The sequence below is a fragment of the Microtus oregoni genome, unplaced genomic scaffold (genome assembly GCF_018167655.1).
Source record: "Microtus oregoni isolate MIOR12 unplaced genomic scaffold, Mior012 000063F_ref0000156, whole genome shotgun sequence".
NCBI classification, from domain to species: domain Eukaryota; kingdom Metazoa; phylum Chordata; class Mammalia; order Rodentia; family Cricetidae; genus Microtus; species Microtus oregoni.
Window position 1 is genome coordinate 3,765,978 of NW_024543873.1, and position 288,358 is coordinate 4,054,335.

Consider the following 288,358-nt stretch of genomic DNA (forward strand, 5'->3'; position numbering starts at 1 on the left):
AGGTGACTCTCTGTGAGCTGGCAGCTGGCCAGCCTGGTCTACAGCATGAGTTCCAGGACAATTAAGGCTACAGAGAGAAACCTTGTCTCAGAAAATAATAAATAAAAGCCGGGCGGTGGTGGCGCATGCCTTTCATCCCAGCACTTGGGAGGCAGAGGCAGGCGGATCTCTGTGAGTTCGAGACCAGCCTGGTCTACAAGAAGCTAGTTCCAGGACAGGCTCCAAAACCACAGAGAAACCCTGTCTCGAAAAACAAAAAACAAAACAAAAAAAATAGTAAATAAAGAAACAGCAGGAAAAACCTAGTAATCCAGCTCATGGATTGGGGGTGGGGTGACTGCAACTTTCACCGTAAACCAAAGAGCACTGCGACAGAACACACCTGTAGTTTTAGCGGCTTGGAGGCCCAAACAGGAACCTAGAGAATCTAAGGCTAATCTGAACAACATAACCACATTCCCATCTCAAAATGAGATTGGGCTGGGGGTATAGATCAGTTGCAAAGTGTGTGCCTGGCAAATGTGAGACCCTCAGACCCACCCTCAATACCATAAGGAAATATGATACATGCATATTAATTCTGAAAACTGAAGTGACTATTTCTAAGAGATATTAACCTATGTGGCAAGAGACTTTCCACAAACCAGGGCAGCCTATGACCCTGTTGTTCCCCCAAATTGTAAGCACAAAAACAAACAGAAGACCCTCTTACCCACTGTGAAAAAAAGAGTCGACCCTTCGCAAAGCATTTAGGCTGGGCTTATGGGGCCATAACCATCTATACTGTCATTTAATCCTATGGTACAGTGTCTAGGAATTCCTTCAAGAGGGTAGTAAGTGGTGTTAGCGAGAAGACTTCATGCTCGTGTGTTGTTGTTTAGGTTTTAAGTTTTTTTTTTTTTTTTGGTTTTTCGAGACAGGGTTTCTCTGTGGCTTTGGAGCCTGCCCTGGAACTAGCTCTGTAGACCAGGCTGGTCTCGAACTCACAGAGATCCGCCAGCCTCTGCCTCCCGAGTGCTGGGATTAAAGGCGTGCGCCACCATCGCCCGGCTAGGTTTTAAGTTTTTAACAGAGAATCACTGGCCTCTCAAAACGAGCATATTTTTAGTTAAACTGGTGATGCTGAGTTCACTAGGTATGATCTGCAGCTGCTAAAATAATTCCTATGAAGTCTACAAAGAGAAGAGCTTATAATTGTGGAAAGCAAGGTATGGGCGTGCGCCAGTGCACGTGCGTGCATCCCAGCACATTGGGAGACGTCTAAAAACAGTACAAATTAGGAATGAATAGGGGTCTCTCTTTCTACTTCTCCAAGTTTCTATAATGTGGCTATATTCTTGTTTTGTATACTTATATATAGAACACACACACATATATATTCCATATACATGTTATAGATATGGGGGTGTGTGTACCATGTATGTTCCTTTTACGAACACACATCCTTGGAAGCAAGGCATTCTGAAGAAGGAATTTCTTTCCCTTTGGCCTTTAAGCAGTGGCCAACTGTTGTGTTAGCGAAACCGTCCAGCTCCCCCAAAGGGGAGTCTTTCCTAATGTTCTGTTTCTCAGGGCCCTGTTATTGGGGAGACTAGTCCCTCAAGCCAGAGACTGAAAGGTGCACCGGAGTCCGCTCTTCTTGGACCTCTGCCTCTGGAAGCCCTACTGAAATCTCAGGCTTGCTGTGGAACACCTGGAGGGAAGGAAATGAGAGGCGAATGGGAACTCGGCCTCCCTCCAGGGCAGTCCTGTCAGCGTCTGGAAGGGGAAGAAATGTGGTCCTTCTGCTCCTGCTCTGCTTTGGGGGAAGAAGAGATCAAGCCACCTTAGGGAAGAAAAAAACCTTGTGAATAGACTCTTTCTGAGATGGTGAATTGGCCAAACACTTTCCAGAAAGAAAGTTTTAATGGCAATTTAGACAACTGAAAAGAGGCGATTCAGGGTGTGTGTGTGTGTGTGTGTGTGTGTGTGTGTGTGTGTATTTTGCAGTGATTAGGAATTAGGGGTTTCCTTTAAAGCGCGGACTGGATTTCCAATAGAAAGGAACTGGATCGGGCCCCTTGTGTTGTAGGACTAGAAAAGAAGTGGGAAAGGAAAAAGTTGCCTGAGTGCCACCTAGCACCCTAGTGCTGGCAGACACTTGAAAGCAGTCTCCCTGTTCATCTTCAGGGTGCCTCGGACAGACAAGTATTATTGTCATCGACTTAGGAGGGACCTGAGCCTCGGAGAGCAACTTCCCAACAACACAGGCTGCTTAGTGGCAGAAGCAAAAGGCAGCATCCTTGTTGGATTCAGCCACCTGACTCCAGTTCCTGTGCCCTTTCCTCTAGGTCAAGGCTTAGACCTTTCTTTTGAATTTGAGGAAGCTGAAAGTCAGGGACAGGAAGTGATTACACCTTGTTGTAGAGCTCTTCAGCTGGCGGGCAGGACTTGTGGAGAAGTTCTCTGATTGCTTAGCTGGCAGCCCCCCCTCCCCCCCCGCCCGCCATTTCCTCCTAGGCACCAACCACCCATCTTTGGCAAGAGGCCTTTCCCTAACCTATTCCAGAGTTTGACTTTCCGAGGCAATTCTGGCTGATTGGGAAGTCCAAAGCGATGCCTCTTGGGATTGTTTCCTCCTTGGGGATTTATCATTATTAACTTCATTATGATTTTGGAGTTCACGTGATTGTTCACTTCTGTATTTCCTCCTAGGCTGAGAAGCAGTTGTTGAAAAACATTATCTTTGAAATAAAGGTCATGTAACTGAATACACAAAAGCTGTTTGCCCTGGAGCTTTATGGTTGAAACTGAAGTCTGCCCGACCATTGAGCATAGTATCTGGAGGATATCTAATATCCCCACGGTAGAGTGTGAGAATGAACCTTTTCCTAAAAAGAAAAAAAGAATCAGAAAAGAATATTGACCTTCCTAATGTTTCCCAGCACAAAGGAATCCGTCTACGGTAGACAACTCCAAGACAGACCAGACTCAATATGTTGAAAATCTGGAACTTTATGCTGTAGAAATAACATGTTCTTTTGCTTCCTTTCAGTCAAGGTGGCGAAGGGATTGTTGACAGATCTTAGGTTTACGTGCCCTTTCACTGCCCCCACAAATGCTAACGTGATACCCACAAGTCATGACTCCTATATTTTCGTGTGAAGATTTTTGAAATGTCCTAAAAAAATCATAGGGGAGAAGAGAAATTCTCCTGAAAACAGACCAGGGGAAAAAATGTAAAGACCAAAATTAAACAAACAAATAAATAAAAACACTAAAGCCATTGGAACAGCAGCTAGCGGGGCTTCGTGGTAACTTTTCTGGCATAACCTTGCCACCTTGTCAGTTACAGAAGCGCTTTTAGATCGGTCCCCGATTTTCCTTTCTTTGTTTTGTTTAGCTATTGGAGGGTAAGGCACACACCTAAGGCCCTAGAGGAAACTGGCTTGCTTGGACTTATGGGTACTTTCTCACCTCTCAGGATCAGCTAGTTCTGAATATCATGCTGGGTCTGGGGAATGTAACTCAATGGTAGTGTAGATTGCCTAATGTTTGTAAGGCATGGTTCTGTCCCCAACGTGATAGATAATAAATAAATGTCATATTTTAATCTTGGTAGAACCAAGTTCTGCCTAGAACATATTTCTCTGGAGCGCATGCATATTAGATGTCTTGTATCTTCAGTAGCATTATATTTGGTACTGTTTAGCTACACACACACACACACCCCAATATTTTTTTTTTTGGTTTTTCTAGATAGGGTTTCTCTGTGGCTTTGGAGCCTGTCCTGGAACTAGCTCTTTTAGACCAGGCTGGTCTCGAACTCACAGAGATCCGCCTGCCTCTGCCTCCCGAGTGCTGGGATTAAAGGTGTGCGCCACTACTGCCCGGGCCCAATATTCTTCTAGAAAGATATTTCTAATTTTTGAGTTTTAAAAACATCTTATTTTTATGCTATTTATTTTTATATTTTACAGCTATACAGTGTATTTTGATCATATCCATCCTCTACTTTGCCCTCTTGCTCCCCTATACTCCTGGGTTCCCCCCAAACACACCCCCTCCAAACTTTGTTCACTTTCTTTTAATAACTACTAAGTTCAATCAGCCCTTCCCGAGTTCAATCAGCCCTTCCTGTATATGCGTGAGTATGGGGACACCTGTGGGTACGTGGTCCCCGATAAGGCCTTATGTAGCCCAGGCTGGCCTTAAGCTTGCTGTGTAGCCAAGGATGACATTAAATCTCTGAGCTCCCACTATACAGATGCTGGATTATAGTTTACGAAACTGGAGTTGGAACCCTGAACTCCATGCCACTCCCACTGAAGATCCTGGACCACTGTAGCATGACCCTGAGACTCTTCCTGGAACATCCCATGCTGGTCTCATTAACTCTTGGCTAGTGACTTCTCAACCTCTCCCATCGCTTTTTTTAATCTTTCCTTTTGGGGGTGTTGCTTTTTATTTATTTATTTTGAGGCAGGATTTCTCTGTGGAGCTCTCTGGCTCTCCTGAAACTAGTTCTGTAGATGAAGCTGGCCTCGAACTCAGAGGTCCCCCTGCCTCTTTTCTTGAGATGGGATCTTACTTTTAAGAAGCCCATGCTGACTTGGAAATCACCGTGTGTCACAGATTAGCCTCAAATTCACAGTCATCTTCCCGACTCAGCCTACCCCATCCCCTAAGTTCTAGAATTCCAGGCATGAGCCACGATGCTCAGATTTCTGTTTTATCTTTTATTTACTTGTTTCTGCAGCCAGAAGGCACCGTTCCGTCGTCTACTCTGAGCACATTGCCTTGAAATGACCTTCCTATAGGGTTGCAAGTGGAGCTCAGGGGCGAAAGGAGAAGCAGCAATGAGAGAAACACAGAGACTGTTTATAGAAAAAGGTGTGCCATTGCTATGTTGTGAATTCCTTGAGGGCAGAAACTAGGTCTTGCTCATTTCTGAACTCTAGGACCAGGGATCCGCACTACTCTCAAGACTGTAAACATTGGTGTGTTTTGCCCTCGTCTTTTGTGCTTCCTCAGTAGGCAGTCAGAACAGCTTCATTAGGCAACAGCAGACAAGCTCTTTAGGGGCTTCAGGGACACTTGGGGCTTCTTAGCCGTGGCTTGCAGAGTGCTTCAGAAGGGTTGAGCAATGGGCAGCCATCATTGTTTCACATTTTTGTTTCCATTGCCAAGGGGACAGGTTCTCTTTGGGTTTCAGTCTGGTGCCCCGCCCTTTCTTTTACTTTCCACAAACACTTCTCGTGAGGTAAATTTTGGAATTGGGAGTTTTGAAAGTTCACGAGAGATGGGCTTATCCAGTATAGCCAGAGCTCCCATAAATCACAGGGCCAGGTGGAGACTAACACGTTGTTCAAGTGCTTACCCAGCACGCACAAAACTTCTAGCCTCAATCTCCAGCATGGCATAAATTGGATGTGGCGCTTTACCCCTAATTAATTCCAGGACTTGGCAGGTAGAGGCAGCAGGATCAGAAGTTTCCAGGTAATAATGAGTTCAAGGCCAGCCGCAGCTACATAAGCTAGATCCTGACTCTTGATCCCCAGGCCAGCATTCCTTTTGCTCCTCTGTCTTCCCTGAGTGCTGCCCCGCACAGTTCCTGATGGGAGGCAGGGCAGGAGAGGGGCCGGATGTGAAATCTTATTGTCTCCCACTTGCTCTCCCTGTTCCATTCGCTAAGTAGGAGGCAGTGCCCAATCGCTGCGCTTATCGGAGGTAGTCCCCACCTGTCCTTCCCACCTGCCACCACTGCGGTGTTTGCATCCCCATTCCTTGCTTTAGGTGTTTTTCAGAATGCGCAGGTGGAAAACCTGAACCCAGCCTGTCTGTCAATGCCAGGAAAGGAAAGCTCCCTCAACAAAGGCCCCCTGGGCCAGCAGGAGAGATAAATTCTCTAGGAGGTTTACTCCCACTGTTCACTGGGTGACCCCTCCGGCTAGAGCATGTTGTGGGACTCAACTCTTCGTGCCCTCCTGGCTTCTCTAAAAGCCCAGGCCCATCACAAGGACTTCAGTCATTTGGAAGTTGAGACCCTCATGCTACCTTCCAAATCCCCAGCCCCCTTTGCTCCCAGCAAATTTAAATAACTGCCTGAGCGGGTCTAAACTCGCCTTTGTGCTATAATTAGGCTGGAACAAGGCTCACCCCAGGACAGAAATAACTGTAAGGGGCGGGTTATAGACTGCTGCTGCTCCCCACAGTAGGGAAGTAACGACCTTTTGAATAGGAGGATTAACACATTAGCACATAGATTCCTGCTTCCGGGGAGGGTTGGATCCTAGGATAAGAGCTCCAGCCTGGGTGGGAGGGGGAAATAAAAAAAGGGGCAGCTCTATGCCTTCTAAAGACTTTGTGTGTTCCTGGGAATGTGTGTGTGTGTTTGTGTGTGTGTGTGTGTGTGTGTGTGTGTGTGTTGGGGGAAGGGGGGAAACACAGGAAGAGTCAGATAAAACACCAATCAGATGAGCACAGCAGCCCAAGCCCTTCCCATGGCAACAGACCAGATTACAGAAATCTGAGGCATCTCCTGGCATCTCCTTCTTCCCTTTGGGGCAGTGTTGGCCAGGGGTGTGCTATGGTGAAGCCCACTGGACACAGATGCTGAAGTCATGGGCACAGGAGCCATGGAAAGGAAGTTGTATGATGCCGGGCAGATGCCTACACATCTCTCTTAGGGGGACTCTCTTTCATCATTACCAGAAGGCCCTGTTTATCTTAGGAAGCTGTTATGTGTATGCAAGATGACAGGAAACACCCAGACACAAATAAGTACCACTCAGCCGGCCCCTCAACAAATGGCAGTGTATCACCCTCAGATATCCCCTTTGTCACCCACACTCACAAGATGATCAATTCTGCCCTGCATCTCATCTTTTTGTTTTGTTTTAGCATAGGGCTAGAACCCAGGCCTTGTGCATGCTAGATTAGTAGGACTCCACCCGTGATGTATACCCTCTGTCTCTCAAGCTTGGCTTTGGTTAGTCATTTTGAGAGTATCAATTATTATAGGAGGCAGAATCGGTATTGCTGTAGCTACCCCTCCCCACCTCAGCTCTTTTTCCAAGGGCTCTCAGCTCTGGAACATGCTTGTCATAAGTTCAGTGATCAGCTGAGTCCTGTTACTGTTGCCAGGTTCCTGGAGAAGCCCTCAAGGGCCACAGGGAAGGTGGTGCTTGCTGGTCAAGAGAAAACCCACGGAGCAACTCCTGCTCTGCACACGCTCATGCAAGTGCATTGACCTGGGTCCGGGGCCAGAAAGAGAGGAAGCAAGGGACCCAGGTGACAAGCTTAGTTAAAAGCAGAGAAAAGCTAGGATATGCCCAGTATTAGAAGATTCCTGTGTGGTTTTTTTTCTCTTTTGTTCTCTTTTCTGAGTCTGTCTCTCTCTGTCTCTCTCTACTTCACGTGTCTCTTTGTCTTGTTTCTTTCTCCCTCTCTCTCCATCTCTATCTTGCACAGAGTCTCACTCTATAGCCCAAACTAGCTTTGAATGAATTCTTCCTTCCCCTGCTTCCCAAGTGCTGGGATTACTGGAGAGCACAAACACACATCTGTCAAATATCGCCTCCTTAATTTTTGTTTAAAAATTACATCTATTTATTTTGATGGCAGCATCACAGCTCATGCGTAGAGAACAGAAGACAACTCGTGGGAGTGAATTGTCTCTTTTCACCATGTGGGTCCTGGGGCTTGAACTCTCGTCATCAAGCCTGGCAGTAAGTACCCTTTATCGTTCTCTTGCGCCACAGTATTTTACTTTTAAAAGAAAGGAGCAGAGAGAGAAGAAAAGGAAGGACCCTCAGTATTTACTTATCAGCTAGGGATGTCTCCAGGCCTGAATTCCAGCAGACCTGACACATCTCCCCTCCCCCTTGCCTGTTTGCTATATAACAGCTTCTGAGGATATAATAAATGGCGGTTTGATCAGAAATACTGTCTTGCCGTCATTTCTCGTGTCTCTTGTACCCTCCATTCCTCTCCCCTCGGGATATTGAACGGAGGGTATGGGACTGAATGCTTTCCCTGTGAGAAATGCACGTTAGAAGGCCAAAGACATTTAAAGCTGGAGTGGAATTCAAGATGGTTCGAGACCTGTCTCTCAAAATGCACAGCTCCAGGTTGTGTCGATGCGGCTGGAATGGCTCAAAGCGGCTCTGTGAAGAGTTACTCTTTTGGAGCAGAGGGGATTTGTTGGGGGCAAAGGTTAAGAATGCTAATTTCACATCTTCTGCTCATAGAGTACCTTTAGGGGACTGGCCAGCTGATAAAGAATGGTTTGGAGCCCATACATCTTGTATTTCCTCATCCAGCTTGCTCGGTGGCTGTTCTCCCTTGGGGCAGAAGAATGGGCTTGTTCTACAGAGCAGCTAAACAGGTGGGCTGCAGGGCCTGCCTGACACAAGACAGCCCTCAGAGGAGAAGGAAGGGCTGTCACCTGGAGGGAGTCCTCCAGGGTCAAAGCAAAAGCATTCCAACTACCCGCAGAGACTCGCTGAGCCTGGGGCTCTAGTCACTTTCCTGCCCTGGAGAGTCAACTCCCAGGCTTTCTAGGGAAAGAAACCCAGCCTGAGGTAATGACTCACACCTTATAGTCCCAACATTTAGTTGCATCTACATAGAGTTCCAGATCAGCCAGGGCTATATAATGGGACAGAGACGAAAAGAAGCAATATAACAGCTTCCTCCCCCTTGTTCCAGCAGGATCTCACAGTCAGTCACATTGACTCATGAGCATTTAGGGCTTTGGATTTTGCAAATTTGGACAAGGAAGCAGGCTGTGTAGCGAGGAGTACAGCCTCTGAGACATAATCACTTTCCAGCCAACTCTAATGGTCAAGAAGCTCTTCTTTACCCAGGGGTAAAATCTGCCCTTCTTGCAACTTCTCTCAGCTCCTCCTTCAAGCACCAACCGTGGGGGTGTGGGGGGTGGGGGCAGGGTGGGGACGGGGGGGATGGGCAGCAAGACGGCTCAGCAGGTAAATACACTTGCCACCGAGACCTGAGGCTTGAGGCACACACGAACACACGTGGAGAGAACTCACTCCCATACCTTGTTCTCTGACCTCCACTTGTGCACCGCGGCATGCGCGTACGGACTTCCGGCCACACATGCAAAAGAAAATGAAATAAAGCCGTTTAAAAAAAGAACTGAATGAAATAAATCTGCTCCCTCCTGCCCAGCAGGCCTGAGGAATATTTGTTTACCAAGTCAGCTGCAGCTTGTTGTGATGGGATTTAGGTGGTTAGAAGCTTTCTCTTCCTATGGTTCTGTGAGGGGCAGGGAGGATGGGGAAGGGTGTATGTAGAGGGGATTATGGCTGCCTAGGGATAGGACAATCTCTAAGGCTCACAGTCCCCAGCGGTTCCACTAGGCTGGCCTCCAGTTTCCAAGTATGCTCTCCTCTGCTTCCTGTAGATCAAAAAGCTGTCCTTGGGGCTGCTGAGATGGCTCGTCCATTAAAGGTGCTTGCCATCTTGACCTGCTTTTAATTCCTGGGACCCACAAGGTGGAAGGAGAGAACCAGACTCCCACACATTTTCCTCCGACTTCAATGCAAGTGCTGTGGCGCACAAGGATCCCTGCTCCCCACGCACACACAAATAAATGTAATATATATTTTTAAAGCCTACTCTGAATTGCCAGGATGCTGTGCTTTGGCTAATGTGGGAAAGCAATCCTGAGCCTGCAGAAGCAAGTGTGATCTAAAACCACCCACAGAGTTCTTGTCTTTGCTGTGGCAGCGGCGGCGGGGGCGGCGGCGGCGGTGGTGGTGGTGGTGGCAGCGCATCCAAAAGATGTTTTCCATATTAAATTGTATCTGAAAAGGTCAGGCTTTTCAAAATATAGCCTCATCCGCCTCACCCCCACTTCTTTGGCTCCTGTCACTTTGAACAGGCAGTTTGCTGTCAAAGACTCAATTTCACAGAAGGTAATCTGGGCACATGCTGGAGAGGTAATTACAGCCAATCTATGGAGGGAGGTGACAGAGCACCCCCACCTCCTGGGCACCTCCCCCACCCCCATCTGCTCACAGTTTGCCTCTCCCTACTCAACTGCCCTTGGCATACTTAGACTTTGTGGTCTCTTTCACTCTGCAGGAGCCAGCCAACCGAGAGCAGTCATCGGTGAATGCCGCTTTAACACAAATTCAGTTGTTGACCAAGTCCCCAAGGTCAGATAGTCAGCAACTTCTGTAGAGGCCTTGCCACAGCCGAGTCCTGCTCTGGTGGCAGCAAGAGAGCCAGAGGGAAACAAAAGGAATCAAAGGAGCCAGGGGCCCTTGTCTCCAGTGAGTTTACAGGCCTAATTAGAGACCCCGAGCAATTCTCTCAAGAAAAGACTCAAGGATACTTAAAAAACAACATACAAGTGGGTGTGATAGGGAGGGAATGAGAGCCCAGCAGAGAGTCTAAGTTCCTTGAAGGGAGAATCCTGCTTTTGTGTGTCCGGAGGAAGGGCCTCTCCACTGCCTCATTAACTTTTGGCTTGGAGGAATTACAACAGGCCTCAGGCTCCTTAGCCTCCTGCTCTTTCCCTCAAGAGCCTCAGGCTCAACGATCAGGTTGACAAATACCAGCATTGGAGTGACTTCCCACGGGGGATATTTCCACACCTTCCTGAGCTGACTGAATAGGCTTTGGAGGCAAAGTGTCTCCTCAGAGTTGAGCTTTGTGGACCAGGCTAAAAATGGTAAAGCTAAAAACCTCCTCATTTTCTTTTCGTTTCACTTCCTTCCCTTTTTTTTTTTTGGAAGTCCTTGTACTCTCCTTGAATCTCTTATCCTCTTGCTTCTGAGTTGGGATTCTAAAGCACACACCCTGAGGCCTGTGGTGCTGAGGACCGAACCCAGGCTTTCAATGCCTGCTAGGCAACAAATGCTCTGCCCGCTGAGCCCCACTGCCAGCCCAGGGCCGCTTCCCTTTATCGCTTGCTCTATATCTACTACAGAAACATTAATTATCACAGCTGCTCTATCGAGTTCTATGTCTGCCATCTTACCTCGAGTGTTCACTGAAAGTGCAAGATAAGCTATTCCAGTAGAAAGGATGGCTTTCAAAGTAAATGAAGACAAGGCACTGGTTTAGCCGAGGCCGTGGTGGCGCGCACCTTTAATCTCAGCACTCGGGAGGCAGAGGCAGATGGATCTCTGTGAGTTCGAGGCCAGCCTGGTTCAAAGTGAGTTCCAGAATAGTCAGGACTGCTAAACACAGAGAAGCACTGTCTAACCCCCGCCCCCCCCCCCAAAAAAAAGCAAGCAAAACGACAACAACAAAAAAGGCTCTCTGGTTTTTATTTGTGTAGCAACATTCATCTTCCAGAGTAAAAAGGCATTTTCCATTTAAGCTGGCAGTAATGAAAACTGCCAAAGTTCTCTGTCCAACTTGGAGCTCTTCTGCACGCTGGCGAAAACAAATCGGAAAGGGACTCGGGGACAAACAAGTGCGTACAAAGTTCTGAGGGGTACACATCGGATTTTGTAAGCTTTGCTGTTCAATCCCATCTTCCTATAGCAGAAAGTTCACCCGGTTGGGACATGAATTTAAACCAATGTTTGCATTACTAGATATTTAGACAGATACAGCATAGCTTTGTGTTTATTGTGAGTCTTGCTCGAAAACTCAGACTTGGTTTAATTGCCTAAGTAGCTCAGGCTGGCCTTGAACTCTCTATCTTTCTGCTTCAGCCTCCTGAGTGCGGGGATTACAGGTGTGTAGCCAGCTCCTTCTTGTATATTTAGTTTGGCAACAAGATTTTTACCCCCTGATCCACCTCACTAGCCCTGAAAGGGATTATTTTTATTCCCCCTTTCTACCTGAGTAAAACCATGCTTAGGAAGATTACCTTCCTCAACATCACTTATGACCAAACGGGCTCAGTAGTGGTTCAAGGACAAGCTTGTTGGTCTGCTCTATTAAATTTCACTGGACCAATGAATGAGTAAATTCTGAGTGGGAGGCTGCTACCTACCCTCAGCGGCTTCTCCAGTCCTCAGCCAGTCTAAACTGCTCTTTAGCACCCTGTCGACTAGAGGAACTGCCTGTGGATGGGTAGTCCTGTACTGTACCAGGAAGAACCACTGATGTCCCCGTGAATCTCACTTCATGAAAAGACACGGGATTTATTCAGGGGTTTAGGGTGGTGCCCAAAATACAGCCTTGCCTCAGTGTGGCCAATGAATTGTCCTTCTGCCATTCCTTTGAAGCCTGGTGATATTATTGACCCCTTTCTCTTTTGACACATGGAGTGTCAAGTGCTAGACCAATCTGACAGCAAAGATCTGAGCCTGGGGACTCTCTCAAGTTCCTTCCAGTGTCTGGGAGACAGTGTTCCAGAAAGCCTCAGGGCCCTGGGATCAGGCAGCCTTCCTGGGACCAGGACCAGAAGCTGTGGCTAGACTCACATTCTGCATGGGAGGCAGATGCAAGATGGTGCTACCAGAATGGGGTTGGTGGGGGGAGGGAGCACCGTCCTTATGCATAATGTATCAGAATTATAATACTTGGAATGTATGTGGGGCCTCCTTTCCAGAAGCTCCAAGCTTAACGAGTACTTTAGTTTCTCAGTCTCTCACACACAGAGGCACACACACTTTAAAGAGCAGGCCAAAAAGTGTTATAAATAAAATTCTAGAACATGAGTGGGAGGAAAAAAACAGAAAAATTTCAGTGGAAGAGCTGAGACCGCACCAACTCTGTGTGGAGTGCCGACAAGCCCCAGTTGTGCTATGAATCAGACCGCGGGCTCTGCCCAGGCTTTCTTCTCTCCCTGTCAATCCATGTGTTAAATATGCCACAAATCCTGTTGGCTTTAGGAGAAGGCTGACAGGAAGTGAAAGGAAGGCAGTCTCTGCGACCTGGTGCGTGCCTATGGTTCGGCCCCTGTGCCAAGCACTCTTCCGTCCAGCCGCACAAAGTGGTGCTGTGGACCTAAAGGTTCAGCTCACAGTTCATTTCTCCCTTCAAGTTGTAACTCTTTCCTCCCTCTGCCATCTCAAACCGTCATTCTTCCTCAGGGAAATCAAGCCCTTTGACATTACAAAAACAATATCTCAGCCAGGTGGTGGTGGCGCGCACCTTGAATCCCAGCAGTAGGGAGGCAGAGGCAGGAGGATCTCTGTGAGGTTGAGGCCAGCCTGATTTACAGAGTGAGTTCCAGACAGCCAAGGATACACAGAGAAACCCTGTCTTTAAAAAAAAATACAAACAGAACAAAACCCAGTATCTCATAAAGCTTTCGGCAAGTTTATGATTTCAAGTTGGGTTGTATTCATAGCTGTCCTTGGCCATGAATGGCTTGTGGGCCTCCAACTGGATACCCCTGCAAGGTTCAGGACATTTTGTTTTTCTGGTTTCTCACTCCTCCACCCACCCCTTTGAGGACCCTGTATTATAAATGCTCCCTCTGGTCTGGACGGGCCCACAGTGAATCCACCACACACTGCCTAACAATTAATGTTTAGGTCATTTCCAAGGCTGGATGCTCTTGGAGGACAAGGCCCGTACTGTGACTTATTCTTTGTTTAGCATGTAAGTTCAATGTGTGCCTTTACTCTAGATTTCAATTTTAGGGGACCTGGCCAGGAATTCCTTGTTTTATGACTTTTGTCATTGTTCTCTGTGAGGTTGTGTGGAACTGTTTTTGTTTTCCTTTGTGAAATAATATCTCAAGTAACCCAGGCTGGCCTACAACTTGCTGTATAGTAGAGGCTGGCCCTGAACTTCTATTCCTTTTGCTTCCACCTCTAGAGTGTTAGGAGTACAGGCCAGCGCTACCATGCCCAGTTAGAGAATACTGGGGATGGTATCCAGGGCTTCACTTGGACTAGGCAAGAACTCCATCAAATGGCCTACACCCAATTCCCCGACATGGCTTTTTGAGACAGGTTCTCGCTCTATATCCCAGGCTAGCCTGGAAATATAACTCCAGCTGGCCTCTAACACGATTTTCCTGTCCTCTTGGGTTTGCCTCCCAAATGCTGGGATTACAGGCATAAGATCTTTCACCTGGCTTCTGGCTAATTTGAGAACTTGAGATGAATCAAGTAGCTATACACATGACTCGTGACTCCTTTGACAACCTCTGCATTTTTCCCCAGCCCCTAGATTTTGCTTTAGAGATATGTTTGGGTAAAAGACTGCTAATTTTCGTGCTAAGGTAACATTTTCTAAAATAACACTGGAGCCAACTCCCTGACTCTAGAACTTTCCTATTCTGGAAGCCCAGGAAAGACACAGGGGTGTTGTTAGGAAGTCCAGAGACGTTTTCAGGAGCCTCTGCATAATACGAGCAAAAGCTAGTGAAAAAGACTGGCTCTGGAGGGCTCTGAAGAACTCTTTGAGAATCTGCTAAATAATATTTTTGTGTGCTGTTTGTAAATGTGACTCGCTTTGAAACCATCTGTCACGCAGCCCTTTGCAGAGAACCGAGATGTATTTAAATCTGTGAAAATGAGTATATTTTTGTATCTACCAAAGCAGGGTTTTAATGGGTACCTGCTGTGTGTTGTCCAGTGAGTTCTCCTAATTGTCAAGTAATGTTTCAATGGGATTCAGTGCGGGCTGAGTGATTCACAGAGACGCTGTGCCACAGTTCATCTTTTGCACTATGTCTTTGGGTACCAGATGAAGAGAGGTCTTGTCAAGCCTGAGAGAGGACTGTTTCTTCCTGGGTGCAGGCTAAGGTCAGGGCTGGTACAGGCACTCTTGGGGATTAGGGAAACAGCTAAAGGGGTGGAGCTAGGTAAGGACAGAGACCTACTGCTCTTCATTTCTGAGCATTGCTGACAGCTCAGTAATCTTACCCCTATTTTATCTACCCCTGCAGTACTGGGGATTGAACTCAAGGCCTCAACATCCAGGCCATTGTCACTTTCTAAATTTTTTTTAAGATGTGTGTGTGTGTGTGTGTGTGTGTGTGTGTGTGTGTAGCCCTGGCGGTCTTAGAACTCACTCTGTAGGCCAGGCTGGCCTCGAATTCCCACAGAATCCACCTGTCTCTGCCTCCCGAGTGCTGGAATTAAAGGTGTGTGCCACCCCTGCCCGGTGCCATTTTCACTTTTAAGACATTTGTGTTTTCACTACTGTCTTCAGTTTCCATGGTCAATGCGGCCAATTTGGCGATGACTAAGATGTTGAAATTATTGGTGATATCAGCTATTACAGTAAGAAATTGGAAAACCATCAAAATGACTTTCTTCATATTGCATGGGGGAAGGTGAGTCAGAAAAAAATCTGTGTAAGGCTGATGGCTTGGTTGTGGATGTGGCCCAGGTAGTAGACTGTTTTCTTAGCATTGCAGGCGTCTTTCCGGGCTCCATCCTCAGTACTATCTAAGCTGGTAGTGGTGGTGCATACCTGTAATCACAGCAGCACTCAGGTGGCAGAGACAAAAAGATAAGAATCAAGGTCTTCCTCAACTATGTAGCAAGCTAGAGGCCAGCGTGAGCTACATGAGACCCTATATCAAGAAGAAAAGCCTTACTACATACATATTGGCTGCTATGGATTGTCCATTGTGTCTTGGGGAGGCATGTCTCCTCCACCTAATAAAACTAGGTTCTTGAAGGCCGTGTTCATGTCTGTGCATAGCTGGAAGAAGATCTGAACATGTGAGACAAGAAACTGGTAATTGGTAAAATTAGAACTGTCAGGGGACTCTGGATTTAGGGTCCAGTGGCAGTGACTTCTCATAATGCTGCAGACAGACAACTCCAGCTACTTCCCCCAGAGGGAAACGGTCTAGAACCGTCCCACAATAATGTATGTCAAAACACAAAAGAACTGAAAATCGGTCCTCACACAAATGCATGTATCACGTGCTCACAGCAGCGTTATTCATAAAAGCTAAAGTGTTCAATATTATCCAGCGATGACTGGCCGACCAAGCCAAACGCAAATACAGTAGTCCCTCCCGGTCCACAGTTTCTCTGTCTGTGTTTTCAAGTTCTTATAGTGATCACAGTCAACATTTTATTAAATAGGAAATTCTAGGGCTGGAGAGATGGCTCAACGGTTAAGAGCATTGCCTGCTCTTCCAAAGGTCCTGAGTTCAATTCCCAGCAACCACATGGTGGCTCACAACCATCTGTAATGAGGTCTGGCGCCCTCTTCTGGCTAACTGTATACATAACTAATAAATAAATTAAAAAAAATAAATAGGAAATTCTAGAAATAAGCAATGTGCAATTTAAAAATTGATATTAGGGATACCAGGACATAAGTATTGTAACACCATGACAGTTTATCTGATCACTAAGATATACACCAAGTGTCTAATGGGTAGGTGGTCAGTAGAGCATGGACATAGGACAAAGAGCTGTGATGAAGCAGGATAGGATGAAGTTTTATTATGGTACTCAGAATAGCTCCCCGGGGATAGCTGGAGGAGTTGAATAGTACCTAAGGCCACATTACATGGCCATGTCTGCATCATTCAACTCAACACACGGGCATCATATCCCCAAACATCATCGCCAGAAGGGTGACTGTAGTAGAAAGAACCATTTTCTGGGCCAGTGAGATGGCTCAGTTGGGACTTTTAGCAACCTTTTACTTTCCGTCCAAGCCTGACATCCTAAGTTCAATCCCCAGAACTCATAGAGGAAGGGAATGACTGACTCGTGGAAGTGGTCCTGTGATCTCTGAAAGTGTCCTGTGATAACTATACACCCTCTGACACATACTGATAATAGTAATAAAAAGAAATCATTTTTAAAAATGAAAACAATTTTAAGATCAAATACATTTACATACATTTCATTATAGTATATTGCTGTAATTTAATTTTTTTTATATTTATTTATTTATTATGTATACAATATTCTGTTTGTGTGTATGTCTGCAGGCCAGAAGAGGGCACCAGACCTCATTACAGATGGTTGTGAGCCACCATGTGGTTGCTGGGAATTGAACTCAGGACCTTTGGAAGAGCAGGCAATGCTCTTAACCGCTGAGCCATCTCTCCAGCCCTGCTGTAATTTAATTTTATTGCTGCTTGTCAACCCAACTATACAGAGGCACTTATAGAAAATAAAATAGGACTCGGGAGGCAGAGGCAGGCAGATCTCTGTGAGTTCGAGACCAGCCTGGTCTACAGAGCGAGTTCCAGGAGGACAGGCTCCAAAGCCACAGAGAAACCCTGTCTCGAAAAACCAAAAAAAAAAAAAAAAAAAAAAAAAGAAAATAAAATAGGGGAGAAGTAGGAGTGTAGTTCAGTGTTAGATCTCTTGTCAAATATGCATAAAGCCATGGGTTCCAACCTACCCCATGAAACGGAAACAAGCGGAACAAACAACACTCCCAGACAGAAATTTAAAAAGACTCCCACATATGTGTAGGGAGGCATCTGGGAATGCGTCCCCAGAGAAGAGAGTCTACTATAAGATTATATAGTAAACTACTGGGCAAGGGTGGTGCACACCTTTAATCCTTTCAAGGTCAGCTCGGTCTATAGATAGCCAGGGTTACACAGAGAAACCCTGTCTCAAATAACCTAAAGGGAAAAAATTATATAGTAAGCACTGTGTTCAGAGTGTGGCTTTCAGGAACAGAACTAGGCACTCTCGGCTCTCCCAGTAGGTGCCCTTGGACATGCGATAGAGATAAGGAAACACAATTTCCTTATCTGTGAAACGGAGACGACACTAGTACCAATTCATGGAGGTGCTGCAAAAATTGCATAAGCCACGAGGAGTATTCAAAAGATTATGTGAAAATATTTTGGAGATGATAAGGGGTTATCTGGGGTCAGATAGCAAATATTTCCACTAGCCTCAAAGGTACAGTCAGGAATTTGAACCAGCACTGGGCTGTCAAAATGCAACAGCCAAACCAGGTGTGGCGCAAACCTGCCTTTTTAGCACTAAGGAGGTGAAGCCAGGAGGACCAAGAGTTCAGGTAAGCTTCTGCTAAATTCAAGGCCAGCCTGAGCTATACAAGATTCTTTCTCAAAAATAGCAACAAATTATTCAATTTATAGTGTTCAGGTCAGAGTAGATGACTGTCCAAACATATTACTAAAAATTTTTATTCATTCTAGTTTTTGAAGTACTAGTTATGGATTTATGTATGTTAGGGAAATAGACTACCATTGAGCAATATTTTATTAGCATATATTAATTTGCATTATAATGGGTTTCATGATCATATTTTCATACACGTGTATAATGTATGTTGATCATATTCAACTGACATTACCCTCTTTTATCCCCCTCCCACTCTGGCTAGTCCACTTTTCCTTTCTCTTCTCAACTAGCCCTTCTTCTACTTTGATGTCTTTTTTTTTTAAATAATCCACTGGCTTTTATTAGGGTTGCTTGCAGCAGCATTGGCTACACCACTGAAATTTAAAATGGTCCCCTGCTCCCAACGTCCATCAGCTGTCTTTAGAGTCTCACAGGTGATACTGTTCACTGGTTTCCTCTGAGGTTGAAACATTCCATCCTATAGGGAAGTTCCTCAAGCCAGAGAAGGTAAGTGACCTAAGACAGCGCTAGGAAGTCCCTGAAACTGACCAGGTTTACTAGGCCCTTTCTTCCCGAGAATAAACAAGCCATGAGTGAACAAGTCAAGCTGCAAAGAAAACTCTCAGACCCATCAAGCTGCCTGGAAGAAGCAGCAATCAGCTGAGCTGCCTACAAGAGGTTTCGGCACATGCTGCATGCCTTTAATCCCAGCACTCTGGAGGCAGAGGCAGGCAGAAATCTGTGAGTTTGAGGCCAGCCTGGTCTACAAGAGCTAGTTCTAGGCCAGGCTCCAAAGCTACAGAGAAATCCTGTCTCAAAAAACCAAAAAAAGGGGGTTTAGACCAACTGAGCACTTAGAAAGAAGGGATGCTCCCTAACTTTTTGCCTGCAGGCTGTGCAGTGTGCTCCAGGTTCCCAGTTCTGTGAGCTGTTACCCATGCTGTGGTGGGCTTTGGTGATGCAGCTGTCTTTGAGTCAGTTCTGCTTCTGTAAATGACCCATCACCCATATTACTGTAGGTAACCCCAATAAAACTCACTGATTCACCAAGTTGGACTTCGTGGTATCTGTAGTTTGGTATGTCCTGGGCTACCTGTCTGAGCTGAGTAGATATGTGTGGTGTGTTTCCCCAGGAAGTTTGCTCACACGACAGATGTATAAGGTGGAGTCTTTCTAAATTGGCCACACTGGCCTAGAAGTTACTATTACAGCTAAGGCTAGCCTCAAACTTGAGATCTTCCTGCCTCAGCCTCCTGAGTAGTTGAGATTACAGGCACGTACCACGAGCTCAGCCCAGTTTACTACTTTTAAACAACATAACACTCAGTCACCGGGGCTGGAGAGATGGCTCACTGGTTGAGAACATTGGCTGCTCTTCTAGAGGACCCGAGTTCAATTCCCAGCACCCAAATGACAGATCACAGCTATGTGTAACTCCAGTTCCAGGGGATCTGATACCCTCATACAGACATGCATACATGCAGGAAAAACACCAATGTATATAAAATAAAACAAATAAACAAACAAAAAAGACAGTCACCTAGCTTCTCCTAAGTAGTGAAGAGAGGCCACACCCCCTCAAGAGAATTTGCAATTTTTGATACAGGGTCTTTTTTTTTTTTTTTTTGGTTTTTCGAGACAGGGTTTCTCTGTGGCTTTGGAGCCTGTCCTGGAACTAGCTCTGTAGACCAGGCTGGTCTCGAACTCACAGAAATCCGCCTGCCTCTGCCTCCCGAGTGCTGGGATTAAAGGCGTGCGCCACCATCGCCCGGCTTTGATACAGGGTCTTAAGTAGCCCAGGCTAGCCTTGAATCCATTATTTAGCTGAACTGACCTTGACTGCCTGGTCCTGTTTCCTACCAGTTCCCAATGGAGTCTTCCACTTACCTGGTTCTCCGCTAGTGGCTCTGTAACTGGTAATGGCCCTACTCGGATGTTATGATGCTTTTGTGCTTTTGTCTCTATAGTTGTTTGTCTTTTTCCATGTTCAACTTTTTCCCAGATAGGATTATAGTTATCTTTCCAGATTTTCCAGGTTCTGGGTTATGCTGGGCAGACCTTGGCAACTTAACTCTGATTTCTCCTCATCCCCTTCATCCTATGTCCACTTAAGGGGTTCTTTTTTTTTTTTGGTTTTTCGAGACAGGGTTTCTCTGTGGTTTTGGAGCCTGTCCTGGAACTAGCTCTTGTAGACCAGGCTGGTCTCGAACTCACAGAGATCCGCCTGCCTCTGCCTCCCGAGTGCTGGGATTAAAGGCGTGCGCCACCACCGCCCGGCCCACTTAAGGGGTTCTAACACCATGAATTTTAAAGTAGATAATAGATAATTGAGAAACATTTGAAGCTAAGCATAAGAAGAAAGTCCGTTTTAATTGAAATATAAGGAATAAAAAAAAAACCCAGGGAACATTAGACTGCTGAGAAAAAAATCAAGAAAGAAAAACAAGGTCTTCTCCTTACTAGGACAGTTACGATCACTTAAACATATATGTACACACATATGTTTACAAAAGCATGTGACTAGGTTGCGTATAAGCATGTATATTTTACCTATGTGCATATATGTATACATATATACACATGTAGTTTAGATGATTAAATTTTATATGCACTCATACAAATAATTCCCAAACTAGATAATAATATGATCAATAATTTAAAGGATAAATTACATAATATATATACATATGTACACATACCTCATAGTCATGTTTTGTTGTGTTTCCCCCATTTGGTATTAAGGAATGACATGCATATGGTGACATGCATAAATCTGAAGTGATAAATTTTTACATATGTATGTACCCATGAAACCACCACTTGGATCAAAATGTAGAACATTTCTAGAACCCCAGGTTTCCTCGCATTTCTTTCTTCAAAGTGACTAAAATATTGACTAAATTAAGCGTATTTTCCAAAGCACATCACTTGCAAATGTTTAGGAAAGGCAAGTAGTTTGCCAGGCATGGTGGCACTTGCCTGTAGTCTCAGTCACTCAGAAGGCCGAGTGCTCAAGTTTGTGGTCAGCTTGGGTAACTTAGCGAGACCCAGTCTCGAAGTAAAATTTAAAAAGCCTCTGTGTTTGGAAGGGCATGTGGCTCAGTGGTAGAGTACTTAGCAGGTCCAAGTCCCAGGGTCTACGCTTAGCTACACATATGTAATACCACAAAAGAAGCAAGTAGATTCATGGTAAGTCATATTTTAAATAAATAAAATGTAGGAAATTAGACTAGATATTTAAGGGCAAGGATGTGGCCCATTTGGTAGAGAGCTTACCTAGCACACCCACAACCCTCTATGTTTTGCTTCCCAGCATGCTAAGAAAAGATAATAAGGCCGGGCGATGGTGGCACACGCCTTTAATCCCAGCACTCGGGAGGCAGAGGCAGGCGGATCTCTGTGAGTTTGAGACCAGCCTGGTCTACAGAGCTAGTTCCAGGACAGGCTCCAAAGCCACAGAGAAGCCCTGTCTCAAAAAACCAAAAAAAAAGATAATAAGCTATTTATTTATTTTGAGAAAGAGACTCATATAGTCCAGGCTGGCCTTCAGCTTATTATGGAGCCGCAGATGAGACTGAACATGCAGTTCTCCTGTCTCCACCTCTATACTGCCAGGAATGTAGACATATGCCACCACACCTGGTTTATGTAGCACTGGGGATCGAGCCCAGGGCTTTGTGCATGCTAGAGAAGTACTACCAACTGAGTCACATCCCGGCTCTCAAGAGCTTGTTTCTTAGTACATCTTTTAAAATAACCCCTAAAATGGCCGGGCAGTGCTGGCAAATGACTTTTATCCCAGCACTCAGGAGGCAGAGGCAGGTGGATCTCTGAGTTCAAGGACAGCCTGGGCTGCATAGCAAAACCCTGTCTTGAAACACAAAGTCAAAAAAAAAAGAAAGAAAGAAAGAAAGAAAGAGAGAGAAAAAGGAAAAAAAATCCTGAAATCAAAGGGAGCAAAGCAAGGCTTTCTCACAGGTTGTGGATATGGAGGGGTAGAGAAGAACCTCATTTTCAAAGTCCTCCTGTCTGCCAGGAGGTTTCAGGTCCTCTGAGAACTAAGAAAAAGCCAGTGAGAACGATCATAGAAAACCAGTCTGACTGAAGGAAGATTGCATCTGTTAGCATGGAGGGACATGGGAAACGCCACCCCCCTGTGTGGTGTGTCTTGGATTCCATTCTTTGCCAGGATGGAATGTGTGTGCAAGCATCAGTGTCCCGCTCATTTGAATGCGTTATTGTTAGAGTAGCAGGAACAGCAGCAGTTCCGCAGACATTGCCCATCCATGGTTCAAAAATGACAAATGTCAAACTATGTCTGACCTGCTCTCCGACTCTTTATCTGTGCTATCTCTTTGGAATAGAAATGCCTGCTCCCCGCTGGCTCTTCTTAAAAAATGCATATTGTCTCTTCACATAGAAGGCTGAACACGATGGTGCGGCCAAAAAGGGGGGCGGGGGGGGGAGGAGAAAAAGAAGGGAAGGACTCCATTGCGACATCTCAGTTTTGAAGTTCAAGTCCACAGAGCTGTCGGATTACACAGGCCCTCCATTAAGAACTTCCTTATGGCCACCTAAGGCATTCTGTTGCTTTTCAGGTGTGCTTTTTTTTTTGTCAGTTTCTTGATCCTCACTGCAGAGAAGCTGGTCTTTCAAAGTCCAGGTGGGGGAGGGTGCCCCTCAGTGCCTTGAAGCCCCTGGAGAGTGAAACTGTGGCAGGGTGAGTTATTTGCTTTGCTTTGCCATAGGAGGGCAATCCCATACAGGACCACGGACCGCTACTCCTTTACCAGTTTCACTTGCAAAGACTAAGCACAGCCATCAATATGCACAATGAGCAAACTGAGATGACCGTCTCCAGGTAGATGTGGGCCCTATTCTCAGCCCTAGGTTAAGGCCCCTGATCTTCCGAGTGTCCAAAGGTTTTGCTGAATCAAAATTTTATTTTATTTATATGTTTGTTTAAAAACAGCGTTTGAGTATCTTGGCATCAAGTATCAAGACTGACTGACCTTGAACTTATTATGAAGTCAAGGATGATCTTGAATTTCTTGTTCTTTCTGCTTTCTTCTGGGTTTATGGGCATACCCTATGACCTCCCCTGCCCCCCCCCCCGTGTGTGTGTTCTGCCAGGGATTTGAACTCAGAACTTTGTGCTGTGCATACCAGGCAAGCACTTTACTAACTAAGCTTACATCCCAACTCCTAGATCAATTATTTTTTTTCAAACAAAAATTCCATAGTGTTTAGGATGAAGGCACAGTCTCTCATATTCTAGTCTCTTATATTTTTGGTTGTGAGCCTAACCTTTAACGGCTGAGCCATCCCTCCAGCCCTCTAGGTAAATTCTCTATCACTAAGCTACATCCCAAGTCCTAGAATCAACCTTCGTATAAAATAAGTAGTCACACAGTATAGCTTGCTTGCTTGCTCAGAAAGGCGAAGAACCAAGGGACAGAGAGAGCTACTGGGTGAAATTTGGTCTGAAGATATGCTGAATTTGTCCAAAAACATCTATCTATTATCTATCCATCCATCTATCCATCTATCTATCTATCTATCTATCCATCCATCCATCCATCTATCTATCCACCCACCCACCCACCCACCTATCTCTATCTATCTATCTATCTATCTATCTATCTATCTATCTATCTATCATCAGAGTCTCATGCAGTGCAGACTGGTCTGGAAATCATTCAATGATAATCTTGAACTTCTGATTCTCCTGACTTTCACTTCTCAAGTTCTGGGATTACAGACATGTCCCACCAATCCAAGTTTATGGGGTGCTAAATACCGAACCCAGGGCTTCACTCTACTGACTGAGCTACATCCCCAGTCCTTCTCAAACAATCTTTTAACAGTTCTAAACTAGTTGCTCACTTTGAGAAACCAGAAGATTTCAAATGGGGTCTTTTCTTTCCCTGAGAAAATGCCTAGTTCTTGGAGTAGCTCCTGGAAGTGCTGCGGCGAAGAGTTCTCAGACATTGCAGAGGGTCAAGGTAGGCTGTTAATTGCTTTCAAGGTGTAGAGACAGGAGCATCTGCTGCTTTCGCTTGGAGATCCCCAGGCAGGCTTTCCAGAAACCTGTGGCTGAATCTGAAAGAGCTACCCATGGAATGGAGAAGAACAGCACTGTATTCACAGGGCAAATCCCCTAAGGGTGAGGTGACTTCCTGACATGAGAGAGAAGGATATATTCTTGTTGGCGCACATAAACAACTTAGCATAACTAGGGAAGGAGCCCTCTTTCTTCTCACCCCATCTTTGTATTTGATGGCATGGGGAGCTAACCAGTTGATCAAAAGAACCTGATTCAACTTATTCTCTTTGCTTGGAGGATAGCACAATGTGTTCTTCATTCCCTATGCATGAGATGAGAAATCCCTCACCTGGGAAAGCCAGGTATGCTGTAAGTGCATTCTGTCTATGTCAGCCCTGGCTAAGACATCTTGCCTCCTCTTAGAATCAAGCAGTATCCCGCACATTGTATGAGTTCCAGGATCAGTTATTAATCTGAAGCAAGGATAGTGCTACACGATCTGGGGGAAATTCCACATTTACCACTGACCCTAAATGAAATCCAGAGCACTGTATTTTGTGACCAAAAATAGCATGGGATTATGACAGAGGTCTTAGTTTTCAGTCTCGGTTCAGCTACTGAAAGAGCTCTATGGCTATCAGCTACATAATTTGTCTACGACTTGGTTTCCTTGCCTCTTTTAAAAAGAGATCCACAAAGACTTGGCTGTGGGACTGTCTCCTAGGAATATCAAACGCTACACCCATAATCTTCCACCTATGCAGGCACCCCCAATTAAATGAGGGGGGAACACACACATGCACGCGCATGTGCACACACATGCGCACACACACACATACACACACACCATACACACACATCATACCACAGAGACATGAAAGTAGAAGAGGAACTTACTGAGAAGAAAAGGTTCAGATGAAGGGGAATTCAAATAAGAAGGGACTTGGGGAAATATGTTCAAAGTAAAGTGTGTGTGTGTGTGTGTGTGTGTGTGTGTGTATGACATTGTTAAAGACCGAATTTAAACAATGACCCCAAAATTCAAAATGTCCTTATTTGAAGGGATGCAAGGAGTTGAACCAGAGCCTTGGATCTATTAAGCATACCTTCTATCACTGAGCTGCATCCTAAGCCCCTAAGACACCTACATTTTCAGCTATGAGGGTAAAAGAGGCGGCATCTTGCAAAGCGAAAGGCGCTTCAGGCTCCCATTGCGGTATGTCTGTGTGGCGGAATAGTATATGTCCTGAAGGAAGGGGAATACTGAAATGTGTTAGTCCATAGGTGGACCCCGAGAGACTTGATGCTGAGTGAAGGTAGCCAGACAAAAACATCCCCACATTGTATAATTCTCTTCATACGAAACGTCCCCTAGAAACAGGAAGGCAGCCGGTTTGCTGGGCAAATGGAGTACTCAAAGTGTGGCTTGCTTTCGGGATGATGACTATGTTCTGGAAGTAGTTATGGCACAATGTGACCGAACTGTGTGTCATGTATCTTATTTGTGTGTAAATGTGCAGCTGTGTTTGTATGTGTGCAGAAGCATATGGAGATCAGGGGTCCCCCTTGGGTGCTGGTCCTCAGGAGCCAGGCATCCTGCTTTGTGAGACGGGATCCCTAGTTGGGACCTAAGAGCTCAGAGAACACTGATTTGGCTTAGCTGATTGGCAATCCTGTTGCACCCTCCCTAGCACTGGGAGTTCAAATGTGTGCCTCTATACTGGGCTTTTTTACACTGGTTCTGAATATTGAAGTCAGTTTTTTCATACTTGCATGGCAAAGCACTTTCCCAAACTAAGCTAGTTCCCCAGCCCTCAACTGTATATATTCAAATGGTTAAAATCGTAAATTCGATGTGATCTTTCCCATAGTCTTTTTCAGAAGGTGAAAATCAAAGCAAATCGAAGTAGCAGGGACTCACATACTCCCCTCCCCCAGCACCCTCCACTACCACCCCCTCCCCCAACCCGGCAGGGGTGCGTCTCCAGCCTGTAGGAGAGCTGGGGTGGGGGAGGGGGAGAGGATAAGGAACTAGGGCCATCTGAAAAGTTTCCTTCTGGGTGATATTTGTCCCATAGATTGCCAGTTGTTCACCCTGTTTGTATTTAAATGAAAGGAGACTTTGAAGTGGGAGCCGCCCCAGAGCAAGGCTTGGGGTTCCTGCCTTCTCTGGTAAAGTTCAGACTTGTCCAGATCTGCCTGTAGCCAGAGGTTACTGTTTCTGGTAGAAAAGGCTCAAGTTTTGGCTAATAACATGCTAAGAGGAAGAGCATTAGTCGCTTGAGGGGGGCAAAAAAAGAAAAAAAGAATTTCTCTTCTTCTGAGAGGCAGCGTTCCAACTGCCCCCTTTATAGTTTAGGAGAACCCCCTTTTCTCTTATTGCCACTGATTCATTTTAGTTTGAAAGATGGTCTTGTGTAGCCCAGGTTAACCGCAAACTCCTTGTGTCCCCGAGGCGCTTCTTGAATTCTTGATCTTCCAGCCTACACCTTTTGGGATTATAGGTGTGCACCATATACCCGGCTCGGAGTTTCATTTTACTATTAATGTTGGCTGCGTCTCAAATCATATTTCACTTGGCGAAGAATACCTTTAAGTACACATCAATGAAAGCCAAGCGCTAGCAGGGCCTTGAGGATCTCATGGTTATCAGTTTAAGGATTACCTGGACTGTCAGAAAGTTCCTTGAAAATCACGGGAAATTTAGTGGAGCTGAGTTTGCATAACTTAAATGCATTTCCAGACCTCGGAAATTGAAGGTCCCAACTGGGTGTGGTGGTGTAGACATCTAATTCCAGCACTTGGGAGGCAGAGACAGGCGGATCTCTGTGAGTTAGAGGCTAGCCTGCTCTACAGAGTGAGTTATAGGACAGCCAGGGCCACACAGAGAAACCCTGTCACAAACAAGCACACAAACAACAAGAAATTGGAAGTCTCAGTTAGAGACAGGTCCCAGTGTGTGTGTCTGTTCATGCTGCTGGTCCATGAGAGTTAGTATAATGAATGGAGACTGGAGTCTGCAGTGGGCATTCAAAACAGCTTCCCTAGTTCCTATGGCTCCTAGTGGACAACCATGTCAACGAGGTTTACAAAGAGCCGGGCAGGAAGTCTCAACAAACCCTCTGAGGTCGATAATTGTAATGATGGTTCATATCTTCACCCTATGTAATTTTATGGGAATTGAGAGTCTAGCCAAATAATAAGCTCCAGCCCTTTTCATCTGCCCAGTTCCCAGCACACTCCCGAGGTGTCTGAGGCACTTCTCACCCTAACCTCTTAAAGCAGATTGTAACAATAACAACAGTAATGACAAGTTCACAATCTGCACAGTTCCCTTCATTAAAGGAGCCCTGGGAGCTTCAAAAACACTCATTAATGGAATCTGACAAAGCTTGGAAGGTGGGAAGACTCACCCATGCCCAGTTTTCTTGTGGCTAAATGGAGACTGGGAAGGAGTGGATGGAGATCCTGGGCTATCATTCCCTGTGACCACCATGGACCCCCATTCAAGAGTCCGGGTTTTCGACCCATTGCCCTTAGGTGAGTGCTAATTAATGCATTTTCTTTCTCTCTGTGGAGCCTCAGTTCTAACACGTCCATAGGACGGCGTGGGAGCAAAAGTTCTCCCAAGCAAACTTGGGAGAACATCTACTCAAGGTTCATATATTTTTTTTCTGGCCAGTTTCAGAGTTTGTTTATATTTATTGCAAAACCTAGGGCACGAGTGGAAAGAGAACATTCTGTGGGGCTGAGAAAATGACTGCCAGTTAGGTACAAGCCTGTGCTCTGTGCGTGAACACTGTGTGATGGGAGGCTGGTCCAGGAAGGGTAGGTGAGCCTCTCAGGCCAGTTCCGAGTTTCAAGTCCCTCTGCTGTTTGGAGCAAAACAATGCCAGTAACGTGAGTGGGTGCCTTCCTTGCCCAGGCACTGGTTAGGAGAGATCCTGGATGCCGGGTGGCAGCAGTGACGCAGGTATTGGGGCTGAAGTGTGCTGCTTTGGCCCGCGGGGACAGCCTGTCAGGTGGCTGTGGGGAAAGGCTTGTGGCTCAGTCAGGGGCTGAAGGATCCAAGACCCAGGCCACCAGGATCCCCGGGACTTGGGCTCTAAAACGGGAAGAAACTGGCCTTTCCTCTCCGAGCAGGGGTGGGGGGATGGGGGGAGGCTCCCTGCCTCTTGAGGAGGAGAGCAGGAGGGAGGAGTCCAGCAGGGCGTGTCGCGAGAGGGAGTGCCAGGCGCCCCGTGCGGGCCCCCTAGGAAGTGGATTTGGCCCGCTCCGGATCCAACCCAGCTTCCAGGTTTTCTCCCGGCCCGGCCCTGCGTGCTCCCACCTGTCTCAGGCTCCCCCCCCCACCTTGTACCCGCCCCCTCCCTCCCTAGGGCCGCCCCGCTGGGCCAAGTTTGTGGAGCCTCACTGCGTGAGCCGGGCCAGTCAATCAGCCGCAGAGCTGAGAAGGGCACAACCGTGAGGCTGAGGGCAGTGAGCTGAGCCCAGCTGGGTGAGCGGAGCAGCGCCGGGTAGCCGGAGCCCGGCGCCAGCGATCACCCGCCGACGCCGCCCACACTCTGCTCTCCTGCGACGCCTGCCACCTTCCTTTCCTGAACCCCTCGCCCCTAGCCAACTGGCCCGGGATCTCTAGCCTTCGGAGGTCACCGATCCTCTCCCTATTTCCCGTGGGTCCTGCGACCATTCCACGCCTTTTTCCTTGTACTCCACCCCGGCCAGGCGCCTGGCACCGGGGACCGTTGCCTGACGCGAGGCCCAGCTCCACTTTTCGCCCGCGTCTCCTCCTTTTGCCCTCCTCCTCCTTTGCTACCAACTGCAACTCCTCGGTCCTCGCTCAACTCGTGAGTCCTTGACTCCGTGCTTCTCCGCCCGCTCCGCAGCCCCGCTTCCCATCCCGTCTTATTCTGTTCCCCAAAGGTGGGAGCGCATCTGCCCGGGTCCGCACCATGGCACGGTTTGGCTTGCTCGCGCTTCTCTGCACCCTGGCCGCGCTCACTGTCTCGCTGCTGGCTGCGGAGCTCAAGTCGAAAAGTTGCTCGGAAGTGCGACGTCTTTACGTGTCCAAAGGCTTCAACAAGAACGATGCCCCCCTCTATGAGATCAACGGTAGGTGGGAATCCTCCCCCATTTTCGAGCGGTGGGCACCCCGGGAAAGGGGCGGCCCCCCACGCCACACCAGGTAGCCTAGAGGGTGAAACGGGCAGGCGGGAGCCAGCTCCGGCGCGGAGCGGGCACCGCGAGTGGAGGGGCGCCGCCGGTTTGTGTAGTGCTACTCCGGTGTTTGGCGGCGGCGCCCCCCCCCCCCCAAGTCTTTTCGGTCCCAGGAAGACACTAAGGACTATGGCCCTTAGAGTGCGTGGCATGGGCTCTCTTGCCTTTTCCGGGTTGAATTTCTTACTGGGTTCCCCGCTTTGTTGTGTGGGTGATGACGAGGCCGAGTGGGGGCGGGGTGGGGGAACCTCTCGGAGTTTGCAGATTCCTTGGGGCGCAAAAAACGTGCGACTTGAATGAGTAGTTCATTGACGTTCTCCTAAAACCCCTCTCTCCGCCTCTCTTCCACCGCTGACGCGGATTCGTTTTAGGACCTGCAAGGGCTTTAGAAGTCACCTTTAAAAAGCGAACGCCCTCCTTTACTCCCCACTTTTCCAAATCCTAACTTTTGGGAAGTCTCCAGCTTTCCGGAAGGTGTTGGATAAGAAGGGTATTTCCCTCCCATTTCTCTTTTCTCACCTCATTTTAAGGGTTAATTGCACTTTCAATTACAGACCTTTGAAAGGACTGATTACAGGAAACCTGAATCTCAGTTTGGAGGTGGTTATGCAAATGAAGATGGCTTTGCCTCTGAAAAAGTTCACCGGATTTCAGCACAAGGTGGGGGAGGGGGGACGGGACGACGTGGGGTATTTGGGGAAGCCCTCCTGGAACTCTGGGGAGGCAGCACCCCAGGTACTCACTCCCTCTTCTCCTGGTCGGGAGGTCTCCAGGCCCGCCGGTGGCAGTGCCTTGGCGAGTCCTCCTTCCCTGTTGTACTTGATTTTCGCAGCTGCCAACTGTTGCGCTCAGCCCTGCGGGTTGGCGCCCAAAGCAGCACAGGTAGCTTGTTCACCCTTGGGGCTCAGAAAGAGCCACGAACCTTACTGGCTCTTGGCCAGCTTAACCTAACGGAGGAGTTAGAGATTCGAGCCCCGAAGGCCAAACCTCCATTCCGAACCTTTCATGGAAGTGTGCAGAGTGCGCCTTTGCCTCGCTGTACTGGTTGCCCGGGTGGGGCAGGCAGGGGGCCAGCATCCAGCAAAGGAAATACTGTAATTTTAACCAGGCACTTCCAAAGGCTTAGGAAGACTTGGGGGGGGGGGCGCTCATCTTTTGGAAGGGCTATTAATAACCTTGGAGATTAAGTGCAGTCATCAATTACATATAAATTACAAAAGTAATTGAGGGAAGTTGCTGGGCACTTTGAGAGTGTAACCGGCCTCCGTCTGGAAATAGAACTGAGGAAATTGTTGGAAGTAGCCCAGGCGGCCCCTGCACCTTTGCAGTTGTCAAGTAACTCACACGCTATGATGAAAGGTTGTTTGCCCTTCAGCCGCCTGTCTTTTTGGGAGCTCAAGTATGTCCTCCCAGCCTCATGATTTTATTGGTTGTAGCGCTCTGAAAAGCCCCCTTTCTTTCCCCTCTTCCTCCTGGCCTGCCAGTAACAGAGAACTGAACCAGCAGTCGCCGAAGCTTGGGGGCTCTGCAGGTCAGACCTGGGTTCTTTGTGTCTTGCACAGTTTGGGCCTGGGTGCTTCAGAGATGATTGCCGTGAAGATTACACTTGTCATTCCCACGTTCTGAAGGGAGGCATGCAGCCATGCCCTTACTGGGAAAGGGACAAGTCTCCATCTGGTCGTGCAGACAGTATGTGCCTTTGAGATGGACTGGAGGCTTTTCGGGTGTGGGTTACCCAATCGCTCCCCCCCCCCAGTTTCTTCAGGTTTGGGGGTATGCAGTCTCAGGAGATGTCAGGGCAACTTCCCCAGCCAGCATCTAATGGGAAAGGAAGCTGGGAAGGTGTTCAGGGACACTTAAGTGTTCCCGTGGATCGTAGTCAGCCCTGGAAAACACCTGAGGAACATTTTTTGCATAAATGTCTTATTTGGATCCCACCCTCCCCCTCCAAAAAAAATAGATAAAGGAGTTACTAGTGACCTGCGGCAGGAAACGGAAGCTAATGTGCTCACACCCAAAACATTTTATTCTTTTTGTCTCGTCCTTCATCTCCCTCCCAGGGCTGCTGCTTTTATTTCCCTTTTTGAATGACCTACTGGACTGCATTCTCCTGAGGAACAAAGGAAGTGCCTTTTTAGCTGGAATCCTTGGAAGACCACCAAGGACTTTAGCTCAAGCAGTGCAGTTTCGTACCACTTTCAACAATAACAAAAATGCATGACTGAATGGCTCAAAAATGTGGAGTGTTAGAGGCATTCATTTGAGTCTAGGACACTGTCACAACACAGACAGACCCAAGCAAATACCTTTAGACGGGTGATACAGAAATGGGGTAGTCTATATCATTACCCTGGCCTCTCCAGTTGCACACATTAGCCTCATCTTATGTGGACTATCCCCAGAGAATTTTGGCCATTTGGGGAGGCAGTTGTGGAGAAGTCAATGTAAAGACTTGGGTTCAGCCTAGGTCCAAATGAATTAGATGCCAAGTGCCTTACTTGGGAGAAGTTAACTATTTTCTTCAAAGCCAGAGATGGTTTTCTAGGCAAAGTGTTGCAGTGTCTAGGTGACCAGTTCATTGAGCCCTGAGCTAATCCAAGTTTAAAATTTTATTTTATTTGGAAAGAAGGGTGAGGATTGTATCTAGGGCTTTGGATATTCTAGGCAAGTGCTCTACCACTGAGATTCTTGATAGCCTTGAACTTAGCCTTCTAGAGTTCTGAATAGGCTTTGAGAAGAAGCCACATCCTGAAGGACTCTCAGTTACAGATCATAGTTGGGATGATCTGATTTTTTTCATCATACATGGTTGTGAGCCACCATGTGGTTGCTGGGAATTGAACTCAGGACCTCTGAGTGCTCTTAACCTCTGAGCCATCTCTCCAGCCCCTGATCTGATTTTTTTTTAAAGATTTACCTATCTATTTATTATGTATATAGTGTTGGCATCAGACCTCATTACAGATGGCTGTGAGCCACCATGTGGTTGCTGGGCATTGAACTCAGGATGATCTATCTGATCTTGATGTGTTCTCAAGGGTGTTAGAGAATAAAAGTACACCATACTGCCAGGGTTTTCAAGTGAGGTTCTGCCTTGCCCATGTGCTTGACACCAGTACTTTTCATATAAGGGCCAGTCCAGAGGCTATGAGAAAAAAATCATCTGTAATAGCTTTTATTGGCCATATCTTTCCGGAGTGCCTGCTATGTGAAGTATTCTGTGCTTAGTATTACAGAGACAAGAAGGACAGGAAATTCACCCCCTACACACGCACATACACACACACCAACTTGTCTGGTAGTAGGGAGATAAGCCATTCACACAGACTTCGAATGCACTAAGAAGTGCGATAAGTACCATGTGAAAGACGAGAAATGTGGCCTTGGGGGTATCTCAGTGGTAAAGCATGTGCTTAGCATGTTCCAGGTCCTAGGTTCAACCCCCAGCACTAAAATAGAGAGAAACCACGAACAAGGAGAAAGGATTGGGACTAGAGTATTAAATAGGTAATGATAGTTTGTTAGTATAAAACAATAGACTATCTATAATTCTAACTGTTCTCATCAGGATATGCAGCAACTAGCATTTTACTAATAGCCTGCTGGAATTGTCTTAAAGAGTGTGGCATTTGGTCAGAAGATACTATTGGACTTGTAAAAGGTCCCTCTTCACAGTGACATAGAATGATTCCAATGAGAAATTTGTGCTGGTCACTGTGATCTTGGAATCTTTGTTTCCTGTTCATTTATCTTCATGAGCAAAGCACCTGTGAGCATGTATCTACACTTGAAAATGCTTGCATGTGTATCTCAAAGGATTCTAGGAATTACTTATGCTTTGTTGGGACAGAGTGGGGAAGAGAAGGAGTTACTGAGATTTTATTGTAAATCAGACAAGATAAGTTTTCAAGGTTTGTGTTTCCCTCTTGCTGCTGGCTTGGATTTTTTGTTGTTTTGTTTTGAAACAGGGTCTCACGAAGTAGCCCTGGCTGTCCTATAACTCACTACATAGACCAGGTTTGCCCTGATGCACAGAGATCTGCCTGGCTCTACCTCCCAACTGCTGGGGTCAAAGGTGCGTGCCACTATGCTTGGTGTGGGTTGGATTTTCTTACTGATTTTATGATTTCTTAATTTATTGGCATCACCAATTTGGCTCTCTGTGTTTCATTTGAGAGGGTCCTAGAGAGGTCCAGGACCTGTCTCTGCAGTATTAAAGCAACTGTCTTCAGGGTGTGCTCAAAAAAGAACTTAGTAGCAGTTCTGGCTTATGCAGTTGAATCTCTTCTCGAATGTATAAATATAAAATATTGGATTCAGCGTAATTACTATTTTCCTTTTTGGTTTGATTCGCATCAGGTTGCACGCAATTTCAGGATTAGCTGGAGACTAGATTGAGGAAGGAAAAGGGGAGTTTTCTGTGTTTTGAACTTCAATGTTAATCTGAGTCAGTTCAGAGTGTCTTTCTCTGGCTCCCCGGTTTAACTGTTTTAGGTAGCACAAGGTTTGTTTCTACATATCCTCACAGAGATGCATTTTGGCCTTATAATGGCTAGTGTGTACTTTTCTTGGCTCAGCCTTGTGCTAAGGACTTTATCTCATTTAAAGGCCACAACTATCATGCAGCCAAAATTATCACCTCTAATTTACTCATAGAAACTGAGATCGGAAGGGCTTAGGAAATACGTTCACGGTGCTGGAGAGATAGATAGTTCAACAGTTAAGAGCACTGGTTGCTCCTGCAGATGGCCTGGGTTCCATTTCAAGCACCCACATAGGGGCTTACTACCATCTGCAGCTCTAGTCTCAGGGGATCTGATGCTCTCTTCTGGCCATTGAGGCATCAGGCGTGCACATAGTGGGCAAAACACAGAAAAGTAAATAAGTAAATAAAATGATTAAAATTTAAAAGAAAAGATTTTCAGAGTTCTACAGCTAGTGGCAGAAGTGGGATTTGAACCCAGGTCATCTTTGACCCAGATTAATGTATGCACTTTGTGAGCAGGTGATAAGACAGGAAGGCACATTCTCTAGTCCCCTGGGGGTTTGAGATATGTGAGATCGGGTAGCATTGCCCTCACACTGCGGTAGAGAGAGAGAGGATCCAGCCAAATCAACAGGCAAAATGTCAAACCCAGATACAGACAGTAAAGAGTGCATGATAGAAGGGATAAATGCTATTTTCTGGACCATGGGGAGCAGTGAGGGTTCCTAAGGAGGAAAACGGCATGGCTTAAGTTGTTTTAGAAAGATAATTAGCACCACTTTGATGTTAGTCGATGAGGCAGGAGATAAAGGTGGGAAGATCTATTAGAAGGCTATTTCGAAGGTTATCTGGTCGAGCTGCCACTCTTCTTCCCATTCTGATCTCACTGTTGCCAGCTGCTTTGAATGGAGTCATCCCTCTGCATTGAGCTTTGGTGGCTTCAGGTATCTCAAATCACCCTGTTTTCATTAAGCCACTGCCAAGCTGTCCAGGGTTCTGTGTACTCTTCTTCCTAAGCCTCTGCCGGGACCAGAACTTTGCGCAGAACTGCTTTGTGCTCTGGTAAACTGCTAACAGCCACGCATGTATCTTCTCTCCTCCGCCAGAAGCCGCTCACAGGCAGGTACCTCAACTCCATCTAGAATCCTCTGCCTACCAGAAATGAGTATGGTACAGTGTTAAAACAAGTGAGGGGGCTGGAGAGATGGCTCAGAGGTTAAGAGCATTGCCTGCTCTTCCAAAGGTCCTGAGTTTAATTCTCAGCAACCACATGGTGGCTCACAACCATCTGTAATGGGGTCTGGTGCCCTCTTCTGGCCTGCAGGCATACACACAGAATATTGTATACATAATAAATAAATATTTAAAAAAATAAAAAAAAAACAAGTGAGGGGCTCATGCCTATGGGTCCATGGCACCGGTGATGTAATGGCATTGTACCTCCGTGGTATATAACAATTCCTGGGCTTCCAGGAATTTTGGACCTAAACACTTAAAAGTGGGAAAAACTGAGTAAATTTCCATATCTGTTGAAGGAAGGAGACGGGAGAGCATTTTTATGCTTTGAAGTAGTAAATGCTATTATTAAACTACCAAGCGCCTATTTCGAGGCGGTTACTTTCTCGCATTTGTTTGTGTGTTTATGTGGCAGTGGCGGGGAGTCGCTGCTGGGGTGCTTGTCATGTGCGCCTGTGAATGTCAGGACAGCTTGGGAGTATTGGTCCTCTTCTGACTCCATTGGGAGCCCAGAACTGAACTCACATGCTCAGGCAGGCGCCTATATCCGGTGAGCCATTTCACCAAGGTCCCAATCATAGGAAATTTTAGGAACTATTCAGAATTCTCTTTTTCTTCATGTCTTGAGATAACACTTTAAGGAACAGACAATGGAGGTGGTTAAGATTTTGCACTCTTGGAAGAGTACACTAAAATTAAAATGTTAGGTCCAGAGTATCAAGCTTGTTCAATGTAGAGGAGTTTTTTTTTTTCCAAAAACTAAACAGAAACACATTAAGTTTTGTCTTTATCACGTATAATAAATGATACAGACGTAAGTATCTGAATATTTTCTACAAATAAAGCAGATACATTAAGATGTGAACAGATTGGGGCTGGAGAGATGGCTCAGCAGTTAAGAGCATTGCCTGCTCTTTCAAAGGACCCGAGTTCGATTCCCAGCAACCACATGGTGGCTTACAACCATCTGTAATGAGGTCTGGTGTCCTCTTCTAGCCCGCAGGCATATATGTAAACAGAATATTGTATCCATAATAAATACATTAAAAAAATGTGAACAGGTAAGAGCTAACATTTCCAGTTGCTCGTGGTTAAACATCTGTTGCTTGCTAGAGAGAACATGAAAGTGCAGAGAATTCATGCAGTGACTCCATCCTGGAGGTAATTGGAAATATTATGTTTAAGTTCTGATGCATTTAATTTTGCAATCTGGTGGGAGAGGAAAAAAAAATCAAAGAGACCCATCAGCCAGGTATTTGACTTTTGAAAAAGGAACTCTAACAAATGTTCGAAATTAGGGGAAAAATGGAATGGAAGAGTTAAAAAAAAAAGTCAACAACCTCCAGGAAGCCTGGAAACTATGTAAAAACATCTTATTGGAAGCCGAGATAAATGTGTGCCAGACATCAAAAAGACCAGCTGCTTGGGGGGAGAGAGAGAAAGAGAGATTGAGAGAGAGAGAGAGAGAGAGAGAGAGCGAGCACATGTGTGTGCAATTGCGTGTGCACGCCAGTGTGTGCGCACGCCTGCACCTGGCATGACTAACTGGCAGAGTGAAAAGAAGCTGCTTCAGAGAAAAACATCTCTCATGAAATAGTCTAGGTCAGAGCCGGGCGATGGTGGCACACTCGGGAGGCAGAGGCAGGCGGATCTCTTTGAGTTCGAGACCAGCCTGGTCTACAGAGCTAGTTCCAGGACAGGCTCCAAAGCCATAGAGAAACCCTGTCTCGAAAAACCAAAAAAAAAAAAAAAGAAAAGAAAAGAAAAAAGAAAAAAAGAAATAGTCTAGGTCAGAAGCCCACAGGTATGGTGAGGCAGGTATAAACTAGAAGTTAAGTGGGGCAGAAGGTAATTGAAGGCAAATCTTGTGAGGTAAATTGAAAAATTCCTCCATGTTACCATGATGGTGAAGAGGGAAGGTGGAGTCTCACTTTCCAGAGGAAAGGCAGTGTGGTTTCTTCAAAGGGATATCATGTCTCATTTATCACCCAGAGCTCCTTGCCAGGAAAGAAATCGTGTGAGGCGTGGATGTGTAGTTCAGTGACAGAAGATGTGCTCAGCGTGCACGGGGCTCTGGGTTCCATCCTCGCTATTAGCCAGTCAGGCGGTTAATCCACCAGTCAGTAAACGCATGTGGACACAGGGAAACAGACGCACATAATTTAGGCTCCCAAAAGCTACGCAATGGGATAGTGGGGTCAAGAATACTTACAAAGTCTGTTTACTTTGGGGTAGATAGGGATGGTGGCTTATTAAAGATGGAAAATTGAGGGAGAAAAAGCAAGTCTAGTGCCCTAGGAGAAAAAAAGTACATGAAGAGGACCTGCTTTCTTAGAACAAGAAGTTCTGGTGTAATTCTGTGACAGATTTGTTGTCTGATACTTTTGATGAGATTTTTCTTTGAAAAGGAGTGGGGTGTAGTGGTATTAGAATGTGAAATTTGAATGCAGAGTTAGATTAGCGGTTGTCAGCTCTCTTTGTACTGTAGCAGCATCCCTTGGGAAATTTTAAAGCATCCTGATGCCTGACTGGGTACTACTCAACAAGATCTTTCCGGGAGTGCAGCCGGCCATGGCTGGCTTGTGCAGTTATGCCTTCTCTGTCTCTCTCCGATGTGCTAGGTTGAGTGCTCTACTCCTGACTGATATCCTCGGCCTTCTTTTTATTGTTTTCTTTTGAGGCAGTCTCACTTATTTGCCCTGGCTGGTCTTGAACTCTCCACAGCTGAAGCAGGCCTTGAACTAGCAGCAGCAGCTGGAATTTCAGGTCTGTGTCAAGAGGCCTAGGTGATAAGAGAGGGAGGGAGGGAGAGAGAGAATATGTATGTATATATAAATGCACATTTTCTTTATTTCTTTTTGCTTTTTGGCAGGGAGTGGGGTGAGACAGGGTCTCTCTGTGTAGCCCTGGCTGCGCTGGAACTTGCTCTGTAGACCAGGTTGGCTTCGAACTTAGAGAGGTCTGCCTGTTTCCCATGTGCTGGGATTAAAGGCGTGGGCCACTGTCAGACTAACATTTTCTAAATGGTTATCTGCAGTTGAAAACCATTGCCATTGATGTCTGAGGTCCATTCCGTCTCTGAATTTCTGTGATTCTGAGATTCACAATAAAATTGGCTCAGGTAAAGATTTCATTGCAATGCTATGAATGGCTGCTTTAATTTGGACAAATCTGGGGTTAGGGGAATGCCTGTTAAACTTGGGGAAAGATATTTGTAATTTTTTTTTGGGGGGGGCGTTTCGAGACAGGGTTTCTCTGTGGTTTTGGAGCCTGTCCTGGAACTAGCTCTTGTAGACCAGGCTGGTCTCGAACTCACAGAGATCCGCCTGCCTCTGCCTCCCGAGTGCTGGGATTAAAGGCGTGTGCCACCACCGCCCGGCAGATATTTGTAATTTAAGGTACAAGCAAAACCACAACCATCGACTCTTTGCAAGTAGAGATGTAGGGACATTGAAAGTACTTTGGAGAGAATCAGGGTGAATCCAGCCTTCTTGTTATATATTGATTAAATGTCAGTGTGCTTGGTGATATTTCTCCCCTTTCTCTTTATTGATAAAAGAAGCCCAAATCTCTTTATTCCCAACTTTAATGTTTTCTTTGCCATGTGTTTATTCTGTTCATGTAGCTTATCAAGAAATAGAAGTACAGCAAATCCCTGGGCTTCTCCCCGGCACAGCCATCCAGAACACAGCTGGGAATGTGGGAAGTGGTGGAAAAGCTAAGTGATGGCGACAGCTGTCAAAAAGCCTATGTATTCTGCCTGGAGAAAAGGCCTTCAGAACTTTTCCCATTAGTAATCATTGAGAAGAGCAGTATGCTAGGCTCTGGGGATTCCAGGAGGTGGAAAAGGGGAATCAGGCTTTTTTTGGGTTCCATCTGAATTAGATTAGGAAGATAGCGTTTCCCAAGGAGAAGATAAGGGACTGGGTTATCTGCTTTCCTAGCCTGTAGCTGAAGAGTTGTTGCAAGTGTGCTGGCTGGGAGGTAGAGGGTGTCACAGAAAGGGATTTCTGAGAAACCTGAAACTTGACATCTGCCTGAAGTATAAAATGGGGTGAGCGGCCCAAAGCTGAATGCTGTATACACAACTGCTCTGGGCCTTTTGATGCTGTTTAGGATGGGGCGAACGCCTAGACTGGAGGCACCTTTGTTTTGAAGGTTTACTTTTATTATTTGAAATTATGTGTCTGTGTGAGTCTGTGAACATTGGGTAGGTGCTTGCAGAGGCCAGAAGTGCCAGTTCCCTCCTGGAACTGGAGTCACAGGTAGCTAGGAGCCACCCGACCTGGATGTTGGGAAGCAAGCTCCTGTCCTGCAAGAGTAGTGTACCCTCTGAATGGCTCAGCTTAACTGCTAAGCCATCTTTCCAGCCCCCCCACCAACTCCCTTCTTACCCTTGAGGGAGCTAGTGGATGTCAAGACATGCACTATTGTGTCTTGTTACGTTCTGAGATGAAAGTTCAGAAAGTACATTTGAGAGAGTTCCTCTGGAAATACTGGGAAAGTGAAGGACCACTCTCAAGGCAGTGGCCTGGGAGGGGGAGTTCAGATTTAGACTTTTGCCTGTTTAGAATACGCAGCGTCAGCCGGGCAGTGGTGGTCGCACACCTTTTGAGGCCAGCCTGGTCTACAGAACAAGTTCTAGGACAGCCAAGGAAACAGAAACCCTGTCTCAAAACAAAATACTAAGAATACCCAGTGTCCCAACAGTGCTTCTTTGTCTTCCTCCCTCATTCTCTACTTTTTCTCTCCCACCTCCCCCCTCCTTTCCCTCTCAAGCAGGTGTCTCTGTTGTAGTTCAGGATGGCCTGAACTTGCCACCCTCCTGTCCCAGCCTCCCCTCTCACCCCCAGTGCTGCAATTCCAGGTGTGCACACCACCTTGCCTGGCTCATTTTGTGTTTGTCTGTTAGAAAGGAAATAGGTTAAAGAGCAGGGGACACAGCTCAGCGGCAGACTGCTTGGCCAGCATAGGCAAGGCCCTGGGTTTCATCTCCAGCACCCCACCCCTAAAATAAGTTAAAGACTGTATATTATTAATTTAGTGGCTTATTCACTTGAGAGCGTTTGGCTTATTTTGTTCCTCTTTGAGTTCTCTTCTAAGCCCTCTAGGACATCCACGCTAGATGAAATGCCTGCTGTGCCCAGTTTGGAAAACTCACATTCTGACCTAAAGTCACGAGAGGCAAGAAAACTGGCTCCCAGTTAGGGATAAAATATTTGAATATTGGTTTCTCTTTTAAACATTTACCAAACTTAGGTAAATGTATAATGATAAGAAATGTTGCAAGTTAAGGATACTACTTTCTTAACCCTTTAAAACAGAAAGCCCCCTTTGCCCTGTTAGGCCTGAGCTGAGAGACCAGACCCATAGACTCAAATTTTTTTATACCTGGTGGCTCAGTCGTAGGTCCTTGACATGTTTTGTGGTTTAGGAATTGTTAAAATTTTATATTTATTTTAGGAATAGATGTTTTGGTATCTGAGGGTGATACCCAAAGGCCATGTGCGTAATTACGAGGCCTATGGCTCAGCTCAGCCCTCATTCTAGGAACTGACATTTCTAGTCAACCTGTCCCATTTGTCTGGGTGTTTTTCTCTTCCCCCAACTTCATATGCTGCTATCCTAACACTCCGCATGCTCATGGTATCAGGAGGTGGGGTTTTTCAATGGGGTTAGTGTCCTTTTTAAAAGAGGCCTCAGAGAGATCCCTTTGGCATGTGTTACACGGAATTAATAGTGAGAAACCTGCCGCGTGTGGACTAGGAAGTAGGTCCTCACCAGACACCGAACATGCCAGCACCTTCACCTTGGACTTCTTAGCCTTCTGGTGGCGCGAAATTCGTTTTTTGCTGTGTATAAGGCCCCCATCTACTTTGTGATCAGCCACCTAGACCTTGGCATCTAAAAGAAGCAGGGCAAAGCCAAGTGTCTTTTCTGTTGCTCCCCGTCTCAAATGTGGTCCTGTTCTCTGGTTTGTTCTGTGGTAAGACAGCGCAACATTGCAAGTGGTTTGCTTTAATCCTGGGAATCTCTCAGGTTGTCGGTTCCAGAGCGAGCAGCAACTCACTGGGCTTGCAGATGTGCTTTTTGAAGCTCCCGTCTTTACTCCTGCCCACCAGATGCTCATTTCTCTCCTTCCCCAGCCGTCATCTCTCCTTCATCCCAGCCATTCTTTTTAATCCCAGCCCTACGCATGACCCCTTCTGTCTTTCCTGCAAGCCTGCTTTCTTTCGTTCTCAACCGCCCAGCTTGTGTCTCCAGGAGTGGCTGGAAGTGGTTGCTTTTGCACTATAGAGCTTCCCTTCATTCCCCCAAGCCCTTGATGTCAGCATCCCAGCAGGCATGAAACCCCACCATAGTTTTTTTTCCTCCTGTACTTATTGTTTCTATTCTCTCACACATTTGTCTCCATTGAGTGCTGAGTCTGGTTTTCAGCACAGAGGTAGAAAGGAAACTCCCTGTCCTCGTAGACAGCAGCGTGAAGCATGCACTCAGCAGCGTGAAGCATGCACTCGCTTGCTAGCTACCACTTGCAGTGGTTCACTCTGAGCAGGAATGTCTTTTTGCTTGGCAGTCATTTCACAGAAATCTTTTTTTTAATTAATTTATTAATTTTTTGGTGTGTGCCGGAATAGGCAGTCATTACATTCTTTACAATTTATAGTGGGACTACTATCTTCCTATGGTCAAATTGCTTTCATTATAGAATATTTCCCTGTGCTAAGACTTTCAGAAAAGCAAAGCTTGACCACTTCTCACCAGTGTGTTTACAAATAGGTAAACTCACAGCTGCCCCTTCTCCAGGGAAGTCAGTGGGCTCATGGAAAGACTTCTCTTTTTTTTTTTTGTTTGCATTGGGGGAGAGGGAGGGATTGAAACGAGTTAATTTTAAACAGAACTTCAATGGTGTTTACCATTGGGCCCTGTTTTCTGGATGTCATCTAGAAAACCTGCCATATTGTGATCTCAAAAAATGCCATGCTGATCCTGGTGTCTATCACCTTTTGCTTGGATTCATTAGTGGCTTATCCCCAGTGTCCTAGCCTTCATCACAGCAGCCAATACCATCCTGTTTATCACACGTAATCCAAGTCACATTACTTCTGCTCAAAGGCTCAAGTGGGACACAGTGGCTTGCAGATAAAAGCACTCTTATCTATCTATCTATCTATCTATCTATCATCTATCTATCTATCTATCTATCTTTTTTTTTTTTACTAAGCCTGATGCCTTGAGTCCCATCCCTGGGACGACATGGTGGAAGGAGAGTACCAGTTCTTGAATATAGTCCCCTGACTTCCCTTGTACACCATGGCATGCACGCCACCGTTAAGTGCATACACAAATCAAGTCAAGTCAAAATAAAGACTCTCATGGTTCCCCATGCCACCCATAGGAAACATCACAGCTTCATGATCTGCCCATCCGACCTTTTCCATTTCCACTTCCAAGTCTCCCTTTCTTCTGTGATGCCCTTGGCTGTCCACTCTGGTCCCACTGTCTTCTCTTCCTCAAGCATTCAGGCATAGTTGGACCTTTGCATGTCTCATCCTAGCCCCCCCGCCCCCCCCCCCGGCCACATGCTAGGTAAGTAATGTACCATAGGCTTCCAACCCCAGACTTTGTACTTCTTATTCTCGGTTCCTAGAATAGCCTGTAGCCAGAATATAGCTCACCCCCTCACAAGTTTCAGGGCTTTGATCTCGTATTGCTTCACTGGAGAAGCTTTTCTTGATTTGTATATAAAATAGGCAAACACCCCCTCTCCTCCCACACGGCACAAGCACACATTTTGTCACGCTCCTTCTCTACTCTCTTCTCAGCACCCTCACCGTCCAGCCTTGGGGTAGGGAACTTGGCCTCTTTGTTCACTGCCTAGTGCGCATTGTCTTTAATACATTGCCTGGCACTTAGTGTTTGTTGAATGGCGGCATAAATGGGCATTCTTTGCAAATGGGGTGCCCAGGAGAACGCTTGTGGTGGGTATGAGACCATATACACATCTTAACTTTTTTTTTTTTCCTAGAAAGGGTTATCCAGACTGAGGATTCCATCACTCTTGAATTACCTGTTCACTGGCAGGCACTGAGATTTCAAATAGTGAAAGAGAGACTTTAGCGTGAGACCTCACACCCTTGTAGCGCATGGGCGAACAAGGATCAGAGCAGAACACGTGCCGTGAATATTTCAGAGCCATGAGTCTCCTCTTTTTGAGGAGTTGTGCTTTTCCGTCGTCATAAGCTCCTGCCACCTCATACCGTGTACATAGCAGTGAGGCCCTAGGCCAGTTGTGGTAGGCTTATCAGAGCAGTGCAGAGGTTACGGACTTGTTATCAAGACCTAGAAGGAACATTCCCCCCCCCCCCCGCGATACAATGTAGATCTCTTTATAGACACTTGTTGGACTTGCATGGGCACTAGAAAATAAAAGGTCAACTCTTGGGTCCCTTTTCCATTGTGCTCTGCAGAGGAAGCAGGGCATCACCACCAAATCCTTCAAGGCCTTGTGAAAAGGCAGTGTCCTTTCAGCTGATGGTGATGAGAGGCTCAGAATGATGTCCTTTAGACCAGCCCTGTAATGACTGTCAGAGTCCAGCTCTGGCTCAGCAGACTAGGGATGGAGTCTTCCTGTCATTTGGTTACTTTCCTCTGTAAGCCTTTATTAGTGGTCATCTGCTGTGCGGGTCGCCTCCAGGAGGACAGGAGGACCCTGGCCCCTAGACCAGAGAGCAAGGTCTGGGGCTGGTCCCAGAGATTAGGGTGCAAACAAATGCAGCCCAAGTGATAAGGGGCACACTAGCCAGGACACAATGGGTAGCTTTGTGGCCCCGCTCAGACTGGCCTTTCTCTCCATTTCTAGAGGTTTTAGTTTTGGATTTTATCTTGTTTTACTTCATTTCTCCTTTCTATTTCTTTTTCTGTGCTTAAGATTAAAGGGCCTCAAATATGCAGAATGCGTGGTCTACCACAGAGCTGCAATCCCGGCTACATTTTTTTTTTCAGAAATTTCACATGAATATTGTACATACAAATTCACCCTTAGCTGCTGGTTTCTTCCGAAATTCAAAGTCCCAAGGAGCTGGTACCATGTGTTTAGTATGCCAGCTTGTAGGCAGTTTAGAGTCACGTGAGCAGCCTTGGGAGCACTTGCATTTCCTGGTTACAAGCAAATGTTTTGGGCTATCTGCTCTTTCCCAACTCTCCTGTTCCCACGAGCTGACCACAGGGAAATGACAAAGGATGAAGGTCCAAGCTCTCCAACTGATGCAGAACCCTGCCTGCCTAGTAATAAGTTGGATATACCAGTTTGTATTCAGAAGGACAGGTCTTGGCTTCGCGGTGACAATTAGGGCGTACCCAGATTTCAATACAAACTTGAATAGTTCTGATCTGTACCCTATTTAAAATATTGATATTATTTTGAAGATAATTTGTCTAAATGAAAACAGAAATGTTTTGCTTCTTATGATCGAGTCTTTAAGATGGTCCTGGGGTTATGAAGGACTCAGGAAGTAGGGTAAGCATGATAGAGCAAACAACCTTATCTAAGTTGAGCTTCGGGGAAGGGATTCATTATGCTTCTTTTATTTTGGTTTTGAGACAGGGTCTCACTATATAGCAAGACTGGCCTGGAATTCATATGTACTTGGCTGACCTCAAACTCTGAGTTCACCTGCCCTGATCCCAAGCATGGTCATTAAAAGGTGTGTGCCACCACATCGGGCCTCTTTTATTTTATTTTTTGGATGTTTATGTGTTTGTTTTGAAAAAAAAATAAAGCATTTATTTATTTTTTATTTTTTGGTTTTTTGAGACAGGGTTTCTCTGTGTAGCCCTGGCTGTCTTGGAGCTCACTCTGTAGACCAGGCTGGTCTCGAACTCACAGAGATCCACCTGCCTCTGCCTCCCAAGTGCTTGGATTAAAGGTGCATGCCACCACCGCCCAGCGAAAACCTGTTTTTTTTTTTGTTTTTTTGGTGAGATGGTTTCTTTGTGTTCAAGCTCTGACTGTCCTGGAACTCACTTTGTAGACCAGGCTGGCCTCGAACTCACAGAGATCTGCCTGCCTCTGCCTCCTGAGAGCTGGGATCAAAGGCGTGCACCACCACCGCCCAGTGAAAACCTTTATTTTTAAAGCACACAAGCATTACCACTTTCACCTGTGAGCTCGTAGTCTATCGTGGAGCCCTGATCATTTTCTTGGTTGCTTCTGAGCTTCAGAGTTGAATGAAATACAGTGGGTTTCAGGGGAAGAACATATTTATTATCCCTGTTGCATATGTAACAAGAGGATTGTTTGTTAATGTATAGTGTAAATATGATCTTAGAAGGTGTTTAACGTCCATAACGGAGGAGACTTGTTACCAAACACTTCAGGAACCATTGAAACCAGAGCCATTGTATTCATTTCAACAAGGTCTCTGTTTATTTTTCTTCATTTTGTGGTACGTGTGTGCGTGTGAGACGCACGTGTGGCGGCCACAGGATGATGGTGAAAGCGTTGTTTCATCACTTTGTCTTATTCCCTTGAAGCAGGGTCACCCCTATCCTGAAGCTTTCCAGTTTCGGCTTTGTTGCCTTGCTAGTGAACTGCTTGTTTCTGCCCCTCCCCTCAGTGCTGGGGTTACAGCATAGCCATGCTGGCTTTGTTTCCCTCTTACACTTAGGATTCAAACTCAGGTCCTTATGTTTGCAGAACAAGCACATTTGCCCACCCGGCCCTCTCCCCAACCTCCATAGCTTTGTAAAGGTAGATAGATCTTGAAGTTTAGTCGCCATACTTTGTGGAATCACTGTGTGGTGGAAAGTTGGAAATCTTCATTTCCCTAAAATACTGTATCGTTCACCCCATAGTCATTCCAGTTACTCAAATTTATGGAAGGCATTTCTGTAATTGACGATATTAATATGGTGGTTCTGCTGTTAGGGCAGAAGATTTGTTTTCTTTCTCCTAGTGCCAGCAGCTGTTGGACCCTCATGTTGTGCACAGAGGAAAGCGACGGGAAAAATTGAGATGTGTTTTTAATATGAGGGGAATGTAGTTGATTACTCAGGATAGAAGGAAATGATTGCTTTTGGCAAAGTTATTAATTATAGAAATGTTTTTGAATGTATGCTATATGCTTGTATATTATGCCAATGCTCGGTGGTTTCCTAGGGTGACATTTAAGAAATGGCGATTTAGATCCTACATTTTGCCAAGTATGAATTGCCTCAAGTTTTGGAGTAGTTTTCTTAATTGATCATGGAGGAATTTTTATGATTTTCAGCAGTTGTTAGCAGTATGGTCATTAAGGTATGTCAGAGCTTGTGTTTTTATAGTTATATACTTAGTCATGTTGAAGAAAGAATTGCCTGAACTCCAGGAGAGGTGCCCAAGGGGTCATTAGTTTGTCATGATTTTTATATTTCAATTATGATAGTCATTTCATGAGATAAAGCACACTTTAACATTATTTTTATTTATTTATTTATTTACTTTTATTTATTTATTTATTTATTTTTGAGGCAGCGTTTCTCTTTAGTACAGTCTTGCCTGGAACTTGATACATAGCCCAGGCTGGCCTGCAACTTCCAATTAGCCTTTCCATACATAATTTCTCTTTAGTGTTGGGATTGCAATATGAAGCATCATGCCGGGCATGTCATTAATGTAATGAAGACAGTAGTAGGATGTTTAAATTTTAATAAATGTTTGAGATTTTCTCATGCCACGAATTCACTTGCCCTCGATTCAGGCCCCAGACGGTGACTTGGTGCACAGGTTGCTTTCCCACCTTTTGCCGCCCCGACCCAGAGCTACTCATCTCGTACACCTTTCTTCCAATATTTGTTTTCTTTTAATCAGTCAATATTGAATTTTTCTTCCATTTAAAGAAAAACAAGATGAGACTAAAATGATTTCCCCCCCAATCTAATTGCCATGCTAATGGAAATCTGTTAGCCCTTCAGACATCACGGGTGTGGTTTTAAAAGGAGCGGGGTACTGATCCTTGAACCATATGTGCGTAATTAAAAAAAAATCTGGCAGGACATGAAACTTTAAAAAAAATCCATCTTTTCCATAATTAATGAAAACCCCACCTGCTTAAAATTATTTTAGTCATATTCAATAGGATTCCTACAACCATAATGAAAATTGTTGTTTACAACCATTATTTTGAGTAACAATAGATAACATTCAATGAGTATTCATTTTAGATCTAATTTGAATACATTATGTGGATTAATCCATTTAATGCAATAGAAAATACAGAGAGGGAGCATGGAGGAGGGAATTTCAGGTGGAATAAAGAATTTAAAACTAGAGCTGTTACAGCAAATGAACTCTGGGTTCCCAGGTAGATGAGGCAAAACAGGATACCCAACTACTTATACTTTTTCCCCTTATCTGATAAAAGGAAACACAGTTCTTTACACAAGATATTTTCTTAGTGTTGCTAGACCTAGACAGAATTTGTTGTGGTAGGTTCTTTTGTAGAGACATTAGACAGGGTAATAATCAGTGTTGTCAACATGATTTCACGTGGCCATTTCTTTCACTGATCTCCCATAAAACCCAAAGAAACAGCAATCAAACTCAGCCAGGCTGTCCAGCCTGTGCTGTTGTCATGGATCTTTAGACTAAACAGTCAGACTCTTCCTATCTAGGAGCCAGACTTCTGAGTAGCTCCCGACACCACGAGAACAGTAACGGCAGCCCTGTGCAGTTCCCAGAAGCCTGAAAAGACTTGTCCTCTGCCAAATTTTCAGCATGAACATTCAGGAGCTGTGTGCCATTCATTTATTGCTTTCTTTAAAATTTTGGTTTTTTTTTTTTTAGGCATAGTTTCTTGGTGTAACAGCCTTGGCTGTCCTGAAACTCACTTTATAGACAAGGTTGGCCTCGAACTTACAGAGATTCGCCTGCCTCTTTCTCTGGAGTGTCATGTGCCACCACCACTCAGCTAAAAAAGTTTTTAAATTAGATATAGTTATTTATTTGTTTCGTGTGTGTGCAGCGATGCAGGTGTGGAAGTCAGGAGTTGGTTCTTCTACCGTGTGGGTTCCAGGGATCAAACTCAGCTTTTCAGGCTTGGTGTCGTGTGACTTCACCTGCTGAGCCATCATGTCAGCCCCTCTTTTTTTCTGATTTACACACACAAAAAATCCCTTTTAAGGTTAACTCATTAAAAAAAAGATGTCTTTTCTTTTATGTGCATAGGTGTTTCATCTGCTTGCATGTCTGTGCAGCACTTGAGTGCCAGATGCTGGCAGATTTGTACCACCATGTAGATGCTCGAAATGGCACCCTGGTCCTCTGGAGGGGTAGTTAGTCCTCTAAAGTGCTGAGTCATCTCTCCAGCCCCTAGAAACACTGCAAATGGAACCCAGGGCTTCATGTATGCAAGGCAGGTGCTCTGCCACCGAGCTCTAGCCCCAGCCTGTGCCCCGGGAGATCTAGAAAGTGAAATGAAGGTGGGGGAGCCAGATAGCACCTTCTGGTCTTCAGATCTTTGTTTTCCTGCCAGTCCTGATTAATAATTATGCTCTTGGGACTTTGTACCTGGCTGCAAGTGTTGTCACAGTGCCAATTGGCCTTCAGTTTATGGTTTATGGCAAGTCACAAGTCAAGATGTTTGCAGTTGAAGATAGGCGAGAGCAGCAATAGCAAGGAGTCCCTTTTGTGTCTGTGTCTTTTTCCTATCACAGTCCGGCTCTGTTCACATGTGTGTGTTTCTACATGGTTTGGACTGCAGCACATAACCATCTGGTAATCTGTGTTTGGTTTTGTTTCCCCTTATACTAGCATTTGAACCTTAGGGCCTCATGTTAACCGAGTGCTGTACCTACCCGCTGTAGTTTCAGGTCACTTCTGCTATTTCCGAAGGGAAATTCTAAACATGTTTCTATGGCTACATACAGGCAAAACTTTCAGGTGGCTGAATAATAATAATAATAATGATAATGCATGTGCATTGTGAGGGTTCTGGAGGTAAAACCCCAGAGCCTTACACATATAGGCAAGCACCCAACCTCAGCTCCATTGAGCTCTTTGATTTAGTGCTGGGACACAGCAATGATCGCCTTTATTCCTAACCTAGGTGTTATGGTCAAGTTCCTTACTTTCCAAAGATGTCAAAGAAGAAAACTTACCCTGGGCATAAAGCCTAGTCTAAGCACAACAGCATCCTCTAAGCTCTTCAGAGTGCAGGGAAAGCAAAGAGAAGGAAATTTCAATGTTCACCCAGGGAATTAGTTTCTTAAGTTCACTTGCTCCTCCCCCCAGCATTTCCCAGATTGACCTTCTGTCTAGCTCTTGCCAGGAACCTGCATCTCCTTTGGTTTCTAAAAACCAGGTTTAGCAATATTCCCGGAAACAGCCAAGGCATTTAGTGCTGGAAAGGCGGGTTATACCCGCAGGTGGGTATCCCAGTTGAAGGGGTTGCTCCTTTTCTCTTGGTTATTTTCTCCTTTGATCGGAGGAAGGTTTTTAAGTGAGGCAGTCACTTAAAAACAAAGAGAGTGTATAAGCAAACAAAATCCTTTCTGCTTACCTTGGCTGTCTGAACAGAACTTCTAGAAAATACTGACCGCTATTGTTTCCTAAAAGAGGGGCTCGTCCTAACCTCCTCTCCTCCCTCCCTCCTACTTCACCAGAATAAAATGATTCTATGACTATTAGTTGGGAAATGGATTAATTCAGCTTTGTATTCTTTATTGAAAATAAGTCTGCCTAGCCCAGTGTCTGTGTCTGGTCAAAGGGCATTCCCTGTGTCATTGGCTTCCATGGTTTGTCTGCTTCGAGCTTTGTGATCAGGAGGGTACAGTCTCGCCTTTTAAATCATCTGCTTCATCTTTTATCTTTCAACAGGTCCTGGAGAGAATTCATCTCCCAGTCTCTTGGCAGCATCAGTTTTTGAAAGATCCGAGGAGGCTTGTTTTATTTTGACAGGTGGCCGGTGAAAGAGGTGCTTAAAAGGGTGGGGCAGAAAAGTGGAAGGCGAGTGAAGGTCAGCGGCCCCTTCGTTAGGGGCTGTCTGACACGGGGGGAACAAGTTTTATACTCTGCCTTTCCTCAGAAAAAGGACCACATGTGGCCATTGTGCAAGCATACCTGGGCCTTCCCCCTGTAGGCTGGGGCATGGCGAATGGAAACTGATTTAGGACATACAAGATACACCTGTGTAGATTAGTGTCCGCGAGGAACAGGGATGATGGGTCCTTCAAAAGGTAAGTGTGTATACGCAGTGGGAGCGGAGAAGCTACAGAGCTGGTGCCAGCTCTCAGGTAGGCTCAACCCTGATGTTTAGAAACCACCTCCCCAGCGCATGATTTGCCTCAGTCTTGCTTGCTTGCATCCATACAACTGCTGCACAGGTAGGAGGACTCTTGGCTGCTGGCGGATCAGTGATGCACCTCACTGCAGCTGAATCTAAGTGCCATCTCTTTGAACCTTTGGTAGTTGCTAGATTACCTAGATTACCACTTGTAGGGCTAGGGGGGCTTTGGTGAGAATTAGAACCATGCATATATTCCTGTACATGTTATCCTCTGGACCATGCTCTCCTCCGTGGCTAGGCTCTTCTGTACCATGCTCTCCTCCGTGGCTAGGCTCTTCTGTACCATGCTCTCCTCCGTGGCTAGGCTCTTCTGTACCATGCTCTCCTCCGTGGCTAGGCTCTTCTGTACCATGCTCTCCTCCGTGGCTAGGCTCTTCTGTACCATGCTCTCCTCCGTGGCTAGGCTCTTCTGTACCATGCTCTCCTCCGTGGCTAGGCAGTTTTGTCCTTCAAGTCTCTGTAGCTTCTGCTGCACCTTCAGTTCACTTTCTGTCTTATAGCCTTGCATTATGCAGTGCTATTCCAGGGCTTGTGGAAAAGTTGAGAGAATTTCCCTTCCTTCCTTCCTTCCTTCCTTCCTTCCTTCATTCCTTCCTTTTTCCCCCCTTTTTGGTTTTTTGAAACAGGGTCTCATTATGTAGCCACTGGCTGTCCTGGCACTCACTCTGTAGACCAGGCTGGCCTCAAACTTACAGAGATCCACCTGCCTCTGCCTTCCAAGTGCTAGGATTAAAGGTGTGTGCCACCACCGCCCGGTACCTAGACTTTGCTTTTCTATTCTCATGCCTCCTCTCTCTGTGGAGGAAGCATTTTTCTGTATTGTTGACTATACTATATTTAATGGATTACAGCCTGTTAATAATTAAGAAAAATATGTAAGGTTCAACTCACTTTAAAGAATTAACCAGCAGAAACCAAAGAAGCCATAACAATACGTAACTAAAGGATGAAGGGTCTGGGCAGTTCTTTTCTTCTTTGATCCTAGTCCTGACCTTGGGAGGAAAGGAAGTGGTTGCAGGGAGCTAAGAGCAGTCCACATGGCCTTTTTTTGTAGGGAAATTGTTGTAACAAAGACAGCAATGACAGCTGTGTGCTGAGGCAGAGAGCAGCACTGTGTTGCAAAGGAAGGTGTTTTGTGTCCGTTGCAGAAGTCACTGTGATGTATATTAGCACTTTTTAGGAAAGGTGTTTTACCGGCCAAAGTGAAAACAGGTGTCAACAACAATAGAAGAATCAATCCAATTAGAGATGGGTTTCTAGAAACTTGACAGTGTATACAACATTTAATCCTTGTTTCTGAGAAATTTGGAAGTTTTTCTTGCATGTGTGTGAATGAGTGTTTGGCCCGCACATGAGTGCAGTGCCCACAGAGGTCAGAAGAGGGCATTAGATCTGGAATTAACATAGTTTTGAGCCACTGTGTGGGTGTTGGAAGTCAGACCTGGGTCCTCTGGAAGAGCAGAAAGAGCTGAGCCATCTCTCCAGACTCAACTAGGACATTTTTTTAAAATTGTGTTTTATTTTGTATGAGGGAGTGTTTTTCGCGTGTGTGTGTGTGTGTGTGTGTGTGTGTAGATAGATAGATAGATAGATAGATAGATAGATAGATAGATAGATAGATAGATACACATGTCCCACAGCGCATGTGTGGAGATCAGAGGACAACTTTCAAGGAATCAGTTCTCTTTGCCCACCATATGTGTCTGGGGGATTGAATTTCAAGTCTTCAGGCTTGTTGGCAAGCATCTTTACCTGCTGAACTGTATCACCTGTCCCTTCTGTGCTTGGAGAACCCAACTTCTTACCGCTTGTTTTTTTTTTTTTTTTTTTTTTTTTTTTTTTTTTTTTTACCACTATACTAACGAGGATGTTTTTTTTTTTAATTTTTTTGTGAAATAAGGCGTCTTCTGACATAATGTATACTCCCTGTCCGCTCCTCCATAGTCTGAGTGTTTTCCTGCCTCTTCTCACCCAGTACACACACTGTAACAGAAACACATCAAGATATCACTGTAATACAGAAGGCGGAGCCATGGCCTGGGAATTGAAGCTGAAGTGCTTGCTCCCCGGCCACTAACCAGCTGGAGGGAGGGCATGCAGCATGTCTTCTTACCAGACCTTGTTCTTGGCATTCGTAAAATGAGGGCCTTGGGCTCAATTATTATGAAGATGCTGTCCATTTAGAGCATTGTTTGCCTCACCGCCAAGTGTGTTGAGAGCTGATGAGATGATCTGGAAAAAGAAGGGGACGATGAGGAGAGCCCCTTCCTCATTGCATAATGTATTCTTGAATACAATCAAACCTTGAAATGAGCAGTTCTGGGTAACTGAGCTTTCTGAATGGGTTTTGTCTCCTTCCCTGCTGTCAGCTGTCATTCCGTGCTGACTCTTAGCAGTTCCTGTCCCTCCTACTCCTTGGCTGCATCCTTTGTGGTCTTTGAAACCATAACATTAAGCTTACAAAACTCTGTGTGGTGTGTATGCGCACATACATTGTGAGGTCAGGGCTGCTCCTGTTTCTCCAGCTCAGAGATTTTGACTGATCAGAGCCTTTGGGGGTTCATTCTTGGGTTTCAGATAGGTAGTGTGTTATAGGTTAGATGTTAGTACCGTTAATACAGTAATTCAAATTAATAGAATCGAGGAATTCATAAAGACAAGTGCGGGTGAGAGGCAGCACTTAGGCTGGGTAGGGGGATGACGAGTAATATACATATGTCAGAAGAGGCCTCGTTTCATGAAAGATCAAAACGGGAGTATGAAGAACTGGACTCAAAGCTTTTGGAGACAGCTGGAGTCCATTCTGTCCAGCAGATAGGCTGGGTTGGGCCTCGCTGCTCAGAGTAGCCCTCAGCCAGTGTGCTTCTCTGGCTCTGCCCTGAGATTTTGGATAGGAGCTTCGGAGTGGCCATTGGGGGATCCTGCTCTTTTTTTATTCAGTGCCTCATCTCAGGGTGAATTTGAAGTTGTCGATTCTTTAAGACAGTTGAATGTTAAGGCATTAACAACCATATAGGCTCTTCTATACAAAATCGAATGTCAGTCATAGTCTTTCTATCCAGAACAGTTTTTTAGGTCAACAAGCCAATAGGTGTATGTAGTCCCAACCTGTGCACCTGGCCACACGTGTCTTCTGTCGCCATAACAATGAGTTCGTGTAGACAGCATGGGCTATCTTCCTGCCATATACCTTCTCTTACCAATCAGGAACAATGGGGACTGCCTGCCTGCCCTCCTTTTCCTTGGGCCTTTCCACACTTGTTCCAGCTTCTGCTTAAGTTTGTCTCTCCCTTCCCTCCCACTTCTTTCTTTTGTAGCCCTCAGGCTAGAAGTCAGGGCAGTGTACTTGCTAGGTGAGTTCGGTGCTGCTGGGTTCTGTCTCTAGCGCTGTCCTTCCTGCTTCTGTTAGTCAAAAGTTCTACTCACCTCATGAACCTTTGCCTATGTCTGCTGGGTTACTACTCATGGTTCAAGAAACTCTTCTGCCCTGTTTCATTTTGCTATGGGAGAATAAATGATTTGATTAGTGAATTGTTCATCCCATCTCAAATAAGCCTGCATTAAACATCTTCTATAGACGCAGCCTACTAAGTGCCAATTACTAGGATTTAAAGATGAGTACGGTAGATGCAGTCCTTGTCCTCAAGGCAATAAATATTTTCATATTTTAAAATTGGCTGTTGTGTCAGGCGTGGTGGCTCAAACCCATGTTCCCAGCACTGAGGAAGATGAATCAGAAGGTCAGGAGTTCAAGGCGATCCGTCACTACAAAGTCAGTTCTAAGCTAACCTGGGCTACAAGAGATCCTTGGTTCAAAAAGGTGTGTGCATAGATTGTTATTTTTTTTAATTGCTTCTGTAGGAGCTCCTTGAAGTCAGGCATCATGGCTTACTCAGTTTTACAATCCCCTATCATGCCTTGTCTATAAAACCAGGGATTAAGTAAATCTTCATTAACTTGATATGAAAACTCATTGTCTTTTTTTTGTGCCCCCCCATCCTGAGAACTCATTTTCCTTGCCATTAGAAAAAATATATAAAAGGAGTACGTCTGTGTGTCCAAAGCATCATCTTGACTTCGGTGCTTTGATCGTTTAGAACAACAGGGCCATTAGGCTTTGAAACGTGTCTTTCCCTCCACATCAAATGGACTAAAACCACAGAGGCCAAAGACCTATCACTGGTGGGTAGAGAAAAGGTCTTTTCCCTGTGAAGTCTCAGAAGTAGGGCCTTCTGGGGCCATTTGTGTTCCCTGGTTAAGTGCACATTGTAGCTCTTCACCTACCTTCTTATGGCCAGCACTACTTTTGCAGTAAACTTGCATGTTAACTGGGAACGTTCAGTGTTGTTGCTCACACAGAGGAGCCCAGCAAAAGACATGTCTCAAGAAGGATCAAGCTGTTGAGAGCACACATTAGATGTCGAGGGAAATGACTACTGATATCTGGTTTTAAAGTTTGCATCTAGCATGAAGTCAGTTTAGCTAGGAGGAGACAGAGGATGCCCCAAGTGACAGCTTGGCGAGGTTACCACAGAGCTTGGTTCAAGTCTTTGGATCCTTTTTCATGTCAGTGCTGAGCGAGGATTAGGATCCTCGCTTTATAGGTGAGGTGTTCTATGTGATTAATAATCAGCAAACATGTAGGAGTCTGATTATAAAATTAAACCCTGCTCTTGTTTACAGAAAATCCTGCTTCGGGTACAAATTCTAGACATATCAGGTTTATCTGGCAATGCCTCTCTGTTAAGTGCTATATAATTATTCCTAAACCTTTCAGGCAATAATACTTAATATTTAATATTTTAATCCTCAAAGATATAATTCACTAACAAGGTAGAAAATCTCATTTAAAGTTCTCACCGCGTCTCTGCCATTTTTTTTTTGAGATGGGTTTTTCATGTATTCCAAACTGGCCTGGAACTCACTATGTAGCTGACGATGACCTTGAATTCCTGGTCCTTCTGTGTAAGCCTTCCCAGTGCTAGGGTTATAGGTGCACACCATGACTGGAGAGGTGGCTCGGGTTAAAAGTGTTTGTTACTCTTACATGGGACAGGAGTTCATTTCCAGCATCTAAATTGGGCATCTCACAACCATATATAGCTCCAGCTCCAGGGGATCTGACACCCTCTTCTGGCTTCTGAGAGCACCTGTACCCTTGTGTACAACCCCTGCCCATAATTAAATATAAAGACATCTTTTTAAAAAAATGAACATTTGCCTGCTAGAACTACTTCTACTTCTGTACCATTGCTGTCCTGACGGACAATTGGAAATGAGAAGGAATGAATAGGGCTGGAGATGCAGCATAGCACAAAGCCCTGTGTTTTATTCCTAGCGCCTCATAAGGCAGTTGCGCTGGCCCAGTGCCTGAATTTCCATCCTCAGGAGGTGGAGCCATATGTTCATGGTCATCTTCATCTGCATAAGGAGTTACAGTCTAGCCTAGGCTACGTGGAAGTCTATCTCAAAGGGGAGGAGGGGGATAAAAAAAAGAAGTTAATGTCATTATGAGGACTGTCAGTACTGAAAATCACTTCTGTTTCCATCCAACATCGCTGTAGGGAAAGCCTCAGAGCCTACCCCAAGGATAAGTGCCAGATCTCATCCATAGCCAGCCCGATTCCTACAATCACTTTGCGCTTATGAACCAAGGCTAATGTACGATGGCCAAGGAAGAGTTAGTGGCCATATGTGAGAGCAGGATCCTGTGAGCACCCAGCAGACCATAAGTCAGGGCCTACTTAAGCACCTGCTCGTGACTAGTGCAGCCGTTCCTCCTCTAGCAGAGATTCCAACTTCTGCCCGCCCCCGTGTGTCAGATGGCAGGGGATTCCCGGATCTAACCCTGGGGGGGGGGTAGGTGCTTGGCTACAGCCTCTCTCAACTAGAGGAGACAGACAGAATCTGGTCTCTAATGGCTGTGAGAATTAGCTTGAAGTCCAAAAACACCAGGTGGATTAACATGTGGGCTTTTTCCCCCCTCCCTACAATCTAATTCTGTATAAAATTGGCCGTTGCCTTGAAAAGCATAAACTTAACAGACTAGAAACTGGGGGTGGAGTGGAACTCCTTTGTCCGGGGAGAATAGGTACTTTTACTTCAAGTGTATCCGAGCAAATTAGGACTATTATTAGTGCCTGAGGAGCAGTGCTAGTGATCGAGCAGGCCCTTAAAACAAGGGAGGCACCCAGCCTTTGAATAGACAGATCTCTGACTTAATAGCCACCTCTCAGGTTGTTCTTTAGTCTCTGAGAGTATGCACCTGCCCCTCGTTTCCATTAATCTCATTAGGGACCGCATAGCACATGCTATGCAGGCTCATCAGGGGCTTTCTTGCTATTCTTTGAAAAGGAATACAATCACCATCCCTTTCATTCTCCCGAAGACATTATGTGTTGAAATTAAGAGACTATGGGCTGTGCCCACTTAACTTTCCAGATAAAGTTAACCGAGAATGGACCCAGCCTCCTTTTAATTCACACGAGCCAGTCCATGTTCTTTGTTTAAGCATTTTCCTCCTTCGTTTGTGTCCCTGGTAGAAACATCTTAAAAGACAGCTTAGAGTTTGGAAGTAAAAAGAGGGAAGTGGGCTGGAGTGATGTGGCTGCTGTGGACCAAGGCCCTCATAGCAGAGCCTTCACATTGGACAGCTACTACACAAGGAAGTTGATGGCTGGACCCAATCACAGCCCTGTTCCCCGTCAAAGCACTATTTTGGAAAAGCCCTTTCATTTTAGCATTAGCCTAATAGTATATACACATTTGGTATGGTCATGTGGTGAGCTGTGTTCTAAGCAGTGTGCTAGTCGTGGAACGCGTCCCGCTATTTTGAACTTGTATCAGAAGTATCTGGATGCCTGCCATCGGTGAAGATCAGGCCTCGGAATTTCAAGGTTATGATTTTTTTTAAAATTACATTTTAAACACTTATTTACTTTGTGTATTTGTGCATGCACACTCAGCTGGAAGACAGCTTCCAACTGTCTGGTTTTTTTTTTTCACACTGCAATACCTGGGATTAAAAGTAGGTTGTTGGCCATGGCGGCAAGTGACGTAACCCATTGAACTGTTTCACTGGCCTTAAACTCTTGATTTTAATCAGCTCTCTTATAACGGTTTCGTAAAGCAGCGTGGAGAGCGTCTGCCTGCCTGCCTGCCTGCCTGCCTGCCTTCCTACCTGTCTTCCTTCCTTGCCTCTTTGCCTCGCAGTCCCTCACTTCTTTCTGTGAGGAAAGAAGATAGGATGGATCTCCACATGCAAGACACTCTACCACTGCGCTGGTGGAGAGTGCGGCCCCTTCCAAGCAGTGCTTTAGGTAGAGTTAGACACTATGCCAAGAGGGCCTCCGTCTGCAGCCGAGTCCAACATGACAGTTAATACAGATATTATTCTTGGTTATTGTCAGAGAGGGGGCTCCCTCCTGGCTAGTAAGATAGTTGTTGGGAGCATGTAGGGACGAATAATGCTTTAGATCCAGAATTGGTTTGTTTGCAGCTCTTTAGAGTGTCTGTTTACTCTTGGGTCTTTGGTGGCAGTCCTTATAAGGGGTACATGACCTTTCCTGATTCCTTGGTTGTACCTGCAGTTGTAGTGCCCATGGCCTTGAAGCCTTCCATGAGCCACTGTCAATGCTTAGAGTCTGCTTTTGGCCGGGACTTTCACTCCTACTCAGGTAATTGTGCATCCTTGCGTAACCTTTCAAACATAGATGGAGACATTTATAGCAACTCTAAAGTTTCTCTCATCTGTCTCTTTCCTCTTTTAAAGTTTGAACTTTGAGATCCTCGGGGGCGGGGGGGGGGAGAAAACACTTAAAAAAAAAGAAATGACTAATTTACTGCAGGTTTTAACAACAGGGTATATGGCCTCTCCCCTGTGTGCCGCTGAAGTATATGGCCTTGTTTGATTGAGATCCTTGAGACTCACTAACTTCTGAAGACACAGTAGCACCATTCTTTCCCGAAGACAAGACAAGGAGCATACAACTCTTATTTACAAAGGACTCAAAATTGTCAGAATTAGATAGGCCTTTTCCATTTTTACCCTGTGCATGGCTGATTGTCTTGCTCATCAAAACATTAAAGTGCATTATCTCTTCATTATCAGGCCTCTGATGAGAATTTTCATGTTACATTGATACGCATGAATTATTTATTTTTAAAGGCCTTTGGACTTTAAGATTGCTAACCTTCTTATAGTACTGCACACACAGACACACACACACACACTTAGATTTTAATTGTGTGTATGGGTGTTTTGTCTGCATGTATGTCTTGCACCATGTGCATCTGTACTACCTGTGGAGGTCAGAAGAGGGGTGTCAGAACCCCTGTAACTGGAGTTACAGATGGGAGGGAGTCACCGTGTCGGTGCTGGGACTCCGAACCCTGGTCCTCTGCAAGAGCAGCCAGCCTCATTGAGCAATCTAACTAACCTCACTAGTAATATTTTAAAATAATATATTTTTAGAGCTGTTACAGGATCTAAGCAAACTTGAATAGAAAGCACAGTGAGTTCTCCTATGCCTTCCTTCCTGTATGTACACAGCCTCCTTCCTCATCACCATCTTGCCCAGATTGGTACAGTAATTCACTGGAGTTGAATTGATGCGGCATTATTGTCAGAGCCCATGGCATACATAAGAGTTTCCTTTTGGCGGCATACATTTTGTGGTTTGGGGCAAATATTTGACATGCACAGACCATTATGGTATGTTACCTTATCATATGGTAGTCTGCTATCATGGAGTAACATGATATGTAGTCTGCAGCCCTTTGAGATGGGTTTCTTTTCTCTTTGAAATACGCATTCATGGTTCCTTAATGCCTTGCTATGGTTCAATAGCTCTTTTCTATTTTGTGCCGAGTACTCCTCTGTTTTCTGGATGTACCACAGCGTATATTTTTCCTTCTAACACCTGAGTGACATTTTTGTAGCTTCCAAATGCTTTAATTATGATTGAAACTGCTGTTAGCATTCATGTGAGTTTTTGCATGGCCGTGGATTTTCATCTCCTTTGGATAAATGCCCAGGGGCATGATCCCTGGGTTAGATGGGAAGAGTATGTTTAGTTTTTCAAGCAAAAGCCAGAGAGCATGTTCCCAGGTGGCTGGGCCATTTTTCATTCATGCACATGATGAGCATTCCTGTTGCTTTGTAACCTCATCAGTGATGGCCTTAGATTTTGGTCATTTGAATAGGTACAGAATGGTGTTTTAAATTTGCATTTCTATAAAATTGGAGTTAGAATGCAACATTAAAAGGCAGTGCTACTGACATTCATAAAGAGACTGACAGAAACCACGTTTCTCCATGCCGAGTGGTGAAGAGGAACATAGCTGCTGTAATAACTGGCCCTTGACCCTAGAACCGCCTAGGGTTTGCTTGGAGTGTGGGGGAAGGGTTGCCATGGCAGAGTTAATGTCAGGTGGTAGAAGGAGGGTTGTCTGAACTTAGATGAAAAATATCACGGACTGCACGTGGAGGTGGCTCATGCTACCCAACAAACACAAGGGCCAGTGGACGTGTGCTGTGTACAGTTGGTGTCTTCTGATGTGACTCTGGACAGCTGGCTGCATTTTTCTCCATTCATCTCTGTTTCTTGTCGACAAACTTGTGTGCATAAGTAAATGTGAAATCCACATTATACTCAAATGATGCCCTAATATATCAACTGCCTTGAAACAAATTCACATTTTCAAAATAAATGTTATAGCATAATGAACTTTAATTAAGATCCCATATGTTCGTTTTCTCCTGATAGGAGCTGTTAGTATAACCTCATTTGTGAGTTCTACTCCCAAGTGCTGGTATTTAGGGCACGCTAGCCAGGGATTCTTTCCTCAACAGCCAATTGCTTGCCACTCCCTAGCCCTCTCTTCTGCTGCTCGAAAGGGCAGTTAGCATGTGAGCTGGGAGAGCATGTCTTGTTTTATATTGAGGAAGGAGTGTTGGCTTGTTAAAAGCTATTGCTTCCTCAAAATTGCTGGTGTGGACAGAGCATTGGCTACCGCCGAGCCTGTCTAACTAGGGCTGGCTCCATAGTTGAACCCTCAAATGGACTGTCTTCCTTGAGTAATGAGGAACATATTGGAAGCAGGTCTTCTTTCTGGGCGCTGGAATGGGCCAGTGCTAGCAGGGCTGGATCCGGTTGTCTCTATCCCTTTCTTTGTGTTTCCACTTTCCAAGGGAAAACACTACCTTGGAGAATAACTGATTTTCAAAAATAGATGCGAAATTCACATCATGTATAAATAGTATAGACAAGTCCTCCAACAGCAACTGAAAGCAGGGAACTAAATAATGTTCTCTCTGTCTCTGTGTCAGTTTCTCTCTCCTTCCCCTCTCCCTCACTACCTCCTTGTATGTATGTGTGTGTGCATGCGTGTGTGTGTGTGTGTGTGTGTGTGTGTGTGCATGTGGAGACCAGAGGTCCACCTCAGGAGCCATTGACTTTTATTTTTAGAGACAGGGTTTCTCATAGAGCCTGTAGCACAACATGTAGGCCAGAAGCCCTGGCCACAGAGCCCCAGGGATCTGCCTGCCTATGTCTTTTAAATGCCGGGATTATAAGCACCCAGCACCCAACTTGTTCATGTGGGTTTGAGGGATTGGATTTAGGTCCTTAAGCACTTAACCAGCTGAGCTAGCTCCCCAGCCTTTTATTTTCAGTTTTAAGTTTTTACATGATTATTTTCTGTTTGAAGTGTTTTTTTCTTCACATCTATACTCTGATATGTGTGTGTATCTGTATACCCCCCCTCACCAAAGATGCCTGTATCCAGAGTGGGTCTCCTATTCTTTGAAAGGTTTTGTTCCCTCTTAAGATTCAGTGGGATATACAGCCTTAGTCTTATGTGTTAGCTTTCTGTTGCAGTGACAGAATATCTGAGAAAATCAACTTAAAGAAAGAAAACAAAAATATTTCGGCTCATATTTTGGCTTCAAGCTAAGTCATTGAGCCCATCCCTGTGGGCTTGTATTGAGGCCACATAGAAGAACAAACCCATTTCCCTTATGGTAGCTAGGAAGCAGGGAGGAAGCATGTAGATGGAACGGCAGGCTGTGTCCCGCCACCCGGCTAGGTTTACCTGAAATAATTACACAGAAACTGTATTCTTTTAAACACTGCTTGGCCCATTAGCTCTACCCTCTTACTGGCTAACTCTCATATCTTGATTAACCCATTTCTAATAATGTGTGGAGCACCACGACGAGGTGGTGGTTTACCGGGAAGGATTTTAACCTGTGCCCATCTTGGAGAGGAGAGCTATAGCATCTGCCTCATTTTCCTTCTTCCCAGCATTCTGTTAGGTCTACTCCACCTATTTAAATTCTGCCCTAAACTCTTACTGTGGGAGGGGTATTGATTTCATTCATAGCCACATCAGACCTTCCCGTGTCCTGCCGTGGAGAAGTGGGATGAGATTCATGGCACTGAGAGGATTCTGGTGGAATCTTGGACTCCAAATCTGTTCCTCTGAAGAACTTCTAGAACAGTTAGGGGACTGGAGAGGTAGCTGGATGATTAAAGCTCTTGGTATGCAGGTGTGAGAACCAGGTTCAGATCTCCAGAACATAAAGAAATACAGAGCGGGTGTGGCAGCCTGCCTGTAATCCCAGCCTTGGAAAAGAGAGGCAGCATTCCTAGAGCAAGCTAGCTAGTGGAATTAGCCATGTTAGAAAGCCCTGACTTTGTTTTGTTTTTTAAGACTGGGTCTCACTATATAGCTGACTGGTCTGGAACTCACAATGTGGATCAGGTTGGCTTGGAACTTAGAAATTCACTTGCCTCTGTCTCCCAAATGCTGGGATTAAAAGTCTGTGGCATTATGTCAGACAGTGGTGGCATATACCTTCAATCCCAGCAGCACTCCAGAGGCAGAGGCAGGCAGATCTCTGTGAGTTCGAGGCCAGTCTGGTCTACAGAGCTAGTTCCAGGGCAGGCTCCAAAGCTACAGAGAAACCTTGTCACGACAAACCAAATAAATAAATAAATAAAAGAAAAATAAAAGGTCTATGACTTCATGATGGGTGAGCTCTGTATTTGCTTGACTGTCTCTACAGTAATGTGGGTGACAGAAGATGTTTCTCAACATCACCCCAGGCCTCCATGTGCACACACATGCAAGACATGTAGATATCCTCATTCATAAGACACACATTCACACAGAGGGGGAGGAGCTCAAAATAAAATTTAATATTCTCCTAAATTCTACTTCCAAGCAGTCTAGGTTTCACGGATGCCTAGATTTTTTGGTTATGGAGTCACTTAGTACCACTGATGTTCGTGGAAACATTACTGTGTGGAGTGGCTGTCAGAGTCCTTTTTAGGCCTTAGACAGATGGCTTAGCAGGTAAGAGCACTGGCTACCTCTTTTAGAGGTCTAAGGTTTGATTCCTACCACCAACATGGTGGTTCACAACTGTCATAATGCCAGTCACTGGGAATCAGATGTCCTCTTCCGGATTCCATGGTGTTAGTTAGTTGTACATATGGTACACAGATAACATACAAGCAAAACGTCCATACATAAAAAATGAAATTTAAAAACAATTAAGGTAGCTGATTATTCTGTTTATATTCCAAGGGTATTGGTTATCATTCTTGGTTAAGTGATTCCCTCCCCCCCCTTTGATCTTTTTTTTTGTAATCTCTCTCTTTTTAAAACAAATTTACTTATTTTTATTTTATGGTGCATTGGTGTTTTGCCTGCATGTTTGACTGATCTTGGAGTTACAGAAAGTTATGAGCTGCCATGTGGGTGCTGGGAATTGAACCCAGGTCCCCTGGAAGAACAGTCAATGCTCTTAACCGCTGAGCCATCTCTCCAGCCCCCTTTTTGATCTTTCTTGTCCACTTCTTATGAGCTAACACTTTTATGGGTCCTCACCTAACTCACAAATCCTCGTAAAACCACTCACAGTCTACCCCTCTTCCCCTCCCACTTTATTCTCCCCATATGGGAGTAGAGACTTTCCTCCATCACTTTCACAAGATGAATCAATATGTGATTTGAATCCAGGACTTTAAACTATTTCTTTTCCAGTTGAAATTAGCTTGGTATCCAGCTTACAGAGGCAGGTGGTAACCATAGTGGATTCGGTGTATTCATGGAGTTGTGAAATTTCACAACCCCGTCAGGGCAGGGACTCATTGCATACCACGCCTCAGTCCCTTCAGGTCCTGGCCCTGATCAGCTTTTATGGCTTTGAGTTTTCCTCTTTTGATTGTTTCATGTATGACTGTTGCGTTTGAAGACTCATTCTCATCATTTCGTCTTTTAGTCTTTCTCCTTTTCATGGCTGATTTATATTTATACAAATATAAATATAAATATATAAATAAATACAAATATATTTATATTTGTATGGACATAATACAATTTGATTGGATACATCTACCATTTGATGGGCATTTCAATTGTCTTTACCTTTTCTCAGCTGTGATTAATGCTTCTAGTATTTGTTTACATGTTTTTGCTTTATTTTCAGTGTCTAGGTTATATTCTAGGAGAAGAATAAATGAGCACATAGCAGTTTGATGCTTAGCCTTTTGAGGAAACTGGTGCCAAAGTTTTTTTTTTCCCATGGTGACTGTACCATTTTGCGTTCCTGGTGAGGTGAAACCAGGTCTTTGTGACTCCAGAGACTGCTGACTTTCTCAGGCCAGACCATATCCTAAGAACTCCCCAAAGGCTCCAGCAACACCCTGCCAAGCCTCACCTTCAGCCAACAACAAAAAAAAAGGAAGAAAGAAAGAAAGAAAGAAAGAAATCATGTCCCACATGTATCTCACACTGCAAGGGGAAGTTGTTGGTAACAGGATTCTTGGCTTGGGGAAAGAACAGGTGTTAGAGATGTGTCAATCTTGGACGAGCTCCTCTTCCCCTGTGACGGGTTCAGAGAGGAAGTTCAAGAACCACATTTTGTATGACTCCAGTTCCAATTCCATGAAACATCCACAGTGAGCAAAACCATAGAGGTAGAAATGCAAATCCCAGAGCTGTCTAGGAGTGATAGTGAAGGCATAGAATTCTGGCTGGGATAATGGAAATGGTATCATATTGCTTATGGTGGTAGCTGAGCATCTCTGGGTAGACTGGAAGCCATCTGGTAGTGCACTGGTGGACGAATGTGTATGATTAGTGAATAGCCCCCTAACCGCGCCCTCTGATTATGGACCTGTTTCCAGGTGACTCCACTCCAGCATTCACATGTGCAGTAGTGGTGGGGGAGGGGAAAATAGTTCTGCCTACCTCACAGTGCTGTGACACTAAAAGGAGCGAAGATAGAAAACATAGCGCTTGGCGGCATGCTGGGCCCATGACAAACTCTCATTGCTGGTTACTAAATATTAACATTAGCATCATAACATATTTTTGAAGTTCCAATTGATAGATGGTATTTATGATAGGGCAATGAAGACAGGAAATAGCTAGAATTATTCTTAAAATTGAACTTCTTCATCCAACCATGCTGCCAAGGGGAAATGAGCAATACAGTGCATGGTAATGAGACCATAATTCGGATGGTAACAGGAGATGAAATCATATGGGAAGAGGTGTTGGGTACACGTAAGGGCTGGGCAAAGAATATTGGTGCTGAGGCAGGAGATGAAATTGTATTTAAAAGGTTGCTTAGCCTTTACAGCAGATATTGGGAAGGCCTAGGCTCTGAACTCAAGGGCCTCTGACCTCCTTGAAATTCTCTCTGGTTCTTCCAGAGGTTATCCCACAGATGATGAGACCCTGGCACAGATTAGTTCCGTTAGTGTGTCATCTTCTTTCTGTGTTGCCTCCCGTCTCCAGTGGCTATAGAGGTAGGTAGCTATTTACAATAATATAGAAAACAGCAAGAGAAACTAGGATGGGAGGGGCCGCTTAGAGAGAGTGAGTATGAAGGAATAACAAAAGCCACAGTGGGCCCCCCCATGTACTCAGATAGGGCGCCTCCAAGGAAAGCAGCCCCAGGGTTATCTGTGCCTTTATTTACAGGCTCCTGGCTGCGAATAACTGCCTGCTGCCTCCCAGTCTTCCATGGGGTGGAGAGAGCAAAACAGGGATATCCAGCCTTCTTCCCCTAAGGTTCTTGAGAAGATGGGACTTACAGGAAACCCTGGAAGGGGCTAACGGATGCTCCTATAGCGCAAGCGTGCAGGCACAACTGGATGGGGCAGTAAACTGTTTGTGTAAAGCATCCAGGCACTCTGATTTGTTGTCTGTTTTCAGAGTGCTTTCCTGCCACCCCCATAATGCCTTTCAGTAACCCAGCATAGTGCACAGCCCAGTTGTGTTTTACAGCTGGGAGAACCCTGAGCTTCCCGCATAATGCCATTTACCACCAAGAGCATCTTCTTTCTACACGAATGTCTGCTTCTGCAAGGGTGTTTGTGTCAGATTCCATCATGAAGGTAGGAATGTGTATGTCAGCTAAAGTCACACGTGTGCACACACGAGCACACACATGCCCAGACAGCCATGTCACAGAGATAAATTGGAAACCGTCTGGGGGTGTAAAATGCCATGGGCTAGGAGAGAATCATCCTGTAGCTCAGAAGAGGGGCTTATGCTTATCTTCACATGTGCCCCCCCCCCCCCGCCTGCTTCTCAACTCACTGTCCTTCGACTGCGTAGGACCTCTGGTCTGAGTATTCGGACTCTTCTTGGCTTTGAGCCAGCGGCAAACTAGGAGCCCGTGACTTTGAGACTCGGCCCTTTTCAATTTTCTTTGTTCAGAAGAAAGTTTCATCTTGGCTCTCTTCAGTGGCCACTGAGGATTAGGAGAAACCCGGGGAGACTTGGCTATCGGACAGCTCACAAATCTGAGCTGGGCAGTTTGGAGAGGGCCAGGGCCTGCTTCTCTCAGACTGATTTCAAGTTACCATCTTCCTCCCTTCTTAACTGCGTTTGTATTGCTGCAGGCCCTGCAGCATAATCTAGTATGCCCTTGTAATTCCACAGCTACCTTGGGGAATCATACAAGTTATCTGGACTAATAAAATATTCTAAAGGCCATTGACACAGATGTTGCGAAAGAAGACTGAATCTCTAATGCTTGTTCTTAGTGACCATCAACAGTCGCAGTCACTACTTGGCTTCTCTGGGATAGTGTTTCTCACTCTTCAAACAAGGCAAGAAAGAAAGAACAGAAAACAGGTCTGCTCTGCAGTGACTGGAAAGAGGGAGGCTTGGTTCTTCTGAGAGGAACAGACCCTGAGAACTGGTTCACTAAATGGCCAAAGGCCATGGTATTCCTATGTGTACTATGCTGTTTTTTTCTCTTTTCTTTTCTTTTTTTTTTCTTTTTTGTGATTGAAGTCTTTCCAGTTTGACATTATTAACAAGTGGAAATTGCCACAATTGAAATGAGTCGTAAGTTTTCTTTTTGGGGGAAGGGAGTGTATGTGAGGCACCTTTGAGTGGTGTTGCTTAGTGGGAGGCCTAAAAGAGTTCTGTCTCTGTAAGTAGGGTTTCCTTTTAAGTATTCATTCCATGCTCATGAATAGATTGCTTTTGAAAACCTGTTTCCATCACAATAAAGTTTTACATTTTCCATAAATTGCATTCTTTTGTGTAAATTTACAAAAATACCTTTCTCCATCTTGTTACTGGGTTCCTCTTGCTACTTGGAGAAATTAGATTGTGCATTGCTTCCATTAGAATTGTTTCCCTGAGGACATATTAACAAATCACAAAGCCTAGACTACTACTATGCACATACCAGGGGCGCTCGGTCAATTCCTGCAATCCCTTAATACACAAATGCTGGCTGAATTCCAGTGATTGTACAAGTCCTGTGAGATCCTCTGTCGTGTGTGATAGATGACATTTGCAAATTGAGGACTGAAATGATCAGAAGCTTCGAGAATGCTTTGTGCACACATGGAAGTATTTATGCTGTTTGTTTTCATCCCCACTGACCAAGCAGGAAGCAAAAGCTACCTAACCTCACAATACGCTGCACCAATGTCAGTGTACACCAGAATGGTCATCAAAACCTTTGACCCCTGTGGATATTTGGAAAGTTTGTAAGTTGTGTGTGAAGGAACTAGCCAGTTACCTGATCAGTCACATAAAAAAGCACAATGCCTTTTTTTTCCCCATAGATTTTTGTATTGGGAATCAAGGTAGAATTTGATGAGTCTTCTTCGAGGGGCTTCTGTTTCTTGAAAGGTTACATACTTGATTAATCGAAGAGGATTCGAGCATAATGGAGAAGTATACTGTAGAAGCATACTGTGTTTGGTGACTGGGAAGTAGAAGCCCAAGCAGGGTCACTGAACTTTTTCCAAGGTCATAGAGTGGGTTTGGCTCCCTAGGTCTTTTTTCCTTCCAACTCTGTAATTGGAGGCTCTGCCCTGCTCCCAGCTGAACACTTCGAAGCTTTTAAAGATTTCCACGACAAAATAAGTTCTCGGTTCACCCTGGTTCAACTCTTTCATAACTTAACACAGTATTCTTTTCTTTCCCCACCTCCTACTTTCCATCTTTAGTCTACTGGGATCTCTTCCTTTTATTTTCGTTGCCCTTCTCTAGAACTTTCCTTCATGGAGCCCTTGAGTTTCACCGTGGGATGTGTACCTATGTGTACAAATTGTTCATTTACATAAAGACTAGGACTTGCTTTATTCCTTCGGCTGCCAGGAGAGTTTTATCTTGGTTCTCAAATTCCTTCCCATGATGCTGAATAGTTGAAGCTGAAGTGTGGAAGTTCCACAGAATGGGATCTACTCTCCAGCTTGGTCGAGCTACAACTCACTTACCGGGACTCCCTCTTACTTAAGTAAATGGTTTTGTGTATATTCAGAATTGCACAACTATCCCTCCAACCTATTTTGAATATTTTTGTCTTTCCACCCCAATAAACCCATGTTCTTGAGCAGTTCCTCCTTTTTCTCCCTCTCATCCTGATTTTGATCATTTGAGACAGTGCTCAATATAGCCTAGGCTGTTCTGGAACTCTCCAGGCCTCAAGTTCGCAACAGTGTACCCAGCCTCCTGAGTACTAGTGTTAGCCGTGTGAGCCACCTGGCATGGCACGCCCATCTGCTTTTCCTTGGCACACTGATGTGCCAGAGCCTATTCCGCAGTTGCTTCCCATCAGTATGAGTGAGTCGTCATGACCTCTTCACCTGTTCCCCTCCTCAGCTTGCCTTCAGTTGAGCCTATCCCCTCCATAAGCTCCATTTAGCCGATTCCCTTCATAGCTCCTCCAGCTAGAGGCCTGAGGTCGGGGATGGGTTAACTCTGCACACTCATTTCTGTTCTAGAGACCCCAGAATGGTACTGTGGACAGCCTAGAAGTGAATGCCTTCCTTTCTTCTGAAGTCTCTTATTCTTTTTTCCATCCCCACTTTTTTTTTTTTTTTTTGGTCAGGTGCTTGCCTACCCTTTGCCTGTAGGCTCCCTAGGTACAAAAGTGTAGCCTATTCACTGCTTCAGGGACATGCTTTTGGAGTTCACCCCAACACTGAGTGCCATGCTCACCTGTCCTATAGACCTGTAATAATCATTGACTAAGCGAACTTATGCACTGATTAGCAAAAGTTCTATTAGTCTCCCTTTGTACATACCAATCACTAGGAACTGAACTAGCGAGGTAGTTTAGTCTGCGTGTGCATGTGTGTAGTGTGTGTGTGTGTGTGTGTGTGTGAGAGAGAGAGAGAGAGAGAGAGAGAGAGAGAATGAGAGAGAAAAGAATTGAGCTGTGGGGTTGTTTGAAAATAGGTAATCTTCAGGTGTGGTGCTGCTGCCTGTATTCTGAACACTTGGGAGAGATGTGAGGAGGGAGACAGTTTGAGTCAACATGTGACTTGCAGTCCAGCCAGGGTTACATAGGAGGACTCTGCTCACTTCACCCCCACCCTTGCAAAGAAAGTAGAAAGTACAGAGAACATCAGAGTGAATTTCTGACGTACCCCATTTTGTATTCTTAACCAAGATGGGGGCTTTTATTGCCTGCCGTTTATTTCTGGTCAGAAGAATTATAACGTGCATGTCTTGTGTAGAAGAAAGCAACGTGATGTTTTGAGTTTTAAGAGTGCCTGTGGCAGGGAGTAGAATGCTCAAGGAACATTATTATTTTCTTTTAAAAATCCTCTGTAGGTCTCTACTTTATGTGTTCGCTTGTTTGGCTTACATCTACGTATATGTATCACATGCATGTACGGTCCCTGAGTCAGGAGAGAGCGTTAGGTCCCTTGAAACTGGAGGTGTGGATCATTGTGAGCCACCAAGTGGGTGCTGGGACTCAAACCCAGGTCCTTTGGAAGAGCAGCCAGTGTTCCTAACCACTGAGCCATCTCTATCACGGGAACATGTTTCCTATTCCCTGCTCATGCCGTAGAAAACAGTACTCGGAGCCAAGCCCAGCAGCTTATGCCCAGCATGTGCCTCTAACTCCAGCACTGGAAGTAGCATGAGGTCAAAATCATTCTCTCTTTGGTAGTGCATTTGAGAACTACCTGGCTATCTGTCTTACAAAAAGGGCTTACGGGGAAGAGAACTCAGAGAGGATGTTTATATTTTTTCCAGCTCTTTAATTTTCTTCTTTGTGTGGTGTGCATGCTAAGCACGTCCTTTACCACTGGGCCACACCTTCAGTCTGGGTTCAGAAGTTCTTTATCTGAGGACGAACCTTTGATAAGGAAATCTTTTACTCGAGTGCTTTGTACACCTCTTACTTAGGTAGGAAATCCGTGCAAATCCCTCTGATGGCCCTGGCCGCCCTAACTTGTACCTGTTGGAGAAGTGTTGTGAGTGTCAGTAAGTGTTAAGGGAGCTACTCAAGGACTTCAGGGCATTTTGATGTCCAGCACATGTTCACATCATTCTGGTATCAGCCAGAATTCAAAAGTGCAATCTGTAGGGTGATTCAGCTTTAATGTCTTCCAACAATTCATTATTGAAAGCCACACACTAAGGAAGAGAATTTTGAAAATTGCTTTGAACTTTCAAAGCTTGCTCTCTAGAATATCCCAGGGACTTTCAAGACGTGATTAGCAGGAAGGGCAGAGGTTCATAAGCCATGTTGCTTGCTTTTAAAGCAAGCGCCGAAAATGCTCCTAATTTGTACCAGAGACCTTATCAAAGGGCTTTTTCTAAACTTCCAGTTTGGCAATTCTGAGCGTCGGTTTAGCTTAACCTCTGGGTCCCAGGGTGGGTAGTGGAGACTTGTCATCTCGTGTGACTGTCAGCCATCAAAGCAGGTGAAGCCTTTTATGAGCAGATGGTAGGTGATCGGAAGAGGGATGGAGTTTGAACAGGTGCCTCTATTTGGAGTTTGCTGACTGCCCCCACCAAGAGCACTGCTCCACCTGTGTTCTGTAGATGTGTGCACTCACGTGCAGTTGAACACATTAGCTCCATCTGTGAACTGCTCCATTTAGAGCCTGTGAGGCAAGTTTTTCTTTTTGAAAAAGAAAAAAAAGAGGAAAATTTGATCTGTTAGTGTTTATTTACTTTATTAAATTTTATTTGTCGGTGAGAGTGTGCATACATTTGTGTACGTACGTGCATGTGGGTTGTGTGTTGCTGTATGTGTGTGTTTATCTGCATGCATCCAGAGACAATTGCTTTTCACTTTAACTTTCGAGACAGGGTCTCTCCCTGAATCTGGAGGTCACTGAGTAAGCTAGGCTGGCTGGCCAGCAAGCCACAGGGTTTTTTCTGTCTCCACCTCTCTAGCTCTGAAGCTATAGGCTTAGTTGCACCTGGATTTTTATGTGGGCTTTAGGGATCTGAACTCAGGTCCTCATACTTGTGTGGCAAGTACATTACTAACTGAATCATGTGTGTGTGTGTACATTCTAAGGATAAACCCGCCAGCCATGCATATGCTAAACATACAATGTCAGCAAGCCTCCTTACTAGTGACTTTTCATGATGCAAAAGGCAAACTGATTGTTAGGAATAAAAGTAACACGTACTTGAATGTCTGAGAACTTTTAATAAAAATCCATTTTCATGAAAATAGAATCTGTGTTTCTCAAAGAGAGCCTTTTAAGTAGAATGTTACAGAGACATATGAAGCATGTGCCTTTGGAAACAGTGTCTCCAACTAGTGTAGTAAACCATGCAAGCTTCCTCAGGAAAGGTTAAGAAATCATGGTGCTTTCTCCATCAGGAGGACATAGCTGTTTTCTCCAAAACATGGTAAGGGAGTAAAAAATGTCTTGGACTGTGCTTTGGTATTTTGAATAAAACAAACCTGTCTGATGGGGTGGTGGGGAGGGGAGGGAGAACACTCTTCTTAATGCCTTGGTCTCAGTTCATCCATGATTGTTTTCAGAAGATGTAAGAGCCTGTAAGAGCCAGTAAGACCTCACTGAATCTGCAGTTGTGGCTACGGGAGTAAACTTGAAGTTGGTTGGCTCGGGGGCTGTTGGTTATAAGTGGATGTAAATGAGTCTAGAGCGAGTGCCCAGTTGTGAACTTAAAGGTTTGGTCAGAAGAGTGAATTTTCTAGAAGACATCTACCAGCATGTTATGGTTACAAGTTGTTTATATCCTTGGGGACTCTTTACAAAAGAAAAAAAAGATTGTGTGTGTATGGTTATTTTCAAACATGTTTCTTTTAGCTCATACTGGCCTCCAAGTTGGTGGCCAAGGCTTGCTTTGAACTGTTGCTTCTCCTGACTTTTCCTCATGAGTGTTGTGATTTCAGATGAACACCGTACTTAGTCTCATTTGTTTCTGTTTACTTTCTCCTTCTCTTTCTTTCCTCCTTTCCTGTCTCTGTCTTCTTTGTCTCCTCCCTCCCTCCCTCCCTCTTATAATACAGGCTTTCACTGTCTAGCTCCGACAGTCCTGGAACTCACTGTGTAGATCAAGCTGGTCTCCCATTCACAAGATCCTCCTGCTTCTGCCTCCCGAGGCTGCTAACTCAGGACCAGAGTGGAATAGCATGGTATTTAGGTTAGGTGTTGAAGGAATGGAGGCGCTCTTAAAGATACACCAGCCCTCATTTCTATGCCATCACCTTCAGCTCTGGGATGGCCTATAGTGTGCCATTAGAATATCTTAGAAAGTAAATTGCCTCTCTTGGGGTGCCACTTTTTTGTTGAGTGAGTTCATTGCTTTTCCTTATGAGAAATACAGAAACTGGTATAATGACCCAAGGTTAAGGTTTTATTATATTTACCAATTTGTTTTTAGCAACATTTATTTAGTGTGTGTATGTGTGTGCTGTGGCATGCGTGTGGCAGAGGATGTTTTGTGGGGGAGTAGATGAGAACAAATTGCTTCTTTGTAATAGGTAGCTGCCCCTCCCCCATTGTGTTTATTCTGCTGCTCATGATAAACCCTGAGAGAACTGAGAGAAGTGATCCTAAACATAGAAGTCAGAATTAATTAGGCAACAGATTGAAACTTTGGTCTCGTTTCTGATTATGTTTATATTTGAACAAGAAGGACTTTGCTTTATTTTGTAATTGTGCTCAGCTAGCCTACTGAAGGGGAATTTGTTCAGAGACAAATTTGACTTGTGCGGATGCCCGCACATGTGCAGAGCCACTGAACAAACAAATGGGGGAAGCCACAGTCGAATGCATTTTTCAAATATTTTAGCAAAGGTTCCAGAGCACTCTCGAAACAAAAGCATCAAGTATTGCTTGTCATAGCTAATAAAGTTTGCTTGGATCTTTCATAATTATTCGGCTTCACTTCACAAAGTAATTGAAACTTCCTTTTTGCTTGGCGCTCAAACACCTCCGTCCCAAGAGCTATGTTCTTAAAAGAACATCTCTTTTGGTTAGCATGTCTGTGGATTTTTTTTTTGTGCCCCCAAATATAGAATTAGTTCAAAAATAGTTATTCAGCTAGTGGTCATGAAAGCCTTGCAAGGGGAGTCGGCTAAATCCGCAAGTGGTTTCTGGAGACTGAAGAACATCTAAGGAGAAAGAAAAAGAGAAAAGGCTCATTACAACTGGACCATTTCAGGCGCTGCTGTAGCAACCCGGAAATGTGATTCAGGTTGAAAAGTCCAGATGATGGAACTGTCCCACTGGGAGAGCATGGCTGGAGGAGCTGTCAGGGTCCCTCGCTGCGCTGCCCATGAGCTGAAATGGAACTTGTGTTCCGTGCTCTTGCTTCTGTTGTGGGGCTTGTTTCTCGAGAAACTTGATTCCCCCTGTCGGATAAGATACCCTCTCTCCAAAGCCACAGAGAAACCCTGTCTCGAAAAACCAAAAAAAAAAAAAAAAGATACCCTCTCTCAAAATAACCATAAATGGCTTCTTGCAAAAGAGCACCCACCTCCTTTCCCTCTGGCCAGGGTTTGGAACAGCGAAAGACAAAACAGATTGTTGACTATACCAGAAATTTGGGGGACAGATTTTGCCACTGTTGCTTCTGACGTTGGACAAAACCTCAGATTGAATATCTTCTATTCTCAGGACCCCCAAAAAATCCAAAAAAACAAACCCCTTATTTTTGGAGCACTGTGGGTGGGCTTTAAGGAGCTCTTGTTTTTGTTTTAAAACATTTGGTAAGAAGACGCTTGACTTTGAAATTTTATTTCCCTATGTACCAAATTGAGAGAGCTGACCTCCTGCCTCCATTCAGTCTACCTTGTCAACTTCCATTTTTAACTAAGTAATCAACTAGTTGACATAACTTTCTCATTTTAAAAGCAATCATATGGGAGTAATTTAGCCTTCTCTCTCTCTCTTTTTTATCAGGTTGAGTGTTAATTATTTTGATCTGCCTCTTGAATGGTGGCTCCAGAATAGTAATATTAGTCACAGCTGCTCTGGGGGTGCTCGACTCCAGATTCCTCAGTTCAGTCTCTTATACGTCACGAAACATTCTACAGAGTAAAATTATTTATTTCAATTCTAATTCTCAAACTCTTGTGTCCCCCCAATCCCTTAGGATAGTGAAATCCTTAGTACTGCACCCTTAACTGGTGACATGCTGTTCAAGAATCACCACCTAAACAATTGTATTTTATGCAGGAATAAGGATTCATTCAGCAAAGCAGGCTGTGCAAATTCTGCAGCTCTTAATGCAGTTCCAGTTCATTTGGAAGAGAATGGTGCCACGAGTTGAATGGTTGCATTATAATTCACTGTGCAGAGACGTATTTTAGAAATATTTTGACATCCTTTTCATGTCATTCTTTCTCAAATGCATCATAATGCTATGTTCGACTTCTCTGCTTAGCTCCCATTGTCTAATATGAATTCAGTATCATTTAAGACAGGTTCTAGTTATCTCATTGAAGTGACAGTGGTTCTGTGAGAACTGTAATTTAACAAAAATATAAGGAAAACAGGAACTGGGGTCAAAAGCCCCACAGGGTATAAAAAGGTCATAACCTTTCTCAGAGAAGGCAAATGTAACTGATATATTCATTTTTTAAAGGGCGTTTGATTTTGTGAAGGAACGCAGCAACAGGATTTCAAGCAAACACACAGCACTTACAGGGATTAATTTGTGTGCCTCACTGTGAGGAGATGAAAGGAATGGCTTTACACAACATTATTAATTTTATGTAAGATGAAATTAACTTCTGAGTTTTATAGAATGGTGAGGATTCTGATTTGTGGTACCTGCTGGGATTACTCTGTTTTTTAAGGTAGTGTCTACACTTAGACATGGGAACAAGGTTAAGAGGCTATGACAGTAAATTAGAATAATGTCAGGCGCCCCCCTCATCTATTGAAATAATTTTGTTTGTATTTTCCTCCAAGTGAAACTGACCCATCAAGCTTTTAGCTGTAGAGACGAGACCAGTTTGATTGACTTCTCTTGAAATAGTGCTGGAGATTGAGCCAGGACCCGGTTCATGATTGGCACATGTTCTACAATGGTGCCGCATTGCCTCCCAACAAGGATTTCACAAGTTGAATGCATGGCTTTAGATCTGAGTGCAGAGGAAAAGAACGACTTCCATACAGAGTGTGGAGACGTGGGACAGTGAGAGCCACTCTGTGGAGCTCCACACTGCCTTTAGAGTTTCTTCGTCAGGGAGCCTTGTTACCCTTTGCCAAGGGCCTTGATGGTGCTATTCAAATAATCAAAATTCAATTACTTCTATGTGCTGCCAGGAAAAAGAAATCAAACCAGTTCTCAACACCCTTCTAGATGATTCGTTTGAAGAGAAGATAGTGTGGAATTTAATGGGCTTTACCCTTTTGTTCCATAGAATCTCATGTATTCCAGGCTGGCCTCAGACTCACTATGTAGCTAAAGATGACCTTGAACTTTTCTAATTCTCTGATGTTACAAGTGTAAGCTGTGCTACACTTTGTAGTAATAAGGGCGGCAGGGCTGCGTTCCCAGCACCCCGGCCGCCTGCTCGGCTAGCTTATGCCCCAAAATAATTACACAGACACTGTATTCTTTTAAGCACTGCTTGGCCCTTTAGCTCTAGCACTTACAGGCTAATTCTCACATCCCGATCAACCCATCTCTAATAATCTGTGAGAACCGGTCTTACCGGGAAGATTCTAGCCTAGTCCATCCTGGGTTGGAGCTTCATGCCGTGTGTCTGCCCGGGAGCGGGGCATGGCGTCTCTCTCAGGCTTCTGCTCCTGAGAGGAGAGATGTCGAGACTCTGACCTCACTTCCTCTTCCTCCCAGCATTTTGTTCTGTTTACTCCACCCACAGGGCCAAGCAGTTTCTTTATTGGCCAATGACCTTCCTCCATCAACACTTTAGTGCTGAGGATGGATCCCCGGATGTCATGCATGGTAGGTATGCCTATTGAGCTATAGCCATGGCTGCCAATGTCACTCTTACTAGTCCCTTCTTGTAGTGTGTCCTGGCTTGAACTATAATTTATGGTCACATTAAGGGTATGAAATATTTAAAAATATTTTTCGTAAGTGCTTAGGGGGAAAAGCTTACAAGAACATTATATTACTTAGCGTAGCCTATTTGAAGAAGGTGATATCACTTTGGTTGATTCCCTGACTCAGCAGGTGCATACATCTTAAGAGATCAGGGGCAAAGAAGTCATATACATTGAGTCTCCCTACGCTGAAATTTTCAAAGCTTCTAAAGTGTGAAACCTTTTGAGCTCTGTCGTGATGCCGCAAGTGGAAGACACCACACCTGGTCTCATGACAGCTAGGTCACAGTCAAAATGCAAGCTCACCGAAAATACTGTATAAAATTGCTTCCAGGCATGTGTATTGTCAGGCGTAAATGAAATAAATGGGTTTGTGTGTAGACTTGGGTTTCATCCTCAAGATGTCTGACATGTATACAAATATTGCAAAATCTGGAAAGCTCTGCAATCTGAATTACTGCTGGTCCAGGTAGACATACTCAGCTTGTGCTGCATAACCAGAGGGATGGGTGGATGGAAGGATGGATAGATGAATAGATGTTAGATGATAAGTAGGTGGGTAGATAGGTGGGTGGATGGGTGGGTAGGTAGGTAAATAGATGGTAGATAGATTAACCAGAATAAAATGGTGTTGGGTTCTCATGATATGTTACCAACATGAACATCCCTATAAACGATAAAGTGAATATTTTCTTTGTGAGTTTCTTCCTAGGGAGCCCCAAAGCAGTAAAGAAGCACTCTATTTCATTGGTGCTTCGTTTTTTAAACCGAATGAAGTAGTATAGGCTAAAGTGTGAATTATGGTTTTGAGTGCAGTGATCAAAGATTACCTAGGGATCACCACAATACCCCAGTTGTACAGAATAGGTATTCGGGAATCAGATTTATGTGTTTACCATCACAGTATGTGGCTCAGTGGACTGGGGGCTGTAAGTCTGATTCCTGGACCGTGCTGGATAACCTTGAATCAGTCATTTAATTCTAGTGTGTCCCAAGGTCCTTTTTCAACTTTCTGAGACCTAAGGAGACGGAGGGTTGGGTTGGGAAAGTCAGTTGTTTCCTTTCTGGAGAGAAATCACTTGCCTTCTTTTGTGTTTTACTAGATAAAGCAGGAGAGGTCACGAGGACTTTAAAGAGCCTTAAGTTCCACCCTTTGCCCGGAGCATGAGAGACTCAGGATGGAGAATGAGTTCTTTGGCAAGAGTGTGCAGCCTAAGACTACTTAGGGTTAAGAAGGTCCAGGCATGTTTTTGCTGCCTGAACCTGGCTAGCCTGCAGGCCTGCAAGGGTTATTTTTAGTTCCAGGGCACTAGGGTGGGTCAGCTTCTTTTCCAGGGCAGCATAATTAACTGGAACTTTGAGTGGCAGGGCCCTCTGGGCAAGCTTTAAGTCAGGGCAGGATGAAGTCTCGGGCCAGCCCTGGTTGAGTCTAGGGAAACTTAGATATTTGGGCACCAGCAGCTAGGAATGTTTGCTTACTTACCAGGAGGACAGACTTGTCAAGTTAGCTAGCTGGATTAGCGGGTAGCAGTTTGTAACTACACTTTGAACAGTCTGTTTTCGGGGACATTGACAGAGAGGAACTGACGATCATAGATTTCAGTTAGAAAATACCTTCACTTCTAAAGTCCAGATTGGGGAGCTGGAATTTTCTTGGTCCTTGAAGAATGTCCTGGTATTTGAGGATGTGGAGCCCCAAGTGTATATCTGGATAGCAATGTGAACAGGTTCTGTTAATCTTCCCGACTTCCCTGGCAGTGGTAGGCTGAGCACTCACTAGAGTTAGTTGCATTTCCTTCATCGATTGCAATTAGTTTCCTGAGAATCAGAATCTTTTAAAAGAAAAATTACCTAGGGTACCTTTTAGATGGAAATCAGGAAAGGTGGCTGTAGTTCTAGTTGCTCAGGAAATTCTGAGGCAGGAGAATTCCCTTCAGACTGGAAATATGTTAGCCTGAACAACATAGTGAGATCCATGACTTTATAAAAGTATAGTAGAGGTTAAAAGAGTCCATAGGACATCTGTTTTGATGGGAAAACAGCCCTCATCTTAACAGGTAAGAATTATATATATATATATATATATATATATATATATATATATAATTTTATGGAGTTGATCCTGGGGACCCACTTCTTAAGCATCTTTTGATTATTATTTTGAAACTATCTCTACCATTCATAGGCTAAGAACCATGGACCTGAACCATTAAAAACATACGTTTATGCTTTCGTAAAATAACACTTGGAATTTGGCCTTGAACCTTGACACTGTGATCTAGAATGGTTTTTTACTTTCAGCCATCATCCCAGTACATACCTTATTTATGCCGTCATGGTGCCCTCTTGACCTCTGAAACCTACGAGGCCAGGTGATAAGGACTTGAGATGGCCATTGTGATAGCATGTCCATGCTTGGAGGCAGATGACTCTCCAGCTGCTGGAACGCCCTTTCTGTTCCGCTCCTGAGGGCTTGCTTATTATCTTCCCTGTCTGTCAGCTCTGAACCCATTGCCCTCTAACCTGTCAACTACTATGGGCTGTCGCTCCACCTTTCTGCAGAGAAGTGTGAGACAGCTGCAGCTGTTTAGGAAAGTCGAGTATTATGGAAACAATACATAGTCGCAAGTTTTAACAGGCCCGTTTCCTTGTGTGTTTTCTCCTCCTTCCCCCATCAGTCCGGAGGTTTTGAAAGTCTTTTTGGGGGCGGAGGGGAAATAAAGTGATTGTAGGTTTGGCTTGTGTAAGGGAGGTGGAGATTCCTGAGACATTAGTGTTCCCGAGACTCTTCCGTATTTTTGCGTGTATCCAGCATCTGAAGAAAATCTAAAATTTTTGAGTATGTTGGAGATGTTAGAAGATCTGCTCTGGGCAGGGACAGTCAAGATAGCCAGATCTCAAATCTAGCTGCTGCTTGGGCAGATCATCTAAATTCCAGCTTCAGCTTGGTAAGATTGGCAAGAAAGGGTTGGAAATGGAGGTAGCCAGGGATGGGTTGGCACAAAGAGACGTACTAGACTCAACTCCTCAAGCATGCTCAGTTTTCTCTTGGGCATTTTTTAGTAGAACAATAAACTCTTGTTGATGCTCTAGAGACCGAGAGAGGACAACACATGGAGAGGCAGGAGAGCAAGCATGAAGGTGTAAGAGGGCGAAGCTGTTGAAAGTTGAAAGTTTGAACAATTAGGTGGAAACCATGGCATAGCCACCAAGACGGCAGCTGAAAGAAATGAAAAGACTAAGTAAAAGAGAAATTTTGGAAGTTAAAAGAAAAAAAAAAACCTTCCTTGGCTATAGGGCTAAAATTCCACCACTGTAATCAGGGGAAATGCTCTGCCCAGCAACTGAATTAATGAATAAAAAGATTTTCAGGGTGAAAAGAAACCAGCAAGTTCTATGGCTTTCCTCAGAAAGGCCAGTTACTGCCTCCCACCATCTTTGGAGAAGGACATTCAATCCTCCCATGCCAGTCTCCTAAAATAGATTGATCACGTTTGCACTCCCTGTGTCCTGAGAGTGTCTTGATATAGCCGTAGACTATCTTGAATTGCTTAGTGACCAGGAAGCCCATTTTTGAGCTGTGTTCGGAACCTGGATATTCTTAGATTTTCAGCTGCATTCATGGCTAGATTGCTTGGGGATAATTTGTTGTGTTCTGATCCCGAGAGCTGATTATGTGTTCCCTTTACCGTTTTTGAAAGATGTAATTCACCTGGAAGTTGCCAAGGGCGTGTGTGTGGGGGGGTCCTGCTTCTTACCGGTTCATTCTGCTTTTTACAATGATGTGTGTGTGTGTTGAAAACAGGAAGTCGTGACTAAAATTAAGGATGTTTTCTTACTTGAGGGATTAAAACCCTTGTTTTGGAGTGGTTTGTGTTTTGGCCCTTGCTCCCGATTTAAATGATGTTGTTGTCTATGGTCCCTTGAGTAGTAGGAATGTCAGCTTGTGGAGAGCAGTTGGTGACAAGTTTCTGGCATTTGCCCACGATGTCTGTGGAGAGCAGTTTTTCACAGAGAGAGATTGATGGTTTGTACCTTCAGCAACCCACTCCCAGAAAGATGCCTGAGAAGATTGTAGCCTTATCACAGTAGTGAGGTGCTTGTTGTGACTTTGGAGACTCTTAATTTAAGGTTTCAGGCTTCCAAAGAAGTTCCTACCATTTTGTCCTACATCAGACTAAAGGAAAATAATATATAGCATAAACATGTTAGCATAAACATGTTTGAAATAAAGGAAAGGCTTTTGTGAAGAGACATGTGTTCATAGCAGCCTTAGGCCAATGTAAATATGGGCTACTTAGATATCACCCAATAAATGTCTTAACAAAATGATATACCCTCGCAACAGAACATTAGGTAGCTACGAAAAGGAATAAAGTGCTGATCCATGGTGTGGCTTGGACGAACTTTTCAAGCACGATGCTTTGAGGGGGAAGGTCCTTTCAGGGTGACTGCAGTGTGCATGGTTCCTTTTAATGATCTATGTAGAAAAAGGCTAAGCAGACCCACAGCGGCAGAAAATTGGCAAGTACGTGTCTAAGGCAGGTGCATGGAGGGAAGATGATTGCTAGCAGGCTGGCGCTTCTATTGTTGGCGATGGAAATGCTTTGAGCCTGGTGATAGATAGCCTTGTGAGCAAACTTAAAAGTCAAAGAACTATACATCGACTATGGATACATGGCGAGTTACATTTTAATTCGAAACCATGTCAGATGTGGCAAGCAAGCAACATACCCAAAGCGCATTCCTCTTCCCCTTTTTGATCGGCAGTAGTCTAATGTCTAGTATTAGCTAATGTGGGCTAATCAAAAGTTACGCAGGCTGGACAGGTGAGCTGCCTCAGTGGTTAAGATCACTGGATTCCCCTTCCAGAGGACGTGGGTTAGATTCCTATACCCATGTGGCAGACCACAACTGTCCGGAATTCCAGTTCCAGAGGAATCCCATCCCCTCTGTTGTGGCTCCCAAGTTGGAGGACACGGGACCAAGGTGTGCTCATCCTGACTGAAGATGCTTACATTGTCAACTTTGGATAAGTTTACTTCCACTTGCCTCTATAACTTCTTAAGGAAGTTCATCTTCAGGTGTTAGACTCCATCTGTGTCTCAGTGGTTCGAAACCCAGAGAGCAGTCATTCACAGAAGACATGAAGGGCGATATTGAGAGGTAAGTGAAGGAAAAGGGAAAGTCACCCATTTTCATTTGACAAAAGTCGACTATTTAGGGGAGGGAGAGACAGAATGGAGACACGCCTTTCAAAGCAAAAAATAAAACCTACCCCTCAGTGTAGTGTAGTTCAAACAGGCAGGCGTTTCCAGCTGCCACCACCGTTTGCCCCCTCCTCTGCCGCTAGCCTGGCTCTCATATCTGACTCACCTATTTTCCCTGGTAGGAGCAGCTGTGGAGTGGTGGGAGTTTGAGAGGAGGAGGCAGGAAGCGCCGAGGACCACAGCAGTGCTCATTCTTCCCTGGCGGAGGGAACAAGGAGTTGACAAGCTTTCACTGAAAAGTCAGCATTGTGCGGCTTCTCGTGAAATAAAGACTGTGTGCCATCCCAGAAGGCTGTTTTCAGGACAGCGCTCACAGAGGATGTTTGTTCCTTCCAGAAAGGCTGGCAGGGCTGTAAGCTTTTCATCCCTCCTGTAGCGAGGCATTACTCTGGAGCTTTTAGTGTCTGATCCTGCTAAGAAGTAGGGAATGTTAAGAGGACATTGTTCTCCAGAAGCAGTCTCCAAATATCAGCGCTAATGCATGACCACACATCCATCCATTTATGAAATGCCTTCTGAGATTGGGAATAGTGATGGGTTATGCCCAAGTTCGGGCTTATGTCAAGGCAATTTAAAACTATAAAACTAGTCGTAACTCACTCATTCCCTTATAGAACATTTGTATCGTGTCTGTGTTTTATGGAGGTTCCAGGCAGGGCATGTGACAGTTCGTATAGTGACATTTGCCGAACGTAAAAGAGTGGCTCGCTGTTTTCTTTCCTGCCCCTTTTCTTGTCCACATTCTTGAAGTTGAAGGTCCTTGCCTCCATCATGTGGAATTTAGAGTCCCCTTTCTCCAAATTCAGTGTCAGCATCACTTTCTCCTTGACTTTGTGGGGGCTTTTCTGTGTACAGGAATGTGACCAATATAATGTCTGCAGTTTTTTTTTTGTTTGTTTTTTTTTTTTTGAGAAACTACTCTTTAGTCCTTAATGTCACCTGGTTACCATTTTGTTCCCTGGAGCACTTGGTCCATTCCACAGCGACTGTGGGCATGTAGTTTGGGGGCTGGCTCAGTCCTCTGAAGCACTGTTTTCTCGCAGTGTTCCTGCGTGTGTAGGTTCTGCTCGATTTCCCCATGCCCAAGTTGCCTCAAGAGAAGTGCATTTAGCAGATGTAACATGTGTTCAGCAGACTTTTCTCTACCCACATGGGAAATTGTGTGTTTTAAGAAATAGTTTGAACCCGTCGAGAGAAACCTTAATTTCATATTCACTTAGCCCTCTTCTAAATCTTTGGGGATTAATATCTCTTTTGTCAATATGAACCAGTAAAACCATTTGATGCACCTAGGAAGGAGTAACAATCTTATTTTACCAGACTGTCTTCAATGTTGTGTCTCTGGCAAGGATACTACACTCAGGAAGAAGGATCATGAATGTTCCCCTTGAAACAGTTGTTCAGAGATTACGAATGTACACCAAGCAAACCAGTTTTCCTTACAAATTCCTCCCATACCATTTTCTCCAAACATGTCTAGGACTTTATCATGTGTTGATCTTACACTTGTGGCTTTAAAATTGTCTTGGCAGGATGGTTCAGTGGTTAAAGGCCTTTGCCGCCAAGCCTTATGACCCAAATTGGATTCCTAGGATCCACAGGGTAGAAGCAGAGAACCAGCCCCTCCCACTTTTCCTCTGACATCCAAGGACATTTGTGCCCACACAATGCATATGTGCATGCACAGTCAAATATAAACATATAATTGCAATACATAAATAAAACATTACCTTACAGGGGTGATGAAATGGCTCAGACAATAAGGGCACTTGCTGCCAAGCCTAACCTACCTGAGTTCAATCCTAAGACCTCATGTGTTGGAAAGAAAGAAGAACCAATGCCAGCGAGTTCTCTGACTTGTGTGTACGTGTATATTGGAACATGCAAACATGTGAGCATGAGCATGCACATACTCAAAAGAAACAAAGACATTGAAAAAAGTGGTGTCCTAGCAGCATGGAGAAGTGGGTCCAGGAGGGTCAGGATCAGGTGGGACCCTGTCTCAGCCTCTTTTTAAAATCAAGCCAGGCGGTGGTGGTGCGAGCCTTTAATCCCAGCACTCGGGAGGCAGAGGCAGTTGGATCTCTATGAGTTTGAGGTCAACTTGGTCTACAGAGCTAGTTTCAGGACAGCTAGGACTGTTACACAGAGAAACCCTGTCTCGAAAGATCAAAATAAAAAAAAGCCAAAACCAACCCCCAAGCCCCCAAACCAGAACCACCTTTTGTACTTTTGCTAAGGGTATAGGCTCAGTGCTATAGCACCTAGGTAGCTTGTGTCAGGCCCTGAGTTTATCTCCAGTAAGCTATTTTTCTCTCTCTGAAAAAAAAAGCTTTGCATAAGTTTTTTTTTGTTTCAGAAAATTACCCTTTTATGTAGCAAATTGTCTTTCAAAATGTCTTAAACATTTTCCATTAAAATGTTTCTAAAGTATTTGTTCTCCCACCCTATTAAAAAGATAGAAACACAATCTGTTAAAAAGGACTTGAGGTCATCATTATGAAAATCGGCTAACAAATGCTGTTATAATGCAGTAATGGCCTTAGGGCTCTTTGAAGTATGAGCAACTATGTGCCCCTAAGCTAAGTGGCCCCAGACTGTTCTGCTGCTGTTGCTTTTGCCTTCCTTTTCAGCTGTCACTTCTGCTGTCATTGATTTGGGTCCACTCTTTGTCCCTTTTAAACCCAGGGCCGGACTGAATGTCTAGAAATCAGATGGCAGAGTTGGTTAAATATGCAACTGGGGTATTTGTGTGCAGAAGAAAAGGCTGTGCCCCAGAGGGTGGCTTCAGTCCTCTACCGTACATTTCACAGGCTGACTGTTTCTTTTGCCCCATTTCCTCTGGGGAGGGGTGTTTGAGGGGTGAGACCAAGGCTTGCTTTGTGTGTTGGTTCGTCCCCAAGTCTGAATTGATGCTATAATCCTGGGTTGTTTTTGAGTATCTTTAAACATTGCAGGAAAGGATGCAAAGAGCACATTACTTAGTGGTTCATCTTAATATTTTCCTGTATTGAGTCTTAGTTTCTTACTGTGTGCCTTTTCTAGCTTCTTTAAAGACTGGTCGTTTCCTTGAATTTCTCCAAATTTTCCTTCTCTTGTTTTTAACTGTATTTTTTAAAGAAGCTTCAGTGAGAAATATCAGCAGCCTGTGCCAGCACCTTCTATTGTGTTTTTAGTGCTCTTCACAAACTGCCCTGAATCCGTATACTCTCCATGCTCCACCCATTCCAATAGCTCAGGGTTATTAAGTGAGCACGAGTTGTCCCCCCTGCTAAAATACTGGTTCCCGCTTCCCCACTAAGCTTTCATTTTGCAAGTGTGCAGCGATTTCAACTTTCTTGTAAAGTTCACCAGCCTGCTTGATATGGAAATGAGTCCCACTGGTTTCTACTTCCCAGGGTCCCTTCTGGAACCCTTCTTATGAATAGGAATCACACTGACAAGCACCAGTCTCTTCGGGCACAGTAGCTGTTTGTAAAGACAGTCTATATTTGTTGGCCAAAACAATTTCACCCTTGAGTTACCTCAAAACTGGCTGGTGGATGCCATCTGGTCCCAGTGATTTATCAACTCCTGGGTGGGTGACGCCATGCGGAGCATCGTGTTTACCACTGTTTGATCCAGTACCAGGGTTCTGGTTGGAGAATTTGAATCTCCTTACCAGACAAAGATGTCATTCAGTCTCTTGACCATCTCCTTTCCTTTAAGTGGCTTCTTCCCTTTGATGAGGGATGGGTGGCAGATAGATAGATAGATAGATAGATAGATAGATAGATACAGACAGACAGACAGACAGACAGAAACAGATGCATACACTCAGGTTAACTTTGGAATCTCTATAGAAGTTGCCCCTGTCTAGTGTTGATTTTATGTTTGACCTGCTAGGCCTTCTGGGTTGTTTTTTTTATTCCTAATCTTAAATGGCTTTTATTTAAAAATATCATAACTGATTCCTGCATTTTCTTAAAGAATTTTAACATGTATTTATTGTGTGTATGCATGTGTGTATCTATGTGCATGTGAGTACGCATGTGGAGGTCAAAGGACAGTTTGTTGACATATGTTCTCTTTCTACCATGTGGGTCTCAGAGCTAACTCAAGTAGTCAGGTTTGGCAGCAAATACCTCTAGCTACTGAACCATCTCTTTGGCCTGTCTTCTGCTTTTTGAATACATTGAAAGTCCTTTTTTTCTCTCCAGCGTACACCCTCAAAACCTATATACTTGGGAACCCTTAAATCCAAGGCCCTGTATATGCACCCCCACTCCATGATTCTTTTTTGAATATTTTTATTTTTAATTATGTGTTAATGTATGTAGAGTGGGTTATGTGCACATGGGAATCCTGAAGCAGGTGTAGAGTCCCCGGGGCACTATACTTTTCTCCTGTTATATTGTTGAGTTTAGCAATGCTGTTGTCATAATCACATGATTGTTTATCCAGTTACTTGGTGCCCCAAGCCCTATATAATACTTGGTGATGTAGGATGTCCTTCTGTATATGTGTTGTTTTTATTGGTTAATGAATAAAGCTGTTTCAGCCAATGGCTTAACAGAGTAAAGCCAGAGTAAAGCCAGGTGGGAAATCTGAACAGAGTTAGAGAGAGTAGGCTGAGTCAGGAAAATGCCATGTAGCTGCCAAAGGAGACAAATGCCGGAACCTTACCAGTAGGCCACACCTTCATGATGATACATACAGTAATAGAAATGGTTTAATTTAAGGTGTAAGAGCTAGCTAGGAATACACCTAAGCCATTGACCAAACAGTGTTATAGTTAATATAGTTTCTGTGTGATTATTCGGGTCTGGCCAGCTGGGAAACAAGGCAGTCTCTGTCTACAACTTGGGATCAAGGCCATGGTATTTCTGAGGCCACCTGCCCTTGCATATGCCTATGAATCTTAGGCACAAACAGGAGAGGGTAATGGAAGGAAAATCAGTAGTAATAAGTAGAAGAACACCTCCTGGACAGACAAGGCAAAAAGAAGAGTATAAGGAAGTGATCAGGCAATAAGCTGACAGATGCTCTGAGGTACGTAAACTCTCATCAGCATCATCATCAAAAAAAAAAGGTGCTTATATGCTTCCCAATTGTGTGGAGAGCTGTCATTTCCATCTTTGTTCTCCTTTCCTTTGATGTGATAAGGAACAAGCGCCCTTCATCTCAGGGTGTTTTATTTATTTATATTTTTAGTTTTTATTTGACGTATTTATCTTTAGTAGACAGTCTGAATTTCTGAATGACCTGCTTTTTTACTTCATAGAATGAAGTATTCTTTCAACAAAATGATTGCTATTAGAAAGAAATTGATCATTTGTCAGGGCAGTGCAGTAGATACATTTTTTTTTTGCAGGCAAATTTTAAAAGATCATGTGCATATTTAAGATAACAGAAGTATCTTTTTATTCTCTTTAGTTTTATTTACAAGTAAGAATATGCTAGGATTCATGAAAAGTATGTAGAAATACTTGGATATTGACACAACGTTTATTCTCTAATATATTAGGTCAGACTGTGAAATAGCTGATATGTGAGTTGACTTGCTTTTCAAGACAGGGTTTCTTTGTATAACAGCCCTAACTGTAGGTAGTGTCTCTATATAGCCTTGGATGTCCTAGATCTCTATGTAGACCATGCTGGCCTCGAACTCAAAGATCCGCCTGCCTCTGCCTTCCAAGTGCTGGGATCAAAGGTGTGCGCCACCACTGAGCTTTTGATGTTGTTGTTACATTTCTCATCGTTGTGGCAAGAATACTTGACAAGCCTCTTAAGGAAAAGATTATTTTGGCCAACAGTTTGGCAGTAGCCATCATGTAGGAGAAGGCATTGCAGCGGCAGGAGCATGAAGGATGCTGGCCACACTGCATCCACAGTTAAGAAGCTGAGAAAGAAAGCCAGGCAAGTGCTGGTCCTCAGTCTGCTTTCTCGTTTTTATTCAGTCTGGCACCTTAGCCCCTGGGATGGTGCCACCTGCATTCAGGACCATTCTTTTCTCTTTTCACCTTTCTGGAGACCCTCATGGACAAGCCCACGAGTGTTTCCATGGAGATTATAAAGTCAGTCAAGTTGACAACCAAAATCAGGCATCATAGACCCTGAGATAATTTATTATATTTGTAGCCAAAAATTATAGAATCACTAAGATTTATAACATAATAATGAAACAATGAAATTTTATAATAGGACTCTGCCCTTTGTCTTATTTGACAAACCCATCATTCGGCTAAGTGGAAGCTCAGATTTTGTGCTGCCCAGCCTCTGTATGTGTATACAGCTCGCTCTCTCTCTCTCTCTCTCTCTCTCTCTCTCTCTCTCTCTCTCTCTCTCTCTCTGTGTGTGTGTGTGTGTGTGTGTGTGTGCTCCTGTTTGTGTTTACACATGTGTGGAGGCCAGAGATCAATGTCAGGTATCTTCCTCTATTATGTTCTGCTTTATAATTTTCTCTGGACTGAGAGGCTCTCATTGAACCTAGACCTCAATAATTGAGCAAAGCTAGCTGACCAGAAAGCCTCAGGCATCTTACTGTCCCCACCTTTCTAGCCCCAGGGTTTTAAATACACATATCCTTGGGGATATACCTGTGCAGCAAGCAGTTTATACTGAGCTGTCCCCAAGTTCATTTCCAAGTTCATCTGTTTACATGACTGTACTATTAACCCAGTAGAGTAGTTGTCAAAGTCCACCAGCTCACCAGGTTTTCATTGCTATGATGAAATCTCTGAGGCAGGCAGGCTTTCTAAAGGAAACTAGTTATATTAATTCTAGAGTTCTGGAGATTCAAGGCATGGTGCTGATCTCAGCTCTGTCTAAGACCTTTTGCAGATGGTGCCTCAGAGTGAGTAGCCTGTGGAGGAGGAAGTTTCTCACACTGGAAGTCAGAGGCTGGATTTTCATAATCTTCCTAGAGTCTACCAAGTGACTTTCTCCTAGGCGCCTCCTGTTAAAGTTTCACCTCAACCGTGCCACAGTAGCAAGCATGTCTCTAACATATGCGCCCTGGGAGACAACCAAAAACTATATTCAGACCATAACAGCCAATTGGTATTTATGGTGGGTTATGTTCATTGTCGTATATTTAAAACCAAAAGCATAAACATGTTTTCTATATAGCCTAGTTGAACTCGTTCTGTTTTGAGCAATCAAGTTGCAAAAATCAATACACTGCTGGGCATAGATAGGTTGGCCTTAGCTTTTGAAAGGGTCCTTACTGTCCGGCACTGAGACTGAGAAAACTGGGTATAGTAAATTACATGCTGCTGCAGCCCTGCTTACACTGTAGGATTGTGCTGTTTGGACTCAGTATTTGAGCACAGGGTCAGATGGATTCAAAATGTGACATGGGATAGTTTTTCCTGTTCTTTTATACTTCTGGTTAGTGCTTCTTGTAAAACTGTACTGCAGTGTTTGCACATTCAAGTAGATAATTACAGCATTGACAAGTATTAGCTTTAAGACAAGGCCAGTGTTTAGTTTGGTTATTTATTCTCATCCTTGCAGGCAGATTCTAAAAATTATTCCTTCTTGGTTACCATGGGATCAGAGGAACTACATAGAGGAGGTCACTTTATTTTTTATTTTCCTTTGAAGTACTTTTAAGTATACTCTCAAAATACATCTTGAATGACATACCATTATTCATCTGAACATAGGACAAAGCATATTCAAGGAGAGCAAGCAAAAATAAGTATATTAAATGCCTTACTCTTTCTGGGAGAAGGTCCGGGTACAAAAGTCGGTCCTTGAATTTTCCGAATGAGGCTGTATTTATTGACCTTCTTCTCTATGAAGGGTCATTTTAATAATTTTTAATATCACATCAAAGACTCTTCATGATAATTATATTCAATAATTGCAGTAGTTATGCTGTGTGCCATCTGCAGGCTCTGTGTAATGGAAACTAGGGGGAAAAACAGACCTCTGTGCTTGGTGGGAGTTACCATGGAACCCAAGGCTTTGGTGCCAGGTCCCCATTTGCATCAGTTGGAGGTGACTTACCCGTTATTGCGCAGTACTGGGTTGTGTACTTTCCTTTTCTTTTTCTCTTTCCTGGCGCATTTCAACCATTTCTCTTTCTCCCTTTTATCTCTTACTTGCTATAGTACGGAATCACCCATCCTCCATGATCATGGCCCATCCTAAATTGACAAAAGGCCAGCCACATTCTGGGTAGTGGTAGGAATGTTTTTTGGGCCCAAATGATGATCACCGTAATTGCTTTATATGGATTAATAGTTGGCACATGACCCACAAAATTTATGACAGCCAAGTTGGTAGTTCAGAGTACTGCGACCAGCACACATTGAGCCAGTTGTTTCAAGTAAAAAAAAATGGACTGATAGTCTGAGTTCGTGAGCAGTGGGTTTCAAGTGTGTCTGTTGGTCAGGGTTCGCAAGCGCCTTTGTCTCCTCTGGACCCTGTGTCAGACACCACCATTCTATAGCAACTCCAGTTCCAGTCTTTCTCCCTCCATCCCTGCCCAAAGTGGAAGTGGTAACACGTAGTCCTTCATTATTTTCTGATGGTTCTGTGGTGAAGAGAGCTAGGCCACTTCCAGTGCACTGTCTATATGCCTGCACTGGCTCTGTGGTGCTGTAGTGACTGAGCGGCCTCGAGCTGGTTATGTGAGTATCTGAAGATTGCCAGAAACTGAACGGATCTGTAGGAACTTGAATGTATAGTAAATGAATGTTTGTCTTTGTTCTCTATAATTTCTGTTTTGTTAGAAAATTTATTATTATTATTATGATGATGATGATGATGTTAGATGTGGAACTCAAGGCACTAAACTACATTCCTAGCCGATGTGAATTCAGTTTTCCGTGTCATGAATAAGTAAACACATTAAGACCTTGGTTTAGCATTCAAGATCTGCTTTTATATCTATTCCTTTTCATTTTCTTGAGACGGGGTCTCACTGTGTAGCCCTGGCTGACCTGGAACACACTATGCAGAACAAGCTGAACTAGGCCTGCTCTGCCTCTCAAGCGCTGGGATTAAGGGAATGCACCATGTTTGCTTGGGACTTAGAAAACCGAGAAAGATGGTTGGTGCCTGCCATTACCTCCTTGCACATAAATTGAATGGTACATACCTTGGATTTGTCTTAAAGTATCCTTTTACTGAGGTGTTAAAGATCTCAGGACAAAACAAAAACAAAAACCAAGGATTATTACTCTATAGCAGAGAGGGCATTGTAGGCAAGTTACATTACAAATAAAAGGTGGACATAGCATAGCCTACAGTGTCAACATTGATTGACTAATAAGCACACAGCCACTATCAATTCATTGACTTTACCCCACTCAATAGTCTTAATTTCCAAATTTAACTTGCTACTCATGGATATAGGCACTCTGAATAAATCAAATCACATATTGTATATCACACAATTAGGTATAAAAGTATATCCTTTGTAAATATGTATTACAGAAAAGGGGAAAGTGAGAACGGTTGCTGTATTGAAGGTAGAGGCAAGAACTGATACGCATGCAAAGTAAGGTCTCTGGAGTGTACAGAGCTAGCAGGTGCAAACCTAAGCACCAGGCAGTTTCCAATGACAGTTTGCTTTGTTTTGATTTGGTTATAGTTAATTGTCTGAAACAGGATCCTATGTAGCCCCATCTAGAATCTAACTTCATGTACTTGAAACTGGCTTAAATTCTTGGTCAACTGTCTTCTGGACGCTGGTATTATATATACGTATGTACTACCACATCTGGCTTTCAAGCTTCAGTTCTAAATGCGCTGCATATTATGGGGAAAGAAACTGTACTGGAGTTACATGTGTCCTGAGGACAGAAATGGAGGTGCTTCTGTGCCAAGTTTCCTAGAGGAGGTTCAGGACAAATGGCCAGGTCACCGTGCCCAAGTCTTAGTAGCCCACATCATAGTCTTGGAGTGCTCCTATGCGTATAGTCTCAGGTCATTGGACTAGTACATTATATATCTGGTGTGGTTGACAAGCCCATGTCTCTGGTGTTTCTGATAAAATTAGATAATAGTCACAGATTTGTTCATTGCGTTAGTAAATTACTTAACATGGTACACTGACAAAGTGGTGGTTCTTAACTTACATCAGTAAGATGTAGAGCCATCTTACCTTGGCCATTATACTTAAAGTGGAGCAACAGGGTTCCCGGCTGTTGCTTTACAAAATGGAGTAACTCAAGGCTAGGCATAGCCTGAAAGCTGTTGCTCTGGACAACACGGAGTAACCTAGAACACGGTATCCTGTCTTCCTCAGAGGAATTGGGTGATAGTCAGCCTTCTGTGGGGAGGAAAGGCTTATTTGTCACGTTTTTATGAGGGTATGTTTTTTTTCCCCTGAGGTCATCTGTAATTGCACAGGAGATCCATATGGTTGCTAAGAAAGACCAAGTTGCTAATAACCAGACTTCCCTGATGTCAGGAATCTCCTTGACATTTTCCGACTAGTCCTATCACCTGTCAGAAATGGACCTACCAAGGCCTTGGTCTGGTATGATTGCTAAGCCCGTGTCTCTGGTGTTTCTGTAGCCATGATTCATAGCTTAGAGATGACAGTTGAGATACACTATTGAGCAACAAAGAAAAATGTCCTAGCCAAGGGGGTTTCCTCTTTAGGCGGCTTTCTGTTTGTGGTTGGGCCTTGGAATGTGAGGAGTCTTCAAAATGTCATTTTTGTGTTGTCTTTCACCCATCCTCTGCGGAAGAAAACCTTGGCGATTGGGATGGAGGGCAAGAAGAAAAAAATCATAAGAACAGCTGTGGAAAAAGTTGAGAAGCTTGATTTTTTTTTTAATAGGCACTTGTAACAAATACCCTTAGAGCCTTTACATGTGTGCTTCTCCCAGTATTTCAAGATCACATGTGGCTCTTTCAGGTCATTGTATGGTATTGAAATCATAGATGAATTTGGGATTGGATTTCTCCAGACGGTCTGTTCAATGAGTCCAGTACAAGTCATAAATTAGGATTTGAGTGAGCTTCTTAGTCATCAAGGTATGTGTACCTGCCTCAGAGAATCAATGTCAGGAAAGGTTTTTCTTTACCTGTCCCTAGTTATCCCTCAGGAATCCCAGCACGCTTTCTTGATCCTTTTAGTAACACTGTTGATGATATATCTCTTGGAATCTGAGAATTGTTGAGGAGCCTTGGTGAAACTCTAGTGTTACTCTTTCCTGTTCGTGTTCCTACCATTGGATCCTAGAGGTAGTGGTTGTAAGTATGCAAAATGGATGAGGTTGACTCAGCTGGGCAAAGCATTTGGTGTACAAGCAACTGACGCTGGGTGCATAAACACATGTCTGTGATTCCAGAGCTTCTGAGGCAAGATACGAAGTGGACATAAAAGAATTCCAGTGAACAATAAACATAATACATGAGCGCACAGGCAAGCACACACACACACACACACACACACACACACACAAAACTGCACAAGGGTGGTCTAGATGCTCAGGTAACACAATGCCAGCAAAATACCCAGTGTAGGTCAGTGCGTGTGTATTGCAAGCCATTCAGTCCGGTTTGGCATAGGTCACTTTGTGTAAATCTTTGGTGCAGTTCAGATGGGGATTGAAGATCCTCAGATACTATCTGAAGTTCCTAATGAACTTGTCATTTAAGAAGTAATACACAGATTGTTTGGTTTCTATCTGGAATAAAATTTAAAGCTGTTGTTAACTCGCCAAAATGAAGGGCGGACTTGTAAAGAAACAGCGCTATTTCTCCCAACTCTGCACACAGAAAAGTTATTCTTAGAGAAATATAATAAAGCTGATTGTAGAAATGTGTGTGTTTCTCATTGGCCTTCTCTCCTGTACCTTGCAGGATTAGTAGACCTAAAAATAATTGGCAGTCTTAAGCCTTCCAGAGCTGTATTTTGGCAAGGTTTTAGCAAAATGCTAACTAGCTGTGTTTCTCCTACTGATTGGTAGGTGATGGCAAATCATACATCTGCATAATGACTGTAATTTATGTGCTTTATTATTGAGGTTTAGGTCAAATGACTTCAGGCTTTCGAAGCATGTAGCACATTATATGCAGTAATTTCACTCCTTTTTGGAAGCAGGGAGGATGGATTAATGTATACACTCCCCTACCCCCTGGGATTATTAAAAACCTCTGAGATTTGCTTTCTTTGTTTCCATGAAGCAGGCCATTGTGTGTTCCTCCTGGGGCTCTTAGGTGGCCTGGAAGGGCGGAAGTTGTATAGCAGCCTGTATTTTAGCCTGCTTCTGTAGCTACGTGAGTTCCCATCTAGGAAGTTAACTGAAGCTGTTTTGGCAATGCCTTAGACCAACAGCAAGGAATTGTTTTATGTTCACAACAAATAAAAATTAGAAAAGGGGTAAGGTAGCAATTGAGAGATTAGGGGAATTACCCCAGCAAATAATAGCTTAATGTAGCTTCCTAATATTAGAATTACACCAGGTATTGGTCTTGTTTAAAAGCATGTTGAAAGTCATCATGGTACCTCTTGTTCCCCCTCTGCCATATGCATGTATCCTTTACTCGTTTAAAACCAGCATTTACTTTTTTAAAATTTAACTTTTCATTTTAGCAGAATAGCTAAATTGTTATTAGATATTTTTTATCTAAAATTTTTTTAGCTATCTTATTTTTAAGATTTTTAGATGCCATATTTACACAGCTTATTATTAATACCTGTGCTTGGTGTGGTACTCTTGTCCCAACTCAGAGTCACCACTGATACATTTCTCTCGGTTCAAACCTGTACTTCATTCACATATGTGGGGCGCCCAGTGCCTTTTCAGATATTGAGAGGTGTAGCCCTTTCACCAGAAGCAGTTGTAATCACTCTAGGAAGAAACTGCTCACCCTTTACCCATCGAGTCTCCTTCCCGCTCAGCCCAGCTCCTTCTGAAGTAGCTGTTAGTGCACTTTCTGTCTCCAGATTTGCTGATGGGAAACACTTCTTACATGTGGAATCACACAGCAAAGACTTTTTCACAGGCTTCTTTTACTTAGCAGTGTTTTAAGCCTCAGTCAGGTTGTAAAATATATCCGAATTTTACTTATTCTTATGATTGGGTATTACTCTTTTATGCAGATATACCATATTTTGTTGACCCCATTCCGCTGTTGATGGAAATTTGGAAATTACCAGTGGTGCTGCTTTGAATATCCACATACAATTTGTGATTATTTTTTCTTAGATTTTTTTCCTAATCTCAGTCCAGAATCCCATCCAGGATCTTACATTGTTGTGTATCATATTTCCTTAAGAATTTTTTTTTTTTGCTCATGGGTGTTCTATACTGGGCTATACATCCAGCCCAAGACTTTGCTTTATTGCTTAAAAATAAAAAACTTAAAACCCTTTTACATTGCCGTAAAAATCATTGAATTTCATCATGATGTCTTCACATATACAGACCATGTACTTTGCTTGCATTGGTTACCACCAAGTTTTCTTAACTCCCCTCTCGTTAGTCCCTTTTGCCCCTGATAGTCCTTATTGCAGAACCCAGGTATCTGTGTAAGGGATTGGCTCTGGTTTGTAGTTCATTTAACGTGATGATCTCCATGTCTGTTTTTTTCCCTCCATAAATCATGTAATTTTGCTCCATAGTATCTCTATCCCATTATTTCTTTATCTATTTATCTATGGACGGCCACATAGCCTAATTCCCTGTCTTGGATTTTCTTTTGATGGCTCTTAAGTGATTGTATTTGCTTGCCATCTTCACAGTCAAATATACACACTAGTCAACTACTGGGTATGAATTTTTTCCTCCACGTGTACCCTCCTGTCAAAAATTCCTCCTTTTTCACCTAGTACAAGTTGTCACAAATACAACAATGGCTAGAGCTTCAGCTGATTTGGTTTTGAGGGTACCTGTCTGTAATCTTAGTCAGTGAGAGATGGAAACGTAAGGACTAGAAGTTCAAGGTCATCCTAGAAGTTCACGGTCATCCTAAACGAGGTCATCCTTGGTGTCTCAGTGAGGTGGAGGCCCGCTTGGGCTATATAAGAAAGATCCCTTTCAGCTCCCCACCCCAGCAGCAACAAAACAGATAGCTTTCATTTCCTTTGTGAAGACCCCTCTTCATATCCCATGTGAAACAGCAAATGTTTGAGAAACCGGTGCAAGCTCCTTGCCTCTTACTTAGCATTTACACTTCGCATTATCTACTTCGTTCTTCCTGTACCCCTCATGCGTTCCTTCCCCGGAGTATGCAATGAGTGACTCTTCTTTCCTGAGTGTGTTTGGGCAGGCACTTTGCCAAGGTGGAGAGAATGTTGTGCCTTCCCAATCACATGGTGTGGGCCAGTATGGCTTCTCCTCCATTTGAGAAGCCAACCACCATTTACAGCAAGTTCCATGAGAAGCTGAGTTAGGAGCATCTGAGAATAAGTGACCATTAGCTGCACCCATTTGTGCATCAGAGCCAGTCTTTGGTAAAGAGAGTAGGTGACAGATAAGCACAAAAACCTATTTCTCTGAACTGTTCGCTGCAGAGTGCTGTTACAAGGCCGAAGAGATTGCCAATGTTCAGTGTCTTCTTTTTAAACCATCAATTTCAACTGAAAAAAAAAAGGACCAAAAAACACACGGCAAGATTTCATAGTAACGTACTGTGATTGTCTTTGGAATCTACTGCGTTGATATTAAGACCAAAGAGAAATACATAGAGCGGTTATCATTCGAAAAGTTTGGTGCTGTTGAGAGATTTTTTTTTTTCAATGCCGTAGACTTAAACTTTAAAAACACGCTTCACTGAGTCTCATTCAAGCCTCCTCCTAGGACAGGGTTGGGGGAGTTTCCCCCCACTATTGAGTGCCACTGGTCCACAAAAGAAAAAAAAAGTAGTCGAATGTAGTAATAGGAGCGGCAGGGCTGCGTCCCCAGCACCCGGCCGACCCCACGGCTAGCTTTACCCAAAATAATTACACGGAAACTATTCTTTTAAGCACTGCTTGGCCCTTTAGCTCTAGCCCTTACTGGCTAATTCTGATATCCCTATCAACCCATTTCTAATAAACTGTAGCACTGGTCTTACCGGGAAGATTCTAGCCTATGTCCATCCTGGGTCGGAGCTTCATCGCGTGTGTCTGCCTGGGAGCTGGGAGCATGGCCTCTCTCTGAGGCATCTGCTCCGGAGAGGAGAGCTGTGGAGTCTGAGATCACTTCCTCTTCCTCCCAGCGTTCTGTTCTGTTTACTCCTCCCACCTATCTTCTAACCAATGAGGGCCAAGCAGTTTCTTTTTATTTAACCAATGACCTTCCTCCATCATTTCCCCTTTTTCGGTTTAAACAAAAAAAAAAGGCTTTAACTTTAACATAGCAAAATTACATATAACGAAACAGTTATCAAGTAAAAGTTACAATAATCTTTATCATAACTAAGGAAAACTATAACTAACTATTCTTAACTCCATCAAAGACTCCAGAAAGATACAATACTACCTAAACAAACAAGAAAAAAGCAACTTTTAAAACTCGAGAAATGACAGAGACATCTCGCTGCCTGGACAGTCACCCAAAGTTCCTCTGTACCGTTGGGGCATCCATCTTCAGCCTTCAGGCCCATGGTATCCAGCAGACATTTCCATAAAGCAGGAAAATTCAAAGTCAGTTCAGTCACTATCTGTTGTGTCCTGCAGAATGTCTCGCAGACTCTTTCAAAATGAATCAGGAACCCCGAAAGATCATCTCACATTAGGCAAGTTCAGTAGTCCTCTCTCTGCAGGTTCTCTGTGTCCAGTTTATGCAATAGTCCAGGCAAGAGCAGTTTCTTGCCCAAATGGCTATCAAACTCCATAAGGTGTCTCTTCGATGCCCATCTTCCTCTTGAAGTAGATTGGTGCTGCCAGGAGCAGAGTGTCTCATTGTCCTGAAAAGTCCTAAGTTATTAAAACATTTAAAATGCCATATTCTATAATCTTTGAAAAATATGAAGAATGCCTATCTAAAATATATCTACGCACATCTAGAAAATATTAACTAACATGACTACAAACTTGACTATTATTTATGATTATCCATCAACAACCTATATTTCCTAATTATACATTACATTTTAATAATGAACTACACAATCACAATACCTTAATCAATATCAGAAATACATATACAGGGCTGGAGAGATGGCTCAGTGGTTAAGAGCATTGCCTGCTCTTCCAAAGGTCCTGAGTCAATTCCCAGCAACCACATGGTGGCTCACAACCATCTGTAAAGAGGTCTGGCGCCCTCTTCTGGCCTTCAGATATACAGACAGAATATTGTATACATAATAAATAAATAAATAATTAAAAAAAGAAATACATATACATATAACAAAATTGACCGTAAATCTCCATCAATAAAGCAAAATCTATACTAATGCAAATTATTCATACCTATATCATATCCCCCTTTAAATGTAAAAGAACATTTATAAACATTTTTTGGGAATATGGGCGCAGTTATTTCTATCCAAACTACTTCCTGCTGAATGGGGGCGTCGTTAATTAGGTCTTTCATGGTATAACCTGTGTGCTAGTTTCATCTCAGTTGGCAGTTGAGCGAAGCAATTTTCTGAAGGTGTTCACCCCAACCCTTCAGGAGGGCGTGGTCCATCATACCAAATCGGAATAGAAGAAATGAACAAGGTCTCATCCTTTGTGAAAACAAAATAAGAAACTCCTTTCCAAAGCATCATGTCCTTAGATCCAAATTTCAAAGTCAAGGCATCAAAATATCTATGTTGGATTAGTTCATCAGCATTTATAAATAAATATCTTTTAGCATCTGTTGCTCCTTCCTCAGCATTTAAATAATTTAAAGAGAGCATAATTGCATACAGTATCAAAATTCTCTGTGTATTTTTCATCTTTGTGCAGCTTTGTTTTAACCTCTATTTTGTTTATTTTTACTTTTAACTCTTTGCTTTTTGAGACAGGTTCTCTGTATCTTTGACTTGAAGTAACTCTGTAGACCAGGCTGTCTTTGAACTCTCAGAGATCCGCCTGTCTCTGCCTCCCAGGCATTCGGAATTAAAGGTGTACACTACTACACCTTGAACTCACAGAGATCTGTTTGTCTCTGCCTTCTAGGCACTGGGATTAAAGGCGTGTGCTACCACACCTTGAAGTCACAGAGGTCAATCTCCCTCTGCCTTCCAAGTGTTGGGATTAAAGGTGTGTACTACCACACACAACAACTCTCTTCCTTTTTTTTGTTTTTTACTTTAAGAACTTCAACTTTTAGTCTGCATATATTTTTAACACGCTGTAAATCATTTAAAAATTATCTTTGTCTTTGACACTCTCTTTACTGTATCTCTCTCTCTTTTTCTGACCACATGAGTCTTTAATTTCCAAGCAATCTCAGTAGGACTAAAGCCGTGGCTTTGACGGCTGGATCCAGCCCATTCCTTAGCTTTCCAGCCTCATGGCGGATATACAGGCTGCAGCCATGTTTATAGCCACAACTCTATGGCGTTTCAAGGTCCCTACCAGCAAGCGACCTTCAGCAGCCTGTGCTTGCAAACCGCACGAACCGCCTGCGTAAAAGAGTCAGACCTTGCCCTGGCAGGACAGCCCAGAAAGCTGGCATTTTTAAACGGCGCAGCTTTTTTCCTGTTATGGCTGAAAACCGAAAAGCATTGCATTCAGCTTTTCGTCAACACCATTTAAGTGTTTCGTGGCAGGACCTCTTAATGAACTGCAGGGTTTTGCAGCTAAAGCTGAGTCAGGAAGCTTCTCTTAGATGAGAGCGCTTGCTTGCCTCTAGCAAGCAGAGTGCCACAAATGCTTTAAAGCCAGAGTTCACGCTGGCAGCACAGCCCCATGAAGCTGCGCTTTAAAATGACACAGCGTTTTTTCTGCTGCTGTTGCCGAATCAGGAAATCTCTCTACAGCACACCACCAACAAACAGCAAAAATCTGTGTTATACTCTCTCTCCCTTATTTTTAAGCCTTCTCAGTTTTTTTTAAAATATTTATTTATTATGTATACAATATTCTGTTTGCGTGTATGTTTCCAGGCCAGAAGAGGGCACTAGACCTCATTACAGATGGTTGTGAGCCACCATGTGGTTGCTGGGAATTGAACTCAGGACCTTTGGAAAAGCAGGCGATGCTCTTAACCACTGAGCCATCTCTCCAGCCCCCCCTTCTCAGGTTTTTTACGTGGGTTTAGTCCATCACATCGGGTGCCATTCGTAGTAATAAGGGCGGCGGGGCTGCGTCCCCAGCACCCCGGCTGCCTGGCTAGCTTATGCCCGAAATAACAACACACAAACTGTATTCATTTAATCACTGCTTGGCCCATTTCTATCTAGCCTCTTCTAGGCTAATTCTTACATATTAATTTAGCCCATTTCTAATCATCTGTGTAGCGCCCCTAGGTGCGCTTACCAGGAAGATTCTAGCCTATGTCCATCCTGGGTCGGAGCTTCATCACGTGCATCTTCCTGGGAGCTGGGAGCATGGCGTCTCTCTGAGGCGTCTGCTCCCGAGAGGAGAGCTGTGGAGTCTGAGCTCACTTCCTCTTCCCAGAGTTCTGTTCTGTTTACTCCTCCCATCTATCTTCTAACCAATGAGGGCCAAGCAGTTTCTTTTTATTTAACCAATGACCTTCCTCCATCAGTCGAACCTTGTACAAAAAGCAGCTTAAATTAGGTGCTTCCTGAGAAAATCGTAAAGTGTTCGGTTCGCCTGTCTTTTAAATGACGAACAAGGACCTCTGAATAAGCCCTACAAATACAATATCAGCCCCTGTTTTATAAAACATGCATTTAAATAAGTGGGGTGTGGTTAAAAAAAAACAGTTGGCAGTGTGAGGGCAGGCTGGAAAGCAGACAGAATATAGTAAAGGAATATAAACATATGTATATATCTCCAGAATTGGGGAGGCAGGAGATTGAGGTGGAGAAATGAAGCGGTATCCTGGAGGACAAAGGACAGTTGGAGATCCTTATCTATATTGCTTGTTTCCTGCTCTGTCTCACAGGGACTGCTGCCTGTCCCAAATCAGCTCTGTTGTCCCTGTGTTCAGCTCTGGTAGCCTAAAGGAATGTGATACCTTTCTGAAATGAGAACTGTATAGGATGGCCGGGTTTAAAAAAGGAGTTCTTAAAAAAAAAGCATCTCAATAGATACAGCAAACATGCAATCAGACCTTAATTCAAACACCCTACATGATCTGCCTTCAAGATGAGTTACCTTGCTGATTAAAGTGTAATTAGCCAGAGGTTTTCTCTTTCTTTTTTCTTCTTTTTTTTTTTGTCTTTTTTAATTTTGGTTCAAAGCCTTACACATACCAGGTAAGCACTCGACCACTGAGCCAAATCCCTGAGCATGTACTCAGATTTAGGTGCTCAAAAAATAAGGGGAAGGGATGCAGTGAGTGGCGCATTTGAAGAATAAAGTGGATTCATTTTAACTGTCAATGTTAGGCAATGAGTTTACACTGGCTGCTCTCAAAAAAACTGACTGCTTCAGTTATGAAGAGAGTTCCTCACAAAGGAAATGAAGATACTCTATTGTGTTGCTATCTGGGGGGAGAGGGTGGAAAGGAGGGCCTGAGACAGCCCAAGGTGGCTTCTTACTCATTGTCACCAGTGATGATGCTCTTCCAGACGACCTGGCATTCTGTGCCTAACACCTACGTGGTAGCACACAACTGTGTGCGACTCCAGTACTGTGGGATCTAATGCCTTGTTTTGTCCTCTGCAGGCACCTGTCACATGCATGGTACACAGGCATATGTGCAGGCAAGCCACTCCGACACATTAAAAAGTTTAACAAAGAAGAAATAGTCAATTTCATAAGACACATAAGGGCCTGTAAGATGGCTCAGCGAGTAAAGGTGCTACCAAGCCTCCCTCACCCCAAGACACAAAATAAAGAAAGGTAAAAATTCTTGTTGCTTAGGTGCTCAGAGATTCTTACTGCAACACCGTTATAATTCAAATGCCCAAGACTGTTGTTGCCTTTTTCTTCCTTCTACTTCTCAGCAACATTAACTGCTCATGTCCCTTAATCCCCAGCAGCTTCAGTGTGCTTTGGAGTTTAATTTACAAGCGTGTGTTAGAGTACACATTTCTTTTGTCCAAGACGTGAAATTAAATTTTCAAGGAGCACCTTTTATATAGCTCAGAGGAGTAGAGAGTGAGGACTCTCAGAGGAAGACGGCTTTGGTCATCAACACATTAGCCATGTTTCTAGCCTGTTGGTATCCTTTACACAACACAGGCTAGGTTTTCTCACCAGCGGGTCACATCTTTCTGGAAAGATCCAATATGAAGGTGTACTAATTGTCTTTATAAATTGTCTCAGATAAATGTACTCTCTATAATCAAGTATAAGCACACCATAGTAAGGTCCTCTTGGAGGTTTGGTGGACATGAGATGGATAGAGTGTCTGGGGTGTGTATGTGTGTGTTTGTGTTCACGTGCACACGCACAAACCCTCAGACACATATATACTGTTGAAGAAAGGGGTCTTTTATTTTGGTCTATTTTGACAGTATTCAGTAAATCAACAGATAATCCATTTTCCCTGTGTGAGCTTCCTAAGGTTTAACAACTAGGCATGTAAGCACCTTTAATCCCAATACTTGGGAGGCAGAGATAGGTGGATTTCTGTGAGTTTGAGGTATTTTCTATATAAGATGGCTTCCAGATCATCCAGAGCCACACAGTGCCCGTGTCTTAAAAAATAGGTGGAATAGATTTTCCAAACTCCTGAGATTTTTGTGTGTGTGTGTGTGTGTGTGTGTGCCTTGAATATATGAATTTCATACATGCCCAATGGAGTCTTTGTAAAGGGGTGAGAATGCTATGTATGCCAGGCTAACTTTGAACTCTTAGAGATCTGCCTGAGTCTGCCTTCTGAGTACTGTGCCGTAAGATGATATAGTTGGGGCCTTTGTACTCTTTTATGTGTTTAGACTATTAGAGGACCCCTAAAGCTTGAAAGCAGCAGACAAACTGCCTATCATTGTTGATTATGTGTTCTGGTACCAACAACCCCAAAAGAGGGACTTTTTAAGTTTTTTTTTTAAATTTTTTATTGGTTCTTTATGGATTTCACATCATGCATTCCGATCCCACTTATCTCCCTGTCTCCTCCTACCATGCACACATACATCAAAACTGTGCTTAAAAGAAAAACAAAGAAACAAAACAAAACCAAAACAAAGCAACAACAACAGCAACAAAAAGAATCTTGTCATGGAAGCTACAGTGTGGCCCATTGAAGCACACAGTTTACCCTTTAGTCCATTCATCTTGGACGTGTTCATTGCTACAAGTCATTGGTCTGGTTCGAGGCCTTTGATTTATGCTATAACGCCAGTAATGATAATGGGCTCTCAGTGATAATCCTCTTGGATATCCTGTTTGTTGCCCTGTGTCATGGAGAATCTGCAGTTTTGGATCTGCAGGTTTGTCCCCTTCACATGCTCCAATAGTTCATAGATTGGGTGGATGTTGGGATGGGTCAACTTGTAGGTCTGTTTCTGGGCCTGGGTGGTAACCGGTTGGTGAGCTCGCTAGCTTTCCCTCATCCTCAGCTCCAGAATAAACTCTCCAGCACTGCATTGGTTGGTTTACCCAATGCAGCAAGGAGCAGGGCCAGTTCTCCCGCTCTCAGGTCCTGCGATCCAGCTTCCCCTCACTCACATCGCCAGAGCCAGCTCTACTGTTCTTCCCAGGCAAAAGGGGTTTCGTCAATCTGAACCTTAGCAACCTTTGTAACTGCTTTTCTTTCACTGAGAGCTGAGTTATTTTTATAACTTCAGCTGTAAACTATTTTTTAATCTTCTTCAAATCTTTTTTCCCTGTTAGTAAAAAATTATCTATTGTCCATGGCTTTCAGAAATCACCAAGGAAACAATAGTTTGTGGGTGGAGAAATGATTGTTTATTTGAAGATTGCCCTTTCATGCCTCACACATTTTAGTTTCATTAGTAACAGTCTCTGTACCTTTTAATTGCAAATAATGATTATATGTTGTAGGAAATTATTTTAAGGTGCATTACTTTTGTTTATGCTGTATTTGTTTAATTCAGTGAAGCTGTGATTTTTTTTTCTCCTGTCTAAAACATCTGGTGGTCTAATAAAAGAGCTGAATGGCCGATAGTGAGGTAGGAGAAAGGATAGGTGGGGCTGGGAGGCAGGGAGTACAATAGGAGGGGCAATCTGGGAAGAAAGGAAGAGCAAGAGAACAAGGGGAGGGTCCAGCCATCCAGCCAGTTGTGGAGTAAAACTGAAAGTAAGGTTTACAGAAGTAAGAGAAAGGGAAACGCTCAGAGGCAAAAGGATAGATAGATTCATTTAAGATAAGATAGGCTGGCTAGCCAAGCAAAGGCCAGACATTTATAAGAAATAAAAAGCCTCCATGTTTTTATTTGGGAGCTTCGTGGTGAGCTCCCCCCCCAAGAGTAAAAAACAACCAACAGCATATATACTGAGTGCATGATAAAAATAATTACTCTCTCTCTCTCTCATATATATATATATATATATATATATATATATATATACATATATATATGTATGTAATTATTTGTATCTAGGCAGTAATAATCTAGTGATAAGCAATTCACATACAAACTCTATTTTATGTTCAACACTCCCACCTAGCCCTAATGCTCCTTTGGTGTCTGTGTTAGGGGAAGGCTTGTTTTATGAAAGTATACAAAAGCCAAGCAGTAGAAGATGTATTTGTCATCCCATGGCCCTCTGTCTGTTTAACACACTAGTGTCAAGCTCCCATGTCTCTAGCGGATTTATTCTTGAGATTGCATTTTGAGATGAAGTCTCACCATGTTACCCCTCCAGTAGCTGGGACAATAGGTATACTAGGCCCAGATCCCTGAGATTTTGATTCTTTTCAGATTCTGCTTTGTCTTACGTATGTGGACAGCAATAGCAGAGCAGTGAAATCAAATCTTGTGAATTTGTATACAGTTTTATCAACCCAGTAAATATTGGAGAGACTCAAGTCATAGTACCTGGTCTGGTTTACTTTTGGGCTTTTTCTGAACCTCCTTGGTCATTTTGAGGTGATGCATTGGTTCCTTCAAAGCAGAATTTTCATTCTGTGACTGACCAAGATCCAAGAGGAGGAGTCATAGGAGAACCCATCCAAACCTTACCTCTGAACTGTGGACAGATTGTAGTTCTAAGAGCATAGACACTTTGTGGCCTAGGTCGCTATACATGAGCCATCTGACACTTTTAACTCTGGGCTACATCACCACATAAAGATCACACTTATTGGAAACCACCGGTCTGTGGGAAGATGAGGAATAAGTAACTACATCACACAGAAGGTAGATATAGTCTGATAACCTACCTAGCAGGTGGCAATATAAAATCTCAACATAGAGTATTATCTGCGATCCCTTATAAAGAAAGGATTTAGCATAGAGATTATCCAATATGAACCTCCATAGTTTTTCTTTGTATGACCAACCCTGTGAAATGTGTATGGGTCTCTGCTTTTCCTCAGTAGAATTCATGCTTTTATAAATTTATATGTTACTTTCCTATACTACAATGTGGACTTACCTATTGGGTTCTTATCACACTTTATAAACCATTCTCTCTTTCTCTTGAAATATAAACTCCCAAATTCTTTTAAAAGAATCTCTTATTTACAAGAATTATGAAGTATTTCACACAGAATCATAAGGAATTTATGAAAGAGCTTTGTGTTACTATCAATCGATGCTGTTCTTACGGCCCCACAGTGACTTCTGTGGTTAAGCCATCTTAATTACAAAGTTTTACAAAGTTCTGTTTTTTTGTTTTGAGGGTGATGGTAGCTTTATGACTCATCACAACTTCCATTTTAAATTCCAATTCTAACTCTATATAAGTTCATTAAGTTGTGAAGTGGTTAGGCCTGGTTAATTTTGGTGTGTGATGTTTTATTTATTTGCATTTTTTTTGTTTTTTGAGACAGGATTTCTGTGTAGTTCTGGCTGTCCTGGAACTCACTTTGTAGAGCAGGCTGGCTTCAAACTCAGAGTGCTGGGATAAAAGGTGCACACCACCACACCTGGCTGAGAGCTTTTTTTAAAAAAAAAAATAAAGTTCTATTTCAAAACAACCACAACAAAACTGGGATACAAGAATAAAGAGTTTTCATGTCCACGAGTCCTTTTAGATCTGTGCAATGGTTGAGCTTTCACAAAGGGCTTCCCTGGCGACTGTGAAGAGGATTGCACACCAAAAGCGAGCCTTTCTCTCTTGGACCTGCTGGCTAGTGCTGACACAGATTGTCTTTCTGCCTTCCAGGCGACCATTTGAAGATCTGTCCCCATGGCTACACCTGCTGTTCTCAAGAGATGGAAGAGAAGTACGGCCTGCAAAGTAAAGATGATTTCCAGAGCGTGCTCAGTGAACAGTGCAACCATTTGCAGGCCATCTTCGCGTCCCGCTACAAGAAGTTTGATGGTATGTGTTCTGAATTGCATGTAAGAGGTGACAGCTGTTGGGTGTGAGCGCTTCTCAGATGGCTTCTGTTCTCTCTCGGTGCTTCAGTTTCCTCCTAAGATGTGATGGTGGCCGTGTGGTTTAAGCAGGCTTCCAGGGGCAAGTTAGCTAAGCAGCTTGCACTGGCATCTGTATACTAGGCATGATGGAAATATGGTCAATGGGAGTTAAAAATAGATGAGTGTGGCAGACTTCTCGACCGGCGAGAAAGAACAACCACCACACCAGGATTCTACTCAGAACACGCTTTACTGGAGTGTCCTTGATTGATGGGGAGAGCAGGAAACAAAGGGGGTAGGAAACGAGGGGCAGGAAGGGAAGGGTAGGAAGCGAAGGGGCAGGGAGCTAAGGGGAGAGACAGCATGAAGCGAAGGGACAGGGAGCTTAGGGGAGAGACAGCATGAAGCGAAGGGACGAAGGGCACTGAGGCAGCTGCTTAAATAGGGAATTGGCACACGGGTTGCCCTGTGATTGGCTGCCATCAACAGCTGACACCAGACCGCATAGGGATAGGCTCAAGGATCCTCATCCATGCATGCGGGAAGGGGGGGGGGGAGACGGGGAGACAGGGAGACATGCAGCTCTCAAAGGCATAGCCAAATATGGAGTTGTTTATTTTCAACAAGACAGGATGCCGGCGCCATCTTGTAATGGCAATCCGTCCGGCTCCCTGCAGATGAGGTTCATTTAAATCCTTTCCTTTCCTTTCTTTGGGTGAACACTGCATAGTGTTGTTGACGCAAGTCACTGAACAAACGACTTCCTAATAAAAAGCAGGCATCTCAGAACTGTCCCCCCCCACCCCCGAATCCAGTAGAGAGGTTCTACAGATGTTGGACTTCATATTAAATTTCCCAATGGACTACCAACTACAGTTCTTCGAATCCCCATAGCACATAGACAGGATTGGTGCTCAGCTCTTGAGCATCCATGCAGCCAATAACCTGGAAGTAGCCACTGCTCTATGCTCTTTACTAAGCTTGGCTGCTTCTCCAGGCTCCTTAAGAGCTGAGGTCTGGTATAGTCTTTGAATGGAAAAACCACAGGACTCTAAACCCTCTAATGTGGTTACTTTAATAGAAAGGAAGGAGGCAGATGAGAGGCATTTCAAGCCCTACCTGAAGCCACACCACAGATAACAGATGCAAAACTAGAATATGGGGTCCCAGCCTCCCTAGGATTCCTTTCTGTGATGTTGCTCACTCAGGATTGTTGTGAAGTAGACGTGATTTAATCAAAACAACTTTCTTTGTGCCCGTTTTAAAGGCCATTCTAATTACATGGTACCTTTGAAGCAAGCTTTTTTTTTGACATTATGCGTGGTGAAGGAGTACAAGGCAAATTTTCTAGATGTGAAACGTCTTTGAATATTCCTGCAAAGGGCTTGTTACCATGGTGAAAAGTTAGACGAAATTAGATTTGATAGAGCTGATAAGACAGTTCTCAACTATAGAACAGGTTGTATTTCAGGCATTTGAGAGTCATTATTTGAAACTTTTTTTTTGTGACCAATTTAATAAGTATTAGTAAGCTGTCCAGGCTAGACTGTGACACATTTTATTTGTAATGTAGTTGTACTTAAATACTGTCTGGATTCTTTTTTTTTTTAGTGTATACCATTGATCCTATTCACTGTTTCAAGTACACTGTGTGCAAGATGTATTTGGTCTTGTTTTTGCATGCTGTGGCTGGGGAAGGAAGCCAGCACATCACACACGCTATACATGTACTCAACCACTGGCCTATACCTCCAAACCGTTTGGTTTTAATTCTATTTCATTTCTCTGGATGGGAGAGAATAAATATATGTATCTTTATATCCTCCTGATTAACCCAGCCCTGGTATATCTAGCTTTTTCTGTTAAAGGACACATGCTAATACTTTGTGAAAATAGATATTATTGGCAAGTACAGTGTTAGACTCTTCCTTGTCTCTGGATCACTGCTTTTGTTTTGAAAGCAGCGACTCATTCCTATTCTCATTATCCATCCCCTCCAAGTCTATCTAATTTTTTGAGAGTCCTGTGGTTTGTGATCTTGCTTTCCCTCCCTAGTGCTAGGGCTACAGGTGTGCACTACGTGCCCAGAAACAGTGACAATCTCTCGACTCTGGCATAGATGTGAATGGCTCTACAAATCACCACATGGGACTTTCATAGCAGAATTACAAAGGAAACAAGTCCTGCTTCCGTTGAGAGCAAGATGCAGTGGAGATTCCCCATCCCCAAGCCCACCTTCCCTAAACTACCTCATTCCTTTTTTTTTCTTTTTTAGATGCAGTACACTTGGAGGCCAAGATAAGAAATAAGGCATTTAATAAATGCTTAAGCTTGAGGTTGAGAGAGATGCTCAGAAAAAAATGTAAGACACACCCAAAAGCATAGGTCTGGGTTTCTTACAGAGAAAGTTGTTGACTATAACAAATATCCAACTCTTGGTACAGACTTCTCCAAAGAGAATTGTCCTATTTCTGGTTATACATATCTTTCTCAGGAATAGAGCCCACAGTCATTGCCTATGGGCCTGCTGGTTTAATGTTCTCCCCCTTCTCTTTCCCCATGGTTTTATAGCAGTATATTACATAGTATGATTACAATGTTCAGGCTTTCTTTTGAAGAAAGTTATATAGAGAACCGCTATGAGTAAGTGTTAACATATGCTTGGATTTTTTTAAAAAACATATAAACAATTGCTCTTCTTCACATTCAATAAATACATTAAAATTTACCTTTATAAGTTCCCAAACCTACTAAACATGATTATAGAACTTCCGTTTATTTTTTTCTGACTCTAATTTAAAATATGGCAAAGACAATAAAGTTAATGAGTACCAATTAAAATTTGTTGTGAACCGCTGAAATCCGTTTGGTCTGGAGATCAGACCAGAGCTGGAATACTTTGCACATTTTATTGACGTTTTCTGAAATCATTTTTCATAGCAAAACATCAGTTGTCTGGTGCCCAGCGATCCTTTTAGTAGGCGCTGCATCGGATGTTTGATTGATAGTTCCAGGGGTGTTGAGTAAAGTGCTTTAGGGTTATTTCAATTCTCAGAAGTCCAAGGGTAAGGTTGTTTTGATCAAAGAACTGCCCGAACTGTGATAAAGAGGACAAACCTGTGTCTTTGATGGAAAGGGAAGAGAGGAAATTCGGCAAAGAAACAAGATTGGTGGCTAGGGAACGAAGAAGATAGCAGAGTTACACACAAACCCCTGGAGATACATAGTGAGGAAATAGCAGAAGGAGAGAGGGAAATAAGAGGTGGTCTGGCCAGGTCCAAGTTCAGAATGCATACTCACAAGAGATGATTTTGAGCCTTGGCAACTTCCTGTCTTAGCAAAGTGTTATGTAGATGCATGAAATGGCTTCACTGACCCAGGTTTTGGTTACTGTGCCTCCGTTGCAAGAGAGTGTGGTTCATTACCTGATTTGCCATTTTTAGACTTATCAAATGTGAAGAACAAATCTTTTTTCCTGTTTCCTTGTCTCTAAGAATATTTTAATTGGGGGGTTGTTTTGCTTCTGCACCTCTCATTTTCTGTTGTTCGTATATCTCAAGTGACTCATAGTTTATAAGTTGATTTGTACATTCTAAGTTGTGTGTGTATGTTTTCAGACCTGCATAAATACAAGAAAGACCTCATTTGACAGTATCTCCATATAGCACTTCAACCAGTTTCCTGGGTTTATTTTTAAAATATTAAAATTATATTACTACTATCGCTACTTCTTATCATCATCATCATGCGTGTGTACAGCTGGTATGTTCATGCCACAGGGTGTGTGTCAAAGTCAGGCAACAACTTTCAGGACTTAGTTTTGTTTCCACTGTGGGTTTTGGGGATCAGACTCAGTTTATACCCCCTGAGCAATGTTGCCAGGCTGCCTGTTCTTTAAATGTGTGTCTCTGGAAATGAGGACTGGCTTTTGTACTTTTTCTGTTCTGCAAGCTTTTTTTTCTATACTTGAATTTTATTGAGCTCTCCATTTTTTTCTGTTCCTGTCCCTTCTTCCCCCCACCCCCTCAGCCCTCCCCCATGGTCTCCATGCTCCCAATTTACTCAGGAGATCTTGTCTTTTACATTTTTTTCTCTGCTCCCCTCCCCGCCTCTCTCCTCCCCCAACCCAACAAAGACAAGATCTTCTGCAAGATTTTTTTTTTGTCAACTCTGTCTTAAAATGGTCCCAGAGCCAAAACTCTGGAGTGACATGGTTAGCTGCTCCCCCTCTTGGCCAGTCTTGGGAATTTTTTAGTAGCGAAACTGTTCATTAGGTGAAGCAGTCTCATGACTATGCTAAATAGTTCAGTGGCTGTTGGGAAGAATTGCTTGGCAAAGGGAATAGAAATAGTAGAAGGGAGCATAATCCGTGTTTGGGGGAACTACAACATAAAGACTCGTCCCCCAAATGTCTGCCACTTCGTGAGGCCCATTGTTTTTAAGAGAAACATAGGCTATTAAAGTGATCAAAGCTGCTGGGTTAAATACATTGCTGGATTGCATCATGAAAATTGCATGCATGAAAATGACGCAATCCCTGTGAAGAAACACGATGGCCCAACAATTACCTGAGTCACACTGTGTGCTAGAGATTTTGCACACTCAGAGAAATCTTATAGAAAACCAGAGATGACACCCGATACGAATTTCTTGGGAAAACTCTCTTACTTTGTCATTTTAGGCGGAAATTAAGACACTTCGGTTGGGAGACAGAGCACAAAGAATTGTTAGCCCGATTCTGCAACAGGACCCTCTGTGACCTGGAGCAATTAACTGGGTCTCAGTTTTTCCCTCCATAAAATGAGTGGTTGAGCTAGATGCTCCCTCAAAACCCTTTCAATTCTAAAAATTCTGCGAATCTTTTAAGCATGTGCCTGGACCAGCTGCTTTCGTGGAAGGTCTTACAAGTTGCTAATTAGCCCATCTGTATGGGACCCTCTTTCCCCCTGTTGTTTCTTAACCCCCAGCTACTTTCCCCAGGTCTTTGAAAACACTCCCTTGAGCCTGCAGCTTGTTAACTTGAATAATAGTTGAAATTTTCTGAATTAGCTTAAAAGGCACATAAAAGACATAATTGTCTGTTCTATCTATCCACCTGGGCTGGGCAGGCTAGAGTGGCTAACATCACAAGCCCCCTCCCCCCTCTCCCCCCCCCCCACTCCCCCGTTACCATAGCACACAGGCATGATATGAAGTACTCTTCAGACTTCGCTGAATCTGTGTTTTAATCTCTGTAGTTGATAACAGCTAGTACTTCATTAGGCCGGTAGGAAGACCAATGTGGAGCCTTCAGTGGTTGAAGGCATTTGAATTCAGAGGCCTATGAAAGTACGAGCCTCAGTGAGAGTAAACTGTCCACTCGCCTTCGGTGACAAAAATACCTCAGCTTCATTGCCATTGAAATTTCATGGCTTAAGTTGAAATTTTGAGAATTTTTTTTTTAGCCCCCTGGTCTTAACTATTCTTTTTTTTGAACTTCGTGGATTTGTTATTGGAGCGGGGAGTTTGTTGCTGGCCCATGTTAATAAAGAGCTCATTTTTAGATTAGAACAAACCCTAAAACATTTTGAATGTTACGGAAATGTATATAGTAATATAAACTGAGACTGTCTTCTGTTTTTGGAAACAAGGTCACATTATGTGGGTCAGGATGGTCTTGAAGTCACAGAATGACTAACGGGGTACATGACCACTGCCTGTTTTAGAATTTGTTTTTATTATTTTTATTTAAGCGTACCCGCCTGTGTTCATGCATGATTATATGTGCAGGACTGCAGGTGCTTGGGGAGGCCAGATGAAGGCCTCAGATACCCTGGAGGTAGAGTTACAGGCTGTTGTGAGCCACTTGCTGTGGGTGCTGGCACCTGAACTGGGATCCTCTGCGAGAGCAGTGTATCCTTGAATAGCTGAGCCATTTCTCCAAGTCCCTAGATTTTTTTTTTAAGTCTTCACTTTAGATTTCAGTCATTAAGACTTTAAAACAGTTGTGGCTGTTTGAACCTTCACTACAGTGTAGTGGGCACCAATTCACAGGCAGAGTGGCCACCAAATACAAAGAAAGACATGAAGCCTTCTGGCCTATTTCAAAATGCATTGTTCTAGATCACACTAACTGCCTTTGAGTTTTGTTGGCAAGCACTGCTATTTTATCCTGTGTTCTTTCACATCCATGTGACAAACTAAAAATCTGTGTAGTTTTAGAAACCCCTTATTAAAAGGATATGCTTGTTTATTTTCATTTTATGTGTTCGTATGTTTGTCTGACTGCATATTATGTGCATCGTGTGCACGCCTGGTGCCCATGAAGGTAAAAAGAGGTCACTAGAGTCTCTGGACCTGAGGTTACAGACAACTGTGAGCCACCATGTGGACACTGGGAAATGAACGCTGTTCCTCTGCAAGATCTACAAGTGTTCTTAACTGTTGAGCCATCTCTCTAGGCCCTAACTTTTCTTTAAAAATTTACCTGTGAAACTTGCTGAGAATGATTATTAGCAGCTTTTTTTTTTCTTCAGCGCTTTGAATTAGTCTCTGAAACGTAAGCGTTTGCTGAGGTTTTCATTATCTCATTGGATTTAAAGTGTGTATGCGTCTCCGCTGAATCCAGAGCAGTCTTAGTTTGAGACTTTATAGTTGGTGGGCAGAAGTTGCTGATGCAGTTGGAGGCCAGTACAAACCTTTGGCTTCACTATTTTGTTGTGTACTGAACCTGGGCACTTGAAAGGCTGCTCCTCCTTGCAGCCCTCCTTGAGGTGGCTACCTGTTCAGGTAAGGCTCCATCTGCTTGACAGAGAGAATTCCCAGGCTGTCATGCTCTAGCCCATTCTTGCTCATTACTCTAGCCCATCTTCGTCACCCCCCCTCCCTTGGGAGAATTGATGGAGCCCTGTGAATTTAGAAATAAATAGGTCTCAAATATCAAGTATATTCCATTGGCACACCTTTCAGGTGATTGATTTGGCAGCGTGTTAAAAGATTTAAATATGTTCACATCCTTTGACTGCTAAGTGTGTATCCTAAGGAAGGGTAGATATGTATCAAGATTAATGTAGAATGTTAATATGCACATTATAGTATTATTTACATGTGCACATTTACAGTGTTACAGTATTAATTAGACTACTGAAATTTGGAAGTAAGCCAAAATGTTTCATGTGAGAGAAATAAGTTTTCTCCAAGGAAGAGCACAGCAATTGCTTATCCAATACCAAATGATTTACCTTGAAAATACACATACAATAACATTATACAGAGTAAGCATATTATATTTAGGGATATGTCTGTACATGTGTGTGCACATACATACACACACATGCACGCATGTAACAACAATTAATGAGAAAAGAGACCATGAGTTTGAAAGAGAGCAAGGAGGGACATATGGGAGGGCTTGGAGTGAGGAAAAGGAAAGGGAAAATGATGTAATTATACTATCTTTTATCTTAGAAAAATTAAATAAAATATCCACCTTATTAAAAATGATCCTCCTGGAGAAGCTTTAATTCTAGAGGAAATGTTAAGTACGTAGTGTTACACGACAGTAGTATGGAAGCACTGGGCTGTCAATCATGTGGCCATGTGAAAAAAGACAAAGAATCCAATAAGCTTTTGGTACTTCCAAGTTGTGGAGTTACAGATAATTGGAGTCTTCTACATACTTGTCCTAATTTTCAAATTGCTCTGGCGAGAAAGATTCTGTTCAGCAAAAGAAGTACTTATCTTGATGAAAAAAAAATGAATGCTGATTTTGTTAAATGATGTTTTTCTTTGACACTGTTCACCTTAGACAATTTGGGGGGATAAAAAAAGAGGTAGGGCATTGAGGCCTCCGGATGAAACCGAGTGAAAGAAGTAAGACTCTTCTGTACATGGGAAGGAATACCATTTTTTTCTGATTATAAAATACTCCTGAGGACAACGGAGGAAGAAGCCCTGTACACTGTTGTAGGGTCAGCATAGCGACTATGGAATGGAGTGGAACTATGAATTCTAAGAGTAGCCTGCTGACTGTGAAGTGGAGATCATCTACCATGTTCTACTGCTGCACATAGAAGCAAAAGAAATGAGATCAGTCTGGCAAAGTCACAACTGCCCACACTGCTGACAGTGACCAGGACTCAGAACCCCACTTGTCTATCAACTGACTAATGGAAGAAGACAATTTGATGTTCACACACAGAATGCTATTCCACCATAAGAATGAAATCCTAGCATTTGTGACATTGTGGAAGTACTACATGAGGCTTTAAAAAATAAAAAGAAAGAAAAAAAAACCCACCGAAGTTGAGAGTAGATTCAGGGACTGGTGAGGGGTATTAGGGAGGAGAAATGGGAAGAGGTTAATCCTTGGTTAAATATTATAGTTGCTTAGGAGGAGAAAGCTCTGCTGTGCTATTGCCAAGTAGGTTGACCATAGTATGTATCTCAAAATAGAAGAGAGTAATTTGAATACACTTGCAAAAAGGATTGACAGGAGTTTAACGTGACAGATATGTTAATCTCCCAAGTTGATCATTGTCTAATGGATTTGTGAATCAAAATATTAATCTTACCTCAAGAATGTGTGGAAATGTTATGTGTCAGTCAAAAATTTTACGTCATTGAAAATTTTGAGGGAGCAAAAATTGAAACATTGAAAACAGTCATCTTTGATCATCAATATTCCTCCATCACCACTGTGTTTACTTCATCCTTTTTTTGTGTGTCAACACAGAACACACAAACATGCATGCAATTAGAACCACTAATTAAATGGTTTGGTGCCATGATTTTTCTTGATATGAGATCATGAATATCACATAATATCCTGTTAAGTGTTGCACGCAAAATATAGCATGGAGATGATTGTTGTGGCTGCTCTAGCTTCCTAGCTTACTTGTTTATGTGGGCCCAGAGCCGTCTCTGGGGGCCCATTGGATGCAAAGTAATCTGAGAGTGCTCAGTTCAGCTGGCTAGCTGCGGGACAGTGGATGATGCCAGCAGAAGTACTAAGTATATGGTACTGAGTTTGAGTCCCTGGCAACTTAGCTAAACTCATGGTCCGTGAGAGAATAAACACTCTATTTTCTCCCTAGGAGAGGTCATTAATAAAATTAACCTTGGAAAGGGAAGACTGATCCTTTGGCAGTGCCCCCTAGCACTCTTTGATATGCTAACAGCCCCAAAGGAGGACTGCAGCTGGCAACTGGCTTGCTAACTTAGGGGCAGCTTAGTAATTTACTATCCGCCGCGAAACAGGAGTTGAGTATGTGACCTTTTAGTGCCCCCATGCTCTTTCAGGTGCTCTCCAGGAGTGACATGCCATGGCAGAGGAAAGTGTCTGCTGTGGCTTTCAGACTACTGAAGAGGCTGGAGTAGACAGTCCCAAGCCAACAGGTCCCATCGTCAGGAAGAATTTTTTTGTTTCTCCTTTTCCCTCCATTTGTAGACGCCCGACTTAGCTGTTCTTCATTACATACTTGCTCGCAGCGAGAGACCGGATGGATGACTCCTTCAGTTTGCCTAACAGTTAGAAGAGGTTGGGCTGTAGCACTTTAAAAAGAGGCTTCTGAGGAATTTAGTTGCTGTGATAACTTAGTGTTGGCATGTCACACTAAGGCTGTGAGATGCAGCGTTTATAGTGAAGGAGGAATTAGTGCTTATGTATAAAAGACAGCTTCCTCATAATGTAAACGCGCGGGGCTGATTTATGGCACCGAACAAATGGATTGAATAGAAAGAGCTTCTACTCTCTCAAGGTCGTGGGTTCCTTCTAGAATCCATTCTAGCTCATTCATCAATAGCCAGTTGATTGTTTATATAGAAGGAACTAATGGTATTTAATAGCACAACCAGAGTTCCTTTGACCCTTTTCAAGAACTTTGGATGTTTATTTGATGGAAGACAAGTGACTGGCGATAGAAATTCCAGAAGCACATGATGTCCTCTTTTAAAAGGCAGGATATTTACATAGAATACTTTGATAGGACAACTTTGGCTTTCCACTCAGGTTTTTCCCATGTTAAGCCAGTACTTTCTACACTGGAATAATTGAATTTTAGAGCTGAGAAGTGTTTATAGTCCCCAAGCTCAGTTCTTACACCCACCAGGCCTCTGGGAAATTGAATAGTCTGCAGCTAAAGTGCTTGGGAGGAAGGAGGGAAGAGGCCCCAATTCCTAAGTTTCAGCTGTGTGCGATGCTTCCAGCATTCCGCCTTCCAGGTAGTGTAAACTCTCTTCCCATGGCTGATGGTGTTTCATCCCTTAGTTTCCACCCAGTAGTTGCTTCCAGTCTCGTGGATGTCTGGGACGTTTCACAACCTTGGGAGGTAGAGCTGTTAAGCATTTCCCTTTGGATAAACAGCTCCAAGTTTTATAAGGCTATAGGCCTTCTCAGCGGACCTCCCAACAGCTTGACCTTCATTTCTGTTCCCCCCAGATGGATTATGTTCGACATCATTAGGCAAGACATAAGCCAGTCTGTTAAAAGATGTTCTAAATGGTTGCTGGCATCAATTCTAGGAGCGACGATAGCGTCACTCCGTGTATTATTAGTAGCGCCTGTGTATATTGAGCATGACTTTGTGCCAGCATTGGCCATGTGGGGTGCAAGAGAATGGCCTGTTTTGTAAACGGGACGTCGGAGGCTTTTATTTTCTCAACCATGGCATGTAAACCTCAAAGTAGGAGTCTTAGGCTTTCCCCACCGTTCACACTGCTTGAGGCTCGTAGCATATTATAGTGCTGAGTTCTACTCCTGAGCTGTGGCCAATTGTGAACTCAGGGAGTTTCGGCTGCTTGAGCCTCACCGCATGTACACTGAAGCTTCCAAATGGGGAATTACAGAAATAAACCTGTTCACAAATGCTCGGTTACCGCCTCCTCTCTGACGTTCAGACAGCAGGAGCTTCCCGGAAAGCAGACTCTACAAGCAGTTGCTGGATAGGCGCTCTAAGTTCCAATTAACTCAGCCTCTGATCAGTGGGAACTCTGGTTTACACCACCCTTGGCTGCTTCCCTTAGCCAACTCTTATATTATAATTGGTTTCATTAACGATTATGGAGGATGATTGCTATGTGTCTTGGCCTAGGCAGGTCTTCTTCAGCAGTTAGGATCTGACCACGATCCTGAGGAACAAGAATAATGTCATGGATGGGTGGGGCCCGGATGGAGACAAGAATTGCAGCTCTCAAGAAAGTTGCTGCAAATGATGGCTGTGACCCCATACCTGAATGTATATTGCTGCTGCTACTCTTTTCTGGCTTACTTCCTTGCTCATTTGTTTGTTAAGACAGTCTTGTGTCTAGCCTCAACTTCACTGGGTAGCTGAGATTGGCCTTGAACTCCTGATCCTCCTGCCTCCCAAGTGCTGGCATTACACGCCGTTGTCATATCCAGCCTGCCGTTTTTGTTGAGGGATTTCAGAATGTTATACTGATTACTGAGAAACTGCTGTTTTAAATTTTCCTTCTCGTTCTCTATGAGAAAGAATGATGTTGTGATATAGGCTTCCTTTCATGACAAAGATTTGAGATGCAGACCCCTCAGAAGCGGTGCACTTTCCTACAGACATGCTTTCCAGCTGAATGTCACAGTTATTTTCCAGTTTTCAAATTCACCTCACTCAGCTATTTAATTACTAGAAAACAGCCTTTCTAAATGTTTTCTCCCTCCCTTTTTTGGCTTTTCTTTTTAGAATTCTTCAAAGAACTACTTGAAAATGCAGAGAAATCCCTGAATGATATGTTTGTGAAGACATATGGCCACTTATACATGCAAAATTCAGAACTATTTAAAGATCTCTTCGTAGAGTTGAAGCGCTACTATGTGGCGGGAAACGTGAACCTGGGAGACATGCTCAATGACTTCTGGGCTCGCCTTCTGGAGCGCATGTTTCGCCTGGTGAACTCTCAGTACCATTTTACAGATGAGTACCTGGAATGCGTGAGCAAATACACAGAGCAGCTGAAACCCTTTGGAGATGTCCCTCGGAAACTGAAGCTCCAGGTTACACGCGCCTTTGTTGCAGCCCGGACTTTTGCTCAAGGCTTAGCAGTTGCAAGGGATGTAGTGAGCAAAGTCTCTGTGGTAAGTTCTCTGTGTGTATTTTGGGTTTTGATTTTTTTTTGGTTTGTTTGGTGTCAAAAGGAGGTTGCAGAAAGATTAAAAAACAAGTCATTGGGGTTCGGTTGGCTTACTAACAATCTTTTCTTGGTTTCTCACCTCCCACATTTTGTCCACACTCTTTAGACTTAACTCACCAGTGCTAGGGCTAGATTTCTTTTTGTTTGTTATTTATTTTTTGTTTCTTGAGACAGGGTTTCTCTGTGTAACCTTGGCTATCCTGGAACTCACTTTGTAGACTGGGCTGACCTTGAACTCACAGAGTTCCACCTACCTCTTTCTCCCAAGTGCTCGGATTAAAGGCATGCACCACCACCACCAGGCTAGGATGAATATCTTTATATATCATTGTTATTTTCTAGTTTCCTTGGTAGCCATTCTTAAGTGGGATGCACATTGACTCCAAAGTCTTAATTATAAAAATAATTTTAACAACTCATTCCCCATCTGTTTTTAGTTCTTTCTCTTTGTGCAAAAGAATCCTCCCCACCTCAGGCTCCACACCTAGTTATTTTGGATGAGCATGTTTGAGCCCACTAGTTGCAATTAGGAAATCATTAGTATCCATGGGCATTTGTCCTTATTATAAAGTGTGCTCAGAGCTTTCATGACAATTGCTGTGCACTATTCAGGTCATGATGATCATGACTTTGGTTCGAGAATTACCAGTACAGACAATACTGTTCTAATACCTGGTAAAAATGAACCTCTCGTAAATTAAATGAGTTGACATAGACCAGGATTTTTCAGATTGTATTCCATGGAGACACCTTAGAAGGGTCTTCATGAGCCTCCGTGAGGCGAAGCAAAGGGGACTTTTATATTGGTTTAAGACTGAGTTATGTGCTTTAGCTGCCATAGAGAAGCTTTGCTCTCCTAGATTTCCTGCAGTAGAATTCAGAGCAAGATTTTAAATTGGGAATGGTTCACTCTTCAGTGAGATTTGCAAGTTTTTAGTTTCTGTAGCTCCGGGAACAGAAGCCCAGGGCCATGCAGATGTGTAGCCAGTGCTCTTCCTTCTGCTGAGCTGTGGACCTTAAGCTCCAGAACACTTGTGAAGGATCTTGTACCACTAGGCTTACTTGAAGCATTTTGGAATTTGGGACTGCAGAAGGTATTGAGTGTTCTGAGCTTTATGACTGATGTGCGAGGACCCAGCTCACTGTGGATGATCCTGCTACTCTTGGGCAGGTGGTCCTGATGGTGTAAGAAAGCAGACTGAGCAAGCTGTGGACAGGAGAGCAAGCCAGTACGTAATACTCTTCCATGGCTTCCCCAGTGTGGACTGTGACCCAGGGTATGTAAGGCAAACTTTTCCTAGGTTGCTTTTAGTCATGTCTATTACAGCAATAGAAAGCTAACTTCAGACATCTTTTATGACTTAATACCAGGGAAGAAGCATCTATACTGGAGCAAAGTTATCTTGGTCAGACTGCTCTTTTCCTTTGGCTCCCAAGTGGGTGGCCAATTTGTGAGCCACTGTTAACACTGTACACACTGTCTGTGTGCACAGATAGTGGCTTTTGCTTTTGTCATTTAGTTGTTTTCATGATTAGACAAAAGGTCAACATGAAAACAGCCAGCAGATCAACGATCACAGAGTTCATCTTAGAGTTAGGATGACCAGGTCATTTATTATCCAAACCAAGGCACTTACTGTCTAAACCAACAGATGCGTATTAATAAACATAACCAGGCAACAGGGACCACTAACTGTTAATGAGCAACCAAGTGCACAGAATGTACCTGCCACCTTAGTTGAGAGGAAGCCAGTGTTTACCAGAGGGAAGCACATGAATCTAAAAATAGGATGTTACAGAAAATAGATGCTGATTTTTGGGACTTAGGAAATAATATGTATTGTATTCAATTAACTGATTCTCTCCTGTCAAGGCTGTAAATTGTTAGGAATTTCTTTGCAGTATACTTTTGCCCACCCTCTCCTTCTTCTTCTGATTCCTTCATTGTCTGTGGCAAATATTTGGTGGGGCATATGGATCTAAGGTAGTTAGAAAACTAATCTCAATGCTGTACTTCTGTCAACTGCAGAAATCATTTTTAATCTTGGAAATACTTAGGTCTCAGTCTGGAAGTAGTCCACCGTTCACAAGTCTTCGAGGCCCATGCCATTGGCATAAAAGTTCACCTGACAACATTTGCCCACTTTTAGCAATTCTTCATGTTCATCCTGAGATGAATGGGCAGGAAGGAGTTAATGCGTGCTGTAAATGCCTGTATATACATGTGGACCTGTGTGCTATGTGTACATTGTCCAGAGAAAAATAAGAGTGTACATACCGCCCTAAGCAATTGTTTGAAAAAAAAACTTTCTTTACATTAACCAAATATGGGTACTACTGTTAGTTGGGCAAGAAGAAAAGCTACTTTTTAACGTAACTTCTTAAGGTTTTTTGTTGTTGTTTCAGAATTGAGCTCTCTTCTTTATTCATTTTTTTACTTATGACTTCCTAAACGTTTATAGTTTAATGCGTATATAGTGAATACAAGATATATCCTGTAATTTACACAAGGCAAAATTATTTGCCAGTTGGTTAAAAAATATCATCAAGGGGGCTGGAGAGATGGCTCAAGTGGTTAAGAGCATTGCCTGCTCTTCCAAAGGTCCTGAGTTCAATTCCCAGCAACCACATGGTGGCTCATAACCATCTGTAATGAGGTCTGGTGCCCTCTTCTGGCCTGCAGATATACACACAGACAGAATATTGTGTACATAATAAATAAATAAATAAATATTATTTAAAAAATATCATCAAGCTACATTAAATGTTATGCTTGTAACTGGAAAATAAACAAATACATAAATGGATTATTTTGGCTTCATTATTGAATAATTTCCCGACTTAAGGACTGATTTTAAAACCACAACCTTCAACTAAGTTGGTTTGTAGTATTTGAATAACAATAGTAAAACACATATGTATTCAATCAAAAGAAGGCAAAATTAGAATTGTATCAGATCTATCTCATGGGATGTCTCTGTGTAGCAGTATGCCAGGTATTGTTGCAGACTTGGGAAAATATTTACTGGATTAATGTTTGAAGTGTAGCTTCCAGTTAAGTGGAATTTAAACGTTTGCTCTATGGGGAATGTAGTAAATGACCTAACTGTTAAAAAATGTATATTTTAAACCGAGTAAGCAGAAAATTGATATGATTAACTCATAATTTGGTTCTCTACCAGTTTATATATTGTTCTCCTTGGAAGGAGAACAATTTAACATGTAGTTTTATGGTACTTCATAAAATCAATGTCCTCTAACCTGAGAAAAAGCCTTTCAGAGTAGGGAAGCTCTTTGCCAACTGAGGTGATCCAAACCACTGGCTACAAAGAAATCTTTAAAGGCAAGCTGCAGAAGCATCCTGGCCCTTGGGGCTGCTCCCTGAATTCTTGCTTAACTCAGAGGTAGTCTCACTTTCTCGTGGGTAGATACCTTGTTTTTCCAGCTCTCTTTTGCACCTCCAAGATGAACAGTGATTTGATTACCACAAAGCCATTGAGAGGGCCGTCAGTATCAGCAAGCTTTCATTCCTCCCAGAGAAGAGCGCTGCTTGAGTGAAGGACTCGTTCCTTGTTCCTTGCTTCATTTCATATTCGCTGGACCCAGCAGTCTCAGCATACTCCTTGGAGCCTTAAGATCCCAACTGCAGAGATACCCTCCCTCTTCATTAGAAACAGACGGTTCACGAATAGCCTGCCGCTACATGGCTCATGATGCATTTTTGTTAGTTACCTGCTTGTAGCAGTAGTTTTGCCTAGAAGGGTGGAGTCTATTGTGGTGCTTAAGAAATGCACAAGTGGTTACATGCACCATGAAAATTAATAGCTCTTCTGCCAAAGAGATACATTCTCATGGTTTCAATTAACACTGGCATAATAGGACTGTGTCTACACCCGCACCCCAAACTACAGGGGCTATAATTAGACAATAGTGTCTTACCATCGAGGTCTCTGAAGGACACTCCTGCCTTTTAAGCCATTTCTGTGGATCCCTCTTTACTTCTAGCCTCTTAACGATTCTGGGTATTAGACATTTCCTTGTTTTCCCTACATCATTATAAGTGTAAATAAGCTTTTAAGAAACCGAGTATAAACTTTCATTCTACCCTCGTAGTATCTTTTTACTTAGACATAAAGGATAAAATTGCAAAGGGCTTGGTGAGACTGAAGATATGGTGGGGTCGGGATAAAGGTGTATGCCCGGAGGGTGAATGAGTGGAGATCACAAACACCCTTCATCAAGCCAGCTTCTGAAGGACAAATGCTGTATATTTGCTTTGTGATTTCTAGAGTTTATATAGATACTCTGACATAAAACTGCAATATAAAAGTAGAAGAGAAAAGCATCTAGAGGGACAGAAGGAGACTGGGAGGGAAAGGAGGGATAAAGGAGAGACTAGTGGGATGTCTGCTCGATGTGCTTGTATGAAAATTAGCATTAGGTGATAGTACCACACAAAATGCCTAAAAGGAAATAGAGCAAAGTAGAAAAAGAACAAAAAATGTAGAGTCTTTAAGGGAGTTAAAATAATCATATTTTCATATATGAAGCATAGTAGTCCAGTGATTTCAAGAATAAGGCACAACTTCACATATTTGTATAGCCTCTATGTTATCTACAATGTGCCCACAAATATTCTTGAGTGAATTTGAGTTGATTATACATTATGCTTTCAAAATCTCCTTATCCGATCAGTAGTGAGAGAAAGTCGCACCTTCTTGGTATGTGTACTGAATTGAGAAGGACTTAGGAAACTGCTGACCAAACTCATCACATTCCACGGCAAGTGTGGGCTCCCTAGCTCCTTCTCTTACCAGAATTTGGTGAAATATTTCCTGTTGTTTTTATCGGGTGCTTATGTTACCAGGCAACAGATGAAAAGCTAGACCTTTTCTGTTTGTTTGGTGTGTGGCTGTGTGAAGAAGAAAAAAAAGCAGGCAAGTTGGGAAGCGAAGCGCAGCAACAAATGCATGCTCAGAGCTGGAATAAGCTACAAGGCAATGTGTTTCTAACTTGAGGGCAGCCCGCTGACTGCCATTGCTGTGTAATGTGGCTGAAGGCCCGCTCTGGATTTCTGAAATGAAATCCAGGCCGTGGGAAGAGCTCCATTCTAGCATTTTTCTTTTTGCAGACTGCTCACTGGAGGTTTTAATGTGGTGCTTGGAAAATGCGGGTTATTTGGTAGAAAGGCTTTAAAAAATAGGCTTTCCAAGGGGACTTTTCTATAAAGGCTTTTTATAGCAGATATGGCATACAGATGTCATAATGCATGTATATACTCGGGAAGGCTGAGAGGAGGGGGATTACTGCTGTTTCCTCCCTCCCCTTCCTCCTCCTTTTCCTCTTCTTCCATCTCTTCCCCTTCCTTTTCAGCTCTAAAGATGGAACCCAGGACGTCACTACCCCCAAGCTACACACCCACTTTAGAATGGATACTTTTTTCCTCACATCATGCCTCCTGATCCCACCTAACTCCCTACCCCCGCCCAGAATAAAACAAAATAAAATTTAAGAGAAAAAAGGGGGGAAGGGAGAAAGGGAAAATCTCACAAAAGCTGCAGCATGACAGAGTGAGTCATTCATTTTTACATGTAGGCGTTCATTGCAAAGACTCACTGGTCTCTGGTACACCATTGACGTTGTTGGGCCCTCACTGAGACTCTGTTACTACCCTGTGTCATGGACCTCCTACAGCCCAGAATCTACAGGGCCAGCTACCCCACTTTGGAGCTCATCACAGATGGGGTGAATGTTCGGGTGGGCCATCACACCTACATCTTCAGGGTCAGTAAGGTGTAGGGGCCGCTCTCCTAACTGCAGCAGCAGCAGCAGCAGCTGAGGAGCAGGGACAGCTCTCCTGCTCTTTGGGACCTCAGGGCCAGTTCTCCCAACTGCCTCTGGTATTGGTGCGTGGAGTGGAGGGGGCATCTCTTGTCTATGCCGCCACTGATGGATGAGTAATGGGGACAGCTCTTCCATGCTCACGTCAGGGCTAACTCGCCCACACCTCCGCCGACAGGGTTGTCTCTTTCCTGCTGCCCAGGTGAAGGGCAGGGTCTGCTCTCCACAATGGGTACTTTGAAAAGAAGTTAAAAAGTAATTCAATGTCTTCCCCAGTGACCCTTACTATGGTAAATTCTGAGGTGTTTTCTACAGTTGCCTAATACTGAAGAAAATCATTGGTCAGTTGTGAAGGATTTTAAGAGTCTTAGAAATTGGATATTCGTGTATTGGGATTATGGGTCAATTGTTCAAATTGATTTTGGTGTTTGAGTTAATACAGAAATATTCAGTCCAGAAGCGAAAGTGGACACATGTTCTCACCCCTCCATAAATAATGTCAGCCCCTTCTACCTTCTCTAAGGCCTGTCTGTTCATTTCTCTAGGAATTCATTATCTCTGCTGCATTTAGCTGCAGTTCTTTGAAAATTTCAGAACTTGGGTGAAATGTGAGTTGTTTGCCCAATTTGTTTGGTTAAAGGAGGGGCTTCTGTGGTACTAGGGATGAAACCCAGAGCCTGTGCGTGCTAGGCAAGTGTTCTATCACTCAGCTGCACCTCCCAGTCAAGGGAAGTCCTCTTGACCATGTCCATTGGTGTTTTCTTGAGCCTTTGAACTCTTTGTGAGCAGGGCTGGTGAGTAATACCCTGTAATTATATCTCCTTTCTCCTCCCTCTAGCAACTGAACAGTTTTAAGGCATGGTGCTGGCACTCAGTAAGGCATTATTATTTCATTAAACAATATGTCCTCTCCTCCAAGTATCTAGTATGCATTGCTCCATGTAGTCGTGTCCTAAATTGCCCTCCTATGTAAAACCTGATTCATTTCGCCAGTAAACATGAAATACTGCACCTTATAGTTAGAAAGTATCGAGCCCTGCAGTGTGTTTACTGAGTGTGCAGATAGTGTGTGAGGTCTAGGAGCCCCTGTGTTGCCCTCTAGTTTCCTATAGGCTATGATTCCAAAGAAGCCATGTAGATAGATATTCACTAAAGCACCTGGGGCATAGCACTTTCCTGGCACGTGTGAGACCTAGATTTGATCTTCATCACTGAAAAGAACATTAGACATCAACGAAGTTACCTACGTGTGCTCTAAAACCAGACTACCTGGGTCCAAAGCTCAGCTTTCAGCTCTGACCTGAAGACCTTGCGTGAATCCCTGAATATTTCTTGGCCCCCTTCTACTTCACCTCTGAGATCAGCTATTAGTGCTTGCCTCACACAATTGTTTTGAGGGTTAAATGAGTTACTACATGTCGTAAGGCCCTTAAATAAGAACCTGGCATACCTTAAGTATTCCATAAATGAATCCTATGAATCAATAAAACCCAGCAAAAGTCATGTGTGGTTAAATTGGTCATGAAACAAAATATTTTTTTCTTCAATCTAGATTTCAAGACCCTCTTTAGCTAGAGAGATAAATCACTTAATATGTGCTTATCCTAGTCTTATAAGCCTGATGATCTGAGTTTGATAAACCCAAATTAAAAATGCAAGGTATAGCCGGGAGATGGTGGCGCACGCCTTTAATCCCAGCACTTGGGAGGCAGAGACAGGCGGATCTCTGTGAGTTCGAGACCAGCCTGATCTACAAGAGCTAGTTCAAGACAGGGTCCAAAAATACAGAGAAACCCTGTCTCGAAAAACCAAACCAAAATAAATAAATAAATAAATAAATAACTTATTATTTATATATATATAACAAGATGTGGCAATATAGGCTTAGAACCCCAGCTCTGGGGATAGGGAGACATATGCATTCCTGGAGATTGATGGCCTGCCAGCCTAGCCAGTTAGTGAACTGCAGGCCGGTGGGAGCCTGGTATCTTAACAATACAATAACATCAATAAATGAGGTGGGTAGTTCCTGAAGAAGTCAAGGTTGATTTCTGGCTTCCACATGTGTGATTGCATGTGCACACATACTACATTCGTTCTCATTCTCTTTCTCTCTCACACAAACTCTTCCTTCAATGCCTCTTCAACCATTTTCCACTAGTCAAACTCATTGTTCAGACCCGGACAAGCACTCACTCTATTTTACACACACACGCAAAACTGCAAAAGCTAAATAAGTGTGTTCTCTCTGAGTGCTTTAAATCATTCTTTTTGTTCAAAGGTGGGGTGGAAAGGGAGGGTACATATAGTTTTCCTCTTCAGTCTTCATAAACTTTTGAGAAATAACTATATTCCTAAGATAAGTCTAAAACTTGTGACTTTTTTTTTTTTTGGTTTTTCGAGACAGGGTTTCTCTGTGGTTTGGGAGCCTGTCCTGGAACTAGCTCTTATAGACCAGGCTGGTCTCGAACTCACAGAGATCCATCTGCCTCTGCCTCCCGAGTGCTGGGATTAAAGGCGCCACGACCACCCGGCACTTGTGACCTTTTTTGAAATACAATCATAAAGCTCCGCCCCATTCTTATCTCAGCACTAAGTATTCTGGGAGTGATTAACATCTGGATTCAGCAGACCCAACTGAATAAAAGAAAAACAACAGCTCTTAGTCAAGACATATGCACCAAAATGACCATTGGATTGAACATTTTAAGTGGTATGCTGTACCATAGAGGATAAATACATAACTGGAGATTAAAGACCTTGGAGTATATTGCTCTTTTAATTATTCCCCATGTGGCATGAGCTGCTACATGTTTTGGAACTTCTAAAGTAAATCTACTTCAGTATGTAAGTTGTAGAGAGATTGAAGGCAGCAGTTGACTCCGATGGTCACCAGAGAATACAATGTAAGTGGATTGGATTTTATCTTTTCAAAAAGGTCCCAGGGCTGGCTGTGGTGGCACACAGCTTTAATCCTAATACAAAATATGACTTTATGCACTGTATCTTTACCTGAATATTTTGTTTACTTCCCAAAGGTCTGTTCTACCTTGGGATTTTCCTTTGTTTTCTGTAGAGCAGGTTTCATATTCTAATACAGCAAACTAACGTCATGATCCCAGACACATGTTAAATGCTGAGTATCCACATTGACAGTTTAGCTTTCTACACTTACTCCACCAGGACACCGCTAGCTCTGAAGAATAATGTTCAACATACCAAGTACTCTTCTGGAATTCTCCTTTCCTTCCCCTCCACCTGCCTCTCTCTCCTCTCCGCCTTCTTTCATTCCTCCTCTCTCATTAGCAGGACCTCACCCTTTTTTCCGGGCTGACTTACTTGCTGTCCTTCTGCCTCCGTGTCCTACGTCTGTGATTTGAGGCGTGCTCTAACACATCTAGCTGTATTGTGGGGTTTTTTATAAGTCATTTACATAACCTGTGTATCTCCTAAGATCCGGCCATTTAGCGGCCTCTCTAATGTGGACTGGAACTAAAAACAAAGAAGAAAATCAGCATGGCCTAAGAATAGAATTGCCTATCTTCTGTTTAGGATGACAGGAAGCGGTGACACATCTGGGAAATCCTAGGGACACGGTGTCTGATAAGGTGCAGTACTGGAATCAAATGCAGCAAGGTGGCTGTCAGCAGGTTGTTTAATCTCTGCCTATAGTTTGCTTATCTCTCCAATGTGAGAGCAGCACCGCTGGTGTTGGGCTAGGCTCCTTCCAGTGCTGACTTCTTTGGTCCTGTGACTTGGGCTCCCTTCCTCTTTGAGGCTGCTTGTTCATCTGTAAAACGAGAGGTGAATGAGTATCAAAGTCCCAACAATGTGACTCCAAAGGAATGAACTTTTAGCTATCCAGAAAATCTAGTTATCCAGAGAGGCCATTCCTTAAGGATATTGGTTAGCCAGAACTTACTGTACATTAATACACAGTTAAAGAGACTAATTTAATGCTTAGGAAAACATTTGGGAATGGTTAAAACTGTGGAAAAGTCCTAACTCTTTGTAGAGAATGTTGACTTTAGTGTATACAATTACCATCTTGTTGTTGCACGCTTTTCCCCTTTTACGCTGGCATTCTGTTGGGAATAAGCCAGAGAAGGGTGTGTGTGTATGTGTGTGTGTGTGTGTGTGTGTGTGTGTGTGTCCACATGCACCAGATAGACAGCACCATCCTGTTCCTGTTCCTAAGGGCTCTGTTGATAAGTGATATCCAAAGCAACACACCAGAGCAGGTGACATCCATTGCCAGCCACCCTGCATCCCAGTATTTGCTCCCTGCTGTAGTATCTGCTTCTAAAAGCCTATGCTTGAGGAACTAGTTGCTGATGAGAGTGAAGAATGCACCAATCCTCTGATAAAGGCTCCAAAAGAGAAGAGGGCAGAGAGAGTAAGCCAGGAACTTGGAGTTAGCCGCCAGCATATGACACCTAGCTGGGATCCTTTCTTACCATTGATGGAAATGAAGAATGGGATGGAATTGGCTCTTTCATGGTCCTAAACAGTTTCATCCGACCCAACAAGAAAGATGACAGTAAATGCTGTTTATCTTAGAGGGTGGCTAGCCTAGTCTGATTTGAGTAGTGATTTTATCTTTGCTGTTTGACTCCTATAGGGTCTCCCGGTTTCTGCTCAGTGTCCAGCCCTTCTAAATTCTGACCACATCCACACACTCCTATGCCACATTACTGTCCTAGATTCCTCCACCTTCTCCTAAGAAAATACAGGCGCACCATTCCATTGACGTCCCTGAGATGATCTTCATTTACTTCTCCACTGAAATCTAATAACTTTCTCATAACTTAGCAGAAGCCTCATCACTTTGATTATATGTCACAAGAGCACTCCATACTTGAAACCCTGCAGTGTTTAAAGTTACTCATCTTGCCCTATAGAATGCATGATCTTCACCTTCTGAATGGCTTTTCGATGTTGAACAAAGTATATATGAAGTATCCTTGGGAAAGATACTTGGAGGTTAACGTGCAAAGGGCAGTCTTGGACTCAGTATTTGAATACAAGTTGTACCTATGTCTCAGTCTGGTACTGAAAAGCAGGGATTGCAGCAAGGTCTTGAGGTCTACCATCAGCAGCGCTAAACGAAGAAAGACTAGAACTTACATTGACCTCACTCACCCCACCCCTAACTCAGCTTTCTGGCACCTGTCTTCCACTTGTCCAATTCTTATTCTAATCCACTTCCATGGGAGTCCAGCCTCCTAATTGAGAACACTCTTAATTCATCCCGAAGTTCCCGGATGATCCTCCAATGTCAGTTGTGTCTCCTTTAACCCAACTGTGGCTTTCTTTCTTTCTTTTTTTTTTGTGTGTCTTGTCACACATTAGGTGAACCCCACAGCCCAGTGCACGGAAGCGCTGCTGAAGATGATCTACTGTTCCCACTGCCAGGGCCTGGTGTCTGTGAAGCCCTGTTACAACTACTGCTCTAACATCATGAGAGGCTGTTTGGCCAACCAAGGAGACCTCAATTTTGAGTGGAACAATTTCATAGGTGAGCGAGCCATTGATGTATTTGTTTTACTAGCCATGACTCTACTTCTTGCCACAAGGACTGTTGTAATTGCCAGCTCTGAGATTTTTCCTTTCGTTTTAATGGGAAATGTTTGGCAGAGTTCTGGCTGTGCTGCGCTCAGTACTTGGAGGTAGTAAAATCAGCACTGCCAGTCAGTGTCCTCTTGAACTACTGGTGGCATTGCAGAAGACAGTTAGATGCACCGCTTTGAATGCAGCAGGAGGTATCTTTTTGATATTTCCTGTGAAATTCTCAGGTTTAGCACTCATCCTAGGTCTGTTCATGTTCAATCTGATGTACAGTCTTCACAGAGCTATGAAAGGAGCTTTGAAGATTCTCTCTTGGGCTGGGCAGGTGGTCCGTTGGTAAAGTGCTTGTTTTGCTAGAACAAGGGCCTATGTTTGATCTCCACAATCAGAAAAAAAGCTAGGTGTGGTGGAGCACTGGTAATCCTAGGGCTTGGGAGGTAGAGACAATCAGCCTAGCACAAGTTCTGTGCTCCAGGCCAGTGAGAGACCCTTTATCAAAAAATAAAAATTAAGGTGACAGTACCATTCTTAGGGATCCTGATGTTAGCCTCTGGCACAACCCCTGCCCCTACACACAACCTCCCCCCAACACTATAGTCTTTTACATATTTTACATGTCACCCAAATCTTTGGCAAACTGACCAGATGCCCATTTCACCATCAGATCTGAAGAACTCTGATGTGGAAAATTACAAGATTTGTTTTTGTAGGGACTTAGCCCTGGTAGAGTCCTCTTATGAGAGTGGATGTTGAGTCTGTTGATTTCTGCCAATTAGGAAGCCATTACTAGAACCCAGACAGCACTGCAAACCGTCTAGGTTCTGAGAAGGCCAGTTATGATTTCGGGGAAAAACATTAGCCTGATTTAAAGAGCCTGCAGCCTTCTACATTAGTGCCCATTGTGCACGCCATTCCTGAAACCTCCCTGGCCGCTATTGAGGTCACAAAGGCCAGCATTGGTGGAACAGTACATACATGCTTCAAGAGTACCAGTTCATTCTCATCCCCCCAGTCACATTTGCAGAATTGCACACTGAAATGTCTTTAGAGGAAGCAAGCTTTTGCTAAGTCTTCCATATCATGGGAGCGTGCATGTAATTTGCTGGCTCAGTTTTGCTTTAGTTTGTTGAAGGTTTAAATTTTTTTGGAGTAGAGGAAATTGGAGTAAGAAGATACATTTTAGACTGAGCGAGAGTGAATTGCCATATTAAGTCTGGTTGAAAGTGCATCAATAAATTGGGTCCCACCAATTCTTAAACACAGAGACTGGGAGAAAAAGATGTAAACATTACACTCTGAAGCATACTTGTGGCCTAGATAGCTCAAAGCTGTGGGAACCCTGGGAAACAAATCTTTTACATACAGAAAAATAGAATCTCATGAAAGGGGAAACATAAACACAAGTGGTGTGGCGTGCCCAGAATGAAACCAGGGGAGAAATGAAAAATAGCCTATGGAAATAAAGACTATGGTATCGCCCTATCTCACTAAGGTCATCCTCTTCCTCCCCTACCCCAATTATACCCTCCCCATATCCAGTTGAGGAGTTTGTGATTCATTTGCTTTTTCTTCTTAAATTGCGGTTTTGGGTTGGTTGATGTTTTTTCTTCTTTCTTACCATGTAGCCCACACTGGCCTCCAACTCACCCTCCTAGCCCCTGCCTCCGAATGGGTGAAATTGCAGGTGTACTGTCTCACAGGTAGCTAAACTTAGTTCTTAAAGAAAGACAGTGGGGCTTCCTAGCTTTTGAACATAATAGGCTTTTCTCTGAGGCAAGCATACCATACGAAAAGCTTTGGGTGACAGTGAGTTTTACTTCCTTTTCTACCCAGGCACCCTGAGGGCAGTGCAGGGACAATTCCACCTTACGTTCTGTTATTGCAGCCTGTCCAGCAGCAGCCACTGCCAAGGTCCAATCACAGCCTTGTACCAAAGGCCAAATTCCTGCCCATCTTGTCTGCGACCCTCCAGATCCTCAGTATATCAAAACCATACTCGGGCTGACCTGATTAATCTTCAGCCTTCAACTGTTGCTGCGCTTCTTATAGTGTATTTTTAAAATTACATGTGCTATCTGTGAAGAAACGGAATTAAACCCAAGTGAAAATGGATCGGATTTTGGAATTGATTTTTCTGCAGCTATTTTAAATGATGCTCTTGGAGTGACGTAATATGCAGTTGTATGTCAGCATCATTTTTAATGGAGACACTACCCTTTATTTCTAATGAAGCTGATAGAAAAGGCCAGACGTAATAGACATGTTAATCTCCTGTTCTTTTTCATGGATTTTTCACAAGGGTTTAATTAATCTCCTCCACGGTTGTAGAATTCAGTCCCAATTACATGCCTGTGCTGTAAATATTCATATTCTCTCTCTCTCTGGAATTTTTCTTTGCTTTGTAAATGACTGTGCAGTTACTGAGTAGTCAAAGATTTGTTTCATCCCTTTGAAAGTCACATCTTGGGGTTAAGTTGGGAAACTGCCTTCAGCTCTTGAGTCAGGTTGGGAGGCTAAAGATGTGGGTTTCTGATTATTTATTGGAGACACAATGAAAAAGTAATCACTTTCCCTAGTGAGAACGGAATACTTTTTCAACACTGTTTTTTATGAGCATACATTAATTATATATAATAATGGGTTTCATATGATATTTTCATACATGCATATAATATATTTGATCAGACTCATCGCCATTACCCTTACTTGTCTCCTCCCACTCCTGCTGATTCCCAAGAAAGGGATGCTTTTCTGGGTGAATTGGGAGGGGCCCCTTAAAACCAGTGTGTTGAGGTGGTCCTGTGGTTGGACCAGACTCGAGACTCTGTTCTCAAAACGAGCAGGCATTTTCCAAATCAGCCTTGTTGCTGGCTTCTCCGTGTTTCCGCAACGGCATCTGCCTATCACCACAAGTTCTAAGTGCTCAAGTCTTGTCAGCCTTCCTCAGGACTGGTCTAACTTTGGGTCCAAATATGGGAAACCCCTTTGGAAACTCAACCTTTAAAAAATGTCTGCCTTTCCACTACCACCAAAAGAAGCTGATTTTCAGAGAATCATAACTTCTTCACGTGCTGTGTCTCTCTTAGCATTCAGTTGACTCAGAGCCAACCCTGTTAATGTCACATGTTGCTGCCAATGGGAATTTAGTATTGGAATTGCTGACGGGGACACCAGCCAGTTCCTGGCGGAGGCAGGAACAAGTATGATATCTCAAGCATATGAGAATTGTGGCCTCCGTCAACCACAAGGAAAATAAAATACCAAACCAGCCGTCTTTGGTATTTCTCTGGGGGACTAGTGGCGGCTGTCGAAGGGGCGGTGGCTAGCCAATCCTGACTTCCTGCAGGGTTCCAGACAGCTTTGGCTTTGGTCTGTGAGCCACAGGCAGAATAGATCCTCAGTCACATTCTTCAGCTATGCAACACGCAACGCCATGGCACCGGCCCCAACAAAGGCCTGGGTTCCCTCTCCATTCCCAGGCCCTTGTGTATGGCCAGTGGCCCTGAGTTTACAAAGACGCCAAACAGCCAGAAGAATTGGGGTTTATGTTTCCTTTCAGGCTTTCACAAACACATTAGGGATCGATTTGGCCTGCCTTTCCTCACCACTAGGGGAATAAATAGGTAGAAAATCCATCCCGCCCCCCTTCGAAACCTCTGCAGTTGGAAAGTTTGTTATTTATTCATAATATTTTGATTTGGTGCTCACGATTTCTTGGCTTGTGAAAGAATGTGCCTTCTGTATATGGTGGTCCCTCTGCTTTGACAGTGACAAACACATTTACACTGTGCTCCGCTTGTTTGCAAAAGTCGCCTTTCTCTAGCACATCAAAAGCATTTTCCCCCCTTTCTCCTCTAGTACAATGGCATATTCATGCTTTCAGCCTTTACTTAAAGGTTAGAGACATCATTTTATTGGTGCTTACTTACTGCGATTACTCTAAAGCATCACACTGCACAGGAATCTGTTCATGGTTGGCAGCTTCACACTTTCTAAAGTGGTGTGTAGTACTTGTTCTAGATTGAAAGTGAAAAGTTGATAACCAACTTTGATTTCCTTTTTAGGATGATGCTTAAAGCCTTTTCCCACTAGAAAGCTTAGGTAGCAGCTCAGCTGGGGTAGCAGCTGAAAGAGACACCCGGCCTTCTGAAAAGGGACACTCTTTTTTCGTTCTTGACATTGAAGTACCTATAGGAGTAGACAGTGGGGATCTAACTTATGGAGTGTAAAGGAGAAAACACCATTTAAAGGTTAACTATTGAAACCCAGCTGCTATGAGCTGGCATCATGCCTCCAGTTGGTTCCCATCACCCAGGGCAGGTGCCTCACGATCACTTGTAACACCAACTCCAGGCTATCAACCAACTGTGGCTTCACAGGCACCCACTCCCACTAGCACATGCCCACAGACAGACAGACACAAATGCACATACGCATACACACAGCAATAAAAAAATAGTTTTTCAAAAGTTTACTATGTGTCAATAATTAACCCATCCCCTTTTCCCCCGTTTGGGGGGGGGGGTTCATTTCCAAAAGTTCTTCTAATTTTGTTTTTTTTTTTAGAAATATTAACTTTGTTTATTTATTATGTATACAATGTTCTGTCTGTGTGTATCCCTGCAAGCCAGGAGAGGGCACCAGACCTCATTACAGATGGTTGTGAGCCACCATGTGGTTGCTGGGAATTGAACTCAGGACCTTTGGAAGAGCAGGCAATGCTCTTAACCGCTGAGCCATCTCTCCAGCCCAGTTCTTCTAATTTTGTACAAGTTATCAGGCAAAGATACCAAATCATAATCCCCAAAAGCATATATGGGAAACAAATAACAGCTTGCTTTCTTTAAGGAATCCAGCACTTGCTAGGAAATGACAGGGTCCTCAAAAGTCTACAAGTGACTTCCAGATATCGGTGAAATGGACAATGTTTGGCATTGTGTTTTGTCTCGTGATTTCACTGGTATCCCCCCAAACATGCATATCACTACTAAATCAGCTGAGGCCCTCGCGTTTGAAAATGGGGTTATCCTAACCCCAAAGTGGCACGCCTCAAAGTTTCATCGTTTGAAGACATTCGGATTCCCAGAACGCTTTCATTTCTATTATGCAGCTGTGCAAGCGAGGATCTGCAATGTCTCTTTAAAGGAAGTGAAAGAAAAGAATCGGTATGCCAGGATTGTAACTGATTTACGATTTCAACTCTCGTCAATGGAACCTGAAAGGAAAAGATGCCAGGGAAGTGTCTGGGAGAACAGGCATGTTCCTCTGTCCCTAGCCAGACTGTCAGCTGGGTGCTGGCTGACATACGGAAGAGTGAGTTAGCCAAAAGATGGGCGATTCCCGACTGAATTTCCATGCCCCGGAACAAAGCATTCATCTGGCTCCTTCATACTTTAGCGAGCTGCTGAGACGTAATGTGTAGATACAATTTGAAATTATAGAAATAGCTAGAAAATAAGAAAAAACTGGGGAAAAAACTGTGTATTATCTCCTTCCCCCTCTCCCTTCCCCTCTTCCCTCTGAAAAAAAAGCAAAGGCAATAAAACGATCGGGCTGATGGTCAAATCTGAACTAATGATTTTTCTGTCTATGCTGTATTGTCTTTCTCCAACGCTTACTAGACGCTATGCTGATGGTGGCAGAGAGGCTGGAGGGCCCCTTCAACATTGAGTCGGTTATGGATCCTATCGATGTGAAGATTTCGGATGCTATCATGAACATGCAGGATAACAGCGTCCAAGTGTCTCAGAAAGTATTGCAGGCGAGACGCTGGGCAGGACAGCGAGACACGCCCTCTGCCTTGTCCTCTAACATCCCTAATACGAACTCACTTTCCCTGTAGGTTTTCCAAGGCTGTGGGTCTCCGAAGTCTCTCCCGGCTGGCCGAATTTCTCGGTCCATCTCTGAAAGTGCCTTCAGCGCTCGATTCAGGCCTTATCATCCAGAACAACGTCCAACCACAGCCGCTGGCACTAGTTTGGACCGACTGGTGAGTACTTTAGCTGGAATGGGTGTGTTCAATGGTAACAAACTCCAAACATTTGCTCAAAAAATGAACTTTTAGTTGGAAGGCATATATGTGTGAGTCTTTTAGGTGTTTAACTTTTTAATCTTCTTGTATGTGGACGGCAGTAAATGTGCCTCGTTTTCTGTCTCGGAAAGGTCCTATATAGTTGAGGAAGTGTGTTGTGACAAGTTGCATCTCCAGACTTCTCTCCAGTGCCATTGTGAATTTACTGAGCATCTGTTATACCCGCCGCTAGGTTATACACAAGGGGAAGCTCAGGGCAGTAAGAAAGGGCCTCGGATTCCAGAGACCTCAACAAAGGGAGCGAAGTGCCAGTCTAAGCTCTTCAGTAAGAGCCAAAGTAATCTCACAAGTAAACAACCTAAAATCCTGAGTTGATTTCATGTGATAACATTTAACTTGTTAACTCTGTGCGTGGATTTATTTTTTTGACCAATAAGCTAAATAATGCCAATTGCAAACATCTTCACATTATCAGCACCATACCCAAAATACGATCCACCTTGTATTTAAGGAAGCAAAGAAGTATCTGCCAAAGTCCTTGTTCAGGTAGAAAGGACGTCTTTGCCATTGGCTATTCTTTCCTAATCACCTTTTCAAAGGAAATTTCTTCATGCAGTAAAACAACTTTGGTTCAGTTTGTCTTCGTTGGGTTTTAATTTATTTTTTTTTTTAAAAAAAAACCTTCCATGGTGCCTTTTAGTATATAGGATTTTAAAGAGAAGTGGGTTGAGGGCAGAGTGACATGGTCTAGGTTTATGTAAGGTCGAAGTTGATGATGGTAGGATAGGAGAAAAATTTAGGCTATAAACAGGTGATACACGGCAATGCCCTATGGCAGTCTGGGAGTACTAGTGCTGTAGTCGGAGGGAACCTAGAGCAGGAAGCCCGACAGGACACTGATGTGAAAAGAAGAATAAAGCCAGTGAAGTTTTCCTGTTTGCTGGATGCTTGATTCAGACCAGGAAAGCCTGGGGTGGAAAGACTGTGTTACAGGCTGGGATGCCAGTTACAGGAGGAAGTAAAGTAGACAGTAGATCCAGGATCCAGGCATCTCCTTTAGAGTTTACACTTGAACTATTAATTCCTCTGAGTGACTGTTTATTTCTTGGTATTTTCCTTCGGTCTGAACTTGAAACACTGAGTTGCATATAATCTAGAAATGATCAAAAGGCACATCCATAAATAGGTTGGGGTTGGCTTAGATTTTAAGATGGATTTAGGTCAACATTATTTTCTTGCGTTTTTTTATTGCTGTTTTATTTCATGTGTATGGACGTTTTGCTTGCATCTGTGTGTGTGTGTGTGTGTGTGTGTGTGTACCACTTGGATTCCTGGTTAAGTGTACAGTTCATAAAAGGGCATCAGATCGTCTGAAACTGAAGTTATAGATAGCTGTGAGCTAGCAAGTGTGTACTAAGAATAAACCCTTGTCCTCTCCAAGAAGAGCAAATGCTCGTAACTACTGAGCCATCTCTCCAGCCCCACTGTTTGTTGAGAAAGTGTGTATATATATATATATATATATATATATATATATATGATGTGTGTGTGTGTTGTGTGTGTGTGTGTGTGTGTGTGTGAGAGAGAGAGAGAGAGAGAGAGAGAGAGAGAGAGTGCCAATGAGTTTACTTCAGGGTCGTGTACAGAGGCAAGGATGAGTGTTATTTGCAGCCTACCAAGTGCTGGGATCATACATTGTAGTTTTGCATTTCTACATAGGTGAGCCGTTTTTTATTTTCTTCCTTAGGTTACTGATGTCAAGGAAAAACTGAAACAGGCTAAGAAGTTCTGGTCCTCTCTCCCAACCACTGTTTGCAATGACGAGAGGATGGCGGCAGGGAATGGCAATGAGGATGACTGCTGGAATGGCAAGGGCAAAAGCAGGTCAGCCTCCCCCGAGGGAAAGAGCAGCTTCTTCACTGTGATCTAAGTGAAGCAGTTCACTGTGGCTAGTGATGCTACAGAAAGTTTCTAGGTGCCCTTAGGCATGGGCTTTGGCATTTGGGTGTTCTAAAAGGCACCCAGATACTTACAAAGGACTGGACTTGGCAGTAGTTCTACCCTGGTGCTAAGGACTGTTAAAAACATTCAGCGCCCGTGGCCCTTGGCTCAGGGTCCTGGCCTTCTCAAAGCACCACTTCTCAAAAGGTCACATTCTCTTTGATGAGTCCATGTATCCCACCCTGGCATACTCTGTGACTAAGATAAGCACCCATTCAGAGGGTGTTTTTCTTTGCCAGAACAATCGCGCCAAAAGAGGTACAGAAACTACACAGTCCCTAGAGGGAGAAGGAACAATTCGAGTTGATTGCAAATGGAAGAACATCTACTCCACTATGCTGGGTGGAGATGCTAACATTCAGCAAATCTTTGCTCGCCTACATTTACTTACTGCTCATTTCAATGGAATTATGTTGTACTTTCAGGTACCTGTTTGCAGTGACCGGAAATGGATTGGCCAACCAGGGCAACAACCCTGAAGTCCAGGTCGACACCACCAAACAAGACATGCTGATCCTTCGTCAAATCATGGCCCTTCGGGTTATGACCAATAAGATGAAGAATGCTTACAACGGCAATGACGTGGACTTCTTTGATATCAGTAAGTGTTGGTGATTTTGACGTGTGGGGTTTGTTCTTTTCTGACCTGATGAGATGACATGTCCTGAAATCTCTGTTCTCTTTTCAATGTAGGTGATGAAAGTAGTGGAGAAGGAAGCGGAAGTGGCTGCGAATATCAGCAGTGTCCTTCCGAGTTTGAGTACAATGCCACTGACCATTCTGGGAAGAGTGCCAATGAGAAGGCCGACAGTGCCAGCGCCCATGCTGAGGCAAAGCCCTACCTCCTCACTATCCTCTGCCTCTTGTTCTTCGCTGTGCAGAGAGAGTGGAGATAATTGTCAAACCCTGAGTAAAAGTGTTCATCATCAGAGAGTTCAAAGGCACCAGTTCTCACTTTTTTTTTTTTTTACCATCCTAGTGACTTTGCTTTTTAAATGAATGGACAGACAGCAACTGTACAGTTTTTACGATGTGGCCACTGGTTTGAGCAGTGTTGACTTTGTTTTCTCATTCAGTTTCTGCTCCTTCAGAAATCGTGTTCAATGTGGCTAACAGTGTAGGTACAGAACCTGTAGTTAGTTGTGCATTTGTGATTTAGCACTCTTCTTTTGTTTTGTTTTTTTTTTCGCTCATTTTATTTGTGGGGCTTTTCTTTTTGAATTATGATCTCACCTTGTTTCTCCCAAGAAAACCAGGCTCCTTTCTTGGCATGTAACATGTACGTATTTCTGAAATATTAAATAGCTGTACAGAAGCAGGTTTATTTATCATGTTATCTTATTAAAGGAAAAAGCCCAACAAGCCATAAAATTTCCATTTATCCCTCTTATTTGAACTGCCTTGTCTGGAGAAGTGGAGGCAACTTGGAGGCTTCTTTTTTCTGTTTGTATTCAATTAGGACAGAATGTGGAGCCACAAACAGGCTTCCGAGCCACTGGTCAAACTGCATTCAAACACCAGTCTAAGAAGACCGTTAGACCCCACTCAGAACTGGGTGCTAGAAGAGACCCATTTGGATTGAGTGGAATCTTGAATTCTTGAATCCACCCATACCCAAAGTGTACCCGATCCTGGAAAATAAAGATTATTGATGTAGGTGCCCTTGAAAGATGAAAGGCACTCAGGGTGCCCCACTTATCCCATGTACACTCTTGGACTTGGGGGGTATATATTAAAAACCAGGCAGCTTAGGGAGCCACCGTGTACCAGTTTCTGTATCCATGCTGACACTCTAGTCCTTTATCCCAATGGCAGTAGCAGGTGACCAACAATCTCATTTGTCCCCACCCCGTGTTGGAGGGATCCAGATTCCTGACCCACTGACCACTCTGGGAAGAGTGCCATAAAAGGGAGCTGTCTGGCAGCTAGCCAGAACTGGGGTACAGCCTGGGCTCAGGGAATAGCTGTCAACACTCAAGCAGAGTTTTTGTCTGTGTGTATATGTTTGCATTTTGTAAACTCCAGTTTTGAAAAGAGTGTAAGGTGATCTAATTGGATTATTTTTTCTTTCTCGCCACTCACTTTTGATCAGTTCAATGAAGGACCCAGACTGATTTGCAGCCATCTGCTATCGATCCTGCCCAAGGAGCCCACTGAGAGGAGAGCTGGGTGTCCAGATTTTTATATGCTATCTTTTTGTGGGAGGAATGGGAGTATATAGAGCTAAGAAGACCTCATCTCCTAGGTGGCCCTTAGCCACATAGGTGCACTAGCAAAAGCCCTAACTTGTCCCAGGCCAAAGACTTGTCCACTGCCTTGCCCCCTTGGAAGCCCTTTTCTTGTATCCAAATGACCAGTCAGAAAACCTGGAGAAAGTAGCAGATCATTTCAAAATGACTTCTCAAAAGTCTTCAGAAACACTACCACTGTGCGAGGTTCTTCTGCTCTCTAAATCATGAAGATGCCAGAAGCCCATAGACAGGTTGTTTTGTGTTATTGTTCAGTCTTCAGTTATAAGAGGAAAGCTCTATTTTTATATTGAAACATAATTACTTGATAGCTCAGGGTCTACATTTCATTCAACTTTTTACACCAAATTCTTCAGAATGGTCAAAATGAAATATTGGGGGCTGTTGTAAACAGAGGCTTAATTTTAGTATAAGTAGCCAGTTATTTATTAAAGCATGATGTTAATAAAATAGGCATATTCTGGCTGGTGTGGATAAGTGTTTTTTTTTTTAAAGCAAATCACAGGAAATATAGCTAGCTCCACTTATATGAGGAAAAGTAGACTGTAAATCGCTGGGCTGCCTTCTGAGAACTTGGAAACTGTGCTGATAGTAAGCACCTCAGTTGTGAGGAATTTCCTCTTTAGCTTAGACTGCTATTACTTTTACTTGGTAGAAGTGAATCTGGTCTCCGAAATATGGCTCAAAGATTTATCCCTGTAGACCTTGTTACATTGTTTTTAATTTAAAACCTTGAACTCTGCCCAGCTGTTTTCTTTCAGTCAAGTCCTCCAAACCAATAACATTTTCCAAATTAAATATTCGTGAAAGTTTCTCTGGACGCTTACTGATTTGTTCCTTTCTTTACATTTTTCCTCTGTTAACCTTTTATTATTTAAATTGTCTCTTGCTTTTGAACTTGAACTATGAAATAAACAAATCATAGATTTTTCCATTCAGGTCTGACTGGACAACTTTTGGCTTCTCACCAGCTGGCAGGCTTACCCTCACCACCATCACCCCCGCAAAAAATGAGAAGAAAGGCAAGTTGAGTATTTGAAAACCTTTCAAGTTTGGAGTATGAGGCAGAATAAAAGCCTTTAGGAGAGGACCTGACTTCTCCAAAGTTAGCAGCATGTGAAAGGGTTGAGGGTTACCAAGTTATTTATAGAGTTATTTTCTTTCAAGCACTTCACTGACTGCATTTAAGAAAAAAAAAACATGGTAGAGAATGTCAGAAAGGGATTGCAAGGCAAAAAAGGACAAAAGTTTTATAACTTTGATTGTATGCTATCTTGTAAAAGAGTGAGTGCCTAGTATTTGGATAAAAGTAAAAACTGCAAAGAATTGATCTGCACCTTTAAACTTGAATTAGATATTTAGAAATCTAAAAGTTTACATGAAATATAAACTGTCAGTTGTGATAATAGAACCAATAATAAAATAAGTTTAGATGGTGCCGCACACAATTCCACTTCTGATTTGGTGTTAAGTATTTATTTACATAGTGAAATGGTTTAATAAGTTAATAACAATATCTACTAGAGGAATGACAGAGAGAGAGAGAGATCATTGTTTGGCAAATACAAAAATACATCTTACTCTTGGAAACGAGAAAAATACTCAAAAAAATATGACTCAAAACTTAGCAGAAAAAATGTAACTGCATTGTGTTGATAACCTCATAAATTGAGTTTCTCTATTTTTAACTTAGTTTTTCTAAAACCCCCTTTGTGCTTAGGAAACTAGTTGAAGGAGTCTGAGGACATGTCTCAGCTGATGAGATGTTTGCCTCGCATATGTGAGGCAGCAGTGGGGTCCATCTCTAGCAGGCCGGAAACCGAATACGGTTGAGCATTTGCTGGGAGCACAACATCAGAATGTCACCTGTTATTCTCCTACTTATTTTAAATATATTGATAGTGGAGGATTCTCATGAGAACGAGTCTATAAGTTTAGGACTCTACACTAGGGACATGACTTCTCACTGATGCCCATACTGGGATTTTTTTTTAAGAATTATTTATTTCTTATGTCTACAACATTCTGCCTCCATGTATGCCCGCACGCCAGAGGAGGGCGCCAGATCTTAGTACAGATGGTTGTGAGCCACCATGTGATTGCTGGGAATTGAACTCAGGACCTCTGGAAGAGCAGCCAGTGCTCTTAACCTCTGAGCCATCTCTCCAGCCCCATACTGGGATTTTTAATGTGCATGGCTCAGAATCATCTCAGTTGGTTTTCAAGAAGCCAAGGTTGACTAGGAAAATGAGCCACATGGGATTCTGGGGCTAGGACTCAAGTGTGTTCCACTTGTGTTAAGATTCAGTCTTGCTATTACCCTTTGAGACAACACTGAGCAAAGCTATTGGGAATGCTTGGTGATGAGCCAAAGGAGCTGTTTTGGTCTGGAATGGACTTGTGATTTCCTAATATAAAGTACTCTTTTTATTTTTACTGCTTTCTCAAGCTTCTCATGCCTTTAGCATTGACAGCCAACACACAAGACAGGATTGAAAGTACTAGGGGAAATATATAAATAAATTCTGGTTGTGGCATGAAGCTAACCTATTCATGGCTAAAGAATTGTTATACACCAACTCAGCTTTTGTGTAAAATTAAATGTTTATGGAGCAGTGTTTGAAGAGATTTCAGAGTTCACCATTTATCAGTAAAACCTACAGAAATCGTTTTTTTTTCAGCAGGAATGTCCATGTGCAGAATTAAAATACACAGTGCAATGCACTTTTGACATTTCCTCTTCTTAAAATTGGACCTTGCTGTTTTGTTCAGGATGACCCTCAGCACCTGGGGTCACGTGATCCTCCTGCCTCAGCCTCACAAGTAGATGAGAGTCCAGCTGCATACATAGCACTATTTCTGATTACTAGTGTCTCTCCTGCACCCTCTCTCTCAGTCCTGTCTTCTAGTGATGGGAAGGGAGTCAAGAACTTTGTGTATGTTAAGCTAGTGTTCTGCAACTGAACTACATACCTAGCCCTGGTTTTTGGGGTGTGTGTGTGTGTGTGTATTCATGTGTATATATACATATATATGCATATATATATATACACATACGTGTGTGTGTGTGTGTGTGTGTGTGTGTGTGTGTGTGTGTTTTGAGACAGGGTTTCTCTGTAGCTTTGGTGCCTGTCCTGGAACTAGCTCTTGTAGACCAGGTTGGCCTCGAACTCACAGAGATTCGTCTGCCTCTGCCTGCCTAGTGCTGCTGTTAAAGGCATGCGCCACGACTGCCCGGCTGGTATTTCTTAATTAAAGAAAGAATTTTAAAGAAAAAATCCACAAGAGCAATAGAACAAATAAGATCTCCATATATCAGTCCTTGCAGATAACAGCTGAGAATAGATGACCCCAAAGGGGGTATATACATTGTGACCCACGAAGGATTACATTATTTTGTCCTCAGATCTCTGAAAAACCCACTTGTGGGAACTTTGCCCTTTGCTGTTATCCTTAATCCTTGTTTCTTGTGTGCTGTTGCTAGCGGAGCACTTTTGCGTGTTCACATTTGTGAGCACACAGCTCCATACACATACTCCGCGACTGATTGTCAATCTATTTGCTAGCACTTAATTCCAGGTTGACCTTACCCTGTCACTGCAGACTGCCATCCTCTGGCTGTCAGTGGCATCTGCTTGGGAAATGCAGACTGATTTTAATAATAGCCTAAAGGGAGCATGATTAGAAAGGTAAGTCTCCTACCAAGAAAGAATTACATATAAATGCATTCCCATGCCCAAATAGAGTTTATTAGATTTACCACTGCTTGGGATTTTTTTTTAACCACAAATACCCAAAAGTGGACTATTAGCTGCTGTTCCTGGAGACTCAGTGTACAGGGCATTTTGGTATGTGATTGGCCACAATCACAGCCAGTGGGTAATTTTAGGAATATGTATGTAGATTTCAACTCTCTTTCAATGAAATGTATCTTTTAAAAGTCATACCCTTTTTCTAAACCCTCCTTTCAAATAGAATGAAATTTTTTTCACTCTGCTGTTTTATCACAAGTCATTCCCCACCAAAGACCAGTCATTTAGCTGACGGCAAGTTTCTTTTTGTTTTTGTTTTTTTTTTTCCTGGAACTTGCTCTGTACATCAGGCTGGCCTCAAACTCACAGAGATCCACCTGTCTCTGCCTCCAGAGTGCTGGGATTCAAGGCACACACCACCACCGCCCAGTTCCAACAGTTCTAATGAAGGAAAACATTTAATTGGGGCTGGCTTACAGTTCAGAGATCTAGTCCGTTTTCACCATGGTGTGCACTCAGGCAGGCAGGCATGTTGCTGAAAAAGTAGCTGCTAGTTCTATATTTGGATCAAGAAGAGAGAGACATTGGGCCTGGTTTAACTTTTGGAAACCTCAAAGTCCACACCCTTCCTGCCCAGTGATACACTTCCTCCAACAAGGTCACATCTCCTAAGCCTTCTCAAATAGTGTCACTCCCTGGTGAAAAAGCATACAAATCTAGGAGCCTTTGGGAGACATTCTTCAAACCACCATAGGTGGAAGAACAATGCGCTGGACACTGGGAGCTGGTCGCATGGATTAGAGTTGACACCAGCATCCAGAGGGGTAAAGGTCTGGAAGAAGTTAGGTGACTTGTCCAATGGTGACATGCAAATAAGGGCAAGGGACAGATTGGGGACACAGCCGGGTCTCCCACCAGAGCTTGTCTGTTTCAAATGCTGCTTATCCTTCTGTGGCCTCTTTTCTTACTCCATGACATCTGGATCTTTCAGAAGGAACGCAGCTTGTGAAGCTGGTCACATTTAGAACTCTCCTAGTCCCGAGAAAGGATCAGGTGAAGGCTGTGGAGGACACTGGGTGACTTGACTGCCCCAACTGTTGGTATAGAAAGTCCAAAGCCACTTGGAGATAATTTATGATCTCACACAGTGATTCTTTCCTCCATGGACTTCAAAGCTGAAAGAGCGCCAGCGATCTTGCATGGTGCCTACGTAACATCAATAGGTCTGTTCTTAAAGGACCAATATTAAAGGATCCTGTACACCTTTTCCAGGGCAGCTTCTAATGACCCTGTGTGAAAATGCCCTGGGGGTGCCCTGGCACCTGCAGTACTGGGAAGAGTTCAACTGGCTGAACACTGGCACAATCTCATGAGAAAAAAAATAGCAAGATTTCTGTAGGGCAAATTCATACCTGCTTTATCAGCTGAGGCTCTCAGCAGATAAAAACACCTTCAGATAAATGAGACCCAGTGGGCAGAATTGGGGCTTCTTAATAGTCCATCTTAAAAATGACACCTGATCAGAGATTGGACACAAGGAATAAAGGCCAACAGACACTGTTCTAGATTGTGTGTGTGTGTGTGTGTGTGTGTGTGTGTGTATGTCCCCAGAGTGTATTCATGAGGAAGCCAGAAGTTGACATCAGATGGCTTCCTTTATTGCTTTCCGCCTTGTGTTTTGGAATAAGGTCTCTCACTGAACTTGGAGCTCAGTGTTTCAACCCTCAGGATCACTCAGCCAGCCAAACCCTGTCCTGGAGTTACAGGAATGGACTTCTGTGCCCAGTTTTATGTATATAGGTGTTGAGGATCTGAACTGAGGTCATGCTTGTATGTCAGGTAGTTAGCTCACTGAGCCAGTCCCAAAATGCAGTGTTGTTAAGAGGTTTCTCCTCCTGGGGTTAGAGCATACTAAAGAAAAAAAAAAAACAATTCAAACACAAAATTCGTGCTTTAGGAAGTTTTTCTGCTTAAGACACGATCTCCAGTCCAGACTGGCCTTCAAGTTGCTATGCAGTCGAGGCAAACTTTGATGCAGCTGAAGCTGGCCTCGAACTCCAGCTCTTTCTGTGTCCTCCCAAGTTCTGGGGTTATAGGTGCATCACCACACCCCTACTTAAATTTTTGACTTGCCATTTTCCACCTAGGGAAGGAACACAAAGCTTTCGCTATGAACATGTGTCCCAGTGTGCCCATTTGGCAGTGAGCAGAATGGGGGAGATCCTGATCTGGGTGAACTCTGGACTCTACCTTTCACTTGCCTACAGGGCACAGAGACCCAGAGATGGCGGGGAAGTTGGGCCACACCTCCAAGTATTGAGCAGGCAGTGCATGACATGTCTGCACTGCATGACACAGTGCACACCGGATCTGTGGAACCCGGGACCTTTTTGAACTCAGAGCTGAAGAGCAGCTGCTGCTTTCGAATGAGTCGTTGTGAACAAAGAGGAGATCATCCATACTCACTGAGCTCAGGACGTTGTTGGCTGGCGGTGACCAGTCAATAGGAAACAATCCTTGGGTTCCAAAGGAAAGTTCTGCTAGAATGACCGAGGACGTGCCGTTTGAGGTGGCTGTCAGAGTTAAGTATTCCGTATTCGTTATTTTGCTTCGCCCTGTCCCTTAGGTCATCAGCCTACACGTAAATCAGGCCTCCTGGGTAGACCCACTTATGGCCCCCATTGCATAGTGTTTCCTAGTTTCTTTTGGGGAGACTTAAACTTCTGTCCATGAAAATCCTGTACTGAGAAACACACCAGAGAGATGAGGTGCCCACAGAATGGCCAGTCATTGGATAGCAGCAATCCGGCTCTGGGTGTGTGGGCCTTCAAAACCACACAGAACTTGAGGCAAGACTATAATTTATGACATATTCTTCCCTGGTCTCGACGTTGGAGGGCAAGAGGGAAAATGTGAAGTGAGGTCCCTGCCCGAAGGAAGCCCACAGTCCCACTGCAGAGACAAAGCTGGCCAGGAACCATGTCAGTGAGTACATAGCTCTCAGCTGGCCTGCAGGGCCCCGGACAGCTGTGCACGCCCGCCGATGGAGGAAGAAGGGATGAAGCTGGCCTCGATGGGAGGGTAGAGATTCAATAAACAAGCAGAAGAGGGAATTAGTGTCAGAGCTCCTGTGGGAAGGACTCCTGATGGAGTCTTCCCTTTGTGTGAGTGCTACCAGGTGCCTGGACTCTGGGACACAGCAGCGGTGGCTGTGCAGTTGTAGGGGGAAGGGCAGAGAGGGGAGGCCGCATGTTGACTGTGGATCAGAAATGCTGGGCAGGCAGCTGCGCTGATAGTAAGGAAGGCAGAAAAGAGTCGGCCTTTAAAAAAATGCAGCAGAGGGGATGGAGAGACGCATCAGAGGGTAATGGCACTGGCTACTCTTCCAACGGACCTGGGTTCAATTCTTAGCAGCCACATGGCAAGTTACAAGCATCTACGACTCCAGTTCCAGGAGACTCAAAGCCCTCTTCTGGCCTGTGTAGGCACCAGGCATGTACATCATACACAGATACGCATGCAGATAAAACACTCGTACACATGAAATCAACAAGAGAAAAAAAGCAGAGCTTGTGATTGATATGTGACTCAGTAGGAAAGCTTTTTCCCACCTTGTACAAGTTCGTCACCAGCACCAGAGTAAGCAAGCATCAGAGGGGATGGGATATAGGACTGGTGAAGGATGCTCAGAGGGGTGCCTGCAGAAAGCCAGGCAAGGACATTTAGAATTCAAGTGGATGGGTTCATTTGTAAGTTCCTGAGCAGGACATGGCATGGTGGTAGGTAGCAGTATTTGGCATGGGTCATTTGCAATTGTTCCATGGCTCAACAATGTGTAGAGCACAGTGCTTTGTTGTCTAAGAGGGTTCGGTTCCCTTTAAACCCTGAGTTTTCTAGTCTCCCCTAGACAGTCTTGGTTTAATTCAACCCAAAGGTAATTCTTTGTTTGTTTGTTTGTTTGTTTTTTGGTTTTTCGAGACAGGGTTTCTCTGTGGCTTTGGAGCCTGTCCTGGAACTAGCTCTGTAGACCAGGCTGGTCTCAAACTCACAGAGATCCGCCTGCCTCTGCCTCCCGAGTGCTGGGATTAAAGGCGTGTGCCACCATCGCCCGGCCCAAAGGGAATTCTTTGATTTCACTTTTACACTTACTTTTTGAAGACAGGGCCTCATAGAACCCAGGCTGGCCTCGAATCCCCTGTTCAGGAAACAGTTGATCCTCCTGCCTCTACCTCCTGAGTGCTAGGCATGTGCCACCAGACCCAGGTAATGTGCTGCTGAAGATCGAACCCAGGGCTTTGTGCATGCTAGGCAAGTATTCCACTAACTGAGCCACATCCCCAGCCCTAGGGGTCTGCTTAGTAAAACAGCCTGAAAGGGATCCTTCCAGGAAAGTCAAAAGGAGATTATGATGGGGAGGAAAGAAGGAAGAAAAGAGGGTGCCAGGTAACAGAATGCATGCCATGAAGGCAGCAAAGAAACGATTGGAGGGAGGAAGGGAATCATCCAGAGGGAGAGAAACGTGGAAGAGGGTCCTGGGGAAGCAAATAAGAACATAGTTTAAATGTGTGTGTGTTGTGTGTTTGTGTGCATGCATGAGAGAGAGAGAGAGAGAGAGAGAGAGAGAGAGAGAGAGAGAGAGAGAGAGATGGTTAAAGTGAAACTCATTTCTCGGCTAACAAAAATAAAAACAATCCAAACGACCAACAACAAATGTACCCAAGAGTGGTGGTACACACATGTAATCCCAACATTGGAGATGGGGATCAGGAGTTCAAAACCAGCCACAGCAACATAGGTGTTGTTGGAGCTGTGGGCTGTGTTCCTGCCGCCCCAGCTCCTAGTCGCCTGGCTAGCTTTAAACCTGAAATAACAACACACAATCTGTATTCATTTAAACACTGCTTGGCCCACTAGCTCTACCCTCTTATGGGCTAATTCTCATATTTTGCCTAACCCATTTTTAGTAATCTGTGTAGCACCAGTCTTACCGGGAAAGATTCAGCATGTTTGACCTGGCGGCTTGCTTCATTGCGTCTGCCCGGGAAAGGGGAGCATGGCCTCTGAGCTCACTTCCTCTTCCTCCCAGCATTCTGTTCTGTTTACTCCTCCCACCTATGTTTTAACCTATGAGGGCCAAGCAGTTTCTTTATTTTTTAACCAATGACCTTCCTCCATCACATAGGGACTTTGAGACAAGTCCTAGGCTACATGAGGTCCTGTCCCAAAAACATCTACAGAAACAAAACAAAATACAATGCTTTGTAATGAAAAGTACCTTAGACAGAAGTAAACACATGTTGGTAACATACAGGCGTGGCCCTCCCAATCTCCACCACCATCACACCTTTAAAGCCCCCCTAGCTGTATATCCACACCTTCCCCAAGTCTCCAAACATGGCTTCCAGCTGCCCTTAAAGCTCTGCTTCCAGAAGCATTCCAGAGATCCCAGACACTGTAGGCCACCCTATGCTGCTGTAGCCTGACTCTGGAGAGAAACGCGGGAGAGGGTCCCTGAAGTCTGCATTTTTAGGCTGCATTCTAAGATTGCATGGGCGTTGGGGCACCTTGTCAGCCACTAGGCAACCAGTTAGTGGGATGAGTGAGCACAGTATCAATCAGCCTACAGAGGAGCTGCTCAGATGGGGTGGGCATCTCTCCCTTCCATGCCATCTTTGGTAGCCGGGACCAGCATGGCCAAGCAACAGAGCAGGTGCTTAGCTTCTTCTGGGTTTTCCTGTGAAGTGGGGTCTTTTAATGCGGCCCTTTCTGCTGCACAGAATGGTAGTGAGGATAGACTGGGAACAGTTCTTTTGGGATCTGGAAAGGAGAATGGTGTTCTAAGGTAAAAGGTAGCATTCATGGGCTAGGGTCCAAAGAGCCACTCTGTCACCAAGCTTTTCCCAGCAGTGGCTGGTTGTGCATCGCCTTGCTCACCAGATTCTTGGGTGAGGGATGACTCCATTGCTGAGATCTGGCCACTGGGCGTTCCTTTCTGCAGTGAGCACAGGCTGGAATGGGGACAGTGGAAAGCCCTGCTGCAGGGACTCTGAGACAGTCCACATCTTCATCAGTCCTCCTCATCTGTCTTCCTGGGATAGATGCCCCATTCACAGTGAGCATGGACACTTTGAACATGGAGCTAGCCTGCCTGCAAAGCCGTGTCTTCTGCCAGTATCCACGGACAGCAGGAAGGCTGCCCTTGCATCAAATCTTTACTGCTGAGTGTTGCTAGGAAATCAGCAGTCTAGACAAGGGTGAGGAGCCTGCTTTATTCTGGCAAGAAACCCTTGTCTCAATCCTGCTGAGTACAGTCTAAATTAGGTGTGGTGCATGCCAGTAATCCTCGCACACAGGAGGAGGAGAAGTCAAGAGGATCGGAAGTTCAAACTCATTCTTAACTATGTAGTGAGTACAGATTAGCCTTCGTTAGGCTATTATTTAAAAAAAAAGAAGGAAGAGAAGACAAGGGGAAGGGGGTGGAAACAGGAGAGCTTGGTTTACGTCTCTATAGGTGGTTGACAGCACACTCGGGTGACTCACAGCTGCCTACTCTCGACCCCACCCTTCCCATCAAATTCCTGCCAGGCTCCGAGTTTCCGCAAAAGTGCCGTCTACACTCTCTGTAGATGACAGTCCTTCTTTCTCTCCCGGTGGTGTTGCAAAGGGGCACCAGTCCCTCTGGTTCCAGAGTTGACCTGACTAAGACAGAAGCCCTGTAGAAGTGTTTCCCAGTGTCTAATTCCTATCTACTGTCTCCCAAAGAACCCAAAGTGGTCTTAGAAGAACAGAGATTAAGAAGAGGTAGGCTGGTGTCGATGAAGGACAAGGACTCTTTAGATGTTTTTTTGTTTTTTAATGTTTCCTCTTAGACTGGCTCTTGAGTCTTCAATAATTTTTATAATCTAGCCTTTGGGGAAAATCAATTAAAGAAAACAACTTTTAGGACATGTTGACCTGTGGCTTCTTTGCATAATAATTGACTGATGGGACTCGCATCTGGAATAATTTGATGTAATCTTCATCACTGAGTTCAAGTTCATCAGCTGTACTCCATTTGCAGACCAAGTGTATTGCACAGCATTTTTGGTGGGAAGGTAGAGACAGGATCTGTCTGTGTAGCTCTTGCTTCGCTAATATTCACCACTTTAGCCAGGCTGACACAAGGTGAGAGCAGTCCTCCGGCCTCAGACTCCCAAGAGATGGGATTATAAATGAGCACAGGGACATGGGATCAACTTGAACAGTTTAACTAATAAAATGCCTTAGGAATTTTCTGGATATGTTATGGGGCAAATGCAACACTGATCTTTTTGTTTTGTTTAGTTTTTTGGTTTTTTTTAACTTTATTTTTCTTGCTGAGATAAACATTATGATCAAAAGTAACTTGGGAAAGAAAGGGTTTATTTTATCCCCAATTCGAGGTCATAGTCAGTCGTTGAGGGAAGTCAGCCAAGAACTCAAGGCAGGGACTTGGAGGCAGGATCTGAAGCAGAGAACACGGAGGAACACTACTTACTGGCTTGTTCCCCTGGCTTGTGCTCAGCCAGTTTTCTTACACAACCTAGAGGTAACACTGCCAACAGTGAGCTGGGCCTTGCCTACATTAAGCAGCAATCACGGAAATGCTCCCACAGACATGGCCATGGGTTAATCTGATAGAGGCAACCCTTCATTTGAGACTCCCTCAGCTAATTCTGGGCTATGTCGAATTGATTGCTGAAGCTAAGTAGGAGAGAGACATAGAAATTTATGGGGCCCATGAGGCCCCTGCTTTGCCCATTGCACAAGCATTGATGGGACACTATGTGCCAAGCATTGTTCTAGACACTGGAGATGTAGGAATGAAGGGAAATAATCTTGGCATCCCTTGTGATGGTTCTCACCACTCATAAGAGGGATTAAATTATCACACCAGTGAAAGTGTAATTACAAAGGGAAATAGAACCATTCCAGCACAAAATAACTCAACTAGGGCTACCAGTTAGCAATCATGGCAGCATCCAAAGTTTAGAGCAGCACTTCCTCAACTTGAGCATGCCTCAGAATTCCCCGAGAGAGCTTGATGAACGGCCAGTTGATGAGACTCAGCCCCAGATTTTCTGACTCTGTAGGACAGGAATGGAGCCCAATCAGTGGAAGATTTACCAAACTCCCATGGAGATCACACTTGGACGCGCTGGTCCAATCAAAGGGATTTGGAGTGGAGTCCTGCAGCCTTCTTGGGTAGTCCCTTGGGATGTCTGCAGAGAAGTGCTGGCAGGAACAGAATCAGGTAAAATGCCTTAGACCGCTACATTTCTTGTCCATCTTTCACACTGCTAAGTTCAACCAAAGCACAGTCTGCTGCTCTGCCTGCCATATCCCAGGATCCACTGAAGGCCAGACAAGTGGGAAGAGTGTCTTTTTTAGGAAGGATCAAGGAGTCCTCTGTGCAGGATCAGTCTACAAGGGAAACTCAAGTGAAAGTTAGATTACGGGACTGCTCTTAGGCCAGGACCAGAGAGAAGAGAAGACCCTGGGTGAGCCCATTGCCATCCTTTTGGTCATTTTCTGACTCATGGATTGGAGAGTGCTTTTCTCATGAGATCACACAAAAGACTGTTGGATAGGAGGCTCTTGGTTATCCCTGGTCGTGGATCCAATTCCAAATAACTTCGGGGCACACTCCACCTCCAGCCCATAGGCCACATGCAGCCAGGGACAGTTATGAATATAGCCCAGCATCAAATCATAAACTTCCTTAATGCATTATGAGGGTTTATAGCACTGTTTTTAGTAAGTTGATTGTACGGTTCCCAAGTGTGAACACTGTAGATAGCAATGTTGTGTTGCAATGCCAAGTAGTTGAATGTGCCTGAAGGGAATTTATTATCTCATATAACAAGAAGCCCGTGAGGTAGAGAAGTGCCAGGGGCGGTTAATTATATCCTTCAAAAAAAATTATATCCCTCAATGGGTAGCTAGTCTCAGTGTGTTGGACAGCTTACCTCATGGCTGTAAGATGATTGTAGCAGTCCTGGTGATAGTACATAATACACCACTTTCCAATGGTAGCAGTAAGAAACCAGTTACCTTGGATCTCTTCGGGAGAGCTGAGAAATGTTTTCCAGAAAGTATGATCCTGCAGGTGCTTAGAGCTGGCTTCCATGCCATGAACCATAAACAATTAAGAGAACTAAGATTCATGAACCATAAAGAATGAAGAGAACTACGATTTGCATCCTGAGCTGAGGCCAGCCCTATCTAAAATGTATAGCTATGGGAAACAACATGGACCCAAATCTATCTGGTGTAGGCCGACAAGTGGCTTGACTATACCTGTGGGCTTCCTAAGGGATATACGAAGAGATGTAGAGCATCATGCCGTATGCGGGAAGAAGTCAAAGTCTCTGTTAGTGCATTAACCATTAGCAGTTTTGGCAGGGAAACTCTGTTGAGCTTCATGAGTTGCCCCCAAACCCAGAACTTAAAATACTGTTATGTTCAGGTAAGCTGACAGTAAAAGTTGAAAATACCACTAGGTAAATATATTTGAAAAAACCTTTAGTCCAGCTAATTTGCTGCACATTCCTGTTTAGCAACGCACCGTTGTGTACACTATTGGTTTTGACCTTGTGATAGTGGGGCTGACTGGCAGCTAGAGCGCAGCAACTTCTGGTGTCACGGGTCACCCTACTGTGCTTCACTATCCTGGGCAAAGATCAAAGGTCAAGCTTCAAGATAGATATTCCACTAGTGATCGTAGTGTTTGCAGCTTCTTGTCTAACTTTTCACTTACTGTAAAAAAGAATGGATTCCATTTTGGGATTTTTATACACATTTTATACACATTGTTCCTTGTTTTCTGTTTGCTCTGCTAGCATGCCTCCCTCTGGCTGGTATCTTTCCGTCCACCAAATAGTTCCCTTCTGCTTCTTCTTACACCCTACTCACACCTACACCTCTCTCTCTCTCTCTCTCTCTCTCTCTCTCTCTCTCTCTCTCTCTCTAGATCTATATTATTCATAAGAAAAATGTATGATATTTTTGCTTCCCCCTCTCTTTTTATCATTTTATGTTCCTCCCTCTACTTAGATGATTTCCTCCTTTCTCAAGGTCGACTTTCTATTTTCATATCACACACACACACACACACACACACACACACACACACACACAGAGTTTTCACATTTGAGAGTGAGCATGTGTCTTTCAGTATCTGACCCATTTTTTTTTTTTTTTTGGTTTTTCGAGACAGGGTTTCTCTGTGGTTTTGGAACCTGTCCTGGAACTAGCTCTTGTAGACCAGGCTGCATTTTTTAACATGCTAAATTCTAATTCTACCAATTTTCCTGAAAATACCATTATTTTATTTTTTATGATTGACTAAATATTGTGAACATATGCCACATTTTTCTTTATTCATCCATGTGTTGATGGTATCTAGGCTGCTTTCAAATCTTAGCTTTTGTGATTTCTGCTGCAAGGAACATGGTTGTTTGGCATTAGAAAATCTTAAGAGAAAGCATGAGAAGCCAGGCTCCGTCTATAGAACTAAACAGAAATCCATATATTCTTTTCTACAGCTAAAGCAGCTCTACTGACCCTCATAGTCCTATCAAGTTGCTCCAGGTTGATCTTTTCAATAGTCAAGCTGAATGGTTGAGCACTCAGTGCTTGACCAAGTCCAAGGACAGGCATCTCAGTGCTTTTGATTTAGGCAATCCTCAAAAATGAAAAAGGGTTTTCTGAGGACTATAAAATGTACACGATGTACTGCCTGCTTAAACACGAGGTGATAGAGTCTTTGAAGTTGCTATCAGCATTTCCACTGGAAATGGAAGTTTCTGGGAGTTTCTGGAAGTTTTTAACACAAATTTCCTTGCAGATTCATATGTGTTGCCAAGAAAATAAACAATCAAATAATTCTGGGAAAGGAATCTATAATTGGCATTAAGATCTTTAGCTATTATTTCGGATTCAAACCTAGTTTTGTTTTTTGTTTGATCGTTTTATCATTTTGATTTTTGTCTTGTACAGTTCTGGGATTGGAAACCAGGGTTCTGCCTAAGCTGTTCAAGCTTGTTAGCGCTGAGCTACAATCCTAGCATGCTTTAAATTTTAACAAGAGCTTGGACCATAGCATAACATAATATTTGAGATGGGCATTTCAAGCAAATACATTATCTTAAAAAATCATTGTAGGGGGCTGGAGAGATGGCTCAGAGGATAAGAGCACTGACTGCTCTTCCAGAGGTCCTGAGTTCAATTCCCAGCAACCACATGGTGGCTCACAACCATCTGTACTGAGATCTGGTACCCTCCTCAGGTGTGCGGGCGTACATCGAGGCAGAATGTTGTGTACATAATAAATGAATAAATCTTTAAAAAAAATCATTGTAGGGCCAGAGAGACAGCTCGGTAGGGAAAGGTTCTTGGGCAAAGCCTGACGACCTGAGTTCAGTCCTTGAGACCCCACATGATGGACAGAGAGAATCAACTCCTGCAAGTTGTCCTCTTACTTCCATACATGCAGTGTGACACCCCCCCCAATAAGTAGATAGATAGACAGACAGAAAGTTAGATAGATAGATAGATAGATAGATAGATAGATAGATAGATAAGTTTATTTAAGTATTTTACAATTTTTAAAATTGGAGTCATTATAGATAGGCTCCATATTGCTCTCTTCCCAGTAAGATAAGAAAAGCCTAGTTAAGCTGTGGTTGTCCCTGTGACAGTGGAGTCACATCACACAGCAAGATATGGATGGTGTATTCATGTGTTCACATGAATACATATGAAGGGAAAAATAACAATAGCTCCAACTGTTAACAGAGGTTTCTTTTCTGCCTGATCCCATAGCCGGTCAGTCCCAAAGGAACACACAGAGGTTCTCAGTGGGTCTTCTTTGGTCAAACTTGATTTTTCTTAAAACAGAATGAATCCACAGTCCCTCATTTCCTGTGGAAACAAAAGCAGAACCTCTTCTCCAAAGTAACATATCTTTTGACTTAAATTTTGAAGTCAAAGCATTTTCAAAATTTATGTTTGATTAATCCAGCAGCATTTGTAATCAAACATCTTTCAGCAGCTGTTGCTCCTTCCTCGGCCGTCAAACAATTCAAAGACAACACAGTAATATAGAGTATCCAGACTCTCTGTGTATTTTCCATCTTTATGTGGCTTTATTTTAAGCTCATTTTTTCTTTCTTTTTTATTTTTTATTTTTTGAAACAGGATTTCTCTGTGTATCTTTGGCTGTCCTGGAACTGCCTTCCAAGTGCTGGGATTAAAGGTGTGTGCTACCACACCCAACTTCTCTCTCTCTCTCTCTCTCTCTCTCTCTCTCTCTCTCAAAGGACTTTACTCTTTTTCTTTTCTCTTAAAAACCTACATATATTTTTAAATACACTGTAAACCATTTAGAGGTGTTTTTTGTCTGAATCTATCCTTGCTGTATATCTCTCTTTTTCTGACCACATAAGCAATATGGCTAGGAATAAATCCATGGTTTTGGTGGCTTGATCCACCCCATTCCTTACCTTTCTGAGAGTCTAGCTTCATGGCAGAGGTACTGGTGGGAGCCGTGTTTATTGCCAGAACTCTATGGAGTTTCAAGGCATGTGCCACCACCAAGATCTGCATCATGCTGTTGGCTATTCATAAACACCATTTAAGTGTTTGCTGGCGGATTCTCTTAAAACAGCTGCATGTTTTTTGCAACTAAAGCTGAGTCAGGAAGCCTCTCTTAAATGAGATGCTCTTGCCTCCAGCAAACAGAGCCCACCAGAGAAAATGCTGCTACCAAGAAGCCGTGCTTAACTCTTTTCTTTTGTTTCTAGAATTACTTCCCAAATTCTCTCAGGTTTTAAGTGGATTTAGCTGTCTGCATTGGTGCCATTTGTTGACAGTGGTCAATACTGCCTGGAGGTTTTATAGCATTGACTATTCTTTGGTATAGTGACTAGGGCCCATGTGTTAACCTGGAAAGGGTGTAAGGACGGGATGATAATGTCAGTGGACTACTGTGCTCCAGTGACTTTGTCTTTATCCACCTATATGGATTGTTAGCCTTAAGAGGGGAAGATTATGTTAGCCAAAGCCTGAATTCTAGTCAATAATTTTCACATAATATCTTACTATGTTTTTTTCCTGTGTGTGATACTTTATCTTGATTGTCGACTTGGAAGGTTCTAGAATCACCTAGTAGACAAACTTCTGGGCATGCCTGTGAAAGGAATTTCTGGCTTTGGTTAATCGAGGTGGTAAGACTCACCCTAAGTGTGTGTGGCATCATCTCATGGGCAGGAGTCCTAGACTCCAGGAGAAGGCAAGCTGAGTACCATTCATTCTGTTTTGCTTCTTGGCTTAAGATGCAGCGAGCAGCTGCTTCACCGTCCTGCTACCGTGCCTCTCCTGCCATGATAGACTGGACTCTTCTGCACTGCTAGCTGTAATAGACACTCACTCCTCAAGTTGCTCCTTGTCAGGTGTTTGGTCACAACAAAGACAAAAGCAACTAATACAGCATGAAAAGAGGTATTTTTTTTGTCTTTCAAAGGAGATGATATTACTTTTGATTATGGGATGGATTCCACCAATAATGACATTGATTTTGTGTTAGAAGGTCATTGATCATTACATTCTCTTACCTCTTGACCCTCTGATGACCACTTCCTTTCTCCACCAGCTACCCTGAAGCCACTTCCCTTTGCAGCGTTCTTCTCCTTTCTCTTCACCTCTGCCCAAAACTCAGATGTGACTTTGGAATTAGTTTTGGCTTTGTCAAAATATGCTGAATGCAGAGTCCTACTTTTTTTTTTTTTGGTTTTTTCGAGACATGGTTTCTCTGTGGCTTTGGAGCCTGTCCTGGAACTCACTCTGTAGACCAGGCTGGTCTCGAACTCACAGAGATCCACCTGCCTCTGCCACCCGAGTGCTGGGATTAAAGGCGTGCGCCACCATCGCCCGGCTCAGAGTCCTACTTTTTTAACAGTGACCCAAAACCTGGCCTAACCATCTACTCTACGGTTATGTATTCAGTTTCCTAGTCGTCACACTTGGCCTTTGCTTTCCTTTTGCAGAGAGACCTTTGCCTTTCTAACAGTGTCTGTTGCAGTCAACCTTTTTAGAGATGTCACTCCTCCTAAAGGTCAATGGGGACGGCCCTTCACCGTGACGCATGCCTGTACCTACTCCACCATTGGAACATTTTTATACTCTGTGATTACACATATAATTTCCTTAATGTCTTTTTTTTTTAAGACACGGTCTCGTGTAATTCAACCTGGCCTTGAACCGCCTATGTAGCCAAGGGTGGCTTTGAACTTCTAATCTACTTGCCTCTATATCCCAGGTGCTACGATTACAAATGTGTGCCCTCGTGTCCAGGGCTTCGTGCACAGTAGGCAAGTAGTCTACCAACTGAATCATATCCCCAGCTCCAGATGTCATTTTCTTAAACAGCCTGAAGCTAGTGAAGGCTAAGCCCAGAGCACAGGGCAAAGGAATTCTGGCATCAGCTCAATCTTTCATTGTTAATCTAGGTGCCAGGGAAGCCGAGCTCTCCCCCACACTCCCTTAGCCTCAGGTGGATTGTGTTGCTGAGAAATGCGATGTCCCTGCTAAGAAGGGGAGGGATTTTCTTAGAAGATTCAGAACAGTGCTTCAAGTCCCGGGACTCTGCACATAGCTGGAGCCAGGACACGTCCTTGGAAGGAAGCCGCACTCCCTGGGGGTGCCGGTTCTGCTTTTGTCAAAAGCCAATGGTTTCCTGACAGTACGGACACAGGACACATGGTGGTTGGTGTGACACTGTGACAGCAGGTCCCATTAGCTTAGTGGTAAGTCACATCATTAACTCCTAGCAAGCTCCCTTAAAGGTTAGACTCTGTCATCTTGCCACTTCTCTGACAGTCACAGCTGGCGTGATCAGACTAATCCTACCAAAATGTGCATGATCTCCAACCCACGGATTCTGAAACTCAGATTTAAAAACAAAAATCCTTGCTCTGGTTAGCATAGCGTGAAAAGTATGAGAAATGGAATTTGAATTGATATTTGGGCCTGGGGTATATTCTTTTTCACTGAGGACTCGGGTCTGAGTTGTAGGCAGGTTTTCACTGACATTTTAGTTCCGAGGAGGAGAAAAATGAAGGGATTATGATTATAGGACAACAGGTAAATATTGGAATGTGTTATTTACAACCTCTTAGGTGCTTAGCATGCGCCAACAACTAAAGGATACTATTGCTTCGTTCTTACAATAGCCCTGTACCACCAGGCTATCATCTCTCTTTTCTAGATGGAGACATCGAGGCTTATTGAATTGAATGGCCTTTCCAAGATCACAGACTAGTGGTAGATCCAGGAAAGACTTTGTGATTTGTTTTTGTGTGAAAAGCATGGAATATAGGGCCTCTCCATACTAAGTACATGTCCTACACAACTGAGCCATGCTCCTAGTCAATAGAACCAGGGGTCGAAGCTAGGTCTCTTTGAGTCCATTACACCAAGAAGTCACAACTTTGTCTCTTTTGGGACAGGGGATCACATAGCCCAGGCTAACCTTAAATTCCCATCTCTATCTACTCTGAGAGTGCTGGGTTTATAGGCACATGCGACCATGCCAAGCTGAACTCCCAGCTTTTAATGTGTATGTAAAGAACTTAGAAATCTTGCTTCAGTGGACTTGAGGAGATGGCTCTAAGATTTCATTTCACATGGTTTGGGATGTATAATAGTTTGGTGGTTGAATGCTACCCTTTTATGCACAAAGCCCTTGGTTCAATTCCTCCCTGCACCATTTTCTTTAATGAGATTTCCTTTTTAATTTTATTTTTTTTAAATAAGGGCCCGGGGAATCGGAATGCTGCTGGTCTGAGGACCCTATCTTGAGTATCAGTAAATATACTGCACTTTACACTATCCAGAGCTGTGTGAGTTTTGTGAAATTCAGAGTTAGCTCAGGGAAAACATGTGCAGAAAGCCAGGTTTGCCCCAGGCCCTTTCAGCCTCCCACCTACTCCCATGCCCCTGAAGCTTGGACAATCTGCTTTTCCTCTGGGAAGAGCCACATTTTGGCAGGAAGCAAAGCTTTAGGCTGAGGCAATTGTCATTTGGAGATCTGAGGCAAGAGTGAAGAGGAAGGAAAGGATGCTGGCGACTGCTTCCAAGTGGCGCAGATCTCTCATTAGTTCTGAGAAAAACACCAGCCACTGGACTGTTTCACATCCTCAAGAGAATGTGCCACCAAGATGGCCTCCAGAACCTTGTTTTGACTTGCTAAGGGGAAGATGGTTTCCATTTAGTCTATACTTTCAGCTCTTCCCCTCTTTCTTACTGTGCTAAGAACAGGCAATAGCCTGTCTGGTAACGTGGCCAGACTTGTTGGGGAGCTATTTGGGGAGCAGATAAGTTTAGTGAGCACTCAGGGTTGAGGGCGCTGGGAGTGGATGCCAGCCAGACCACCATGCCCCAAGCCAGCTGATTATATAGGCGGATCCCACTCTGGAGAGGGCTGGGCTAGTGGGAAACTGGGGGCTGGTGGAGCCTTGGCCTAATTTGAGACACAAGTAAAAATGTGTGTTTGGGAATGGAGAAACCCATATTGAAAACACGTGCTGTTTGGGCTTTTGCCTGTTTTCTTAAATGGACCGTCTGAGGCCCACATTGCTTTTCTGGCTCTGGAATATTATTAGCCTTGCTGTGGGTTTGCTTGTGCCTCTGTTCTGATTTTGAGGCTCGCTAATGGTCATGGTGGGAATAGGGTAGGCGTGGCACTTCAGGCCTCACCTAGTAGTGAAGAACAGGGACTAGAATAGACGGGCTGCTTCTGTGCGCAACAGACATCTTTTTTTCCTATCAACAAATGTGCCCTGATTGTGATGGGGCGAGTCACTAAGCTGGTGCCAAAATGACTCTGAGACCCTGCAGTACGTCAGGTACCACACAGGCATGTGGCAGCGATAAGGCTGTGGTTCACATGCCAATGTAAGACACAAAGTGTACCAAAAATGGGTAGAGTAGTGGGGGTTTCCCAGAATGTTTTCTAAAGGCTTGCTATTAGAACAATGAGGGTGTCTTATAAATACAATTAACTCATTTGCTCGTTCCTTAGAGCTTTTATTCAGCTCTTCCGTAATTCTTCCATGGAGAGACAGACTAGTGAGGTAGTTTGTAATTTTCTTTTCAAGTGAGGGCCACTCATTATTTTTGAAGTACCTTTTCTTTCTTGCAAACGACGGTACGGTCTTATCTTACCCTGTAGGTAATATTCAGGTGCTGTCCAAAGTAAAAGCCGACAATGGTCTCTTCAAGGGTTGCTACTTATGGACAAAGCGTATCCCATAATCCGCAATACCCTCTGCAAGACCAAGTAACCTCATTTTTAAATATTTTACCGTTCGAACTAAAGAAAGAACATTTGCTCTCTTATTTTGGTGACAATTAGTGCAGGGCTTCCCAGCAATATTTATGCCTTGCAACAGCTGAGGTGCTGCTTCTCGGTAGGCGGGGCAAGGCTCAGAGAAGCTGAAAGGGCAGCATCGTTTTAATCTACTCAGAAGAACTGCTACACTAGGGAAGTCCTGGGCACTTGAACATTATCTCATAATATTATCTCATAGCCCTTCCCACTTCCAATTTAGGGTACTTGAACATCACTTACCGGTTCCTATGAATTCTGCATGGTTAAGGAGGGTAACTAGAAGGTCTGTAAGAGTAGTCTTTATTGCTGCCATTCCTTTTAATGTGGTTTCTTAAAGAAGCTTGAAAGAAATAAATCCACTGTGAGATTTTCCAGCATGCTGGGCCCCATTAGTGTATCTATGGGGAATGGCATTGCTGGGAAAATTACCTACAAGACTTTTCATACTCATTGGTCTCAAACGCCTGCTGGAATGTGGCGAGGATGGAAGCGTCCACAGGAACAGCTCCTGAGGAATCTGCAGGTGAGTGTCTGTTGGGTATCCAGCAGGGAGCCGAGCCATCCTGGGAACTCACTTCCGAAGCCAGACACTTTATTTCATGGGAAAATTGGAGCAAACCCAGCGTGGTTTTCCAGTTCCTGTCCGAATGTGCCTTCTGCCTCTCGACACTTTGTGGGCCTGAGCCTAGATTTGGCCGGCAGCGCTATATAGCCAAAGGGGATCTACAATTGCAGGTCATTTAGTTTATGACCATTTGGGGATCTTAAATGTTCATGAAATTGAATGGGCCTTTTTAATTTTGCTGCTGAGTTAGTTGGGTAATTGCTTTATTCCATTTTGCTCTGGCTGGGTCCTTGTGATCACATTTTTGTTTTGTTTTTGTTTGTTTTGTTTTGTTTCATTTTCTGTCCGGACTGCCTTTGATTCTCTCACCTGGATCCTATAAAGGTGTTCTTCATAATGTCCCCCAGGGGACATTCCTTGGCTATGATAAACAACCAAACAAAAACTCCTGCTTCTCATCAGTGACTACAGAGCAAGGATCTTTTCCCTGCCGTGCTTTTGTTGATCTACTATCCTCTGAAGCCACTCCAAACTGGCTCCCGGAGAACATCTCCTGGCTAAGGGGAGATCAGAGGTCTGAGGATAGGCCTGAGAAAGGAGCACAAGGCAGGATGTTTCATAAAGCATCGTGGAAGATTTCCTTCTGCCAATATGTGAGGGTCAAAGAAACACTGTGAGTTTGTCACCTGTAGCATGAACTCACCTAGGCAACCTAAATCACAAACTAAGTAGAGGCCATTAAAGACTTCTTTCTTTTTTTTGATAGTCCTAAGTTGTTTATTGGGTATGAATTGTACAAACATTACATGTATTAGCGGTAACGGTGGAGCTGCATCGTATCGCGTTGTCTCCAGGCTGCTCTGTGAGAGCCACCAATAGCGTGGTGAACTTGTGGCCCTTTCTAAGACCACGGCTCTATCTGCATCTCTCTGTGCTTGTGGACTGGTTTGGTGGTCCACTCGGTGTCAGGATTTCTTCTGATAGCTTTATGGAATGGATCAATGAGGAGAACCTCAAAAAAACCTTTATGTGGAATCTTTGCCAACCCAGTAAGAATTGAGGACACTCAAAACCCCACAGTGGCGTCCAGCTCTCTCCTAGGGCAAATTTTAACTGGTTCACACCATGATGGGCAGGCTTGCCGGAAGTGGCGCCCTTAGGAACTGGGCGTTTGTGCCCACCACAGCGGACAAGGACACGAATCCTGTATGTGACATAACCTTGCTGGGCCTTGTATCCCAGCCTTCGTACTTTATTAGGCCAGATGGGGCGGGGAGCCCTATGCATCGCGCAGACTGGTAGCTCTATTGTCAGCAACAGACCCTCAGAAGAAAGCGCACGACATAGAACTGCTTCTTCCTCCATAGCTCCTGGATGTATTTGTAAGCTCCCATCTTGGCTCACCTGATGGCTGCCGCCAGAGGAAAGGAAGAACCATTAAAGACTTTTCTTGTTTCTTAGTGAAATGTCCAAATAATTAGCAATGCATTTTTAAATCCATGAGAAATTATTCTTATGCAGAGGTAAAAATTTTGAGAAAGAGTAAAATAAAAGTAAAATGTCAGAATTTTGAGAAAAAAGTAAAGGAAGGAAAATACTCGGTACAAGAAGAGTATATTATACATTTCATTTCCTCCCTACCACTTTGAATGGAGAAATGAAGGTTTTTTTTTGTTGTTGTTATTGTTGTTGATGTTTTTAAGACAGGGTTTCCCTGTGTAGTCCTGGCTGTCCTGGAACTCACTCTATAGACCAGGCTGGCCTGAACTCACAGAGATCCGTCTGCCTCTGCCTCCCGAGTGCTGGGATTAATGGTGTGCACCACCACCCAGTGAAAGGAAGTTTAAGTTAAGCAAATTTATTAGGTTTTCTGATTCTACAATAGAACACACTGGGTTTTTCATTCTTAACTTTTAGTTCGAACTTAAACTAAGGCCAGTCTTGTCTTCTTGGACACACAAATTATTTCCCAGAAAATGTTTTAAGGCCTACCTTTTCCTATAATTCAGTATGTGTAAAAAAAAAAAGTCACACATGGTTTCTTTGTGCCATGGCAAATAAGATGTTGATAAGATACAAAAATAAAATTATAACCATCTGCTTAATAAGATGATGCAGGACAGAGGTGAGTATAAGAGGAGATGTATCAATGTGCTCTTAACCCAAGCTCTTTCGGAAACCAAAGGACCAAAAGAAAAAAATTGTGCGTTTCTTTCAACCAAGCAGGTTGTAAGGTTGCAACCAAACAGTGAGTAATGTCTCTTAGCTTAGGTAGACGATTTCTTAAAATCAAAGTGAATGTGTTGCTTGGATGTTCTTTATTAAGTTCTGAGCAGACCAAAGCTTCAAGGAGATTTCGCAACGTGATTGAGCTGTTGTCTAAGACAAAGGAGGGACAGTAATATAAATCTAGGGCATTTGGGCTAGACGGCCGTGGATGGTGAGGTCATTTGAGCTAAGCTAGTATTTTATATTCACAGTTACTGTCTTCCTTTGCTCACCTCCTTCCTCACGGCTTTGTCAAGGACACCATTGACCTCTGGACCCTCCTGAGAGCAATGTCCTGTTACTGAAAAATTAATTCTAGCAAGAATGCTAAAGATCTGTGTTCAGCTTGTATTTTGATCCGCGGACTTTCTTCAGGCCGAAGGTGAGTCTGGTACAGAAGCTATAACATGAGGTGAGCTCTGCAGAGAATCTCTTTTTCCCAGGATCTTTGGATGAAATGAATACCTCCATGCTATTGTTTATTCCCAGTGCTTACTTGGAGTGAGAACAGAGGAGCTACACAAACATGAACTCCCCTTCTTTCTTTGGCTTAGATCAAATAGATAAGAAACGGGGATCTTCAAGCAGCCAAGACTCCTCTACAAAGCAGGAATGCGAACAGATCAATTCTTTCAGCTCTCCACATTCCCATGTTGATGGCTGACGGCTGGCGGAGGAGTTGGTGTAGGCTTGTGTGTATATGATTACACAAATGAGTCCCCTTCTTTAGGGTCTTGGGACGATTTGGTAAAGCCATTCTTTGTTTACTTCTTGCCTCGGGAGACAGTGTCATCAGCACAGGTTCTGCGATGTCCCAAGTCTTCACTCCAGCCAGATGGTTGTCATTAATCACTCCCCCAGGAACAGTGTGATTCTCCCAACATGACCTCTTTAAAGGTTATCAGCTAAGCTATGTTTCTTAAAGAATAATACCGTTTAGAGCACATAGAAGATCAACAGAACTTAGAGCATAGGGAAAGCTGTTGTGGAAATTCCATCTGATAGCCAATTGTACTGGGGCGGCTTGGCCCAACATGCATGATCTTCTCTGGGGAGATGTGACCTGATAAGAATAGGGTGTGAGGGGTTACGCCCCCTATTTTTTGGACAGTGTAGGAGCTGGCAGAACCACAGCTTGGGGCTTTCCCAACGCCTTTTGGGAACGAGGTTGCAATAGAAGTGGCAGAGAGCTGGTCCCCCAGTGGGAAGTGCAGAGCAGCTGCTCACGCAGCTGGGATTCCTCATTCTGTCTTGTAACCATTGTGCATGGCTTTTGATATTAATAAGAGGTAACACAGTCCCCAGACTTCCCTCTTTATAAAGTGACCTTCCTGTGGCAGAAAGTCTAGAGCAGAGGGCAACACTGCTTTGTAAATGAAGAAAGGAGAGTTCAAAGTAAATAGAAAGCCAGCGGTAGTGGCACACCTCTAAGGAGGTTAAGGCAGAAGGTTCAATGGAGGCCAGCTTTAGCTACACAGACCATTTGGGGCCTGCTTGGGACACCTGAGATTCTGTCTCAAACAAAAAACTAACACCCCAAAGTAAATAGATGTACCACAACCTTCTGAAGAGTTTATCCAAGGGGCTGGTGCGATGACTCAGCAGTTAAGAGTCCTTGTTGCTCTTCCAAAGGACATCAGTTTGGGTTCAGTTCCCAGTACCAACATGGTGGCTTACAACCATCCTTCACCCCGGTGCCAGGGGATCTGACACCCTCTTCTGACCTCCATAGCATCAGGCACACTCAAGATGTACATTCGTACATTCAGGGAAAACAGTCAGACACACAGACACACTACAAAAGATAAATCTTTTAAAACTTAAAACAGTAATAAAAGTTTATCAGAGTAACATCAGAAAGGTCTTCATTTCGTAATTTTAAATTTGTTTATTGCGTCTGGATGGTTAGCTTAAGATGTGTGTTTCTTCACAAAAAAATTCGTTCACATTAAGTTTCATTTATATTTCCAATTTAAACAAGGTTAAGGACACTGGTAATGCCCACTGTCTGTCCACTCCATGTTTCTTCAGGCTTGGTCCATCTTAAATTACTTTAATAGAGGTGAGTATCAGAAATGCATTATTAACTGTGCTAGCTTGTCATTCACGTTTTTCTTCAAGTTAACTGTTGCCAAATAAAATCCAAACTTTAAATTGAACAGTTTTCAGGCTTTTCCTTTGCCTCCGTGACAAAGGAGTGCCTGAGGAGTCCGGGCACTGCTAGAGAAGCAGCTGGATTCCAAGCTTCACACCTGTGATTCCAGTACTTGGGGGGACCGAGGTAAGAGGATTGTCAGGAATTTGAGATTAGTCTGAATATACAGCAACATCCAGGCCAACCTGAACTACATCACAAGACGGATTCATTGCTCCCTAAGCCCCATCCCTAAGCAAAGGAAATCAATAAATAAAAGAAGTAAAGATTGTTGTGGGACATTATGTTATTAACTATGTAAAGATGTGTTACCTTTTTATGCTGCAGAATATTACTTTAACTGTGTAAAGGTGTGTGACGTTTATTTATGCCTCATTTGTTTAATGGTGTAAGGATGTGCCTTTAATTGTGTAAAGATGTAAAGATGTGTTGCGTCCATTTCACCTTGCCTGCCTAAGGCACCTGATTGGCCTGATAAAGAGTTGAATGGCCAATAGCTAGGCAGGAGAGGGATATGTGAGGCTGGCAGACAGAATAAATAGGAGGAGGATTCTAAAGAGAGGAGGAGAGAGCAAGGGAGAAAGAGAGGGGTGTGCCCCAGACCAGAAGTCAGGCAGCCACCAGCCAGACATGGAGACAGCAAGAAAGTAGGACATACATACATACAGAAAGAAAGAAAGAAAAAAAGAAAGGTAAAAGCCCCCAAGGCAAAATGTAGATGAAGAGAAATAGATTAAAATAAGAGCTAAGATAAGGCTGAATATTCATAACTAATAAGATGTCTCCGTGTCATGATTTGGGAGCTTGTTGGAGGCCACAAAAGATTACTGTGACGCTCCTCACTTTCTATAATCAAAGCGTATGCTTGACGGGAGCCACTTGGAGTTTTCCTCTTTAACCTTCTCAAGTTCACTGGTGTGTGACCTCCATGATCTTTTCTAAATGTGCAAAAGCCACCTGTTTGATAACATGATCCAGAATTCTGCTGGGGATCAGTGTCAGGCTCGCCGCCTCGCAGTTTCTGGAATCCACCCCTGGCCGCTTGTATATTTAGTTACCACCATCAGCATTTTCCATCTCTTACATGTTTAGCCAACTTCCATGTGGGCTGTAGCTTTGACCTTGCAGTGAAGTTCCGAGCATTTATGTGACTTCAAATGAAGAACTAATCGTTCACCTGTTCAGGGCAGTCAGTCAGCAACCTTTTGTATCAGGCAAGTCAGGCACACCAAAGGGCCAGCTCCTCTTTTCTGGCTTGGAGTCTATAGTTGGACTTTTAGGTATGGTGATGGTTTTGTTGCCTGCAGTTTGGAGTGTTCCCTCCTAGTAGACCAGCTTCCCTATTGATGCCCAGTGGATCCCAGTCTCTGGGACCCATGCAGGTCATGGAACTTGGAACTGAGTCATAGCTTTTAAAAAATACCCAGCTCTCTAAATGCTTGAACAGGATAGAAATTGGGATAGTCTCTCTCTCTCTCTCTCTCTCTCTCTCTCTCTCTCTCTCTCTCTCCTGAAAGAAAGAGATTATGCTGCATACAGCTTTTTTGGTCTAATAATGTGCCCATAAATCTGCTTAAAGTGAGCATGAGCAGCCAGGCAGTGGTGGAGCACACCTTTAATCCCAGCACTCAGGAGACAGGGGCAAGCGGATCTCTGTGAGTTCAAGGCCATCCTGGTCTACAAAGTGTTTCAGGACAGCTAGAGCTGCTTTACAGAGAAGCATTCCTTGGAAAACAAAAATGAAAACAAAACAAAACGAAAAATGGACATGAGCAAGTTTGGCTCCTACTCAGCTCTGCATACGGACCAGTCTATGTTAGCACTTGGCACAATACTTCCTGGTTACCAAGCAGAACATGAGAGTATGAAGCAGAGTGTGCATGCAAATAGACTTTATCAAAGAGGGGCCCATATCTATCTTGTTCTTAATTGTAGCTCCAGAGCTTACAAACAATACCTATTACTGTGTCGGGGGTTCCAGAAGTCCCTGATGACGAACGGTAGGAAGTCGAAGGAGAAGGGTACAGCTCAACGAGCTTGACGTGCTGAGAGACTGACCCACTCCGTGGGACAGCACTGCTAATTTTAGTCACCACCTGCTGATTGAAATCGAGCTCCAAATAGTCCTCCAGGCTTGTTGGAATTAGTGTATGCTCTACTTCAAAGCCAAAGAAATAGACGGGAGGCTTCAAGTTAGTCGTACGTAACCTCTGCGACCTTTACGGCAGCTGTGTCTTCATGCCTAGTACACGGTGAGGTGTGTAGCTGGAGCTCCTAGGTACTTGATGAGCCTGGAGACCTAGGTTCTCACTCAGCCCGGGCCACTAATTTAGCATAAGACAAGCGAATGCTTGCTCCTTAACTAGAGCTCCATTTCTTCCCATGTGCAACCAAGTCCTTAGGTCTGCTGCTGCCCCAAACCCAGAATCCCTTGCTTTCTCAAGAATTAGAACTAAAGCCAGCTGGATACACATAGCTTGTTGAGTACCATGGCATTTCCTGCCTAACAGGGGAGAGGCAACTGTCTATGCCCAGCAAGGGTAAACCCATGCCATTTGAGTTTGTTTAGGAACTGCATGTCTTCTTTCTGTTGTTGAGAAAAAGCACACTGCTGACCCAGAAGGATTTCAGCTTTATTCTCTCAGGAACCAACGGAGGGTAAAGCTAACTTCTTACTTGCCAGGGTGCCAGGCTTAGGGACTGAAGCTCAGTCAACTAAAGTGATGCAGGTTTCCAGAAAGGCTCTATGGCCGAGTACATGCATGCTGTCATACAGAACATACTCACAGAAGTGTCCTCGGTGGAGCTCAGAGTAAGTTTGACTGTGTTAACGGAAGCAGCTCCTGGGCCTTGGATCAGGAAGAGTGAGGACCATAAGGGACAGGCTTTCCTGTTTGTGGAAATAACCCCGAAGGATCTCCGCCCCACCCCCCACTGCCAGCCAGGGAGCATCTTCTAGTCATTCTTCTGGTGGGTCGGAGCTGGAGGAGGAGGGCACAGTGATCCAACTAGACTCCCTGAGAGTTCTCATGTATGTCAGAGACTATAGCAGTTTCTCGGAACCCCGGAGAATTATTTAATGTTGGTAGCATTGTCACTAAGAAAAACAAAACACAACATTTGTACCATTCGAGTTATCTGTTTGAGAAGTTGCTGGGCATTCGTCTCCAGTCTGCTTAATGGACCAGAGCCAGAGACTGTCGAGCTCTTTGAGAGTTAGTAGTTAGTGCTGTTAGTTTGAAATTAATGCGTTTCTGAGACAAGGTCTCCCCAGCTAAGGATGTCTCTTAATGTACTATGCAGCCAAGTGTGATCCTCCTGCCTGCAGCTCCCGAGTACCCGGACTATATTATATGCCACCATCTCCAGTTAACGTGGTGCTGGGGAACAAAACCAGGGCTTTGTGTATGCTAGACAGGAGCTTTAATAACTGAGACACAACCCAGCCTTAAAATTAATATTAAAGGGAGAAAAGTTGTCAGGATTAAGTGGCCAAGTTCACTGAAGTTCACATAGGATTTGGAAGGAGAAAATGTGAAATCCGCTCATGGAGTGACTGATCCCGGCCTCAAGGATGGCAGTGTGCCTTGCTAGTTTGGTGATGGAGTGCCCTGTTACTTTCTGAATTGCGCTGCTTCTCAATTCACTTCTTATCTCATTTAGTTATTTCTGATTTGATCTGGACCCCCCTCCAACTTTCCCCAAAGGACAAGGCAGCTTTCTCCTCTAGTTAATTTACAAAGCAGGGCCATTTTAAAAAGAACTTTCACTAGGCTTGCGCAGCAGGAGACAGCCTGACTGCTGGAGGGCGCCCCCCCCCCCCAGTTCTTCTCAGGAAACCATTCAATAGGACAAGTATTTAAGGGGCACCTGTGGGTAGCCCAGGGAGGCTACAAAAGAGAGAAAGGCTGTCTAGGGTTTTCTTTTTGCTTTGGTCCACTCCACTCCCAGGGCCTTAGGAACTTGACCGGGTAGGAGGGAGCAAAGGTGAGAACTGGAGAACAAAAGGGGAAATGCAGCAATTAGAAGCCCAGGAGTCTCCTATAGAAACTGCAAGATGGAGAGGTCCTTTCAGGGATCACCTCCTGGGCTTTCCACACTGGGAGCCAGAGGCCCCCAAGGATTCCGAATGCCAAGGGTGGAGTGGGGCTTGAAACTGAGGTAGAAAACGTCTTTCTTCTGAATGAAGATTTCGGTTGGGGTGGGGGGAGGCATAGGGAGAGCAGGAAGAGAACTAACTGTTATTGTTAGATCTGTCATTGTTATATTTAAACTGGTGCGTTTGAGTTTTAAGACTGAAATTGTGGAATTTCAAAGAGGACCCATGCTAATACAGGCTGCTTTGAGTTATACCCTGAAGAGGCCCTGAATAAACTTTTAGAGACATTTCAATGAGGGAACTTAGGAGGTTGACTGTTCCACAGTGCTACAATGCACGTGACACATGGAACCTAGATTTTTCTCGGGGCCTCATTTTTAAAAAGAAGCAAAGGGGGCAGGGTGGGAACAAGTCAGCTTAATTTTAGTGAAAGTGGGGAAAGAAAGTTTCCTCCCAGCAAATTCCGGAATCTTATTCCGACTGCTTCTCTTTTTCCTTGCGTCTCGGGTTGAGATTTCTCCCTTTGCGAAGGCCAGGAACAGGCAGGTGAAGGACAGACAAGCAAAAGGCAAGAAGGCAGGAGACGGACAGACAGGCAGTGCAGCATGCAGAGGGACAGGCGGACAGGAGAGCGGGCAGGTGAGCAAGGGACTGCGGATGTAGAATGAATGGCAGCAATGGAGGCAAGCCTGCACGCACACAACATTTGCCTATTCTTTGCTATTTGTCTTTCACATCTTTACCAGAGCCACTTGGGCACATTCAGGGAAGCCTTCTCGATACTGGAGCCTTAGCTCAGTTGTTGTTGTTGTTATGCATTTAGCTAGCTGACTTTTCATTTCTGGGGGGAGGGGGGTGGGGAGAGGGAGAGAAGGTGCATACACAGCCCACGTGTGTGTAAGCTGGAGGTTGCCTGTCAGGTGTCTTCTTTGATTGCTCTCCACCTTCTTTTTGGGACAAGGTCTCTCATGGGAGCACAGAGTTCTCTGATTAGCTTTACTCGGGGAGCCAGAAGGCTCCAGGACTCTTCTTGTCTTTACCCCCTCAATGCTAGGGTTTCAGACGCACACCATCACACCCGACTTTTATGTGGGTGCTGGGGGATCTGAACTCAGGTCCTCATGACTTGGCAGCAGGCACTTTACTTACTAAGCTCTTTCTCTCTCTCTCTCTCTCTCTCTCTCTCTCTCTCTCTCATATATATATATATATATACATATATGTATATATATATGCGATATATACCATATATATATGGGTACACACACATATAATAGCTTAGGTTACCTTTACTTGCATTTAGTAGCTGAGAGTGGCCTTGAACTCTATCTGCCTTCCTCCACCTCCCAAGTGCTGGGAAATGTTACCTACATGGGATGTGACTGGCAATAGGAATCAGCCTTTAAGAGTGGGGTTGATGGGCTGGAGAGATGGTTCTGATGCTGCCAACTCTAACAACCTGAATTTGGCCTCTGAAACCCAATTGAAGAAGAGAGTACTGACTCCTGCAAGTTGTCCTCTGATCTCCACATGCTCTTTGTGGTGCACATAAAACACGCACACATACACACACACACACACACACACACACACACACAATGTAACAAACAAACAAACAATAAAAGAGTGGGGTTGGTGACTCTTATTACCTGAACAATACTTAGCATGCTTGGAGCCTATAAAGAAAGGAAAGTGGCCCACAATCTCCCTAACCAAATTCATGCTCTATTTGTATTTCATCCTGCCTGGGGGCCATGATGGCAATGATGCACACACTAAAGAAGTCCGGGCATATGTTGCTTATAAGAACTTTCCTAAGAAAGGTACCCCTCCCAGGCCCCTCAACTGAGAGATCCCTTCTAACATCATCCATGATAGTAGAACTACCTCCACCTCCTTCCTCTCTGATGGCTCTAATGTGGCTGGGATTGTCCCCTCTTCTGTGTGTCCTGTGTCTCCCATGTCTGTCCGGCAGGTATGGCCAGCCAGGAGCAGTTGCACACACGTGCGCGTGCGTGCGTGCACACACACACTATGGGCTGCTGAAGCAGGAAGTGCTGAGTCTGGAGATTGCATTGTCCTCTTCAGAAACTGGGGTAGCCTGTGGAGGTTCCTTGACCCCAGTGGCCCCAGGCTGACCCCCTGCCAGAGGAGAGGAGCCAGACTGCCAAGAATGCAGTGGAATCCTGCTGAGCCTGGAGCCTCCGTGGAGAAAATGAACGGAATGCCATTTGTTATGACACACTGGCCTCAGTGCTGAAAAGCTCTTTGGGCTTCAACAAAGGTAGGGAGCGGGAGCGTTGTTTCAGGACTAAGGGTCTTTCTGATCCAAGCTCACTTCAGCCTGTCTCAAAGGGAAGACGCCACAAGGAGAGGCAGCAATGCTGTCCAGATGACTTGAACTTGAAAAACCTCCCATCCTGTCTCAGTCTTGAGTCTGGTGTTGAATTTGCTGTGGAACAGTAATGCCACGAGACCCATCACGCTGTTCCGCAGTTTTTCTTACGTGGATGCACTCACTGAGGTGTGGTGTGTAGTGTAGGGCAAGTAGTTTCAAATGGACACTTTCAGATATCAGTACTTTTATTTAGAAATTTTCATCATTCTTACTAATTTTCATTCACTTCAGGAGATCTTCTGGTGATGGGGGGAACAAGGGTTCTTGGAAAGAAAATCAAAATTGCATTGGAATAGCCTAACACATGCCCAGTTGGTAGGCATTTTAAAGTCAAAACTTTCTCTCCCCCACCTTAACATAACGTGGAGGGGCTAGTGAGGCAAAGGCAAGTAAAGGTGCCAGTTACCCAGCCTGATGACATAAGTTTGATTCCTTGGCCCCACATGGTGAAAAGAAAGAAATGACTCCAGCAAGTCATTCTCTCATCCCCACGTATATATCACAGTGCGTGCACAAGTAAATAAAATGTGATCCATTAAGTTAATTAATAAATAATAGCAATAGATAAATATTTATTAAGTAATAAATAAATCGAAACTAAATTGTAGTCCTGGTGATATCTCCAAGGATGCTTGACTGCTATGGTGAGATGTGGAAACTGAGGCCACAAGCCAGTGCAGGGAGCAGCCAGGGCAGTTAAATTATTCGAATAATAATAATCCTGTTAGCTGACATAGAGAGCAAATTGTGCCAGGGAGTTCTCTAAGGGACTGGAACATATGAATCTCATTGCACTAAGTGCAGTCACAAAGACAGGTGTCATTAGTCTTCCCAGTCTCCAAAGAAGGAATCTGGAGCAGGGGGTGCTCAGTCTCTGGCCTAAAGCTGCACAGCTAACGTGTATCAGAGCATAGACTCGAACCTGTAGTTCCCCAAGTCCTAATCCTGGTTCCAATCTTTCTTACCCCTTGGAACAATGAAAAAACATACTCGTGAAATTAGACACTGGTTCCCACAGACCTCTGTCACATTCCATGTTAATTCTTTAAGACATTTATTTGGTGGCGGTCGTGGTGTGTGGGAGTGCATGTGAGATGGTGGGGTGTAAGATGAAAGAGACTTTTCAACGTACCATCCTGTTCCTGCCCTCATAGTATTTATTTATATTCTGTAGTGATAGACAAATGTGTAAATACTTAATAAAGTACAATGGCTAAAGGACCCAGGGGAGGTGCTGGAAAACTATGGGGGATTCAGAATCTCAAGCTAATACAAAAAGAGAGGGGGTCAAGCCCGGCAGTGGTGGCGCATGCCTTTAATCCCAGCAACTGTGAGTTCAAGGCTAGCCTGTCTACAAGAGCCAGTGCCAGGACAGACTCCAAAGCTACAGAGAAACCCCATCTTGAAAAACAAACAAAAAAAGAGGGGAGGGGGCAAAGAAAGCCTCCCTCATGATAATAACATAAGCAGTAACGGGACTCTTGTCCAAGCAGAGCAGGACTGCGGAAGGCAAAGCCTGTGTGAATAGGACATAGGCCCTGGAGGACCTTGAAACAGTGAACATGAAGCTTTGAAAACATTTGGGCTCACATGTTTGAATGGATATTTAAGAATTTCCTATTTTAAACAAGATCTCTTGAGTAAATTGGGAGCATGGGGACCATGGGAGAGGGTTGAAGGGGAGGGGAGAGGGAGGGGGGTCAGAGAAAAATGTAGAGCTCAATAAAATCAATTAAAAAAAAACAAAAAAACCAAACCAAGACAACAACAGCAATAACAAAAAAAAATTCCTTTTTTACCTGTAGGTGATAAGGACTGATTTTGTGCCATGTTAATGTTCTGGGAATTAAGATGTGGGCATCTTCAGAACACAGCATCGCTTATCCTGCCAGATGTGTTCTTCTTTAACCCTCTCCGTTTCTTAACCACCTAAAGCAAAATGGCTGTCCATGATGATCTTGCTTTGAAATCTCTTAGGAGACACACCTCTACTGTGTCTGTGAAATATTTTCCAGCAGAGTATAACTGAGGAGGGAAGGCTGCCTTTGGATGTGTGTGGCACTATTCCACAGGCTGAATAGAACCAGGAAGTAGAGACAGTGAGCTGAGCATCAACATTCGTCTCTCTCTGTCTGCTACCTGACTGCAGATGTAATGATGTGACCAACTACTTCATGCTCCTGCCACAATGCCAAAGGGAGTCTGTGAATGGGGACTACTCAGTTTGTTTCCTGGCTGCCCAGACCCGAATAATCACACAGAAACTATTTCAATTACAACACGGTTAGGCCTATTAGCTCAGGCTTCTTATTAAGTAATTCCTTCATCTTAAATTAACTCATTTCTATTATTCTGTGTATCAATACAAGGTTGTGGCTTACTGGAAGCTACATGGCGTCTGTTTGACTCCTTCTACTCTCTATCTCTGTTTGTATTTCCCACTTGGCTTTACTCTGCTAAACCATTGGCCGAAACAGCTTTATTCATTAACCAATAAAAGCAACACATATACAGAAGGACTTCCCATATTGGAAGTCTTTTCTTCCTCAATATGCTTTTGTCAGATATTTCTCAGAATGAGAAAAATAATGAAAGCAGTGCTCATCAGCTATAGCTCATAGATATTCTTCCGGGTACAAGAAGTACTTGGTGACCATGCCCAGCCACCCAGGCAATCCTGAACACAAGCATAGTCATTGATCTCTGAGGTCAGCCATTGGGCCTCTGCTGAGCTCAGAACTAAAAAAAACCTCAAAGAACTTAACTGAAAAGAGTTCACTGAGCTTCAGATGACTTGTCCCTGCCGTCCAGATGCTTCCTCATAATCTGAGAAAGACAGAGAGATGAACAATGCAAGGGGAACTCACAGTACCATGTGTTAATGTCCCCATGAATGAAAAGCAGCTTCTGTCCTTGTGGGAGGCCGAGAGGTGCTAAGGAAATCTAATGAAAAGCAGAACCAAGAGCTAACATATTGAAAACTTTAAAATTAGTGTGTATTAGTTAGTTTGCTTGATTCTTAAATTGTTTTATTTTATAAACTCTATTATTAAAAATACATCTAAAATAAGAATACCTCAAAAATAAAAATACCTCATACCAGCCCTAACCAGACTCAAATTCTGTGCTACTCAGTGAGTGTCTATACAGTTAGAATAGGCATTAGTTACTTTCCTGTTGCTGTGGTGTAGGAGGTCCTTCTTTCTATGTGTTGCTTTCATTGGTTAATAAAGGAACTGCTTTGGGCCTATTGCAGAGCTGTAGGGGAACAGAGCTAGGTGGGGAAAACTAAAAGGAAATCTGGGAGAAGGAAGTGGAAAGAGACGCTATGGAGCCGTCGCCAGAGTCAGACATACCGCAATTTTGCTGTTAGGCCACGACCTCATGGTGATACACAGATTAATAGAAAGGGATTAAATTAAAATGTGTTAAGAGTTAGCCAATTGCTGGGTGGTGGTGGTGCACGCCTTTAATCCCAGCACTTAGGAGGCAGAGGCAGGCGAATCTCTGTGAGTTTGAGGCCACCCTGGTCTACAAAAGCTAGTTCCATGACAGACACCAAAGCTACAGAGAAACCCTGTCTCAAAAAATAAAAATTAGCCAATAAGAAGCTAGAGCCAATGGGCCAAGCAGTGATTTAATTAATACAGTTTCTGTGTGGTTATTTTGGGTCTAAGCTAGCTGGGTGGCAGGAACCAACAAGCTACCCTTCTCTTACATTGCTGAGATAAAACACTATCACCAATGCCATTTAAAGAAGAAAGAGTTTTTTTGGGGGGTTTACAGTTCCAAAGGACTAAGAGTCCATCATGGCAGGGAAAGTGGAAGGCATGGCAACCAGGGTAACAAACTAAGAACTCACATCTTGAATGGCAGGCAGGAAGCAGAGAGAGCGAACTCTAAATGGCATGAGTCTTTAATCTCTCAAATCTTACCTCCATTGATATATCTTTTCCAACAAGGACACACATCCTACGCATCCCCAAGTAGTACCACCAGCTGGGGACCAAGAATTCAAATGCCCAATGCTATGGGGAACATCTTACTCAAGCTAATACATAATGTAAGCATTTTGCATTCATGAGCTCATTTAATCATCCCAATGAGTATCACTATACCCATTTTATAGATGAGAAAACAGGCACAGAGAAGTTAAGTGACTTGTCCAAAGTCATCCAACTAGCAAGTGGCATAATTATTGGGATCCAAATCCTAGCTGAAGGACTTGAAATTCCATGCTTTTCAACCTGGTGTTAGAACACTTCCTAAATGAAAATTTTGCACCTAGGCTGATGGGTTCCCTAGCTGGTCCTGGCTTCAGACTCTGAATGATTTGTTCTTAAAATTGACCTTGAGCTGTAGCTTGTGATTTGCCATTCTCTTGCCAGCAAAGGTTTGGGGGCAGCAAAGAGCTCAGAAGGTTCCTGTAAACAGTTGCTGGCTGCATAGCAGTCCCTTGGGAATGACAGGGCTTAGAACCTAGCTGTTTTCATCTCTTATTCCAGCCCAGGAGGCTCTCTGATGTACAAACTGCTTTTCTTATTTTATCAAAAGTGTGTGTGTGTGTGTGTGTGTGTGTGTGTGTGTGTGTGTGTGAGGGGGGGGGCATGAAAGCAAATAGGGTGATGAAAATAAAAATTGATTGATGCTTCCCTGAAACAAAGTGCATTGCTCTGGGCACTGTGAACTCTCTGCCTCCATTGAGGGAGTTAACGAAGAGCTGATTTAGAGAAAACCTCTTGCCTGCATAGTGGACTCGCTCATTTGAACCCCACCCATCTGAATCTCAGACTAAAACTGCTGCTGCTCTAGCTCAGAATGAGTGGTTTGTGGAGCAAATTAATAGGGTTAACGCAAATGCCTGGAAGAATTAGAGAGAACCAATGTCTCAGCACCCCCTCGAGCACTGCTGAGATGTAGATGCTGACATAAAAACCATGCCGATTAAAAGTCATTCTGACTTTCTCTGCGAATGCCTCATAGAGTTCTGCACGGTCATTTGTTTCAGTTGGACCTAAGAACTGTACGGAATAACCTTGGCACCAGCTTGTGGGGTCTGGCCGAACCTCACCTCTGTCTTAGATCACTTTGTATATGCATATAATAAGCTTTAGGGCATCAGTGCTCCTTGACATTCAGTTTAGTTATTTTATCAACTGTTTTTCAAAGGCGTCTTTCAAAGACTTCCTCGCCTCATATTTCATGCTATTATTTGAAATAGACGCATTTTGAATACTGAGCAGCTGAATCTCTGGAAAGAAAGTAGGTTTTGAACGGTGTGGTCCTAGTCTAACCTTCCCTCTGATGATTAGCTATCTGCTTTCAATCTTTTTTCCTTAGATTGATTTTATTTTATGTGTAGGAGTGCTTTGCATGCATGTATGTCTGTGGACCGTGTATGTGTCTGGTACACATAGAGAGTGGAAGAGGAACTGGAGTTACAGATGGATGTGAATCACTATTTGGGTGCTGGGAACTGAACCTAGATCCAACTGCAGGAGCAACACATGCTCTTAACTGCTGAGCCATTTCCCTGTCCCCCTACTGGGCTCTCCAGTCTGCTACTCAGGTGTCACTTCTTCCATGAGCCATTTTCTAATGGCCCGGAAGAATGAGACAGCCTAGTCCTGTAAGCCTGTTTAACCTGGGGCAGACATATTTCCAGCACCCGCCCTGCTGCTGTAGCTGCAGCTGCAGCTGCAGCTGCCGCTGCCTCTCCTCCTCCTCCTCCTCCTCCTCCTCCTCCTCCTCCTCCTCCTCCTCCTCTTATTTTGCTGTTGTTTGAGACAGGTTTCTTTCTGCAGCCCTGGCTGTCCTGGAATTTGCTCTGTAGACTAGGCTGGCCTCAGATTCAGAAATCTGCCTGCATCTGCCTCCCTGATACTCTTCTTTTTTAATGATTTGTTTATTTTTATTTTATAATTTAAAGTTGTTTTTGTTTGTTTGTTTATTTGGTTTGAAACAAGGTCTAACTATGCAGCCCTGGCTGGCCTAGAACTCACTATGGAGACCAGGCTAGCCTCCAACTTACAGAGATCTGATGGTCTCTGTCTCCCAAGTGCTGGGATTAAAGGTATACACCACTAAGTGTGGTTTATTTTTATTTTATGTGTGTGTTTTGCCTGCATGTATGTATGTACACACTGTGTATGCCCGGTACCTGGTACCCAGAGAGGCTAGAATAGAGTGTCAGAGTTCCCTGGAACTGGAGGTACAGAAGGTTGTGAGCCACCATGTCGGTGCTGGGAATTGAACCTGGATCTTCTGTAAGAATTTAAGTGCTCCTAACCTCTGAACCATCTCTCTATTCCTAGATTTATTTTAAGACAAATATTTGTGTTCTTTTTAATTATGAGTGTGATGTTTGTCTGTTTGTAGGTATGTGCATGTGAGTGTGGGTGACGATGGCAGCCGGCAGAGGCGCTGCATCCTTCTAGAGCTGGAGCTTTAGGTGGTTGGAAGTCATCTAATGTGGATGCCGAGAAATGAACTCAGATCCTCTGGAAGAGCAGTACTTCACTCCAGGGAAGGGGATCTTTCTGAATTTTTAATGAAAAATTTAATGATTTAATTTATATAAGTACTACCTGAGAATAGTTTCACTGTTTAGAAAACAGGAGAAGAAATTTCTCTTTGATTTTCTTTCCTTCCTTCCTTCCTTCCTTCCTCCCTCCCTCCCTCCCTCCTTCCCTCCCTCTCTCCCTTCTTTTTAGTGGGTTTCATTAGTCCAGTCGGGCCTTGATCTCAGGATGTACCAGATGATGACCTTGAACTGCTGGTCCTCCTGCCTTCACACCCAGAGTGCTGAAATTCCAGGCATGTACATTTAAGTCTGGCCTATGCAGTGCTGAAGATGGAACCCAGAACCTCATGCATGCTAGGCAGACGCTCTACCAACTGAGCTACAGTTCTACGACTTTTCTAATCTAATTCCCTGCATATTTACCCATATCATTTTGAACCTTTTATTTTTAGTTATAAATCCAAGCACATGATATTGGATTTTCCATCTGAAGCATCTTTTAAGTGTATGCAACAACAGCATTGCAGGCATTACAGTGCTGGCTCTATAATCCCTGGGATTTTTTTTCATCCTGTAAAACTGAAATTTTATGTCCATTAAACACCACACCCTATCAGTACTCCCAACCTTGGCAACAGCAATTGTACTTTCCGTTTCTGGGGATTTGACTATTTCATATATCTCTTATAATTGGAACCAAATATTATTTGTGTTTTTGTGGCCAGCTTATTTTTTTTTAGTGTAATGTCCTCCAGGTTCATTCATGTTGTTAAATATGTCAAAATTCCCTTCTCTTTAAAAACCTGAGTAATGTTTCATTATATTTCCTATGTCTATGTCTGCCTTTCATTTATGAACCCTTTAGAGAGATTATTAGTTCATGTATTTATAACACTTTTGATTTTTTGGAGCAACTTTCACGCTATTTTCCATAGTAACTGTACAATTTTGCATTGCCACCAATAATACACGGTACTTCCATTTTCTCCATATCCTTGCTGACAGGTTACCTTTTGCTTTTTCAAAATAGTGTCTGTTATAACAGATGAGAAGTAATAGCCTACTATGGTCGAGGTTTACATTTCCATGATAATTAGAGATGATAAACAGCTCTTCATATCTCTGTTATCTCTTTGTATGTAGAATATCTAAGTTCTTTCTGCATTTAAATATTGTTTTCTCTCCTAAGAGTTGTAGGAATTCCATATGCAATACATATATATACATACATATATAATAGATTAACACTTTGTCAGATACATATTTTAAAAATACTTTGTCCCATTCTGTACATTGCCTTATTTTGTGGTTTTCTTTACTGTATAGTTCCACTTGCCTATTTTTCCTTTTGTGGCTGGGGTTATCAAAATAAACCCAACTAGTTTTATAATGTTAACTTTTTAAGCTAGAACTTGCTGAAGTAATTTAACAGATTTTTGTATGGATCTTTAGGACTTTTTCTACATGTCATTCACAAATAAAAGATACATTTTACTCCCTTTGTCTTGCCTAATTAATCTGGCTTGGACTTCCAGGAATATGCTAAACGGTGGAGACAAGAATGATCATCTTTCTTCTTTGTCTGATCTTAAGGAGGAAAAAAAAAACCCAATCCTTTCACTATTGAGTGTATTATTAGTTGTGAGCCTTTTCTTTCTGGCGTTTATTCTTTTGAGGTAGTTCCTTTCTATTCACAGTTGGTTGTTTTTAGTATGAAAGAGCGGAATTTTGCCAAATGTTTCTTCTAAATCAATTGAAGTGATCATGTTGTTTTTCTTTGTTATACTTATATGGTGCATTATGTTAACTTGCGTCTATTGAGCCACGTTTGCACACACGTTATAATTCCAACTCCATTATGGCATATTCAGTAGTCTCTCCTTATCGACGCTGGGTGTATTTCAAGATCCCCTGCAATGCCTGAACTCACTGAGCTCAGTGCCTGAACCCTATAATTCAGCCTGTTTCCCGCTTTAAGCACTTATCTTGCACTGCAGCTGGAACTTTTGCATTTGGAAGTATGTCAAAATGATCACAAACTTTTTCATTTCTCATAATTGCATAGCTATAAAATTCATTCTTGCTGTATCTCTTAGCAACCTCAGAATTTTTTTCTTCACTTCCCTTCCATTCAAGGGAACACTTTCCAGCTTCTCTTTGGCATATTAGAATCGCTAGGATCAGTACTTTTTGGTTTGATGGTTATTATCAATTAAAATCAGAGTTACTTGTGTGCGTTGTGGGTGCACACCTGCAATCTTAGCACTTGCAAGACAGAGATGGGATGACTGTCGTAAGTTTAAGGCCTCTATAGCAAGTTTGAGGCCAGCCAAGAATTCATAGAGAGGTCCTCTTTCAAGAAAAAGTAAAAATAAAAAGAGGTACTTGTGTAGAAGCAAAATAGTTGACTTCACAGCTAAGATAGCAGTTGAATAACGATAGGCTAGCTGTCTATACAGTGTGGATACATTGGTGTCTTAGGGTTTTTTATTGCTGTCAAGAGACACCATAGCCACTGCAACTCTTAGAAATAAAAACATTTAATTGACGTGGTTCACAGTTTCAGAGGTTCAGGCAATTATAATCATGAAGGGGAGTGTAGCAGCATGCAGGCAGATGTGGTGCTGGAGTTGAGAGTCTTACATCTTGACTCAGAGGCTACAGGAAGTCAACTGGCTGTCCCACTGAGTGAAGCTTGAAAAAAGAGACTTCAAAGCCCTCCCCAACGGTGACACACTTCCTCCTATAAGGCCATACTTCTTAATAGTAACACTCCTTTTAGGGGCCATTTTCTTTCAAAACACCGCAGTTGGACCAAGAAAGGATTCATGCTAGGGCTGGGACAGAGCAGGATGGAATAAAACTTTCTCATACAATTCAGAACAATACATAATTTAAAACTTATGAGCTGTTTATTTCTGGAATTTTCTGTTTAATATTATCAGATCCTCTTTGACCATAGGTGACTGAAACCATGAAAATCAAAACTGCATATGTGCTTTTAATGTGCTGGAGAATTCCATTCTCTAGGATTTTATTAAGATTGTCATCATTTTTTAGAAAAGATATTGGTTTGTTGTTTTCTTTTTTATTGCCTCCTGTCTGGCTTTGATATCAGAGTAAGTAGTGTTGGCTTTATTGAATGAGTTTGGAAGTTTTCCCTCCTTTCACTCATAGGCTTTTGATGCATTTATGTTGGTTTAGATATCTACAGAAATATAGAGTTTTGATTGGAGGGTTTTCTCAAAGCCTAAGTGATAACATATCATGCAAATGTTTTCTGGGTTTTTTTTTTGGTCATGTGATCGAATAGTTTGGAGAATCATACATATTGAACCTTCCTTCAGTCTTTAAACTGGCACACAGTCTTCAGTTTTATTTGTTCTGTGTATCTAGCCTCTAGGTGTCAGAATGGGAAATATAGGCTCTGGACACAGATGTTACAATTCTGTCCAGGCTTCTGCCTCAGGGATCTTATATGCTAGCTGGATATGAAAGATGGTAATTTGGTTCTGACAGCAATTCCTGACCATAATAAATGGTTTGAAGAATATTAAAGGGTTTTGTGATAATAAGCTATGAAGACAGACAAGTTATGTAGAGGATTCTGAGAAGGTTCTTCTAAACAGACAGTTTTCTGAGTTTTGTTTTTCTGAGATGTGATGTAATATAGTTCAGGCAGTCCTCAAACTAACTATAACTTTGAACTCTTGATCCTCCTGCCCCTACTTTTCAACTCTTGTGGCTACAGGCATGCTATAGCATGCCAGGTTAAAGCTGAATATTCAAGGAGAGCTCCATAGGGCTTGTAAATGTTCAATGAATGAATGTATATACTAATAAATATTAACAGAACTTATCTGCAAAAATAAATTGATTTTAGCTATAAACATCTTCCTCTTTTCTATTTTAAAAGTTTTATTTTTTTGTGTTATGTGTATGAGTGTTTTGCCTGTGTGTGTATATGTACCACATGTGTACCTGGTTATCTGTTGTCTTAGCTAGGACTTTGCTGTGATGAGATACTATGATCACAGAAAATCTTACAAAGGAAAACATTTAATTGGGTGCTTCACTGTTTCAGAGGTTTATTCCATTATCATCATGGTAGAAAACATGGTGTTATGCAGGCAGACATGGTACTGGAGATGGAACTGAAAGTCCAATATCTTGACTTGCAGGAAACAGGAAGTGGGCTGAGACACTGGGTGTGGCTTGAGCATATATGAGAACTCAAAGCCTGCCTCCACAGTGACACACTTCCTCCAACAAGGTCATACTTACTCCAACAAAGCCACACCTCCTAATAGTGTCACTCCCCTTGGGGACCATTTTCTTTCAAACCACTGTACCTGTGAAGGCCAGAAGACTGCATTGGATCCCTTGGAATTGGAGTTACAGATACAGATGTCTGGGAACTGAAAAAGATGATTCTTAACCTTGAGCCATCTCTTCAATAGCCCTCCTTCTTTTCTTGAGTCAGGATCTCAGAAATCTCAGGGTAGTCTCAAACTCCCCATAGAGCTGAGGGGCTTGAGCTCCTGATCATCTTACCTCTATCTCCCATGTTCCAGGAGTACAGGCATATGCCACTTTACCCCACTAAGCACATGGTTATGGCTCTATGTTGTACTCCGATAACTTTACATGACCAGAGTTGTCTATAGAAGGCTAACTGCACACCAATGATGGGTCACTGAATGGTTAATGTCTGATATCTCAAGAGAAGATGGTGCTGCAATAGAAGAAGCGGTTTATATGTGAGTCAACATTGAAGGCCAGGAGTTATATAGTGTTGGATAACGTAAGAGTTTGATTACTCCTGTGCTAAGGGGGGAATTTGAGAAATGCCGTGTCATGAGCTGACTATGGCTAAACTCAGCTGCACTCTCTCTGCTACCTGGCATAGGGAGTCATGGAAGTGCCCCTGCACGGAAGGTTGAGCAGAGAAGGAGGGATGAGATGAAGGGCACAAGGAAAGCAAGAACAGCAGGAAAAGCCTCAGACTTGCACAGAACAGGCAAGAACAGCAGGAAAAGCCTCAGACTTGCACAGAACAGGCTGCAGCTGAAGTCTACGGCTCCCTCTGCATGTCTGACAAAGAATGGACTTGCTCCTTCCTCTTTGACCTTTTTGGGTAGGCAGCATAGGAAACTATAGCTACCAGGAATAAATGGCCAGAACATATTGTGGCTCTGTCACTCAAAGGTTGGCAGCTTCTTTCCCAGGTCTTTGTGAACAACTCTCAGTGCCCATGGGGGATCTGGTTGATGTATAATGACTCACTAACCCACAGGGGTTTTCTCTTTGGATCCTAAGTAGAGACTACACATACATAGATCTCTGTGTGTAGGTGTCTAAACGCCCCAGCCCCCGCTGAAGCCCATTTCACAACGGTAGCCCTTTAAACACTTGCTTATAATCAACCATGGATTTCACCAACTTGAGTCTGAATTATAGCGTCATTAAATGACCAGGATTGGGATTTGGGCATCTTGGGTCACAGATTGTGACATTTTGTGTGCCTCCCAACTTCTCTGAGTGGTAGTTACCTCATGTGCAAAATGATGACACTAAATTAAGTTATCTCAATGGCTTCCTTCACTGTGAGTCAATGATTATAGGCCCTTTAAACGCACATAGATAGTCCTCTGGGGCCTGTTTATACAAACCACAGAGGTCAAATGGGCTCAGTCCTCTTGAGCTGGGAGGAGTAAACACAGTATATTATTTACAAGACTGCCTAGACTTAGAAGCAGTTGAGTTTGTCCAGTATGCAACAAAGAAGGAAACTCGGCAAACACAATTAAATATGAAGTGGTAAGAAGAAAAGATCAAAGCCTTAGATTCTGAGTCCTAGTTTCATGGTGCAGCTGTCAAGACTCCCGCCACTCCTGTGAGCTAGGGACAGGAGCTGTGCGGGGATGGCTGAGTGCAAGCCATGGAGCCGGGCCCTGGTTAATGGCTCTTCCCTCCATTTTCCTTTTGTGAGCACAGCCAGCTGAATCCTCACAGCCAGGCGACCCTCCCATCTAAATGCTTCTTTGTTCATTCAGGCCAGATTGCCACAGAATGGGACGATGGCTCTAGTGGTCAGTATTTGGAATATTTCAAAATTTTCCACTTTGGACTTACTTGCTCTCAGTGTTGTTGTGAAAACCTAGAGATGGATGTGTCCTTCCCACATCCAAGGTACCGTTAGTTAAAGGCATGTTTTCGGTGTCACGAATCAGAGAAACTAAAGGGGTTTACAACCTGTCTTGTCGCTGAAAAAGTGTGTGTGTGTGTGTGTGTGTGTGTGTGTGTGTGTGTGTGTTGGGGATGGGGAATTCTGTGAGTTTTTTTTTGTTGTTGTTACAGTCTATTTTAAAAAAGAATGGCAGTTTAGAATGTTCTGCTTTTAATTTTGATAGCACTATGTCTAGAGCTGGCAGCTAATGGCAGGTGCCCTCGACAGGTTTCCCATTTCCCATAGGTCACGAAATGGTGCCAAAAGTCCTGGGCTCTAAAACTGCATGAGTTGCCCCTGCTAAAGTGGGAGACCTGGGCCCTTTTCCCTACCCCTCCAGATACCACCAGTAGTCAAAAGGTTGGGTCCTGATGAAGCTGCCTGTTCTTGTGATAGAAAGCCGCTGTGAGGGTGAGGCCCTGCTGCCCGGGCCTAGTTGCCATGGGTAAGGTAATGCCAAGGAGAATCAGCTGAGAAATTAACCCCCAGGTATCATGCCGTGACTCTTTAGAACTTCACCCTAAAAAAAAAATGATGTTCTGGAGCTGCTAGACAGACAAGGAGATGGACAGATGCCTCTGATGCGTGGGGGCGTCCGAGGGCAAGGAATGCATGCACACAGGGCCCAAGGAAGAGAGGGAGGCAGAAGCCGGCAGCAACACAGCTTGGGGCATTAGAGTTCCCATTAGAGCACACCTGTTTCTATTTCCCCCTTAGGTTGTTCTCAGGGTAGTGGATGGGACGGTCCAGAAGGCCTAGCACATACTTGCATCTTGCCCTGTCTTGTTTTGGTCAGCTCTAGCCCTGAGATTGCCATTGGAATTTAGATTCCACTCTCCTCGCGCTCTGGCGCAGGTACCCTCTCCTTTCCCCCCTTTCACTCTGACTGTGCGCTCGCCCTCCTGTTCTCTTCTTTTTGCATCCCCTCCCCATTTTCCTAGTGGCTCCTCCCCTTTACGTGTCCTGAGGCCCCTCTTTTGTGGTGGTTCTAAGAAAGCAGGGGTGGGTGGGAGGTGGCGCTCTCTTTTCCTGGAGCAGGGTTGCAGTTATAAAGACAGGGCACGAATGGGAAGCCTTTCTCAGCAAAGCTGACAAGGGACCCAGAGCTTTTTGTAATTTTTCAAATGCGGTTCCCCCCCCCCCCCCGATGTTGTCCTCTTGGGCCTTGCATGGAGATGCTTTCGATGGAAGGTTCCCTGTTTCACACATGGGTTTCACTAAGGTCATGCTAATGGTATTTTGTCCGTTGGGTAAGATTTGTAGATTGCCCAGACTGTCAGACACAAGGCGGCGGGGCGGGGGGAGGGGACGGAGGACGGGGGTGGGGCGAGATGTACTTTCTGTTTACTAGTCCAAAGTGAAATGTGCTTTATAGATCCCAAATGTAGCTCTGCCCTGCCAGCTCTTCACGGCTCCAGTTAACTTCCTAAACACTGCTCTCTTCAGGCCCCGTGACAAGTTATAATAGCAAGTGGCAATGTTTGCCAAAGGGTGGCAGAAACAGTAGTGTACTTGCTGAGACTTTGGCTCTGAGCAGGTGAGCACAGTTTCTGCCAGCATCCCTTTGGCGACCTGCATGTAGTCCCTCCAGCTCTGTCCCTGCCCCCCCCCATGCGCTCCCCCCCTCCCTCTTTTGGTAGCAGTTTGAAGACCTTGCTAATTGCCCAAGGCAAATGATAGAAGACAGATTTTGCAATGGAAGGCTTTGTTGTTGCTAACATTGTGGGCATTGTTTCTGAGAGTTTGTTGTTTTTGGAGGCGGCTAGGAAGGAGGAGGAATGCAATGAAGTCTTTCCAGCTAGATCTCTGGGAGCTGTCGGGCCAACACCTGCCCCAGCCAGAGACCCATTCTGTTTTGCTCTTTCTCTGCCGCCTGCTTCTTGGTATACACTGCAGCCACCCAGAGGTAAACAGGTTCTGAACCGCTTGCAGGCCCCTGTTGGCTTCCTTGCCATGCATTTGTACACTTCAAAAGAAAAATTAAAAGTAAAACAAAGCAAAGTTCCAGGGAGGCTCCTAGGAGCATTTCCTGACCAGCAGGGGGCTAGGGTATGTACTAATGACCTGTAAAGTCCCTTTGACCATAATCAGGCCTGAATCCTTTGATGCCCGTGGATCCCAGAAAAGATAAAAGCCTAGGATTTCTTCAAGGAGAGGAAATTAGTCATAAATGTTAGTGTTCACTTGTGAAGTTCTGAAGATTACTGGAAACTTCTCACTTCAGCAGGATGTCAGACAAAGCCTGTTTATGTTACTACTCAAAGATGAGGTCCAGTACAGGACTGGGGGGGGGACTTCCTCGGAATCTGGCATTTCTTCAGATAAACACTAGGTGGCATGGAGAACTTAACAAATAGAAAACGCTAACTATCATAAATTGAAATATAGAGAATGACCCTCTGGTCCTATTTGAAGCAATTGTGTAAAACCTCCCTGTCAAAGTTCGATGGAAAACTTCAACAACCTAACTAATGTTAGTTACTGAAGCATTACAAAGAAAACCCAGCTAGAGAATTTAGTCCCTGCCCCAGCCCCCGCCCCCGCCCCATCTCTCCTTACAATCCTTTCTGAAGTATCATTTTATAAACATGATGATAAATTCAAAATATAATTGTTACCATGACTAGATTCCTTAATAGAAAACAGCCTATTCCTGTCAGCGTGGACGTGGTTTTCATTTGAGCAGCTCTGACAGGCTTTATGAAATCAACCAACAGGGAGGGGGAGGGAGAGGCACAACACACTCAGATCCCTCCTCCGCAAGCATCCCTTTGGACTGAAAGGCAGGCTTCCTCCCACCTTTTGACATTCCCAATCTGTTCCCTTCTCGGTGGTTAGGGCTGGGGAGAGGAATGGGTGCTACAAGTGAGCAGGTGTCCTTGCTCCAGCTGGACGCTTAGATCCCTTCTGACAATACCACAGCCTCTCCTTTGCTTAGCGAGCCTGGAAGGACAAGCAAATCTCTGCTGTTAAGACACTTTAGTCATAATTAGAGCCAGGCACGTTTAAGGGCCGTCACGCCTTCTCCCAGAGAAGAGTCCCAATAAGTACACAAGTCTCCAGCCCTATAACAGTGCCATGGCCCTCCCTGCCTATACCAGACAGGCCACAGGCTGGGAAAGCAGAGACAAGGGTCCTGAAACCTAGGGCAAGACTGGATCTTCTAGTTGTCTAAGTTTTTCTCGTATGTGTTGGTGGGGAGGACAAGGTCCCACTCTATAGCTTGGAATTCAGGCTGTAGCCCAGGCTAGTCTCCTCCAACCCGAGGCCGTCTTTTTTTCACAGCCTTCCAAGTACTGGGGTTGCTAATATACGCTACCGAGCCCAGCCCAAATGGAAGTTCCAAGAGTCAGACAGACTACCGGGTGGTGGTGATGCACACCTTTAATCCCAACTCTTGGGAGGCAGAGGCAGGCAGAGCTTTATGAGTTTGAGGACAGCCTGGTCTACAAAGTGAGTTCCAGGACAGCCGTGGCAGTTATGCAGAGAAATCCTGTCTCAAGAAACTATAAATCAATAAATAGACAATGGTCATGTTTTCTTTCATTTGTGGTTCCTAGATTTTTTAATGATTTTTTAAAAATATTTATTTATTTATTATGTATACAATGTTCTATCTGTGTGTATTTCTGCAGGCCAGAAGAGGGCACCAGACCTCATTACAGATGGTTGTGAGCCACCATGTGGTTGCTGGGAATTGAACTCAGGACCTTTGGAAGAGCAGGCAATGCTCTTAACCACTGAGCCATCTCTCCAGCCCCTTAATGATTTATTTTTATTTTATATGCATTGGTATTTTGCCTACCTGCATGTCTATGTGACAGGTGTCAGGTCCCCTGGAACTGGAGTTACAGACAGTTGTGAGCTACCATGTGGGTATTGGGAATTGAACCTGGGTCCTCTAGAAAAGCAGTCAGTGCTCTTAACCACTGAGTCATCTATCCAGCCCCTGATGTCTAGATTTTATGGAGAGATATAAAATTATGTATGTACCTAGGCTGTAAAAGTAAAAGTAACATTGTTTGGAGGGGATGGGGTGAGGAAATGGAGGGGAGATGGGACATATGCTCAACATACAATATATGAATGTCCCTCCTCCCAGTAGTTGAAAAGGCCAAGACAGAAAATCTACCCTGGAAGGTCTCATCGGCATTAAGGAAGCATACCTTCACGGAGCTGAAATTGATGCTGGAATAGCTATTAATCTCCTATCTAGTTAAGATGACCAAAAAGGAGTCACACATACAGATCCAGTCTCCATATAGACAGAGGTCAGGTTGGCAGACAGTGCAGATGTGTTGCATAGCCCTACTTGTAGCACAATTAATAAAAACCCAGAGACAGATATTGGGGTTCCACCTGAAGGTCAGAAAAGCAAAACAGCCAGCTACTCTATCTCAGTCCAAAATGGCGATCCCGCCTCCAGGAATCTCAGAATTAGACTGTGTCTGAGAGCTGTCTCCTCCTGTCTTATTTTTTTAATTTATTTATTTATTAAGGATTTCTTCCTCTTCCCCGCCACCGCCTCCCGTTTCCCTCCCCCTCCCCCAATCAAGTCCCCCTCCCTCATCAGCTCGAAGAGCAATCAGGGTTCCATGACCTGTGCGAAGTCCAAGGACCGCCCACCTCCATCCAGGTCTAGTAAGGTGAGCATCCAAACTGCCTAGGCTCCCCCAAAGCCAGTACGTGCAGTAGGATCAAAAACCCATTGCCATTGCTCTTGAGTTCTCAGTAGTCCTCATTGTCCACTATGTTCAGCAAGTCTGGTTTTATCCCATGCTTTTTCAGACCCAGGCCAGCTGGCCTTGGTGAGTTCCCGATAGAACATCACCATTGTCTCAGTGTGTGGGTGCACCCCTCGCGGTCCTGAGTTCTTTGCTCATGCTCTCTCTCCTTCTGCTCCTGATTTGGGCCTTGAGATTTCAGTCCAGTGCTCCAATGTGGGTCTCTGTCTCTGTCTCATTTCATTGCCTAATGAAGGTTAATATTCAGGAGGATGCCTATATGTTTTTAATCCTCTCTAATTCTAGGATTAAAGGGTGCACCACTACCACTTGGTTTCTATGGCAACTAGTGTTGGCACTGGGATTAAAGGTGTGTGTCACCACTGCCTGGTCTGTAAGGCTGACCAGTGGGGCAGTTTTACTTTCTGATCTTCAGGCAAGTTTTGTTTATTAAAATACAAATGAAATAGCACTTCACCTGCCCTTTATGCTTCCCCATGTCTGTATGTTTGCATCTGCAAAGTGGGGATGAAAGCTATCCTACCTGATGTGGGAGAGTCTTCTGTTTTGTGTTGATTTCATTGCTTAATAAAGAAACTGTCTTGGCCATTTGATAGGCCAGCCCTTAGGTGGGTGGAGTAAACAGAACAGAATGCTGGGTAGAAGGCAATGAGGCAGATGCCTCAGGCAGACGCCATGCCTCTCCTCTCCAGACAGACGCCATGAAGCCAGCCACCAGGTCAGACATGCTGAATCTTCCCCGGTAAGCCACCACCTCGTGGTGCTACACAGATTATTAGAAATGGGTTAATCAAGATATGAGAATTAGCCAAAAAGAGGCTAGATATAATGGGCCAGGCAGTGTTTAAAAGAATACAATTTGTGTGTTGTTATTTCCGGGGCAAAGCTAGCGGTGCAGTAGCTGGGCGGGACGAAAAGCAGGCCTGCTCGTCACCCCTCACTACACCTACCCCTCAGAGCTGTGAACCTAAATGACCCCCTACTCACCCCACTCATGCAATATGGAGAAAAAGTTTCCCTATTTAATATTTTGTCCATTTGGGTATTCTGGTGGTGGTGTCCATATTCATGTGCACACAAGTGCATGTTTCTGTGGGCCACAGTGACAGGTTTCTTATTTATTTATTTTTCAGTGGTTTTGGAGATCCACACTCAGGTCCTCATGCTTGCAAGGCAAACACTAATTAAGCCCCTCTACCCCCTTGTGCCTGGGTTTTGATCCCTTGCTCTTGTTTCTTCCTCCAGGAAATGCTGCACACATGATTTTAACCCATTTTCACAACAACTTGGAACTGTATACATTTGGTAAAGAACTCATACTGCTGGAACAGGACTCAAGATACACACACACACAGGAGCAGGGTTTAATGGCATTTGAAGCTGAGAGAATATTTTCTTTCCTGGAGTTTTGGGGAACATTGTATTAAAAGCCATTATAAGCTGGTTGCATTGTCATGCAAATTTTGGACATCTCTATGTTTTCATGTTCCTTCTATCCCTGGAAAAGCAAAGCTTACTAACACAATGCCACAGTGATTCACTTCATTAGTGTATTGTGTTCCTCAAAATCAATGGACTTGTTTAAAAATTAATCAACAAAATCACCTTTTATAAGATTGCCATAGTCCAAATGATCAATTGTGCAAATACGGAGAATTTTTATGAAGCAAAATCTCCATCTCCCCAATATTCTATTAAAAGCTATGAACAACAATCTTTAAATATTTTGCTACTAATATTGTTTAATTATCCCCTAGATTTTATCACAAATATTTGATTATACTTGTTTTATTGTCTATTTATGGGGCCATTTACAATTACCATCTACTACCCCATCATATTCCTTAATACACAGCTGAAGATGTTGCCTATAGTATTTGTTCCCAATAATATCTATCCATTGAAACTTCTGCAAGAATGACAAGCAGTGGTGATGTGTACTTTTAATTCAAGCACCTGGGAGGCAGAGGCAGGCGAGTCTCTAAATTTGAGGCCAACCTGGTGTATAGAGCCAGTTCCAGGGCTACACAGAGAAACCCTATCTTGAAAAATCCAAAATAAATAAATACATAAAAAGAAAGAAACTCCTGCAAGACTTTACTTGATTTGCTATTTGATTAAAGTACAATTTATGTTTACTGATCGAAACTCTTCATTTTCCTTGGTAAGTTTGTGCTGTCTGTGGAAGGATCAAGTATTTTGCTTGTCTATCATGCATAAGGCCTAGCTTTTGATCCTTAGAACCACATAAACCAGGTATTGTAGTGTACACCCGTAATCCCAGTACTTGAAGGTAGAGAAGCAGGAGGATCAGCAGTCTAAACTCACCTTTAGCTATACCGTGAGTTTGAGGCCAGTGTGGAATACACGAGACCCTGTCTCAAAAATAATCTCCTAGTGTAATAGATCTCAAATAGAACTTTGGTGAAGATTAACTAAAGACATTCACAGTTAGATATGAGTAGTTGATAGGCCATTATACTCACAAAGATTGAATACCTTCTAAAAGAAAAATGTATTAGTTCACAAATAATGAAATGGTAGTAGATATAGGATGTTGGGGGCTGCAGACCCCTGGCCCCTTGACTTTCTTTGCCTGCCTCAGACCCGTTGCCTGCTGGAGTGAACTGAGCAAAACAACTTGTTTTCTTGTGTTTGTGGCTGCTCTGAGTACAAGACCCTCATGAGTTCCTGATGGCAGGGGAATGAATTCTGGTGAGTTTTACAGCTGGAAATCCTGAGAGCTAGGGCATGGCTATCAGTTAAGGATCCTTATAAAAGCTTCCCTGGAGCACAATAAAGTTGGTATTCTTGGCATTCTTGTTTCAAGGATGACCTGTGTCCCCGTGTCTCTGTCTCTGTGTGCTTGTGTTTTTAAATCTCCATCCTAGTTCCTAGCTCATGAACCATATTGTAGAGCATAGAGCAGATATGATGCTGTGCTCTACAAGTGGAGGCCCCCAGAGAGATTGCTTTATAGTAGGATATTACTCTAGAGTCCATTCCAGTATACTTGGGATTCTTCCAGACCTGAGCTCTCCCCAGTCCATTCACTGGTATGTACTTATAACAGGAACTAGCTACATGTTATTATTATTATACTAGTTATTATTAGATATTATTACTAGTTATATGTTAACTAGTAATATAGTTGTTAGACCTTCATCCAACACAGACTTGAGGTTGTTTTTGTTCCCTTACCAGGAGTAAATGCCATCTTTAAATGTCTTAGGTAGTTTCTGAAAGTTGAAGTTTTCCTAAACATGGCACAGATGTACAGAACATCTGGGTGGCAAGCTCTTGGCAACGCTTCAGGGGTCTCATTGTCACAGCTGGGACCCATTGGTTGGGGTGAGCATTTGGAATCTCCTAAAGTAAAAACACACAAACAAAAACAACAACAACATCAACAACAACCCCCACCCCCCAAAAAACTCTCTTTTTTTAAATGTTTGGTCTCAAATGAATTATTGGGAACACAGATTACCTTATATCCAAAGGTAATAAGCAAATCAAAGCATTTTCACACTAAACCAAATGTTTGAGTTTTCAAGAAACATAGTGTTTGTATTAGACATTTTGACTAAGGATGCATTGACAAACCTATAACATAGACCTTCAAAACCAAAATCATCTTGATAATCTCTCATTATAAAATATACTTTTCATAGGCTACTTTTGAGCATTGTTTCATTTGATCTTACAGTAGTGAAGGGAGATAGGTGGGGTGGGTATGTAAATGCCCATTCTGCAGATTAAGAGATGCATGTCTAGAGGATTGACCTGGCTTGTCCCAGTTAGTTCCAAACAGCCAACGAAGATCAGAATTTCATTTTGGATCCTCTACCCCGATGCTACAGAACCACATTAACTGAGCTGGTTAGGGGGACGAGTTTCTGAGTTAGTGTGTTGCCCATAGGAAGAGGTGGCAGACTGGGGCTATCAGTTAGCATACAGTCCCCAAGACTGGGTTTTGGATGGTGACACTTTCAATCTTCTTCCAGAAGACTTAAATAATTAGTGCAACTTGGCAGAATGCTCTGCAGCTCTGGATTATTACAGGAAGAGAGAGCTTGCTGAGCTCCAAGGACAGAGTTATATGAGATCTGGGTGGAGTTTTGAGGCTAGCCACTCCTACAAAATAGAATTAATCCTATTCCAGCAGATGGCTCACCACTGCGCATCTGAAGACAACAAGGATTAATAGCAGCCCAAGCCATCTGGCCAAAGAAACACTCAGTGTGGGTCACCTTGTAAATTTGGGAACAATACCCCATCCTTCTTACCAAGTCCAAGGGCTCAAATTCTTTCTGTCTTTCCCCACTATGTACTGAGTGCCAGCTCTGATCAGCAACAGAATTTGAATGCTAAAAAGCCAAATGGGAAAGTGCCAAAATCTAGGTTTTGTTTGTTTGTTTGTTTTTAAGATGTTAGTGCACACTGGTTTCCCAAAACCCTTTCACCTACATTCAAGCCAAACAGTATAGACAGGGCCTAGTGTTTACTGCCATTTCAGATGTAGATTTTGGGCACTGAAGAGTTGGCTGAGTCAGTAAAGTGTCTGTTGGCTGTAGAAGTATGAGAATTTAAGTTCAGCTCCCCAGCACCCATGTATAAAGCGGTTCCCCTCCATAATCCCATATTGGGGAGGGAAACAGTCTAGCCAATTAACGAGCTCCAGGTTCCTCCAGAGACCCTGACTCATCACACTTGGATGACTTGTCAGTTTTTCATAAGTCTGTATATCTCTATTTCATCTATATCTATATCTTAAATGCACATCCGTGTTTCTTTTTGTATATATGTCATCTGTATATACATATGTATGCATGTAGCCAAAGTATGTATATGGTGTCATGTAGACAAAACCATAACGAAGCAGTCTGAACATGCACACAGAAATCAGGAAACCAGGTTGACGATAAAGATGCAAGCTCACTTTAGTGCAGAGCCCATCAGATTTCTTCTTTGGGGTGGGTCAGACACAAGTGATAGATGGAACCAGAGACAAAGACTGCTTTTTAAGAGGATGGAGTTAGAAAGTTTGATTAACACATCGTGCTCAACCTTGAAACACAGTTTCTATCTTTGGTGCCCAAGTGCTTCCAGTTGAAGATAATTTCAGTCTTAGTGCCTCGTGAGTACCATGAAGTAAACGGGTGACCCAAACCATCCAGCTATCTTGCAAACAACTACTCACGAGAAGCTTCATTTATTTTTCTCTTGAAAAATGTCTCAATCTCATTTGGACAGAAATGGAAAATGACATTTGAAACTTTAATCCTTTAATATGTAGTCTGGTTCTTTCCAAAGTTTGCAATGCTTCCAAGTTCTGGAACTCATAACTAAGTAAGCATATGGAAACAGAATGTTCTCCATATCTTGGCTTCTCAAGTATCGTCAGGGTAGATTGTCTCCCACTGACATTGTGCAGGCAGTCATCCTTGTGTGCAACATTCTTGGCCAAGACAAACTCTTTCCTCTCCTAAACTGCATCTCCATACTAGGCCCAGCCCATCCAGTGTTAAGATTGCCCCCTCCAAGACTTTGATCTTGTTACTTCCCCTCCCCATACAGTTCCCTCCTTCATTTTCCTTCAGGAACCGTCTCAGACTCTACGATGCCACAAAGTGAAGGCGTAAGTCACAAACAATGCCACACCAGTTTGGAATTATGATTAATAGGGTGGTATTTATTTAAAGGGGAAAAAACTTACAGATCACCGTCAGCCCTCTGCGCAACCAGGAAGGGAGTCTAGTCGCCGGCAGAGCAGGAAGTGAAGAGAGAGAGGAGAGGGAAGTGGCTGCTTTTTTAAAGGGAGAGAGACCACGCCCCAATGGGCTGGCATCTCAGCAGCCATATACTGGAGGAGTGGGAGGACCTCCCGTAACACCTCCCCCTTTTGTTTAAATAAGAGAGTTCTAAACCTACTATGAAATTATATACAATAAGTACAAATATCCTATTCTAACTAGCTTAGGTCTTGTATAATAAATAACTTGGCCAAGTCATGAGAGAAAGTAACTACATTTATATAGTCTTCAACCCCATCGAAGATCTGAGAAGGGAAATAATGTTACCTGGGTAATTAGGAAGTTCAGTAAAACAACTTCCAAAACATGCAACAAATTACAGAGACAACTAGCTACCTAGGCAATCACCCAAAGTCACATTAGCAGCGTTGAAGCAACCAACTTTGGCTAAGGCCTAACATAACTGACATACCATTTTCAAAGGCAAGCAACTTTTCAAAACTATCTTACCCTGTCTTGGCAGGATATGACAGCCCTGTTTTATCCATTGATGCACGCTCTGTATCTTTGTCAGTGGTTGAGGTATGGGCATTTCTTTGCCCCAAGGCCAGTTCTGCCAAAAAGAAAGGCTCCAGGTGGAGTGTCTTTGGTGCTCAACATTCTCTCGGGAATAGAGTGGTGTTGCCAGGAGCAATTGTGTCTCACAACCACAAAACTTTGAGTTAGATTAAAGGCCATTTTCTACAGCTCTTTGAAGAAGTTGAAGATTATCTATCTATACTGAGTATAATCTCTATATATCTAAAGAACCTGATTAGTCTAATTATAAATGACAAACTTAGATGACTATTAGTCTATATAATTCTCAATATCTATCTAACTTAAAGACTAAGACAATAAACGACTGTGAAACAAATGAGGACAATGACCTCCAAATATAAACAATGTACAAATATACATTGCAGTAGGTAAATATATATCAATACACAAACATTATATAAGTTTCTTAATCAGAGGTAGAAATGTACACTGCAATATGGTAAATATATACAATATATATATCAATACAATATATGTCAATACATAAAAATGTTTTAAACAGAGGTAGAAACATGCATGCATACAATAGTCAATATAATTTAACTTTGTATCTATATACAAGAATCTATACCAATATATTTGTCTAAAAACAGTTACTCACAATTACAAATCTATTATCCCATCATTCCCTCTTTTTTTTTCAAAATGATCCCTGAGCTTATAAAATTCTTCCCCCAACCTCCCAACCCCTAAATGATGTCCCTAAACCCAGGGGTAAATTTTCCTGGGAGAGGGGACGTCGTCCTCTAGAATTACTTCCAGCTGTCATGGGGGCGATGTTCTTTCTGGGGGATCCTGTGAAAGTAAAATGATGGTTAAATTTCAAGATCAATGTCTTTTAAAATTGCAAATAGTCTCTGAGTATTTTGTGGAGGTCTGGCCAGAATGTTGTATAAGATGTGCACCATTTCAGCTAACCAAGTTGGGATCGTCTTGTGCAGCTGGTATCCAAAACAGGTCTTGTAGTAGCGCTATCAGTATCATGACGTCATATCAACCAGGTAGAATTGTTGTTGTGGGGCCCCATCTTCTTCCTGGAAACTTCAAATGTCACTTCAGGAAAAACTCATTGTTCATTGTGAAAAACTTAAACATTAATCATATATACATATATAGACATACATATATATATTCAATGAAAGGCTTGATAGATATATTCAATGAAAAGTATGATAGATATGAAGAAAAGCAAAGATGTTTTCTAAACTCATATTTCTTTCTGTCTCATATCATTGCTCTTGACATGAGACAGAAACTCCAGAAACTCTGGGTTTTTCTCTTACTAACAGGCTTGGAATTGGAGAGGGACTGAGCCAGAGTCCAACTTCAAAACCAGCTTTATAAATTTAGAAATATGGTTTAATATTACTTACACAACCCATTCAGTTTTCTTGATATTTCCTATTGGGCAGGTATTTTTCCATCTGTCAGTATCCAAACATCCAGGGCCCCTTGAATTTCTCAAAGATGAGTGTTTTCCTGTGGAGATAAGAACAGAACCCTGCCCCCATTCTATATGTTTTTCTTACCACCTGTATGAATATCATCATTGTGGATGAGTTGTCATTTCTCCTTTCCAAGAGGTTTCTCCTCTTCAAATCGAAACTTTATTAATTTTGATGATATCCACAATTTTTCTTCTCCTGTGAAAACAAGAGCAAAACCCCTTCCCCAACGTAGCACATCTCCTGGCTTCCACTGAGAGGTCAGCACATCTTTGAAATAAATCGGTTGATTTAGTTCAGCAGACTTTTCCATTATCCAATGTCTTTCTGCTGCTGTCATTCCTTTCTCATTAGCGTTAAGAAAATTCAAGGTTAATAAAGCATTATGTAATCTATTTCTGGGGATATTTTCGGTCCTTTTCTGTTTGTTCAGCATATCCTTTATAGTACGATTTGATCTTTCTATAACTGCCTGACCTGTAGGATTATTTGGTATACCTGTAATGTGTTTTATATTATAATAATCAAAAAAGCGTTTCATTTTCTTAGATACATATGTTGGACCATTATCTGTCTTTATTTGCGCAGGTATACCCATGATGGCCATAACTTCCAATAAATGTGTGATTACTGAATCAGCCTTTTCTGAGCTCAGGGCAGTAGCCCATTGAAAACCTGAATACGTGTCTATGGTGTGGTGTACATATTTTAATTTACCAAATTCCATAAAGTGGAACACATCCATCTGCCAGATTTCATTTCTCTTAGTACCCTTTGGGTTACTCCCTGCAGGCAATGGTGTTTGATTATAGAAAGAACAAGTAGGACGTCTCTTTGTAATGTTCTTAGCTTGTTGCCAAGTGATGGAAAATTCTTTCTTTAGGCCTTTACTATTGACGTGATGCTTCTTATGAAATTCTGAGGCCTGCAACACACTTCCAATCAATAATTGATCAATCTCAGCGTTGCCTTGGGCTAGAGGATCAGGCAGACCTGTATGGGACCGGATGTGTATTGTGTACATCGGACAAAGCCTGTTCCTGATTATGTCTTGTACCTGGATAAACAATGAAGTCAACTCTCTGACATCTGGTATAAATTCAGCGGTTTCAATATGCAAGATAACTCTTTCTGCATATTGTGAATCTGTAACTATATTAAGAGGTTCTTTAAAATCCCTTAGCACCATAAGAATGGCATATAATTCTGCCTTCTGGACAGAATAATAAGGGCTTTGTCCCACCTTACTCAATTCATCTGACTTGTAACCTGCTTTCCCTGATTTATTTGCATCAGTATAGAACGTACGGGCTCCAGTTATTGGAGCATCACATACAATTCTAGGAAGAATCCAAGAAGTTCTTTTTATGAGGTTAAGTCTACCACTTTTGGGATAGTTGCTATTAATTTCTCCCAAAAAATTAGCACAAGCTCTTTGCCACGGTTCATTGTCTTCCCATAACTTTTTTATTTCTTCAGTAGTAAAAGGCACTATAATTTCTGCTGGGTCTATGCCTGCTAGTTGACAAAGTCTCAGCTTACCTTTTATGATTAATTCAGAGATTTTTCCACGTAAGTTTTTAATTTTTTACTTGGTTTATTAGGTATAAATATCCACTCTAAAATAATATCTTCCCTCTGCATTAGAATCCCTGTAGGAGAAATTCTGGAAGGCAATATGACTAGGATGCTGCTAAGATTTGGGTTCACCCTATCCACATGTGCCTCCTGTAATTTTTTCCTCAATCATTGTCAGTTCCTTTTCTGCTTCAGCTGTCAGTTTTCTTGGACTAGTCAAATCTTAATCACCATCTAAGGTTTTGTTTAAATGAACTATTAGATCAGGTGTTATCCCAACAGCTGGTCGTAGACTGGAAATGTCTCCTAACAATCTTTGGAAGTCATTAAGAGTCCTTAACGGTCTCTCCTAATTTGTGCCTTTTGCGTTTTAATTTTCTCTAACCCTATTCTGTAACCTAGGTAATTAATAGAATTTCCTCTTTGAATCTTTTCAGGGGCAATTTGTAATCCCCACCTAGGCAAGACTTTCTTTACTTCTTCAAACATCCTTTCTAAAGTATCTTTATTTTCATCAGATAACAAGATGTCATCCATGTAATGATAAATGATGGACTTGGGGAATTGTTTACGAATTATTTCCAATGGCTTACTTACAAAATATTGGCACAATGTAGGACTATTGAGCATACCCTGTGGGAGGACAGTCCATTGATATCGTCTATTAGGCTGATAATTATTATAAGCAGGCACTGTGAAGGCAAATTTTTCTCTATCCTTTTCTTGTAACGGTATAGTGAAAAAACAATCTTTCAAATCAATAACTATAAGAGGCCATCCTTTTGGTAACAGAGAAGGCAAAGGAATTCCAGATTGTAGTGGGCCCATAGGTTGAATTACTTTGTTGACAGCTCTTAGATCTGTCACCATTCTCCATTTACCAGCTTTCTTTTTTACAACAAACACAGGAGAATTCCAAGGGCTGGTTGATTCTTCAATATGGTGAGCATCTAGTTGCTCTTGCACCAGCTGTTCCAATACCTGTAGTTTATCTTCAGCTAGAGGCCACCGTTTGATCCATATTGGCTTCTCAGTTAGCCATTTTAAAGGTAGGGCTGTTGGTACCTCTAAAGGTTTGGTATTTGCTGTATGTTCTTGTACAGCCTGAATGGCTGGTGACCTTTTTCCATAATACCTCATTATATCCTTCCCAGAATTATGAGTTCCTGGAACTACAGGAATGTTAATCTGGGTATTCCATTGCTGTAGCAGGTCACAGCCCCATAAATTTATGGCAATATTGGCTATATATGGCCTTAGTCTTCCTATTTGCCCTTTGGGCCCTATGCATTCCATCCATCTTGTGCTTTGTTTTACATGAGATAGGGTTCCAATTCCCAGGAACTGAACATCTACCTCTTGAAGAGGCCAATTCGGATGCCAAGATTCTGGGGTAATGATACTTACATCCGCACCTGTGTCTAATAAGCCTTAAATAAAAGTGCCATTTATACAGACTCTTAGCTTTGGTCTTTGATCATTAATAGAAGTCTGCCAAAATATATGTTTACTCTGTCCTACTGGGTTTTTTTGACTCATCCTCCACACGTATTTCATTATTTAGACCAGTAATACTTTTTACAGCAGAAATTGGAGCTTTTAATTTTCTTGGTGAGGCACGTTCTCCACTGTGACTGGGAATGACTGGGCCACTGTTGGCTTGGGGGCCTGTGAGAGGCCCCTCAAGGAGTTTCCCGACAGTATTGGGTTGCCTTGTTTGTCTGTTGTTGACCTGCATTCGTTGGACCAATGTCGGCCTTTACCACATCTCCTACATATACCTGAAGGCCTAGGTCTCCTATTTTTGTCATTCCCAGAGGAGATAATATTCCTAGAAATTCTGTGCCTGCAATCCCTTTTCAGATGTCCTAATTTACCACAATTAAAACACCTGGCAGTTTGATGTCTCCTCATTGCTGTGGAAATCGCTTCTCCTACCTAAAATTCATCATTATAGCTAAACGTCTCAACATTCATTGTATGCTGAATCCATTCATCCATAGGTGCTGATCTAGACTTTAAAGGCCCAATTATCTTTTTACATTCTATGTTTGCATTCTCAAAAGCTAGATATTCAAGAAGTATTCGTCTAGCTTCTGGGTCTGTTACCCCTATGTCCAGAGCCTTAATTAATCTTTGCAAAAAGTCAATAAAGGGTTCTCTCGGTCCCTGCCTAATTCTGGTATATGATTTAACCCTTTTTGCTGGATCTTGTATCCTACTCCAAGCATTTAAAGCTGCTTGGTGACATAGACACAGTACTTCATCATCATAAAGAGCTTGGACCTGTGGATCAGCATATTCTCCTGCACCAAGAATTTGATCTTGGGAAACCTCGACACCTTTTGCTCTTCCTTGCTGTTCCATACGTTTGGATTCTTCTCTGAAATAAATTCCAAACATCAAGGAAGGTCCATTATCTAAAACTGCAGACACTAACTGATGGAAATCATGGGGGGTAGCTCTAGCATTAGAAGCCCAAGTCCTTATCATTTCCTTTACGTATGCAGAGTGCAAGCCAAAATTAACAACAGCTTGCTTAGTTTCTTTCAGATCATTCATTGCTATTGGCGTCCATCTAGCTTCTCTGACTCCCTTTGAGCCTTTAGAAGTTGACGCTTTGTCAGAATTAAGTATAGGGTATGCCGCTAAAACCTTGGGTAAGCCAGTTCTAATAGCTGGTGTTGGCATTGTATCCTGTCCTTGTGCCTTATTACTCTGTTCACCAGCTCCAATCATTTCTTCAATCATTTCAAGTCTTTTTATTATTGTCTTTATTATTGTCTCTTTTGAATCCTGAATCTCCTGGCCTGCATGAGTTTCTAGTTAAGATTGTATGGTTCTTAGGAGTGCCATGATCTTCCTAAATGATAGAATATGCAAAAGAATACTGAAACCTAGTAACCAGTAAATTAAGTTATCCCCATAGTCATATAAATCTTGCATGATATAACCCATTGTATTGGTAACCAGAACAGTAAAATTCGCGTTGGAAACTAAAACTGCCATATTACCTATAATCCAGCAGGTGGCGCTGTTGCCAAGTCGCCACGAAAACAGGGTCCTGTTTCAGAGTCTGCCTAGTATTTGTTAAAAACTGGAAAATGTAAGTTGCTCAACAAAGTAAATGTAATTAAATCAATTCCAGAGACGGAACCAGAAACCCAGAATCCAGGGGTAGAGAAGAGCAACCTGGAAGCCGCTTATGCCTCCACATGACAATGTCAGCCTGAGGGGTTGCAGCTTTCAGCAACCGCGTGCTCTGGTTCACGCCACTTAAGAGCTGTGCTTGCAAGGGAGATTTATAACCGACTCAGAAAAGAGCAAACCACGTGGGCAGAGACTATGCGGGCCTGTGGAATTTAAATCCACGTGGGGAGGCCAAGGCCACCTCTGCAAGGCACAGGCGGCGGCTGTGGAAGAGAGGGCTCCCACCAAGCCAAACTCGCGGCCAGCAGCCAAGCGGGGAAGGGAGAGGTTCTAAAACCAAACGTTGGGTGCCAACTGAAGGCATAAGTCATAAACAATGCCACACCAGTTTGGAATTATGATTAATAGGGTGGTATTTATTTAAAGGGGAAAAAACTTACAGATCACCGTCAGCCACCGGCGGAGCAGGAAGTGAAGAGAGAGAGGAGAGGGAAGTGGCCGCTTTTTTAAAGAGAGAGAGACCACGCCCCAATGGGCTGATATCTCAGCGGCGATAGGCTGGAGGAGTGGGAGGACCTTCAGTAACAACGAAGCTCTCTGTGATTACTCTAGGCAGTAGGAATCCCTCCAATGTCTCATAACTTATGGGACTTGGTTACATCACACAAGTTGAAAATCTGCTAGTGTCACAGTCCCCCACACACTGTTCCAGCAAGTTCTCTAATCATGGAATCAGTTGAGTTGCAACAGCTCAACTCCTTTGTGGATCCCTCAGAGACAAGAGTGGGCTTGAAAGGCAGATGTAACTTGGAGGCCTTAATTTTCCCCTTATGGGGATGGTTTAAATCCCTCCGAAGTCTCCCTCGGTTCTTTCATCTAATAAAAATACTGGTGCCTGTTTTACTGGGTTGTCACAAGAGAACATCCATGACATGTCAATGATATAATGCCTGGCAGGTGTCGTAAATGGTGGATGTTTGTACTTCTCTATAAATTATAGCACAGTTCAGGATACGTAGTGGGAAAATAAATCCTGGACAGTTTAATGGGTATATATTGTGGAATATTATTTTAATTATGATAAGATTTGTTATATTTTTATGCCACAAATATTACTTTAACTGTGTAAAGATGTGTTACATTTGTTTCTGCTGTGTTTGTTTAATGATGTAAGGATGTGTTATATTTGTTTAATTATGAAAAGATGCATTGCTGTTTCATGTTGCCTGCCTAAGGCACCAGATTGGTCTAATAAATTGAACAGCCAATAGCTAGGCAGGAGAGGGATAGGCAGGGCTGGTGGGCAGAGAGAAGAATAAGCAGCAGGAGAAATCTAGACAAAGAAGAGAGAAAAAGAAAAGAGGAAGAGGAGAGATTGAGGGAGAGAGGGATATGCCTGGGACCAAAAGCAAGGCAACCACCCAGCCAGATATGGAGACAGCAAGAAAGTAGGACATACAAAAGGAAAGAAAGGTAAAAGCCAGGAGGCATAATGTAGACAAAGAAAAAGAGGTTAAATTCTAAGAGCTAACAAGAAATGAGCCTAAGACAAGACTGAGCGTTCATAACCAAGAATACGTCTCTGTGTCTTGATTTGGGAGCTGGGTGGTGCCCAAAAAGAAAAAAAATCTAGTACAAAATATTTACACTCACTCACCTCTGCGTGTGTGTGTGTGTGTGTGTGTGTGTGTGTGTGTGTGTAGGTGTGCATGTAAATGGAGACTACTTTCATTTCCTGGCTTCCCAAACCCAAATAATCACACAGAAACTATATTAATTACAACACTGCTTGGCCAACGGCTTAGGCGTATTTCTACCTAGCTCTTATATCTTAAATTACACCATTTATATTAATCTGTGTATCACCATGAGGTTGTGGCTTACTGGTGAGGTTCTGGCGTCTTGCTCCTTTGGCAGTTACATGGCATTTCCTTGATTCCACCTACTCTCTCTCTAAATATCTCTTCCAGCCTGCCTATATCCTGCCCTGCCATAGGCCAAAGCAGCTTCTTTATTAACCAATGGTAATAAAACATATTCACAGCATGCAGAGGGGAAATCCACATCATGCGCACACATGTAATCCACCTTCAGTGTTGCCAATCTTGGGTTTTGAGAAAGGATCTCTCATTTGGCCTGGAGCTTTGTGAGTAGGCTAAGCTGGATGGACAGTGAGCTCCCCAAATTCACTTATCTCTCCCTCACCAGCTCTGGGATTCTAAGCATACACTCAGTTTTCTTTCTGCTTTTTTTTAATGGGTTCTGAGTGGTTTAACTTAAGTTCTCATGTTTAAAATATTAATTCTGAGCTGGGTGGTGGTGGCGCACGCCTTTAATCCCAGCACTCGGGAGGCAGAGGCAGGCGGATCTCTGTGAGTTCGAGGCCAGCCTGGTCTACAAGAGCTAGTTCCAGGACAGGAACCAAAAGCTACGGAGAAACCCTGTCTCGAAAATCAAAAATAAATAAATAAATAAGATATTAATTCTGGATTTAGACTGCATGAGGACTTAAGAAGTCATGTTATTATGGTGTATTTACTGGTGTGGAACTATGTTCACAATCATATTTAAGAAACCATCCCCCCAAAGCAGGTTTTTAAACAAAATGTTAGAGTCTGAATGCATTTGCATATGTATATGTGTATACATGGGATATTAACTGGGAAGTATGCACCAAAATCTAACAGTGATTATCTCCGGTTAAGAGGTTTGCAGACTAGTGTATGCATCTACGTATGTGTGTATGTGTGAGCATACAGATGCATATGTGCCCATGCACATATATAAAGACCAAAGGACATTGGGTATCTTTCACTTTCACTCTCTGCCTTATCCCCTTGAGACAAATCTCATACTGAACCTATCGATCAATGTTTTTTGGCTAGGCTGGCAGCCAGGAAGCCTCAGTGATCTTCATTACTCTGCTCCCCCTTCTTCCTTCTCCAGTGCTGGGGTTACATGTGCACATGATCAAGTCTGGCATTTTTTTCATGTGTGGTCCTAGAATCCGAACTCAAATTTTAATGCTTGCACACAAAATGATGCTGCCACTGAATCATCTCCTCAGCCTAGATTACAGGCTATCTCTTTTCTTCTTGCTTATCTGTATTATTTTTCCAGTTCTATTTATAAAAATAAGATGAAATATATAATGAAATTATGGTGTGCTGGTTGGTTTCTGTGAACTTGACAAAAATATGAACATATTTGGAAGAGGGTGTCTTGAGAAAATACTTCCATAAGATTGGCCTGCAGGTACAGTCTGTGGGGTACAGTCTTGATTGATGTGTGAGGAGCAAGCTCACTGTGGGTGGTACCATCTCTGGACAGGTGGTCCTAGATAATATAAAAAAGCAGACTAGGTAAGACATGAAGAGCAAGCCAGTAAGGACCACTCTATCACGGCTTCTACATCAGTTCTTGCCTTGAGTTCCTCCTCTGACTTTACTCAGTGATGGAATATGACCTGGGAGTTGTAAGATCAAATAAACTTTTTTCTCCCCAAGTTGCTATTGGTCATGGTGTTTATCACAGCTATAGAAACCCTAACTAGGATATATGGGTATAGATAGAAGTTGGGAGGTAGAGGGGAAAATCATTTTAGGGCCGTGAAATTATGAGTGGTTTTTTAGCCCTTGAATTTACTATGTGGTTATTGCTTTACTATCTTTAAAAACAAAAGCTTTGGCTTATAGAAATTATATTTTAAATCATGTGTATGCTTTTTAGCAGGTTAAGTTCATCTGTGGTCAATAATTAAGTAGTGTGTCCTGAGAGACAATATTCTGAGAAGGGAATATTCTCCAGCATCTAGAACTGTCTGAATATATAAAGAAAATCATATGTTGACCACTCTGTTGATGGGCTTCATTCTAGCAGCTACTAGTTTCTCTAATTCTGGTCCTCAGTGCCATGAAGATCCTCCACAACATTGCTGAATCATTCCACCACTTTGGGAAGTGAGAAGTTCTTGCCATGGGAGCCAGGAAGAAGCAAAGTCTCTGCTCTTCAGCATGGCCGCATTTGGGTTTTCACTATGTCAGGCTAGAATCAAGGAGTCTTCAGGGTTGTGGGTACTCCGGCCGGCAGATCCTTTCTCCCTATCTGTTCTCTGAGTAACTATCCTTTCTAGACCATGCCTCCTCCTCCGTGATACATTGTCTCAGTGGCCAGCTCAGGACTGGGTTGTAGAACTCTGACTCACTATCCATGTGACCCCTCGACTTCTGATTTTCTAACCCTGTAGAGCAAAGAGTGGGGCTAAGACCAAAAGACAGAGTAGGATTGAAACTTCCTTACTATTTTCTCCGCTGTCCTAAGGGATAGCTGAAGATATGCTTACAGTAATGACATGGATTTAGATTGTCTTCCAGTTAACAAGAACAGAACTGTTGAACGCTTACGTAGCAGACACTTGTGTGATGGAGGTATAGTAGTAAATACTGTGGATATTGGGTTCATAGACTTCATATTCTGTTGTGAAGCCTCTCTAGAACCTCGTGATAACTTCCCAGTTCTGAGCAGACAGAACAAGACTAGGCACACGAGTCTGGAGAGATGACTGCCTGTGTTCCACATTTCTCAAGAATATGACCCTTCCCTTGAATCCCAGTTCCCTGCTTCACTGAGTGTGTGGCTGATTCTAAGAAGGATGCATTTTCATCACAAATATTTGGTCTGCACCATTTATGACCATCCTGTTGTTTTGTGAAATCTTTCCAATGGCCAAGCTTTCAGATTTCTGAGAGAGAAGCTACATACTCCCTAACTTTCATGGTGAGATGAATGAAAGTGTGTTCTTGTTAACCACACATAGGGAGAACAATTTTCTAGTAGCAGTTGAAAAAGAGGCACTCTTGACTAAAGAATTCTTTTATATAAAATGTAACTTTTAAAAGTTTGGTTCATATGTAAAGGTCTGATTATATTTATATCTAACGAATGAGGTTTCCAGTCAAGCTTAACTAAGGTGTATCCCATATTTAGTGAAGATTTTCCCTGGATTGGCTTTACAGATGATGGATATCAGAGGTAAAACTGTACCGAACCATTTGCCAGTTTTCTTTGCTGTGATTGCGAGGGGGAGAGTTAAACACTTTTATATTTTTATTTCCAGTTATGAGTGTATGTATGTGCATGCGTCTGAGTATGGGTTTCTACATGTGAGTGCAATGCCTGTGGGGGTCAGAAGAGGGCAGCAAACCCCCCGGAGTGCTAGTTAACAGGTAGTTGTGAGCAGCCAGATATGGGTGCTGGGAACTGAACTTGGGTCCTCTGCAACAGCAGTACATTCTCTTGAATGTACCATTGAGCCATCTCTCCACCCTGAGAGGGGTTTTAATCTGGGGAGAAAGTGGTTTTGTTATAAGATGCTGGCTGGCAGCTCTTGATGCTTTAATGAATCCCCTGGCATTGAAATACAAGAGCTGACTTTTATTAAGCTTTGGAGCTTTCGGAGTTTTCACTGAACTGAGGTCAGTGCATGTGAAGTGTCCCCCAGCCGCATGCCCAGATAAGCACAGCCTCTTGGTATATCGTCTTAATAGCTACTGGAACCGCCTCTTCTTCCTCTCCACCGTGACTGTCACTGCCTCAGAAATGCCTCAGAATGGCACTAAATGATGTGCGAACACACCAGATGGATTGCTAATCTCTTTCTATGGCTTCTTAATGGTGCATTCACAGCCCCTTGGAGCAAACTCAATTTCTCTCTGTGTGCTCTATTTCCACTTCTGCAATTTCAGAAGAAATCATTTTGGCAAACATATTTTGTGACTTGGATGAGAGGTAATTTATACAATTGCTTACCTACTACAACAACAAGCAACAGCTCCAGTCACTGGAGGATGGATAGCTATTCATCAATCACAGATGAAACCCATAAAAGGGTCCGAACCTTTCTAAGGAGTCAGGCTATGGGACTACTCTGGGAAACTCTTGTTTCTTTCTGGTGGGATAGGGGTGGAAGAGCACTGAATAGCAAAACCAAAGTCAGCACTTGGTTGTTGTTTTGCTTTTGTTTTTTACATGATCTGGCTGTCCTGGACTTGCTATGTGACTTCAAACTCACAGAGATCCAATTGCATTTAAAGGTGTGTGCCACCATGCCCATCAAAAGTCAATACTTTTGATCTTAACTTTATGTTGCTCATTAGGTCTTAAGAGAACGTTAAATGAGAAGGCAGGGTATGGGTGGCACTTGCTTGTAATCTCAGGCAAAAGCTGGAGGATGGCTGTAAATTCAAGGTTAGCCTAGGCTACATAGTGAGTTAGTTCCAGGCAATCCAGGACTATGTAGTAAGAACTTTTCAATAAATAAACAAACTTCAAATGAATCCAAACTGAAACCATAAAACTAATGGAACAAATGCCATTGATTTATATTGGCACTGAAAAAAACAGAGCTAAGAGCAGGCATTGCTGGGTCATCTGTGATAGGGATGTAGCCACGGCTCAGGTATTTGAGGGGGATGAGAAAAGATCACTTCCATTATTGGGCAGTTGTCCCTACCCCATATCTCTTTAGTAGGGATAGCCATAGGTATTCCTAAAGGAATTGTGTATTTACCCATGGCGTTCTATACTTGAGACCCAGTAAAGATGTTTAAGAATTTAAAGTTGTATATAAACCCATCCCTTGGATGAAAGAGCTCCTATCTCTGGGTGGGAAAGTGTTTGCTTTAGGTCAGTGGTTCATGACTGTGGTTGCCCATTAAAATGACCTGGGAACCTTAAATATCTCAAATCCTCCAGACAGTTAGAATTACAACTGCTATGCTTAGGACTCTGAAGCCAGTAATATTTTTTAACTCTCTCAAGTGATTCTGATGTGCCCATTGCTTTAAACAATTAAGAGGGAAAAAGGTAGTGGGCTTCTAAGATCAGGGCATAATGTAATCATGTGGTGATTATTGTTAGCATATCACAGGGTCGTAGATTAAAGAGGTATACCTTTCAACACATGCATGCAACGTACTTTGTTCATATGCAATCCCATTATTACCATTCTTATAATTCTTTCTCCCCTCCTCTTTCCCCCTTTCCATATCTGTAAGAGTTAGGGAGTGTTGTTGAAATGAAAGTTCAGGCTTCGAAGTTGGTAGAGTGCTTGTTCTGACATACATGAAGTCCTAAGCTTTATCTTCAGCCCCACATTAATGTATGGTGCCTCATGTCTATAATCCAAGCACTAGGTGGGTGGAGGAAGAAATATTAAAAATTTAAGGCCATTCAGCTATAGATCCAGACCAGCCTGCAGTGTATGAGTATCTGCCTAAAAATTAAAATGCAGATTAAATAAGTCTAGATTTCACTATGAGACAGTGCTGATGGAGGAAGGTCATTGGCTAATAAAGGAACTGCCTTGGCCCATTTTATTGGTTAGAAGATAGGTGGGAGGAGAAAACAGAACAGGATACTGGGAGGAAGAGGAAGTGAGCTCAGAGAGACTCGACAGCTCTCCTCTCGGGAGCAGACGCCTGAGAGAGACGCCATGCCCCGCTCCCAGCATGAAGCTCTGACCCAGGATGGACTAGGCTAGAATCTTCCCGGTAAGACCGGTTCTAACAGATTATTAGAGATGTGTTGATCGGGATGTGAGAATTAGCCTGTAAGTGCTAGAGCTAAAGGGCCAAGCAGTGTTTAAAAGAATACAGTGCCTGTGTAATTATTTCGGGGCATAAGCTAGCCAAGCAGGCAGCCGGGGTGCTGGGGACACAGTCCCGCCGCTCTTATTACTACACAGTGCCTCACTATGGGGCTCTAGCTGGCCCATATGTAGCTATATAGACCTGGCTGGCTTCAAACTCACAAAGACCATCCTGCTGCTGTGCTTAAAGCTGTGCCTCACCACACCCAACAAGATTATGTATTTTAAAGGCTCCTGTGGTAATTTGAAGATAACTGGACCTCATAATCTCATAGGGGTGGCACTATTAGGAGCTGTGGCTTTGTTGGAGTAGGTATGGCCTCGTTGGAGGAAGTATGTCACTGTGGGGGTGGGCTTTGAGATTTCCTCTGCTCAGGATACTACTCAGTCGACTTCCTGTTGCTCGAAAGATGTAGGACTCTCAGCTATTCCTCCAACCACATTTGCCGGCATGTCGACATGCTCCCTGCCATGAAGATAATGGACTGAACCTCTGCAATTGTAATCAAGCCCCCTTGATGAAATGTTTTCCTCATAAGAGCTGCCGTGGAACTTTCACAGCAATAGAGACCTTAACTAAGACTGCTCCCTAGACAATTCTGACACCAGTAGTCTATGAATCAAATCTGGGGATCCCTGGCTAGAGAATTTTACCCTGGAGCTTGCACATTTCCCATGTCTTTTATTTATTTAATTAATTATTCTGACTTTTTGAGATATATAAACTATATCTGAAAAAAAGTCAAATTAGTTGATCTATGTGGAGGTCAGAGGACAGGGCTGGACTCAGACTTGCAGGACTTCTGTGCCCTGTGTGGATTGTATGTATATGATAATGATAATGATGATTTGTATGTATGCTTTTGTGTGCTTATGATGTATGCCAAGCCTTTCATGGTTTCATTTTATTGCCGTCTTTTCCTCTCACACAGCTACTTCTGTCACTGCCTAAGGGGGCAGGAGCATGCTCTCTGGGGAACAGATTCAGCTGATACATTTCAGACACTTGACTTTGCAGCCTTCAGAAACACCAAGGCAATACTAGATCAAAGGGGTCTGAGGCTCTGAGTCAGGGACGGGTGGAGACGACAGAGCAGGTGTGAGTGGGAAGAGGCCGATTTCAGGTTCTGAAGAACTCCAGAGTGGGTGTTAAGAAGTAACTCTCCTAGACAGCCATAGCTGAGACTCATTGGCACCCCACCAAATGAGTCCAGCAGAAAACGATCCTGGGTGTGTCTCTGGAGTGAACCAGGCCACCAAGGACTTTTCCCCGAGCTGCACTACCCTGTTTTCTGCCCAGCTTCCATTTTTGGTTGAGCCGCAGGAGAATCTGCTGAACACTGCTATTGCCAAGTTAAAACGAAACCAAGGGACAGTGTGGAGAAAGACAATCACTGTGGAGAAATGGGCTTTAGCGAATGTCCTATTCACACGCTGTCACCTGGGCGAGAACATGGTTTTTGTAGTAAGACTAGGATTCAAATCTAAGTTTCACTGCTTAAGAATGGTGTGGGGTGAATGGGGGAGAGGGCTTAGTGGATTAGAGCACTTGCTATGCAAGGACAAGGACCTTGATTCCAGCATAAAAAATATGGTCATCACATGTCTCTATTACCCTAGCATTGCCACAAAGATAGGAGGATTGCAGGCTGCCATGCTAGCTCCACATTCAGTGACAGAGCGACAGAGTAAGACATCCAGTGTCACTGGCCTCTGCATACAAGCGTGAGCACACACCTGCCCAGGCATGTACATCCACCCATGCATACATCTGTACATATACCACACACGCATAAAACGCATACCCACATAGGGGAGGAGAACATGAACAGTGGATGAATGGATGGTGTGGTCTCGACGCAATCCCTATCTCATGTCACCACCTCTCTTGCCCATCTCTTTTAGGAGTGAAGGAGCATGAGATTAGGGGAAGGCTTCAGAGAGGAGAAACTGATGGGGGCTCAAAGGATGGAAGGATTCCTATAGAAGAGGTGGAAGGGAAAATCTCCCAGGGATGCTTAGACAGAAGGGGTGATTGCTGTGTTGCTTACAATTGCTCCTGGGACCAATCACAAAGTGGCAGCTGGGAGTGACCTTGTTGTTGTTTACCAAGCTGGATTTCAACTCTCACCTTACATTTAAGCTGCTTGGACTGATCACAGGGCAGATGTGGTTCACTTGCTGATGTTGGCCCTGAATTCTGCCCAATTCTCTCTACATCCACAGAGCTGTAAACCTCCAAGTAGAAATCTACATCCTTCACTTCTCATTCCGCCAACCCACCCTATCCAAGCAGCAAGAGAAAAGAACTTCAGTTTTTGGAGTGGATAGGGGCACAGGGCAGGTACTGTAGACGGAAAAAAGCATTCTAAGAAGAGACAGCCCCTTGGCACGGCCATGGCTGCTGGAATGTGTCAAACCTAACTGGGACATTTCCAAGGTTCACTGATCCCCTTCTGCAGCCACTTGGTGCTCTCAGCAGATCCCTTTGCTGCTTTAACCTCCTGGGACAGTTGCTTGACTTCTCACCCTATGAATATATGTGATTAAACAGGCCAGACAATGATTCATAAGCTTAGGGTCTTGGGCTAGCTGCTTAAGTTTTATGAGCCTCCGTTTCCTTATTTGTGAAATTCGGGTTTTAAAAGGAGTCCTGTAGGTCTGGGGAAATGGCTCAATGGGTATAGTGCCTGCTTGTGCAAGTGTAAGAGCTGGAAATCAGATCCCTAGCATCCATGTAAATGCTGGGCAGGCATGACAACCCACTTGTCATTCTAGCACATGGGAGGCAGAGACAGACAGAGAATCCCTGGAACAAGCTGTCTAGTAAGCTGGCTAACTAGGCTAAGCTCGCTAAGTAGACTAGCCAAATCAGTGATGTTGGAGTTAAAGTGAGAGACCTTATCAGGTAGAAACTGATCAAGGAAGATTCCTAATGTTAAGGTAAAGACAGAATGAAACCAGACAACTAAGGGTCAATATCCCCGATGAACATAGAATCGAAGTGCTCCATAAAATGCTTGTGATCCATATATAGACACACATAAAAAAGCTGAGAGCCATAGTCTCCCCAACAAAAGCCTGACACCAGACATGAGAAGCCCTCTTTGAGCTGTTGGTCAAGATTGTGCAAGAGACCCTCAAAACATTAAAGGTGATTGCCATTGCCTTTGGTGGAAGCTAAGTCCTATTGTTGAAGACACCATTCACTTTGGACACAAAGCCCAGAGAACCCTGATCTGGATTTAACCTAAAATCCTCCTCCCTGAGGACCTGCTTTCACCATCCCAGAAGAAGCCATGCCAACTTCCAAAGGATGGAAGCAACCGATAGCCCTGCCTATGATAATGTCTTTAAACAAGGACAATGATTGACAGGCAAGATAGCCTTAAAGGTGCATTAGTAGCATAGATACCTAGGGAGTAACCTACAGCTCTCTAAGGGACTTAAGACACACCCAACAAAAGAGATCACATCTGGGACTGGAAACCTAGTTAGCTACCCAGGAGTAGCAAAATCATGAGGTCTTGGAGGAGAACATAGAGCCACCACTTTACTAAAGCCAGCATAATCCTTGTTTTCCACGTATTCATCCTCATCCCCACATATAAGTGTAGTCTGCACTGTTCATCAAGCAAACTTGTCTTTGCAGCTGATGGAGACCATTATGGAAAGCCACAACCAAGACAATGGAGAGTTCTGGAGGCCAATCTCAACTGATACATTTACACCACAACTCCTGCACCTAAGGCTCAAGGATCATTGAGGAGGAAAGGCTGAAAAGACTGCATGTGCCAGAGGAACATGGAGTTGGCTGGGAAACTGTGTCTCCTGGAAATTTCAGAGGTTACACTGTATAGTCTCACCAACATGGCTGCCCAAACATGAGCTAAACAAGGAGGAATTCACCAGACATATAATGTGGAACGGGGAATGCTCATGAGGACTCAGCCCTACACAAAGAACTATAGGCAGCTGAGGAGTGCTGAGAGCAGGAGAAATAGTCTCCCCCAGGGGAGAGCGCATCAACTGTTTAGCCAATACCAAATGGTCAGCCCTGAGAACGTATATACAGGTAATTATATAGACTGATAGAGAATAATCGGGTTGTATTTATGTATTTAGGAGTGTGTGTGTGTGTGTGTGTGTGTGTGTGTGTGTGTGTGAGAGAGAGAGAGAGAGAGAGAGAGAGAGACAATTAAGACAAAGATGCCAGTGATTTGAAGGAAAGAAGAGAGGGTGGGACAGGGGAGGATTTGAAAGAAGAAACGTAAGTGGGGCATGATGTAATTATATTATAATCTCACAAATAAAATATATGCATGGGTATCAGAATCTGTATGGTTATTTTTTTTTAAAGTTTTACAGGGTGGGTCACAGAGGAGATAAGCGGGAAGAATCAGGATTCCTCTTGGATTCTCGGATACCTTGCCTGCTGCTCCTGCGCAGTGAACTTTGACTCCTATTTGCACATTTAATGTATTTTTTAGTCTGGAGTGCACAGGGAAAGGCAGAAGCTCCCATTTTCCTCTTAGTACAAGGCAACGGGCATAAATCCATGGATTGAACTTTTAGTCAATGAGTTAGTCCTTTATTCATTTCTTCATTTAATAAGCAGCAATGACTTTCTTTATGCATATCTATGTGATAGTCTGTGAACAATAAAAAACATTCTAAAACAGTGAGCCTGGATATCTTGAAGTCTAATGTAAATTACATTGGATGGATCATAATGTTTTAGTAGACTTGATAACGAATGGGGTGAGAAAACATGGATTATGTGCACAGTCGAGAAGAGTCAACAGTACTTTATTTTTGAGATGAAGTGTTAGAGTCTACTTCAGGATTCCAGAATATACTGAAGACCAGCTGAAACATCCAGCCTCGGGAACTGAACAACTACTGGATTCGACTTTCTATTGATAGGGATGTTGAACCAGTTGGACCACAGCCTGTAAGTCATTCTAATAAATCTGCATATATAAGAATATATATGATTGAATATATTCATTCTATCTGTTCTGTTCTTTGAGAGAACCCTGACAAACACAGGGCTTTATATAGCCTAGGCTGTTTTCAGACTTACCATAGCCAAGGCTGATATTGAACTTTCGATTCTCATGTCTCCGCCTCTGGAAAGGCAGACACTACCATACCCCGTTTAGGCTGCACTGAAGCTGAAAGTCAGGGCTCCGTGTCTATGTACTCTACACAAGCACTCTACTCCCTGAGCCGCAGCCATGGCCTGTTATTGGTGTTGACGTCAGGTATAGGCAACTTCAGCATTGGCAGCACAATGTAGCGAGTGATGATGTTGTAGATGAGTTGCTCAAATATGGAAGTCTGGGGCGGAAGCAACACGGAAGTAGAGAGACTCGACGGAACCTTGAAACCCACAGATCTTCATCTGTGGAAGAGGCAACAGGTGAGCCAATGCCAGTTCTTTGCAGATGATCACACCTGAGAAAATGCTCCTGAGAAAACTTGCTCCTCTCTCCTCTCAGATGATTCTAGCCTGGGTCAAGTTGACATAAAAATGAGCCAGCATGAATGTTTATGTGTTTCGTGTTCTAAGTGAACTCTTGTTCACAAAATAGCAGTCTCCCAGATTTCCCAAGACCCTGGGCCTAAGGCACCAATTGAATTCAGTCCAAGTGTGCTACTAATTTACGTAAATAATTCCAGATTTCCAGAGGGAGGTGACAGCTTTTCTCACCCTGGATTGGCTCTGAAGGCAGAGGTGACTTGGGCATCAATTTCAAGTTCAGGCTAGGAAAATACCTGTAAAGGCATGAACACACACCTAGGCCAAATGGTTGCAGCTGGCTCAAGGCAGTTGCTTTCCTTGTGGGCTTCCAAGTTCTGTGGGTGTGGTAGCTCAGCTCTGGGTCTGGTGAGCTCAGCTCTGGCTGTGTGCCGGCTCAGAACTCTGCAATCTCCTCTGTTGGACTGAGCCAGATCTTTGCTTTGAATTACAATGGCACACGGAGAACAGTCAGTTGGAGTCTGACTTTTGTTCTTTACTTATGTTAACTCAAACCATTCCTTTCATTTCCTTCCTTGTTCTCTCTCTCTCTCTCTCTCTCTCTCTCTCTCTCTCTCTCGTGTGTGTGTGTGTGTGTGTGTGTGTGTGTGTGTGTGTGTGTGCTGTGTTCTCTAAAAGTTCCTTTTGGAAACCCAAGTCCTAAGGATGATTCGTAGCATTAGAAAGTGTAGAAAATAAGGGAAGCACAGCTGTATTGTCCGGGAAAGTATTTACGCTCATTCCTTGGGAACCCTCCAACCTGAGGGAGGAAACCATGTCTAGTGACTGTAGAAAGTGGAAGCCATAAGGCCTCACAGGGAAGGGTTCAGTCAAATGATGGATGAATGGCCAGAGAAAAATCCGAGAATGTGCACGTAATGGAATATTAGTCAGTCTTAAAAAGGAAGAAGACCTTGCCAGTCTTGCCATTTTTGACAAAAGATGAATCTGACAGATACCACGAAAGCAAAATAAGCCAGAGGCATAAACACACATGCTGCATGATCTCGAAGCAGGCGCTAGCTCATGCTAGGCAGTAAGGAAAAGGGGTCACAGTGAAAACCAAAGTTGCTTAATATGTTCCAGTGGGAAAAACGTTAGAGTAAAGGAATGGTGTTGGGGTTAAAACAGCAAAGCCCGGAGTAACAAGGATGAGAGACAAAGACACCTGTAGTCGTCTGACAGATAGGAGGAAGGACAGTGAGGGCAGGCTAACTGGTACCCCTAAGCCTTGAAGAACATACATGCAAGGCATGATTTCCTTTCTTACATTTTTACTTCTATTTCTTATTTGTTTTTTTTGTTTCTGATGCTGTTAATTGTAACATACTAAACTGGAAGTAAGGATGCCTTCTAAGAAGAAGCGTTCACCAAGGAGAGCATCTCAGTCCACCTCCTAAATAAGGAGCTAAATGTGAGGTAACCCAGACATACTGCAGCTCCATCTTGGTGGCTGGGATAGAGAAAAGTCTGCCATGGTTAAAGCTAGTTTGGGGATGAGAAGACATGCATTTATGCACAGCCCAGGAGAGGGAATAGTGCTCTATTTTGTTTTGTGGTTGAGACAGGGTCTCTTGCAGTCTGACTTATTTGTGAACTCTAAGATAGCCAAAGTCATGGAGGCAGAGGTGGTAATAGGTTACCAGGAGCCAAGGTAGGGAAATAGTTCTGTCACTTTGGACACTGTAGAAGTCTGGCCTCCTAACAACAGTACTCTGCTGTGCAGTTGACATTTGCTGGTAAGGCACATTAAAATGGTTTATTGATATTTATTTTATGTGTACGAGTGTTTTGCATGAATGTATATGCATGCACTACCTATGTGCCTGGTTCTCTTGGAGGTCAGAAGGCATTAGATCCATGGAACTCAAGTTATATGTGGTTGTGAACCATCATGCGGTTGTACGGAACTTCTGCAAGAACAAGTGCTTTAACTGCTGAACCATCAGCGTTGTTGGTGGGCTGGTCTGAGCAGCACCAGTGTAAGACTCGGCGTGAGAGGAACCTTTGAACTGCGTCCCATAGTGGGTGAAGCCGAAACCGCAGTCGTGACAAAGTACGCCATTCAGAGAGAGCTTGAGTATGGAGTTTGTTGTTGTTGTTGTTTTGTTTTGTTTTTGGAGACAGAGTTTCTCTGCAGCTTTAGAGCCTGTCTTGGAACTCAATCTGTAGACCAGGCTGGCTTCGAACTCGCAGAGATCTGCCTGTCTCTGCTTCCCCAGTGCTGGGATTAAAGGCGTGCGCTACCAGTGCCCGGCAAGTAAGGAGTTTTATTAAGAGGGAGGGAAGATAGAGTGAGAGAGGGACAGAGAGACAGAGAGAGGGAGAAGAGCGAGACAGAGAAGAGGGAGACAGAGGCTGAGACTGGCTTGCCTCAGCCTGAAGAGAGAGAGAGAGAGTGGAATGGACAGAGCTTGTCTCTTAAAGGGACCTTTGCACTGCTTGCCATAAGCCGAGGGGTGACTGTGCCCAAGGGGATGGGCCAAGGTGTCCTGGATACTAACAACCACTCCAGTGCAAAGAAGGTCTATTTTATTGGAAACCTTGGGGCTGTTTATTCTTGGCAGTGTTAGACGTTTTCCCTAAGGAAATAGCAGGCCCCTCACCCGGGGTCATATGCTCCAGAGCACGTAGCATGCTGACGGTGATTTCTTGGAGAGAATGACAGAGCTGCCCAGAGGAAATCTTTGCCAACTAGTGCCTCCTTCTTCATTCTTGCCCAGTGAGTTTCCTTCTCACACATCACCAAGAGCTCCAAGGGTCCTCCAAGAGCCTGCAGTTACAGAGACTGATGAACTTTGGGCACTTTTGAAAGCAGCTGTTAAAGCAAAGTTGTCTGATCTGCATCAGGCCCGAAGGGCTCTACAAACTGGAAGGACAGTAAAACGATCTAGATCCACTAGCCCTTGAAGAGAGATCCTTTCTCACTTTCTAAATAAACTGTACAACATCCACCGCGACCTTTAACTTTCTGGGACAGGAGAAAGGGGAGGGTTTTTTTCTGAGCTGGAGATTGTGGGATATCTGTCATCACAAAAGCCGGCCCTAGTTGCCTGGTAACAGAGACAATTGACTGCGTCAGTAGGTGGGGCCAGGGGCTGCTGCTAAGGCAAGGGCTGTGAACCGGTGATGAGACCAAGGGGTCTAACTAATCAAGACACTGAAGGTAGGCACAGAGTCACGAAAAGGACCCGGGAACAGCCGAAAGGGATGGCTTGAGGGGACAGCTCTGGGTGGCTGGACTAGGGAGGGCAGAGCTGAGCCCAGCGGCTTCACAGTCCTTAGGCATCCCTAACAAAACTTTGATTTCCCTAGGTCTCGGAGCTCCCAAATCCAATGGAAGCCCTTTGACTACCATGTTGTGGCGCTGGCTTTCTTTGTTTAGCCATCGAGGCTCCACGCGGCCCAAACAGGAAGTGATCAGACCAGCTTGAAAAGTAGGACCAGTTGATCCAGGAGGCCAGAAAGATGAGAGCCAGGAGGGGCTGGTGAGGCCTTTACCCCAGCCTTAACCTCAGTCAGCCCCAGCATCTAAATGGTAAAGGCCATGGATCTGCCAAAGCGTTTATGAAGTGGGAGATTCAGGAAGAGCTGCAGAGGCCTTGATTCGCAACCTTGCCTGCAGTGTGCCCCAACATCTGGGCAACAAAAGGAACAGTATTGATCTGCCAAAGCACTCCCCACCTGCTGCCAGCTCCTCGGGCCATGGGCACCCAGGGGTAGTGGGCTCTTTCTAAGAAGTAACATTTTAAGTGTCAGCATGTGCAAAAGCAAAATAGAATAAAAGGAACAGCAACAAATACAGAAATTGTGAGGTGACAGATGTTTTCATTAGGTTAATCGTAGTTATTTCATTATACATGTATCTATCAAAATATCTAGTCATTTAACTCAAATACATACACGTTCATCCTGTAATGTATTCAATAAAGATGAAAAGACCCAATAGCTAGTATTTATTGAACGTTTTAATGAGGTTGACTATTTTAATTAATTTGTTCCTATGTAGAATACAGTGCATGGGGAAACAGGCTCAGTGACTTAGCCAAGTCCCTGCAATTAGGAAACACCAGTCTTGGGGCTTGGTCTGACCTGGGATCTGGGTCCTGGGTCCTAGTCCTAAGCTTTCTGATTTGAACAGCATCACCTGCCCCCCATCTTTTCTGAAAAGAAAAATGGCATGGTGAAAATCCCTATCTCCTGGGGGGTGGGGGGCTGTGAATAGGAAGACCATTGGCACCTACAGCTGGCACCCAGGCAAATGGATAGCCATTCTTTTTTTTTGTTTGTTTTTTGTTTTTTGTTTTTCGAGACAGGGTTTCTCTGTGGTTTTGGAGCCTGTCCTGGAACTATCTCTTGTAGACCAGGCTGGTCTCGAACTCCCAGAGATCCGCCTACCTCTGCCTCCCGAGTGCTGGGATTAAAGGCGTGCGCCACCACCGCCCGGCAAGCCATTCTTTTTTTGACGTTGAAACTAAATTTGTTCTTTGTCTTGCAGGCATGAAATTCGTTCTGATTGCTCTCCAACCACCTTCCCTTCTCTCCTCCCACGCCACCAGCCCCGGCGCTTCCTTGCGAATCCCTTTCCCACATGCATGTCTGTTTGTTTTGTTCCAGGACACACTGAATTTAACCAGGGCCATCTGTGTGGCCGTGAGCTTGGAGCTATCCACTGCAGCCTGGTGGTCTCAGCAGTGGATACCCAACTGAAGACAACGACTGTCCCTTTTCCAGACCCCTTCAGGAACTATTGCCAATAGTTCATCAGGGTGAGTTGGGGCTGGGAGACCCCGAGCCATGTTGTATGGAGCAGGTTTTACTTCCCTGCCAGCGCACACATCTGTTTGTATCTCCTTCTGGTCGTGCCGTGCGAATGTTCCAGTGCAAATCCGGGAAGGTATGCCAATTCTATTAGCTTGGGGCAATTGGGCAGGGAGCTCTTGATGATTAAAGGCTCTGGTAGATGAGTTCTGTTGGAATTAGTTGTGTGTTTACAAATTGGCCCTATGGGACTGCTATAGCTCTAGAAATCCAGCCGTTGATATGACAGTGCTTTCAGTGATTCCGATTGCAAGGGAGAGGAACAGCTCTCGTCGTGAGCCATAAATGTTTCTGCATATAAAAGCTGCCATTACTCCTTACTCTTCCTAGCCCCAACAGCTTTAAGGTCTGTGGCTCACTCAGTCCTGTAAAATCTGGTCTGTGACATATGGCACTTGTCCCTAGGTCCAGGCACTGCGATGTGGAACAAACACAACATCTAATACACTGGGAAACTGAATGAGGGGTCCCAATAACCATGTTTCCTCTAGCTTTGAGATCTCCCTTGTTGGAAAACAGAGGAACAGCCAGGCTCATGTTACAGGAAACTGGGGAAAGCAGAATGAAATGGTAGGGTCTTCTTTGCCTCTCTTACATGAGATATGAATCCCTGAAGCTCTTTATTCACTGAAGCACTCTGCTGCTCATCACGGGTATGTGTGTGCCTCTGGGAGGTAGAAGGGAGCTTGTGCAGTGTAGGATGCTGAACTTATCCACTGCAGCAACCTTTACTATTCCACATCAGGGACATGGGGAGGAGTTCACATAGTCACATTTGGACTCAAAGAGAAGTGCAGACGTGGATGGGAGCAGCATCCCACCACCTTCATCCAACAGATTCCATTTTACACAGCTACTATGACAGGCAAACCTGCCCCAACATATGTGAGGACCAGGATAAATGGAAGAAGGGAGTTTCAACAACCATATGCTTAAAGATGTACAGGATACCAATTAAGCCAATATTTTAATGCTTTGTTCTTGAGCTGGGCATGGTGGTCCACATGTGTAATCCTAGTACTGAAGAGGCTGGAGGCAGAAGAATTGCCTCTAGACTAGACTGTTGTAGTAGGAGCGGCGGGGCTGCATCCCCGGCACCCGGCCGCCCACATGGCTAGCTTATGCCCGAAATAATTACACAGAAACTGTATTCTTTTAAACATTGCCTGACCCATTAGTTTTAGCCTCTTAACCCATTTTTAATAATCTATGTAGCACCATGAGGTGCGCTTACCAGGAAAGATCTTAACCTGCATCTGTCTGGAGTGGGAGAACCATGGCGACTCCCTGACTCAGCTTCTTTCTCCCAGCATTCTGTTCTGTTTACTCCACCCACCTAAGGGTTGGCCTATCAAATGGGCCTAGACAGTTTCTTTATTAATTAACCAACGAAAGCAACAGATTAGAAAGAAATCACTCCCACATCACTAGACTGGGTTGCAGAGTGAGACCGTATCTTAAAAACACAAAACAAACAAAAAGGGAAAAGTATGTTGGCTGTTCCTACCTGGACAAGTGAAACATGTCTTCAAATGATTTGGAAGCCCAGAGTCACACTCAAAATAGTCTGAGATAGGGTATTTCTATGTAGCTCTGGTTGACCTGGAACTCATTACATAGTTGAATGCAGTAGGCTTTCTTTGTACTGCCAGCGCCCAAATAACAACATGGAGACTTCTTATTAATTATGAAAGCTTGACTTTATCTTAGGCTTGTTTCTAACTAGCTCTTATAACTGAATTTAACCCATTTCTATTAATTTGGGTGCTGCCATGTGGCTCATGGCTGTTACCTCTCCTCCTGCATGTCTTGCTTTCTCTGTCTACTTTGGTGTCTCCTATGCACCTAGATTCATCTCCTCTCCTCTCTCTCTGCTCAGAGGTCCTGCCTAACCTCTTCCTGCCTAGCTATTGACCGTTCAGCTCTTTATTAAACCAATCAGAAGGAACCTTGGCAAAGAAACAGCTTCACAATGTACAAAAAGATTATGCCACAACAGTTAAGGCTGTCCTTGAAATGCCTAATGCCGGGGTTAAAGGCATACACCACCATGGACCCACTACATTCAAAACTTTTGATTGATTTTGATTCAGAAATGTGAAGGCAGAGACGGATTCACCCTAGGCATCATGGCCCCATCTGACCTCCTGACCTCTTTCCTTTCTACCCCAGCTCTGTCCTGCACCATTGGGGACCTCACACACGTGCAGTATCCTGATCCCATGCCCAAGGAGTTGTCTTACTGGCATATGTCTCCCTTAGGAGGATGTACCAGGGACAGTGGCTTTGCCTGGGTGATGAAATCAGACACAGAGCTCTGTCAGCAGAAACCTGTTCACTCTGTGTAGTTCAGGTGTGGAACCAAAAAAGGCACATTGGTTCCTTTGGTCTGCTGACTACCTGCTTCTGGAGGGTGTGACGTTAAAGTGGAGTCTTTTAAGTGTGTCTACCAGGTACTGGGGAGACAATGACGATATTTTTTATTTAGAGAGTTCAGGTTTATATTTTTAGCAGCACCTTTTAAAAACATATGCTCATACTTCTTAACTGTTAGATTAATTTTCAGAAACAGCTATAGGTCCTTATATTTCTAGGCCAATTTTCTTTTCTTTCTTTCCTCTGAGCCGGTCTCACAGACTGATCTCAAATTCATTATGTAGCCCAGGCTGGCTTTGAACTCATAGTGATCCTATTGCTTTAGTCTCATGAAGGCCAGGATTATACTTGTGAACCACCATATCCGGTGACGGTAGGGCAATACTTTCTTTTGAATTAGAGTTTTTCACTGTATAGCTGTGACTGGCCTTGATCTCACTATGTAAACCAGATTAGTTTAGAAATCGTAGAGATCTGCCTGTGTCCCCAGTGCTGAAATTAAAGGTGTGTGCTACCAGACCCAGCCCTCTAGTGCGACGTTTGTATTGAAATGCCTCCCCAGTGTTTCTTCTTTCAACCAGGCTACTTTATGCCCCCTCAGAATTGTAGAAGAATTTGATTTCTCAGGCCCACCAGGTACAGCCTTGTTTTGGGTCATCATGACCCTTTTTTCCATGTGGACAGACACCAAGACTGACAGGTAGTCTGGCTACAAAGCTGCCAACTTATGAGCAGTGACTGTGTTTATACATTGCTATTGATAAGCACTCAGCCAACACACAAAGAACGCAGCCACACATGCGCCACACAGAGGCATGCTCAGAGAGGCTGGATCGGTCGTTCTAAGGTTTTTGATGCGGGCACATCTTTGCTTCAGATAGCTTTAATGTAGAGTAGATTATCCTCAGAAGACCAATAATAAAATCCAGCTAATAGCAAGTAATTTGGCTGGGTTGTGTCTAAGTATTTTATATACCTCCTGCTCTCTCTCACTTCAATGCTCTATTGTAACCATCAGTGTGCACAGTAGAAGGAAGTCCGCTCCATTTCCCAGAAGGTGATGGGGTTCATTGTTAGTAATCTGGTCCCTGGACATCCTTTATAGTTTGGGATTACCAGACCATGTTTGATCAATAGGATAGCGACTTCTTCAAAATAATGTAGCCATCTTACCAAAATCCTGATTTTTTTGGCCCTTTATCTGTTTTGCTTTGGTAATTGTCACTCAACACAACAGGCACCAAGAACACAGCAGGTGCTGAGAACCACATACTTCTTGTGTGACGGAAGCAAACTAAGCAGAGGAAGGGCAAGACCGAACAGCCTGTCAGCCTTTTCAGAGTCCCTTGTCCCCATTATTCTAAGATTTCCTCATTGCCCACCAGTCCAACAACATCCTCAGGATTTTGTACATTCAATCCATATGTTTCTGAAGCATGCATGTTTAAATTACTAAAAGGCAGATTTAGAACAGCAATTCATTGTCAAAGATCCCTCAGGACCCATCTTATTTAACTATGAACCAGATGTCTCATTTTCCCAGTAGGAAATAGACTTTGAACTTGGAAAGTTCACATGCTATTTTCTCCTCATCTAAACACAGTGAGAGGGTTTCCAAATTGGTCAAGTGCGCCGCTTCTATCCCAAAGCAATAGAGCAGGCTTTGTATTGTATGGGCTGTTGTGGAGTGGGGCTGTGATTGGGGAAACTGGTGTTTGGCTTCAAATGCCCTATATAAATTCAGTAAGACCTCCAGGAAGTCACAAATTGTAGGAGTCTTTGTTTCCCAATCAGTGGAGGAGAATCATGCCTTGCCTACTATGTCACCCAAGAGAAAAGACATATATACAAAGCTTCAAGCTTGAAGGAGGAAAGGCAAATCAGAATTCCAAAGTGCTTTGCTCCTCAGTAATCAGACCTTTTCATGTTGAAGCCTAAAGAAGTTGAGCCTTCTTAAATTCGATGATGTCCCACGTATCCTTAGAGATTACTAGGACATATGAAGGATCTTTAGAGAGGCCATCTATGCTAACTGTCTATCTGGCTAGCACAATCTGAGGTAGCATCTTAGACACACACGTGGTTTGTACCTGAGCATTACAACCACCGGGTGTTTACTGAGAAGAGTTCCTTTCCTACAGAATTGCTTTCGTTATTAGCGATGCTTCTCTGAGATGGAGCCAGAATCAGCATCCGTGCAACTTCTGCCTGCTGCTCCCAGTTCCATCCTCCGGAGTCTCAGAGTTCAGGGGTGTGCAGCCTTCCACAGAATGCCTCTCCAGACGGTTGAAGACAGCTCTCATCATGCCTCTCCTTCTCCGGAGGACTTATTTTCTTTAGCATCAAATTTCACACCCATCCCCCACTGCCAATCCGAGAAGCCCCTGATGCCTTGAACATGTGCCCTGATATCCCCAAGAGGAGTTCAAGAATCTCCTTCCAACCATACCACACAGAAGGCTTTGGCCAGAGAGGCTCAGGAGGGGAGGAACCCAGCTGGCTCTCCTTCAGCACTCTGTCAAGTGCCCTGGAGGGCCTGGAAGGTTTGTTTTCTTAACTTGCATTCTTTTTGAACAGTATAGATTCTTGAAAGTTCTCGGAATGTTTCAGAAGAAAAACTGATAATGACAAGCATTAAAAAAAAAAGCCGAATTGAAGACCAATCAATGCCCAAATTATTTTAGGCAAATGAAAGGGTAGCTATATCCTGAGAGTGTGCAAGGCTAAACATTTCTTTTCTGGGGTAAGGTAAAGACGCTTAGATAAATGTAGCAACTTTCTCCAAGTCAAATAGTGAAGATGTAGCTGTCTGTTTATCAGGCTCCCCTTCTATGTGGTTAATGTTGTACAGGATTCTTCTGCAGGGATGCTACTGAGGGAAGATAGAGTAAACCATCCTGCTCCTCTTGTCTTTAGTTGACTTAAAAAGTCATTGATCTGGAGAGGTTGCACAGGCCAAACATGTGATGTTGGGCTCCCACTGACCTTTCTGGGGATGATTCCTCTAACCGAAGCCCTCTAAGGTGAAAGGTTGCATCTCACTGCCTTGTCTGATGACTGCTGTCTTTCAGTGATCTCCCTGACCTGGGGGAAGGGGGTTTTCAAGGCTGGGGATGGAAGGATCACATTTTTCTATTTTCCCTGTCCTCCAGGGGAAAGTAGCCTTCAGGCTTCTTTTCTTCTGTTCTCAAGGGAAATGGTCCTTTTGTATCTTAATGGTTAACTGAATGCTGCCCAAAAGACACAAATTATTAAATAGTTACAGTCAGCAAGTTAAGCTGTATTAGCTACTTTTCTGTTGCTGTGATAAAATGTGTTAATCAAGGAAGGAAAAACATTTGGGCTTATAGTTTTCAAGGGAGAGTCTATATGGGTGGAGCAAGAAATGATGTGGGAGTGATTTCTTTCTAATCTGTTGCTTTCATTGGTTAATTAATAAAGAAACTGCCTAGGCCCATTTGATAGGCCCACCCTTGATGGAGGAAGGTCATTGGCTAATAAAGGAACTGCCCTGGCCCATTTTATTGGTTAGGACATAGGTAAGTGGAGTAAACAGATCAAAATGCTGGGAGGAAGAGGAAGTGAGGTCAGAGACTCCACCGCTCTGCTCTCGGGAGCAGATGCCTCAGGGAGACCCATACTCCCAGCTCCCAGGCAGACACACACCATGAAGCTCGACCCAGGATGGACTAGGCTAGAATCTTCCCGGTAAGACCGGTGCTCACCGATTATTAGAGATGGGTTGATCGGGATATCAGAATTAGCCAGTAAGGGCTAGGGCAGAAGGGCCAAGCAGTGCTTAAAAGAATACAGTGTCTGTGTAATTATTTTGGGGCATAAGCTAGCCATGTGGGCGGCCGGGTGTGGGGGACGCAGCCCTGCCGCCCCATATTACTACATTTGGCGCCCAGACGTGTGGACAGCCTAAACCCACTTAAAAAACCTGAGAAGGCTTAAAAATAAGGGAAAGAGAGTTTAACACAGATTTTTGCTGTTTGTTGGTGGCGTGCTGTAGAGAGATTTCCTGATTCAGCAACAGTAGCAGAAAAAAGGCTGTGTCATTTTAAAGTGCGACTTCCTGGGGCTGTGCCGCCATTGTGATCTCTGTCTGGCTCCTGCGGGAGACAGAGCTTTTGAATAGAGCATTTGGAGTAAAGTGCTACGATTTGTTTGATGGCAACTAGACTCGCTGTGTTCTCGGGTCTACTCTGCTTGCCAGAGGCAAGCAAGTGCCTCATCTAAGAGAGGCTTCCCGACTCAGCTTTAGCTGCAAAGTCTGCAGCTCATTAAGAGGTCCTGCCACGAAACACTTAAACGGTGTTGATGAAAAGCTGAACACATGCTTTTCGGTTTTCAGCCGTAGCAGGAAAAAAGCTGCACAGTTTAAAAATGCCGGCTTTCTGGGCTGTCCTGCCAGGACAAACTCTGACTCTTTTACGCAGGCGGTTTGTGCGGTTTGCAAGCATAGGCTGCTGAAGCTCACTTGCTGGCAGGGACCTTGAAATGCCATACAGTTGTTGCAGTAAACATGGCTACAGCCTGTATATCCGCCATGAGGCTGGAAAGCTAAGGAATGGACTGGATCTAGCTGGCAAAGCCACGCCTTTAGTCCTACTGATATTGCTTGGTAAAGTAAAGACTCGTGTGGTCAGAAAAAGAGAGATATAGAGTAAAGAGAGATTCAAAGACAAAGAAAAATTTTAAATGGTTTACAGTGTGTTAAAAATATATGCAGACTAAAAGTTGAAGTTCTTAAAGTAAAAAACATAAAAAAAGGAAGAGAGTTGTTGTGTGTGGTAGCACACGCCTTTAATCCCAGTGCCTAGAAGGCAGAGACAAACAGATCTCTGTGAGTTCAAGGTGTACTAGTTTACACCTTTAATCCCAATGCCTGGGAGGCAGAGACAGGCGGATCTCTGAGAGTTCAAAGACAGCCAGGTTTACAGAGTTACTTCAGGTCAAAGATACAGAGAACCTGTCTCAAAAAGCAAAGAGTTAAAAGTAAAAATAAACAAAATAGAGGTTAAAACAAAGCTGCACAAAGATGGAAAATACACAGAGAATCTTGATACTGTATGCTATTATGCTCTCTTTGAATTGTTTGAATGCTGAGGAAGGAGCAACAGCTGTTAAAAGATATTTATTTATAAATACTGCTGAACTAATCCAACATAGATATTATGAATTTGGATCTAAGGATATGATACTTTGGAAAGGAGTTTCTTATTTTGTTTTCACAGAGGATGAGACGCTGTTCATTTCTTCTATTCTGATTTGGTATGATGGACCACGCCCTCCTGAAGGGTTGCAGTGAACATCTTCAGAAAATTGCTTCGCTCAACTGCCAACTGAGATGAAACTAGCACACAGGGTTATACCATGAAAGACCTAATTAACGACGCCCCCATTCAGCAGGAAGCAGTTTGGAGAGAAAAAACTGCGCCCATGTTCCCAAATATGGTTTATAAACGTCCTTTTACATTTAAAGGGGGATATGATATAGGTATGAATAATTTGCATTAGTATAGATTTTGCTTTATTGATAGAGATTTACGGTCAATTTTGCTATATGTATAAGTGTTTCTGATTTTGATTAAGGTATTGTGATTGTGTAGTTCATTTAAATATGTACTGTATAATTAAGAAATATAGGTTGTTAATGGATAATCATCGATAATAGTAAAGCTTGTAGTCATGTTAGTTAGATTTTCTAGATATATAGAGATATATTTTAGATAGACATTCTTCATGTCTTTCAAAGATTACAGAATAGGACATTTAATGTTTTAATAACTGAGGACTTTTCATGACAATGAGACACTCTGCTCCTGGCAGCACCAATCTACTTCAAGAGGAAGATGGGCATCGAAGAGGCTCGTTATGGAGTTTTGATAGCCATTTGGGCAAGAAACTGCTCTTGCCTGGAGTGTTGCATAAACTGGACACAGAGAACCCGCAGAGAGAGGACTACTGAACTTGCCTTTGGTGAGATGATCTTTCGGGGTTCCTGATTCATTTTGAAAGAGTCTGCGAGACATTCTGCAGGACACAACAGATAGTGACTGAACTGACTTTGAATTTTCCTGCTTTATGGAAATGTCTGCTGGATACCATGGGCCTGAAGGCTGAAGATGGATGCCCCAATGGTACAAAAGAACTTTGGGTGACTGTCCAGGCAGCGAGATGTCTTTGTCATTTCTAGAGTTTGAAGTTTCTTAGTTCTTGTTTACTTAAGTAATATATCTTTCTGGAGTCTTTGATGGAGTTAAGAATAGTTAGTTATAGTTATAGTTTTCCTTAGTTATGATAAAGATTATTGTAACTTTTACTTGATAACTGTTTTGTTATATGTAATTTTGCTATGTTAAAGCCTTTTTTTTTGTTTAAACCAAAAAAGGGGAAATGATGGAGGAAGGTCATTGGCTAATAAAGGAACTGCCCTGGCCCATTTTATTGGTTAGGACATAGGTAAGTGGAGTAAACAGATCAAAATGCTGGGAGGAAGAGGAAGTGAGGTCAGAGACTCCACCGCTCTGCTCTCGGGAGCAGATGCCTCAGGGAGACCCATACTCCCAGCTCCCAGGCAGACACACGCCATGAAGCTCGACCCAGGATGGACTAGGCTAGAATCTTCCCGGTAAGACCGGTGCTCACCGATTATTAGAGATGGGTTGATCGGGATATCAGAATTAGCCAGTAAGGGCTAGGGCAGAAGGGCCAAGCAGTGCTTAAAAGAATACAGTGTCTGTGTAATTATTTTGGGGCATAAGCTAGCCATGTGGGCGGCCGGGTGTGGGGGACGCAGCCCTGCCGCCCCATATTACTTCACACCCTTAGGTGGGTGGAGTAAACAGAACAGAATGCTGGGAGAAAGAAGCTGAGTCAAGGGTCACCATGATTCTCCCGCTCCAGACAGATGCAGATTAAGATCTTTCCTGGTAAGCCAGCTCGTGGGCTACACAGAATATTAGAAATGGGTTAGATCAATATGTAAGAGATAGCCAATAAGAGGCTGGAACTAATGGGCCAGGCAGTGTTTAAAAGAATACAGTTTCTGTGTAATTATTTCGGGTATAAAGCTAGCCGTGCGGGAGCCAGGGCGGCCGGAAGGCAGCCCGCTGCTCTGCTCCATATCACTGCAAAGAAATAGCAGAGTGACATGACATCCCTTTTTCAGCAAGGTCCCATCTCCTAAAGTTGCATGATAGCCTCTAGACAGTGCCACCAACTGGAGCCCAAATGTTCAGTTATCTGAGTCCTTGGGAGACGCTCTCATTTAAACCAGCCCATGGACCTTCCAATGACGTACAGGCAGCAAACAGCAGCAGTCAGCGTAGAGTTTTTCCTCCTCTACAGCTCCCTATATGAGCTGAGCCTCATGCCAGCAACTGCAATACAACATGGGGTTTGTTGGTCATAACATCTATCTTTAGTCCGCTGGTTTTCTGTTTTGTTTTTGAGAAACGGTTTCATGTATCCAGACTGGCCTCAGCTCCCCAACCTCTGCTTCCATTTCTGGAGTACTGTGATTACTGACATGTGTCACCCATCATGCCCAGTTTATGCGGTGCTGGGACTTGAACCCAGGACTTCATGCACATTAAGCAGATACTCTACCAACTAAGCAACATTGCCTCCACCTTGCAGCCTGTTTGAATAAATCTTTTTCCTTTCCCCATGTTTGCTCTGGAGTCCTTGGCCTTTTAAGTGAGAAACAACAGACTCGCTCAGAGGTGGCTTTGCTCTGTAGAAACCTGGAACATTTTCCCACTTTCCTGGGGCTGAACTCCTGGGTGTTTCAGTCTCTAGTTCTCTGCCTTTTTTGCTTTAATGCTCTACCATCACCACCTTAAAATTCTTTAAAATTGGGCTCGCCAGATGGCTCAGCAGGTAAAGGCAACTGCCAAGCCTTATGAGTTGAGTTTGGTCCCCAGAAGTCACATTGTGGATGGAGAGAATTGACTTCCACAAGTTGCTTTCCTATATTCACATCCATGTTTTGGCATATGCCTCTACCCCAGAATGAACGAATTAATGTAAACAAATACTCTGAATTTTAAATAAGGGATTGTTTTTTTTTTTGTATGATACAAATTATCTAGGCAGCCTGATAAGGTCAGGATTACTCTTTTTTTTTTAAAAAAAAAGATTTATTTATTTATTATGTACACAGTGTTCAGCCTCCATGTATGCTTGCAGGCCAGAAGAGGGTACCAGATCTCATTACAGATGGTTATGAGCCACCATGTGGTTGCTGGGAATTGAACTCAGGACCTTTGGAAGGGTAGTCAGTGCTCTTAACCTCTGAACCATCTCTCCAGCCCCAGGATTACTCTTAAGGCCTGGGTAAGGAAAGCTTCTACTGAGGGCTTCACCCTTTGAGAAGACTCCCCTGTCTGCTGGTGTGGTGCTTTAAAAAAGGCCTTGATTTATAGTATTTCCTGAATTCCCTGATGGAAAGAATCCTGCCACAGCCAGTTTCAGGTAACTGATGTGATATCACCAAAACCACAAGGAGAAGAAATGTCCCAATTTCTTGTCACAGGCTTGTATCAGGCACTTCTAATATAACCACTGTGTTATACCTCAAACACCAAATGAATTAACAAATAAACATATGATTATTTCTATCATAATTCTCGACATTTTTTTCCTTTTTCTTTTGAGATAGGGTCTCACTGTGTAACACTGGCTGCCCCAGAATTCACTTTGTTGGCCAGGCTGGCCTCAAACTCACAGAGATCTGCCTGCTTCTGCCACTTGAGTGCTGAGATTAAAGGCGTGTGTCACCATGCTTGGTCTTATGAATAACAAGTCATATTTAAGGGAAATTTCTTTAATATTATGTACTCTTGTTTGCTGCTCCTGCAATAACGGTGACAATGCCAATAAACCAAGGGGATATTTGAGTTTTGTGATTGCTGATGTAAAAAAAAAAAAGGCCAGAATTGGTTTGTAATCCAAAACAGATCTGAGTGCTAAAAATTTTTAAAAAGATGTTTTAAAAGCCAGGATTGGTGGTCCATGTCTGTAATTCTAATCCACAGGAGGCTAAGACAAGAGGAGCAAGGTAGCCTGGGTTATACAGTGATAGTCTGCCCCACAGCAATGAGAGCAACTACAGAAATCAAAGAAATTTATTAAATAATTTTTAGAAACAGAAAAGTAATAGATTTTTGAAGAAAAATGATTTCTGATTAGTGTCAAGTGTCAATCTCGTTTCCCAGTAATGGCAAAGAAATATTTTGAAATGTGAAATTATTCATATCCCTTTGAAATTTGTGAATTTGTAGGTCTAGGTATAGTATATATGAGTCAAGGGTTGGCAAATTATGGCCTACAGTTGGACTGTCTATTTTTGTAAATATAATTTTCTTAAGGCCCAAGCATAAGCATTTTTTCATACACTGTATAGTTGAAACTGATCTATGAACTGCAAAGCTTTCAAGTTTTTTGCCCTCTGACCATTAACAAAGTTTGCTGATCTCTGCTTTAGATCATAATTGAGATATCTACAAGCTACGTGAAAAATATAGATTATAGAACACAAAGAGATTTTGCAGTATGTGTGCAAAATAATTCCTGAATTATGTATGTCTTTCTGTAATTCATCATGCAAACATTTCCATCTTATCAAAAGAACACCCAGACACACACAGTCATAATTAGATTCAGTCATCTTTCATATTGTGATGATTTTGAATAGTATTAAACCATCACTTTACACATATTTACTGATTGTGCTCTTATGAAAATTTACTTGCCAAAAATAGTAGACAGAATATTTTATATAGCAGCTTATTGCTTTCACTTATATTTTTATTCATTAGGACTATGACCTAGTCTGCTTACATTCTTACTCAATCAAGGCTCCTTATTTCTTATGGAGCTAGAGGTCATCAATACCCATAATCATGAGAATGAATAGGTAACAGAAATCACTTCAGAGTGTTTTTGAAAACTTCTTTTGCAGTGAGTTGTGTTTAATGCGGGTACTCCTAACTGGTGACAGTGTTGAGAATATGTGAGTGCTGAGTGGCCTAGTCCCCGATGGATCATCCATATCACTAGCTCCAAGGCCCAGGGATTATTTAAGAAGAGGGGGAGGAAAGAATATAAAAATTGCAGGATGTGGGGCTGGAGAGATGGCTCAGCGGTTAAGAGCATTGCCTGCTCTTCCAAAGGTCCTGAGTTCAATTCTCAGCAACCACATGGTGGCTCACAACCATCTGTAATGAGGTCTGGTGCCCTCCTCTTCTGGCCTGCAGGCATACAGACAGAATATTGTATACATAATAAATAAATAAATATTTAAAAAAATTGCAGGATGTGGATGAATGCTGTGAAATCCTCTTCTGAATATGGCATGGCTGCTGTACTCATGCACTCATAGTGGCTGTGGTTACCTTCATAAGACCTGTGCAAGACTGGAACCATAAACATTCTGTCATGATATGGGGAGGGCCTCATTAGTCCCTATCCCTCCCTGGTGAGCAGGCAGTTAGTAACTGTTGGGATATAGGAAATCATTTTCTCTTTTTTCTTTTTCTTTTTTTTACAGATTTATTTATTTATTATGTATACAACATTATGCCTCCATGTATGCCCGCACGCCAGAGGAGGGAGCCAGATCTCAGTACAGATGGTTGTGAGCCACCATGTGGTTGATGGGAATTGAACTCAGGACCTCTGGAAGAACAGCCAGTGCTCTTAACCACTGAGCCATCTCTCCAGCCCAGTAAATCATTTTCTTTGTGGTGTTTGTGTTGCAGTAAATAACTCCCCATCCATGTTCATGCAAGCAATCCCAATTAGATGGAGTAGGTTAAAAAAGAGAGAAATGAAAGTAGAAGGGGAACTACTTGGGAAGAATGGGATCAGCAGGCATGCCTAAAAGAGTATAGTCAGGGTATGATCATAATATATCATATACATGTATACAGTTGTCAAAGAATAAAGAAAAACTGTTCAAGAAAAGACAGGCTGGATGGAGGATTCAGGCATTCAAAGTACTTGCTGCTCTTTCAGAGGACTGCAATTTGATTCCTAATACCCATGTCAGTTTGACTCACAACTGCCTATCAGAAGATCTGCTCCAAAGGATCTGATGACCTCTTTTGGCCTCTATAGATGGTATGTGAAGTCCTTCTGTCTATGTGTTGCTTTTATTGGTTAATGAATAAATCTGTTTTGGCCAGTGGCTTAGCAGAATAGAGCTAGGTGGGAAAGCTAAACTGAATGTTGGGAGAAAGAAGGCAAAGTCAGTGAGATGCCGTGGAGCAGCCACCAGAGGACAAAGGTGCGAGCTGCCAGCTGGAACCTTGCCATAGGCCACGAGCCTCATGGTAAAATATAAAATAATGGAAATGGGTTAATTCTAGATGCATGGGCTAGCTAGCAATACGCTCAAACTATTGGCCAAACAGTATTGCAAATAATATAGTTTCTGAGTGATTATTTTGGGTCTGGGCAGCCGGGAATGAACAAGCAGACACCTCCCAACACACATGACATTCATATAAATAATATAATAATAAAATCTTTTATTAGTTCATTGAGAGACTCATACCACGTGTTTCGATCAAATTCACCCCCAATATTTTCCAGATGCACTCCCTTTCTCTATCTATCCAACTGTCCATCATTTTTTAACCCTTCAAGATCAATTTGTGCTACCCAAACTATTCTTGGATGTGCAGTTTACAAGTATATGGCCAACTTACAAGGGGCTGAACTCTTAGAGAAAACTGACCCCTCCATCTCCACCAACTAACCATTGGCAATCACTCCATAGCTAGGTGTGGAACTGTGTGCTTAATTCTCCTTTCCAAACTAGGATTTGGTCTGGCTTGAGCACAAACATGGACAAAATTATAAAGAAACAAGAAACACTTTATTGGAAGTTGGAGGAATGAAGGCAAAGAAGTTGGTTGACCTATAGCCTTATGTTTTGCAGAAGGTGGAATTTGCAAGTGATCAAACTGGCCAGGTATTTAGTTGAGGAGATTTCTAAGCAAAGCAATGCGAGACTGGCTTACTTTCTCCTGTCTATGCAGAGAAAATGCAAGAATAAATAAATGAATTGCAGCCAGGTACCCAGGTAGAGTGGCAGATGCCTATAATGTCAGAACTTGAGAGGCAGAGGTAGGAGAACTACTTCTCACTACAAGTTCAATGCCAATTATGTTTACATAGTGAGTTCCAGGACAGATAGGGCTATACAGTAAGACACTGTCTCAAAAATTGGAAAGGGAACAAGAAAAGGAGCACTGGAAGGCTGGGAGACAGGAAGGGAGGGAAGGTCACAGAGGGAGGGGAAGAAAGGGGGCAAAGGTAAACAGGAAGGGAAACAGAGGAGAGTTTGGGGGAACTTAATAGTTTTTTTCATAATCTAAAAGACAAAAGTGAGGGACAGGGACTGAAAGCTTACTATGGAGAAGATACTAAGGCGTTAGTGGGACAACCATTTGCTCAAATGATTATGGATGGGATCCACAGGTTTATTCTGCCATTTCATCAAAAGTCAGGACTAGAGGTGGGGGATACCCTCAAGTTACTGCCAGTTTGAACTAAAGGTAACAGAAAAAGTGGATGAAATGAAGAAAAAGGCTTTGTAGTGCCCTGGTCTCAGGACCAGGCTATATAGAGCTAATCAGCAGCAGAGTGCTCTAGTGTTACAGGAGAGCAATCCAGAGATGATCAGGCTCCTACCTGACACAGGACCCAAAAGGCAAGACAATTTCCTCTTCAGCTTCAAAGAGAAGGACGGTGTTTCCAGTTCTAGGGCCAGTCTGACCTTACCCAGTACATCAAGGGCAAAGCAGCCCCTAAAGTGTGTTGGGAGGTAGGACTCTGGCAGGGAACTAGTAGTGCAGGATTCTCGTTGAGATTTTTTTATATTGATTTATTGATTTATTTATTATGTATACAATATTCTGTCTGTGTGTATGCCTGCAGGCCAGAAGAGGGCACCAGACCCCATTACAGATGGTTGTGAGCCACCATGTGGTTGCTGGGAATTGAACTCAGGACCTTTGGAAGAGCAGGCAATGCTCTTAACCTCTGAGCCATCTCTCCAGCCCCTCTCGTTGAGATTTTAATCACTGGGGGAAGGGATGAAGGACACAAAATTGAACCAAAGATGCTTTTTCCATGCCCTAAGACCTAATGACAACTGCATTGCTCAACTTAGGAGTCATTTGAAGCCCATCACTCTCTTCCTCCCTTCAGATTTTCCCCTCTTGCTGCAGGAATGTCTGTTTTCTGCTTGCCACACTTGTCCTTTGGAAGCACATCAACTGTCCAGCTACCCAAGTTTACAGCTGGCAAGGATTCTGGCCTGAAGATGAAATTATAACTCATGCCTCAGCTTTGTCTGGTTCAGTGGATTTTGCAGTGATTTGCAGTCTGCTTGCTGACCAGAAGAGGGCACCAGATCTCGTTATAGATGGCTGTGAGCCACCATGTGGGTGCTGGGAATTGAACTCAGGACCTCTGGAAGAGCAGTAAGGGCTCTTAACTGTTGAGCCATCTTTCCAACCCCCTATTGACTTATTCTTTATCAATAAAAACTCGGGTGTCAGATATTGGGGTAAGAAACTTAATGATCAGAGAAATAGTGTAGAAGTGACCAATGACCTTATCTCTCTTCTTCCTTGTTTCCAGAGGGTAGAGAATGTCTCAAGCCCCACCTTGCTATTTCCTGTGTCTCTCTCTATGTCCTAGGTCCTCCAAATTAGTCTTTGGCTAATTTTGGTCAACTAGCAGCTAACTCCTCCCTCTGATTCAATATAAACTTTATTGGCAGTCTCAGGAGTGCCAGAGTGTGAACAAAATATCCCACAATAGTCTCCAATCTCCCTGACATGTCTTTACCAGGAATTTTGCTACAATGGAATACCAAGAATTCTCCCTACCTTTGATATTTCCTTCTGGTAATTTCTAATCCATTGGCCCCTCCATGTTGTTTCTTAGCTATAAATACAGATATTAACTTCAGGAGTGAAGTTAGATATGGTAGCGCCGGTCTATAATTTCTGCACTCAGATGGCTGAGAGAGGAGGGTCATGAGTTCAAGGTCATCTTTGTCTACACTCGAGTTTGAAGTCAGCCTGGGATAAAGAGACCCTGTCTCCAACTAAACACAACAGCGAAGTGAGCCCAGTTCTGCCCTGAAAGTCCGTCTCCTATTCTAGTACTTTCTAAACAAACATCTTTAACTGTTTCAAACTCCTGTCTGGCTAGACTTATCCCTCTCTAATTTTTAAATTTTATTTTGGGATGGGGGTTGTTGTATAAGACGAAGGTTAATGGAGCCCAGACCATGAAAATGGCCTTTCACACTTGATCCTCTAACTTTCATTTCTCAGATGCTGTGTACCACAGCATACAGCCTTGATTGTGCCTCTCCCTATTCTTTTACTATCATTTTACTTTATTTATGTATTTGCCTGCATGTATGTCTATGCACCACTTGCATGCCTGGTACATGTGGAGGCCAGAAGAGGGCTTCAGATTTCCTGGGATTGCAGTTACGGTTGGTCATGAGCACCTATGTGGATTCTGGGAATCAGTCTTGGATCCTTTAGAAGAGAAGTCAGTGCTCTTGACTGTTTGAGCCATCTTTCTAGCCCCATGACTGTGCTTCTCCCTAACATGTGCTTTGGACTGAACTATATTCTATTCCTGTTGCAAATTTTCTATGTTGAAGTCTTAGACCCCAATGTGACTGTACTGATTGATTCTAAGTGTAGCTCTCAGCTAAAGTAGGATTTGCCTTTACAAAAAGAAGGAAGTTGTCTGGGCCCACCCACAGGCTAGCAAACAGGTAGCTATCTGAAGTCATCAAGTGCACCGGAAACTTACTGGACCTCTCAGCTCCCAGAACCAAGAGAAAATAAATGTGTACTGGTGAAGCCACCCCATCTATGACGTTTCCTTCTGCCAGCCTGAGCTGAGGAAGCTCTTCTGTGTGTATAGGACTGAGGTGCAGGCAAGAGTATGAAGGAGTGCACATTGCTATAGGGTGTTGGAAGGGAGTAGAGGAGTAGACTTGCCTAGGGAAGAAGGCCCTGCACAATGTGGTTATTAGCATACTTAGTGATACAGACAAGGTTGAGGCGAAAGGTGTGCCATGTTTCTAGCGTCCTCAGTAGAACAATTCATTGGTTGGATCCTAATTTAATGAGCTCTGGAGAAGTTATAGACACTTAGGAGCTGGGACCTTGTAAAAGGGAGTGGTTTTTGGCAGGCATGCCTGTGGAAGACTATCTAGGCTGCTCCCCTGTCTCCTTTGCCCAATATACTCCCGCCCACCATGATATTCTGCCTCTTCTCAGGCCTAAAGTTATGGAGGCAACCATGAACTAAACATGAACTTGAACGGTGAGTCAGAATAAGCCCTTCTTCTTGTTAGATGTTTTTTTTTTGTTTTTTGTTTTTTTTGTTTAAATCCCAAGGATGTAGTCACAGTGACAGAATGGAGTTCAACAACAAAAAGATACTAGAATAAATGCTGCAAAATTAAACTATACCAGACAACAAGACCCACGCCATGATGAAACGCGACTTCACCCCCCCCCCCCAGGATGGCTACAACTGAGCAACCAGGGAGCAGCAAACATTGGCTACAGTGAGAAGGACGAGGGAACCCTATGCCTTGGTGGTTGGAATGTGAATCGGTGCCGTCATGCTCAAGCACAGTTTGTGGGTCTTGAAAATACAAATAGCTATTTGATTCAGCAAACTCCATTCCTGCGTGTTTGTTGAAAAGAATCGAGGTAAGGAAATGGAATAGATCATGCATATTATTCCCAATAACCCAGAGGGAGAAGGAGCCGAAGTATCATTGATGCTTAGTGGATAAACAATGTATGGTGTGTAATATAATGCAATACTATTTAGCCTGTGTCACATTGAGGATGAACCTCTAAGATAAGTAAACAAGGCAGACGCAGAAAGACACATAATGTTTGATTCGATTTACTGACATACAGATTCACAGAGCCAGAGAGGAGAATGGGGTTTCTAGGGGCGGAGGGTAGGAAAAATGGGCTGCTGTGGTTTAATTGTTACAGAGATTGTTTTGTGTACACAGACACTTATACACCAGACACATACACACAAAGGGGATAAAACTTTTTTTAATTATTAATAATAATTATTATTTTTTTAAAATTTATTTATTTATTAAGGATTTCTGCCTCCTCCCCGCAACCGCTTCCCATTTCCCTCCCCCTCCCCCGATCAAGTCCCCCTCCCTCATCAGCTGGAAGAGCAATCAGGGTTCCCTGACCTGTGGGAAGCCCAAGGACCGCCCACGTCTATCCAGGTCTCATAAGGTGAGCATCCAAACTGCCTAGGCTCCCCCAAGGCCAGTAAGTGCAGTAGGATCAAAAACTCACTGCGATTGTTCTTGAGTTCTCAGTAGTCTTCATTGTCCGCTATGTTCAGCAAGTCTGGTTTTATCCCATGCTTTTTCAGACCCAGGCCAGCTGGCCTTGGTGAGTTCCCGATAGAACATCCCCATTGTCTTAGTGTGTGGGTGCACCCCTCGCGGTCCTGAGTTCCTTGCTCGTGCTCCGTCTCCTTCTGCTCCTGATTTGGACCTTGAGATTTCTGTCTGGTGCTCCAATGTGGGTGTCTGTCTCTGTCTCCTTTCATCGCCTGATGAAGGTTAATATTCATGAGGACTTCTTGAATTTTGCATACAAATGGATGGAAATAGAAAACACTATCCTGAGTGAGGTAAGCCAGACCCAAAAAGAGGAACATGGGATGTACTCACTCATATTTGGTTTCTAGCCATAAATAAAGGACATTGAGCTTATAATTCATGTTCCTAGAGAAGCTAAATAAGAAGGTGAATCCAAAGACAAACACAAGGGGGTAAAACTAAATCAGAGAGAGGTGAGTGAGAAAGTAAAAGGAAGTGTGTCATTATATACCTACTCCCCCCCCCCCCCCCCCGCGCCAGTTCTCTCTTTTTATTGTTTTGTTTTTTTCATCCAAATTCTTATGTAGCTTGGCTGGTGTTGTCCTCACCTATGAAGCTCAAGCTGGCCTTAAACCCCCAGAAATCTTTCTGTCTCAGCCCTGCCATCATTGGGATTGTGGGTGTGAGCAACCACACTCAGGATTTGACCATCTCCTATTGTTTTTGTTGTTGTTGCTCTTCTTATTCCCCTGCTTCTACTTCCCAACTGCTGGGATAACCACTAGCATGCCCTGCCATGCCCAGAATAATCCTTGCTTTTACCTCATTTCCTCTCATGTCCTTTCAAACGCATTTTAAATGTGTGCACGCACACTCACCCACACACATGTGGAGGCCATAAGACAACTTGCCGAAGTCTGTGCTCTCCTTCCATTGGCAGACACTAGGGACCCAACTCAGGTTGTCAAGCTTAGTGGCAAGCTTCTTTACCTAACTAAGCCCTCTTGCCAGACCTGAATGCATTTTAAAACTGTATTAAAAACGTATGCCCTTCCCCATTCAAGTCTTGCCATGGTCACCTCACATTGGAGGACTTTCAATCCCCTCAATTCGTGGGACATACCAACATGTCTCTACTTGCCGTCCTTGACCCCATTTGCTAGAGCTAGAGTCTAAAAGGAGGCGCCACTGCCTTAGCCAGTGGTCAAGCTAATGGCTCCCTTAGCACCATTTCCTCCAGCTCATGAATGAGCAGCCTGAAGCAAAGCCTGCCAGCCAAGCAGGCGGCAGCTCAGCACAACATCCTCCATCCTTCTGCCTTCCTAATGTGCTTTGTATTAAAATGCCCATTTGGGCTTTGACTTGGAGTCAGGTCTCAAGGGAGCAGTGAAAGATGAGCCATTAACATGTGGTCCATGGAGATGCAGCATATGAAGGGATGACTACAACTCATTTAATTAATGTGCTTTCGGCGCTTTCCCCGCAGGCCAGCAAGGCCCACAAGAATTTGCATGTCTGCCTCTGCTCCACCGCTACCCAGCAGTACTGTTTTAGCAAACTGTTTCCTCTCTACGGATCTCAGTTTCTCCACCTACTAAACAAAGAGGAAATCTTGACGGAGCAGTTCCAATTGTTTGTTGTTTTTGTTTCCTTGTTTTCTGAGACAGAGTCTTGTGTATCCCAGACTGGACTGGAATACACCATGTAGTCGAGGCTCCTCCTTCCTCTGTCTTTCAAGTTCTGTGCTGGGAACCACACCTAAGGCTTTAAGCACACACACCTGGGCCACATCCCCAGCCCAAGCACTCTCAAATGTTAAGATCCTATGATCAATATGCTAGCTCAGGCTGGCTAAGCACACTGGGCATCTATTTTGTTTTTCTTTTTTTGCAACACAATGAGGGGAAGTAGTTCGGAAGCTATTTTCATTCCCGGCCGAATTGGTAAAGAATCCATTTCTTTTCCAATGATACCCTTTCCAAGCCCTCTAACAAAGAGCTGCGCCCTTGAGGTGTTGCAGCCTACGTTTCTCTCTGCAGAAAAGCGGAAGTAACCTTTTCTCCGGCAGAACTGTCCTGTCAGGGGAAGGAGCAGTAAACCGGGGGTGGGAAATACTAGGTTGTCATTAACCAGATAATGAACCTTGTCTGCTTTTAATCAGTCCCTTCCTGTTCTCCCAGACCTCTAAACTTTTAATATTAATGGAAACAGATTTGAATTCTGGAAAGAGCTATTCTGGAAAATAATTGGATATTTACTAGGTGAAAAGTGAAATTCCGCAGGCATTTCATAGGGTTTGGTATTTGACAGGTGCCATTTTTCTTTCCAGCATGTTGCATACCTCTGTTTTATAAACCAATACGGATAGTGGCAGAAAAAAAATCACAGGTTTACACGGTGGCAAGGCCTGGGAATATATTGAGGGGGGTTGGTAGACAGGAAGAGAGAACTTCAATAGGAAACATTGCCTGAAATGCTTGGATTATAGAGCAAAAATTATTTAAAGGTGAGGAATATTTGTTGAAAGAAATATAGCCATGCACATAGTGGAAGAGAGAAAGAGAAAGAGGCTTAGCCATGGAGGTGCTTCCACACGGGAAGCTAACAGAACCCTTGGCTTCCCAAAAGACTTTGTGGTGAGGGCAGGAAGACAGGGAGACTTCACAAAAACACAACACAGAGGCCTCCAGCATTAAGGGCAAGCACAGCAGGCTGCAAGCTGGTCAGCTAAGAAGCAAATCAATGCTGTCCCAGTGGAGAGTCTCAGGCTCCCTAGGTTGCTTTGCTTAGAGAGTTTTTAATGTCAGTGTAGTCATCAGAATTCCCCAGGTTTCTCCTTAACGATGTGGTCCTAGGGTGGACAGGACATTTTTTTTTCTGAGGATTACTCTCAATACCACAGAAGCAGGCTGAGTTTTCTTCCTTTACCCCAAAGAGAGAGCACAGCTGAAATGCTTTATGGAGAAATACAAGCAATGCTTCACACAGCCTTTCAAAGTAGAAATTTTTACCTACTATCATTCACTTGTCGTTCTCGAGAACTCATCTGGCTTTGTAGGCATCTCAGTTGCTTTCTGGCCCCGCTGGTCCTCTGTCTGTTGTCACATGGTAGCCGCCATCCTGTTTCCTAACAGTTGAGTGTGAACACCCAGCCTTCTTTGCATTTCTAGCCAGAGGGTAGGAAAATTCAGCCTGGAAAGCCTATTTTTTTTCTTCTTCTCCCAGTGGTTCTAGTTTTCAACTGAAGGATGCTCCTGAGGACCACATCAGTTGGCAGATTGGCTATATTAGGGTCATGGTGGCTACAGGTAAGGTTGGCTAGGCAGGTCTGGACTGTTCAGTGCAAATTCTGATCACTTCTGGTTCAACAAATGAGCTTTTCACTTATTGATGAAAGTAGTACATTTCAATGTAAACGGTCAGGCAGAATTAATTTGCAGGACATTGCCTACACCCCGCACCTCCCCTTTAGAGAGAAACAATAGCACTATTAAGGATATAGCTCAACCGTAGAAAATGCTTTCTTCATATGTGCCATTCAGTCTTTCCGATGGTTTTTCTTTTATTTTAGCATATATTCATTGTACGTGGCATTGCATTGCATAAAGATATCTTTATGCAAGTAGAAATTGTAGATTAGGAATGTTGCCCGTCCTCCTCTCCCTTTTCTATCTCTCACCTCTCATTAGTCCCATTTTTTGCTCTCACATCATCTATATCCATATGATTTTATGTATAAAATCTAGGCTCTTTAACTAGTCCTTAGAGCAACAAAATGGAAGGAAATAGGCGAGATATGGCAAATTCATAAACATAGGCTGCACTTAACCTGCAAGATGTCTTATCTGAGAACCACGTCTTCCAGACCTACATCTCTGCAGGTAAGGAATCTGAGCTCAGTGTTGGGGAAAGAACTTGTCCAAGTCACTCAGATGACCAGTGGAGTTGGAAATAGCCTCCAAACAACCTGAGTGCTAGGATAATAACTTTCAAACGATGAAACTAAGCCACCTGCCTCATACAGCGAACAAAGGGAGGGCCAATGGCATCCCACTATGGCTTTCTAATCCAAGGTTCTACAGAGTCCCAAGAACAGAAACTCCAAACAAGAAGAGACCGCTCCATGCCCACGAGGGTCAGTTTAATCATCTTGTCTCCTTGGTTACAGCTAAAAGCTGCTTCTCGGGAGAGCAGGAGCTAATTCTTTCTCTCCCAATTATTGCTTCTACCCTATAATCTTACATCAGATATCACAGTCATTCACTGAGCTCACTCACAGAAGGTGAGCCTGGAGTGGATAGGGTAGGGGAGTAAAAGGAGGGGAGGAGAGGAAGAAATAGACTTTCTTAATTCTGTGGTTAAAGATCGGCGATTGGCTCAACCATTTGAAGTACCTGAGGCTGTGCCTCCTGGTATGGTCCCGTTCTCAACACGCTGTCCAGAGAGACATCCTGTTCCGATACCCTGCAAAGGCATGCCTCTGCAGCCTGTAACTTTCTTGCAAAGGCATCCCTCTGCAGCCTGTAACTTCCTTGCTGTATATAAGTCCACCTGAACAGTCAGTGCCCATTTTGCAGTCAAAATAATAACACCACTTACCCGTGGACGAGGTATTCACTTTGTGAAAACTACTGAATGATTTCCGCTTGTTGAGGTTAATTCCTGTGTCATATAGTAAACCACGGTAAAGCAAAACCATCACATTAGTTCCTTTTCTGTGGCAGTGATAAAATACTATGCCAAAAGAAACTTAAAGAAGGAAGGGTTTTTTTCCAGCTTATGGTTCCAGAGGGATAGAGTCCTTCACAATGGAGAAAGTAAGGCATGGCAGCAGTAACAGGAAAAGGACTGACTACATATTTCATCTGCACACAGGAAGTGGGGCAAGTTCATAAACCCTCAAAAGTACCTGCTACCAAGCTTCACAACCTGAGTTCAATCCCTGAGAACCATGTTAGAAGGCAAGAACCCACTTCACATTTTCTCTAACATGTTCCCATGGGCTCATGTGAATATACCCACAACTATATGAATAATACTTTAAAATATGTTTAATGGAATACTTAACGTATGAAAGCTACTGTGTTGTGTGATGGGGACACAGAGATTACCAAAACATAACCTGCCCCCCCAAAGCTCCCCATCAAGTGGCCAGGTAAACATATGATTGCAGTGTGGTGGGACGATAATAATGGCCTCCATTTCTTAAGGCCTGGCCACATGCCAGGCACCAGACTGAGAACCAACATCCATCATCTCCTTTCATCCTCGCAACACCCTTAAACCGTAGAGGATTTTCCCACATCCCTTTCATAAGCAAGTAAGTTCTGGCTTAAATTAGCCATGTGCATTGACTAATGTTACACTTTCATCCTCTAACTGAAGTGTAGACAAGGTAGAGATCGTCCACAAATAAAGGAGTAATTGGTGATGCTAGGAGTGCATGCAGGTCATAGAAGCAGGGAAAGTTCAAGCTGTATCTAAAAGGATTAGGGAAAGGGTTGTCCCACAACAACCCTTTGGTTTTATACGTTTATGTAGGGGGCTTTGTTTTGTCTTGTTAAATTTGCTTGCTTTGAAACGACTTCTTGAGTAGTCTGGGATGACCTTGAAATTTTGATCTTCCTAGCTGCACCTCCCAAGCGCTGGGATTTCATGGTATGCATCACAAGGCCCAGCCCTGGCTGGAATATCTTTCAAAGATTTCACATGCTTTTACCTCATAATTCCACATTAAGGACTTATTGAAGGGGAACACCCAAAAACAGGCAGGAAAGGGGGGGGGAGTCTCTCCTAAATACTAAATAAGGTGTTTAGTATTTAATAGTATTGGAAAACAACTCATTTAACAAGGGAATAGTTAAATCTACTATGACCCTTCTGATCAGTGGACTACTAATGCTATCAATGAAAAAGTTTAAGTGACATTAAGAAGACTATATAGCACCATCAAAAATACAATGAGAACAGAAGAATTCTAGGAAGGAGGAAGCCCATTCCTCCTAGTCCTGCCCAGACCTTGGAAGAAGCAAGATGTGACCTGCTCCACTGAAAAAGGTACCTAGCCACGTGGCTAAAACAGATAATAATAATGGGCTAATAATGGGTTGATATAAGTTAATAAGAGTTAGCAAGAAGCCTGAGCCAATGGGCCAATCAGTTTATAATCTTATGGAGACCTCTGTGTGATTTTCTTTGGGGGCTTACCGGCTGTGGGAACTGGGCAGGACAGAAACCCCAACAAGCTGGCCCTCATGTTACACTTATACGATGTCAAATGATAGAAACAAGATAGCACATTGCGTTTTCACTATTAATGCAATTATGGAGACCTTGAGTATGCACAGATGGGGCCAAAAGATGCATATCTATAAGGACTTATGTTCAAGATATTGGATGGGGTGGGTGGCTGGGGAGATGGCTCACCTGTTAAAGGCACTGGTCATCAAGGCTGATGACCTGCGTTAAATCCCCTGAATCCCACAGGGTGGACGAAGGGAACCGACTCTGCCACAAGCTGGTCTCTGACCCCTCCACTCCTATTAGGAAGCCTAGCCACAGCATGGGTGTCCAGGAACATATAGACACAACACTTAATAACTAAGTAGAAACTCAAAAATTAAAGTTATGGCCAAGTGTGGTGGTGAACACGTTTAATCCCAGCACTCAAGAGGGAGAGGTAGGTGGGGATCTGTGAGTTTGAGGCCAGCCTGGTCTCCATGGGGTCTTCAGGCTACATGGTGAGACTCTGCCTCAAATCAAACAAACAAAACATAAAGTTATGGGATCTGGGGAAAAGTTTGTTGTTGTTGTTTTTCCTCCATACATCCTTTAATATTAATAGAGACAGGAATAAGGTAGTTTCAGTTTTAGACAGGTAGGTAAGGATAAGAGGCCCCTGGAGAAGAGAAATCTTTGCAAGCTGGCAGAGCTGATTCTCAGTGAGCTACAGGCAGGCAGAGGCATGAAGGTAATCTCAGGAGACCTCTGCAGATTAGCAAACCAGCTATCCAATGAACTCCATCTCAGCACTGAATGCAAAAGCTGCAATAAAGCCAGGCGGTGGTGGCACACGCCTTTAATCCCAGCACTTGGGAGGCAGAGGTAAGCGGACCTCTGTGAGTTCGAGACCAGCCTGGTCTACAGACCTAGTTCCAGGACAGGCTCCAAAACCACAGAGAAACCCTGTCTCGAAAAAGCAAAAAAAAACAAAAAAAAAAAAAAACAAAAAAAAACTGCAATAAAAAATGTGGATTTAGCCCAATGTTGTAAATTCAGCTATGGAGCTCTTCTGCACAAGAATGCTGGGCTGGGCTGGGCCTTGAGAACAGAGGTCCTTCTCTCCTGAGATTTGCTCAGAAGCTGTGCATATGAAGAAGCCTCGACTTACAAGGTAACAGCTGGCCACAAGCCTTTGCTCCAATAGTGGAGGACCTCTAGTCATTGCTCTCCTCGCTGTTTGGCTCTATCTCCCCTTTGAAGTTTCTCAGCAGGCTTGAGGCCCCTCTTTCTCAGGCCATGCTGTCTTTATCTTCCGCCCAATCAGAGTCCCCACGCCCATTTAGTTCATCCAAACGGAAGCCTCCGAACTCAAGGCTCACAAGGGCCTCAAAAGTCCTCTCCCTTATAGAGAGAGCTGCTTTTCCACTCAAAAGCACTGTGTGCCTTTCTACTCTCTTTGCTCCCCATTCTTCAAGATTGTGAGACCGTGAACCTGGGAGCCACTGGCTCAGAGTCACTAATGGGGCCGTAGAGATTCTGAAGCCCTGGTTCTCTAGGTTAAGCCCACCCAAGGTAAGGTTTATTTGCATTCAGAGGCCCTCCTCCCAGCCTTATTATGGGATATTAAAGGGAGATTTTCAAAAGAGGTCTTAAGCGTTGCCCGATTGCAATGTGATTTTTACTCACTTGTTCCAAATCGTCATTTTCATTGGAAAAATCTGAGATTCTTTTTACAGTGGAGTTAACTATGGAAAACAGTATGTGGTTCTTTTCTGTTTTAGCCCAACTCAGAATCAAGTCGCTTGGTAATTAAAGTAAGTTGAGAATTTGTTTTCTTTGTACATGTTTCAGTGGTCTCAACTTCACCGTGATACACACCAGAAATCACATTTCTGTCAAATGTATGCCCATGTTTATGGAGCTATGGATCTGCACTAAGAGAACTAACAAGCCACATCCCCTCCATTTTCAAAAGGCCTTTCTTCTGGGACCAAACTTGGCTTTGGAGTGTATTTCAAAAGATTTATGTGATGCCATTAACAGAAATCCAAGCCTTGATTTTGATAATGGGTTACTGATGATAGACCAATGTGGATGAGGGAGGGAATGATTTTTTCCATGTCTTCATTTTTTTTTTTCATTTTTATAAAAATGTACTTTATTTTAAAAATGAGTCCATAAAAGTAGAAATCAACATACAAAAATACAGATTACTGCGACATGTTGGCAAAATAGCTCCCAGGTGGACCTGCACGTATGAGGGCGGCTGGAGGCCGAAGTTCAGCCAGAGCCCACTGTTGGCCCTCACTAATCTGCAAACAATAGTTTCAAGTAGTAGTTAGCACTTTAACTACTCAGGAATTGAAGCATAATTATTCCTCTGTTATACTTTTTAAAAATGTTCTCTCATATTGGGAGCAGTGAGCCCCAGATCCTGAATTTCTTGTAAACAACTAGTTTTCCCCTGATCTGAGTGCCTACAGCTGCTCTGAGCACGAGACCTTCAGGAGTTCCTGATGGCAGGAGAGTGGTTTCTGGTGGGTTTGGCTGGGGCGTATCTCTATATAATCTGCCCCTGAACACAATAAAGGGAGCATTCTTGGGGCATTCTGGCTTCAAGGATGACCCGTGTCTCTGTCTCTGTGAGTCTTTGTGTGTTTCAATCCCCAGCCCCTTGGACTGCTTGCGAACTGTATGGTGGTACTTAGAGCACAGACCGGCATGGTGCGCTGAACTTTAGGTCTGAGCAGATAAAGGTACTCCATATTATTGTTTTAACAGTAAGATTTTTTGACGAAAAGGTAATAGAAATGTATTCTGGCTCTGTCATATTCCAAAGAGGTAACTGTCTTAATTTTTTCTTTTTCTTTTCCTTTTCTAAGAAACACAATATGATCTTTTTGCTTCTGTGTATCAGGTGTTATAAAATATGTCTGTTATCAAAAGATTTAATGCCCAATGACTCTTAAAAACTTAGGTGCAGTGCTAGTTGTGCCAGCCGTGCAGAAGTTTCACACATACCTGCTTCTCATGCATTTCTCAGAGAGAGAAATAAGTAGCTCTACCTAAGGACATTTAGATCCAGTAACATCCTGGACAGTTTCAAACCACTGTTGGGAAAGACCACTTAAAAAGAGTTTCAAGTCTGTAGCACAATTAAGAAAAACCCAGAGACAGAAATTGGAGTTCAACCTGAATGTCAGAGAAGCAAAATAGTCAGCCACTGGCTCTTGCTTCTACTTCAGCCCAAAATGGCAATACTACCTCCAGGAATCCCCAGAATGAGACTGCCTGAGAGCTGTCTCATTCCATTTTATATTCCTCTCTAGGGCTGTTATTAAACACTTGTACCAATACCACCTGGTTTCTATGGTAAACTAGTGTGGCTCCTGGAATTAAAGGTGTGTCACTACTATCTGGTCTGTAAGGCTGTTTTACTCTCTGATCTTCAGACAAACTTTATTTATTAAAATATAAATAAAATGTCACTACATTTATCCATTATGTCTAATATGAAAAAGAAGGCTTTGACTAATATGAAAAACCATATACAATAAGTACAATGACTATATATAGTATATAAGGCAATAACTATATCAACATTGTCTAGTCCATTTGCATTTGAAAAATTCAGAGAAAGTACTCTATATCTATCCTATCTATAAAGTCTTATAATACCTATTTTACTTTCTATCATAATTTGCTTTCTGTATCAGGAAAACAAGGAAAGCTATAACTATCTAGTCTTCAACTCCCTCAGAGACCTAAGAAGGAAATAATATTAACTGAATAAGCAGAAAATGCAAGTTTCTCTGCAATGTTGGGGTGTCTACCTTCAGACTAGCATATCCAATAGATTTTTCTGTGAAATAGGATATTCTGAAGGACTATCCCTCCTTATCTTGACAATGTTTAGCAGTCACTTTCTTTTGTGTCCTGCTTGTCCAATTAGGACAGCATACTATTAACAGTTGAGGCAAGGGCATTTTCTTGCTTAGTGGTTTACTTTTGCCACAAAGACAGTAAACTCTATATGGAAGTTTCCTTGATGCCCATTAACTTCTCTGAAAGATTGGTGCTGCCAGGAGCAGACAGGTCTCATTGTCATAAAAAAGAGCCTATGTTATTAAAACATCTTAATGCCATATTGTGTAGATCTCTGAAATGTTTTAAGATAACCTGTCTATCTAAAATATATCTTTGTTTGACCTTGAAAACATACTTAATGTGACTACAAGTTCATTTATAATAGGTGAATAATTACTAAGCTCTATTTCCTTATTATTCTAAACAGCAATAATAACTTTCAAGGACTAGAAATTTGTAAAGCTGACCAGTGCAGCTGTTTCATTTTCTAATCTTCAGGCAAGCTTTATTTTGTAGTCTGAGACTCCACTTTTTTTCCTGGCTGCCCAGACCCGAGTTAATTACCACACTGTTTGGCTAATAGCTTAAATATATTTCTAGCTAGCTCTTACATCTTAAATTAACCCATTTCTATTAATCTGTATATTACCACAAGGCTGTGGCCTAGTGGTAAGGTTCTGGTGTCTTTCTCCTTTAGCAGATACATGACATCTGCCTGACTCCACCTTCTTTCTCACAGCATTAAGTTTAGTTTTTCAGCCTAGCTCTATACTGCCCTGCTATAGGCCCAAGCAGCTCTTTATTAACCAATGGTAATAAAACATTCACAGAATACAGAGGGAAGTCCCACATCACTATTTATTAAAGTACAAATAAAATATTTCCTCATCAAATTTAGGATTCTGGGGACAAAGCATAACCGGGGAACATACATAATACATTAATGGCTACTTCAAAGGCTAGCAGCCTATGATTCTTTCCATCCAGCTCACCAAACATATAGCTTATTGTTCTTCAAAATCAAGTTTTATAAATTACTGAATAATAAAAGAGGTAACAAGTTATGAAAAACAGCATGAAAACTGTGAACTAGGAGTAATTTTTAAAAACTCAATTCTAAATAGACTTAATCTGAAAGGCACTTGGTAGAACTGACTCAAAATTTGCTCTAAAAAGCTATTTTGAAATTATAGACTAACTTAAAGACCTAACACTTGGAATCTGAGAGCTTAGCACTGACGGAAACATCTCTATATTCTTGAAAAAGCAATACTTCATAGTTCTCCCTTACAAATGGTTCTCTAAGCATACATATACAATGAGGGTTAAGGTAAAACCAATAGGAAAGGTAACCAAGGTCTTCAGAAACTGGATTTGCTGTCTGTGTTCCTCATTCCAAAGGAAGGGACTTTATACGTGCTTTTTGCAGAGTCAGTCGGCATTTGATACCCCAAATCTCTGGGCTCTTCTTGTTGTCGATAGTTGGCCTTGCAATGGTGGTAAAATAGGCACAATTAATCTGCAGATGGGGAAGGGAGTCTTTCAATACCTGCAGGGTATTTTCTGGCACGATTCCATAAACTTGTAGTGTTTTTAGTGTGGCGATTTGTCCAAGTCCAAGTAGACTCTGGGGCATTATATCATAGCACCGGCTAAGCGAGAGGTGTTGAAGGTTGTTGAGCTGAAAAAAATCTGGAAAGCAGTCTTGATTTATCATGACATTGTCACTTAAATCAAGGCGGATAAGGTTGGGGCACCGTCTAATTAAGGTACGAAGATCTGTTTTCTGGAGGTTCTTTCGGTAGCCACTGAAGTTGAGCTGGGTGATGGTGGCTGATAAATGTGCCACAGCCGCTTTCACATGCTGTTTAGTAAACTCAAAGCACCAGGAGAGATTCAGTTCATCCAGTATGCAACAGCTGCTTAGCAGATTCACCACAGCAGACTCAGAAAATCCAGAGCACCCACAAAGGTTTAGTCGCACCAAGTTTTCATTCTGGGCAAGAGCATTGACAATGGGATCCGAAAGCTGCAGGCCTTCCAGGCTTAGATTCTGTAACTTGGAGCACTCAGACAGAATTCCATGGAGGCTTGCCACATTTATAACTGAATTCGACAGGTCCATGTGCTTTACAGGAAAAGACCTGAGCCTTTCACTCAGTGGTTGTTCCATAACCGATCGTGGGCAGCGGAAGGCAATCACCCCTCGAGAAAGCAAACGGACAGTCACATCCGGGTGCAGTTTTACACCTGCAAGGTCAAGGGTTTGCCAGAGAGTCCCGTCTTGCGAGAGGTGGTACCATTTTTTACAGACTCTGGAGGCACGGACTAGCGCAGGGAGGCACAGGTAGGAAAAGATCCGAAGGAGCAGCTCATCTGGAAGGGAGTCCCAGGGAATACCTGGAAAGTTCTCTTGATTCGGCTTAGGCCTACGGATGATCACAAAGGCTCTGTCGCTGTCTTCGCTCTTTAGCCATTTCCTTGAAGGGCTCTTGGGGGGGCCGAGGTTTGAAGGCAGTTCATGCGTAATGTTCTTACGGCCCTTCTCCAAGTCAGAGATACTCGCCATGTCTGAGAGCCGTTCAGAAGTCTTACTGGAATCCCGTCTCCACGTGAAGTTGGTGGTGGTGATTTTGCTACTCTGGTCCAGAATCTCCTGAAGTTATTTCCTGTATACTGTGTGCACGGATTCAGGGGTTTTGAAAACCCGCATTAGTTGAAGACCGGCCTGTCTCACAGCCTCCTACTCCGAGGCCTGCAGCGCGACCCACGAACAGCAACGAGCTCCAACGGTCTCGCGCATGCGCACACAGAGTTCCCGCATCTCGCGATGCCCCATCGCCTTCCGGGAATTGTAGTTCTGGGTCTGACTCGCAGTTCGCCCTTCCTCATTTTAATGATTTAAAATTGTATGTGTCTATGTTGGTTTGTGTATATGAGTGCAGGTGCCTCTAGAGCCAAGAAGAGGGCATTGGGTTCCCTGGCGCAGTTGTGAGTCACTTAACACAGAGACTGGGAACAGAACTGTCCTAGAATTCAGATCTCCTGCAAGAACAGAAAGCACACTTACCCTCTGAGCCATCGCTTCAGCCCCCTCTTTTGTTTATGTTTAGACAGGATCTCAATTATTATTTTAGGCTATTTGCGAATTCACAATTCCCAGCCCTCCGCGTCTTGAGAGCTAGAATTACAGGCATGTGCTGCCACACCTGCCTTGTCTTTTTTTCCGTTGTTTGGATCATACAGCTATGAAGACAGAAACACTGACACCGTTGTCTTGCTCTTAGGATTCCCTTTTTACCAACAGTGCTGTCTCAAGTCTGTGATAAACAACACAGAGGTTCCGTTTCTCTTCAGTGTTAGTCTTCTTCCAACATGTAGGGTGAACCATTATACTTAAGATGAAGTAGTAAGCCGGGCGTTGGTGGCGCACACCTTTAATCCCAGCACTCGGGAGGCAGAGGCAGGCGGATCGCTGTGAGTTTGAGACCAGCCAGGTCTACAGAGCTAGTTCCAGGACAGGCTCCAAAACCTCAGAGAAACCCTGTCTCGAAAAATAAAAAAAAAATAAAAAAAAAAGATGAAGTAGTGACCAGAGGTCATTTGAAGAGTCCTCCAGTCTTGTTATTTTATTTTTGCTATCTGTAGAAAGTTGGGTGAGTTACTTCATTATTCAGTGCCTTGAAGATTTTTTTCATTTGTAAAAAGAAACAGTGACAGAACCCACTTCACAGGGTTGTTTTGAGAATTATCAGAGCTATTAAACACATTAATCTGACACATAAATTGCTTAATAAATAGAAAGCTCTATAACTAATGCACACAAGACAAACCTTATAACCAATGCTAAGCAATAGGTTATTTATCTGTTTACTCACAAGGTACCTGAAGACTGGGTTGTGTGTGACTTAGTTCGTGTATTCCTGGTCCTTACCATACATCTTAGACATAGTAGTTACTTAAGAAACATAAGTAGAATGAATTGAAGAAATGCATAATAATTTTTGGGAACTATTGGGAAATCTGAGAGCTAGTCTCTGCCCTTCAGAAGCTTAGGGACATATTCAAATGCGTGACTCTATAAACACTATCAACAGCTGCTTGTGGAGGTAGGGGAAGATACTCACAGGCAGATGGAAGTGGGTGTGGGAACAGATACTCAACTAACAAAAGGAAAACCCAGTTTTCTTGCTAGCTGCATAGCCCGTGGCATATCAGTTATTACCCCTTCCTTTTGACTCTCCCTGAAATACATTTATATTAAGCAGCGGCCAGAGGAACAGAATGAATTATTGTACAGCAATTTCTTCCAAATTGAACTATTCTACCCTGGAAGAAGAGCCTTAGACTCAAGTAAACAAAACTTACAAGCCTCAGGAAATAAAAAACTCACAACATTCAGGAAATCCCTCAAACTTACAAGATTTGCAACGCCCATTGAAAATTATACAAGCAGTAAGCACTTCTATGGAAATTACCAGTCAAACTACATGCCTGGAATTTTTGCAGGGAGCTTTATCATGATGCAGCTGCCCATTGAGTCTTCCACATTCCTGTAGGTAGTAACCCTAATAAACTCATTGATTTCTCCAAGGTGCACTTTGGTCAATTGTCAGTTCCTTATTGGGCTTTCAGTAACTGTTATGGCGTGGCATGTTGGTACATGCCCATAATGCCCACACTTGGGAGGCAGAGGCAGCAGGATCACTACAAGTTCAATGGTAGTCTGATCTACAGAGCAGGTTCAGGTCAGTTACACAAAAATAAAAACAAAACAAAAACAAAAAAATCCAAAATATCAAAAACAAGAAAAAACAAAAAGCCAAAATATCAAAAACAAACAAATCAACTAACTAATACAACAAAACAAAAACAAAAAGCCAGATACCTTGAGCTGAAACAGTTGAAGGTTTGAATTATAGTTTGCCTTCTAGTACCTGAAGTAATGTTGAAGCAAGGCCTTACTGTTTCTTACTGAACTTGCCGTGGTTTCCTTCTAAAAATTAGAGGAATATTTTGTGTGAGACTATTTAGGAAGCTTTTCTATTTTGTGTGAGACTATTTATATAAATAGACACAGTAGATTTTTCCAAAAATAGCAACAGATTTAATAAAAAGTTAATAAAAATGTTTGTGTTGTCCATTCATTAGAGAAACAGTCACTGGGGAAATAGGTAGAATTTCAGGCTCCTATATCAGGGACTCTCAGGGCCCTTATTAAGACTTACTTCCATGAAAATACTTTTCATAGATATAAGTAACAAATATACTTGAGGACAATTATAATTGTTTTCATTGGTCTGATTAGGGACTCTAATGTTATAAGTTAACTCGGATTTTAAAATATTTGTTCTTTTTATACAATTTGGTAATGATGTTGAAGAGATGGAGAATATTGTATTTGGATGGTTTTCAGTGTGATTGAGCCTGGAGGGTTGCTCCCTCCTGAGAATCCAAGCTATTGCTGTTTTTGAAACTCTTGTCAGTTGACTGGTTGGGGCAAAATCTTTTTGTGTGCCCTTGGTGTTGTGTGTTGTCTGTTTTTGGCGTCTTTGTCTCTGTGTATCTGACTGAGGTAGAAATTCTGGGACAGTCCCCCTCCTTACCCTTAGGCATATGTTTAGTTTATTGGAAGGATGTGATAGTCATGCATTATAGTAAGGCCACTTGTTTGTTTCTCAGCTGCCCAGACTCCCAAAATAATCACACAGAAACTATATTAATTAAATTACTACTTGGCCTATTAGCTCTAGCTTCTTATTGGCTAACTCTTATATCTTAATTTAACCCATTTTTAGTAATCTGTGTATCATCATATGGCTGTGGCTTATGAAGTAAAGTTCTGGTGTCTGTCCCTGGTGGGGCTCCATGGCTTCTTCCTAACTCTGCCTCCTTTCTCCCATCATTCAGTTTATTTAGTTTTCCCTGCCTACCTCTATTCTGCTCTGTGCAGACCCAAGATAGTTTCTTTATTAACCAATGATATTCACAGCATACAGAGGGGGATTCCCACATAACCTCCCTGTAGTAATAAGGGCAGTGGGGCTGCGTCCCCAACACCCCAGCCGCCTGCTAGCTTATGCCTGAAATAACAACACACAAACTGTATTCATTTAAACACTGCTTGGCCCTTTAGCTCTAGCCCTTACTGGCTAATTCTGATATCCTGATCAACCCATCTCTAATAATCTGTGAGCACCAGTCTTACTGGGAAGATTCTAGCCTATGTCCATCCTGGGTCGGAGCTTCATCGCGTGTGTCTGCCCGGGAGCAGGGCATGGTGTCTCTCTGAGGCATCTGCTCCTGAGAGGAGAGCTGTGGAGTCTGAGCTCACTTCCTCTTCCTCCCAGTGTTCTGTTTACTCCTCTCACCTATCTTCTAACCAATGAGGGCCAAGCAGTTTCTTTTTATTTAACCAATGACCTTCCTCCATCACCTCCCCTTCTCTGTTTAAATAAAAAAGAAGGTTTTAACTTTAATGTAGTAAAATTGTGGGGCAATATTATACAGGCCCTACATTGTATGTTGGCCAAACGTACAGGCCAGCTCATACATGGCCACGCAGAAGGTAGTCACATAGGCTTTGAGTCAGATGTTGCCATCCTAAAAGGATCAGGATATGCTAATATCACTCTGCTCCTTTCTTTGTAATTATGGAGATTGCCTGGGAAGAGGTGTTAATTCAACCTACGTGACAGAGCTGGCATACAGAGCAGGAAGATAGAAAGCCGTGACAAAATGGACATAGAAAGGCGTGGTCAAAGCTATGGATATGACCAGACATTTGTCTGGTTACCTAGGAAACAGAATGCTAATGAATCCCCCCCCTCCAGTTTACGTTTTGGTATAAAAGCTGTTTGGAGAATAAACATGGAGTGAATTTTCAGGATGTGAACTCAGGATTTCATGAGCGATCACTGAAAACTCCCTCCTAATAAAGCCGTGCGGGTTGTGTCTTTAATCCCACACCTCCCCTCTGGTCTGGAGAAATAATTTATGGTCCGGGCTGGCACTGGACCATAACATAAAATTACATGTAACAGAACAGGTATCAAGCAAGAATTACAGTTACAATATTTATATGTTTTATTTTATCATAACTAAGGAAAACTATAACTATCTATCTATTCTTCAACTCCATCAAAGACTCCAGAAGGATATAATATTACCTAAGTAATCTAGAAGTGCATTGTAAGCAATTTCCAAAACTCTAGAATTTACAGAGACATCTCGCTACCTGTACAGTCACCCAACGTTTTTCTGTACCATTGGGGCATCTGTCTTTAGCCTATAGTCCCATAGTATCTAGCAGACATTTTCATGAAGCCGGAAATTTTAAAGACAGTTTTGCCTGTATTGGCAGTTTGTCAGTTACTTTTTTCTGTGTCCTGAAGAATGTCTTGCAGACTCTTTCATGAAGCAGGAACCCCAAAGGATTGTCTCACCTTTAAGCAAGTTTAGCAGTCATTTTTTGTGGGTCCTGCATGTCCAGTTCACACAGCATACTATCAAGCAGTCCAGAAAAGAGCAGTTTCTTGCCCAAATGGCTAATTAACTCCATAAGGAGCCTCTTCGATGCCCATCTTTCTCTTGAAGTAATTGATGCTGCCAGGAGCAGATGTGTCTCATTGTCTTGAAAAGTCCTAAGTTCTTAACACTGCAAATGCTATATTCTGAAGGTCTCTGAAAGGTTTGAAGAATACCTATCTGGGCTGGAGAGATGGCTCAGAGGTTAAGAGCACTGACTGCTCTACCAGATGTCCTGAGTTCAATTCCCAGCAACCACATGGTGGCTCACAACCATCTGCAATGAGACCTGGTATTCTCTTTTGGCCTGCAAGTAAATATGCAAGCAGAACACTGTATATGTAATAAATAAATAAATCTTAAAAAAGAATACCTATCTAAGTGAAATATATCTCTATATATCTAGAAAACCTAACTAACATGACTACAAGCTTAACTATTATAGATGACTATCTATTAACCTATGTTTCTTAATTATACATTACATTTTAAAATGAGCTGCACAAACAATATTTTAATCAAGATCAGAAATACATATACACAGTATAACAGAATTGACCTTAAATTTGTATCAATAAACCAAGATTCATACCAATGCAAATCTCTATAGCATATCCACCTTTAAATGTAAACATTTATAAACAATCATTTAGGGAATTTGGGTGTAGTTTTCTCCAAACTACTTTCTGCTGTTTATTGGGTGAATTAATTTTTGGGGGTGTTTGTGGTGACCTTTTGGGGGTTCTTGGTCCATCAAACCACATTAGCTGGAAGATTTTACAGGTTGTCATCCTCTGTGGAAACAAAGGAACCTCTTTTTCAAAGCAACGTATCCTTAGACTCAAATTTGAAGTCAAGATACCTTTAAAGTATATATGTTGTTTACTTAGCTCCTTTACAGTCAAAAAATTTAAAGAAAGCAATAATATACATAATCTAGATTCTCTGTGTATATTTCATCTTTACATGGCTTATTTGTTTTACTCTATTACTTTTAATATTTATTTTATTATCTTTACTCTTTATGACTGTCTGTACTCTGTCTCTTCAAAGACTTTGTTTGGTTTTTTAAAACCACTTATTTCTTTTTATAACTCTCTATACTCTTTTTTTCTCTTCCAAGCCTACATACATTTATTTAACACTGTGACTCATTTAGAGTGTTTTTATGTGTGAATCTGTCCTATTGTGTACCTGTAATTCTTGTTTGTCCAGGAGCACTTTTTAAAATGCTAAGCACTTTTAAGGCTGCTTTGTCTTTTGACTCTGCCTAGTTCAGCATGGTGAGGTGGAGGTCTGTTTAGTGCAAGCCATATTCACAGCCCTGATTTAAGGCGAATACACAAGCTCAAAATTTAGTTCTTTTAAATGCCGATGGGCCCATGGACAACAAAAAGACAAAAAGGTCCAGGGAGCCACAGGGGCGAATCCCTATTCATGGACTACCTGATGAAAGGTGGAGTTAGGAATGGGACACGTAACCCACTCTATTCTGGCACTTCCAGAATGCCCCTATCTCCTATTGGCCCGAGATCTTTTGGCAAAAATGAAAGCTTAGATATTTTTTTCTGATGAAGGAGCTAAGCTGCTCCACAAAGATGGAAAACCTGTTCAGATACTATTGACTAATAGTTTGGTTAAAGAACATTGGCTGTACCAAGTGGCCATTGAGCCTGAACCTCAATTGGAAAAATGGCTCCAAAAGTTTCCATTAGTATATGCCGAAACAGAGAGTATGGGATTGACATCGCTTGCTCCCCACTGCTCCCCGCTTCGTTTATCTAGAGCTCAAATAGGAGGCAGATCTGGTCAAACTCTGCCCATGCCCTTAGAGGTCAAAAAGGGTATCACCTCACATATCAGGCAATTATTAGACTTGAGGATCCTCCAGCCTTTTCTGTCTGTTAAGAAACCACACACCAATGACTGTAGACTAGTCCAGGACCTAGGAGAGGTTGATAAAAGGGTGGTTAACATACACCCCACAGTGCCCAACCCATAAAGTCTACTCAGCTCATTGCCCCTGGATCGGCAATGATATCCTGTTCTGGACCTGAAGGATGCCCTTTTTTAGTTTGCCTTTGAAAGGCATGACCCAGAGATATGGGTCAGCAGCCAATTAACATGGACCAGACTGCCACAAGGATTCAAACATTCTCCCACCATCTTTGATGAAAGTCTGCACAAAGATTTGAGTGAGTACCAGACTCAAAACCCAGATGTTAGCTTGTTACAATATGTTGATGACTTACTGATTGCTACTGCAGATCAGGAGACTTGCCTGACTGGAACTGAGCAGTTACTGCAAGCCCTAGGAGGCCCAGGGTACTGTGCCTCAGCAAAAAAAGCCCAAATCTGCAAGAGGCAGGTCCCATACTTGGGGTATATCTTAAAAGAAGGATAACAGTGTCTCTCGGATGCATGAAAAGAGATGGTCCTTAAGATTTTGGTTCCCATCATGGCCAAATTGAGTTTCCAGTTACAGTAGACTGTTGCGACTTGTGGATCCCGGACTTTGCTGAATTGGCCAAGCCCCTATATGAGGCCACTAAGGAAGTGTAGGACTTTCTATGGATAGAACACCATAAGCAGACCTTTGACAAACTCAAACAAAGCCTGTTATCAACCCCAGCACTGGATCTACTAGATGTGACCAAGCCCTTTCACTTGTTTGTGAATGAACACAGAAGAATAGCTAAAGGTGTCTTGACCTAGAATTTGGGTCCCTGAAAATAGTTGGTAGCCTATTTGTCAAAAAAAAAAAAAAGATCCCATGGCAGCCAGATGGCCTCCGTGCCTGCATACAATAGCAGTTGTGTCTTGTGTCTTATTGGTAAAAAATGCTGATAAATTGACTTTGGGACAAAGCCTCACTATAGGCACTCCTCATGCTTTGGAAGGAGTTCTCAAGCAGCCCCCAGATAGATGGCTGAGGAAAGCCAGAATGACTCACTATCAGACCCGGTTACTTATCCCTGCCAGGATAGCATCCCAGGTACCCACAGCCCTGAACCCTGCTACCTCACTGCCTGATTCAGACCTGGAGGTGCCTCTACGTGACTGTCCCAGAATCCTGACTCAGGTCCACTGTGTCCGTTCTGAACTGAGAGGCACCCCTCTGCCTGATGCAGAGGTTACCTGGTATACTTAATGGGAGCAGAGGTGTGCAGGGGCTGCTGTGACCATGTCGGAGGATGTGGTCTGGGCTGAACCAATGCCAGCTGGCACCTCTGCACAGCGGACAGAGCTGGTGGCCTTGACAAAGGCCCTGGAGCTGGGACAGGGAAGAACAATCAGTATCTACACTGACAGCCGGTATCCATTTGCCACTGCACATGTGTATGGAGCAAATATATAAAGGGAGGGCACTGTTAATTGCAGAGTGGAAGACTACCGAAAATAAAGAGATTCTAGCCCTTCTCAAAGTCTTATGGAAGCCTAATAAAGTGGCCATCACACATTGTCCGGGGCACCAAAAGGGTGATGGACCTATTCCCAGAGGCAGCAATTTGGCAGATAAGACCACCCAGGAAGTAGTGCTACAGACTGACCCTGTCCTGGCTACAGTCCTGGTAGATCCAGGGCCCCAGCCTTACCTGAAACTCTCAAATACTCCTAGGAGGACTCAACTTGCATAACGTCTCTCCCTATGACACAATGTCTGGAAGGATGGTGGCGCTCAGCTTTTTGTAAAGTCACTTCACCTGACCAACTGGGGCAGAAGCTGCTCAGAAAGATCCACTGCCCCTCTCATATGGGAATTCACAGAACGCAAGACTTTTTGAGGTGCTCTGAAGTTAAAATCAGAGACAGCGAGCAGAAAATTGTGGACATAGTTTCTAATTGCAAGGCCTGCCAACTAACCAATGCAGTTGCCAATCCTAAACACCCTGGGACCTGACTCAGAGGAAAGAAGCCTGGAGTGTATTGGGAGGTGGGCCTCACTGAAGTCAAATCCGGCCTGTATGTGTGTAAGTATTTGTTAGTATTTAGAAACACCTTCTTGGGCTGACCGGAAGCATTCCCCACCAAATGTGAGACTGCACAGGTGGTGGCAAAAAGTTCCTAGAAGACATCCTGCCCAGGTATGGGTTTCCTACTATGATAGGGTCAGACGACGAACCGGTATTTACGTCCCAGGTGAGTTAGACTTTAGCCACTGTCCTGGGGAGTGATTGGAAATTTCATTGTGCATATAGACCCCAGAATTCAGGACAGGTAGAGTGCACAAACAGAACTCTAAAAGAGACTCTTACTAAATTAGCCTTGGAGATTGGTGCAGACTAGGGGACACTCCTCCCCTTTGCCCTGCTTAGGGTTAGAAACTCTCCTTACCAAATGGGGCTGATACCTTTGAGATTATGTTTGGTACCCCACCCCCTATGGTTCCCAGCCTGCAAACAGAATTCTTGGCAGAGTTGAATGACAGAGAGTCCAATGGGCACATAAACAAGTATGGCCAAAGCTTAGGGCCCTTTCTGAGTTTGGTGTTTCTCCCGAATCCCAGGGGACTGGGTCTACATTAAGAGACATGGTTAGGAAACACTAGAACCCAGGTGGAAGGGACCCTTTGTCATTCTGCTGCCTACACCAACTGCCATCAAGGTTGATAGTGTAACCTCCTAGATTTACAATACCCACGCCAGACCAGCTGACCCCTTCATATCCAAAGAAAACTACAAGAGAGAAGGATGGGAGGCCACCAAGGACCTAAGCAACCCGCACAAGCTGTGAATTTGGCATTCCAAGCAGTGACAATCTTAATCATTTTGCTGACTGTATGTACTGTGCCTATGAGATGTTCCGCAGGAAATTCACATGCACCCTAAATTTGACTTGGCAACTCATAAGAACTACCCAGGGATACATTCAGGATAAGAATGATGTAGCCCGGGCTGGAGAGATGGCTCAGTGGTTAAGAGCATCGCCTGCTCTTCCAAAGGTCCTCAGTTCAATTCCCAGCAACCACATGGTGGCTCACAACCATTTGTAATAAGGTCTGGTGCCATCTTCTGGCCTTCAGGCATACACACAGAAAGAATATTGTATACATAATAAATAAATAAATAAATAAATAAATAAATAAATAAAGAATGTAGTAGCCCAAATACCTAAGGTAGCCCCATTTGTTACTTGGTTCCCCAATATAACTGCAGATCTCTGGAAGTTTGATACCCCTTATGACCAGACATAAGTCCTCATTTGCCCTATGCTTCTTCAGTATTGCAGCACAGAGAACCACATTTTTACATATGTCCCCAATGTAACGCTGGCAGAGACTGGAAAGACCAGCCAAGATGTGGGGGATGGGATGACTGCTGCTACACCATTTGGTCTTGCGTGTCTACTGGGTACTTATGGTGGAACACCCCACTTAAGACAGATTATATCTCCCTAACATGCTCACTCCCCCCCCCCCGCCACTCCAGGGCATGTAACAGAGAGCAACTCAGTTTTTCTCCACCCTTGAGCAAACGGAGGTGGGAGACTGCTGGGAGCATTGATGTAGCCCCATAAATATAACCTTTACCAAGATGGGGCAGCAGAAAGAAGTTGAATGGCTCATAGGGTAGATTTGGAGAATCGGGCATCACAATAAGCGTCAATGGTTTGGACAGGCCCCTGACCCAGGAGCTATGTTCACCATAAGATTGCTTGTTGGCTATCCTACAACTGGAATAGTAATAGGGCCTAATCAAGCTAAATCCAGACCCAAGTCCAAGCTTGCCCCCACTCCTCCAGCCCCTAAACCTAAGCTCACTACCTCCATGCTCATCACCACACCCCATTGAGAAGTCACGCTCTAGGCTGTTCTCAATGTTACCACAACAGTAACTCCCCAGGCCTCAACCTCGGTATCTTTCTTTTTCTTGCTCTCCCTTCTGTTCCTCATCTGATAATGTTATTACTGCCATCACTGATGTTAACAGCAGCTGACAACACTGTCACCCCAAGCATGAGCCCGGTTGAGATGGAACCACTTCTCAAGTTGATGCAAAGATCATTTCTGGTTTTGAATTCTACAGAGACCAGTATAACATCCTCTTGTTGGTTTTGTCGTGACACTGCACCCCCTTATTATGAGGGTATTGCTGTTATGGGAAATTATACCTTGGAGACTGACCATGACCAGGGTGGCTGGCATTCTAAGGCCAACTTGACCCTTCCAGAAGTAACAGGTCAAAGGTTCTGTATAGGTGCTGTGCCGAACAGCACACAAGCACTGTGCAATCAAACCTTAGCCTCTCCGACCTCCTAAGGTTATCTAATTCCTCTTAATGATACTTGGTGCCTCTGGTTTCACACCATGTGGACATAAAAAGGTCCTTAATGACAGCAAAGGGTTTTGTGTTTTGGTGCTACTGGTCCCCGGGCTGCTTTACCTCTTAACCGAGGAACTGTTAAATAGACTAGAAGGCCCAGTCCTTGGGCGAGTTAAGAGAGAACCTGTGTCCACTCTCACCCTGAGTATTTTGCTGGGAGCTAGCCTAGGCAGACTAGGAGTGGGGACAGCATCCATAATTACCCAAAATCAACATTATTCCAGCCATTGCGTCGCTATAGGTGTAGAGTGCTTAGAGAATTCTGTTTTTCACTTGTGGGAATCCCTAACATCCTTGGCTGAAGTTGTTTTACAGACTAGAAGGGGCTTAGACCTAATTTTTCTCCGGCAAGGAGGGCTTTGTGCTACATTAGGGGAAGAATGTTGTTTTTATATAGATCATTCTGGTGTGGTAAAAGACAATATGGCCAACGTGAGAGAAGGACTAAGGAAGCAAAAGAGAGAATGCGATACAAATCGGGATGATTTTGAATCCTGGTTTAACAGCTCCCCTGGCTGACTACTTTAATTTCCACACTATGTGCCCCCTTCTTCATACTGATCTTACTCTTAACTTTTGGCCTGTGCGTTTTGAGTAGGTTGGCACAATTCATGAAAGAGAGACTTGGGACAATTCAGTTAATGGTTGCCAGATATCAACCAGTAGCAGGAAATGGCGTAGGAGAGGCATGTTGTCCACACCACCAAACCTTGTCAGAAGAAATTGAGAGGCACCTAATGGAATTAGGTGAGGCAGGAAGTGACTATGGACCATCATAGGTACAAGTAAGAGGAGGGAATGAAGAGACTGAGCAAACTCCATTTTGAAAAAGAGCTCCATTTTTAGACAAAGCCCAACTAGAGGATGAACTCAGCCCCACTAAAACTTATAAACAGTTCCAGGAAAAGTCACCCACTATGTCTGTACTGGTCAGAGTTACCCTACCAGGGTGCCCAAATATCTGCAAGTTTCAGACGTCCTTGTGGGCATCAGATCAAACTGTTGTTTTGAAATTCCTGCCTGCTGTCAGTTGCTGTTTTGAAATTCCACTATACCCAACCAATGACTTTAAAGATTGCACATCCATACCCAATCCCAAAATGCCAGGATTTGTGTCACCCTGCTTTGTGGTTTGTCCCTTTAAAAACCACTTACCCTAAAGGCTCAGGGCCAGTTTTTCTCCACCTGCTCTGTTGAAACTTGATCAAACTAGCTTGTAAATCAATAAATCAATAAACCCCAGTGTGTTTTGCTTAGGAAGCTGCAGCTCTGTGGGGGTCTTTTATGGGGGAGGTGTCTTGCTACACGGGAACAACAATGCCTAGGATATTCTGCTATACTCAGATTGGTGACTAGCCCAATTGTCATCAGAGAGGCTTCATCCAGCAACTGATGGAAACAGTTGCAGAGAACCACAGCCAAACATTAGGCAGAGCTCAGGGAATCAATCCTGCTGAAGAAAAAGAGAAATACTTAATACATGGGGAGGTACATAGTCCTACTGCAACTTGATACACCATGTTTTGTTGATATGCATGGGAGGCCTGCCCTTTTCTAAATAGAAACGGTGGAGGAGTGAAGGAGGGGTGGGGGAAGGACTGGGAGGAGAGAAACAAGGGGAAATTGTGGTCAGGATATAAAATAAATAATATGAAGAATATAGAATTAAAAAAAAGAATTTGGTTTTCCCAAGTTAGCCCTTCCACCCATCAAAACATTTTAATTGCTCTAGAGCACCGATGTGTGGTTGAAATTCCCTACCTAGTAGAATCCCTTGTCTCTAATGGACTGCCATCCACCAGCCTCATCAGGGTTTCCAGCCTAGTGCTCAAGACTGCATCTTCAAAATCTTTACAATTGCATCTCATGCGCTTTCACTGGGCTTGATTTACTTTTATCCCAAGTTTTATTTAGTTTTATTTTATGTGTATGTATGCGTGTTTGCATGCATGTATGGGCACTGTATATGTGCCTACTATCCATGAAGACCTGAAAGAGAGTGTTTGGATAGATCCCTTGAAACTAGAGTTACAGGTGGTTGTGAGATACCCAATATGGGTGCTGGGAACTGAATCTGAGTCCCTTATAAGAGCAGCAAGTACTCTTAGCAACTGAACCATCTCTTTAACCCTTTCCTTTCTTCCTTCCTATCTTCCTTTCCTCCCTCCCTCCCTCCCTCCCTCCCTCCTTCCCTCCCTCCCTTCCTTCCTTCCTTCCTCTGACAGGATCTCATGTAGTTCAGGTTGACTCTGAACTTTCTTTGTAACCCAGGATGTCACTGAATTCAAGCTTATGCTGCATTCACCCTGAAAGTGAATTGCAGGGAGCCATCACACCTCACTGTGTTATATGCTGAATCACTAAGCGGCTAACAGCAAGGACCAAAGTGGTGGACCTGTATCGGTGTGAATAAATGCAGGCAAATATTAAAGAATATATACAAATTTAATGATTAAATAAAACTTACAGAACCGAGGTTCCCGCATAGCACAGGAGGTAGGAAAGAAAGGGCGGAGCTGCCTCCCGCACGCCCATTTATCGGTACGCATTTGCCCCGGGCAAACCCGCCCCCTAAAGGGGCTGGCTTAACCCTACATCTCCCCCTTTTGTCTAAATAAGACAGAACTAAACCAAATATAACTATAAACAATAATAACAAATGATAAATATAACAAACAATATTGATAACAAAAGTTTTGCTAGACATTCTATCTCAAGGAGTCTAAATAATGTAGAGAGTAACTACAATTAAATAATCTTCAACTCCATCAAAGATCTGAGAAGGGAATAAATATTACTTAACAAATGAGAGATATCCAAAATGTGCAACAAATGACAGAGACAACTGACTACCTGGGCAATCACCCAAAGTCTCGTTTGCAATGTTGAGTCAACCAACTTTGGCTAAGGCCTAACATAACTGACATAACATTATCAAATGCAAGGAACTTTCTTAGAATTATCCTACCCTGTCTTGGCAAGATGAGACAATCCTGTTTCATATCTTAGTCAGTAGATGAGGTATGGACTTTTCTTAACCCAAAGGCCAGTTCTGCCAAGAAGACAAGCTCCCAGTGAAGTGTCTTTGGTGCTCAACGTTCTCTCGGGAGTAGAGTGGTGTTGCCAGGAGTAATTGTGTCTCATTGTTACAGAATTCTAGGTTAGATTAAAGGCCATTTTCTACACCTCTTCAAAGAGGCTGAAGATTATACTATCTATACTAAAAATAATCTCTATGTATCTAAAAGACCTAATTAACCTAAAAATAAATATGACAATCATATAATTCTCAATACCTATCTAATTTGAAAACTAAGAGAATAAACAACTGTGCAAAATATGAAGACAATGATCTTTACCTGTAAACAATGCCATTACATATCAAATGTAAACAATGTTATTACATAAATAGTATCAGAGGTAGAAATTTACATTGTGATATGATAGATGTGTCCATACAATATAAGCATACTCTTATACAAAAATAGAGGTAGGAACACTCACATTCAATATTCAATATATCAATATACAAGAAACAGTACCAATATAATTTTCTAAAAACAGTAAGTCACAAATACCAATCATCCCATCAAACCAGTTAATCCCCCCTTTTTTTTTGAATATACCCCTAATTCCATACAATATCTCCCCATCCCCTCAACCCTAAACCAACCACTAAAAGATGTTCCTAACCCTGTGGGCAAACTCTGTTGGGAGAGGGGACGTTGTCCTCTTAGATTGCTTCTAGCTGACATGGGGGCGACGTTCTTCTTAGGGGCCCCTGTGAAAGCAAATGACGGTAAAATTCCCAAATTAACCTTTGACCTAAGAAAATTATAACTAGTCTCTGAGCGTTTTGAGAAGGTCCGGCCAGAGTGTTGTCAAAAATGTGCATCATTCGAAATTGTCTCCTGCAGTTGGTACCAAAAAACAGGTCTAATATTAGCGCTTAAAAAAAAATTCATGACGTCATAAAAACCAGATTGAGTTGATGTTGTGGGGCCCCATCTTCATCCTGGAAACTTCAAAGATTACTGTAGGAAAATATGGTGTTTGTTATGGGAAATTTAAACATTAACAACAAGGACACATACTGACATATAAAGAAAGACACAGATATGAGGAAAGGCAAAGAAAGTTTATCAAGTATAAAATTATTCTTATTCTGTCCCATTTCATGGCTCCTGACCTGAGACAGAAATTCTGAAATATCTCTTATCAACAGGCTTTGAATTGAAGAGGGACTGAATCCAACTCCAAAACCAGCTCTAAACATTTATAAAACATATAAATATATATAAAAAATCAATACTTACAGTATGTATAGAATTTTATTGTTGATACTTAGTGGGTCATAACTATTTTCCATCCATCAGTAATTAAATATTCAGGATCCCTTAAATTCTTTGAAGATGAGTATTTTCCTGTGGAGATAAGAAAAGAACCCTGCCCCAAACCTATCTGTATTTCTTACCATCAGTATGCTCGCCATCCTTGTGAATGAATTGTTATTTATCTTTTCCAAGTGGCTTTTCTTCTTCAAACCGAACCTTTATTAATTTTGAAGTTATCCACAATTTTTCCTCACCTGTGGAGATAAGAGCAAAACCCCTTCCCCAATGCAGTACATCTCCTGGATTCCATTGTGAGGTCAGCACATCCTTGAAATAAACTGGTTGATTTAGTTCAGCAGACTTTTCCATTATCCAATGTCTTTCTGCAGCCGTCGTTCCCTTTTCATTAGCGTTGAGAAAATTCAAGGTTAACAAAGCATTATGTAACCTATTTCTGGGGATGTTTTCCACCACTTTCTGTTTGCTCAACATATCCGTTATAGTTCGATTTGATCTTTCTATGACTGCTTGACCTGTAGGATTGTATGGTATACCTGTAACATGCTTGATATTGTAATAATCAAAAAACCGTTTCATTTTCCTAGAGACATAAGCAGGAGCATTATCTGTCTTTATTTGTGTAGGTATACCCATGATAGCTATGATTTCTAATAAATGAGTGATTACTGAATCAGCTTTTTCTGAACTTAAAGCAGTTGCCTACTGAAAGCCGGAATAAGTGTCAATAGTGTGATGAACATACTTCAATTTGCCAAATTCTGCAAAGTGGAACACATCCATCTGCCAGATTTCATTCCTATGGGTGCCCTTCGGATTAGCCCTTGCTGGCAGTGGCATTTGGTTATAGAAAGAGCAGGTAGGGCATTTCTTCACAATCTCCTTAGCTTGTTGCCATGTAATAGAAAACTCTTTCTTCAAACCTTTGCTATTAACATGATGTTTTTTATGAAATTCAGAGGCTTGTAGCACACTACCAATCAATAATTGATCAATTTCTGCATTAACTTGTGCTAGAGGACCTGGCAGACCCGTATGGGATCGGATGTGTGTTATGTACATAGGGCAAAGCCTGTTCCTGATCAAATCTTGAACCTGGATAAACAATGAGGTTAGTTCTGTATCATCAGGTATAAATTCAGCAGTTTCAATATGTAAAATAACTCTTTCTGTGTATTGTGAATCAGTAACTATATTAATAGGTTCTTTAAAATCTCTTAGTACCATAAGAATGGCATATAATTCTGCCTTCTGGACAGTATTATACGGACTTTGTTCCACCTTACCCAAGCCTTCTGATTTGTAACCTGCCTTCCCTGATTTATTGGCATCAGTATAGAATGTACGGGCTCCAGTTATTGGAGCATCACGGACGATTCGAGGAAGGATCCAAGAAGTTCTCTTTATGAAGTTAAGCCGCTTGCTTTTTGGATAGTTGTTATTAATGTCTCTCAAAAATTAGCACAAGCTCTTTGCCATGGTTCATTATCTTCCCATAATTTCTTTAGTTCATCAGCAGTGAAAGGCACTATAATTTCTGCTGGGTCTATGCCTGCTAGTTGACGAAGTCTCAGCTTGCCTTTTATAATTAACTCAGAGACTTTTTCCACATAAGTTTTTAGTTTCTTGCTTGGTTTATGTGGTAAAAAGATCCATTCCAAAATAATATCATCTCTCTGCATTAAAATTCCTGTAGGAGAAATTTTTGATGGTAATATGATGAGAATACAATCGAGCTCTGGATTCACTCTGTCCACATGTGCCTGTTGTAATTTCTCCTCAATCATTGTCAGTTCCTTTTCTGCTTCAGCTGTTAATTCTCTGGGACTGTTTAAATTTTTATCACCATCCAAGGTTTTGTTCAAATGAATTATTAGATCAGGTGTTATCCCAATAGCTGGTCGTAGACTAGAAATGTCTCCTAACAGTCTTTGAAAGTCATTAAGAGTCCGTAGGCGATCTCTCCGAATTTGTGCCTTTTGTGTCTTAATTTTTTGCAAACCTATTCTATAACCTAAATAATTAACAGAATCTCCCTTCTGAATCTTTTCAGGAGCAATTTGCAATCCCCATTTGGGTACAAGTATTTGTATTTCTTCAAACAGTCTGTTCAAGGTATCCATGTTTGAATCGGATAACAAAATGTCGTCCATGTAATGGTATACTATAGATTTGGGAAATTTCTTGCGTATTATTTGCAATGGTTGGTTCACAATATATTGGCACAGGGAGGGGCTATTTAACATACCCTAGGGGAGGACGGTCCAGTGGTACCTCCTCGAAGGTTGAGAATTGTTATAAGTAGGCACTGTGAAGGCAAATTTTTCTCTATCTTCTTTTTGCAAAGGTAAAGTGAAAACACAATCCTTTAAATCAATAACTATGAGAGGCCATCCTTTTGGTAATAAAGCGGGCAAAGGAATTCCAGATTGCAGAGGGCCCATAGGTTGAATAACTTTGTTGATGGCCCTGAGATCTGTCACCATTCTCCATTTACCTGATTTTTTCTTAACCACAAATACAGGAGAATTCCTAGGGCTGGTAGATTCTTCTATATGTCCAGCATCTAATTGTTCTTGTACCAGCTGTTCTAAAGCCTGTAACTTTTCCTCAGCTAAAGGCCATTGCTTTGTTCATATTGGTTTCTCAGTCAACCATTTTAGAGGCAAGGCTGTTGGTATCTCTGAAGGGACATCAATTGCTTGTTCTTGCACAGCCCTAATGGCTGGTTTTCTCCATTTGTAATATCTTTTAATATTATTCTCAGAAATATAGGCTCTAGAAGTAGCAGGAATGTTAATTTGGGTATTCCATTGTTGTAATAGGTCACGACCCCATAAATTCATTGCGATATTGGCTACATATGGCCTTAATTTTCCTATTTGTCCCTCTGGCCCTATACATTCAACCCATCTCGTACTGTTCCTTACTTGAGATAGGGTTCCAATTCCCAGGAGCTGAACATTTACATTCTGAAGAGGCCAACACGGATGTCAAGATTCTGGGGTAATGATACTTACATCAGCACCTGTGTCCAGCAGGCCAGTAATAAAAATGCCATTTACACACACTCTCAGCTTAGGTCTTTGATCATTTATAGAAGTTTGCCAAGACACATGTAACTCATCTTTCTGATCACTATTGCTTGTAACAGTAGGCATGTGGCTTCCTAATTGTCCTGACGAGGCATGTTCTTTGCAGAAACTGGAAATGACTGAACCATGCTTGCCATGGGGGCCTATGAGGCCCCCCCTCTCACGTTTCCCATCTGTATCAGATTGCCTTGTCTATCTCTTGTAGACCTGCATTCATTTGTCCAGTGTCTGCCTTTTCCACATCTTCTATATAAACCTGAAGGTTTGAGTCCTTCTATTTCTGTTATTTCTAGAAGATGCATTATTATTATTTCTGAAAATCTGTTGTTTAAAATTCCTTTTCATATGACCCATTTTGCCACAATTAAAACATTTTGTATTCTGGTGTCTCCTTTTACCATTGGAAATTGCTTCTTCTACCCATGCTTCAGTGCCATAGTCAAATGTGTCAACATTCAGTGTATGCAAGACCCATTCTTTCAAGGGCGCTGATCTGAACTTTAAAGGCCGCAAGATCTTTTTGCATTCCACATTTGCATTTTCGTATGCCAAAGACTCAATCATTATACATCTTGCTTCTGGGTCAGATATCCCTATTTGTACAGCCTTAGTTAATCTTTGTAAAAAAGTCACTAAAGGGTTCTCTCTGACCCTGTTTAACTCTAACAAATGATTCCATTCTCTGTCCTGGGTCTTGGACCCTGTCCCAAGCCCTTAAGGCTGCTGTAGTACACATGGAGAGTGTGTTTTCATCCAAATTAGCTTGTTCTTGAGGGTCAGAAAAGAGCCCTTCACCTAGAATTTTATATAGGGAAATGTCAATTCCCTTCGCCTTTTCCTGCTGTTCTGAAAGTCTAGCCTCTTGCCTGAATAAGCATTTCCATTTCAATTGTGGTCCACTCTCAAGGACCACGGAGCTCAGCTGGAGCCAGTCCGAGGGGGTTGCTCTGCTTGTTGTGGCCCAAGATTTTAGCATCTCTTTAACAAAAGAGGCATGCATCCCAAAAGTCATGACAGCCTGTTTTATTTCTTTGAGATCATTCATATGGACAGGCTCCCATGTATCTTCCTTGATGACCATAGGGTTTCTGGAACCAATCACCTTTTCTGTTGTTATTACTGGAAAGGCATGTAGAGCTGTAGGTAGAGCTTTGTGGAAATTGTTCCAGAGGGATTTATCCACAGATGTAGTTAAAATTTGCCTTTCTACCCTTTGCTCTTCTTCGTCAGAATTTAGAAATTCCTCAATCTTTTCAATTCTATTCACCATTGCCTTCTGCAATGTCTGAATCTCTTGTCCAGAATTATGTTCCAATGCCTTCATTGAGGATTCTAAAGTATGAAATTTGTCCATTAGAGATAACTTGTCATCTTTGGACATAATTTTTATGGCATAAACCGTGCCTTCTTGTATTGATAATCTTTCCGCCAATCTGTCATAAGCTTTAGACAAAATCTGATTGTCACATTCAGCAGTTTTGATTCTCTCAGTTAATGTTTCAGTGCCTACAGAAAGGGACTGCTGGAACTTACGATCTAATTCAGCTGTTCCTTCTTCCATAGTAATGAATTTCTCCTTACCATCAGCCTGTACCTTTTCTAAATTTTGCTCAGTTAACCGAGTCATGTTAAACAAAGATCTGTTTTCTTCCTGGAGAACTTCAAACTGATTCTTGAGAAGATTGTTGTCATTCTCAATAGTTTTTAAACGTTCAACCTCTGCCTTAAGAGATTTTATCATTTTCCTATTATCAAACCATATTGTGCTAAGGAAAATTAAGAATCCCAGAAATAATCATAGATGTGGGCTGATAGACACCTCTTGTAAAATCTCCCACATGGTACACTCAAAAAAGCTGTTGAAATCTGAAACAGTCACGTTCTCAGACATTTTATTTATAAAAGAAAAAATTCTTTTACCTGCAATGACCTGTTCCTACCAGTGGTGGCGAAAGAGTCCACTTGAGTCCATGTGGCCTAAGTCTGAAATAAATGACTCAAAAACAAAATTGGAGCAGACACCAGGCTGATTAATAGCAATTGGGCCAGAAAAGGAACAGAGAGAAAGCCGCCAAAGTGAACAAATCATAGGGACTGGAGTGTTTGAGCCGGCTCGCAGGGCCACCGTCACGTGACCCGAGCGCCTGCGGAGGTGGGAGGGGAACAGAGACTGATCACACTGTTACAGAGGCATTTGTGCCACTGTCAGGCAGGGCGGGGCCAGGGAGTACTAATACTCCCGTCCCGTTTGACTTTTTAGTAGGCACCAGGAAAGATCGAGTCGCTCAGAATCTCAGCTGTGTCCCCAGCCGTAGTCGGACCGGCTGAAAGGGTACAGTCTGCATGCCCAGGGAGACCGCCGCTGGGAGTGGTGGCCCCAAGAGACTCCGATTTGGGGCGGGTCTCCGCAAAGCCCCACGGGGTGAGCGCCAAATATATCGGCGTGAATAAACACAGGTAAATATTAAAGAATACATACAAATTTAATGATTAAATAAAACTTACAGAACCGAGGTTCCCGCGTAGCACAGGAGGTAGGAAAGAAAGGGCGGAGCCACCTCCCGCACACCCATTTATCAGTATGCATTCACCCGAGGCAAACCCGCCCCCTAAAGGGGCTGGCTTGACCCTACATGGACCTTTCGTTACAACAGACACCTTCTTGGAAATTGCTACTAGGAAAGAAGATGGGAAATGGAGAATTTACTAGGCTATGGAGATTTAAATTCTATGTATTTCTTACATTTTATGTTTTATACTTAAAACTCTCTCTCTCTCTCTCTCTCTCTCTGTGTGTGTGTGTGTGTGTGTGTGTGTGTGTGTGTGTGTGTGTACATATCCGCACATACTATGGTATGAGAGTGGAGTTCAGAGGATAACCTGTAGGAGTTAGTTCTCTCTCTCCACCATGTGGGTTCCAGGAGTCAAACTCAAATTGTTGGGCTTGTACATTAAACATCATAACTACTGATCCATCTTCCCCAGTTCTATCAGTGTTTATTATTTTTTTATTATTATCATTATTACTATTATTTTATGTTGCTGTAACAAAATAACTGGAGCTAGGTGCATTAGTTATTTTATATATTGCTGGGACAAAATGCCTGACCAAAGTAACTTAAGAAGTTATTTTGACTTACAGATTGAGTGGGATTTCATCATAGTTGGGAAGGCATGGCAATAGAAAGGGGAGGCTGCTGAGAAGAGCTCTTCCTCAGTTAGGAAGCAGAAAGTGATAAATACTAGTATTTAGTTCTATTTCTCTGTTTTTATTCAGTCCAGGACTCAGGCCATGGAATAGTTCCACCCACATCTAGCATGGACATTTCCACATCATTTAACTTGATACAGATAATTCCTCATAGGCATGGCCAGGAGTCTGTCCCTAGGTGATTCTAGATCATGTCAAATTGACAATGCAAGCAATCACACTAGATTACTTTTTTTAAAAGTTTGCTCAGCTAGGTGTGGTGATGTATGTTTTTAATCCCAGGATTTGGGAAGAAAAGGCAGGCACACGTCTGTGAATTCAAGGCCAGCATGGTCTACACTGGAAAAAAGACAGAATCTTCAACAAACGGTGCCCAACTGAACAGTTGCATATAGAAGAAAGCAAATTGATCCACACTTATCACTCTGCCCAGGACTCTTAGCTTTCAAATCTAATTATTTCTCTCCTTTTGCTGTTCTGCTAAGGTGTTGACACCTAGCTAAGAATTCGGGAGCTGAGTAAGCTCCTGAGCCTCCTATCTTCTTTGTGTGTGTGTGTTTGTTTGTTTGTTAGACAGAAGTTCTCACTTCGCAGCCCTTTATAGCCTGGAACTTACTATTAACTAGGTTGGCTTCTTACTATTAACTAGGCTGGCCTCAAACTTTCATCACTCTCCCTGCCTTTGCCTCCCTTGTGCTGGTATTGCCAAGTAGACACTACCACATCCAGCTACAGCGGTGGTTCTCAAACTGTGGGTTGTGACCCATTTGACAAAGCTCCACCTCCAAAATATTTATATTGCAAATCATAATAGTAGCAAAACTACAGTTAGGAAGTTTCAACAAAAATAATTTTATGGTTGGGGTCACCACAACATGAAGAACTGTATTAAATAAAGGGTTGCAGCATTAGGAAAAGATTGAGAACCACCGGTCTCCACTCTCCTTCCAGCCATCAGGTAGTCTGGAATAGAATATTGATCGTGTCATCTGGGCATGGAAGCACACAGCTGTAATCCCAGCATGAGAGAGGTGAAACAGAAGGACCATCCTTGTCTACAAAGGAAATTACAGGGTAACCGGGGATAGGTGGAGGGAGAGCTAGGGAAAAGGAAGAGATGGAGGAGGAGATGGAAGAGGAGTCAGGGAGAAGACTAGAATAAGGGGAGAAGAGAGTGGCAAGGAGAGGAGGAAAGAGATCAAGTCACCCTGCTGTTCAAGTTTCCACAAACCTTTGTAATCTGGCTTTGACGGACTTTAATCTCTCCCTGTCCTTCTCCTGTCTTCCAGCTACCTTTTCTCATCCAGAGTGGTGGAGACTTTCTTTTCTCCAAAAGCCTTAACTAATGTCTTTTGACCTTAATCATTGTCTGGAAATCCTTCTAGTCGACTCCTGCCTTTAACTGTATGACTACTCTTCGCTGTTTGCATTGTTTGCAGTTTCCAGCTTGGGTGTCACACTCTCCACTATCTCAAAGGACCTCCAAGTTCAGACTAGAAGCACACACACACACACACACACACACACACACACACACACACTTGCGTGTATGCCTCTTTACAGACTGCTATGGCAGAAAACATGACTGTTTACTCAAGGTTAACTCTCTCTCTCTCTCTCTCTCTCTCTTTCTCTCTTTCTCTCTTCCTTCTCCCAGCATCTGATCCACAAGTAGCCCTATCTGTAATTCAAGGAGAATTTTTTTTTTTTGGTTTTTTCGAGACAGGGTTTCTCTGTGGTTTTGGAGCCTGTCCTGGAACTAGCTCTTGTAGACCAGGCTGGTCTCGAACTCACAGAGATCCGCCTGCCTCTGCCTCCCGAGTGCTGGGATTAAAGGCGTGCGCCACCACCGCCCGGCAAGGAGAAATTTTTAACATGGAAACACAGTGCTAGGGATAAATTTAAACTTTTAATGTGGATTTTTTTGGGGGGGAAAAGAACCAGTGAGCCAGGCCTAGAGCTAGACACCTGGAATCCCAGCAGGTGGGAGGCAGAGAACTTCCCTAACTACACAATGAATTGGAGACCATCTAACCTACATGAGGCCCTGTCTTAAAAATCGCAGTAATAGTCAGGAGGTAGTGGTGGCACACTCCTTTAATCCCAGCACTTTGGAGGTTGAGACAGACACATCTCTGAGTTCCAGGCCAGCCTGATCTACAGAGTGAGTTCCAGGACAGACAAGGCTACACAGAGAAACTTTGTCTCGAAAAAAAAATAACATTAATAATTGAATTAATCAATCCTTAAGCAAGGAGCATAACTCTCACATCTCGCTGGGTTAATTCAGATATACAGATGGAAAGGGAGAGTGTGTATATCAGGGAGCAAAGAAATCCCTGCATTGTTTGAATTTAGCCCAGGCCTCTAGGAAGTCCCCCCTCCCCCTTCAGCGTTCTTCAACTGTTGTTTACTTAGTGGCCATGGTTTTCTTTTTGATTTAGTGGTTACTGTTTGTTCCCCTTGGTTTAAAATGTCTTTAGCCAAAGCAGCATTTGTGAAGCCCCCAAACAGATGTGGTCCCTGTAATCTGAGCTCGTCCTCAAGCCCATGCTTCTCACCATGCGCCCTGCTGTCCCAAAGCTGAGGTTCGGCATCTGCTTGAGGGTGAAGGTTCCTATGGAATTTCGTCCTCTCCTACTTTGTCAGCTCCTTGAGGGCAGGAACTGTCTTCTTGCATTTTTGTAGTCCAAGTCCCTGGAATAATGTTTATCATATCATAATAATAATAGACTTTTTGAATGAATGGCTGCAATTGAATAAAGGATTCATCTTGAGAGCCACAACTCTCATTTGTGGCTCAGGAACAGGCCAAGACTAAACAACATTTAATGCAATATATAGGACATAAATGTCAGGCTTTTGTTCTTTGTCCCCACCAGCGTTCATTCCCTTCTAATGGCTTCCATAGCCCAGATTTCTTTAATTAGAACATAAACGATGTAGAAATGCATCAGTGTAGACACATGGGACTTGACCAAATCTTCACTTTGTAAAGGACACAGTCAGAAAACGAACAGGACAGTCCACAGGGCAGAAGAAAATACCTACAAGTCATAATAGAAAGAACCCAACATCTGGATTATATAAAGAACACTTATAATACAACCAAAAAAAAGACAACTAACCAAATTAATACATGGGCAAAGGATCTGAATGGATCTCCCTGACTCACAAAAGTTCTTCTGTTCCAAACTCACTATAACATTGGCAAACATGCTGAGCAGTAAGAGACAGACACTGGCATCTGAGGGTGTAGTAGGGAACAGATACTCCACCTACACTAAGAGAATTTTTTTTTAAAAAAATGCTGGGTTGAGTATTACATACTTGTAATGCCAATCTCTGAGACAGGTAGGGGGCAGCTGAAGCAGGTGTTCAAGAGCATATTTATCTACATAGGAAGTCTGAAGCCAGTCTAACCCATGTGAGATCAAACAAAAATAAAAACAAGAAAAAAATCAAGTACTGGAAAGTTATTTTAGCTGTTAAGAACATTTGATGCACTTGTAGAGGAACTGGATTCAGTTCCTAGCACCTGCATGGTGGCTCACAACCCTTTATAACTCAAGTCCCAAGATATCTGATGGGTGTGGCACAAACATGCTGCAGAGATGTAGATTCAAGCAAAGTACCCATGCACATGAAATAAAAGTGAATGAATCTCACAAATCCAAAAAGATAGAAAAAAAACAAAGAAAAGAAAAGACAAAAATACAGGCTGGAGAGATGGCTCAGCTGTTAAGAGCACTAGCTGTTCTTCCAGAGGGTCTGGGGAGAGGTCCCAGCACCCTTAATTCCAGTTCCAGAGGATCTACTCCCCTCTTCTGGTTTCCTTGGGAACTACATGCACATGCTGCATAGGCATGCACGCAGGCCAAACACTCATCCACACAAAATAAAAATAAAGATTGAAAACCAGAAGAAACAACCAAACAGCAATGTGCTTTCAATCCGGTTCTGCTCTAATTTCTGCTTCTTAATGGCAAGATTCCATTGTATATGGAATAGTTTATTGTCTGTATTCCTGATGCTCTCCATCTCCTTTGGCTGCTTTTGTTATGGGATTTGGATATTGATTGCACATGTTTCCTACATTCTAAATTCATTTGATAGTACAATCGTTCCAAGTTTGTTTTCACATTGATTTCTATTATTGCAGCTTTAAAGGTGCCTCTCGTCTTTTATGTCACTATAATATAGAAAAATGTGATGTGCCAGGCCTGGTGATGCAGGTCTAGGATCCCAGCTTGTGGGAGCACCTGGGTAACTTAGTGAGCCCTGTTTCATAAGTAAAAGGGCGGTTTCAAATTGTACGGAATGTGTTGCACTGTGTACTCGAAGCTATGTCTCAATTTATTTTATCCTCAATTCAATCCATTCATTAAGGCACTGCTTTATTTTTCTATTATTATGTAGTATCTGGGTCACTGTATGTTGGATCAGTAAATCGTCAAAACTATTCTGGAGGCCAAACCACATTCTTTAGTAAAAGGTGGAAAACATCTACCCTACCTGTGCATTCTTCAACATCAGCTGTAGAATGACAAGTGTCAGCTCCGAAAGCTGACTCAGCAGGCAAAGGGACCCGCAGCAGGTCTGTGCTTCTGGGCGCTAGCCCCAGAGCTCAAGAGGTGAGAGACAACTCACTCCCTTGTGCTGCCCTCAGACTCCGCATAACTACTCTCTCTCTCTCTCTCTCTCTCTCTCTCTCTCTCTCTCTCTCTCTCAAATATTATTTAAAACAAATATAGATTTGGTAAATTTTGACTTTTCTTTTGCTTTAAACTCATTGTTTACTTTCAGAAGAATTTTTCTAAAACCTTGTCAAATCCTGTAAAACTTTTCTCGGTGGCTTTCATTTGTGCTTCATTAAATGTATCTGCCAACCTGGATGTCTTTATAACAATTCATCTCTCTGGCATTATTTCTTCCTGGTAAATAGCATCATTTATTCATGTCTTCCTTTACTTGTCCCCTTGGTGTCTTATAATTTTCCTTCAATATATCTTTATTCTCTCAAATTAAGTAAATAACCACATACTTAATATTGTGAACCTCCTTTTTCATTATATTGTCTAGCTTTGTGTCACTCTTATTAGGAATGCAACAGACTTTTGTCATTTTATCTTATATTATGCTACTTTGCCAACCATGTTTATTGTTTTTAATGAATTTTGTGGTGATGGCTCAGACATCTTCCTTATACAATTCTGTTATCTCAGAATGTTATTTTTATTTCCTCCCTTCACATATTTATAACTCATTTCTTTTTATTCAATCTCATTTTATTGCAAAGTTAATTAAGACTGATGAAAGAGACAGTTTTGTCATATTTATATTTTTAATAGCACATCCATCCCTTGTGTTTCTGACTCTGGGTGTTCGGCATGTGTAGTGCTCCCGTTAAGGAAGAAAACTGCCTGGGCTTGTTTTCTTTTGTTTCATCAATGGAAGTTTTGAAAGTGACTTTTCAGCAACTCTTGAAATATCAAGACGTCAGCACAAATGTTCCCAGGGAGAAGTTCCTTGGTAAACTTATAGAATGTAACCCTACCTCCACATCCACTCACCATATGATGCTGTATCATTTTCTTTAGAGTACTTGCTGCCTTGTGAAATTATCCTACTTAGTTATGGGCCTGCTTGCTTCTCCCCTTTATGAAGATGGAAACTCCAAGAATAGTCTGTCTGTATTGCTCAAGGCTGTGTTCCTGCCCTATGTTCTCAGCGTGTATTTATGGGAGACATAAATGGGTATGGTTTTTATGGTTTTTGTACTTTCTCCCTAAACTGTTTCGTGTGTGTGTGTGTGTGTGTGTTTGTGTGTGTGTATGTGTGTGTGTGTGTGTGCATGCGCGTGTGTGCAGGGTGAGAGTGTATCACAGCTTGTATGTTTCGGGCAGAGAACAATGTCAGCTGTCAGCCCTCGTCTTCTACCTTGTTAGAGCCAGAGTTCCTTAGTTGTTCGTTACTGAGCACGCCACCCCAGCTGGCCTGAAAGCTCCCAGGGAATTCTCCTGCTTCTTATCTTGTCCTAGGATCACAGGGGGATTACTGACACTTGGTACTGGGGTCGGCTTTCTATGAGTTTGAAGACCTCCATTCGGGTGCTTGCTTGGCAAGTGTTTTATACTTTGAGCTCCCTCTCCATTCCCTAACATTATCGCTAATGTTAAGTGTTCAGATGGCCATGATATTCTTATGTCTGTAGGAAGGCGCCTGCCAAGAGTTTGTTTGTACAATTTGTATATATTTGTTTCTTTGTTGTTTGAGACAGGGTCTCCCTATGTAACCCAGGCAAGCCTCAAACTTGCAGCAATCCTCTACTTCCTGAATCCTGGGATTGTGTAAAGGTGTGCGCCATTATACACAGCTTGGCCTGTATTCTTTTTTATTACACATATTTATTTATTTTATGCATGTCTGTGCAGGGATATGTGGGAGCTTGGGCCCATGCCCCACAGTGCATGTGTGGAGGTCAGAAAAGAACTTTTCAGGAGTAGGTTCTCTCCTTTTTCCACGTGGGTACCAGGGTTTAACACCAGGTTTGACAGCAAGCATCTTTACCTGCTTAGCTATCCTGCCAGCCCTGTAGCCTTTGAGTTACATTATTTTTTTCTTACAATTTCTGTGTTTGTATTTATACAGCAAGCCTGGGATTATGTTTTTTATATTGCTTTCTTATATTTAAAGCACATTTGCCTTGAAACAAATTCTTACCCTTTGCTGTGTTTTTAAACAGATTCATTAATAGATGGATTGTTTCTTAGAAAGCATCTTCATTGAGTCAATCAGCACTGGGCACCTCATTTTATGGTTTCCTTTCTTGTAGTCCATTTTTGCCTTATCTTCCTTTATCGTAATTGCCATTTGCCATCTCCTTAGCCTCTCTTTCTCTCCTCCTGTCTTATGGCTCTAGACAGAATCCTGTCTTTTGGAGGAATGGCAAGAAATGAGCATCGTGGAGATGCAAGAGTTTGATAAGCTTCTTCTCCACCTTTTGGCTTCCAGGCTAAATATTTAGTGGGGACTTCCCACATCTACCTATTCCCTGAGCTCTGATCAGCAAGCCCTTCTTTCTAGGACTCAGTTCTGGCCAACTTACTCTGACTCATTCCTGATCTTTGCCCCTTTAGGTTCAGGCAGAATGGCCTTGATGCTCTCATGCCCGCAGCCTGTGTTGGTCCCCTCAACTCTGGAGACCTACCATTGGTCCCTTTATCAAGTCTCCTTCCATGAACCTTTCTGAGTGTCCCATCTGTTTCTGGCTGGAAGAATGGCTAATACAAGGAGACAGACAGATGGTTAAAAGATAGCACAAGAAAAGTTTTAATACAGAAGGAGAGAGGATGCTACAGAAACAAAGCGAGGCAAATAGCCCCAAAGTGTTTTGGCTTTCTCTCCTACTCACTGTTAAATCTTTTGTCACTAACTTATTATGCTGTGTGTTTCTTCCTCTTTTGTAAATCATTTGGCATGTTTTTTTCAAAGAAACAATATTGATTTGTGTACTAACTGCTTTCTTTTAAATTTCCCATTTGCTTATCTTTAGTTACCTTGTTCTATTTCTATATATTAGGGAGCTTTAGTCTCTTTTAAAGGCAATTATTTAGTTTGCTACCATTCACTCTCTACTTATCAATGTAACCATTTATGGACATGAGTTCTCTTTCAAGAAGAGTCTGAACAGCATTACACATATTATACAATACAACATTTGTATTTCAATTTTAAAATATTTCATCAGCTCGAATATAGCTCAGGTGTCACAGTGTTTGCTTGGCGCGGATTTGATATTCACTCATAAACTAGGCATAGTCATCCATACCTGCAATCCCAGCACTTGGATCGAAGTGCAACATCATCCTTACTTATGTAATGAGTTTGAGGCCAGCCAGGGATACAGGAGACCCTGTCCCCAAATTAATAAAATAATCTCATTTTGTTCTTTATTTCTTCCTGGACCTGAGAGTAACCTATGAGAGACATAGAGAATAAATTCTACATTTGTTAATCGATTCCATTCTGGATACATATGTAGAGAGGCAGATGTGCATATGTATATTCTGTAGTACTGAAAATTGCACCTTTGGCCTTGTACATGTCCTTTCGTTTTGTGGTTCTGTGTATAGAATCTAGGACTTCAGATATGATGGGCAAGTTCCATAAGCTCAACACTCCAGTCCTTGGTATGCATATCTACCGTTATTTCATTATGGTCTGAGAATGGGCTGTACAGACTTCTCTGTCTTTGCAAGTATATTTTTACATTATTGGTACATTGCTAATTTTTGTGAACCTTCTTAATAGCAACAACAATAACAGACTAAAGTGCCTTGCATTAACTGAACAGGAAGTTTTCTCCATGTGGTCACGCGGTCTAGCCCCACGAGGTTTCATTCCAGCCTCTGCCTCTCTCCTGGGAACTCCCGGGAGTATAACCTCCTTCCTAAACCAAGAGGGGAGCTTATCTGAATCAAACCTCACACCTCGTTCTGCTCTTTGTGAGTGTTGTTTGTGTATTTTCCCCATTTTGAGCCACTGAACTTGCTGTAACTATTCTATGAATGACTTTGAATGACACTTGGGAATTTTTTTAATATTTATTTATTTATTAGGTATACAATATTCTGTCTGTATGCCTGAAGGCGGGAAGAGGGCGCTAGACCTCTTTACAGATGGTTGTGAGCCACCATGTGGTTGCTGGGAATTGAACTCAGGACCTTTGGAAGAGCAGGCAATGCTCTTAACCACTGAGCCATCTCTCCAGCCCCGACACTTGGGAATTTTTGTTTGGAGATAGAGTCTCATGTAGCCAGGGTTGCCTTGAACACCCTATGCAGCTAAGGATGTATTTGATTCCCCTCTCGTCCAGCCTCCATCACTCTGGTGATGAGACTACAGGCAAACGTAAATATATCTGGTTTATGTGGTGCTGCGGATGGAAACGGGGCTTTGCACATGCTAGGCAAGTACTCTACCGACTGATGCCCATCCAAGGCCAGACCTCTTGGAATATATGAGTGAATCCTTCCTTCTCTGCACAACCTTGCCTATTCCTTTGACTCTATCTCAGCTTTAAGTCACCGCAGGTAATGCATGTCTTTGGTGGTATCTGCCACTCAGCCTTGCGCTGAAGCAGGGCACAAATGCTTCCTTGTTTTATTTATCATTGCCTTAGCTTGATATTGCTCCTCTGTGGCCAATGTGATACTCTGGCCACACGAAAAGAAGCCTGCTTCCTCTTGCATAGTGGGAAATTATTCCAGGGAAGTGGCTGCTGGACCGGGGGCTAAATTTCCTAGCCGTTTTCAAATCTACGTGTGAACATCTTCTCTGCAATGAATTGAGAGCTGATGCCATTCAAGTTCCACGTAGACTAGACACTTTAAGAAATTCCATTTTTTCTTTTCACTTCTGATGATCAGCCGGAGAGGATGTGGGTACTGTGGGAACACAGAATGGAAGGAACACTGTTTCTTAATCATTACAGGAAAACAAGCTACCCACAAACCAGGAACGTTCACATTTCACTGCGAAGTTAGAGGGAAATTTGTTATGTGCTAAGCCACTGAAATTTTGTGATTTTTTTTTATCATAGCAGCTGACACACCCTTACTCATATCCTATTTGAACTCTGCAAGCTCAAATAGCAAAATGTCTACTGAAAACTGATTTGAGTCTTCTAGTACGTGTGTCACTTTGGTTTTTAAATGTCTGAGGTGGCCTTATAGATTAGATCGTACTTGTTTGGATTATTGGATTTTGGTAACTTACTATGTTTTCATTCCCCATGTCTTCTGTTATTTTGCTGAAAGCTCTAGTTTATCTTATGTGTTTAGGAGTATTTGCCCCTTGCATTTGCATAAAAATATACTAGGTCCTAAGCTAGGTCTTAACTTTTACTTTAAATTGGCTTGTACCTTTAAAAAGTAGGTCACTTGTGGCTAATACATTTTTTAAAGATGTGTTTGTTTTTCTTCATTTAAGTGTTGGCCTGGACGTTAGGCTGTCTGCCCTGTACATGCCGGTGTCACAGAAGCCAGAGGAAGGCAGCAGATGCCCCCGGAACTGGAGTTATAGACAGCTGTGAGCCACTGTGTGGGTGCTGGGAATGGAACCAAGGCCTCTGGGAGAGCAGCCAGTGCTCTTCACTGTTGGGAGCTGTGAACCCTCCAGATCCTAAATTTCTGGTAAACAACTTGTAATGCTTGCAGCTGCTCTGAGCACGAGACCCTCAGGAGTGGCAGGGGAGTGGTTTCTGGTGCGTTTGTCTGCAATGTGGCTAATAGTTAAGGATCCCTATATAAGCGGCTCTGGTACGCAATAAACGAGTCATTCCTGTTTCAAGGATTCTGGCATCAAGGATGACCCGTGTCTCTGTCTGTGAGTCTTTGTGTGTTTCAATCTCCAGCCCCTTGCCCGGTTCATGAACTGTATGGTGCATAGAGCACAGATGGGCGTGGTGCGCTACACTTAACCACTGAGCCAATTCTCCAGTCCACCATGCATTTTTAACAGTCACATCACTTCACTTTCCGGAAAGCATTCAACCCATGTCTAGTGCTTCTGTCATAGACACGTTGCCAGTGTGACTTAGTTTAAATGCTGTATGCAGCGTGCAGAGCCAGCTATATTCTAGTTCACCATTCACTGAGTGCACAACATGACTGAGTTCCTTGTACTGTCCAAACCTCAATTGTGTTTCCATCTTACTTTTATTTTTCTGTTTTTGTGACAGGGTCCTTTATGGTCCAGACTGGCCTTGAACTCACTATGTAGCAGAAAATGATTATGAACTTCGGATCCTTCTGCCTGTACCTCCTAAGTGTGATTATAAGCGTTCACTCCCATGCCCAGACTTCCTGTCTTCCCTTCTCCCTCTCTATCCCCCTCTCTCCCTCTTTGCTCCCTTTTTTTGCTGTCTACTTTGATTTGTTTTTGAACAAGGTCTCACTAGGTAGCCCAGCCTGGGCTCAAATTCTCAAATCCCTTTTGCTCCAGCCTTCGGAGGGTTGAGATTACAGGTGTGCCTTACCAAGCTTGACACTTACACCTCACTTTTATTGCCTAGTAAGTTTATACAGAATATTACAGGATTACCAAGAGAGTTAAATTAAATTAAAATGTGACATTTTGTTGACAATTTGCTTCAGCTTTGCTAGAACCTAAAATATATTGCTTTCAAAAAGACATATCAATTTGATTGGTTCCATGTGGCAATAGCTCCAATTTACTTCCCTAGCACACGAAGTGAAAGATTTAGAAGCATCTTTTAAATTTTTAAAATATTTTGCTTGGGCAGCTCAATAACATCCTTCCTTTTCAATTGCACTTATAAGGTAGGGACCGGAATTTGGAAGCAGGTTTTCTGGCTGTTAAACCCCACACACTTTTTAGTACATTTGGATTGCTATCAGAAGATGAGGTGATCTCTTCCCTCCTCAACTTTTCCTACCATGACCATTAACAGAGCCACCCGACAAAGGACCATTTATAGAACTTGAAAACTCACGAAAGGTGAGGCAGGTAGTTTGGGGCTGTTAAGGTTTTATTGAATTCCACGATTTCCCCTTCAATTAACTTGGTAATCCCCGAATATAATAGCTTTTTGGATGATTAAGAGATCTGGAAACAGTGACGTGATGTAAGTCACATGAGAGACAATGTTATAATGGTGCCGGGTCCTTACATAATTGTTCTAAGTCTGAATGCTGCTGGTACCAAACAATGCTTTGTTGTTCTCAGAGACTTTGAGAGAGCAGCTCTGGCAGAACATCTTTCGCTTCTCACAGAAAATATAGCTTCCCACGAGCAATCCAATTGTGGGCTTAGGCAGAATGTTTTTCTGGGGACAGAGAATGAGTGTTCAGTGTTGTGGCTTTGTAGTTAGATGCTTAATTGTGTTTCCAAGGGGAGAGGTCCAAGGAGGGCTTCCCAGAGGGAAGTTTCAGCCCCTCTCTGAGGCTCAAGTAGAAGCATGGGAGACCAAAATGGATATATGAAACGGGCAGAGCCAGGAATGCTATTCTAGGCAAACAGTTGCTTGGCAGGTATACTCAAAAGGCTCCAGAAATCCCTCCCAAACACATACTGTCCCTGCTCACCATTGACGGCACCCATGATTTGACCTGAGCATTCTTGTGCGAGGTACTGTCAGCTTTAAAAATGGACCACTTTAGCGCCAGCTCCCACGACACTGCCACTTCTAGATAAATGAATTTCTCAGCCCCTTTCCCTTTCCTTTCCTTTCCTGTCTGACCCCAGAAGCTAGGCAAGTGGGTGGCTTCGGAAAGAAGGGGAGGCTGGCAATGCAGACAGGGTTGGTGTCTGCTCTGTTCACATTTCTCCAACTATTCTGGAACTCCTTCCCTTGACGTTGACAACAAGCTCTGCTCCTTCATGCGACAAATGCTCATCCCAAGACTTCAGGGTTTTGGAGTCTGGAGTCTCAGCAGGAGCTCCGGAGACTTTTGCAGGATTATTCTTGCTGGCAAAGTTGAATCGAGGCCATCAGTAGACCCCGGTCTAGGAGTGCCTGCAATGATACTGGTAGAGGGAGTGCCAGGTGGCCCTCTGGCTGAGGCCAAGAGCTGTAGCTACTTGTGAAACTGGACAATGTACTTATATGTCCCCCGTTAGGGGTGCCTTCCTGCCATCTGCTCTTCCTCCCTAGAGGACAATGAGAGGCCCACTTGGCTTCCACCAAAGTGTTTGCTGAGAAGGGGAATGCACCAGTAAGTGAAGGTACATGTTCCAACCCCAAGAGGAGGGACAGAGTTCAGAAGAATGAGTCTGCTGACTGGAGTACGCTGTGTCACAGATATGAGGAGAAAGAGATACTCGCCTTAGAGCTGCGGAGGGGAGAAGAGCGATGGGGGAAAGATCGACACTCTCCAGTCTTAGCTCCTGAGCAACCGAGGCAGCTGGCCCATGTGTTCCCTCTAGTTCATAAGGCTACAGATATCTCCGGCGAGGAGGATTCAAGGCCAAATCACAAAGCAGGCCGAGCTGAACTTTCCCAATTGCCTTTTACATCTAACCATACTTCTCTTTGTGGGATCTCTTCCCCTTTCCCCTGTTGCTTTTTTTTTTAAATATCCCTTGTTAGGTCTCTCCTACCATAGGAGAAAGAACCTAGGCTTTCTTTAATTTTTGAGAGTGCAATAAAGGGATGAGGGAGAGAGTCTAGTCGGTAAAATGGTTGCTGTGAAAGAGTGAGCACCTGAATTTGACTCCCAGAACCCACATATAAGCATGATGCTGGAGGGGAAGGGAAGGAGGCAGCCAACACAGCCAAATTGGTGAGATCTAGGCCAGTGGGAGAGTGTGAGATTCTGTCTCACAAGACAAGGTGGATAGCACCTGAGCAATCACACCACAGTTTACCTCTGGCTACACACACACACACACACCATGTGTGCATTCAAGACAGACAGACACACACACACACACACCGCACATGATGCGTTTGTTCAAGACAGACAGAGTCAGACAGACACACACACAATTTAGTGCATACTTCAAATGGCATCATATCTAGAAGAATTAGTCAAGAGGATGGTAGAGGAAAAGGAGACCACATCATCACTAGGCCCTGGTCTCTGATGGAAGACTCTGAGGGCAGGAGAGTCTAGGTCTCTGTGTCCCAGAGGTCCCTAGATCTCTGTGTCCCAAAGTATCTCTGGAAGGGAGAGCGTTGGTATTGGGAACCTCAAGAACAAGCTTGAGAATTGCATCTCTAGAAAAAGAAAACTCATCTTTTTGTCCACTCTGTGACTGTGTGCCCTGGGCTCTCTGCCACCCCCCATAATGCAACACTGCAACCTTGGCACAAGCAGCCACCCTTTCTTTCTGTCTACTCCCTCCAAGTGTGTACAATGATACTTTAGGCTGTGCTTGAATGAAGTCCAAAGAGTTTGCCTTGTCTTAGATCAGCATTCAGACAAGCAAGAAAACTCTTAAAGCCTCACCTGTTTGTGGTTACTCTCCAGTAATCTCAACTCGGCACTATAAATACAATTACAGAGAATTAGAGTATCTAAATGAAGGGGGTTGGGTGTGGGGGAAACTCCTAGTCCCACTTTCCCAGGCCCAGGACCCAGTAATGCCAAGCAGAGAATATAGCTTTTAATGGAGTCCACAAGACTCCCAAACAAATGTCAAGTTTAACATTAATGTGTTTCAAACGCTCACTTACGATCCTTCTTTTTACGTCTGTTTCTAAGCTACCAGCTAGCAAGCCTCCCAGGATCGCTTTCAATCTGTCAGGTCTCACCATGAGAACCGTCTCTCTCTGACCTCAGGCAGGCAGAAATGACCTTCTATTGGCTAGTGAGAGCGGGCATTAGGAAAAGAGCTTAATGTAGTCAAAGGCCAATTAAAATTAGGAGTCTGCTCGAAGAAACGTGCGGCTTGAAAATGACTGGGCCGTCTTCTATCGGGGACTTTCCAATGCTCTCTCTCTAGGAGTTCCCGGGTCCGGTCTTCAGACATTGGTGACTCAGTCGCCTTCCATTTGGTGAGAAGAATACACCATCATTTACGGTTGTCTTTCAGAAGCCTCTGGGAGAAGCAAAAAAATAATTGTAGTTCCCAGCAATTGGGATTAAATTGTGCTTCTGGGATGCCCTGTAGCTGGAACAGAAAAGAAAAGCGATGCATTTTGTGCCAACATGTGTTTAAACTGG

General features: G+C 43.3%; 2 protein-coding genes across 2 annotated transcripts; one reads left to right on the forward strand and one right to left on the reverse strand.

Moving 5' to 3' along the window:
* The first annotated feature begins 28,729 nt into the window (after positions 1 to 28,729).
* LOC121439863 (glypican-4-like) lies at positions 28,730 to 138,409 on the forward strand. Its single transcript, XM_041640486.1, has 9 exons — positions 28,730 to 29,115; positions 105,585 to 105,743; positions 117,457 to 117,848; positions 129,098 to 129,263; positions 134,935 to 135,065; positions 135,156 to 135,302; positions 137,092 to 137,228; positions 137,771 to 137,946; positions 138,039 to 138,409. Exons 1-9 carry the CDS (start codon positions 28,956 to 28,958, stop codon positions 138,239 to 138,241), a joined length of 1,671 nt encoding a protein of 556 aa, XP_041496420.1. The 5' UTR covers positions 28,730 to 28,955; the 3' UTR covers positions 138,242 to 138,409.
* Positions 138,410 to 247,480: 109,071 nt separating this feature from the next.
* On the reverse strand, positions 247,481 to 251,726 carry LOC121439825 (S-phase kinase-associated protein 2-like). Its single transcript, XM_041640443.1, has 3 exons — positions 250,574 to 251,726; positions 248,356 to 248,416; positions 247,481 to 247,538 (listed from the first exon to the last, which is right to left on the reverse strand). The coding sequence occupies exons 1-3, from the start codon at positions 251,724 to 251,726 to the stop codon at positions 247,481 to 247,483; spliced, it is 1,272 nt and encodes a 423-aa protein (XP_041496377.1).
* Between the last annotated feature and the right edge of the window lie 36,632 nt (positions 251,727 to 288,358).

Coding starts and splice junctions, on each gene's coding strand:
- LOC121439825 (XM_041640443.1), bottom strand. CDS start 251,726: ATGGCGAGTATCTCTGACTTGGAGAAGGGCCGTAAGAACATTACGCAT. Junction 248,417..250,573: donor ACTGACTCTGCAAAAAGCAC/GTATAAAGTCCC, acceptor ACTCTTTTTAAG/TGGTCTTTCCCAACAGTGGT. Junction 247,539..248,355: donor CTGGATCTAAATGTCCTTAG/GTAGAGCTACTT, acceptor TCATACGTGCAG/GTCCACCTGGGAGCTATTTT.
- LOC121439863 (XM_041640486.1), top strand. CDS start 28,956: ATGGCACGGTTTGGCTTGCTCGCGCTTCTCTGCACCCTGGCCGCGCTC. Junction 29,116..105,584: donor CCCCCTCTATGAGATCAACG/GTAGGTGGGAAT, acceptor TCTGCCTTCCAG/GCGACCATTTGAAGATCTGT. Junction 137,947..138,038: donor CGTGGACTTCTTTGATATCA/GTAAGTGTTGGT, acceptor TTTTCAATGTAG/GTGATGAAAGTAGTGGAGAA.